At 41.3% G+C, this 273,231-nt stretch overlaps 8 protein-coding genes across 21 annotated transcripts; 6 read left to right on the top strand and 2 right to left on the bottom strand.

Moving 5' to 3' along the window:
• The first annotated feature begins 52,438 nt into the window (after positions 1–52,438).
• Positions 52,439–59,554, top strand: LOC149288196 (monocarboxylate transporter 14-like). The gene is made up of 4 exons (XM_089491961.1): positions 52,439–52,679; positions 53,208–53,351; positions 55,937–56,911; positions 59,406–59,554. The coding sequence occupies exons 1-4, from the start codon at positions 52,439–52,441 to the stop codon at positions 59,552–59,554; spliced, it is 1,509 nt and encodes a 502-aa protein (XP_089348087.1).
• A 4,796-nt stretch (positions 59,555–64,350) lies between these two features.
• On the bottom strand, positions 64,351–86,652 carry LOC149288197 (F-box only protein 36-like). Its single transcript, XM_089491962.1, has 4 exons — positions 86,557–86,652; positions 85,027–85,135; positions 74,339–74,511; positions 64,351–64,536 (listed from the first exon to the last, which is right to left on the bottom strand). The coding sequence occupies exons 1-4, from the start codon at positions 86,650–86,652 to the stop codon at positions 64,351–64,353; spliced, it is 564 nt and encodes a 187-aa protein (XP_089348088.1).
• A 7,638-nt stretch (positions 86,653–94,290) lies between these two features.
• LOC149288198 (E3 ubiquitin-protein ligase TRIP12) lies at positions 94,291–128,427 on the top strand. Of its 9 annotated transcripts, XM_089492096.1 has the most exons (41): positions 94,291–94,388; positions 96,324–96,449; positions 97,652–98,299; positions 98,387–98,445; positions 101,801–101,906; positions 102,136–102,269; positions 102,771–102,854; positions 105,247–105,342; positions 105,486–105,634; positions 105,883–105,918; positions 106,223–106,318; positions 106,662–106,754; positions 106,902–107,063; positions 107,625–107,693; positions 108,097–108,262; positions 109,007–109,124; positions 109,261–109,417; positions 110,701–110,854; positions 111,823–112,051; positions 112,445–112,563; positions 114,321–114,525; positions 114,745–114,845; positions 115,764–115,938; positions 116,048–116,381; positions 116,771–116,922; positions 118,924–119,081; positions 119,186–119,259; positions 119,790–119,989; positions 120,153–120,280; positions 121,060–121,211; positions 121,800–121,942; positions 122,796–122,952; positions 123,490–123,588; positions 123,669–123,783; positions 124,164–124,318; positions 124,964–125,128; positions 125,247–125,411; positions 125,890–126,003; positions 126,429–126,523; positions 127,177–127,280; positions 128,231–128,427. In XM_089492096.1, exons 1-41 carry the CDS (start codon positions 94,291–94,293, stop codon positions 128,425–128,427), a joined length of 6,087 nt encoding a protein of 2,028 aa, XP_089348222.1. The 9 variants fall into 9 exon arrangements, with proteins under 9 accessions (XP_089348222.1, XP_089348219.1, XP_089348220.1 ...); XM_089492093.1 differs by having other exon boundaries at positions 97,652–98,445; positions 116,771–116,924; positions 118,911–119,081; XM_089492094.1 differs by having other exon boundaries at positions 97,652–98,445.
• A 10,154-nt stretch (positions 128,428–138,581) lies between these two features.
• On the top strand, positions 138,582–200,375 carry LOC149288199 (delta and Notch-like epidermal growth factor-related receptor). Its single transcript, XM_089492081.1, has 13 exons — positions 138,582–138,713; positions 174,130–174,411; positions 174,503–174,597; positions 175,063–175,229; positions 175,633–175,778; positions 177,625–177,778; positions 178,085–178,198; positions 181,669–181,893; positions 193,074–193,196; positions 197,435–197,548; positions 197,650–197,781; positions 198,367–198,613; positions 200,264–200,375. The coding sequence occupies exons 1-13, from the start codon at positions 138,582–138,584 to the stop codon at positions 200,373–200,375; spliced, it is 2,043 nt and encodes a 680-aa protein (XP_089348207.1).
• A 4,735-nt stretch (positions 200,376–205,110) lies between these two features.
• LOC149288200 (PTB-containing, cubilin and LRP1-interacting protein-like) lies at positions 205,111–220,384 on the top strand. The gene is made up of 3 exons (XM_089492075.1): positions 205,111–205,140; positions 214,075–214,221; positions 219,908–220,384. The coding sequence occupies exons 1-3, from the start codon at positions 205,111–205,113 to the stop codon at positions 220,382–220,384; spliced, it is 654 nt and encodes a 217-aa protein (XP_089348201.1).
• Positions 220,385–237,022: 16,638 nt separating this feature from the next.
• Positions 237,023–242,904, top strand: LOC149288201 (mitochondrial fission factor-like). Of its 6 annotated transcripts, none has more exons than XM_089492046.1 (7): positions 237,032–237,227; positions 237,365–237,537; positions 238,174–238,262; positions 240,345–240,578; positions 240,848–240,907; positions 242,572–242,656; positions 242,773–242,904. In XM_089492046.1, the coding sequence occupies exons 1-7, from the start codon at positions 237,047–237,049 to the stop codon at positions 242,902–242,904; spliced, it is 954 nt and encodes a 317-aa protein (XP_089348172.1). In that variant the 5' UTR covers positions 237,032–237,046. The 6 variants fall into 6 exon arrangements, with proteins under 6 accessions (XP_089348174.1, XP_089348172.1, XP_089348173.1 ...); XM_089492047.1 differs by having other exon boundaries at positions 240,420–240,578; XM_089492044.1 differs by having other exon boundaries at positions 237,047–237,227; positions 240,537–240,578.
• Positions 242,905–248,031: 5,127 nt separating this feature from the next.
• On the top strand, positions 248,032–252,520 carry LOC149288202 (large ribosomal subunit protein mL44-like). Its single transcript, XM_089491963.1, has 4 exons — positions 248,032–248,180; positions 250,238–250,706; positions 251,350–251,528; positions 252,349–252,520. The coding sequence occupies exons 1-4, from the start codon at positions 248,032–248,034 to the stop codon at positions 252,518–252,520; spliced, it is 969 nt and encodes a 322-aa protein (XP_089348089.1).
• A 1,834-nt stretch (positions 252,521–254,354) lies between these two features.
• TM4SF20 (transmembrane 4 L six family member 20) lies at positions 254,355–259,865 on the bottom strand. The gene is made up of 4 exons (XM_089491965.1): positions 259,683–259,865; positions 256,107–256,172; positions 255,292–255,443; positions 254,355–254,637 (listed from the first exon to the last, which is right to left on the bottom strand). Exons 1-4 carry the CDS (start codon positions 259,863–259,865, stop codon positions 254,355–254,357), a joined length of 684 nt encoding a protein of 227 aa, XP_089348091.1.
• Between the last annotated feature and the right edge of the window lie 13,366 nt (positions 259,866–273,231).

Here is a 273,231-nt window from a genome sequence, read left to right on the forward strand (position 1 = left end):
TTGTCTGATCACAGCTCCGTTTTGCTCGAGGGCGACCTGGGCATAGAGTTCCCTTTCTGGCCTGGGTTCCTGGAGGTTGTGGCCAAGGCAAGAGATTGTGAAGGAACTGTGTGTGCCTTATGCAAGTAATGTGTAGGAAAACTACATTTTGTAGTAAGAGTGAACACCTCACCAAGCGGAAGAAACAGGGAATAGATAAAGACTTGGCACTCTGGCACATATCCAGAAGGCCATGCTGTTCCTTTTCACTACCTTTCACCATTGCTACAGACTTCATCAAGAAGACCCTAGGGGTCGGGTTCGGCAAAGATGGTGGAGCCCTAAAAAGCTGAGAGGGCAGACTAAATAAAGTCAAACAGAAGATTGGACTATGAACACTTAGATATGTTACCATCAATGGAAAAAGTCAGGTTCTGAACGATAAGATAATTCCTGTGCTAAAAAACATGGCCCAGGTTTCGCCTTCATCTGGGTTATGAACAAGAACATTTCCAAGCAAAGGAATACTCAATATACCAACTTTGCTGAGAGCCTTCCTTGTGTGGAACAGTGTGTGTATGACTCAAAGATACTGCAGATGGATCTGCAGGGAACTTAATGACTTGCTTTTATCTGCTCCCCCTCCGGAGGAGCCTGACAAGGAACAGCTCCATGCCTTACAGCACTCTGATTTTAACTGGGTGAGAGTAAAACCAAAGGTCCTCTAGGGTGATCCATAAGCTCTTCAGAGCTGAAGACATAGAACAGATTTCAGAGACTGTTTGGACCAATTTTGAGGTTGAATCCTCAAATGAAACAACTCCGGAAATGACAGGGCAATGTTCATCCAAGTAAAATCAAAAGAAGCTTAATTTGTGTCCTTAGATGTAAACAAGTAAAAAACATAGAGCAAGATCAAACAGGACCAGGACCAACATATGATGAGGTTTAGGATGAGGGGCTACGTGGAACATGATATACAACACGCCTATAATGTAGCTTTCAGTTCCTAAACATAAAGTTTCCGGTGAGGACAGTATCAAGGTATAGTCCTGAATTTTACGGTCGGTCTTAAGGAGACATTTGCATGTATTACCGTATTTGCTCGATTATAAGACGACCCTGATTATAAGACGACCCCCCAAATCTGAATATTAATTTAGGAAAAAAAGAAAAAGCCTGAATATAAGACGACCCTATAGGAAAAAAGTTTTACCAGTAAATGTTAATTCATCTAAACTATTTTTTTTTTAATAAAAGCTATGATTGAGAAAAATATTTTGGTTTTATTTCCTTCTATTTTCCAACCTGCCCCCCCAGTTATGCACATCTGCCCCAGAAATGCCTTATACCCCCTATATGCCACTGTGCCCCATGATATGCATTTTAACCCTCTAAATGCCACTGTGCCCCATGATATGCCTTTTAACCCTATATGCCACTGTGCCCCATGATATTCCTTTTGATCCCCTATGTGCCACTCTGCCTCCAGAAATGCCTTATACCCCTATATGCCACTCTGGCATTTAGAGGTTTAAAAGGCATATTATGGGGAAGAGTGGCATATAGGGAGGTTTAAGGCATTCAGGAGGCAGAGATGCATATAGAGGGTTAAAAAGGCATTTCTGGAGGCAGAGTGGCATTAAGGGGGTTAAAAGGCATTTCACAGAGCACTCTGCCTCCAGAAATGCCTTATGCCCCCCATTTAACACTGCCCCGCCCCCCCCCCCAAACTTACCGGTGCTTCTGACTTCCCTGTCATGTAGCCGGGGCAGCGTGTAGATCCCACGCACTTACGCTGCAGCCGGAAGGAGGCGTGGCTAGCAGCGGGGGTTGTCTGCGTCCATCGCGCAGACCTTTCCCGACTGTCAGAGATCAGAGTTCGGGGAGTGCAGGGAACTCTGATCTCTGACAGCCGGGGAAGGTCTGTGCGATGGACGCAGACAACCCCCACTGATAGCCACGCCTCCTTCCTGCTGCAGCGGAAGTTGTCTACGCGAATCGCGTAGACATCTACACGCTGCCCCAGCTACACACCCGGGTGGGGGGGAGACAGGAGGATCCAGGTCCCCTGCAGCTGCGGGGGATCTGGATCTTAGTCGTCTCATAGTCAGACCTATTTGAGGTCTGATTATATGACGACCCCGATTATAAGACGAGGGGTATTTTTCAGAGCATTTTCTCTGAAAAAAACCTTGTCTTATAATCGAGCAAATACGGTACAAGCGGAGAAACTCCTATGCTCAATTGTTCAAAAGGGTATTAAAGTTATACGGTTAGGTTAGGATGCTAGAACATCTATTGAGTATAGAACATAAAGACATTTTGTCCCCAGTTGCTAGACATTTTTTAGCCTGTAATAATGGGAATACAAAGTATTTTTCATCTATGGACATAGAAAAAATTAATAATCACCCGAGGGGTGGTGATATATTTAGGTATTGCTCAATCAATATGAGATCTATTGGATCTTTAATCTGGGCACACAGTCCCCTAGCGGCCTTAGTATGCTGTATGATGTTTCTTGTTATACTGGGGTCTAGATTAATATATGAATTTAGTGTATGAGTACAGGCCATATTTATATATATATTTATTTATATTTTTTCTAACTTGCATATTTATTGAAATGTTATATTTAGTGGATCATGTACTGATGTATTAGTATAATTATGCATATTTTTTTACTATATATATATATATTATGTTTAACCCCCTTATATAATATTAAATGTTGGGAAATGATCTGTCCAGTACAATTGTCAATGTTCTGATTACCTTCTGAGTTGGATTTAGCTCATTTATTTGATTATGTATGGTGGTTGGATTTGACAGGATGAATTGTTATACCACATTATCTATATGACAATCAGTGCCGTCGGCAGGGGGGGACCAGAGGGGGCCATGGCCCCCCTACATCATGCTGTGCCCCCCCCAATTGAAACGGCGTCTTTTTTTTTTTTTTTTTAATAGACGCGGAGGAGAGAGAGAGGTGCCGAACGGTCGCTGAGGAATACGTTTTCAGAAACCATTCGGCGCCTCTCACTCTTCTCCGCGAGGCCTCTGCCTTGGTCGCAGTGCCGGCATTTCAAGTTGAGCGCCGGTATATGATGTCATATCCGGCGCTCAACAGTGAAGCCGCGCACACTGCGGCAGAACCAGGGAGACAGGGACTTCGCGATCGCACCGCTGGACTTCTACAAGCCCAAGGTAAGTGAACTTCAAAGGGGGAGAGGGTAGAAAGTTAGGAGGGGGTTAGAGAGTGAGAAGAGGTAGATTGGGAGGGAGAGGGGATAGATAGGATAGATTGGGAGGGAGAGGGGAGAGATAGGATTGATTGGGAGGGAGAGGGGAGAGATAGGATTGATTGGGAGGGAGAGGGGGTAGATAGGATAGATTGGGAGGGAGAGGTGGTAGGGAGGGAGGGAGAGGGGTTTAATATGGTAGGGACGGAGAGGGGTTAGATAGGATAGATTCCGAGGGAGAGGGGGTAGATAGGATAGATAGGGAGGGAGAGGGGGTAGATAAGGAGGGAGAGGCATTAGGGAGGGAGAGGGGTTAGATAGGGTAGATAGCGAGGGAGAGGGGGTAGATAGGAGGGTGGCAAGAATATTGAAATAAAGAGTCAGAATGAGAGAGAGAATGAATGGATTAATGTGTGGATGCATTAATGAATGCGTAAATAATTTGTGTGAAAGAATAAATGATTGTGTGAATTAGTGAGTGACTGTAAAGGTGTTTGTGAATCATAGGCGTATTATTGATTTGTCAAAAAAGCAAAGATTGTATAAGCAGGGTGTTTAGGCAATGGGGACAAAGATGGCACAGATAGTGTGTTTATGGGACAAACACGGCATACGTTCAGCTGTTTGGGGACAATGTTGACTCATGCTGGGCTGTTTGGCGACAAAGATGGCATGTCCTATGTACGTGTAATTTGGGTGCTGGTCAGGTTCTATGTGGTCAATGTGGACGCCAGGGTTGGCTTTGGGGTGTGTGACCAGTGATCTATGCCTGTAATTTAGGGGGGTTTATCTATACCTTTTAATGCAGAGTCTATATGTAATTTCCAATTGATATATACCTGCAAAGCTGGGTTTTGTGTTATTCTGTTGATCTGTATCGGCTATATTTCCATTCATTATTTATGTTTACCTGCAAATATAGGATTTGTATGTCTTATTCAGTTGATCAATACCTGGAGTGCTGTTTCCATGTGTTGTTTATTTGATCTATACCTTCAGTCCTGAGTGTACATGTGATTTCCAGTTGATATATACCTGCAATGCTGGGTTTGTGTGTTCTGTTGGTTTATACCTGCAATGCTATGTTTCCATACATTATTTATGTACCCCTGCAAATACAAGTTTTTTTTTAATCTCATTCAGGTGCATGTGCTGTTTCCATGTGTTGTTTATTTGATCTATACCTGAACTACAGGGTGTAAATAAAAGAGCGGTATGGTTTAGTGAATGAGGGGACAAAGGGACTCTGGGGATGATTACAGGGGAGAGGACCTCTCAATGTCACAGTGCAGTCAGAAGTACTGACTCTCACGGTCTTCCTCTGATCTGCAGTCAGTGTGGCAAATATATATTTTTTGGTGTGGTAGCGGAGGGAGTGATTGCATGCAAGGAAGCGTTGAGCGGGGCCCAAGGAAATGCTTGGGTAGGGTCCAATTTTTTCACCATAAAATATATTGGCAGCAGGTTCTAATATTTATTTATATATTGACAGCAGTGTTTAATATTTATATATATTGGCAGCAGCGTCTAATACTAATATATATTGGCAGCAGGGTGTAATATTTCTATATATCGGCAGCAGGGTCTAATATTTATATATATTGTCAGCAGGGGCTAATTTTAAAGAATGAAAAATAACTGCCATATTTCAATCACGGTCTTTACTATTATGTAGTTAAAAATTCACGTCTAACGTGTGTATGTATGTGTGTATATATATATATATATATATATAGTGTATATGTGCCGTTTTATAATTGGCCCCCCTACTTTTGTCCCTGGCCCCCCATGTGCCCCCCCTAAATATGAAAGCTGGAGACGCCACTGCAGGCAGGATGTCCACGGAAATCACGCTCTGTTTGCTGTCTGTGGCCACCAGCAACCTTGGCTACAGAGCAACAACCCACTCCATGCCCACTCACAAATCAAACTCCTCTGAGTAAATATGCTCCTCTTAGAAAACTCTCAATTCTCGTGTACCTTGTACCAGATGGGCACAGGGGCCCTCCGTAAGGAGAGGCATGTGTCCTGCTACCTACATGATGAACTAATTCTCCTAACATACACTACATTTTACAAAAACCCCTCCCAAGGCTGTTGCCACAGCGCCATGTAAAACAACCTCACTCCACGAAAAGGAGATGAGAACCGCAGAAGTGTTAAAAGTGAACAAAAGGATTCCTAATTTATTATTTTTGAATGAATGGTAGCAGAATGGTCACAGAAACCAAATAGTACTTGCAGAGTGACCCACATACCGCTACAATTTATAACTTGTATTTGAAGTAAAGAAAACAAATACATTTTCCCTAAGACACAAAAGGGGGCAGATGACGTAGAAGGAATTTAATGTTCCCATCTTCTACAGCCAATCTATAGTAAACATATCTTGAGGTCGAGGTCTTACAAATACCCTTATCCTGCTGTCATAAATTTTGAGATGATTTGTTTCAATGATGTTTTACATCCTGTTTTGAGAGATATTAATTGGTTCTGGCTGTGATTGTTGGGTAGGTAGAGGCGGAAAGGGGCCTTCAGGACAGGAATCTAATTGTTAGGCTTGTCTTGACACTTTCACTACTGTACCATCCCCTCGAAAAATACACCACCACTATCATACACCACCACTATATGCTAATAATACACAATTGGCTTTAATTCTTATTTAATTTTGAGGACCATCAGCCTCCCAAAAAAACAAAATATGTTCTTTTGTACGTGTACTTTAAAATGGCGAGCAGGCACTCATACATAAATCAAGGATTTAGTGGTATTCTTGCTTTTGGGGCCCCCTGGTGGCCCAAGATGGAATGGTAGTTTGTTTCTAAAATAAGTAGTTTGTTACATAAACAAGTTACTGCAAACCTCCAAATGTATCTTTCGTGTTTGAGACTAGTATCACCCCTTCAAAGAGTCCTCACTATGGTTTCCACCATTAAAAAAATACCAGCCATATTATTGCTTCCATGGGGATGTAATTGGATATGAACCTGCAGGATTATTATTGGAAATTGTCCTTGGACACACACAATTTATACCCGATTGATAACCCATAAAAATGTATCTGAAATGTAATTAGAGATTTGTTGTATCATTACAGAAATCAGCATTGGACACAGAACGCACCTTTAAAACAGACGGTGGTGTGAGTAAAGAGCTGACCCTTCTGTCCCTGGCAATGTGTTGTCTGCATGAAGTGAGCAATTGTAGGGGATGTAGTGCATCTGGACCCCATGAGACAAAGGTACTAGCTGCAGCTGCACCCCATGACCCTACAGTTGTACTATTATTTCTAGTTGGATTAGTAGTTCTTTGTGACTTACATGCTTACTGTCAAAGATCTAGGGAAAGAATCAGAACATTTGATCACATAGAAATTCCCAATAATATTACGACTGTAGTACCAGAGGAGTAAAAACAATGAATTTCAACAGAATGTCCAGGTTATGTTCACATAAACGTTAAAAAAAATTAAAGCTCTAAAGAAAATAGAAGCTCCGGAGTAGATATGAAAAGAGGAACAAAAAACATTGTTCTTTTGATGCAAATTTGTCCTAGATTTAGATTTGTTGCATTATACAATTTACAGAAGACCCTTTTGTAGCTAAAGGCAGAGGCTTGAACCAGTGGCGTAACTGCAGGGGTCGCAGCTGCAATAGGGGCCCGTGCTGTGACTTGCATGGTTGAATGCACTACCTGCACGCAACTTCTGAATACATCAGTGGCATATGAGAACTCAATTGCCCATTTAGGTGGTCCTCCCAAGCAATAGTCATTTCAGCATTATGTTACCTAAAGACCTTTCTCAATTATTTTCTCTAAACTACCATCCGATCCTCCAAACGATCAAACACAATTTTCGTGTATGGGAAAAACCTGCAAATGTGCCTCAAATCACTTTCAATAGCATATTTTCAGGATATTCTTTACAAACTCCTTTATAGAAGCTATAATACCCCCAAATTAGCTAATATAGTAGGCTTTAAAGCAAGTGACTTCTGTTTCAAATGCACGTACCTCAGATACAGATCTACTTCACAACTTGTGCATTTGCACAATGATTCAATCCTTTTGGCTGGAGCGTAAGCTTTACTGTAAGCAAAAATATTGGATTATGAAATAGATATCACTACCCCTGACTTTATTGTGGGGGGCCTGGCAACTCCCCAGAAACACTTCTAAGCATAAGATAAGATTAATAGATTTCATCATTCTAACTGGCTAGTACCTGAGCATCCTTCTTTGACTATGTGTAAAACTAAACTGCACCACTTTTCGATGACTGAATGGACCTCAGCGCTGATGAATGAAGAACATGACAGGGGCATTTTTGTTTTATAACATGGGAACGCTTGACATACTAACAAGACAGCTTCTCCTGTCTATAAAGACACTATAAAGATAATACGGTACTTTGACAATTGTCCAAACTAGAGCCTTTTCTAAAATCCCTGCTAAGCAAGATCCTTCTGCCTAAAGGAGGGAAGGGGACCGAGACAACTTATATGTACGGCCTCCTACTGTCAATTGCTACACTGTATTCTAAAAATAAAAAAAGTGTTTAAAAAATAATTATTAACCAGTTTCTCCAAAATTTCCACAATACAGGAGTCCATCTATTCAAACATATCCTGAAAATACTGTATATCCACATTTACCTATTTTATTTCCTTAACATTCCTTAAACATTTAATGTGAACAGCTTAATGTACCCAAACATCAATCAATTGACTTGAAACTTTGCACAAACTAAGTTTTTAACTTCCCAAACCTATCCTAGAAGTTTCATGGCTTCCACTAAAGCTTCCCCACCACAACTATATCTGCCAGCTTCTCACGAGGGGGTCTAATATGTCAAGGCTGCATAAACGTAGCTGTAAACGTAGCGGGGTTCCTGTGATCTGCTGGCGCTATTCATTTTTTATTTGCAAGATGGCAACTTTTGGACTTTGCATTTTATCTTACCAGTACTAGTACTAGTAGAATTCTGTATGGTTTTAAGTTTACCTTTTTCCTGGGTTCTGTTATTATGTTATGTTTGATGATACTCAGTCCTTCCTGGGACTGCAGAGAAAATGTCTCTGTTTCTCCTGACCAGATCTTCAGCAGCAAAACCAAAATACAATGTAAACAGAATAAATCCTTGCTCCTCTGAGGACTAACTAAACACAGGTTTTTTTTTCCCTTTCTAGGTTAGGGTGGCTTTCCCACCTCCCAACAAAACACTCCAACCAAACAAAATAATAACAGCAAGGTTTTTGCTCAGCAGCTTTCTTGGCTGGAATAAGAAGGAGAGTGAATTGCACCAAGCTTGTCTTTTTAAACCCTCCTAATTAGACCAGGTGAGCTGTAGTTAGTCACCTGTAAATCCTGGTCTGGATTTTATAAGGCTGTTGGAGCACCAGCCCACCCAGCTCTTCTGGATACTCCACCCCAGGGACCCATCACACAATTTATAAGTCTCACACTTATATTTATTTATTTATTGTGCTTATCTTTCCCTGGGGCAAACAAAATTAGCCAAAATAGGCCGTATATACTGCCCATCCACTACTGTACCAGCCTTTCTGTCACAGTGGGTTTACATATGTGTGCCAGAGTGTATGTTGGAAGGGGGCAAAGAAGGCACAGACAAGTTGTTTGGGTGCAATGATGGCACAGACCAGTTGGGGGGTTCTGGTACGGAAATTGCTGTGGTTTCTAGTTACGCCCCTGTTGGATATTGTAGTATGGTATTTTCACAAATGATGTCTAGAGCAGTGCTCCTCAACCCTCTCCTCAATGCACAACTAACAGTCTAGGATTTAGGCAAGATGTGCTGTGTAGCGTGGTCAGTTTTTTGTTTTCTTTGGATTTTTACTTTTTTTTACTTTTTTTGCGTGTTGCAGGCGAAGACATGCAATTTGTGAATCTGACATTCAAAAAATTATTTATTTATATGCTTCTTATGAATGTGTTACATGAAATTATTTATTATGTAAGTAAATAGACATTGAGTCTCAATAGACTAGCCATTGAGCACTTTTTAATAAATAGCATGCTCGTTAAAGAGTAGCAAAACCTCATTTGTCTTATCAGATTCCTCCTTGGATCAACAAGCACTAAATAAATATTAATTCCATACATATAGGAATTAAACACATTTCCAGGCTCTAATGTATTTGCCAGCACCACCTCTTCAGGCAGTGAATTCCATACTTTTATTGTCCTTAATGTAAAAAATCCCCTCCGCTGATGTAGACTAAATCTCCTTTCCTCAAATCTTAGCAGGTGACCTCTTGTCCTTTGTAATGTTTTATTAATGAACAGGTCTTGAGAGAGTCCTTTGTATGGGCCCTGTACATATTTATATAACATTATCATATCCCCTCTAAGACGCCGTTTTTCTAATGTGTACAAATTTAACTTTTCTAGCCTTTCTTGATAACTAAAACTTTCCATTCCCCTTATTCGTTTTGTAGCCCTCCTCTAAACTTTCTCTAGTTCCATTACAGTTTTTAGGAAAAGGCGCCCAGAATTGAACTGCATATTCTAGATGGGGTCTTACCATGGACCTGTAAAGAGGCAGAATAATATCTTCCTCTCGTGAGTCAATACTCCTTTTAATACATGCCAATATCTTATTTACCTTTGCAGCCGCTAGCTGGCACTGTGCACTACTGCTAAGTCTATTGTCTACAATTACCCCCACACATTTTTCATTAGTAAATTTCTCCAAAGAAACACCATTTAAATGATACTTTGCATTTTTATTATTATGCCCAAAATGCATAATTTTACATTTGTCTACATTGAATCTCATTTGCTATCAGCCCAGTTACCCAATTTATCCAAATCCTCTTGCAGTGAAGACACATCTAGTTCAGCCTTTAATACCCTACTTAATTTTCTGTCATCGGCAAACACTGAAACCTGGCTCCCTATGCCCACTGGGAGACATTAGGTCATCAGTTTATGTACGTTATACCATCTTCTTATCCTTGGGGCTTCTCTTTTTAATCACTTCTTTAGGGAATTTTATTTGACTTTCTTTTAACTCTTCCAGTAGAACATTGTTTTCCTTCCGCCCATCACTTTTATAGCTCCCTAGACCCCAAGCATACTTTGGGGTATATTCATTAGAGGGGAAGTTGTCAGGAGATTTGTGGTTTCACTTCACTATTTATTATGAAGCATTTGGCATGGTTCCACACAGATTGTTCCTGTACAAATTGGCAGTGATAGGATTAGGGGATAATTTAGGGGATAATGTTGAACTTGTGTTAAAATGTGGGTAAAGCATATGATTAAATGAAAATTTTCCCAGACAAGAGTGGTAAGTACCTCATGGTTCTGTCATAAGGCCACTTCTATTTGTTAGCCAGATCAAACTGTTTGTAGATGACACAGAATTAGTTAAGGTAATGCAGTCTTAACTGTATGTGATCTCACTGCAAAGGTGTTTGGTTCAATGGGTTGTGTTAGGGAAATCAATTATTGAGAAGGTTCACTTAGCACCAGTGTTCATCAGTAGCTTCAAGAACAAGAAAGATATTGTTATATATAAAAAAGGAGTATTGATAGGTAAAGTATGTAAAACCTCACCTTAACTATGTAGTCAATACCTGGTACCTGTTCTTAAAAAGATTATGTAAATTGAAAAAGAGCCAGGCTTCCAAATTAGTTATGATGAAAGGCTAGAAAAGGTTGAATTTGTTTACCCTAAAAAAGGATTCTAATGTCATAATATATATATATATATAATATATAATAATTTAATCTGATAATATTATGCAAATACACACAGGGCCAGGTAAGGACATGGGATTTAAAAGTGCCGTAGCACTTTAAGGTCAGTGGCTGGTAAATGACATGCGTGTGGCAGACTGAATACATGTGGCAGCGTGCTATATTTTGCAGTGAGCAGCCATCCACCACTCCCAACTCCTTTTCCTATTTACTGATACTACAGAAGCATTTATTATCTAATGGAAACGTTAAAGCCCCTGGTTCTCCAATGTAACCCATGTGCATGGACAGCAGCATTCTGAAGCAATCCCTTTAGCTTCAAGCAGCCAATCAGTTTGACGAAAACAGGACTATAGAGGGTGTGTTGTTCTGCAGCTTCTCCTAAAGGTAAATGCTATATTTCTTTTATTTATATTTTTTAGCAGGATGAAGAATGCAAGTGGATGGCCCAGGTGCGCGGAAGACCTATTCATAAATACTCAAAAGCCCAGTTAAAGGGCCATTATATATTTTCCCCAACCTCTTATTGTAATTATGTGAGTGTCTGGTGTTTGGAGGGATATTTAAATCCTCATTTAGTGAATATACAGTAGCATTCCTAATTCCAGATCCCTACTACCGTGGACCTGGGTATCCATTTTCCTAGCCCTGCCTGCCGCTCCTGGATTTGCTCACCTGTCCTTTATTTTAACACCTCTCATACCATTGGGTTCCTATGTCCCAACTGTTTTTATTATTCATTTATTGTTATGTATTTGCGTAGGAGTTAATATTTTCACATTGAACTTGGTTGCCCTTGCATGCTCTCAACTGGAACTCTCAAATTGTTGGACTGATCACTCAGCTTCTTAGCGAATAGGCCCTTCTATCTTCATATGCGAATATAAACTCTTTTTGCTTTTGTATCTGGCTAAATAAAAGCTTCCCTGAAGTATGTGCCAATAGTACCCCCAATGACTTAAAAAAAATCTTAGCAAAATGCATTTTAAAAGCATTGATATCTTTCATCAAAATTTCATCAATAGTCATTGCTAATTTCATCACAAATGCTGCTTATGTTCTTGAATTTTCAATCAACACTAATGAAATAATAATTTAATACAAAATAAATATAGTTCATTCATACACATGTTGATTTAATACAATATGAAAAATGAATACACTTTATTTGTGTCACGCATATGAATGTTTTGTGGTTCCCAGTAATATTTACCAAAGTTATTACAGCCATGGCCACTAGTTAGATCAAGATACCAGTTGCATAAACCTGTTTTGGTAGGAATATTAAAACTGCATACTTTTACCTTTTGTCAAAGAGAAAGCCCCAATGCATATAATATGTGTTTAAATGTGTGCTTTTTGACACACTTTAATCTGTTTCTCATAGCCCTAGAAATGCCCTAATGGTTGGCACAATCTTGCAGTTAAGCCGCCAGCTCTGAGTACAGTCAGCTTCAGGTTTTTGTTGATATTTGGACTATACCAGAGAAACAGTGGAAGCCTTCCTGGAAAGTTTAGAGCTTCTGTAATGGTAGTTTGTTGTTAGTGGCTCATTGACATGCATTGCCACTTCTGGTTGGACACAAAGGAAAAGAATGCCAGTGATTTTACTTCTCATATTTTCTATATGGTGAGTTGTGTTGAATTATGCCCTTAAAAGGCCAATGAGGTATAGGGAAAAGATTAATCTATGACAGCTAAAGTATGACAGATCCTGTTGCATACAGTTTAATAGAATAGTGTTATATAAGAAAAAATATTATTAGACTCAACAACCTTAACACTTGACATCAATTTTTATTTACGTTACAGCAGCCGTTCCTCTGAACTCTAGTCCATACTCAACCTAGTGAGTTATAATTATTGTCCTAGGGATTTGGTGACCTATGTTTGACTTGTACAGCATTGTAACCTTTGATTTATTTTGTTTCTAAGTTCAGAACATCTTAAACCATACACAACAGGGCTCAAGCACTGAGCAAAGGAAAAAATAATGAAACTTGTCAAGTCCACAACAATGTAATTTCTGATTCCTCCAATTCCGATGTTTACTATTGTTGGGAGAATGTGCAATGCAATCTGCACCCCATGTATCAGAATGGTTCTCTTGGCATGATGGTTTGAGCTGCTAAAATGTCCAGATCTTTTTCCTTCCCTAAATAATAAAATGTAGGAAATTAAGATGATACTGACTATAATGATAATGAAAACTATGCCAGATATTCTGGATGCTAGGCTAGATAGACCACTAGGGCAAGTTGGATCCCGATGCATAATAAACTCAGGAGGTGCTGTTATACCTTGAGACAACAGTGTAACAAAAGGTTCCAGCAATGCGATGATCCACATGCATATAATAATTTTGATTTTCACCAAATGTACAAATGCCAGGTATTTCAGTGGCCAGCAAACAGCAAGGCACGTGTTTAGTGCCATCAAGACGAGAGTCAGCATGAGTCCTCTGCCGATTACTATCTGTATTGCAAAAATGATCCAGCAAACAAGGACTGGAGCATAAAGTCTCAAGGTCCTTATTCCATTAAATATGGTTCCAAAGCCAAAGAATAATGTCATACATACAAGGTGGTGACACAGTAAGAAGAAGCGCACTTCTTTCTTCAAAGCTAATTCTCTCAGGACAGTCTGCAGGATCAGGATAGTGAATGCAGTGCAGATCATAAAGTCTAACAAATAGACACATGTTTTGATAGTATTTGAAAGTTGGCTTGAGTTGGAAGCATTGTTGGAAGCATTCATAGTCCGTTTATGTAATCTGGTAACAGAAACAAAAATAAGTTAACGTGTAATAGATTGTACACCATATGGTGTAGAAACAGCTTTATATTTGTTCAGTTAGTTCTCATTGTATATCATCACATTCACAATTATCCATCCCAGGTTCTTCCAGTGCCATCTTTGTTTCCCTGTGCCTAAATATGCCTCTTCTACTCCTCCCTTGACCTCAGCTACCTTTCCTGTTTGACTGGTAGGGTTCTTTGAAGAAGCTGAATGGTCAGTTGAGTTGTTAGGACATGCCAGTGTACGCAGTTTTACATTTTGCGAGTTTCAAGTGAGGTCATGGTATATTAATCAGAAATCACATATTCTTTCCTGAAACTCACAAACAATGCCCCCCCCCGGGATATAATAATTAAAAAAATAAATAAAAGTTAAAAAAAAAGACATAGTGGCTTTCGGGACTGCCTAATAACTATAAATTATTAAATTGACACGGCTCGCAAGCCAAAATTCCTGCTCGTCCATCCACACACCTCTTTAATGTGCCATGAGGGTGGAGAGTGAAAATCACTGTCCACACTTTTGGCAATCAAAGGGTGAAAACCTGTGAATGGGGTCCATAGATTTCGGTGGCATCCAGAGACTTGACTAAAGCTCATTTAAGAGGATGCAGTGCAGCTTCCAAACATTGGAGACCACTGTTCCACAGAAATATATATATATACATATATATATATATATACACACACTCCTGTGTAACCAGAGGCCATATTTCAATCTGTTGTCGTTGTCAAAGATGGATTAATGTATTTCTTTTGTACCAAGCTATTTCTATTTTTTGCAGAAAAATCACTCGATGGCCTCTGAAAAGATTAGTGATAATTTGTTTTCCCACAAGTTTTAACTCTTTGATTTTAACTGTCCACCAATATGGCACCACATCACCCCCTACTCAACAGATTGATAGGAAGTTCCCGTTGACAATCCTGGTTAATATGAACAGGAGTTAGGACTTGAATATTCAAGTGCTAATTAGCACACACAAACCTTATATACACCATACACAATAAATCCACTTTGTACTCTCCCCATAAAACACATAACACATCTCATAAACACACATTGTAAGCTTGAGGGTCTTCCTATCCTAAGTATTTGCCTGCCCATATCTCTAAAACGCTAAAATCTCTTATTTGCTGATCTCCCTGGGTTAGGGCTTTCCTTAATAAATTGCATTTTCTCCCCAGTTAGCATTCCTGTGGCACATTGAAATTATCCTCATTCATTTCTAGGACAAGAACATTTTTATTCATATATTTTTTGTACGTTATTATTTTGTGGTTGGTGCTTTCTAAAATGATAGCAATAGCAATAACATTACGTGATTATCCTAGCCCTGACCCAGGACAGCCCAACACATTCTGTTGCCATCATGAATGCAGGCTGTGATGTTGGCTTCATTCAGACTCATTATAAGATGTGCGATGGATTATGGAATGAGTGTTTAATCAGTGATTACTGACAAACAGCTACATTAACAGGAAGAGTATCCAAGCACCCAGAGGTAACAGACATTTAAGTCTTGACACTTATCTGATTAAATGCAGCAAAATATGACTCAGCAGGGAGAACAAGTGTGAATTAATCATAAATGTAAATTTATGTAAGTCAGAGATCATGCAAAAGGGAAGAAAACTGTTTTGTTGCATAATTTTATTTCGTATTTTTGTGTGAAACAAAAGGAAAGAGACTGATTTCAGTCATTTTTATCAATAGAGCATTTGTATTACCGGTAATTCCCCATTATCTGGAGTGTTGACTCTTCTGTGCATCTGCTATGTGTAACAGAAAACCACAATCAAAGAACCAAAAGCTCCATTAGTTAAGCAAATTTTAGCATTTTATTAACAAATGTGTCCAATTTAATATCCATCATAACACAGTGTCAATGATTCATCTACACATACCATTTCCACTCAATGTAGATCCCATGATATATACTAGTTTTTTTAGGTTCAAGTGTTAAATAGTTGATAACACAAAAACTAAAGCTTTTGCTTAGTATATGTGATATTTTTGTCCAGTTTACTGGAGTCAGTGCTGTGCTGTCACGTTAATATAGCGTTTGCCAAACAGCCAAATAAAATTTATAACCTGCCTTTTCCCTAATGTAATAAACCCTGTACCCCCATTATACTAGAAGTTTCCAGCCATTTGGAGTCATATATATTGCTGTTTTGCACACCACTAGTTTGAGTGTAAGTGGTTTTAATTTAACCATATACATTATGTATATTTTTGGATACTGCACAGTTTGTTTTTTATAGTGCAAATTAAAAGAAAATTTATTTATATTTCACCTCTACTCACACTGCTTTATATATTTCTAGCAATATCACACTATTGTGTTTCTAGATTTTTTGTTTCCCGCATGTTCTGCGCTCCCATTCGGTCGACATTGAATCCAACCCTGGTCACCCTATTCCCACCTACTCCCATCCACACACTTTTTTATAAGAACCCCAATAACCACAATACTACCAATCTCACAATTGAACCTCAGAACCTCCCTCTCTTCTGGTCTCTGGACTGCACATTCCAGTGCCCCTATACAGCACAATTAATCAAGAATGCATATTAAGTACAGAGGGTCTTACTAGACCTCCTGGCACTATTCTGCAAGCTCGTTTTGGAGATGGCTGGTAGTGAGTATAGCATGTGTGTGCCCTGGCAAGCAGGAGATATGTTTAGGATCCTGCAAGCAAAGGCGCTGGATGCAGGGAAAAGGGGATTTTACTAAATCTTCCCATGCATGTGCAAGGAGAAAAAGTGTTATTTTAAAGGAGGCACTCAGCTATCACATTAAACATTAATTAAGATGCATATGATATCTGTAGTCTATTTAATAATTAAATCTTAATCGAACAAGAGAAGACTCAGTTCCTAGCCATTAATATTGTTTTGCTTTAAAAAATAAATGTCAAGTTAGATTGCCTTTTGATACGATTCATGTTTTTGTTTTTGATTAACAGAACAATCTTTTTTGTACCCTGCATTAAACTGCTTTTTGAGGTTTGAAAAAGTCCTGTGAGTGCTCCCTTCCTTTTCTTATGGACTTTGTATCTTTTGTAGGGCTGAAACAACTAATCGATAAAATCGATAATCGATAATGAAAATCATTGACAACGATTTTCATTATCGATTAGTCAAATTGATTTTTATCGATTATAAAAAGAGGTTTTTTTCAGAGCAAACGCTCTGAAAAACTCCTCTCCTTATATAATCTGACCTCAAACAGAGATCGGATTATAACACTAACGCTGCAGGGGACCTGGATTCCCCTCACTGTCAGCCGGTGGGTGTCCGTGCGATGCGCACAGACAACTTCCGCCTCTCCCCTCCACTTCCGCTCCTACGATGCAGTGGCAGCATCACATGATGTAGAAGCCCCAGCGGATGTGAAGGTGAGTAACGGAGGCTGTCTGTGCACATCGTGCAGACCCCCATTGGCTGACAGAGAATCGAGGTCTCCTGCAGAGGATCATCCTCTCTGTCAGCTGGTGGAGGGTCTGCGCGATGCGCACAGACAGCCTCCGTTACTGCCCTTCACTTACGCTGAGGCTTCTATGAAGCTGCAGTGAAAGTGCCTGTCAGCAACGGAGGTTCACAAAACACCAGGGAGTCGGGAGAGAGGCAGAGTGGTGTATGGGAGGGGGAGGAGTCAGAGGGGTGTATGGGAGCCACCCTCACATACACCACTCTGGCTCCTCCCCCTCCCATACACCACTCTGCCTCTCTACCCAGCTCCTTGGTGTCTTGTGAACCTCCGTTGCTGACAGGAGGCAGAGTGGTGTATGGGAGGGGGGAGGAGCCAGAGTGGTGTATGGGAGGGGGGAGGAGGCAGAGTGGTGTATGGGAGGGCGGGAGGAGGCAGAGTGGTGTATGGGAGAGTTATAGTGGTGTATGGGGGTATAATGAATTTCAGGGTAGCAGAGTGGTGTATGGGGGTGTAATGAATTTCAGGAAGGCAGAATGGCATATCTGGGGGAGTTAGAGTGGTGTATGGGGGGTATAATGAATTTCAGAGTGGCATATCTGGGGAGGCAGAGTGGTGAATCAGGGAGTATAATGAATTTCAGGGTGGTGCAGGGCATTTATGGGGGGCGGAGTGGCATATCAGTGTGCACAGTGGCATATAGGGAGGTATAAGGCATATCGATATTAGGCATATCAGGGGGGCATAAGACATATCTGGGGGTAAAAGGTATATCAGGGGGCTCAGTTGCATATCACTGGCATGTAAGGAGTATAAGGCATATCGGGGGCACAGTGGTATATCAGGGGGCACAGTGGAATCTCTGACATATAGGAGGTAAAAGGCATATATGGGGGTAGAGTGGCAAGCTGGGGGTCAGATGTGCATAACTGGGGGCAGTTTGGTAAATAAAAGAAAATATAAACAATGCTTTTTTTCTCATAGTTTTTATTAAATATGAATTAATATTTACTAATAACTTTGTATTAAAACCTAGTTTGAGAAACACTGTGTTTGGGTTCTTGTAGCTTTTATTATTATGTCAGTAAAATAAGAAGGTGAATAGACAGAGAGAGGCCATTGCGATAAAGAGATGAAAGTGTAAATTGTAAGTTTTTTATTACATTATTTTAAATTAAAAACATTTGCATTTTTTTTTATCCGATTAATTGAAAAAATAATCGGCCAACTAATCGATTATTAAAATAATTGTTAGTTGCAGCCCTAATCTTTTGATAGCGTGTATAGCACCCGAGCTAATGAGGAAATGTGAATGAGTATATGAATGAGTGAATGAATGTTTGTGAATGAGTAAATGAATGTGTGTGTGATAGCATGGATGTGTAAGTGGGTGAAAGCATGGCACAGGGAGGCTGTTTGAGGTTAGGATGCCACATCGGCCATGTTTTCCCGGACACATATAACTTTCACATATTGCTGACCAGCCCAGATAAAATGCTGCCCTGCAGTATCGGGGATGTATCTCCATATTTTACTAAAAAGGATTAGTGACACTAAATTGTGGCTTCAGGCATCCCGTGTATGATGACTTTGACTTTTTTTTTTAGTGTACTGATGTACTCCCAATCCCTTCACATTACATCAATATTTGTGGTAGAAAATCAGGAAAAGATGGGCATGGATGGTGGGCTGATTCGCTGGTGTAATGGGCCACTTGACTAGACTTGTCCCCCAGGCTGCCAGCCCTCCCCTGGCTCCCCCCCTTTTGAGGAAGTGCTCCAGGAGTCCTGGTCAATGGAGCTGATAGAGAAGAACAAGAGGCTAAAGAAGAAGCAGAGCTGTGGAAAAGGAGACAAGGACACAAATGATGGCGGAGAAGACATTACCATTACTTACATGCATCAGGGGGTGGAGAAACAATCACATTTCCTGAAGGCTTGGGACCACTTAGACAGCACAGAAGAGGTAATCCTAGCCATCCTGAATATTTAATCCCCGATTATAGAAAAAAAGTGCGGCCTATAATCAGGACAATACGGTACATGCGATGTGAATGTCAAACAGGTGAATGAACGTGTTTATTTAAAAGACTGAGCTTACTTTGGAAACAATTCCAGATAATGTTATTGGCAAACACATAAATTAAACTACCTGATATGTGCAACACCCGGTTTCTAGAAGCGTGTCATCTCCAATCAATTCTGTATAGGAAAAATAAACAGATGTTGCTGGTAGGAATGGAGAAAACAGCACACAGTTATATATCTGCACATAGTATAATTGTAATTCACAGCCCTTATGTTACTATTTTTAACTGGTAACATCTGGGTCATCCTTATTATTTTCCTTACGTTTTCAGGGTTACTTGGATTGGATTACTTTCCAAGCTAAGACCCAAACTTCTCTGTGTCCTACCTTAATGTCACTCTTCTACTCTACCAGTGTGTGGATGATGCTGCCTACCCATTTTGAAACATTTAATAACTGCCACATTTTCTAGACTCTTCTGTCTGATTTAGCTTTAATGTTTTGTTGAGCTTAACATTTTCATGTAAACAAACATTTGATTGGTCAGAGGGCCTTGAATTTCCCTGACCTGCTTTATGAAGACTTTCAGTCCAAAAGCCCACAGGTTACTGATGTTGTTGCAAGCACGAGTTGTGGAAGGGACTGCAGTCTTTTGATGCTGCAAAATCACTGACATATCCCTAAAATTATATCTGTGACCACTACAATTCCTACCTTAACGAACCCTGGCATCCTAGCCAATTTTGTATTTCCATCCCCCATAATAAACACCCCATCCATCATGCTGCTGCTCCGTTCTTCATACCCCGCAAACGTCTTACACAAAACATATTACTGTCAGCCGAATACATACTGCTCTAAACCAAATGAGACACATTCAAATGACAGTATCCATCTGTGACAGGGCCAGGCTAGCTGGCTCGTGTGTCATATGAAGTTTAGCCGGGTCACGGAGCACTTTTGTGTCCGGTTCTGTATACTGTGATCCGTTAATATATTATATTGTGTTTATTGTGTAACCGGCCCAGAGACTGATGTGGATTCAGCCCCAGCCTTCAAAGAGACGATCCTATAATCTGGCTGGGGCTCTTAATCAGCCAGCACAGCCCTGTCTGCCCAGACGGCACCCGCACTACAGGGGGGATAACACAGGTGGGGGAACCCATTGTATTCTGTAATCCCCTCACCTGATACATCCCCTGTATACTGATGGGATTTGTGATGGGATGTGGCTGATGGGAGTGGGGGTTGGGTTCGGTGCACATTGCATTGAGATTGTATATAAGTTCTGTGTGTTTGTAATAAAGAGAGTTCTTCTTGGTTTACTACGAATGGTGGTCTGGATGATCCGGGGATAGCTGAGTGCGATCCGTATGAGGGACTGACTGGTGATTCCTCAGCCCTCAAACAGGGGTACCCAGCCTTGGGTACGGTGACCCTGTAACATTGGTTGGCAGCGGTGGGAAGAATCCCACGACTTGGGTGAAATCCAAACCACCAACTGGGATTGCAGACGAGAGACACCGAGAGAGCTCCTGGAGGTTTGTAGCAAAGGAAAGGCTACTCTGATTGCGGACTGCAGAGAGATGGACCGGCACCAGGATGCCCCAGAGGAGAGCCTCGGACTGAGTGCTCTACAAAAGAACATTCTATGGCACTTATCCCTGTACCCAGGAGGGGCTACATCGGAGCAAGTGACGGCGGTGATTAAAATGTGTCACCAGGAACTGAGCCAGAGTGGGTCTGTATCTCCCAGACTAGGGGAACAGAACACCAAAATATCATACCAGGATATCCAACCCTTCCGAGAACCAGAGGGTGAGACAGACCGGGTTACAGCCGAGGTGTGTGAGCTGGAACACCAGCAATGGCAGTTAGAGTCTGCGCCCGCAGACTGGAGGGATGATTTCTCCCATCCCCACTTCGAATCATACTGGGCACAGTACTGGACAATGTGGGATCTACGAGTTCCACTCCTGGGGGAGAACCCGTTGCCGGAGTGGGAAGAAGAATTGAGAGGTCTCATATATGCAGAGCTCGACCTCCAGAGCCGCTACCAGGGATTCTCCCAGCAGTTAGCAGGTGAAGACCACAGCGACCCTCTAATGCTGTATTGCCCCGTCGACCCAGGACTGATATATGATGCCTTCCAATTTGACTCGTCCTTCGGAAGCCCCTGCCAGTACCGCAGGGATACAATCTGGGACAACCGTGCAGAAGTCCTGGTTTATGCTATTCCCCCCGAGCTGGAGGCTGTTATGGATTGCCTGGTCCAAGAGGAATGGCAGCTCGAGAGGGACTATAAAGAATTGCTGCGGAGAGTGGAGCTTCAGGAGTTACAAGGAGACTGGGAGCATGGTACTACAACTTGCAGGAGTGGGACCGAGGTCCTCTTCACCTACTCCGCGGCCCCTGCCCTGGCGAGAAGAACCGAGGTCCTCGCCAGCAAGAAGAAGCGGAGGAGGAAGCCAAAAGCTCCGACCCAAGTCCTCACCAACAACCCTGGCTGCTCTACCCCGGCAGAAGAGATGACTGTCCCCACCTCCCGAGTAAGTGGCACAATCCCCCTCACCAAACCCCTAGCTATGCCCGTAGAAGCCAGTGCCCCAGACTGTCCCCCTGATTGCCCGAGTGTCCTGGAAGAAGCCCGGGTCACTGCCCCAGAGGTTCCCTATGAAGTCCCCGGTGACCCGGTAGAGGCACCGTTCCCCGACCTAGCGAGGGCGCCAGAGGGGCTGCCGAGTTCCCTGGGTCCTTTCAGTAGCCTGGCGCAGGCCCTGGTTCCTATCTCTGTGTTCTCCGAAGTGATCCCTGGTTCCCCAAGTGTCCTCCTAGAAGCCCAGGTCACTGTCCCAGAGTGTTCCTCTGACTCTCTCCGTGCCCAGGCAGAGGCACCTGTCCCAGAGAGGAAGATCGAGGGTCTGCTTAACCCTCCCGGTGGTCCAGTATTGGCATCTGTCCCTACCCCGGAGTATTCCCCTGGGTCCCCTGAGTACCCCGCAGAGCTGCTTAGCTCACCCAATAACCCTGTAAGGGCACCTGTTCCTGTCCCAGAGTGTCCCCTAGGTCACTCCAGTGTCCCGGTAGAGGCCTCGCTTACTACCTCTACGTGTTTCCCTGGTTCCCCGAGTGCCCCCGGCCCGATCAGCAGGGTTTTCCTTCCATGCAACCACCCTGGCCTGGCAGCTGCCCCAGAGTCAGTTCCCAAGACTAGGGAGCAAGAGTCTCCACGTGCCCCTGTTACCCCGGTGAGGGGGATAGCCATGTGCCCCCGGCTGAGCTGGGACCGTCCTCCAATTCACAGAGGACTACTGACTATCCTTTTGGGCAACCAGGGCCCTGGCCCACCTTCAATGGATGATTCTGACAAAGGGCGCCATGAACTAAGGCCTGCACCTTTGAACTTTGTCCACTCGGACAGCCTGCAGCAGACCCGTGTGGATCTGCCTGGTCTGCCGGACCGTTGGTCAAGGGGGAGATCTGTGACAGGGCCAGGCTAGCTGGCTCGTGTGTCATATGAAGTTTAGCCGGGTCACGGAGCACTTTTGTGTCCGGTTCTGTATACTGTGATCCGTTAATATATTATATTGTGTTTATTGTGTAACCGGCCCAGAGACTGATGTGGATTCAGCCCCAGCCTTCAAAGAGACGATCCTATAATCTGGCTGGGGCTCTTAATCAGCCAGCACAGCCCTGTCTGCCCAGACGGCACCCGCACTACAGGGGGGGATAACACAGGTGGGGGAACCCATTGTATTCTGTAATCCCCTCACCTGATACATCCCCTGTATACTGATGGGATTTGTGATGGGATGTGGCTGATGGGAGTGGGGGTTGGGTTCGGTGCACATTGCATTGAGATTGTATATAAATTCTGTGTGTTTGTAATAAAGAGAGTTCTTCTTGGTTTACTACGAATGGTGGTCTGGATGATCCGGGGATAGCTGAGTGCGATCCGTATGAGGGACTGACTGGTGATTCCTCAGCCCTCAAACAGGGGTACCCAGCCTTGGGTACGGTGACCCTGTAACACCATCCCATCAGGCCCAGGGAACAGGGATGCTTGGGTCTGATGGATGTAGAAAGCGGTGAAATTGCAAAGCCAGAACTCTAAAATGTAAAAAAAGGCTTTGCAACTCAGAATCTCTCTTTTTTTCAATTTAGCTATTTAACATTGTTTTCTAAAGCACCTAAGACTATAGTGCGACACAAGCCTATCTCATCCTGATGGAGAAATATATAGGATTACCTGGAACTACAAAAAGCAAGTGCCATTTGTGTGAAGTCACTCTGCTTACTACTCTCCATGGTCCTGGAGCAAACACTCAAACATAGTACCTCTAGTACTTTCATATATGTCACATATTTCTGAGTTACACCATTTGATCAGAACATTTTAGAGAAATGAGGTTGAGGTTTGCATGTCTCCAAGTGTTCATCTTCCTCATGCTGCTTTCCTATTATTCGCAATACAATGTTCATTTTTCCTCTTTCCCATTAGCTTTGAAATGCAGTTTTCACAAATGTATTATATATAAACGTACGTGTACAAGTATCAACAGAGATTACGTTATTGTAACTAACAATTATTGTTCTAAACTTATATTACCCTACTAAATACATGCTGCTGGCATAGATACTCTAAATTTTGTAGATGCTGATATTCAATACATTGAAATAAACTTGATTGAATAAATCCAATAAATCAATTTTTTCATATTTTTGAATTCCTTTTTTCTAGGTCTGTTTTATACGGAAAACACAAGTTTCCTTACCTTGTCTGATATGCTATGGTAACAGATCTGACCATTCCAGTTCTTTATCTTCATGATACAGTGGCGCAGCTCCAGAGAACATGTTATTAATGAATACATATTAGTGTTTGATTAGCACTTAATGTCCCACGCTGTATAATGTATTGCTTTATGGGGAAGAGAGGGGAAGGTCTTTATTTACTCATGGCCAATAGCAGACATAGAATATTGTGAGATAAGGGCTATCGGTGCTGTGGCAATGTTTCAATGGACTAGGAAAAGCAAGCTGCACTCTGTTTACTCCCTATGTCAATGTACTATGTGCTTTCACAATAGGTAGGTTTTATTACAAATGCTTTTCAACACAAGACTAAAGCATCTTCTGCTGGTTTTAAGCTAGTCCCCTTTTTCACCGAAAAAGTAGATTTTGAGATGCATTTGTCTAAACTTGCCATTTAATGCTACAATGCATTGATGCCCAGCACAGAAGTTCAGACCACAGGAGATATACTAATTGCTGAGGAAAGGGACAGGTTACTAAGTAAGGAATTTAGAGGGTTCATTGACAATTTGTGAAACTTAAATAATAGATCAGGAATAATCAATTTATCGGTACCCCACAATATATAAATGATAATTGGTAAGACCTGTTGTTAAATGAAGATTGATAATAAACTGAATAACCTAAGTAGTTTTTATAGAGTCAAAACAGAAAATTCTAAACGTTCTGAGACTAAAAAAAAACTCCTCTAAGCTATGTATACAAATGCTTGACATTTAGAGAATAAGCTCCCTTAACTATCATTAATGAATTCATGATTGGGATATAATTACACCTTTCTACAGTTTGTTTAGAAAGGAAAGAAAGGGGAACAAGGAGGAGGCGTTGGCTTTTTTGTGAAGGATGGCATAAAAATAATTGAAAGCAGCCTCACACTGGCCATCGCTAAAACCTAGCAAATGCCCGGTAGGCTGATTGCCCAATGGCACCACCCAAATACCTTTATTGCCCACTCATGTGGCAAATCCCATCCTTTAGTGTATCCACCCTCTAGAAGGATTCACAATGACACAAAATGCAGAAGTCAGAGAACATTGCATGTAGCCACATGTGTCTAGTATGTAACATGTGGGTAACACCGTGTTATTTACAGTAGGGCTGAAACAACTAATCGATAAAATCTATAATAATCGATAATGAAAATAGTTGTCAAAATCGTTTATCCTTATATAATCCGACCTCAAACAGAGATCGGATTATAACACTAGAATCCAGATTCCCCGCAACGCTGCAGGGGACCTGGATTCCCCTCACTGTCAGCCGGTCTCTCACTTCCGTCTCTCTCCCCCCTCCCATACACAGCCTCCGTTACTGACAGGCACTTTCACTGCAGCTTTATAGAAGCCTCAGCGTAAGTGAAGGTGAGTAACGGAGGCTGTCTGTGCACATCGTGCAGACCCCCACCGGCTGACAGAGAATCGAGGTCTCCTGCAGAGGATCATCCTCTCTGTCAGCTGGTGGGGGTCTGCATCACACAGACAGCCTCCGTTACTGCCCTTCACTTACACTGCAGCTTCATAGAAGCCTCAGCGTAAGTGCCTGTCAGCAACGGAGGTTCACAAAATACCAGGGAGTCGGGAGAGTGGCAGAGTGGTGTATGGGAGGGGGGGGGAGTCAGAGGGGTGTATGGGAGCCACCCTCCCATACACCACTCTGGCTCCTCCCCCTCCCATACGCCACTCTGCCTCTCTTCCCGGCTCCCTTGTGTCTTGTGAACCTCCGTTGCTGACAGGAGGCAGAGTGGAGTATGGGAGGGGGGAGGAGGCAGAGTGGAGTATGGGAGGGGGGGAGGAGGCAGAGTGGTGTATGGAAGGGGGGGAGGAGGCAAAGTGGTGTATGGGAGGGGGCAGAGTGGTGTATGGGAGGGGGGAGGAGGCAGAGTGGTGTATGGGTGAGTCATAGTGGTGTATGGGGGGTATAATGAATTTCAGGGAGGCAGAATGGCATATCTTGGGGAGTTAGAGTGGTGTATAGGGGAGGTAGAGTTGTGTATGGGGGGTATAATGAATTTCAGAGTGGCATATCTGGGGAGGCAGAGTGTGAATCAGGGAGAATTTCAGGGTGGTGCAGGGCATTTATGGGGAGCGGAGTGGCATATTAGGGTGCACAGTGGCATATAGGGAGGTATAAGGCATAAATGGGGGCGAGTGGCATATTGGAAGTTATAAGGCATATCAGGGGGGCATAAGACATATATCTGGGGGTAAAAGGTATATCAGGGGGCTCAGTTAGATGTCACTGGCATATAAGGAGTATAAGGCATATCGGGGGCACAGTGGAATCTCTGGCATATAAGAGGTATAAGGCATATATGGGGCAGAGTGGCAAGCTGGGGGTCAGATGTGCATAACTGGGGGCAGTTAGGTAAATAAAAGAAAATATAAACATGGCTTTTTTTCAGTTTTTATTAAATATGAAAAATAGTTAACATGAATTAATAATTACTAATAACTTTGTACACTATGTTTGGGTTCTTGTAGCTTTTATTATGTCAGTAAAATAAGAAGGTGAATAGCGAGAAGCCATTGCAATAAAGAGATGAAAGTGTAAATTGTACGTTTTTTATTACATTATTTTAAATTGAAAAAAATTGCATTTTTTATCCGATTAATCAATTAATTGAAAAAATAATCGGCCAACTAATTGATTATTAAAATAATCGTTAGTTGCAGCCCTAAATATGATCAAAGGAGGCTGTGACAATTTGTCTTTATTGTTTAACCTTTCTATCTTTTCTTCAAATAATATACAAAAATACTTATCCAAAAAGGTAAAAATTGTTAAATATATGTGTGGCACAATTATTGGCACTCCTATGAATTCATATGAGAAAAATATATTTGAAGTATAGTCCCATTAATATTTTCCTGGGGGTACTAGGAACAGGAAATTGTTCAATCATGACTGATTTACAGGAGTATAAATATTAGGTAACACATAAGTCAAATTACCTTAGTCATTCATCACAATGGGTAGGACAAGGACTGGAGCTGTGATATGCAGCAAAAGTTTGTGGAGCTTCAGAGAATGGGAAATGGCTTATAAGAAAATAGCAAAAACATTGAAAATGCTAATTTCCATCATTAGGGCAATAATTAGGAAGTTCCAGTTAACCGCATAAGCTGGAGACCAGATACAAGGTAGGGCAACAAGAATATAGCAACAAAGTCTTGCAAAGTCTGGGCACCAGATATCAGGATGATCAAGTCCAATCCAAGGTCAGGGAGCAAGAGGTCAGAATAAAAACTAAATAACAAGCTGGGGTCAAACACAGAAATCTTATAACGTATCGCTAAGGCACTATAAGTATATGCACAACCATCAGAGGGCAATCTCCAAGTGAGCTCTGAGGGTATGGGAGTGTGGGGAGTTAATTAGCACCAATTACAGGTTTTAGCAACAAAAAGGTGTGATGTCACTCTGCCTCCATCCGCTCACGGTAGCTACCTTGGGTGTGGCGCAGCAAGTTCCAAGACCTTAACCTACTGCTTTTAAACACTGGGAATATAGAAAGGCACCACTAGAGGGCACACAGAGCAAGAAGAAGGTCTCCCTCTATCACCCAGGGGGTTGCATAGTGTTGGATGGGGGTCTCCCCTCCTCTGGGGCCCGATGTAACGGCTGCTGCATGCTGGATGGTGGTCTCCCTCTCCTGCTAAGTGGGGGCTGCGGCTATTGGGCTTTGAAAGAGGGTTTCACCCTCCGTAACGTGGTGGCTGTGACTGGTGGGAGTTGGATGGCGGTCTCCATCCTCTCTATGGAATTGGGTATGTAACATAATCAATCTTCAAGAGGAGATGTGTCTATATTGTCTCAACACATGGTAAAGAGGATGGTTCGAGTGGACAAAAAATCTCCAAGGATAAAGAAAAAAGCCTCTACTCACCCAAAAACAAACTCAGCCGTCTTCAGTTTGCCAGACACTACTGGATCTTCAAATGGGATCGGGTTCTATGGTCAAATGAAACCAAAATGGAGGTTTTTGGCAATAAACACCAGAGGTGAGTAGCCACACGGAGAGGTAGCCATATGGAAAAGTACCTTATGCCCACAGGTAAATATAGTGGTGGCTTTTTAATTTTTTTCTGCCAGGGAACCTGAACATTTTGGCATCATGGACTCAAATATCAACAGATATTAAATGAACACTTGAAATGGGCCATTGTTGGATCTTCCAACAGGACGATGATCCAAAACATACATCAAAATCAACAGAAAAATGGTTTACTGACCATAAAATCAAGGTCATACCATGGCCATTCCAGTCCCCTGACTTCAACCTCGTAGAAACGCTGTGGGGTGAACTGGAGATGAGAGTCCACCAGCGCCAACCTTTAAATTTGAAGGATCTGGAGACATTCTGCATGGTGGAATGGTTTCAGAGCCCTAGCATGTATTTGCCAACCATCAGGCATTATAGGAGAAGGTGCAGAGCTGTTTTCTTGACAAAGGAAGATAGTACAAAGTATTGACTAAAAGTGTGCCAATAACTGTGCCCCACATATATTTCACATGTTTTTAATATGCCTGTGTTGTGTTTGCAATTGTTTGATATCCATGAGAACAGAGTATTTTGTATAATTTTTAAGACAATATCCAAAGGCTAAACAACAAAGACACATTTCACAGCCTTTGCTTGCATTTACCAAGGGTGCCAATATTAGTGGAGGGGCACTGTAAATCATAGACATGTTTGCCAAAACATCAGCTGAACTCAGCTTTTTTTTGTAAGCCATATAGGCCAATCCACTGTTCTTCTGTAAGTTTCTGTTTGAGAGGAAATATTATATGCTTTCAAAGAGCCTTTATACTAAATATATTTAGAAGTAAATATATTTACTTTTAGATTTTTTGGATCGAGGTTTCTGTATTTATATATTTATGATTAGAATTATTTTTATTTTAAAAATTTTCAATTCCTGCCATTATTATTTAATATATGTTTAAATATATTTATGTGATGTGTGAAAACCACAAATTAACCTGTTTAAAAGTTATCTTTTTTTAATACTACAAATAGTGAACAAATAGATATGAGAGGCTGTAATCACAAAGGAGGGGCTTAACTAGGAAGAGGTGTGGCCATGTTAGGGTGTGGCTAGGGGAGGGGTATCATCACAGAGGGCCCATGACTTTTTGTTGCTAAGGGCCATGTACGGTCTCAGTTTGCCCCTGGCAGCACTGTTAAACTGGGAATAAAAATTAGTCTTGGAAATAACTGAACATTAGCCCCATGTTATAGGGCCAACTTCAATTCAATTGAACATCCTTGGTAACTTGAAAAGGAGTCCTGGAATAATGAATTGGAAAATTCTGTACAAAGTTGTAGAATCAATGTTAAACAGTGTTAAAGCCATCATTGAGGCAAATCGTGGTCATACCAAATCTTAAGAATTTTTTATTTTCGTGTACTAAGAAACTTATTTTTTACTTTTATTAGGGAAAATTATGTATTTTGGTTTGAGAAATACTGTATATTTTGTGAAACAAATTACAGAAATCCTGAAATAAAACCAGATCATGGTCTTACTACAAAAATACCAGGAAACACCCAGGTATGGCTAACATAGTAGAGAGAAGGCAGAGATCACAAAACACTTTCAAAGTAGCTTTTTCATCCTTCTGTCCATGGTTGTAGTGTCTGTAAAGCTTTTCCCCTGGAGAGAGCAATTTATTTATTTTTTTTGGATCTACTCCCAATATGTATTTAAAGTTAAATTTAACAGATTAACATTGTATTGTATTTTACGAATTCATTTATTAAAAATGTATTTATTTCTAGGGTAGTCTCATAAAAAAAAAATTTATATATATATACACCATATGGACAAAAGTATTGGGACACCTGATTATTACACCAACAGGGACTTTTATGACATTGCATTCTAAATACATAGACATTCGTATGTAGTTGGTCCCCTCTTTGCAGCTATTACAGCTTCCTCTCTTCTGGGGAGGCTTTCCATAAGACTTTGTAAGATTTTGGAGTATTTCTGTGGGAATCTTTGCCCATTCATCCAGTTAAGGATTTGTGTGGTAGGATATTAATGTACAGTCTCCTTTAACTATTGAGTATGCCCAGCTGTATGGTGGCACAAGAAGTGAACTGCTTCTAGCTTGTGTGTTCTTTGAGAACAAGGTGGCAAAATTACTAAGTTATCAAAGTAAGGCCCATCTCATGCAGGAATTAAAACTAATTTTAGCTCGCTTTATGAGGAACAGGTCCTTGTGTGTGATGGTTCTATGTGAGCTCTCGCCCTTTAATGCTTCTCCAGGCCAGGCACCTGACACTGGTGGACCCAGGTAAAAGCAGAGTTTTGATTTTGTAACAAGGTCCTGACTCTCCCAAGGTGTGCACCTTTGAGGAGTAGATGAAAAAAGATCAGTATCTTCAGAAAGACAGATTTGAATGTTTCCCACTAGTTGTGTGGTAAATCACCCCCTTTTTAAAAAAACAAAAACAAAAAAAACCCCCTTCCCTGAGTATTCAAGTAAATATCCAGGAGAGGAAATTAATTGACAGGGTAAACTGCAAGTTTACAATTATCTATATGGCTGACCATGGACCTTTAGGACTTTCAAATAATATATATAGTCTTTTGAGGACTTATAAGTAAATAAGCGTCTACTGGCTCATCTTCCCCCTATAATATTAGCTTTCTATAAAAGGAAAGAAAGTACTACTTCTGCTTCAAAGGCTACGCCACATATCCACCACCAGCTCAGTGCGGACTGTTTTAAATAATAGATTTTATCTTTTTATGGTTCAAATTAAGCAGTGTTTACAGAATTAAAAAACTCACCCAGATTACATAAAACATGAGGCAGCTGGTCTCAGTGTGGCAGTATCCTTCATTCCATAAAATGTTGGCGATTCTAGATTTAATTCATTGAGATTTGCTGTTATGTAGTAAATTCAGAGTTCCACAATTTCCTCTTTGTCCTGTTACCACATTTCTGCTTCCGTGAAATGGTCTTAAAGCAAGCACAACAGCAAATAAAAAAACAATGCTTTCTGCATTTTTAAAACAGTGATACTGTACATATTTGGGCTAAAGTTTTATGAAATAGAAACAAGACAAGAATTCCAAAACACATAAATATAGCTCAACACACACATGATGCTGAGCTGATAAAAAAATCTGATGCGTTTCCTCCTATATAGGACTTTTTTTTACAAGTCGATTTTCTATATATTTAAACAATTACAGTTCAAGACTGGATCATCTATACCAATGGACAATTTAGAGAGAAGCTCCTATTACTCCTGCAACTACTCATTTGTATGCACTAAATACCTCATAGCCCTAGAAAGGAAATATTAATTTATTAAACATAATATATATATATATATATATTGCGACAACCCCTGTAGCACGAGGGCCATAAACGTCACAGTTAGGGGTCTTAAGCACAGTCCTCTAGGGCAATCAGAGTCAGGAACAATAGTTTGAAGCAAAACAGTGCTTTAGTTTTAATCGCTCAAACCCCAAAACCAAATCGTAAAAAGAAAACCTAGCTCCCAATTGGAGCCCTCTCTAACTGAACTATGCTGGTCCAGACTGACCAGCCTAATCACCCACTAACTTGACCTCCCAACCAGACCCAGCTACGCCAGGCTCTGGAAAACCTCCCCCTGACAGCACACAAAATGTCCAGGCAGGTATTGCCTCACTTGGCTCAGGGGTGGTCCTCTTGTTCAGGGCCTCTCCTTGCCCTGGGAGCTCAGGGAAACTTCCTCTTCCCCCAACAGTCTCTCTGAGTATCAGCTCCAAGGGTTTTTAATGCCCAGCACCTGTGCCTGACGCCGGCCCCATAGGAATCCCGGACCGGATCCTGCGGACTTCTTGCTCCTGGAAAACCCGGCATGGAATTTCCACAAAATGGGGAAACGGAGCATTGGCCCACCCTGCTCTCCAATTGCTCCACCCCAGGGACCCATATTTATGATCTGGATAGCACCTGTACCCAAATGCCACACTAAGCATCTCCCTGGGGTTTACATTGTCACAATATATATAATATAGTATATACTGTATATTGTACTGTGGACACAAACAACACATATATTGACCACCAGAGAGCAGTGTTGATTTTCTTAAGTCTTTGAAATGTCCTCATTATTGTGTTTATTACTGGTTTTCTGCCTTATACCTTTGATGGAAACTTACTATAATTTATATCATCTTTTATTATTATTTTTTTCTATTTAGCTTTCAGTGGCCAAGCTTTAAAATCTCCCACTGAATGGCCAGATTGTTTAAATCATGCTAGTCTTTAGATTATTAACTGATCTATACAAATGAATCCCAGTCCAGACTTTCCTTTCTGATGTAATAGACTCCCTGATAATAAGATAATTAAGGATTCCTTCCGTTTTTGATAAGCAATGTTTTAGAAAGTACTAGTAAGCGCTGTACTATGTTTTGGTTTAGATAAAACATTAGAGAAACTCTGGGACATACCTTGGGACTACTTTATCCTGGTAGAACCTATTGAAAGGTTCTTCCCTAGTTTCCCCCTGATGGTTGATGGATGCTGCAATGACCTTGTTGTTGCTTCATATTCAGACCCATTTTCCCTGTACCAGGGAAGAGAAGTGCTTCCCAGTTCTAGTATTTTTCATTTCACAGGAAAAGATCAACATCTGCTACCAGGGGTTTCAGGTGGGCTCCCAATTTCATGAACCTTTGTGATGAAGATAATCCATTCTTCATGGAAAATCTTGTGGTTAGGTAATCTCTTAACCAGCACTTTAGGTAATCCCTAGTTTTCTCTGACATACTGTATAAATCTATGAGGCCTCCTAAAAAAGATCATTCTTTGTGATGGATACAGGCTTCTTTTTTGTATGTTTATAAATCTAGCCAAAGTGCTTCTAGACATTTAGGGCATAGTCTCTGTCTGTCTTTGTTGAGTACTTGTCTGAGCTGACAATCAGCATATTGTCGCCATAATGGCTCCTTAGTTTTTGCAATGATCATAACCAGAGTTTTTGTCAAGGCTCATGGCCTCATATTAAGGATGGAAAGCATGCTCGAGGATTAGGTGTCTCGTATGACCCCTTTGTCGAAGTATTCCTCTAGATCTCTTATCAAACTTGTCATTGCTCTAGAAGAGACTATAAAGGCTGCAGCTAGCTAATATGCAGAACACAGAGGTATGTTGAATTAGCCATAGGAGGTGTAGTCTGATGAACTAATCACACAACAGCAGCATCAATATTTGGGGAACTGTTCTGAAACTTTGAATCCACATTTTCTTTTTTTGGTACTCATGGTTTATTGATCATCAACCAAGTGATAAAATTACTTGAATGGCAATATTGGGTGCATGCCGATACAAGTTTATAGCAAGTTTACAGCTTCACATTAAGGTATGGGACCCAGTGTGGGAAAGTCAGCAAATCTTCGAGGTCAACCTATGCCACCTCACCCAGTGCTCAGTGTAGTAGTTGTGGCATGTTGGCTGCTCTGTAGCAGTCGATTCCACATTTTCAAATAGATATAGCTGCAATACTGGATATTGGGTCTCTTCTCACATTTTCCTAAGGTGTCTTATATACCATTGTATAAAGGGAAGATCATCTTTCTTTTCCTCAAATCATCAAAATATAAGTCCAAAGCCTTAAATTTTGTAATTTACTCTAGAATGCTCATTGTAGATCTCATAAGAGAAGTGTTCAATAATCATTGTTAATAGTCAATATCCAAAGTCTGGAAATCCTCCACAGCAGCTGATTCTTGGATTCTTTTACTCTCCATAGTCGTCTTGACTGTGACTAATAGGCATACCTGGGAACCTGTGGGCTCCAGCTACCAGAAGCCTAACCTTGCGAGACACGGACAGGACTGCCTGCTGACATTGGGGGGTTCCTGCTGATGTCAGTGGGCGTTCCCGCTCATGTTGCAGGAAACACCCTCATTTAAAGGGGAAATGGGTGGGGAGAGGGGCATGTCAAGACCCCACTCCAGTGACTAGGAGGATTTTGCTATTGACTCGGAAAACCAGAAAAGTGGCGCTTCTCCCAGAGTTCTCCGGCCAAACCCAGAGAGTTTCTAGGTATGCTAATAGGGTTCAAACCCAGGGAGGCCAACTTTCTAAAGGTTCTTCAGGTATAAGAGAGGCTGAAATAAAATCTAGCCAGAAAGCTGACTAAAAAATTGCTCTTACTCCACATCTTGGAGCCTCCTTTTCACTGTTGAAAGGTCAGAAAACAAGACTGAAGTTCATAGGGGAAGTGGTTCTTTACTTGGCCTAGTTGATTTATTTAGTGTTCTTACTGCTCAAAGAAGAGAAGCTTACCCAAGAGTATGTAACGTTCACCCTTCGCTGTATGGACTTGTTTAATCTTGGTCCTGCTCCTTTTACGTTTCCGGCCACTAGTGGCCGCCCTTGCCACTCAGAACCACTCAGACTGATTATCAGGTCCAGCTGCAGTTGATTACCTGATCAAGACAGCCTTTATAAACCTACCCAGCCCTGCAGTCTGGGCCTTGACATTAACGTTAGAGGACTACCTGTTTTGGTTCCTGATCTGCTCCTGTTTTGGTTCCTGATCTGCTCCTGTTTTGGTTCCTGATCTGCTCCTGTTTTGGTTCCTGATCTGTTCCTGCTTTCTTTCCTGATTTTTTCCTGAGTTGTGGCCAGCGCCCCACTAAGCGGACTCCCAAGTCGAGTGCCCTGCAAGTGGGCAACCTGCCGTGTTCCTGAGTTGCGGCCAGCGCCCCACTAAGTGGACTCCCAAGTCGAGTGCCCTGCAAGTGGGCAACCTGCCGTGTGCCCTGCAAGTGGGCAACCTGCCATGTGCCCTGCAAGTGGGCAACCTGCTGTGTGCCCTGCAAGTGGGCAACCTGCCGTGTGCCCTGCAAGTGGGCAACCTGCCGTGTGCCCTGCAAGTGGGCTTCTATTTGTGTGCCCTGCAAGAGGGCTTCTATCCGTGTCGTGTACCCTGGAAGAGGGCTTCTAGTCGTGTGCCCTGCAAGAGGGCTTCTAGCCGTGCCGTGTGCCCTGCAAGAGGGCTTCTAGTCGTGTGCCCTGCAAGTGGGCAACCTGCCGTGTTCCTGAGTTGCGGCCAGCGCCCCACTAAGTGGACTCCCAAGTCAAGTGCCCTGCAAGTGGGCAACCTGCCGTGTGCCCTGCAAGTGGGCAACCTGCCGTGTGCCCTGCAAGTGGGCAACCTGCCGTGTGCCCTGCAAGTGGGCAACCTGCCGTGTGCCCTGCAAGTGGGCAACCTGCCGTGTGCCCTGCAAGTGGGCAACCTCCCGTGTTCCTGAGTTGCGGCCAGCGCCCCACTAAGTGGACTCCCAAGTCAAGTGCCCTGCAAGTGGGCAACCTGCCGTGTGCCCTGCAAGTGGGCAACCTGCCGTGTGCCCTGCAAGTGGGCAACCTGCCGTGTTCCTGAGTTGCGGCCAGCGCCCCACTAAGTGGATTCCCAAGTCGAGTGCCCTGCAAGTGGGCAATCTGCCGTGTGCCCTGCAAGAGGGCTTCTAGTCGTGTGCCCTGCAAGAGGGCTTCTAGTCGTGCCGTGTGCCCTGGAAGAGGGCTTCTAGTCTTGCCGTGTGCCCTGGAAGAGGGCTTCTAGCCGTGTGACCTGCAATAGGGCTTCCTGCTGTGTGTGCCCCATACAGAGGGCTTTCAGCCAAGAGACTTTCCTTGTTTGTATGTTGTACCATCATCTACAATACAACTCTTAATCCGCATCTTCTGTCTGGTTTATTTCCGGTGCCTGTCTGTACCAACCCCAAGCCATCATGCATCGTGGGGTACAGACAGAGCCCCTCGTATCCCCTGCACCTGGGCTCCTAGCAGACCTGCTCCCCCGGTTCGTGACAGAATGTCAAGGCCAATACAAGTGGGCAACCTGCCGTGTGCCCTGCAAGTGGGCAACCTGCCGTGTGCCCTGCAAAGAGGGCTTCTAGCCGTGTCGTGTGCCCTGGAAGAGGGCTTCCAGTCGTGTGCCCTGCAAGAGGGCTTCTAGTCGTGTGCCCTGCAAGAGGGCTTCTAGTCGTGTGCCCTGCAAGAGGGCTTCTAGCCGTGTGCCCTGCAAGAGGGCTTCTAGCCGTGTGCCCTGCAAGAGGGCTTCTAGCCGTGCCGTGTGCCCTGCAATAGGGCATCCTGCCGTGTGTGCCCCATCCCGAGGGCATCCTGCCGTGTGTGCCCCATCCCGAGGGCATCCTGCCGTGTGTGCCCCATCTTCTGTCTGTGGTTTATTTCCGGCGCCTGTCTGTACCAACCCCAAGCCATCATGCATCGTGGGGTACAGACAGAGCCCCTCGTATCCCCTGCACCTGGGCTCCTAGCAGACCTGCTCCCCCGGTTCGTGACAGAATGTCAAGGCCAATACAAGTGGGCAACCTGCCGTGTGCCCTGCAAGTGGGCAACCTGCCGTGTGCCCTGCAAGTGGGCTTCTAGCCGTGTCGTGTGCCCTGCAAGAGGGCTTCTAGCCGTGTCGTGTGCCCTGGAAGAGGGCTTCTAGTCGTGTGCCCTGCAAGGGGACATGCTCCCCTGGTTCGTGACAGAGTAATGGATCCTATCCTTTAGTGGGCAGTTGGATACATGCAGCTGCAAACTATGCTCTTACACTTAACCAGTGTGCAGCCATCTGAATCTAGCTGTTGACTGCACACCAAAGACATGAGGTCTACAGAGGCAGTATCTAACTTGATAAAGACCTCATTGTGAGGTTGAAACGTTGTTGGTGTTGTCCTTCAATAAATCTGCCTGAGCTGCAACCCTTGAGTGCCTGGAGCCTTTATTTATTTTGATCTACAGAGGCAATATATGCATTTGAGAGGTGTGTAATGGGGCACAAGCCATGCTTTATTCACAAATGGAATTTCCCAAACTGTGCCAAGGCATAAGGGGTCTGAACAGGGTTAAATGGAGCCATACACATCTCCTGATATAAGTGAGTGAGTGAATAATTTCATGACAGAGAATGAATACCAAAGCAGGGGCACATTTATTGGCATCTGCAGCAGGAGCTACCAGAGCACAGGATTGCACAAAAACCACACACTCTGTAGGTTAAGAAGAGTTACCATACCACTACTATTGTGCAGATACCATCTAGCAAAGCCACTGAAAGGAAGCTTAGTGGTGGTCCAAGTTAAACACTCAGTGTCCATACTGCTGTGGTAGAAAGGGACTTTGATGCAGCAAGCTGTATTGTCCATGTCCGTAAAATGTGTTTTTCCAGCTTTCTTCAAGATGAATGAACACTTAATTCCAAACATTTATATTGTTATTATTACTTATTGACTTGCATAACACTGTCATATTCTGTAGAGCTATAAAGTGAATAAACAGATCATAGCAAGTAGTGTATAGCATAACAATTTGGACAGAAACAACAGGCAAGGAAGGCCCTGCTCAAACAAGCTTACAATGTAGAAGAAGGGATGGTTAAAGATGATGATGAGTGAACTCCCCTGTTACTGGCAGCATTCATCCTGTGGAGCAAAATTCAGCCACATGTCCCAGGAATATACATACCTGGGAACTTCTGAGCTTCGCTACCCGGAGCCTTGCGGGACACGACCAGGACTGCCCACTGACGTTGGAGGCGTTCCCGCTGATGTCAATGGGCTGTCAGGATTCTATCCTGACTGCAGGATCTTTTATGTGAAACCTTACTTTTGTTCTGTTTTACCTGGTAAGGCTCATGACGAGGCCGTTCCCGCTGACATCTTGGGAAGCACCCCAATTTAAAGAGATGGGCGGGGAGCAGGGTGTGTCAAGACCCCGCTCCCGTAACCCGGAGGGTTCAGGTGTTGACCCGGGGAACTGGTGCTTCAAACCCGGAGAGTTCCCAGGTATGGTAATAAAGCAGCCCATAACATATCTCTCAGACAGTTAACATGTATTAGTCAGGACTACTTCCCAAACTACAGTAGCGACCCCTTACTGGGTTGAGGTGGGCTGACTGCAAATGTGTGCAAAGGAGGGCCTGATTGAGAACTATGTGACTATTGGATGTAAATTACCCACTTATACTGTTTAAAATACTGGCATATTTCCCATTAAACTGCATGTTTTAGCCTTAAACATTCAGTCTCAGCTAATGTTTCTTGAGGGGAAGGTGTTTAGCGGCCTACATTCTGACATTGGCCAATACCAAGTGAGAGGTTCAGTGGTCAGAGTAGTGGAGGAATGCCAACTTTACCGGAAATACCCAAACATGGTACCGAAATCTGTTACAGTGAGGTGTGATGAAATAAGGTATGATGAATGTATTTGTTAGTGTGAGTGCCCATATTGGTTACCAGGAGGTTGGGCAAGGAGCTGGGGGCCACTCATATTTACCTGCCCCCTCAACTCAGATGGTGCCATTCCTCCCCATTACAGGCAGGGCTAACTTTTAAGTTCATATCTCATAACATAGGTGGGACATCTGAAATACAGCCATTGATACAATCTGTCTTTTATTTTTTACAATTCCCAACCAAGCTTGGTCGTTGCATAACTAAAGTATGTGCCTATCATTAAAATGATGTGGCCAAAAATCTATTTGCCCGTCTTTCTCATCCCCCTTCCACTCTCTTCTCTCCCTCTTCTCTCTGTTTAGCCTTTTTTCTTTCACTCCTGTCCCCCTTCCTCCTCTCTACCCTCTCTCTTCCTCTCCTATATGCCTTTTTCTTTCTTCTCTGTTTCCCCTCTCTCCATTTGTCTATAACTCTATACTCTTTCTTCTCTCCCTCCCTCCTTTGAACACCATGTCACCTTCCCCTCCTTCAACTCTCTCTCCATCCCTTTTTCCCATATTTTCAATTCCTCTTTCCCTCCTTTGTTTATTTTTACCCTACCTCCTTTTGCTTGGTCACCCACGTCCTCTTCCATGAGATAATTTCCATTGTTGCAGACCACCTCAGACTACCATACTGGGAGCAGGTATTTCAACCTACTTGATTATGAGGATTGCCGTTGGCTCCTCACCAGAGGAGCAAGATGTGTGGAAAACCGAGGGTTTGATTTGTAGACGGTGAGTGTCTGTGTCTGCCATTTAGTCCATTAGAAGGTCTCTGTAGCCTACAGGATCCCTCTGTTCTTAAAAAGGTTCAAGGCCCAGGTGTAACCATGGGACATGCTGAGGCAGAAAGGGACAAATCACTGTAGCATGTGCACTCTGATTGGACCTTACATTAAGCCCCACTCAGCATGACAGACAATTCCCCTGTGATTTAATTTGTGTGTGTGATACACAGGAAGGCAGGAGGTGCCATTTGAAACTACCGGGTTTTAACACAGTTTTACAGATGACTGCCTAGTTCCAGCTGCCTACATTGACAAAAATGTGTTACAACAGATGGTAGATGTAAAGGCAGGTTATTATATTGAGGCCAATTAGCTAAAAAAACATATTGGGTGGCAAAACTCTGTCATTGTATGCAAGGCCCCCAAATTTACATTTTACACAGCTCTAGTAAAGACAACTTGAGACTTAAGGAGATGAGTATGTATTGTGTAAAAATGATTACTTATCTGTTTTATTTCATAATATATTTGTATTTAACACAGAGGGTTTTTAAGCATCAGAGCCAAAAAAAATGCCACAGTTTAAGAAAAGTAGATCATTTGGCTCAGTTATTTTATGAACCAAGTCTCTTTCAGGCTAAAGGGTCAGCTTACAAAAATATGTTTAAATCAACAGAGACATTGTTTAACTTCAAAAAGCGCCAATAATATTTTTGTTAGTATGAACATCTCCTAAGTTCTTATATCACATTTATTATAAACAATAACATTAGAGAAGACTTCTCACAATACGGTTCTTAAAGTATACTAGAAGATCCAATTCAAAGGCAACATAGCAACATGGGAAAATACACGGACCCTTAGTAAAAATTTCCCTTAGAGGCTTTTTACCTCATAATCTTAGGATATCATTAATTCAGTGACTACTCGCATGTTCTCATGTACCTAATGAGTTAGATCAGCATCAAAATATCGGCCAACTCCATTCTGTCTGATTCCAAAAACACACCTAGTTTCAGTAAGACTGAAAAGCAATGTGACTCAAATGTGACCCCCAAAACCTGTGAATGTCCAGATAAATTAATATGTTTGGATCTAGTCTACAATAAACCAAGTGGAATCCATACAATGAGCCTTTCTGATACATTATGTCAGTGCACAATTACAATTTACTGGGCAGAAGTAATGACATTAAAGTTGGCCATATTTATTAAAGTAAGAAGAACAAACCTTCATTTTGGATAGAAGCCTTCTCAAGCCTTTGAGATCTCCAGATCACTGACCTCTCCACATGACCTTACTATGGTCAAATTATTCCTGCCTAAGCAGTCCCCTACCTTATGTCTCATTCCCTTTCAAACTCTTAATAGACTGTAAATTTGCAAAACCAGGGCCCTCTTCCGCCTATGTACTAGTATGTCTTGTGTGTTCGTGTTATTGGTAACTTTGTGTATAGAAAATCCAGAATTAGGCATTGATGAATGGGCTACATGACTGAGCATGGGAAAGGCATTATACTATACATAGAGCAGGAATTATATTTTTAAAAGTTGTAGTTACATATTGCTCATTCATATAAAGCCCTGGTTTAAGACTGAATAAGAATCCTTGTTTTCATAAAGTGTAGTTGCATATTCAATAACAGCCATGGCAATAATCACTGATAACAATTATTGAATATAGAGTATAGAAAAGGTATTAACATACAGAATACAGGTTGTGGTTCTTTAGATTTTGGCCAAAAGTCTTGAGTGGCTAGATAGGGAGGACCTTATTTTAAAACTGTCATCTTTCCGCAGGCAAGATTTTCCCATCATACACTGACGTATTTCCATGTTATATATTTGCAGAACCTTCGTAGTTCTTATTTCACTTTAATGGCATGTTATTGTTTTATAAAGGGATGTTACTGATAACAACTGAACTAGATCAGGAAATCAGACAATAAATCTTTTTTTTGGCTGCAGAGGACAAGTGAACATGTCTGGTTCCATAAACATATCTTGTTAATCTCTTGTGTGTGTGTTTTTTTGTTTTGTTTTTTTTTAGAAATTATCCTTGCTTGTTCTGGGCTGTAGAATGGTTTTTACAGAGTGTAGATATTATAAACCAATTGCAGGATCAGCAGTTTGAATCTCCCTCTAGTAAGAGTTAGCCATAGTGAATTATCGCTTATTAGTTACAGCAATCACTATACCAATCCAACAATTTAATATGAGATATTTTTTAACCTGTTGGTATACTACACCATGGCACAATTTAACTCATTGTGAACAGTTGATAAGTTATTGACAAAAAACTTTACTCTGTGCATAACATGGTATGATCCATACCTCATGCTAACACCATTATAGGTGAACATTCTTTGGTAGTGAGTATTTAGCATCATTCTGGGACTGAAATATGAGATGAAATAAATATTGTTAGATTTTATCTGTCTATAATACATAATTTAATACATGCATTTTTATGCAACCAAGCTTCCCCAACGAGAGACATGTTGGTGCTGCTAGATGAATTACCTAGCCAACTGAAACAGAAATGAGAATTCATAAAATTGGCCAGTTTTCCGAACTCCCACAGTGTAAACTCATTTGAATTACAATCAAGCTTTCTGAGATTTATGTAAACTGTGATCCTCGGAAATTGTAGTCTGTTTGTAACAATTTCCTGCATGCCCACCCTCAGGGAAAATAACTCCAGTAAATATTGCAGCACCAGCAAATCCTTTGTTCTAGAGTTGTTTATTCACACCAATGACATGCAAGAAGAGTCTTCAGGACATTATAGAAAGATAAGTTTGCAAGTTCCTTTAAATAGATGATCATGATCACTCAAATAATATGCAATTTTTCTAAGTTGTGGCCTAGCCATCCTGCTAGTAGTGGAAAAGGGGACTAAAGTCAAATGTGGGTGAAGTGAACACCATGCTCATGTCTCAAAATCATTTCAGATACATTTTTAATTTTAGGCTCATTATTTTCAGGCAACAAAATTTCCTGCTCTTTTGGTTTGGGCAAAATTTGTGGGGAGCATGCCTTTTTTTATTATTCAGAACCAACATGTGTTGACCAAAAAACCCTCTGCACTCTCCTTCTGCCTTGTATCTGACGCCACTTAGTCACTTACCTACTTCATCTGTTTTCTGGTCTCCTCTGATCTCAAAAGGAGGGGGGGTCAGTACGCGAGACAGTGTCATGCTTCAGTGAAAAAACAGAGGAGAAAGGGGACAGGCATGTAGTGTACAAAGTGCCTGCAATAGAAACTGCTCTGAGTTATTATATAATCCTTGCTTGGCTATACAGGCACTGACATGGTTAATTGTTATTTGCATATAGGGGTATAGGGCATTTGTGGAGGCAGAGTGGCATATAGGGGGTTAAAAGGCATATCAGGGAGGCAGAGTGGCATATAGGGGGGTATTTTTTAGGGCAGAGTGGCAAGCCTGAGGCAGATGTGCATAACTGGGGGGGGGGCAGGTTGGCAAATAAAAGGAAATAAAAACAAAAAACAAAAATTTGTCAATCATAGCTTTTATTAAATATGAAAAAATAGTTCACATGAATTAATAAAGAAATAAAAGTTTCTTACAAGAATATCGCGAAGAATAATGTGATCGCTGTTTTGTTCTACTGAATAAAATGGATTTTCATCTAAAAATGTTTGCAGTAGCAAATGTTTTGATTCCATTATGTCTAATGTATTTGATTTATTAGCGCCTTTTAACACTTTTTGCTTTCTGGCATTTTAATACAAATAATGTGATAAAAAGAATGTTTTATAGTTATATATGGCAAATAGTGTAACTCGGGTGTGTTTAAGGGTGCGTGTGGGTACAAGAGCTCGACCGCGAGATAAACTATATGGGGCTGGTCTCCAAATGTTTCCAGGGCTGCTTTTCATTCGGCCCTGCCAGGGCCCAGTCCGGCCCTGACAGTCCCAGAAAGAATGAGCTTCGAATAAGCAGCGTCTATACGCTCAGGAACCGGGTCTGTGCTCTCGGATCCTCTCCTGATCTTTCCAAAACTCTCTGGGTCTGGCTGCTGGCGTCCCTTCCTTCCCTGCTTTTGGGGACTGCAGTCAATCAAAGTTTAGTCAGAGGAAGAGAGGCACAGACAGAAACTGTAAAGGGACTACATATTTAAATAATAGTTTTAGTTTTACTTAAATCAGATAATCTTAAAATGTCAAAAACATGTATGGCAACAGCCATTAAAAATAATGCTATTGTTTTTTTCTGGAAGAAAAAATGCCAAAGCTATTTCTTCCTTAGGGATAATATTGCTGTTCTGGACAAGATCGCAACCTGACCTGTCCACAGAACTTTGAACATTTTGTGAATAAATGCAGCCCAATACTGCAACACTTCAAAGGGTTAAAAAAGAGTTGTGCTTCTTTTATAGGGGAAAATCATATGGGGAGGGGTACATTATATGGGGGGCATTATTTTGGCGAGTTAGGTTGATAAGTAAACCGTTGATAAGACGGTCTTGAGAAAGGACCAGAGGTGGTCCGAAACATTGGCCGTGCTGATTCAAATAAAGTAGTGTTTAACGCACTTTACTACAAAGACCTGTGAGTGGCCATTTTTCTTTGGTTACATATATATATATCATATATATATCACACAGATATACATAGAAGTCCGTTATGTATATGTATAGAAGCTGCAGGCTGGCTCTCCATGCTGCCACAAGAGTGTGCTTGTGAGGTGTTTGCAGAGCTCTTCTCTTCATATTTTTTTCCTTTGCAAACCAGAATTAGCCGGAATGAGTCTCTTAGAGTAGAGGTTTCAATCCACAGCCTTGTGCAGACAGAGGAGCCGGGGATGAGGCAGGACAAGCATGACCTGAGGCTGCTTCCTCGGCTCTCCATCCTCCTGCCAGCCATGAACAACGGGAGCGGGGAGGATGGGTAAAGCCGCTGCTTCATGGCCAGGGCACAGGACGGGGTCGGCTGCTTTGCGGACATCGGGCTGGGACCAGGTGTGTCCTTATACCTCCCATGCTTGCCTGAACTTTGCCTGAATGTGAAGAACCCTATATGTGTGAGTGGGGAAAGATGTGATTTGTTGGTACCATTTATGATGTTGTGTGCTCTTTGTGCACTATATTAATACACAAATATATATATATATATATATATATATATATATATATATGTAAAGATCTTTCAATAGATAGATAGATAGATAGATAGTGTCAGACAGCTTTACTTTGCTTGCCCAGGTGGATTCACTTACTCCTGAATATTATGCGTATAAAGTAATATAAGATGAGCCCCTATGAGAATGTAAACCCAAATATTCATCAGGCGGCTGAGCTGATTGGGTAGTCCCTGCATTCTGAATAAGTCACCCTGCTTTAGACCCTCCCACTATACAGCAGCTGGGTTGGGGTTACTATAGGTTAAGAGAATCCTATAGACAGAGGGGTAACTATATCGGCTTCTTTCATGTACAGGAAAACAAAAGCCTCTTAATAAAATGGAGCACAGGGCACCTCTTCTGGCAGCAAAACGATTAATCTGTGTGTTTGTTTAACCTGCTGCCCACAGCAGAAGGATTCCCTGCGTTTCTATGTCTGCCTGGCACAGGGTAATCAGGAGGATGATGCTTCACATCTGCCCCTGTTAGGAAAGGGGGGCAGTAGGACGTTCCTGGCAATTTCTTTTAAACAAAGCCTTGGCACACGGCTGGGCAGAAATCTATATCATCCTTCCACGGGTGATTGGGAATCGTCTTTTCACCACTTGGATCGACTTATATGCTGCCTTTGGCCGGGAGTCTTTTATACACAATAAAAGAATCAAGGGCAGACTGCGTATTTTATGGAAGAAATACATTTATAAGACAACAGTGTTCTGTCAAAATCCAGGGGCTTTATAGCAATAAAGGGCCGTGGGGTTATCTTGTGTGTATCGGGGGTAGAATGTGAAACAAGATCATACATGTATTCTGCATACTTGAGTGTAGATGCTGATGTGTAACAGGAAATTTGATTCATGGAAACTTAGTGCCACTTGAAAGCACGTATGTACAGCCCAAACATATATGTGGCTCAGTTTTATTTATAACAACAAATTTGTTTCATAGGAAATATACATTTGCTTGATAATTAGACTCAAGTGATATGCCTTCATGAGTATGTTTCTCCCCTTCATCTTTTAGGGGCTCCTTACATCAACAGGCCCCTGGAGTGGCCCGTTGGGGTGCCATCCCTGATTGTCATATAGAATAATGATTCAAGCAACATTTTATTGGACAAATAATTAAAAAAGGATGCTTTGAGAAGGTCTTTCCCTGCATCTCCACTACTCAATAGGACAGTTAAAAGGTCACTGATCTCCCCACTTGGCTCATTAGCACTACGGAGGGCTGTGCCGAGTTGTTATTGTCCTCTATACAGATGTTTGTTTCCTTGTCACACTTCCTTTAAAATTAGCCCGTCAGTATATGACATCAAATCACGATGCCTGGTAGTGAGGACGGGGTAGGGGCGACAGGAGGAGCTGGGTTAGGTTAATACATCACTGCTAACAAGCACACGCAGCGCTGTGGGGGGTCGTAAATAGGGTTTCATCATGGTCCTGAGCCATATGGGCACACCTGGGCGCTGCTTCTCTGGCTCTCCAGATCAACACCCGAAGCCCCCGGGATTGGGGTCCTGACACATTACCTGCCCATTTGCCCATTTTAATGGGGGGTGTTCTGTGACATCAGCAGGCACGCCCACTGGTTTCAACGGGAAGTGGTCTATTCACTAAACAGAGAGTTGGCAGGAGAGTCTGCAAGTTTGTTTTTAATCCCTCACTTCACTATTCATTATAAAGGGCCAATGCTGCAGATTTCTAGAGCAAGAAAGGGCCAGTTCGGCCCTGTATAATGTATAATTCAATGAGTATGGACACTTTGGAGAAAAGTTACTGATTTAACTTTCCATTATACATCCAAGCTTTGTTTTCAGTAGAAGTTTGCTGGGGTCGGCTCTTCATAATGTATAACGGACTGAGGGAGTTAAAACCACAAACTCTTTTGCAAATTTTCTTGTCAACCCTCCCTTTAGTGACCCAAATATAAAGTTCACCCGATTCTTTTCCCTGAAGAAAATGTTCCATGTTACGATGTATATGTGCGGGAGTTCATCTGGGTTCTGATGCTCTGAGAATATTTGAAAAAGCCGCAGTCCCCTTCTTTACATCATAGCAATATGAAACGGGTGCTAATACACGATCATTAAAAGTTCCCGTATATCACATGTACACATATCTTTACCTGTGTAATATATGGGTGCAGTGTGTGCATGTGTGACACTGAGCGCGCATGTACAGACACACTGTCCCAGGCCTTTCTCCTAGCAGCAGCAAGATTATGGATAGAACCCTAATAGTAGCTGTCACGGAGCTGGCTAGTCCGACTGACTACCTCCGCTGTCTTATGCTCCCTTAGCCTGGGACACCACACTTTCCCCGGTTCCCCAGTCACTAGCCGAGACTCAGTGTAGGGTAAAACCAAAGGAAGACTGATTTATTTTGGACACACAGAGTTGGATATAGCCAGCAAAACACACATTAACATAAAAACAAGATATTGGGACACAAACCACCCCCTTAATCTGCCTCCCAGAGACAACAGCGGCAGTAACGAGATTAACAATACAATAGGGGGGAGATTGATTTATACAACATTAAACGGACAGAATGGTGGTCACTCCCTGGTGGCAGATCCTGGCTGTCTGCTGGAGATAATCCCCTCAGCCAGTGATGAGAGGATACTGCTAGGGGTAGCCACAGAAGCCTCTACAAACCCAGGGCCCATAGTCAATAGGGAGGAGGCTGGCAGTCAGGCTTCTCCAGTGGTCCCAGTGATGGAGGCTTCCGTCACAGTAGCCATCTATGCCAGTGGGTGAAAAGGCAACTGTGCCTCCGGCTTGGGGGGGCAACAGGTCCTGCAAAATGTTTTAAATCTCTCTGTCTCTTTAAAAAAATCTCAAGAACTGGATGCGGTTATAAAATACGTTAGATGTCTTCTCACTTTTACAGCTTCAAATTATATTGTAAAAATAAATAAACTATTTCAGGGGACAGTAACTGAACATTGCACCATGTGTAGACTGTATGTTAAGTGGGTATATGGCAATGGGGGCATAGACCACGGGTAGCCATCTCTCTGGATCTCGCTGGACAGCAACTCCCACAATCATCAACTAATATCCATATGGTCAAAGGTCAGCTGAGAATGATAGGAGTTGCAGTACAGTGGCAGAAACAGTTTACTGCCAAGCTCTGCGATGGACAGTGTTTATATGAAACTGTGTAAAGAGCCGTGGAAATGATTATTCTGGGGTTCCTGAGTATTGTAGTATGGTGTGAGAATATCTCTGTAGTATGTAGTCAGTGCACCGTTTAGTGTTATAGCCCCTAACTCCAGTGCAGTGATTCCCAGAGGGTTTGCCATGTTGTGGTGGCCATCGTGGCGGCACACATGTATCCACACAAAGTCTGCAATAGTATATTCACTTTTCATTTTGGTATCCTACATAGTCCAGGAATAAGACTACCTTGGCTGGTGGCCATACCTAGGAAAAGCTGGTCACACATTTGGGTTTGTTAAATATAGTTAAACAGAAGCAGTGGTAGCAGGATTAATACTTTTCTTAGCATTCTACAGTTCCTTTCTTTTATCATTCTTGTAGAATGAGCTCTTAGCCCTTTTGATTACTAGAAGGATAAGAAATACAAAACCTTCTGGCACGAAGATGGATAAACCCATAAGCAGCATAAGTAATGTATTGGGACAGCACAATATAATTGAAAGAGTAACAGACTATGACTTTACCAATCTGTTAAATACTGCATATGTAGCACTTTCTGATTATCATTATTCATATTATTATTATTTACAATTTACTCAGTGTTTCTGATGGAATATTGTCTTTATGTTGGATAATGTCATTGTGTCTGTTTCACAAGGATTCTTGGAAGGTCTGCACTAGACAGTGTTATAGTTGTATAGGTCTTGGGTCTTATGGAATAGTTTCCTTATGTATGTTAAGATATAGGAAAGGTTATAGGGTGGTGGTATAATTATGAGGACATAAAGACATAGGGGGGATTTTTTGGGGCAGTTTATATACACTATAAAAAGAAGTAAAATATACTGGTTTTGGATTTTGGAGATAATTTTACTTTTTTTGTTTCAATGAAAAATTTTAAAATGTAATGCATGGTAAATGGAAATAATATTTATTTAGTCTCAAATATTTAATATTTATTATTCATACAGAATATTATATTATCTTCCAGTGCAATATCCTTCACAAAATGTATAATCAGGGAGCTAACAGGCTAGAAATGTCTTATTATTAAAAAAAGGCTTCTCAGCTTAAATGCACAAAGTACCTTTCACCTACTTTTAACATTTGAAACATTACAGCTTGTCCCAAACTCCAATATACTTTAAATGCCAACCTTAAGGACTCCGTAGAGTGGACTTTGCATTGTGCTGACATGCTGTTTTCTAGCAGCTCCCCGCACCCCGGCTCTACTCCCTGAGCCTAATTACACAACGTCTGAACTCCAACATGATCCCAAATATGAACCGATGTGAACACCCATTCCAAGCCTGGGAGGAAACCAAAATTCTCCTTTAAATACTGGTCACTTTGTGATCGTAGGAAAGAAGCAGTAGCAGATAAGTTGTATAGGATTGTCACTGGGAAAATAGTGCAATGAATGTGTGAATGTGAGTATGGACTATCTATCTATCTATCTATCTATCTATCTATCTATCTATCTATTTATCTATCTATCTATCCATCTATCGTCTATCACCTGGAGGAGACTGCTTTTTCACATGACCCTTAGGGGGATTGTTGCTATTTAAGATTGTAACTTTGTCCAAAGATAAAGTCAATAGAAGTCACAATATCATTAAGCTGTAGCGCAAGCGTGTCTACCCATTTTCCCACTTCCCATGCTGCATGTCTTCATACACATATGACTCTCTCACTCTGCTCATTAATAAACTCTCTTTTACATTTAATGATTCTTAGCATAGAAAACCACCTTTGCAGAACTGAACATTGGTATAATGGGACTGTTTCAGAATCCACTGTGGGTTGCACCCGGATGCTGATGGTGGCTACAGGTGAGTGCCATAGAAAGTGATTAAAAGAATTAGGATAGTAATAGAAAAATGGTGGCTACAGTGTCAGATAAGCATATAATATTTTTTTTTCTTAATATTTTTATATTCTAAAGCTATAGGGTTAGAGGTTAGATGTAATGTAAGGAAGGTTTACTTTACTTAGATGGTGGGACATAAGTGGAACAGCCTCCCAACAGAAGTTAATATCGTTAATTTAAACATGTATGGGATAAGCATCATTTTTTTTTAAATTTAAGACAAGTCCAAAGACTTTACATTAGGCACTAGATGGGCTGAATGGTTCTTTTCTACAGGCAAATTATTTTTCTGACACTGTTGAAGAATTAGAATGTATGAATGTATGTGACAATGTAACACAATTTCACTGTTTACAATGTTTAAAATAATTTATTTTATTGTGTCTGGAATAGATACAATATTCAAGGCTCTATTTTATGGACAGTTACCCTTCTGATATAAAGTAACATCATTCTGTCATTATGACTCTGATGAATATTCGAAAACAAGTTTGCTTCCTAAGGAATCCTTGGAAGTTAATAATACAACCAAGTATTTTTTTCTTCGAATGTTCAATTAATATTAAAAGAAATCAAAGTTAATTTTTAATAAGTGAGCATCGGTATAGTGTCATACCCATAGAATTATTGATGTTAACTTTGTACCCTGAGATGTTCCAATTCAACGTTAGTTCCTTAAAGAGACATGGTAAGGATTTTCACAACTGGTTTTGTGATGAAGTCCATCGCTGATAACAATCATTTACAAAGCCTGCTAGGTCTGGGTAGTTGACTTTGGGTACAGGTGATTGTAGCTTAGTGGCTAACATGTTGGAAGATATTGAGAAATCATTTGCCTTTTTTAGTTGTAATCATTCTGTTCCTGCTAGTTTCTATTTAGTTAAGAGGACCCTTGAGAATTTCTTAAGACACAACTGGCATGGTCTAAGCAGCCAAGAGGTCCTGAAAAGTACAGATGCCAAGATCCAAAAGGTAGCAGTTTGGGAGTGTCCTCGGGGTAAAAAGATTATGTCTATAGATTCCATAGTTTTATGTTTCTCACCATCTAGTAAATTTTTGTCTTTAGGGAGTTCAGGGGAAGGCTGGCACCAAGTGGCCCTCTGCCCCCTTGAACCCTCTGCTGTAATATAAGCAACATATGCACTAGCACACACATTTACACTCTCACATACACACACATGCACTCAAGCACACACTTACACAGGCTCACTTATGCTAACACACAATAACACTCAGTCACAAATCACACCATCATCACAGCCTTTTCTTCCCTGAAGCCGTTTCTTCTAGCTACTAACCCACTGTGAGTGGCCACACTTATGGGGGGGGGGGTCAAGTAACAAAGCATTACATGTCCAATTGCCAGCCCTACCGGTGCTCTTAATGAGTTTAGTGGTACATAAAAACCCTTTCATTTCAAAGCCAAGGCTAGCCATAGCTAGCTGACATATGGGATTTATTAAGGTCTGTTCAAAGCAAGAATTGTATAGGAAAAATAGTATAGGCATACATGGTTCTAAAAACTATGGCTTATTGCTAAATAAAAGGCTTATAAACATGTCTACTTTGCATTGGTGGTGACACCATCTTTAGATAATGCTATTATTTTGGAATGACCATATTTGAATTTGAAACAGTCCGTTTCTGTTTTTTCATGTTATATGGTAGTGCTGTCAAGTTGGGCTCTTTGGGATTGTGTTGTGTGTTCCTTTTTGATCACATGCTCTGGATTTTGCCTCTCATTTGTTTTTAAAATGTTGATAATTTATTAATTTTCAAGTTTATCAATTTCAAATGTATTGTCCTGAGTTACATCAGGCATTAAAGAGATACTAAAACTGATCAGACAACGTTTGTTTTCTTATCATTGTACTGCTCTCCAGTAGAATGGTCTTTCTTTTTTTATAGGATGCAACATTCAAAACAGAAGACTGTTCATCATATAATAAGGTAAAATATTAAACTCTGAAATCAAAACAGATGTTTACTTTTAATTCTGGTAACTACAACCAGTTTAGACTTAGATGTAAGTATTGTATTAGAATATTTCTGTAATATGTGGTCTGTGCATAGCTCAGTGTTTTAGTCCCATGCAGTGATTTCCAGTAGGATTGTCATGTTCTGGTGGCCATTATTGATATTTCAAGTCCCCATCTGGACCATGCATCATATATAATGTTCTCATAATGTTTAATGTACAGATCAAAAAAAATGTCACTGACACAGCCTCTATAACCGATAATGGGTTGATTCATTAAACAATGAGCTGTAACTGAGTTATTACCACTTTAAACAGCCTTATCATGCTGCTTAAGCTATACAGAGCCAAACCTAGTAAGTGTTTTCTGACAGGCCAGGGTAATCCTTCTAATAATGTAATGAAATGTAATAATACACATATTAGCAATGTATACAATATGTATAGAGGCAGAAAAGAGAGAAAAAAGATCCATCAGTTGTATGGCCTGCAGAGGGGGTTGCCTCACTGCCAATTTAGCTATGCCCCTTACACATATTGTTTCTTTATACCTACACTTTTAGATTTATGTTCGGGGTCCGGTGAGTTAAGAACAACAGCATTGTTCTAAAGCAAAGTTTAGGTGATTTCTTGTCTCATTGTTAAAAACTATTTACAACATATTGGGTATATTTACAAATGTTATAGAGATGTATACAAATCTTTAATGACTACTAAATGGTGGCTTTTTATCAATGGCTGTGAAATGATGTGATGTGATATGGTATCAAGCAAGATGAACCTGAACTCAAATTAAAAGAGAAAACACCAAATGCATTGCCTTGAGGTTTCCTGGCAAACTCAATTCAAATCTTACATCCATTTATTGTTGGCTTTATTTCTACATAATGGAATCTGGTTTAATTTGTAAGTTGGCTGGTGCTGGTAGATGCATATTGTTAACAAACTAAAACTAAAATGACCCAGAAATCAGCTGCTCCAAGGTATTGCAAAGGAATACATTTATGTAATAATTTCCGCCAATCCAGCTTACTTTGTAAAGCTCCTTGGAGTTTAACAGACAAATGTTGCTCACTGGTAGTGATCTCATACCATTGAATTACATCAGAAGCACTGTCAAGCTACTAGGCTTGTTTGGTGGTTTTTTCACATCATATAAATTATGAACCTCAGTTACTTGTTTTATGTGCGTGGCACATTGATAAAAATCCTTCAGTGTCTCTTGTCATGTTCCCAATATAGCACAAGATGTGCAACAGCAAAGCAGTTATGGCAAAGGAGCCAGATGTGAGTTTGAAGAACAAGGAGGAGATACCAAGAAGGAATCCCAAAATTGATAGTGGCTGGGCATGGATGGTGGTTCTGTCTTCCTTCCTAGTCCATCTACTGGTTATGGGCTCACAGATGGCTTTAGGAATTCTCAACATGGAATGGTTAGAAGAATTCAACCAAAGCAGAGGCCTAACAGCCTGGGTCAGTTCCCTCAATATGGGCATCACTCTGATTGTAGGTATGAAACTGGTTTTATTGACATAGCAGAATGTTACTTTTAACACGATGTCCTCCTCCTTTCCCTTACTAAAAGAATGAGGAAAAAGACCTATGAACATACTAACATGTAGGAAAGTCTTAGAACACATTGAGATGTGTACCATTGTACCATTGGGACCATTCAGCTATAGGAAGCAAACATTTAGACTTAAGGAAGAATGCTTAATGGTTAAGGTGTGACTAAAAGTAATGTAGAAGACACCTTTGTATAATAAAGCAAAAACATGTTTTAGTATGTGCCATAGAAGCATAAAATTTGACAGCAGATGAGAACCATTCGATAAGAACCATTTGGCCCATCTAGTCTGCCCATATTTACTGTAAAGACTCACATTTTAGTCAGTCCATGGTCTCGTCCCATGCATGTTTAAATCACCTCACTGTTTTAGCTTCTACCACTTGTAGTTATTTTCCACCCTCAGTATATGCCGGCAGCATTATGTATATCTTATATGGTCCCTTAATAATCTTGGTGTTCTCTGTTAAGGTCCGTTTATAGGATTGTTCATTAATACATGTGGATGCCGTAAGACTGCAATGATTGGAGGGTTTCTGACGTCCCTCGGCTGGGTGCTGAGCGCTTATGCTACTAACGTGCATTTTCTGTTCTTTACGTTTGGAGTTACAGCTGGTAAGGATGGGATAGTTCCAGTAACGCTGGCAGGTCAGAGGTTGCTGGGTTTATCATTTGAGAACAGGCAGGATAAAGCAAAAAAATACAAAAGCAATAAATAACTGATAAATCCATTCTTCATTCTACTGCCATAGGAGCAGAATAATGTAAAACAATATCTGACTGACCAAGGCTTTGGTAGTTAGAGGCCAAGTTTGAGAATATGTTTCTGCCTTCAACCCTTTTTGTAGAAGACTCATTTGGTTGTTGGTCCTTTATAATGCATAGTTTTAACTCACCTTAACTCATGAATTACTGGGGAAAAGTTTAGTTTTTTTTGCTAAATTTTTTATGTGACACTGATATTTTGCTGATCATAAGTTTATATGGTTCCCTCTGTAGTATCTGGGTCCAAATTAAAACAAAAAAAATGTTCTGATGGAAAGACCAAACAAATGTCTTGATTTCATGGCAGTCCCAAAACACTCTTATTTAAATGCAGACCACACCAGCTCCTTTTACATTAACCAGCACTTTTTATAGGGAATTTATCTCCTTGATGTACTCATGCCTCCTTCCAATGTTGTAATAAGATGGTACAAAATTATGGCCAAAAGGAAATGCTTCCTTTATGTAGGTGAAATGTCTACACCCACAATTAGGAAATTTGAGTACAGCAGAAGTAAGGTGTAAAAGGTTACAGAACATTGGTCATATATATATTTTCTTTTTTATTTATCCACTAAACTGTGAGAAAACACAGTTGGCCCCAGGGATTTTACTGTGTTTATGCACGGCCCACTCATCTTTTTCTTCTGTAAGTCCAGCTTGTTATGTGATGCTCAACCTATGCTGTATGTGAATATATCTTGCAACTTAGATCTAAATTTAGTATGTATGTTATACATGGGTACATATTATACCCACGGTTTTAGTATTATAAGGAGATTTCAGTATTACACCACAGGTTTTACCTGGTAGTTAAATATGTGATATTATATCACTAGTTTTTACTATGATAAAAGCATGACAAATAGACTTGTGCACACAGACCAAAAAAATTCGGGCAAATTCAGAGTTCATTTTGAACTCGCAAGCAAGTTGTCGCTCTACCTTTCCCACTCTCTCTCACACACTCTTAGTCTTTAAGTCAGTGTCTCCCTATGTCCTCCGCCAACTGCTTTCGTGTCCCTGTCTCCTTTTCTGCAGGCCCACTTCTTGTTTTGCCTTTTCTTGTTCTTCGCTTCTTCTGTCTTCTGTATTCTGTCTTCCTTACTATATTTTGGTCCCTTCTCCCCGCTGCATTGTCCAGACACACTCTCTCCCCTAACTAGCACCCCGTGACTCTAGCCTTTTGCATATGAACTCCAAGAGGCCAGAAGAAAGCACATGGGTCCGCGAAGAAAGAGAGGTGCAGAAAAGCTTCTCTTTCTCCCCTGATAAGTCTACATTATTCTGGCCTCTTGGAGTACTTCCGCAAAAAGGCAGAGCTATGGCGCAGGGCTTTTTCCCCCATTCCTACAATTGAGGGAGAGAGTGTGCATGGAGTCTTCACCCTTTGTGGAAGAACTCCAGGAGAGCTGGTTAATAGAGCAGATACAGTGTAGAAGCAGACCAGTAAAGAATATAGAAGACAGAAGAACAAGAAGGCAAGAAAATAAGCAGAACTCTGGAAAAGGAAATGGGAACATGAAAACTGCTGGCAAAAAAGATAGTGAGACATTGAGTGAGAGTAGACAGAGTGAAAAAAAAAAAACAAAATGCGAACCTAAATTAAGAGCGTTTGCTTCGTTTTTCATTTGTTTAATTGGGTGTCCCTCTTCATGTGTGTACATTGGTACTAATAAATGAAAGCGGCACATTTCATTAAAATTTAAATTCATACGAATCTGAATGCACAAGTCTAATCACCATTTGGAGCCTTGAACCCTTTTTGTAGAAGACTTATTTAGGTGTTGGCCCTTCATAATGCATAGTTTCCACTCACCTTACTCAGTGGGGAAAAAAAGTTTTTTTGCAAAAACACTTATGTGACACTGACAGGCTGATATTAGGTTTATATTGTTCCCTCGGTGGTATTTGGCTCCAAACTAAAACAAAAAAAAGTGTTCTGATGGAAAGACTAATGTTGCAAGAACGAGTCAGCTTTAGCAAAATTTAGAGAGCGATGCATTAGGAAAACTTGTGTCATTTGAAGCTATAAGAAAATAAAAAAGAATAACTCTAACATATTACTGCAATTATGTAACGTGTACCAAGAGGACCTGCAGGCTACAAGCCCGAGGTCTCTGCCGATCCTTCTAAAAGAATAAGAGAACCCGCTTTTACAGGGGGTTTGGCTTGGCTTGCTGGATTTTCTTAAGCTTGACTTTTGCTCACCTACCAAATACACTTTTCTTTAATGTTACTCAACAATGCTATACATTAATATATTAAACAGTGAAAAAATGTATTTGTTCTTCGATGTACCTGCCCCATAATTACATTGTAAATCATTAAATCATCAATATTTTCTCGGATATCCTATACGGGTTGTCATTATGGTACAGTTCTTATTGTAAACATGGAATCGTAAAACAAGTCATGTTTTTTATTTTCCCCAGGCATTGGCAGCGGGATGGTTTATCTACCTGCAGTGGTCATGGTGGGACAGTATTTTCAGAAACACCGGGCTCTGGCACAAGGTCTGAGTACCACTGGGACCGGCTTTGGGACGTTCCTAATGACGGTCCTGCTGAAGTACCTATGTGCAGAGCTTGGCTGGAGAAGTGCAATGATTATTCAAGGTGCAATCACTCTCAACCTATGCGTGTGTGGTGCTCTCATGAGACCCCTGGACCATGAGGAGAAGTATAGTAGAGACTGTAAGGAGAAGACAAGTGGCCACAGAGATATCAAGGCACCCTCACTGCTAGAAAATGACCCTGTCAAGGCAAATGGTGTATTGCATGAGGAGGAGAGTGGTGAAAAAGTTGATACCTTGTGGAACAAAGAGGACATCAGAGATGACATTTTCATTAAAGATGTGGGCAGACTGAGAATGCTGAAGACCCTGACCCGAATCACCATCACCGTGAGATCTGGCTTCTGGGCATGGCACTCTAGCTATTTTGGAACCGCCTCTCTTTTCACCAACAAAGTTTTTGTAGCCTTTGTCTTGTGGGCATTGCTGGCCTACTGCAGTTTTGTAATCCCCTTTATTCACCTGCCAGAGATTGTGGGGTTGTATGGCCTGACAGAGTACAACAACAATTTCCCCCTTACCTCCATTATAGCTATTGTTCATATTTTCGGCAAGGTTTTCTTGGGTTTCCTTGGTGACCTGCCATGCATCAGTGCTTGGAATGTCTTCATTGCCTCAAATTTTACCTTGGGCATCTGCATCCTCATCCTGCCACTTATGCATGCGTATGCCAGTCTTGCAATAGTTTGTGCGCTTATAGGGTTCTCTAGTGGATACTTCTCTCTTATGCCTGTTGTCACCGAAGATTTAGTTGGAATCAAGCAATTGGCCAATGCCTATGGGATCATCATTTGTGCCAATGGGGTATCAGCTCTTCTGGGACCTCCTTTTGCAGGTAACAAATTCTGTTAGCATGTCAAACTTTTTTGGGGGATTTGATGAAACAATCTTCCATAAATATAAATAAAGAAATGTTGTGAGCCCTTTCCATGCAGCTTGTGATATACGGTACCCCAATTCATGCTGGGATATGTGCCAAGCTATTATTCCAGGTATGCGTAAGGTGCCGTAAAGTGAGTTATAAATTTCAACACGTAAAAAATATCGGCAGTGTTTTCTGTCTTACTGATTTTTGCATACCATTTTTTTAATCTAATTTTCTTTCTTGTTTTCACTTTTTCCGTGACCATATAATGTTCTGATTTCAGGTGTGACCAGTTATATGAAAAGGGTGGGAGTAGGCAGATTCCATTCCTCCTATCAGGAGATAAAACGCTACCCCTCAGACCCAGTAATCAACTCTAATAACTGGAGCCAGGGTCGTAGCTTCCGTGTAGCAAGAGGGGTATCTGTCCCAGGCGCTGCAGGACAAGGGACATTTTTGAGTTACCCTGCCCTCTGCCCACCTCTGCTTCCAGAAATGGACATGATCTCAGTGTGTGGTGGGACCTCTAATCCTGCCCCTGGTCCAAAGAGCCCTAGTTTTTGGGTTACCAGGTCATGGGATGGACAGTAATAAGGCAACCAACTGTATTAGCAGCCTGTTCACATGTCTGCTCAATTTCATTTCAGAGCCCAACCATTTTATAGCCAGACATGTCTAATTTTCAACAAGACATTTATTATTTTAATCATCAATGTGTGTTTAATTGCTCTTGAGTAATAATTTGCAAACCATGAAAAAATCACATTTGCTCGGTTTTAATATTAACTTACAATGTATTTCCTTTGGGAATAAAAGTAGGTCTGTACTGTACTTTATCATGCATCTCGGATAGGTGAGGTACCTGTAAGTTTCTAGTGGACACGTTCATTGCTTTTAAAGTTGTGGAGGGTTGAAGCTTGGCCGATGTTTGCTGGTAGGTAATTCCATGGATGTGGTCAGCTCCAGGGGGGCAGCAGCCCCTCGTCCGCATAACAGAGAGCCGGATCACACATGTAACACCACTAACCTTCCCAGCAGGCACATTAACACTGTAGAAGGCTGTGCTGGTTTGGCCAAGGGCAACTCAGAAGGTAAATAGGAAACTGGGTATGCCCATGATCAAGTCTCCTTAGAAGTGTGCACAGCAGCAATTTAGTAGACCATAGACCTCACTGATACGGCACTGACGCACAAAGCTTAGAAGGAAACAAATGGTGGGTAGAGAGCAAGTAAATGATTGTTTTTAATCTGTTTATGTTTGTTGAAAAAAGAATGTGGTTTTTATTTACATGTCTGAAGCAGCCTCCACACCTTAGAGGTTCTGTTCCACTGATTTCACAGAATGTAACATTTTCATAACAAAATGCAACATTTAGAAACATCATTCCTAGTATTGTTGAATGGGGGGCTTTACTTTCATTTGTCATGTGACTGTGACCTATTGATTTGAGTAACTGATAAAAGCATTTCTAAGAAATAGAATGTGTTTTACACACACAGTTTAGTTTATAAACACATTTACTGCTGTTTATATGCACCGTGACGCACTCTTACCAAACATTCATAGCTTCAAGAGAAGAGGGACATTAAGGTCAAAATGAGGGATTGTCCTCATCAATAAGGGCACTTCAGGGGCACTCATCAGTTTTATTTGGGGATGTTACTCCCGAGTGTCTAGTAGTTGGTGTGAATATAACATTGTGTCCTCTTATAGTAACCAAAAACTTGAGCAGTCCATTCAAGACCAGAGAAAATAATGATCTGTGCTCTTACACACTTCTAGGTGACACTGGAGTTTTTTCTTACCACAGGGAGACCCTAAATAGACTCATGCATTTGACCTCCTGCTGATTCAGTCATCCATACCTCTCAAGTGTCCCATTTTTCACAAAAATCCTAATTTCCAGGCGTTGGCCTACTATTCCACTTTTGCTGGCAGTGAGGATATTGGGCTGGTTGAGGAGTTCCTCTGATGCCCCTTGACTGGCACAGTGTGTTGTAAAATTAATGGAGGGCTGTGCTGCCCACATTTTGATTCTTTAAACCTAAGCACTACAAGGTGGCTCTTTGGGTAAGGTGGGCAGGTAGTCGTACCTCAGACTCTCAGGTAGTCCTACCTCAGTATGTCTGCATACTACTGCCTATAGCCACACACATCCCAACACAGATGTTCTCATATGGCGATTATAGCCCTCTGCTGCCCATGGGTAATGCTAAGCTGAATACAGGCGCTGCAGAAATATAAAGGGACATCAGTAACTTCATAGATACTTTGCCTGTCCATGGTCATAGATTACAGATCAGCTAAAAAAAAAGAAAGCTCCCAGTACATATTGCACCATGTGTTTCACCCATACTTCTACACTTATAGAAAAAGTCCTCAACCTTAATGAAAAACATGGGTGCCTGTTAGATATTTGTTTTAAAAGCTTACATGGGCCTCATATTTGTCTCTCTCTTCTAGGTTGGATTTATGACCTCACTCAGAAATACGACTACTCGTTCTATGTGTGTGGCTTGCTGTATATGTTAGGAATTGTCTGCCTGCTCCTGGAACCCTGCCTGCGCTCAAATAAAAATTTGGAGACACCAACAGCAAACCCCAAAGCCTAAACATGGATTTCATCACATTATTACTGCCAGAGGATCCATACTTTGTTGTCTTGACATCGTCCATTCAGATGCTGGCTGTGTGCGTGTGTGTGTCTGTGTGTACGTGCTTACTTGGGTTGGTATAGGAGGCGTACAACGTTTTTTTCAAAGGTTCAAGACAACTCCCCAATGTTTGAAGTTGTTTCATTTGACTTAAGTGTTAGCTTTCTGCTCAGCAGAACAGCCTGCTGTGGCTGAAAAAAGGGGGACCCTGGCTATTTCTCATCTGCACAAGAGATTGCCGGGACAAATCCCTACATACATTTAATTAAAGAACAAGATTTAATGAAGCTTGTGGAGTTATTTCTGTTAAACACATATTGCTGTTTAAAAATTTGGCTGATTTTAAGTCTGAAAGCAAAGCCATTTGCCAGACGAAGCTCTTACTCAGGAAATCAGCAGATGGTACAAGGTTTTAGGTTGGTATGGGTTTGTGTAATATGTATAGTTTTATCTGTGTATTTGTTAACTTCCAAGGATTTGAATTATCCTGTAAAATACTGTGATACAAAAAATGTCCCATGTATTAGGTGACTGTAAAACTGCTGTGTGATATGTATTTAAACTTTAGAGAATTAAGAAACCAAATGTCTTCTTCTTGCCAGGAATTCTTACAACAAGTAGCTGGTAAGGCTGTATTGCGAAAAATATTATAAAAATTTAAACAGCAGGGAGCCAGAGGTGAGAAAACCAAATGATATTGCAGAACAAACATTTCCAAACAGTAAGATATTTCTGCCCACATTTTTGTTATATCCAACACTGATGAACAGGGAATAGAAAGTAATTAAGGTAGCAATTCATAAATAGTACTCCTTGAAGATACAATCCAACCTTACTCAGCACACACCTTGGATAAATGAACGAAACACTACAAAACTGACCTGATACTTTAGTAAGATGGAATGGCTACTTTGGCTTAAGATTCTTAATACGGGATCAATTGAGTGCAGTATATAAAGGCTCCTCCTTGGTTATCATTAGACTTTCACTTTCGGTTGACCATCAAGCCAACGTATATATGTCTATCTTATGAGAGCACCAGGATTTAGTACAAAAAGAGTCATACAATGGGATTTAGCTTGGGGTTTACCCACTAAACATGTAGTAGACTAGTTCTACACAGGATGAAAAATCCCCATGTGGGGTTTGTCTTCATGAAGATGAGTTTATATTCATTATAGTTAAACCAGATTTTTCTCTGTTAGTTTTTGTTGGTTTTTATTTTTATTTGTGTGTCTAGTTATTTTCAGCACCTATGAAATCAATGCTGTGGTAGTAAGTAGTGTAGAATGATTGCTTCTACTCTACACATGATGGAAGCATTTTTCTATTAGCATAGTCTCTAGCAGCATAGTTTTAGGTTCAATATATTGCTGTATCTTTGTGTTACGTATTGGAGGCTACTAACTTCGACCACGGTTCTCTAAAACAGCTGTAATGATGGTGTTATTGTTCTACTTTATAATGAGGACTAAAAAATGTAATTTTTATCCAGTTGCTGTTTCACATACTTTAAATTAAACATGGTCATATAGCAGTCCTGAATCTAAAGTAATTAAGGATTTCCTCCTTACATCAGGAAATGGTCGTTATCTGCCGTCAAATTCAATGATTGCATAATAGGTTACTGTGGCCAGTTTTCTGTGGACAACCACATACTATCACCCCCCCCCCCAATTTTTTTTAACCTTGTAAGAAATTATGACCCTCTTACAGGGTTATTCTTTTAGGGAATGTGTGACGAATAAAGCACAAATACAAGCGCATAGAAAAATTTATATTGATATTGAACTAGGCTACTGTTACAGGTTATAAAACATATAACATACAGAAAACATTTGATAATAATACAAAACAAAAGGGATACTTAAGCACATTCTTGGGAAACCTCTCTCAGCTCACAGGCTTCTCCCGAACGCCATCTTGCGCAGCTTCGTTCTGAGTCTCCTGACCCAGGACACTTCTGTTTGCTGCGCTCTCCTTTCTCAGACTCTCTTTTCTCCCTCTTCTTTCTCTCTTACTCTTCTTTCTCCGACTCTTCTTTCTCTCAGACTCTCCTTTTCTCAGACTGCTCTTTCTCCTGCAGCCCCTAACTAGTCATCCCAGAATTCCTTGTACCTCCCAGAAAGTGGTTCACCCAACCCCTCTTTTCAGACATTTCCTGTATGACCCAATTATGGAGGAGACAGGTAGTCTATGCAAACATGCACACAGTTATGTTAATATACATCGGCTTCAGTTGTCTGACCCCCTGTGGGGTATCCCACCTCTGTTGGAGCCTTTGTTCCAAACCCTTTGTAATGCATTACTATGCAAGTTACCTTACATTGTAAAACCAGATATCTCACCTTATAGAAACCCAAATCGTCCCCAAAACATTATGCAATAAATGTAATGTCCCATTTTAAAGGCACCCTTAATTTCTTACAACCTGATCCAATAAAAGCAAAGTACAGTCAGTCTTCCATTTTGAAGCAGCTGGGTAACTTTCCATGCTCCTGAAACGCTGTGAATTTGGCAGTCGCTGATCTCTTTGAGCGGTTGCTTGTGAGGTCTTAAGCTCTTTTGTTGCCTTTCATGCAAATCTGTTTTAATTGTGAAGGTAATGAAACCGTTCAGTTTTAAAGGGACAGTCAGCCTGTCAGTCGCAGTAGAAAATGGAGGGCTGGGTTTATTATCCCTTTATACTTGACCGGCGGCACAGAGCCCTGACCTCAACCCCATCGAACAACTTTGGCATGGGTTGGAACGGAGATCATGAGCCAGGCCTTCTCATCCAACATCAGTGCCTGACCTCACAAATGCTCTACATGATGAATGAGCAAAAATTCCCATAGAAACACCCCAAAATCTTGTGGAAACCCTTCCCAGAAGAGTGGAAGCATTTTTCCATAGATAAAATGATGCGTACTATTATTTGAGTTATGAATAGCTTTTCCCCTGCAAAAGAGGGTGAATAAGGAGTGTGGATACCCAAAATCTTAAATCTACCTGCAATGCAGGAAGCAAAACTTAATACTGCAATATAAATACACATTTTAAACTGGGAGATCCTCCAAATCGAAATGCTATTTCATTTATTTTTGGTTGTTGTTTTAGGTATTCTGCTGCATTACTGTATGTATCTTTAATTATAATATAGCCTAATAAAGTTCCTCTATTTATGGTACATTTGTCTTTTTGCATTTTTATGTATATTGTGAGGTCCTGACCACCCTGCACATAACATGTGTGTCTCGTTAATGGTATCTAGAGAAGGCTATACATTGCAGAGGAGTCTCAGTTGGTTTGCATTGTAGTCTCACTGGTCCAGCTCCATGGTAAACAATACAGGATTATATAGAGCTTGGCGAGATTGGGGTACTTTGAAGTAGTGGAGGGCAAAGAATAAATGATCATAAACATAATAATAATCCCTAATATGCTATTAGTGAAAACTAATAAAAGTAATTTTCCGAGAGACCACTGTTTCAAATTGTTATATACAGGGGAGGGCTGGCACTTTTTTGACAAAGGGGGGGGCTTGGTCAGTATGTCCAAGTAGTAGCTAACCCCTGCCCCAAGCAAACTTTATCTTCAGAGAGGGACGCATCTCCATCTGCCCCACACTATCGGACATATTGCTGTAGTCCTACTTGTGTTATGTGACCCCACTAAGTGCCCAGGCCGAACCCCCCATCCCGGCAGAGCAGAGGAGTCCTCCTTAGATGAGATTGGTCTACCCCCCATTCCCTCGGGGCAATCTACCCGTCTTTTCTGAAACATTAGAAAACAGCTTGTGGACAACTTACTGTGGGAATTTATGTATGTATATATTTCAATAATAAACAAGATATTTTTTAACACTTTATTTTATATTTTATTGTACAGCAAATATTGTAACACATTTAAACTTCAGGTGCTGTAGAAACAGCAGACAATTAACAAGTACAAGAATATGCTGCCTGTAAACGTGTACATTATGTAATGTGTAATTATGGTAATTATGACATCATAATATTCTTCAGTTTACAAAACACTCAAGATCTAAAGCAGTCGTAACTTTTGGCACAGGCCAAACCTTTTAAAGGCACCCATGACATCTTTAGGCATACATATATAAATTAGTACCGTAACATGAAGCATAATCTATGTAGCTACTGCAGTACTTTAAAGCTCATATAAAAATAATTATCCATATGTAAATCATTATGTAAAAAAAGTTTCACTCTATTAAGTTGGCTTTTCAGTGTTTGAAGGAGTTATTGGAACATGTCTATTGATATACTAGAAGTATGACATACATGATGCTAGTCAATAGAACATAAATCCTGCCTATTTGCTGCATTATTATTTTTAACCAAATCATAAATCTCCATTCAAGACACATGTAATACATACACTCTCGCTGGTTATGGGAAACGGGAAATAAAACTGAATCTTTATTGCCAAACATCTTAAATTGGCATATGGCATGTTATTAAAATATATATGCATCTTTCATGTTCTATTGATTAACAATAGCCTCATTTTCTAAGTACAAGTATGGACTCCACCTACTAGGAATGGTATTAAATTAGATGGTTAGGTTATCCTATGTTAAGCAGCAAGCAAAAACGGTCTGGCACATTCAGCGTCTGTGTGTTTCTGAATTTGGTAAGACAGCGCTATAAGTAGTAGTAAATGCAGGTTTGCTGCATTGTGGTATTCCCCATTAGAAGCAGGCTATTAGATTTCTCTATAGGTTCCTCCAGCAGCAGCTGACCTTTTTAACCCTAGCAAACATCCCGGCTCTCTTCTTGCCTCCGCTTCCATCGCCTGAGCTGTAATTGCAGTTGCAGCTTGTTGGTGAAGAACAGCTGTTTCCACCCTATATCCTGAGCTAGAGCTCTCATGTCCACAGTAACCCGGTCACAGGATCGCTCCACAATGTGCTCCCACAGCTTGTCCGAGTTACAGATCTGTTAAGGAGATAAAACAGAAATGGTAAAATACTTAAAAAGCAAATACCAGGATTGCTTGCAGCTACTTGCCTAGAGTAACAAACTCTTCAGTTCCGCTCTAGACATTTGAGTTCTCTCCATACTTTTTCAATTTCATCAGATGGCTGCCCAAAGTTTCTCTCTGCGGGTTTCCTAGCTAGAACATTCACTTTCTGTGAGTTTTAAAAGGAAGAGCGAATAGTTTCTCAAAGCAATCCATATATTTTTGGGAGCAATACCTAGCATGATGCAGCACTATGGATGGTTGAATAAATGTTCTACACTGCACAGGGTCTGTCCGTTATTCTGTTTATTCACTACACAGTGATCCACAAGTGTGTTTCTCTCATCTCCTTGACTCTGTATGCATCAAGAACATTTTCCATCTTGTATACCCAATATAATAAACCCCCGGGACCTCTTGTAAGACCACAACGGTCTCTGGAATTAGCGAGAGGATTCTGGGAAATCGCTAAGCTCAGCATCCATTTCCTTTCACTATTTTAAATTGTTTTCCATGGGACAAAAGAAAAACTAGACATAGATTCAACAGTCCAATTCTGTGAGGTATGAGATCATCACATAATTTGTCTTGCTTAATGTAGTTAAACTTGCAGGATTCTTTCTTCATAATGAATAATTAATACAGCGAGAACTATTTTGTCATCTCATCATAACATACCTACGACCCACTGCTTAGTGATCCTTTCGCCTTCGTGTACTTCCAAAACTGGTATAAACCAGTTATCTACATACCTGGGAAGTTCCAAGGGTCCTCTACCCAGAGCCCTCCCTTTCCTGGGGTAATAGCTTAGTGCAGAGACAGACTAGACAGTCAGACAGACAGACAGACAGAGTTCCCACGTATCCCAGCCTATAAAGATATGCATTTTAAAAAGAATGTCTACATAATAACGATAATCCATTATTGTTGGTAATTTAAGGAGGAACTCTCACAGCTTTCGGCATAAATCGGAAACGACTTATATCTTGTGCCTTATCTAATCAATTTCCACCCGAAGACTGCCTGAGCCAATCATCAGCAATCAGAAACGTAACTATCGGGAATACATACCGTATTTGCTCGATTATAAGACGAGGTTTTTTTCAGAGCAAATGCTCTGAAAAATACCCCTCGTCTTCTAATCGGGGTCGTCTTCTAATTAGGGCTGCAACAACTAATCGATAAAATCGATAATAATCGATAATGAAATTCGTTGCCGACGAATTTCATTATCGATTAGTTGAATCGATTATTATCGATTATAAAATGAGGGTTTTTTCAGAGCAAACGCTCTGAAAAATACCCCTCATTATATAATCCGTTTAGTCTGACTCACAGCAGCAGCTCCTACTTACCAGCCCCTCCCTGTAATCACTGTGACAACTTGCCCCGCCCCCTTCCTTCTCCCAGAAGGCCAGAACCACATGGCTGTGACACTCATCTAACTGTAAGTATAAAATTAATATTTGGGCTGCTGAAAGTTAGGGTAAGTGGGAGTTAATTTAGGGGCAGTTATGGTTAATGGGGTGTTTAGGGTTAATTTAGGGGAAGTTATGGTTAATGGGGTGTTTAGGGGCAGCTATGGTTAATGGGGTGTTTAGGGTTAATTTAGGAGCAGCTGTGGTTAATGGGGTGTTTGGGGTTAATTTGAGGCAGTTGTGGTTAATGGTATGTTTAAGGTTAATTTAGGGGCTGTTGTGGTTGACAGGGTCTTTAGGGTTAATTTAGGGGATGCTGTGGTTAATGGGGTGTTTAGGGTTAATTTAGGGGCAGTTATGGTTAATGGGGTGTTTAGGGTTAATTTAGGGGCAGTTATGGTTAATGGGGTGTTTAGGGTTAATTTAGGGTAGTTGTTTTGATGGGGTATTTAGAGTTAATTTAGGGGTAGTTATGGTTAATGGGGTGTTTAGGGTTAATTTAATGATGAGGACTGAGGGTTAATTTGATTAATTTAATAAAGTTAACTTAAGGTGCAGTTAGAGATAAAGGGGGGCCAAACTAAGGGGAATCTAAATCCTGGGGCAGTGAAGATTAACCCAGTACTTATTTAAAAAAGTATGATGTCAGTGTGATGTGAACGGGTCTGTGACTCTATGAGGGCACCATGAGATATCTGGGGGGTATAAGGCATATCAGGGGAGGACGGAGAGACATATCCGGGGGTATAAGGCATATACGGTATATAAGACATATGTGGGGAGGGCAGTGTGGCATGTCTGGGGAGGACGGAGTGGTGTATCAGGGTGTATAAGGCATATCTGGGGCCACAGTGGCATATCTGGGGGTAGACTGGAGTGGCATATGTGGGGAGGGCAGCGTGGCATGTCTGGGAGGTAGTGTGGCATGTCTGGGGAGGATGGAGTGGTGTATCAGGGGGTATAAGGCGTATCAGGCACAGTGGCATATGTGGGGGTGGAGTGGCATATGTGGGAGGCAGCGTGCAGTGGCATATGTGGGATGCAGCGTGGAATGGCATATGTGGGAGGCAGTGTGGAGTGGCATATGTGGGAGGCAGCGTGGAATGGTATATGTGGGAGGCAGCGTGGAATGGTATATGTGGGAGGCAGCGTAGCATATGTGGGAGGCAGAGTGGAGTGGTATATGTGGGAGGCAGCGTGGAGTGGCACATGTGGGAGGCAGCATGGCATATGTGGGAGGCAGCATGGCATATGTGGGAGGCAGCGTGGAGTGGCATATGTGGGAGGCAGCGTGGCGTGGCATATGTGGGAGGCAGCGTGGAGTGGTATATGTGGGAGGCAGCGTGGAGTGGTATATGTGGGGGGCAGCGTGGAGTGGAATATGTGGGAGGCAGCGTGGAGTGGCATATGTGGGAGGCAGCGTGGAGTGGCATATGTGGGAGGCAGCGTGGAGTGGCATATGTGGGAGGCAGCGTGGAGTGGCATATGTGGGAGGCAGCGTGGCGTGGCATATGTGGGAGGCAGCGTGGCAAGCCTGGGCTCAAACGTGCATAAATTGGGGGGGGCTGGTTGGGAAATAAAGACAAGAAATGTATTTTATCAAAGTTTTTTTTTATTCTGATGTTTGTATTTAACAATTTGTTTATTAAATTATTTTAAATAAATGAAAAATGTACATTCATTTTTTTATCCGATTAATCGATTAATCGAAAAAATAATCGGCCAACTAATCGATTATGAAAATAATCGTTAGTTGCAGCCCTACTTCTAATCAGACCTCAAATAGAGGTCTGATTAGGAGACTAAGATCCAGATCCCCCGCACCGCTGCAGGGGACCTGGATCCCCTTGTCTCCCCCCCCCACCCCACACACTTACCGGTGCTTCCTGCTGTATTGCCGGGGCAGCGGGTTGACGTCTACGCGATTCGCGTAGACAACGTCCGCTGCAGCCGGAAGGAGGCGTGGCTAGCAGCGGGGGTTGTCTGCGTCCGTCGCGTAGACCTTCCCCGACTGTCAGAGATCAGAGTTCCCCGCACCGGTGCGGGGAACTCTGATCTCTGACAGCCGGGGAAAGTATACGCGACGGACGCATACAAACCCCCGCTGCCAACTCCACCTCCTTCCGGCTGCAGCGGAAGGCGACGTCAACCCGCTGCCCCGGCTGGAAGCACCGGTAAGAGAGGGGAGGGAGGGGGGAGAGAGTGTGTGTGTGTGTATTAGTTAAATGGGGGTATAGGGTGTGTGTGTGTGTGTGTGTTAAATGGGGGCATAGGGCATTTCTGGAGTGGCGTTAAGGGGGCATTTAATAGAGCACTCTGCCTCCTGAAATGCCTTATACCTCCCTATATGCCACCCTGCCCCATAATATGCCTTTTAACCCCCTAAATGCCAGAGTGGCATATAGGGGTATAAGGCATTTCTGGAGGCAGAGTGCTCTATACAATGCCTTTTAACTCCCTTAATGCCACTCTGCCTCCTGGAATGCCTTATACCTCCCTATATGCCACTCTGCCCCACAATATGCATTTTAACCCCCTAAATGCCAGAATGGGATATAGGGGTATAAGGCATTTCTGGAGGCAGAGTGGCATATAGGGGGTCAAAAGGCATACCATGGGGCACAGTGGCATATAGAGAGTTAAAAGGCATATCATGAGCCACAGTGCCATATTGGTGTGGCAAGCCTGGGGGCAGATGTGCGTAACTGGGGGACAGGTTGGAAAATACAAGGAAATAAAAACAAAAAAAAATATTTTTCTCAATCATAGCTTTTATTTAAAAAAAATAGTTTACATGAATTAACATTTACTGGTAAAACTTTTTTCCTTTGGGGTCGTCTTATATTCAGGCTTTTTCTTTTTTTCCTAAGTTAATATTCAGATTTTGGGGGGTCGTCTTATAATCAGGGTCGTCTTATAATCGAGCAAATACGGTACATTAATAACTAGGAGAAAAACATGCAGATCACATAAAGAGGAAGATACCTTAGCCCACAGCATACACATAGGGTGGGTTCTTAATATATATAAATTGCTTATTTTAATCAGAAATACTATTACATATGTTTACTTAGTGTAAGGTATAACTGTAAAGTGTTAGACTTGAAAAAGAACTACTTATTTTCTTATAAAATTCAAATCTATAATACAAAAGTAAGAATTTGGTTTCAGAACACAAACATAAAGCAGAACGTTTCCGTGTGAAATAAGATATTAGGCCCCTGTTGGATTGAGGGATTTCCCGGCTCACATGACTCAAAGCCACAGATTACAAAGAGGGTGATGGAAGAGGGCTCAAAGTGCAAGAATTTCACATGAAATGCCCTCTATGCCCACATTCGATCTGGGATTTAATCTTGGGATTTTATGTATTTCCATTCACACTAAAATGAGGAAAACTAGGCTTTTCAGGTTACAATTTTTGTTCTTACAGGAATTGAACACATAGATTTTAATATTTTCAAACATACTGTACACAATACAATCTAAAAGCAATCTGATGTTACAGATCCACCAGCCATGTGCCTTTCTAACTTTAACTAGCCAACAAACAGAGTAATCTGAAAATCATTTACCGCATACTGATGAATTTAGCTCCCCCTGCTGGCTGCGTGAAGCTGTACAACTTAATGATGTGGAAAGGGAGATTTTTTGTAGCATTAATGTTCCCACTGGCAAAATGCATAAAACAATTTTGATGTAGGGATGGCTGTTATGGAATGGCACCCCTCTGTGAATATTAATGCACACTACCTGTATGAGGGATAGGCACCCCTCTGTGAATGACGCTTAACTCATAACACACTATCAGTGTTATGAAAGCTAGCCACATTTAGCTTAGGATCATGAGCTAATCAAGATGTCACTTCGAATTCACTCCCTTATCTAAATCATTTAGAGCCTCTTTTTGCTTGCGCTCCGCTTACTTCTACCTATGTGCAACACAGATGCCAAGCTTGCTATAACAATCACGACTGCCAGGCTTATATTCTTGCAGTAATGGGAAATGCCGATTTATTGGAAGGGTGTAATTGGGCACAATGTATATGTGAAACAGGCAACGCAATAAAGCTATTATGATGCCCTGCAAGTGACATCCCACCCCTCCAAGGTCCAAGCCCTTGGGAGCTAATAACGGTTGGTCAGTGACAGCTTCCAAAGATGTGTAATTCCTCCTCCACCACTTGCAACCATGGTTCCCAAATGGCTTGGAACATATGGTTTTTGTTTCGGACACAGAAGTAGGATTTTTTTTCCAAATATTATTGAGCAGATTCCATACTTCTTGTTTATTTGATGATTAGGGGTTTTTCCAATCTCTGGTGATGAACGCCTTTATTATGGTAATTATTGTCCTAAAATGAACAGGGCAACTGGATGGGAATACGTTTAGTAAAGCTACTTTAGGACATTCCAAGGTATTTAATGGAGTACATTGGTCAATCAAATGGAAAGTATCAGACCAGAGAGAATGCATTTTAGGGCAATACCACCATACATGGGCCATCGTTCCAATGCCATTACATTCTCTCCAGCTGTACTTGGTCATCTCAGGAAAGATTTTGCCCAGTTTGTGGTGGACTAGTATACAATCTGACTTTTTTAGTTATTTCTAAATTCATGGAGGAGTGGCAGGTTCCAGCCTTTAAATCAATGTAGTTCTGACTACCAGGCTGCCATATATCGTCATTTTTTAGTACCAGGTTCAGAGTCGTCACCTGACAATGGAGTATTATAGCAAACCAATGGGCTTTTAGGATAGTTAGGGGAGATCTTACATAGTTGAATAAGGGGAGTAAGATGTAACCCAATGTTGGGTTTCATTCGTTTAAGCAAAGGGCTCAGAAGGTGATATTTGCACAAATAGGTAAAATAGTCACAATGAAAGATTAGTTGAAAGATGTTTTTGTATCTGCACCCCAATGATTACTGGTAAGGTCAGGTATCTGAAGAGACAGGGCAAAGAGGGCTAGGGGCTATTGGGGCTGATATAAGTGGCGAGCGTTTGTCTGGCATTATATATCTATCTATATGACACCGGATTGTGCTAATACAGCAGCTTTATGACATAGATGGAAATTCAGGACTCAAAGCCCCCACCCCCGTTTGTTTGGTGTTTTGCATATGGGTATGGAGAGTCTAAGCTTTTCGTTACTGGAGACAAATTTAGTTATGCATTTTTAATCTAAGAGGTGTTTTGGAATCTGAGCCAGAATCCTGATTGAACCTTTTCTGGGTTTGACCCAGAGATTGCCGGGTGAGCGCTGCTCCTCCGGTTCAAGACCCGAATCCTCCCATTTTTTCCTTTAAATGGGGGTGTTTCCCACTGCCATAAGCGGGAATGCCCCCGACATCAGCGAGACCGCCCACCGACGTCAGTGTGCAGTCCTGGCCACGTCCCACAAGGGAGGACTCCTGGTAGCTGGAGCCGAGAAGTTCCCAGGTATGATTGGCCAAAATGGAGAAGAGAATGATGCAGATTCTGTAGTGTGTATGTTTATTTTAATACATGTTGTTATAGACTCCAATATGTTTTACCATATGCAAATTAGAGCAGCCATTCTTTACTGTAGCTGGAAAACGAGGCCTGTCTGATTCTCTCCTCCTCCAGCCGCCTCCACCGAAACCAGAAACTCTCCCGGTGAAGCAGCTCAATGTACCTGGCTGCTGCTATTCCCACTGATTTCAATGGCAGCTCAGCTAGCAATGACCAGAAAAGGATCTCCACTGAGCATGTGCAAGAAGATACATACCAAGATACATGTCCCGAGAGACCAAAGCACTAACTAAAGGATGCTGCCTAATTTCTATGCGGTAAAATGTCCTTGCGAAATGGACACCAATTTGCATTTAACATGAAAACGGCATCAGAGTGCTCCTTTAACCCCTTTGGGACCGTTTGTTATTTTTTTTTTACTATGTTTGCACTAAATGACTAGACCAGTTTTTGTGCTTTTGCTAAACTTTATTAAAACTCTGATTGCCCACTAACTCATTTATTGCACCCCCACACATTATATATTCTTTTTATTAGCACAAAGTAGGGAAAAAATGGGAAAAAAGCCTCCAAAAGTGTATTTAGGTATTTGTCCTGTTTTTGGAAACACCTCATATGCCTGGTATTTTCATTTATTTTTGGCAGTTACAGGGTTAAACATGAATGACGCGCATCGCTGTTTCTAAACTAGGTTTTTTTAAAGATGTGGTATGCTGGGACTTGCGCCTTGATAGCGGCCAGAAAAACTGCTGAACAAAAGTACCGTATTGGCTCGATTATAGGCCGCACCCTAAAAGTTAGGTGCTTTTTGAAAGAATTTTTTTTTAATAGATATGCTGCCACTCTGCCCCCCTCCCGAGGCACATTTTGGGGGCAGAGTTAAAACGCATCGTGGAGACGTTCACCGGCTGCGGCGATGCAAGCATAAACAACCTCCTCTGCCGGCACGTCTGCACGATGTGCTTTAACAATCTCCCTTGCCGGGACCCCCCGCGTTGCACTTAGACAATCTCCCGTGCCGGCATTCTCGCCATGGGAAGTGCTGGCAGGGGAGGCTGTCTGAGCGTATCAGAGAGTAGGATGCAGGTCCCCTGCAGCGCTGCGGGGGATCTGTATCTTAACCCTGCTGCCTGTCCGGCGCCTGGAACTGCATGTACGAATTGCGCATTCCTGCGCTAAACCCCGAATATAGGCCGCACCCCCACTTTAAAGACTTAAAGTGTGGGGGGCGGCCTATATTCGGGCAAATACGGTATATATTTTTTGAAAGGTGACATCCCAAAGTATCTTACTAGGGGCATTTTCACACTTTTGATTTAACCGTTTTAACGCCAGTCTGTCCTAAACATTGCAGTAAATATTTTTTCATTTTAAACAACCCCATTCTATCCAAAACACAGTATTTTAGTAAAAGTTTTCCCTGGGTACGTAAAATTACTAAAACAACTTGTGATTTGTGTTCAGAAACACCCCCGAGTACAGGAATATCCCATATACATGGGTAGGGCATGACTCTTTGGCACTGCAGGTTCAAAATTGGAACATGTGCATTACAGTTTTCAAACATGGAATTTTGATAGATCAGTTTGTTGGGTCCCGGTCTCATTTGAGACACGTAGATGTCCTATATTTCATTTTAACCCCCTAAAACTATGTATTACCAAAAACTAGACAGCTCAGGGAATCTAGTTAGGAGCATATTGGCCTGGCCCATGCAGCTTCCAAAGTCAGTCTGAAAAAAAAAAAAACATTTTTCACATCCACTTTGCGGTTTCACCAAGTTTATTTTTCTGAGTGGATATGTAAAAGAAAAGGTCTTGATTTGTGTTCAGTAACACCCCCCCCCCCAGAGTACAGCGATACCCGACTTGCATGGTTAAGTGAGGATTCTCACACATTGGAGTCAAAACCGGAACATGCGCATTTCAGTTTTCAAACTTTTTTGAAATTTGTAAGTGACAAGTTTAGGCCGCTGACATTGATCAGGGAGACTGATCAATACTCAGTGACTTAAAATGTCACCGACAAGTGATCAGTTAATAATTATGTATTTCTTTATTTAATATTCTATTTAATAATTTGTGGTTTTTTTCATTATTACCTTAGATGACCCTTCTCTCTTTCTAGGGCAGGGTCATCCAGTGGCTGCCTTAATGATTAGATCACTCCTATTGGCCAGGAGTGATCTGATCATGATCAGCCCACTTTCAATTGGTTCTTCAGCAGTTTTAACTGCTGCAGATCCTTAACTGCAAATGGAAGTACCCTTGACTTTCAGGTTAGCGCTGTTATTTATTTTTTAACATTTCTTTTTTTAAACTCTTTCATTGCTGATGCTTCATAGACGCACAGCATTGACTGATAATTAACCCCCACAAGCTTGTGGTGACAAATATTACCCCTGCAATGTCACGATCGTGTTGAGCCTGCAGAATCGCTCCCGTGTGAGTGATCAAAGGCTCGGGTGGCGACGTGGGGGCCTTTTTTTTGCATGACGTACCGGGTACGTCACAGAACTGATGAGCCCATTTTGGCATGGCATACCTGGTACATTACCGGATGCGATGGGGTTAACAGCCATTGTAAAAGGAACCCCACCACACAAAACGGGGTGTGAAAGAAGAGTGCCACACTGTGACTTCATTTGGGACTTTTTGTGCTACTTTTTAAAGCAGACTCCCCCAATGTCCAGTAATGTACACTTCTCTAATACTAATGTGTATCTTCATTTACCTGCATGCAAATCAGGCAAAATGTGGAATCTACGCAAAGCAGCATAATAATAATCAGCATCTTTCTCAGCAATATTCCCAGCATGTGAATTTTTATAACGCTAATAAGAGAAATACATGTTTAATTTACCTTCTGGAATGAGTGTGAAACCTGTGCGAGTTGAGCAATGTCTTCTAGGTCCAGGAAAGTCAGGATGTACAGAAGCAACGAGTCAGGGAGGCGATCGAGGAAATCATAGTATCCCTGGCACAGCTTGAGCACGTAATTCAGTGTATTCTGTCCAAAGACTATGCCTATCTGAGCTGGAGGGAGAAAGCACATAAGCTTTATTTTCAGTTTCATACAGTTATAGGGTTAACAAATTTTTATTAAGGAACGTCTGCCGCATCCAGGCTACTAGCTAGGTTGCTCACTATCCTGCTTTCAGAAACATCATGTTCTCCCATAGAGGGGAGAACATGCAGAACACAGGGGGTTTATACTTTTCCCCAGGGGTGATGCTGGACGTAAAATAATACAATCCCTGCACTTATACACAAAACTATTAACAAGTATTTACTATGCTGTAAACACAGACACACACACTTTAAGCTTGGAGTAGATCCAAAATGTGTTGTAATATGTTTCTTTATCAGGGGATTGATGACAGAAGCAGGAGTTTGCAGGTCAGCTGTCACTTCAACTCCCTCAATTCATGATTATAAAGATTCGTCAAAATCCTCCTGTAAAAAGCGTTGATTTGGCTCAGTGTATTGTATAGCTCAATAAAGGAGTCGACTTTGAAGAAATCTGATTTCATTATAAAAAGGGTTGGCAAAGCTCTTCCCGGAACATAATTTCACTGGGGTTGGTCCATTATACTAAATCGTTACTTTGAACAGTCTCTTTAGTGAATAAACTCAATTAATTTGAACCACTGCTGAATTAATTTCTAAAACACAAATATCCATCCACGTAAAACCATGGATAGATAAACCTTTACCTCTTCTCACGCCCGTATTCAGGATTTCACCCGTGCTGTACCTCTTCTCTGAAAATCCCGTTTTATCCCTCGTTAGTGGCTTTTAAAAGTTCTTTGAAAACCCACCTTTTCCAGAAGCATACAACCCTTACTCCTAACACCCTCCGTCATCACCCTAATCAAGCCATCTGAACGACCAACAATCTCTACAGATCGTCCTGATTCGATCAACCCCATCCAAGCAGTACCTTGCTACTGTTTGACTTCCCCCTCAACCACTGTCTAGATTGTAAGCTCGCAAGAGCAGGGCCCCTTCTTTTCTTGTACCAGATTTAAAAGTATTCCACTGAGTTTAACAGCTCTACGGAATGTGCTGTCGGTGTATAAATACTGTATTTGCTCGATTATAAGACGAGGTTTTTTTCAGATGCTCTGAAAAATACCCCTCGTCTTATAATTGGGGTCGTCTTATAATCAGACCTCAAATAGGTCTGACTATGAGACGACTAAGATCCAGATCCCCCGCAGCTGCAGGGGATCTGGATCCTCCTGTCCCCCCCCCCCACTTACCGGTGCTTCTGAGTCCCCGGTGTGTAGCTGGGACAGCGTGGTAGATGTCTATGCGATTCGCGTAGACAGCTTCCGCTGCAGCCGGAAGGAGGTGTGGCTAGCAGCGGGGGTTGTCTGCGTCCGTCGCGCGGACCTTCCCCAGCTGTCAGAGATCAGAGTTCCCCGCACCGGTGCAGGGAACTCTGATCTCTGACAGTCGGGGAAGGTCTGCGCGATGGACGCAGACAACCCCCGCTACTAGCCACGCCTCCTTCCGGCTGCAGTGTAAGTGCGTGGGATCTACACGCTTCCCCGGCTACATGACAGGGAACTCAGAAGCACTGGTAAGTTTGGGGGGGGGGAGTGTTAAATGGGGGGCATTTCTGGAGGCAGAGTGCTCTGTGAAATGTCTTTTAACCCCCTTAATGCCACTCTGCCTCCAGAAATGCCTTTTTAACCCTCTATACACCACTCTGCCTCCTGAATGCCTTAAACCTCCCTATATGCCACTCTTCCCCATAAAATGCCTTTTAACCCTCTAAATGCCAGAGTGGCATATAGGGGTATAAGGCATTTCTGGAGGCAGAGTGGCACATAGGTGGTCAAAAGGCATATCATGGGGCACAGTGGCATATAGGGTTAAAAGGCATATCATGGGGTACAGTGGCATTTAAAGGGTTAAAAGGCATATCATGGGGCACAGTGGCATATAGGGGGTATAAGGCATTTCTGGGGCAGATGTGCATAACTGGGGGGGCAGGTTGGAAAATAGAATGAAATAAAACCAAAATATTTTTCTCAATCATAGCTTTTATTAAAAAAACATAGTTTAGATGAATTAACATGTACTGGTAAAACTTTTTTCCTATAGGGTCGTCTTATTTTCAGGCTTTTTCTTTTTTTCCTAAATTAATATTCAGATTTGGGGGGTCGTCTTATAATCAAGGTCGTCTTATAATCGAGCAAATACGGTAAATGTAACAGCCAGGTATAGGCGTGGATACTAGTGAAGAATAAGGAAACAAAATGGCCACTGATGGTTCAGTCTCCATAGAAACCAATATGACTCCATGGATACCAATAGAAGATTCCTGCTATGACCCAACATCCAGCTTTTTACATGTGACAGTGGATCAACTGGGCAGACTGGTTCCCTCAGCAGGTTATAACCGGTGGGTTTCTACAAAACGTGGTCTTCAAATGTGAATTCAGCTCTTGCTAAAATCAACGAGGAGCAGGAGATGCTCTGCGGACTTCCATTGATTATGGGTTACGGCTACTTATCCCTGACTTTTGAAGCAGTGAATTTCAAGTCTTAGATTCTCTTCTCCCACCGATGGATCCTCTCTTACATGAAGGGAACAACTGTATGCCAATGTTTTCCCATACAGGGATATGTCCTGAAAGGTTTGCTTATGCCAACGATCACCCATGGATGGACATCTTCTGCTTCTCTGTACTTGACAAACCTTAAATATGTGGCTGATCAAACACCACTTCATGTTCCTAGAGCCTGGTTTCACATAGTTCTAGATGGATTCTCAAGTGGAAACCCTTTTTTCCAAAACCACTGTGCTTTAGTTAAGGTATAACTAGAAAATACTGACACTTTTTAACACTGGCACACATATTTATACACAAACACTCTCACAAACTTTTACACATACATAATCATGCTACATACATACACATTCGTGGTAACTCATGTACACACTGGCACACATATTTACACACAATCTAACAAACTTACATACATAATCATGCTACGTACACACTCATGGTAACACATACACCGCTTGGAAGAAGCATGTTCAACACCTATGACTTCTAAAGGTCTTTTCAGAAAGACATCTGTAACAATAGGACGGTAACACATTCTTTTCTATGTGTGTAAGATGTTCAAACTCTAATGGGATTGTTTGAATGGCTACTCCGACCATGATAAAACATGACATTTATATAAAGAGGTCCAGCAGATTCTGTAGCGTTATTACCAAAGTTGGATAGTGAACATGAATTGACAATACACAACCCAAGTATAAGGTTAACATATAAGTTAAGATATAATGCAATACACATGCATACGAATGGCTGTATTTTTAACCATTTCAGCTTGGGTTTGTGCTTTTGGTCTCCAGAACTGCAACCTATGAGGTAACTATATATGTTGTATAAATAACTCAATAGTGAAAATGTCTCTTTTCATTATTTGTAGATACATACAAACATTGTATATAATATATATATATAATATATATTATATATACACACATTTAATCCAAACTAGCTATTTTCCGGGTTCTCATTGCTACCCTTGTCAGCACTTTCGTTTTACTGCATGTTTTATTGTGATACCAAAGCCCTCCACCAGATGGCAGATGCACCGTCTCTGTCACCAAAGGCAATTTTCTCCTAACAATGAGATATAAAGAAGTCTCCCAGAGGTCTTACAGATGTTGCCTGCTTACAATGACAGGTACTTTTTTGAGATTTTACCCATGGCATACATTTAAAAAAAAAAATTTTGTTAACCTGTTTAACTATTTTTTCTATTTACCATTTTTTAAAAAAAATATTTTTCTTCCTCTTAATCACTTGGATCCTCTCTGTGGCTGATCACAGCATGATCACCAAGCACGGCTCTGTTATATACAACACATGCTTTATTCTTTTCCCGTCACAAAATATAAAACCGACTTCCATCAATAAAGCATAAATAAACCTTATACCATATGGCAGTTTTTAGGAAATCAAAAAATACATATGCACTTATATTTCCAGTCGCTTCAGGAGAACACCGCGTATCCCAGCTTGCAATTCACATACACCCCTTCCTGACTGGTAGCTTTGCAACATGTTTTCTGACTGATGCGGAAAAAAAAGGAAACTGGGTAAAATTGAGCTCAAATAAAGCTATTTCACAATGCGTAGGCTGAACTATTTTATGGCTAATTCCTGTTATTTATTGAAAGCTGTTAGCACACCATATAGGCAGTTTTTATTTAATGACCCGTTTGTAGATAGAGTTGATTTAAGTATCAGTGCACTAGGTGTTATTTTCCGTGGAGCACTATGTGACGACTGCTTCCTAGCTTCAACATGAGATTTGGATTCTACGGATCAAATTGGTTTAGTCCGAAACACAAAATGAGTCAATGTTGGACCTGGAGCTTCCCAGTAGCCAACAAAAACAGGCTATGGTAAAACGTTTAAAAAGTAGTTTAAAAGTAGACTGGAAACACTTTACACTGGGGTCAGCTCCCACATTTTGTCCAACAAGGACTTAGTCAAAGGCCAATGATAACCGTTCACAAAACAGAATTTTAACAGTCGATAAACAAGGTTCTACAAGCAGAATAATTCTTGGATGGTACAATAGTCATCTTCTATACAGTGCAAAAAGATTCACCCAACCACCTCATTTTCTATAAATAACTGAACAATAATTAAATAAACTCAATTAAGTGAGTTGTGTGTGTCCATCCTCGCTTAAAAAATTAACTACCCCGCATGCCGTCACCAAGGCTTCCCCCAGGGGCCTACAGTCAAATAGGACCTGTTCGCTTTACCAACTAGCGTACCGAAAATCTTTGAGGAGTACTTTGGGAGTGTAGTTGATTAATATAAGGGAGCCATGTCCTAAAGAACCTTTTAGTCTTAGGCTCCTTATTTAAGGTAGCTTCCAGCCAGTCCATTTTGAATGAGGGGGCGTAGGGTGTATCTGTATCTGGTGCAGAATGGTCTTTCGGGGAGAGTCGTAAAGCACCCAAGCTGTCTTCCTAATGTTGTAATGTCTCTCTAGATCCTAGTAATGTTGGCGCAAACTCAAAAACAGTGTCCGCCTCCCTAAGCCCTATATGATGCCGCCTCAACGGGGATGCATATGCATAATGGATTATTTTCAGATGCATGTCAGTACAGGTGGCTGTCAGAAAGTATTTTATTAAACCTAGACGTAACCGCAACAGCTGCTTGGTAGTCCAAGGTAGGTATATGGTTTGTCCAGGTAAGCAAGCCCGTAGTCTTTGGCCCAGTGGGAATAAAGCAGTCTATAAAGACCCCTGGTACTTCTAATGAGACCGTCCAATGAGCTGTACTGCATTTTAACCTAAAAGCGACTCTCAGGCAATTTAAAGCCTTCTTTGGCCACCATTATTGAGGCACCCATGTGGCTGGTGGGGCTGCTCAACACTAAAGTTTGGTCAGAACTTGCAACCTAAAAAAGCATAAAAAGGCATACACATTCAGATTGCTGCAAGAATAATAATGACCAATAAGTACACAAAACAAAGCATTTTGGGTTAAAATGCAAAGCAGCGTGACTGATTCAGCTCGTTGGTAAGCAATATAGTCCTGAAATTGCTCGCCAAACTCGGGGTACTTTGACGTAGTGGTGGGCTAAGAATTATATGGCCATATAGTGTGACGGAATTCAGAAACCAATATCTAATGCCTTAGGTAGGTGTTTTTTCGAATGGTATTCACTGGGTGTGCTCTAAATTCTTGCTTATTGGTCATTATTATTTTTGGTTTTAGCAGCAAAGCATCTGAGTGTTTCCGCAGTGCTCATGTTTTGCTATAATTTCCTTCTCTCTTTTTTAGTGTACCCACATTTTTGGACAAATTTTCTTTGACCTTGATGATTCTTCTGGTCATAGTGACATTACTGGGATCTTTTTTAGTTTTCAATGTTATGATTTTTTTTTACACATATTTATATATTTTTTAAATTTTATTTCACTGACCACATAGTAATTAGTAAGCTGGGCTCCACTGACCTGCGTGACTGGCTGCAGTACCTGAGTACCCTTTTTTTTGAATGGGCACCACGATCTTGTTAGAGGCAGCATGTCTGGAAGTGCAGCACCTTGGTAAGCAATAGAAGCATAAGATAGGACTCTCCAGACTTGGAGCACTCTGATGTAATGGTTGGGCTAAGCATAACCTTTATGCCTTAGATAGGTGTTTTTTGAATGGTTTTCACTGGGTATGTTCTAATTCTTGCTTTGTTTGTGTCATTATTATGGAATATGTGTACAGCCTTTATGCTCTTTAGGGTGCGCTCCCCTTTCTGTATTTTGTTTTAGAATGAGGCCACTGGCTGGAAATGAAAAGCAGCCTACAAACCAGTCTAGCCCTGTACGGTAAAAATACCCCTGTGTACGGGTTCTTTATCCAATTTGGAAACTCTGTCTTTCTTTAATAATCTTGATTACTGTCTCTGAAACCTTTTCAGTTCCAAGATGTCTCTTCTATGAACTATATACTGTATATATCATACACACACACACACACAGACACATACCGGTTTACGGGTAATAAAAATGCTTGACTTTGAAACATTACACATTAGACTCTGTTATTATACACACTTTAGCACAAATTACCCATGGCTTGTAAAAACTGTACTGCTTGTGTCTAATTTCCTAGTTCCGAACTGCTACAGCATTTTGCCCAACTCTGTGGGATTGTTTGGTTGAACCGGTAAAAACCCAAAACAGATGTTTGTAATATCATTTAAAATGTATACATCGTAGAGCTGTCCGCAGAAGGTGAGCAGATAACACACAAACATTACCCTAATCGGTATGACTGGATCGGACGATGAGAAGCAGGAGAGATTAATCTGGGCATCACTCATTAAAAAATTCAACAGTAGAGCTTACAAGGACAATAGCGACGGCACATTTCAGCTTCTAACCGCACAAAGCATGGCTTCCCAAAGCTCTCATCAGAACGCGCAAACAATGTCATTGAACTATACATTCCTACCTGAGGGTTTCCCAGCCAATGGGATATTTAAATATCATGAACATAAAATATGCCTCGTTATCTATCATGGAATTCCCCTTTTTCAAGGACAAACAGGGCTTCTATATTTATTTTTATTAGCACTAAGTGTGTAGAACGTATGTCATGGTGGAAAAATTGCCACTGCTGGAAAAAATGTGTTCAGCTGTATACGTCAAGTACAGCAATACATATACATATTTTCCAATCTTTTCAATGGCCAAACAACGCCTTACAAACAACACTCTTTACACCAGTGGGAAGGAGTAGAACACGTTTGCACTTTTTGTTCTAGAAATAGTTTGATCCCAGTAATGAACGCCTATTACCTGCATTATTATCACGGTTCCTAATGTTATCCTGATAAATATTATTCAGCTCGGAGATCCTATCTTTGGCCACCACAAGCAACGCCGGGGAATTACATGCAATGTTTCCTCCTTTGCTAGAATCCACTGCAGGAGTCCATGGCAGGTGAGAACCCATTCGCAGACTACATTCAGCACCACAGATTATGGCCCTCACAGATCCTCTATGGAAGTAATGATGTGGACTATGACATTTGATACATCTTTTTACACATGGTAAGCATTTGTTGGAAAAGCATTTTCCGGTTTCTGTCTATCCGGATGACACGTCACATTGATGTTCTTACTACTAACATCCAACATTTTATAAATGACCTGCTCTGCTAATATATACAAAGCTGCTTTTTAGAGGGGCTCTAAATCACTGCGCTCTATGTCAAGCCACCTGAACCTATCAAGAGCTGAAATTCACACATGCTGGCTGGACAGTAGTGACCAGGTGATTGGGACACAGTGATACACCTATTTGAGGTCGTTCACCTTTCTACAACCCCCCCGGGGTCAGCATATATCTCCGCTTCTAGGCCAGCAGTGAATCTTGCAGAGGCCTACTCACCTCAGCCTACGATCTAACAAGCGGGGACTTACCAGCCATAACCTCATTGGCACTGCCAGCTAGGGAGATACCGGCCTACTCCATGCTAGCCCTGCCGTGGAAGGTGAGGTATATTGAAACAAGCCCTAGGGCTGAGATCCGCCATGCCCACACAACTAGCCATACAGTGACTGTCACAGAGCTGGCTAGTCCGACCGACTACCTCCGCTGTCCTGTGCTCCCTTAACCTGGGACAACACACTTTCCCCGGTTCCCCAGTCACTAGCCGAGACTCAGTGTAGGGTAAAATCAAACGAAGACTGATTTATACAACATAATAATGCACCATGGGGTGGAGGGGTCTGATATTAAATTAAAACAATGGCAGTCACTCCCTGGTGGCAGATCCTGGCTGTCTGCTGGAGATAATCCCCTCAGCCAGTGATGGGATGATACTACCGGGGGTAGCCACAGAAGTCTTTACAAACCCAGGGCCCATAGTCAATAGGGAGGAGGCTGGCAGTCAGGCCTCTCCAGTGGCCCCAGTGATGGAGGGTTCCATCACAGTGACTATCACTGGCCTATTGGAACTAACCACACAATGGAATAGCCAGAAAGGGTGAAAGAGTGACATCCATAAAACATATTCCCTTTGTGCTACCACAACCTGTTGGTTGGCAACCTACAAAAGAGTATATAGACGCCCAGGCACTCTGCAGTAAAGACCGACGCCACCCGTCTATTGCTTAATTTATGCTTTGGGTAACCATACCATCTACATATGACCATTTTCAAAAAAACATTTTTTGTAACACCATTGGAGACTGTGGCTGCTAGGGGTTAATGTGGATTGTGGTCTGCCCATATGTGTCACCAATGATAATTCAAGACATCAATGCAATATTTCTGTTGCTGGTCTCCAAGCTGGAAAAACGAGCAAACTCCATTGATAGCACATTGGCCAAATTATAAACACAAGTCACGTTATCAAGTTAGCGTATAGGAACCCTGGAGGATAGAATATCTTACACTGAAGACGACAATTTTGTTCTTAAGTGCATGGATCCCCAACAGGAAAGCACCATTGCCATGCTGCAAGACTGCATAGAGGACCTGGAGAACAAGAGCACACGCAACAATCTGTGCATCATGGGGCTTCCTGAGTTTGTCCAGAATACATTAAGAAGATAGTCCCAGACTGGCTTCCGACAGTCCTTGAACATCTCTCCTCCAGAGAACAAGGTGACTGTGGAAAGAGTACAACCAGAAAGCCCAGAATCGACTGATTATTATAGGCATGCCGCTCAGTTATTAGATGCTGCTAGGCAGACAAGTTAAGATGGGTCAAACATTACATGGGCTGTGTCCTCTACTCTAGTAGGTAATATTTACTGATAACTGCAAATATATGACCATGTGTAACAATCAAAGCATTGCAAAAAGCAAAGGGCAATGGTATGTTCCGTGAAACATGACTGTTTATTGTTCAACGTGTTTGGACGTTTAACATACTTTCTAAGTACATGCCATCCTTTCCTGTACTTTCTTGAGATATCTATTGTTTGGTATCATTGTACTCCCTCTTTGAATAAAATAATAATAATAAAAAAAGAGTTAAGGATAAAAACTAATAGAAAACAGGATTTCATATGTTACCAGACTTTTTATTACTGTATCAAAATAGGTCTTGGTGTGCACAGTCCACAAAAAAACCTTTCCCTCGCAGGTACTAGGATACGGCCTGTTCATGGCCTATTGTGTATTCGTTGTCTGCTAAGTGACAGAGCTCTGGATCCCATGTTTCCATAACAACCGCTGTTGCCTTCCCCACATATCTTCTATATATCTAAGGCAAGTTCTGTTTAAATGATCTGGGCCTTTTGAATTCATATTTGATGCCTTTTAAATTGACATTATGACTCCATGTAGTATGTTGTTGAGGGTCTTACATGAAACATGAAACTTATTCATATAAATATAAAGAGGATGTATATGTTTGTACACATGATGCCTACTGCTGATTTTTGAATTATTATTATATATATATATATATATATATATATATATACCTTCCAAAAAAGACATTTTATTGGGGTCTATTCACTAAGGAAGATATTTGGATGAGTGTAGAACTTTGAATCTTACATCACCAGCCGATATCCCGTTACTTTGCACCAGGGGTGCAGGCCTCATTAGGATCCAACCAGTTGTCATTTGCAATATTAGACAGTTTTTTATATACATAGCGTGGAAGAAAGAATAGAGGGGGAGATGTGATAGCAACATTGAGTTACTTAAAGGGTTTGAATTAAGTACAGGAGGGAAGTTTATTTCAAAGGAGAAGAAATGCTAGAACAAGAGGCCATAATCTCAAACTAGAGGGCCAGGGGTTTAGATTTACATTACATCTTGAATCTAAGACAAGACCAAGGACAGAACAATGTCTAACTCTACATCAGGAAAGCAGGGCAGACCAGATGGGCCGAATGGTTATCTGACGTCAAATTCAATGTATCTAAGTCATGGATTGTAAAATAGTTCTAACCCACTTTCTTCCTGTAGCGTGGATCTTGTCTGCAGACATCCCAGTCCGGGGTGTGTTCCTTCTACTCACCTTGCAATGTTGTATCATCTACAAAGTCAACGTGCGACTCTTTAAGTTCTCCGGGTTTAGTGTTACGGAATTCACTTCTCAGAGATATTTTCCACCACCTCAAGATAACCTGCAGACAAAGGAAAAGGTGGTGAGACAGAACATACTTCTCCCAAATGGAGCAACAAAAGCTATACAGACTAAGAACGTAAGTCCCAGAAACCAGGTGATGAAAACTCCCGGCTACGGTGTACATCTCAGACATAGACGTATTCACTAAGGGATAATTTGGCCCTCCCTATTGTGAAAGATTGCTGAGGTTGGGGTTTGCTGTGGAAATCAAAGCTACTGATGTGGAACCCTCCGTTGCCTGCAACTGCAGTGTGGGTTTTACTCACCAATAAGTTATTTGTGGTCACTCAAAAAGAAAATGGCATCTTCTTGGCTTAAAGTGGGCTTGTCATGTGTGTGCACTACTGCCTTCCATGCTAAGTACATACCATGAGAGGTGCCGGGTGGGCTGATGGAGCAGAGGCATGTCCACAATCCATGCATGTCATATTGCGCAGAAGATTGTGAATTGTATAGCCCAATTGGTAGGTTATATATCGGAGAACTTCTGGCTCCTTTTTTTATTTCAATGTTTTATTGGATTTGTTGTAAGACCAACAGAGGAACAGAATCCACCAAAGCAGGAAAAAAAAGAGTGTATATTTTGTATCTTAATGACAAATAAATGCAGTTATGGGCTTCATGCGGAGACCACAGAATAGAGAGCAGAGAAGAAATTAATGTTTATATCGCAATCATATTCCACAGTGCGGTACAACAGGTAAACAGGACGTAACAAGCAGTGAATCGCATAGCTATTTGGACTTAGAATACCAAAAGGTAAGGATCAAACAAGCTTTGGAACCAGAAGGAGGCGAGGGCATAAGATGCACTTTTAAATAAATTCTACGGAGGTTCATCCCAGAAGGTTTTCCCAACACATGGTTAATGTAATCGCATTCGCTGTATTATAGCTCTCTTGGCTCTATTCACTAAAAGAGGAGTTGACAGGAGAGATGTAGTTTTAATGCCTTGACTACATGATACTTTATGAAGGTACAACTCAAGTGGACTTCTGTTCCAGGAGGTCGGCTGGCCCTGTAGAGTGTATGGTTAAACCTCCTTACCCACAGATGTAGGACAGGGCCAGCTCACCCCTTCTTGCTGGAGCAATTGTCAGCATTTGGCCATCATAATGAATAGTGAAGTGAGGGAGTTGAAACAACAACTTTCCATTTAGTGTCCTCAATGTTTAGCAGATGAACCCAATACCACTATTATTTATTGTTTTATATATAGATTCCGCAGTGCTCTACAAAGGGTAGGCAGGACATAACAATTAGTATAAAACATAACAAGATGACTTACAGAAGCAATGGTTGAGGAGGGCCCTGCTCAATTAAGCTTACAATCTAGACTCATCAGTCCCTTTATCTTCCAATGTATTGCACCTTTTCTTATTTGCAACCTCGCAAATGTAAATAATTTTTCCTCCCTCACCTCGTTTCGCGTCAGAAGAAGCTGATAAAAGTCTTTGTTGGGGGCAGGTGCTTGTGCGGTGGTCTCCAACAGGACCTCTGGTAAGAGAGTCGCCATCTTAAGACGCTGTTTGTGGTAACCATGGAACCGAGGGCGGATAACCCATTCTCCACAGAGATCGCTCCGCGAAGAGGCGGAGAATCGACCTAAGGATCCCTGCGCTCCACATACATTCCGAACAATAAGCAGCAGACCCTGCGCTAAGAGCGTCTACATAGCGACACCCGTGTAAAAACATCCCACCGCCGGGCAACCGGACAGGAACTGTCAGAGCTCAGCCTGTGGAGGGTTGCTGTGTTGGAACGTAACTGTCTGAAGCACCTTTGTAAAAGAATCCACCGAAATTAACGATTTCCTGCGGTTTACGGCAGGTGACCCTGCATTTTTCGAGCAGTCGCAAAAGCGTTTGTCGTCAATCACGGAGCGAGAGAAGGGGCGGTTTTTTTCCTTCACAAAGTAGTTGAAGGGTTACAACAGTCCCACTCGTGGGATCTGGGACCCTTTTGTTAAGTAGTTCACGGATGGATACGTAGCTTGACAGGACTCTAAGGCCCATGAAGTAGTTCCGCCGCTTTGGCGGAGAATTTCTCACTTGTAAAATAGGGCGCGGAGGGATCTGGGCCGCGCGGCCTCAGCTGATCGGCGAGAAGGTGCCGGAGAGAAGCGGAGACACTGGGGGGAGCGTGGCGGAGACAGAGGTATTGGGGCTTCGGGCTGTTATTTATCTCCTGGGCAGCCCTTGGGGCAATAACCACGACTCTGAGGGTATTGTTAAGAACATGGTGTATTTATATAGGTTTTAATGGCTGTAAGTGTGTGGGATTGCGCTCCGGGCTAAAATGGGGCATAATACACAGCCAACTCATTCTAGGTATGCCAATGGGTCTGGGCCTATTATAAACTTAATGAGTCGTCAGTGGGCAAGTGGAGCCCTAGATCCTATACAGCCGGGGCCCTTATATAAGGCTGCTCTACGGTATGGCCGTGAAACGTACACAGTATTATGTAGCGTATCTAATATGATATGTTAAGATTGTTTGGGGGAGAAATGCGGTCCTAATCTAACTCCACGCAGACTCCTGTGTACGGCTGTCGGTTGAGATACGTGTTAGTTTTGATGGCATGCGCGGGATTTAGATTTACTGAGGGATTACATGTTATGGGGTGGGTTTTGTCCTGTGGCCCGGTGTATACTGAAGGGATTCGTCGCCCAATCTAGTGCTGCAGAGAAGTATCAGATGCCTTCCTTCCAGGCCTTAATGTAACTGTATTGTCTGTGGTGTCGTTTAGAGGGTAGCCGGGCCATCAGTGGGTATTCAGTATATAATGTTGGGGCCTATAGCTCGTATATGCAGCTTTGTTACCCGGGCCCCTGAATCTTTCTCGTTTATGACCCCTGCGTATATAGGGGTAACTTTATAGAGGGTCCCTTTATTTCATCCCCCCCCCCATTAGTGACCCTGTGTCTCCAATGCAGGGTAATTTTGTACCCATTGACCTGTTATGGAAAAAAAAAAAAAAAAAGTCAGCCTCCTCTCTGCCATTTGGTCAGCCATTTTCAGTTGCCCCCTTAACCTTTTGTTACCCGGATTGCTGTCTGTTTTTTGAGCGGTGAAGTAAGCCTATAAATAGCTAATAAATATAGCCTTAAGATGGCTTTAGAGCAGGGCCTTCTTTGTGTTGTCACATCCAGCTTCCTGTTATTGTTCTTGCTGTGGGATTTGGCCTAGTGACGTTATATGGTTGTTGGAGGTGTTTTACCTCATGTGTTCCTCCCCATGATAAAGCCCTTGTAGTGTAATATCGCAGGATGTGTGGGGTGGTTGGAGCGTACCTATACCGTGGCGTTGCGCTTTTAGGTGTGACGCCGGTTACGGTGGGCTGTGAGTGGCATTGCGGTGGCTGGAGGTGAGCGTGTGATGACGTCTGGGGGTTAGCATGGTTCTGACATATGTGAGGCATGTATCCGGGAGAGGAGACGCGTCCGGGGTCACCGGGCGCTTTCACTGTTAGGCTCTGATGATGGAGTTTATGGGGCAGGGAACGCTGTGGCTTTATTATCCGTGGGGCTTTTGGGGGTATTGCCCTCGCGTGTTGCGAGGCGGTACTCTAGCTCGTGTTTAGGACTATGGCTTCACATACTGCGTGTCACTCGGGCTTTAGCTCGCCGATGTAGTAAAGGATCTGGCCCCTGGCATGTTTTCCCCGGTTAGGGCTGTCCTTGCCAGGCAGGAGGAGGAGGGAGGCCTGCAGTGTCGCACTTACACCGGGGCCTGGAGTTCCGCGCCTGTCCGATGAAAGCAGCCGGCTGTGGAGACGGATGGGGGCAGATGGACATACGACCTTCTCTCAGCTAGAGTGCAGACTGGAGAGGGTGTTATTGACACGGGGTGTCTGGTATATCACACGCACACTCGGTTACACACAACGGGAAAGCAGCTCCCATATAGAGACGACGGGGGGGGGGGCAGACCGGGCAGTCACGTGACACCGAGCTTGGCAGAGACACGGAGTGCCGGCATGGAGCATCTGCTCTCACCCCGGGCACCGTCTGCGCTTTAATTCATAGGCTAGCTGCCCCTCAGCACTTTTGTGTTGTCAATCTGTGAGGTGCATGGAGGGGGTTATTCACAGCCCCACCCCCACCCCGTGCAGGAAATGCGTTCCCCCGAATGCTGCTCCCCGCCAATCACACACCGAGGGCAGCTCTGGTGCTGCAGCTTGCCCCTCAGCTAAGTGCTTTATTTTTGTTTGTGAAGAACGCACCCGGAGGACTTTCCTCCGGATTCTTCTCCAGCGGGGCTGTCAGGACAGTAACATGTTAATAGGAAGTGTGATGGCACCGCGATACGCTCGCCCTGAACGGTTAGATTGGATGTTGACTGGCCGAGAGCAGCCTGGGTTGATGTAGAATTAGTGGGTTGGAACCTCATTCAAACCTCATAGAGTAATGGTGAATAGCGTGTTGTGCTGTGATCGTTGGGAAAGCTCCGGTGCTTGGCCGTGTGTCGTCACATAGACACGTAGATCCTTCCATGTCGTCGTGCTTCTGTTTGCTGAATGACTCTCAATGACTCTTTACAGACGGGTAAATCCCGGGGACTCCCAGGAATATTCTTCTGTATGAAGACACAGGGCTGGCTTCCATCTTTCTGTAATCATTTTAGCACTCGTTTGTTTTTTTTTCTTCAGCTTTAACATTTAGGTTACCCACACGCAGGAAACCTAGAAACATACATTCGGCCCGTTTCTCCTGATGTAAAGACTCAGACCTTAATCGGTCCTCAGTCTTGTCTTAGATTCAGGATAGTGCTATGTCTGTCCCACGCATGTTTAAATTCCCTTACTGTGTTAGTCTCTACCACTTCTGCTGGGAGGCTGTTCTGCAGCATCCATATACTTTAATAAAAGGTGTCGGGATATGTCGTCACATCCCGGCACTCTATTTCTTAAAGGCCTTCAGCACCTTTTAGTTGTGCCAGAGATGGCGGACCTAAGAGAGTCCTGCGGGTAAATACTTCTCTGCCGGCAGGGATAGAGCATCGCTTCCTGACACTCAGACGCAATGGAAATGGTGGATATGGTTAAAAAAACCCTACATTTTCTCTCACTTGCAGTAACATTGCTTTGGAATTGTTCCATAGGATGTATAAACAAACGTAAAAAATAATGTCCAGAAGTACAGTAATATCCCTCGTGTCTGAGGTTTTTTTTTGGTGAGATTAAGGGGGGGGGTTAAAGGAGTAATCTACTAATTTTCTCTCGTAGTAACGTGATCACGAACCTGGAGCCCTGATTACTATCTCCAAGGACGCTCATCGTTGTGCATGAATTGTTAGGCTGGTGCTTCACTCTTCTCAATCCGCGGCGGGCTTATTTTCTAACGCTGCCTTTTTTTTTTTTTTTTTTTTTTAAAGGGTTTCTAGCGACCTTCACAGGGTCCGTGAGGAGTCTATTAATCTCAGACATTATCTCTAAGCTACTACGTGATATTGCTTTGTGTGACCCGGTTACATTGTTTCTGTTGGTGAGGAATTCTTTAAAGGCGAGAGGTGGCTGCCGACAGACCGAGCCGGGCTCCAGAGCATTGGCAGAGACTGAAGTGGAAGCGGGTGACACGGGGGGGGGGGCATCTCGCGCCACCCGGCATCTCGCGCCACCCGGCATCTCACTTGAGGTCTTCAGGTGGTCTGACGAGATCCCCTCTGCGCGTGAACGGGTGGAGCCAGAAGTCAGGATGGCCCGCGATGGCGTTTCTAGAGATCGGGTTCCTTGGGAATTGGTCTGTTTGAAATATGGGGTTGGGGAGGATGAACAGAAATGTAGCTCTGCCGGCCAGGAAGATCCCTCATGTCTTTTAATTGTAAAAGTGGATACTTATGTAAGACTTTTTTGTCTCGCGTTCGCTTGTCTCTTTAACCCAACAAACGCATGAAGTGTTTGTGGCTCGCTGTTCTATTTATAACTGAGATCTGCATTGAATATTTTATGCTCCATGCGTGACCTCAGTGCACATCTAGATTGATGTATTGGATGTTTTAATTTGCTGGGTCGGGTTACTTTGTGTTAACCACTTTGCTTCCATAGCGGCCTGAATCCCCCGTTTTGCGCGATTGATTGGTCGGTGTCGCTTGTTTGTCAGGAAAGACAGTGGAAGTTCAATTGAAAAAAAATATAAATATAAATAAATAAGCAAGAAGTTTTGGAACAAGTGGTCAAAATGTAAAAATGGCACACGGCGAGTAAGGGGTTAACTGTTACCGGGAATTATTCCATTAATGTAGAAAAACTAACGTGCGTTGTGTGTAAATACATGTAGTAATATGCATCGTTGGTGTACCAACTCATAGCCAGATTTAGCCGCAGTAATAGGAGGTGTTGCCACGGAATACACAAGCTTTAGTTGGTATAGTGCCCAGTATTTGGCACCAGTGCCAGGAAAGTTGCCCCATTGAAACAAATTGGAACACTTTCAGAGGGGGGAGCGGCGTATGGAGGGGTTCTAGGGGATATTCTGGGGCCAGTTCAGCTCTTTGCATACATTTTGTCTTATATTTGAGTCTTGTAGTTAGACCTCTATTTGAGGTCCGATTATAAGACAAAGATCCAGATCCCCCACAGCTCTGCAGGCGGCTAAGAGTGCCACATAAGGCATATCTGGGGGCAGAGAGGCAAATAAAAACGAAAAATGCATTTTTCTCAATCATAGTTTTTATTAAATATAAAAAATAGTTAACATGAATTAATATTTACTAGTAAAACTTTTTTCCCATAGGGTAGTCTTATATTCAGGCTTTTTCTTTTTTTCCTCAATTAATATTCAAATTTTGGGGAGTAGTCTTCTAATCAAGCAAATACGGTAATTATTGTATACGGTGCTACGCTTTAAGTCAAGGACTGGTGTTAATCCTTGAGGGCAAAAAAACATTTCTTAAATATTTTCTGTCTCTTAATTTCTAAATGTTTTATTGCTCATTTATTTCCCCAATAATGTTGTTTCTAACACAATATTTCCCCACAGTTTTCCCTCTGTGTATCAGACATTAGGAATAGAAAAGTAAAATGTGCCCCAGAATCTCAAACACTGCCGATATTTTCTCAATGGTGGCGCACTAATGAATAGTCCTAACGTGATAAATTATCTTTTTTAACTCATCTCAGAAAAACTGCTAAATGGTGGTCATTGATGTTTCCGAGGGGCTTCATATAACCCAGAACAGAAGATTCTCGGCTAAAACTGCAAACTCCCGGAATGCCTTCAGCCGCTGTCAGCGCTATGTATAGACCTAAAGCCACAGCCTCATTCCCACCGGGTGAAATGCGGCTTTGTGTAATTACACGTTTCTTGCATTGAAAAGCTTTTATGCATTTTTACTTTGCCCATTTATTTTTTAATAGAAAAAAGTTTTTTATAGATATATATATGTGTGTGTGCTGTAGAATATACTATATAAAACAATGTAACTATGTATATATGTGTGTATGTATATGTGTGTGTATGTATATATGTGTGTGTGTGTTTTCTTGTAATGTGTGCTGGAGAAGCGGCCGCTGTGTAACCCGCCGCAGATCGTTTGCTCAGACCCGTTCTTTGCGCTGTTGCTCGCGCAGCGTGTGCCGGCTGGTAGGAGAAGCGACATCGCTTTGTGGCAGGGAGCTCCGTGTGACGTGGGTCAGGTTGTGAAAGTAAAACGGTGTGGTTCTCCTCGCTCGGCCCCTTTCCTCTGAGCAAAAACTTCCTGGTAATAGACTCATCGCCGGGCTCTGCACAGAAGGGCTGCTCCCTTTCCTCGTTCCCATCATAATACTCGTGAGGTTACCGGCTGCTCGCTGATCATCGCTGTCTGTAATGGGCTGTTTCACGGCGTATCTGTGGGGTTCCTGGCTGGCGGTCGCTTTATTAACATGAATAACAGCAGCTGGGAAGGGACTCTGTGCATAGGGGACCATTGTGCACAGGGGTCCATTGCTTCCCAGTTATCTGTGTGCCCGCAGGGTATGCTGTGTGTTATTTGTACTGATAATCCAGCTCATAAATTCTGTGATTACCCCCTAAAGTCCCAGCTTTCATGGGAGTTGCAGTCTTAACGCCATAATTTGAGGGCCGACCTTGTTTCCTCTGTGTGAGGTACTGCGGTGCGATAATGCCCGGCTCGAGGCAGTAAGGGCCAGAAGTCTTACTCGTTTTAATTACTGTGGGGCCAAGCAAAATGCTGCGTGGCGGCAAAACCTTGCGTTTTATCTGGTAGGGTCTGCGTGTGAACAGTGTTCAAGGTGACTGAATGGCGGACTAGTTCAAGAGATCGGTTACAGACCTGCTGCCTCCCAATACCTGGCTGTCCTTGGCATAGGAACCTGGTGATCACGTGGAATAATTTGTAAATGTTCCATGCCAGAATTGTCTGGTTATCCATTCTTTTCCATTATATACTATTGGCCAAGTTGGTGCATCCTAATACTAATGATTAACCCAGCCCTATTTGTTTTTTTGACTGCTCTGTTTTCACGTTTCTTGGTGTGAGATCTTATCTGCTGATATTTTAGCGTTCTCTCCATTTATTGAAACGACTGCATAGAATAAACAACAAAAAAAAAAATTCTTCAAACCTGGACAGTTTGGTTTAATCTGGCATTTTCCAAACGTATCTTTCGTTACCCACGTGCTAGTCGTTGGTATACTGGATAATGTGTTGAGACGCCTCGGTTATTGGATGTTTGAGCTTTTTTTTTTTTTCCGTTGCTACATTGTATGGCGTTAACGGTGTATGGAGCGGAGCTTTGGACATCACTAAAAGCAGCTACGAGTAGACGTATAAAGGAAATAAACGCGATCGCTCGGTACATTGGGTTCTGGTGAAGCAGAAATCTTGGGATTCTACCATACTTGGCCAAGTGTACATGTTCCCCGATCCCCTGGTTTCAAGCTATATTAATCCGTTAGACTGTGGACTAGCATAAATATCATCATCTGGATTTCTCATGTGGGGGGGTTCATGAAAGCTGTGCAAACATTTAATATCCAAAACTGTGAAATAGGCTACAGTAGCATGGTGATATTAGTTTAGGAACAAGCCACCTAATACTTAGGAGAGACCAATGTGTGGTTTGAGAGACACTCCTCATTCTTCCTTATTTATGTTTTGCAGTGAATGGTAGTATCTAGAAAGGGTATGTCCCTTCAGGAGAGAGGTGCCAATGTCCAGCCGGCTTAATAACAATCCAGGGGGGTCACTGCGACGTTCACAGAGGAACACTGCTGGGACCCAGCCGCAAGAGGACACCGCAGGAGGAAGGTGAGGAGTTCATTCATTCACTGTGGGGCATACCATAAAGTCTCACGCATCATGTGCATGATTCATTTAAAAATAATGCTGCTGGGAAATGCTACGTACGTCATGTTTTGTATTTGAGTCCCTTCACATAGAAGAATAAAATATTGTACGGTAAAAGTGAAGAATGGCGTATTTGGATTTATTGCCCTTCAGACTCTTGTGGATTAACCAATGTCCAAAGTAGTTGGATTTTTGCTTCATGGGTATCTTCTGCATTTCCTTTGATAGATTTAAATGCTGTCTGCCGTAGGATACATATTCCTGTGTCTTGTAAGTCCCAAAAATTGGGGAAAAGGGATGTTAATAATGTATAGTATGTTCTCTGATATCCCAGTGAATTTAATGTCGGTGCAAAGTTGTTATGAGATTTATAAATACAGGCCGGTAGGTTCACTTCATTTTGAAAACAGTATTTTATTCACAAAAGATAAATTGCACAAATATATAAAATGTTTTTATATGTGGACAAAACCATTGGGACAAACCTTAATTATTCAGTTTTAATCCATTGTCGCAAGTGTATAACATCAAGCCCCCCAAAATATGAAAAAAAATGGGTCCTTCTGAAGAGCTTGGTGAATTAATGCGTGGGACTGTACTGTGATGTGACGCCAACTTTGCAATAAATCAGTTCGTGAAATTTCATCCTTGATAGATATTCCACGGTATTATAGGAAAGGGTTTAGGAACAGCAGCAACTCGGAACGCGTGAAGTCACAGCGCGGGGTCACTGAGTGCTGAGGCGCATGGTGTAGAAGTCGCCAACGCTCTGCTGATTCCATAGCTGAATCATTGAAAACTTCCCCTGACATCAATATCAGCACAAAACTGTGCGGCGGGAGCTTCGTGGAATGGGGTTTCTATGGCCGGACAGCCGCACGCAAGCCTCACATCACCGGTACAAAGCCAAGTGTCGGCTCAAGTGATGTAAAGCACACCACTGGACCCTGGAGCAGGGGAAGCGTGTTCTGTGGAGGGACAGATCATGTTTACCTTGCCGTGTGACGCACGAGTCTGGGTTTGGCGAACGTCAGTAGGATGTTACCTGCCTGACTGTTGCGCCAACTGTAAAGTTTGGTGGAGGAGGAATAATGGTTTGGGGCTGTTTTTCAGGGGTTGGCCTCCTTCCATTGAAGGAAATCTTAATGCTTCAGCATCGAACACTTTTGAGATGAGCTGGAACATAGACTGTGAGCCAGGCCTTCTCGCCCAACATCAGTGCCCAACCTCACTAATGCTCTACTGGATGAATGGGCAAAATTCCCACAGAAACTCTCCAAAATCTTGTGGAAAGCCTTCCCAGAAGAGTGGAAGCCGCTATATCTGCAAAGAGGGGACCAACTACATATTAATGTCAATGTATTTAGAATGTGATGTCGTAAAAGTCCCTGTTGGTGAAATGGTCAGGTGTCCCAATACTTTTGTCCATATATTATATAGTATATATTTTTTGTGCAGTATATACCCGAAACATAATTGTGTGTATAAACTGACACACCCTACGTATGTATTATGTTTGAATTGTTGCTGGTAATTGTTCAAGTTTTAGTTGATACTTGTATGCGTTTATAAGCACACTTGGCTTGTGTGAATACTTTCACTCTAAACCCGGTTTGTCTGGGAGAGGCATACATTTCAAGAATTTAGCCTTTAATTACAGTACATTCTGTATTTCTCCCCATTTTCTTTGGGTTCTTTCCTCATAACACTTACAATATGTTGTTTGTTGCTGAACACGTTGAGGTGGTTTACTATAATCGTGTTTCCCAAGTGGTTGTCCTTGGATAGTTGTGAGAATCGCTAAGTATTTATGTTTGACTGCTTGTATTTTGCAAAGAGGCGTCTGTGTTTTCTAGAATGTCCTGATGCAGTTCTTTCTTGGTTTTTCAGCAACAGGTCTCAGTTAGATCAGGCAGAACATAAGACCCCTAACCTTCCCGAGAGCAGAAAATCTCTTTCTAAGACCCCCAAAGTGCAATCTAGCACAGCTTCTGGTCAGCCCAGGGCATACAGCTCTAAAAGGTAACTTTTACTAACCACTCTTTGCATTCTCCCCTACCCATCAGCTGCCTTAATGCATTGCCGGTCCCAAGCCATCGCCCGGTTACCGGAGAAGTTTAGTAGAACGCGATTGCATGTTTGTTTTTAGACACACAAAGCTTCATACAGACTATGCATGCAATTTGTAACATATATTTATATGGAATTGTTATGGAAATGAAAGAACTGCTGGTTCTTCTGCGGTTTATTACTAACCCACTTTCCTAACCTTTTCACACTTGTAACCTGCAGAAAAAACACAAAAAACCATTAACTTGGGAACCGAAAGGATATTGCGGCCGGATTGTAGCTTAAGCTACAAATAAAACCTTAGCGGCATGTTTTTGCCTTTTGTTGTGTATACATGCAGTAATTAAAGGCTTCCATGCCGATCTCCCTCACACCGTTGAAATGGTTTAAGGCCCCGTACACGTGATTTAAACCAAAAAAATGTGAGTTATGTATCTTGAATAGTCAGAGGTTCCATAAGCAAATATAACTATAACTCAGCTTAAAATTACTTAGCAAAAGTGATTTAAAGTCTCCTTTAAGACCATTTCTTTCCTCGCTCTCAAAAATGTTTTATAAATTGCTAAATGCAGTAAGAATATTGAACCTTTCAAACCAGTTTTCTATAGGTAATTGCTTTAAGAACATACATGCCATCAGGTCCCCAGCTTCCACATGGGGGCACGTGTCATAAAGGATTATGACATTGACCGAGACACGAGGGGGGGGGGGGGTACCGTCCTGGGGTATCGTGCAGAGAACGGGGCAGTCACAGTAAATACGGCTTCCTGATTTCATCCAGTGGTGCTTGTCAGGAGATTCTCAGGGCCTTTAACATTATATTTTGCATCTCTGTAGAAGCACCCAAGGGAGGAGGTAAAATTATGTGTTCAGCAAGCAATGGTTGACCCTTTCTCTGCAGGGGAACGGTGTTGGTTTAACGGTCATCAGGATCAGTCATTAGCCGCCTACCTGCCAAAAACTGCTCGAGCGCAATAACTAAGCAGCAAAATGACAGCAATAGAGCTTTACGTGGAGTTCTAGCACCCTTCTAAACGGTTCCATCAGAACCTATACGCACTTCTGTTCTACTCCTTAAAAAGGACCATGATCAGCTTTAAGAATGTATTTTGCTTGAGCAACAGCTTACACAATTTTCTTTTTTTTCTTTTCAGGGGCTGTAGCTCATCTTCTGTTTTAATACCACAGCCAGAAGATTCTGAAGGGATCAGCATCTCAGAGAGTCAGAGACTTAAAAAAGACAATTCACGTGGTGTGAAACGCAGCGCCAGCCCTGATTATAGCCGTGCTAACTCCCCTAGCTCTGTTAAGAAACCCAAAGCACTTCAGCACGCCGAGTCCTCTGCAGGGACGAGGCGACCAAATAACAAACCTAAGAAGAGACCAGTTGGCCAGGAGCAGCCAACACCACTCGCACCATTGCCATCTACAAGCAAAGCCCAAGGCAGGAAGGGTGGAGTCCCCGGCACTTCCCCGCTCCACAAAAGGAAAAAGACAGATAACTCATCTGGTGTGAAAATCACTGAGGCCGTTATATCGACTGGTGCAGAAGACAGGCCTCCTAAACCTAGCAAGCTGGCTTCAAAATCGGCCACCTCAGCCAAAGCTGGGTGTAGCACCATTACCGATTCATCTTCTTCTGCCTCCACTTCTTCTTCCTCTTCCTCCACTGTCGCCTCTGTCTCTTCTGCTTTACCTGCAGGTGCCCGAGTGAAACAAGGAAAGGACCAGAGTAAAGCCAGACGCTCCCGTTCTGCTTCCAGCCCAAGTCCACGTAGAAGCAGCCGGGAGAAGGAACAGGCAAAAGCCAGCAGCTCTTCTAAATTTGACTGGGCGGCTCGATTCAGCCCTAAAGTTAGCCTCCCAAAAACCAAACTTTCCCTACCTGGGTCTTCCAAGGCTGAAACGTCGAAACCTGGGCCCTCAGGATTACAGGCTAAACTAGCAAGTAAGTTGCGTCATGCAAAGCTTTCTAGCTGCCCATGGGTTTTCAGTAAGACTAAATGAGTAAACTTCTGGTGTAGCAGAGATGCAAATTTAATTCTAACTGACCGTACTCGCTCCCTTCGTGAAGAGTCCTTGTCTCCCAAGTATAATGCTCATGCTCTGTCAAGAAGAAACAAAGTAAACAAAATGCAAGTGATGGTTCAGTCCCTTTTTGCTCAATTTCTGTAGACTACAAGTGAATTTTATTGCGTGTAAATTTTTTTATATATATAAATAGGAATAGATTCTATCGCTGTTTCTACTTAAAGACGGTGTGTTTAAATACGCTAATTGTACAGCGCTACGGAATTTGATGGCGCTATATAAAACAATAAATAATACACTCTGTAGTGGCTGTTGGCTCAACTACTTCCATACAATGGGTGTTTGGCTTAGCATCTGCCGCTCAGAACACTTTACTTTGAACTCATGTTGAAGCCCTTTAAACGTTCTTCTAATTGGTCCCTTCAAAATTGTTACCTTGCATTAATTTAAATTGTTTTATTTCTAGTGTGCCAGCCAGATTCCTTCATTTTATTACAGTATGGGGAAATTTAAAATGAATATGTTAAAATTGGCAAATATTGGCCATTACAGGTTTAGTTTTTTCCTAGTGGCGCAAAATAAAAAATCAAATAACATCAAACTTAGAAATGAGAAGAAGAATACAAGAGCCAGCTATTATCGGTTTCGTAATAATCTGATATCGGACATTGATGTACCTCATTTAAGCCGAATTCTGTAGGGCAGTAAACCTGCATTATGTTTTTGTTCACTGACAGTATAATTTGTTTTTGGAGAAATTGGTTTACACATGACTGACTAGTGGAGTTCGGTGGCTTTTGTTTGCAAGCTGTGCCTAGCCATTACGTCTCCTGTCTTCGTGTCACTAGCTTATAAGAATAATGGGAAGCTGAGATCTCTAATGCCATGGAAATATACACTATATGGACAAAGGTATTGGGACGCGCCTCTTAATGGTGCTTCAAGCAGATCCATTGCCACAAGTGTATAAAATGAAGCACCTAGGCAGGCTGCATTTACAAACATTTGTGAAAAAAATGGGGATTCGGGCATGGGACTGTGATGGGATGCCACCTGTGCTATAAATCCGTTTGTGAAATCTCATCCTTGTAAGTGGTATTTTTGGAAAGGGGAAGCATTAAGGAACAGCAACAACTCAGCCACGAAGAGAGAGACCACGTAAAGCTGATTCCATAGCTGAAAGAGTTCGGCAAAATCTGTGCGGCAGGAGCTTCATGGAATGGGTGTCTATGGCCGTGCAGCGGCATGCAAGCCTCACGTCACCAAGCACAATGCCAAGCGTCGGATCGAGTGATGTAAAGTGTTTTGTGGAAGACATGGTTGGATGAGCTTGGTGTGGAACTTGACTGGCCTGCGTAGAGACCTAACCTCAACCCCATTTGGGATGGAATGGAAATTGCAAGCCAGAGCTTCTCGCTGTGGAAAACCTTCCCAGAAGAGTGGAAGCTGTTCTAGCTGCGAAGGGGGGACCAACTATACGTATTTGTATTTAGAATGCAATGTCGTGAAAGTACCTGCTTGTGTAACGGTCGTGTCCCAATGCTTTTGTCCATATACTTTATATGTGCATGTATAATTATCTCAAATGGCAGGTGAGTCTTTGTCCTTTTGACTTCCATTTAATTATTTTTTCCAGTTATTAACTTGTGTACCCAGAGATTTCTGTAACGAAGTGAAACTTATGATATATATACTCAGTATACTGAAAATTCTCAAACTGGAACAATGTCTTAAGTGGAGTTCTTCCAGGGGTCCGTCATTGTCCTGTTTTTTGGTTCATTTATTACTCGTCTTCCATATTGCACCGAGAGCTACGTCTCCTCAGTGTTTGGTGACATCCTTCTCTGTAGGCAAGGCAAGTGGCAAACCAAGTTTAATACAGACCAATGTAAAGTTGTTTTTTTTTATGGGGAAAATAACATTGCGTTGTATACTTTAAATGTTATCTCCCTGAAAAAAAACTAAGGAGAAGGATTTAGGAATAATTGTTGACGATAGATGACGCACCAGTGCACAATGCCAGTCAGCAGCAGCAAAGGCCATCAGGATATTGGCATACATAAAACGGGGTATTGAGTCACGGGAGGAGGCTATCATCCTGCCTCTTTATAAGTCAATGGTAAGTCCTTCCCTTGAATATGTGGTGCGATTCTGGGCACCGGTCCACAAAAAAAGTTAGAAAAACATCATCTTAGAGGGGATATTATACCTTTGTATAGATATATGCAGGGCCAATATAAAGAGACGGTGACCTGTTCTTGGCAAAATCAGAAAAATAGCTTAATTTAAATATAAAAAGTCCTCGTTTAAATATTATGAATTATCACAACCAAAAATCCCATAATGTATTGTTTACATTTGTTTTTGAGGTATAGCAAAAACCATTTGTCAATTTAGCTGCCGGATGTAGTAGTCCCACATTAAGGTACAGGCGTGTAAATAACATGTACGTTTATTATGATGGTGAGCAGAATAGGCAACATCATTGCTGAAATACACCAAAGCAGGTAGCGTGGGATAATGAACCCTTACGGTCAATGGCGATATATAACCTCAAATAGCTTGATTCACGGTTTAAAGTAAGAAAGAAAGAGAGAACAAAACCGAAACCCTGAGACTGAGACAAAAAGAATAAATTACAATGAAGTCTGATGTGCTTACATATACCGTTCACCTATATATCTACCACTTCTCGAAGCCTTCCTCAACCTGTAGACCTCTACCTAGTGCGCGTTTCTAACACCGTTCCAAAAATTGATTTGCTTTTAAAATCGCGATCCCTGTCGTTTCCGTGCTGATTGTTTGCGAGCCGCATAAGAGAAAATAGAAGGTGTCCGGGCGATTGCATTTGTTTGATCGGTGTCGTATCCGGTAGCCGCTGCGATATACTTCTGTGATGAGGAAGTGTTCCGTATACGGGGTTTTGCTTTTCATGTTAAGAAGCTTTCTGTGTTGCAATAATATTCTCTAGTACTTGGAATTTCCAAGATGTTTATCTAGTCATTACTAAGAAAAACAGTTCAACTTCAAAAACAATATACACTGGTTTGTTTTCTTCTTCACTCTTGGAATTTTTTTTTTTTTTTGTGTGCATCTGACGGGGTTTTTCTGATGAATACATACATGGTACATAACATTGCTTTTTATTCCGAATAACGTATCCACGGAACACAGTTTGCTTCTTTTTCTAGTTTACATCCAAAATAACGAAGCCGTTTCTTCTTTATAGAAATGGTTTTAACACTAATTCTCAGTTTTCCATTTTGTTCCAGATTTAAGGAAATCCACGAAAAAGCGCAGCGAGTCTCCACCTGCTGAGCTCCCCAGCCTGCGGCGGAGCACACGCCAAAAGACCACGGGCTCCTGCGCTAGTACCAGGTACGGCCGCGGTATTGTTGGGTGCTGAAGAATTTATTATGTCTTGTCTGTATAGTCATACTGTGCGAAAACATTCCAATCCCAATATTTAGTTTTATTTATATATATTTTTTTTATTTATTTATTTTAGATTTTTATTTAACTGCATGTTATTTAATACAGCTTTCCATGGTGGCCATGCACTAAAGCGCTGTTTTTTTAATTGTTTTTTTCCCCCCCCCGTTCATAGTCGGCGAGGCTCTGGCCTGGGCAAGCGAGCAGCAGCTGAAGCTCGCCGACAAGAGAAAATGGCCGATCCCGATAACCAAGAGGGTGCAAATTCTTCTGCTGCTCGCACGGATGAGACTGCTCAGGGAGCAGCAGGTAAATTCTGAATACTGTCAGGCGCTTTCATGATCCGTCGATCTCCTTGTAGGTGAATCAAAGGCTGCTTTTGTGTTGGTGTTGAAGCTGGACTACAGCATACACAGCAGTGGCACGCAGCTTTTAGCAATGAAGATATATGGTTACACTTTTTTTTTTTTCCCACTGGAAAATGCAAAAAAAAAATCTTTTTATATTAAGTGTTTAAACCCCTTTAAGTTATGAAGGATGACATGTAGCTAAAAGTAACCCTTCCTCAAAGCTTAAAAAAAATGTTAAGTAACGAAAACTTGGTGACCCATTATGGGCTCGATCCTTGTCTTGTGTCAGTTTGCTCTGCTGTTTATGAGCCGTGAACACATTACATTATGGACTGACTGGCCTAGGAATAACCCCTGCGATTGTTAAAATGCATACTTTTATAGGGTGTCTAATGTAATTATAATACTAAGAGCCATTTCGCATGCAGAACTGATCTAAAACGCTCCCTTTGCCTTTCAGCTTCTAGCTCCGTGGCAGGAGCTGTGGGGATGACCACGTCGGGAGAAAGCGAGAGCGATGACTCTGAAATGGGACGTCTTCAAGGTAACAGTACGTGTGCTGTATAAATGTTTTTTGTTTAATTCATTAAATATGTATCTTCTTCACTGACACTATTTAACTGGGGGAAAAGTTCTTGGCGTAAAAACATTAACACCAAAAACCAGCAGGGCTAGCAAAACATACATGTGTATTCTGCCTATAGGAAAAGCCTTAAACTGTAAAAAAGCGAAACCCTAAGCATTATTATTGCTTATAGTTATGGCAACAATCGGATACCCCTAGTGTTAGAAATAGCTTACTTCCGTCACTGGAGTTTTTTTTTTTTTAGGTTTCTGTTCAATATGAGACATTTTTCCCATGTTCAAAACATTTTCTCAGTTCAATTTTTTTTGTCCTTTTTAAATACAGATTAATCTGAACACTTTTTTTGGCAGAGGGTAGACCTGTTAAAAGGGTCCTAAATTAGATGCTACAAGGATAAACTGATCTTTCTTGCTACTTTTGTTATGAAGCCAATATAGCTTTACAAGGTAGAGATATGTGTGTGTGTATATATATATATATATATATATATATATATATATCTCTCTCATGAGTTGTTCTTTTTTTTTTTTACCGCAAAGCAAAAAACTGTTTTGTGTTATAAAACGGATTCTATAAAGCCACGCTTCAGCTTGTGTGTTGAATTGAACATTCTCTGACACTTTTTAGTTGCCTTCCCAGTGGCAATAAATGAATATTCTTTTTCTCAGTTTATATAAAGGTTTTTTTGTGGATTGCAGAACAGATGGTATTTTACTGTAGCAAACCCTGTTCTGCTTGAGTCATCTTCGCGTTAGTTCTGCATGCTGTTTCTGGGAAATAGATTTCACCTTGCTCAATACACTTTAATTGCTCCATAAACTGATCTGTAAGTTGGCCTTTAAATCCCTATCAGTCTTTGGTCGGGTCCTATAGCGATGAAAGTTTTATGTCTATCCCATGCCTGTTTAAATTCCTTCACTGTATTGGCCTCCACCACTTCTGTTAAGAGACTGTTCCATTAATCTACTACCCTCTGAGTAAAGTAGAACTTCCTTACGTTACATCCAAGCCTCTGACTCTAGTTTTAGACCGTGACCACTTGTTTGAACATTGCTCATTCTTTCAAATAAGCTTTCCTCCTGTACCTTGTTAAATCCCTTTAAGTTTTTAAATGTTTCTATTGCATTCCCCTTCTCTTTCCTCCAAGCCATACATATCAAGATCCTTCAACCTTTCCTGATCATTTCTGGTTGCAAACCGCTTACCTTTTTATTGTTGCCCTCCTCTAAACTCTCTCCAATGTGTCAATATCATTCTGGGGATGGGTACTCAAAACGGTATGTGAGACCTGACCAGAGATCTGTAACGTGACAGAACCACCTCCCTCTTCCGCTATACAACCCAGCACCCTGCGTGCTATTTGAGATGATTTATTGCATAGTCCATCTCTTCTGTTGTCATGGACGGTACTATCAATGCTATATTCTGCCTTGGGATTTTTTACTTCCCAAGTGCATTAATCTACATTTATCAACATTAAACTGCAACGGCACCACTCTCTCAACCATTCTTCTGACTTAAATCATCCGCCATTTGAGTTGTTCCACCCAAATACCTTACCATTAAGACCTTCTGTAATAATAATAATAAAAATATAAAAGTACAGACCCCTGAGGTACCCCACTGGTAAATCCTTCCTCTGAATATACCCTATTACTTGCCTATAGTTGATCGACTTTTCCTGACTACATTTTTTGTGCAGTGGTACTACAGTTGCCAACTTCTGAAACTACTCCTGTCCTTAGCGACGGGTTATGTAGGTCTGCCAGTGGGTTCGCCAGGACACGTCGAGGCTCTTGGTAATTTTGGGTGTATCCTGTCAGGTTTCCTAGACTCGGCTGATTTTGCTTTGGAGAGTTCAAGTAGAACTTCTTCCTCCTGTAAACACGGCTTTCTCTCCTTTTCCTTCATCTTCCTCTGTAACAGAACAGAAGTATTTGGGTAGTCGGCTAGATTTTTATCCTCATTTATAAAATTCCCTTCATTTATCTAATGATCGATTTAATTCCTTGTTTCATGTTTCTGCTTAGCCTTGTGTGTGTTCTGTGTTCCTCATTCTGAGTGTGTTTATATTTCTTAAAAGCTTCTCATTCAAACTAGTTGATAAACTGTAAAGGAAAAATAAAAAAATTGAGCGTTCTGTTTTTTTTGTGTATTTGTACACTGTGGTTGGTTACGTGTGCAACAATGCAAAACTAAATAGGAAGCAAATGTGAGGTTCTTGTATTTACGTGTTAAAGCATCAAGCTGGTTCCAGTAGCTCCAGTCTAATGACTGGAAACCAGTGTATTGCGAGTTCATGGTGGTGAAAGGTAGATTGTGTTACTGAAATGTAAACTCTTCCCTCTAGCGTTACTGGAGGCACGTGGTCTTCCTCCTCACCTCTTCGGCCCACTCGGACCTCGTATGTCTCAGCTGTTCCACAGGACCATCGGTAGTGGCGCAAGTAAGTTTTTCAGCTATTTGACATTAATGATTTTGTTTTTCGCTATCGATTATTCATTACCATATAGTAACTCCAGGATCGCTCATTTCATTTTGTCAAAACATGCAAGTGTGCTTTAAATGTATTCATTCTCACTCCTTCAGGCTCCAAGGCACAGCAGCTGCTTCAGGGTCTCCAGGCCACCGACGAGAGTCAGCAGCTCCAGTCGGTCATTGAGATGTGCCAGCTGCTGGTCATGGGAAATGAGGAGACTTTGGGAGGGTTCCCCGTGAAAAGCGTAGTGCCTGCACTGGTGAGCCACGCTTTCTTTACGAATGGTTCTCCGATTACAAAACATTGGTGTTCCTTGTGATGACACTTGGAAGTTTAAGAGTCTACATGAATGCTTTTATTTCAAAGCTATCATTAGTGTGTAATATATGTATGTATGTATAATCTATATCTATATGTGTGACCCCCTCACACTGCTAAAGTGCTACATAATGTATAGATAAAAAGCAACAATAATGTAAATTAACAAACTGCACAATCTCTTTACAGATAACACTGTTGCAGATGGAGCACAATTTTGACATTGTAAGTGCCAATTCTCGTGAACTTCTCGTTTGTTTAGTATGATTACACCAGGGACTCCTAATGACATAAAGCGATTTGCACAATTAGGTTTTCATGGTGGCTTTTACAGATTGAATTTATTTCACTAACAAAACGAAATGGCTGTTGAATGTTAGGATGCGAGATTTGCCTAAACTCTGTATCTGAGTAAAACTTTCCCCTCGCTGGATCTGTTGCTTTGCCTTGAACCTGATATATTTGATTGGTATTGCTCGAGTGGATGTTGAGAAGGTCTTTCTGATCCAGTGTTTGCTGTTCTGTACAGATGAACCATGCATGTCGAGCCTTAACGTACATGATGGAAGCACTTCCTCGCTCCTCTGCTGTGGTTGTAGATGCCATTCCTGTCTTTCTAGAGAAGGTAAGTAGTAGTTCTGGGCCAGCATCTAACAATTTTCATAATCGAGTAGTTGGCCAATTTATTTTTTGTTTAAGAAGTTGATGTGAACTTGGGATCGGACCGAAGGGCGGGAGGGAGTTTAATTTGCAGACCGGAGGGTGGGAGTGGGTTAATGGAGGGGGTGGGATGAACGAAGGGTGGGAGGAAGTATGAAGAGTTTATTTTATTTGCATACTGGAGGGTGGGATGCGTTAATGAGGGGAACAGGGTGTTAATGATGGGAACTGTTTCTTTGATATTTTTTTTAATTTTTTTTGCATGGTTGGATGTGGAGGCAAAGTTTGACATGTTTGTTTTCCTCCAGCTGCAGGTCATTCAATGCATTGACGTGGCTGAACAGGCTCTCACTGCTCTGGAAATGCTGTCTCGTCGGCACAGCAAAGCCATTCTGCAGGCTGTAAGTCTTGGTGTTTTATGTCATATACAATGGGCCTGATGATCTTAACTCCAGGGAATTGCTCTAATACTCAAACCGGATAATGGCAGGACAATGTGTATTCTATTTGGGTAGCCCGTATAACATGCGATTCACATGCTTTCACAGGGAGGACTTGCTGATTGCTTATTGTACTTGGAGTTCTTTAGCATTAATGCACAGAGGAACGCTTTAGCCATAGCAGCCAATTGCTGCCAGAGCATCAGTCCAGACGAATTCCACTTTGTTGCTGATTCTCTGCCGTTGCTGACCCAGAGATTAACCCATCAGGTGAGATATTGCCTCGGCTCCATATCAAGTGGGTGCTGCATTTGTGGTGCCAGTTATTTAATTATCGTATTTGCTCAATTATAAGAGGACCTTCCCCTAAAATTTCAATATTAATTTAGAAAAAAAGCCTGAATAGTAGACTACCCTATTAAAAAAAAATAAATAAAGTTTTATTAGTAAATATTCACATGTAAGCTATTTTTTCAGATGTAATAAAAACTTTGCCAATCTGCCTCCTGGTACCCTTTTATATGACAACCCCCCCCCCCATAACTCCCTGGTATCGAGTGGGGGCAGCTGGTGGACGTCTGCGTGCAACCGGTGCTGCTTCATAGAAGCCCCGGCAGCTGTGGAGGCTGTCTATGCACATTGCGCAGAGAGGAAGATCCAGGTCTCCTGCAGAGCTGCGAGGGATCTGGATCTTATTCTTGTAGTCAGACCTCTATTTGAGGTCTGATTATAAGATGATCTTGAATATAAGACAAGGGTGTTTGCTCTGGGGAAAAAAAGGGGTGCTTAATCCTATTTACACCATATTCTCTTTTTATTTCCCCTTTTTAGGATAAGAAATCTGTGGAAAGCACTTGCCTCTGTTTTGCACGACTGGTTGATAATTTTCAGCACGAAGAGGTAAGCATAATGTAGAGACTTATGTTTTAACAAGACTTATGGACAGTCTTGTTAATCTGAGCAATTATGATACAAGTATCAATTCACTGATAACTTGGAAGCTTGTCAGTACTGAAGGGGTGTTTTTTTTTTTTAGACTTTAATCTAAAAGGCATGCAATAGAATAGATACATTTCTCTCCCCTGCCTGCTTCTACGACCTTGTGTTATGTTGAACGCCTGTTATAATTTGCATATTGTGCGTTGAGCAGCAGCCAATTGCATGCCTGCTAGCTGAAAATTCAGCAAATGTGATTGGCTGCTCCTCGAGTTGCAAGTACGTGAGCTAACTTCCTTTGTCTAGTTAGCAGCTTGTTTCGATTTGCCGCTTTCCATCGTGTCTGTAATCTCTCTCCTGTGTACAGAATCTCCTGCAGCAGGTCGCTTCCCGGGACCTGCTCACAAACATCCAGCAGCTTCTGGTAGTGACGCCGCCGATCCTGAGCTCGGGCATGTTCATCATGGTGGTCCGCATGTTCTCTTTGATGTGTTCCAACTGCCCCACACTGGCTGTGCAGCTCATGAAGCAGAGTAGGTTTTGTACTGAGACTTGATAACTGAAGAATGCGTGCTCCATTGTGTTTCCAATGACAGGCACCCAAATGTAGTGTAAAAAAACAGGCGCTAGACTGTCCTGTTTCTAAATTATCTCACCAATGAAGTCAAAGGGACTTAGTCCTTTAGGGAGCCTTGACTATGCTGCTGTGGGGAGAACCCGCTCTCGGAAGTCAATATTACCGTTGGATACTTGCTTCACATTCAGGATCTCGTCACGTGTGGACGCTGTCGGCGGCACATTTACCGCAAACTGGTTCTTCCTGCAGAGCCAAGGCACCTTACAGCGGCAAAGCTGGGTTTTCCCCCTTTTAAATTTTATTGAATGGAATTGGGAAATACATGTAAAATGTTAATATAATGGAGGTTTAGTTAAAGTTCTCATTGGTATTAAAAAAACAAACAAAAAAAAAAACCATTAGTGCGTCTTTAAGCCAGGCATAAGAGAGTTGAATATATTTTCTGCATATTGAAAAAAGGTTGCCGTCTTAAACTCCTTCAAATTAGCCAGACATATACAACTCATAATCTCTTTATACTGACATGATGACCAATATTCTGAACCAAACGGCGTCTCCTACGTCGGTTTTCTTTGTATTCTGGGTAAATAGAGCAATTATCAGAATCTGACCTCATGCGCGATTGGTAAACTTTTCTCTGAATAAGTGTTTTTACTTTAGTTTGAGACATGTTAAAACTGTACTATGTTCTTGTTGTCAGATATTGCAGAGACCTTGCACTTCCTTTTGTGTGGAGCCTCAAACGGTAGCTGCCTGGAGCAAATTGACCTGGTCCCGAGAAGTCCCCAGGAGCTGTATGAACTCACCTCGCTTATCTGGTAAGAGCCAAAGACGACTGAATGCTCACGGCGCCATGGCCTAGAATGTAATGGTCACTGGATCCGTGCGTAGGGTAGGTATGTAGTCCCGTTTTTATGCTTTCTTGGGGGAACCTCATTGTTTGTGTCTTTTCAGCGAGCTGATGCCGTGCTTACCGAAGGAAGGGATTTTTGCCGTCGATACGATGCTTAAGAAAGGAAATGCCCAGAATACAGACGGAGCGATCTGGCAGTGGAGGGATGACCGCGGCCTCTGGCACCCGTACAGCCGGATAGACAGCCGCATTATCGAGGTACAGTCGTGGTCTTCTTTGTCCTCTTGTGCCTGTCGGTTTTTTTTTGTTTTTTTTTACTTGTGTGTATGTACGTGATTATACAGATATGGTCTGTTACCTGCATCTGTATAATGTGATGTTTATCCATGACGTGCTTTTCTCTGTGGATAATGGAGTGTGTTGAATGAACAGCTATGCCTGCAGCTGACATGTTTTCCGTGTTTTCACTGTGTGAGCATGACATTTTATTTCTTTTGACCTGCATAATACATAGTATTGTAGTCAAGTCCTGCACTTTTGTAGTTTGTCTATTTACTCTGTCGGAAGATGCATGATGTGAAAAGATTGGCGGTGTAAACTTAGTTACTTTTAAGCGTGATCAGTTAGGGTTAACGGTGTTTAAGGTCCAACCTTCCATCACCAAGTACTTCTCCCGTGTAACACGTCAGACCCCTTCCTCTGTGTTCCGCTACCTGTCGGCTGTCTAGAATTGTTTGGACCCAGCATACGTGGTCCACTTGGTAGACACCTTATGTACAAAATGTACTTTCTATGAGCAATGTATAGATATTTAGCTTTTCTTATGACATTTTAGTCAATGTGTTGTCCTCTGTGGGTGCTGATTACCAGATCCTAGCTACCGTCTAATCCTGTCCACCAGCTTCAACCCTGCGGCTGTCACTTTTGCTATTATTCCTTCCCTTCACACACTAGACTCTAAAGTAAGCGGTGAATATTAGTGTTTCCTAATGAAATAACATGTCCTGTAGGGATTTTGCATCCTTGCACATGACTGAACACAATAAAATGGTTCCTAGGCAGCATAGGTAATGTTTTTAAAATACTTGATTCACCACCAACCAGGATTACTGACTATTTTTGTGACTTCTAATTAATATCAAAAACACATGAAATCCTCTTGTTTTTTAAACTTGCATAGTACTGCTTTTTCATTACTTTAGGGCAAATCAGACTGGTATATAGTTTACCACCAACGCCAGGTGAAAGTCGAGCACACGAGTATATTTCAGGTTTTTAACGTAAATTTAAAGCTTTTCCTGAGTGCCGCGAATCCACATGGGCCGTGAGGTTAGAGTCCGCAGATCGTATCTATGAACCTGGGTTGGAACTTGCTCATTCTGAGTGACGGAGCCCCCATTCTGACGTTTAGCCTCTCCGTCCCAAAATGTAGTTTTAGTTCTGGTAACCCAGAGAGGACAAGACACCGTCTGATACTGCGTGACAAAGTCTTTGTGTTTCTATTCAAGGATTATCTCTCTGTTTTATATCTGTGTTCTCAGGCAGCCCATCAGGTTGGTGAGGATGAAATAAGTTTGTCTACACTGGGGCGTGTTTATACTATTGATTTTAATTCTATGCAGCAAATCAACGAGGACACCGGAACTGCACGTGCTATTCAGCGAAAACCTAACCCTTTAGCCAATGCTAACACTAGTAAGTATTCAGGCCGCCTATAAAACCTACTTTATTTTACAAGCCATTGGGGAAAAGACATTGCCAGCTTGCATGATTGCATGTAATAGTTATAATACATCCAGTTCCCAGTAATAGTAACGCGTACAAACCAGCTTTATAAGCACAAGCTTCAGTGTTTTAAAGGAACTTGAAGCAGTTTCTCGTCTGACATATGATGATGTAGTAAAATGCACCTTAATATATTACACACGGTATACACAAACGCGTTGGGTAACAGACCTAAAATCTATATGTGTAAGACGGCTCCTGACTGTGGAGTGTTTCATAAACGAGCACAATGATACAAAAATATTTGAAATTCTGTCTTCAATTACATTTGCCACTCTTGTCATTGTTTCTTGCCCACTTCATGCTTTCTGAACCATCATTATATCAGTTCCAATTAGTTTTGTGCCCCCTCAAAAAAAAAAAAAGTGTACCCTAAAGTCTTACATCTCACCGGTTGATAGTATATTTGTTTGTTAAACCTGACGTTTTGGTCCCACAGTTTTAGGAAGCGCTTTAGTAAAAGCTAATATACGCACCAAAATGTCTTCCTATAGATCAGTGACGCCTCTTTAAAGGGAAACCCCCCGCTGTATTTTCTAATTTTTTACACTAATATCTTTTGCAAAAGTTTAATTTTCGGCAGAAGGTTTTCATACATTACAAGGTTTGTAACGGCTGTATAGCTCGGTTATCAGTCTAATCTACTGGGCACATGCAATGACTCTTTATCACGATGCCTTGAAGAATTGCTTAGTCCTAATTATGTATGGACCCTCCGGCTAAGATGAGCAGCACTTTCTAAGTGTCGCGCTACACAATTACTGTATATAATGCTCTATTTAAAAGGAGTATTTGTTGACTCTTCCCCCTATTTGAGTTTAGTTTTGGGGGTTTCATTCTGTGCTCAACTTCAGGATTTCTTTTTCCGTTTCTTTTAGGTGGACATTCTGAATTAAAAAGGGATGATGCTAGAGCGCAGCTGATGAAAGAGGACCCCGAGCTGGCCAAGTCTTTTATTAAGACGTTATTCGGAGTGCTTTACGAGGTGTACAGCTCCTCCGCCGGGCCCGCCGTCAGACACAAGTGCCTTAGAGCAATCCTTAGGATCATTTATTTTGCTGATGCTGAACTCTTGAAAGATGTGTTAAAGAACCATGCAGTGTCAAGGTATTGGCTAAGAATCTGTATATATTGCTTTAAATACATACAGAGCCTTTTTAAAATTGTATGTAACCTGCTATTAAATTACGTTATATACATTTGCGGTTAAATCGGAATTTTTTTTCCTATATGTATCAGCGGCTTCTCTCTAAAGAGAAACTCCCAGCATATATTCTGTGTTTTCTTTCATAAGTTTTTTTTTTTTTTAAGCTTTAAAAAAATCACATTTTTGACAGAAATCTTACATTACATTTTTGTGTAGTGTTTGGTTCCCCCCCCCCCCCCCCCCCCCGTTATCCCGAACTACTAGACATGGATGTTTGTTTGGTGCAAGTTTTCTCTTAGTGGACTTAGTGAGAGAGAAAATGAAACAAAGTGTTAACTCCTTATGTTTTGTAGCCACATTGCTTCCATGCTGTCAAGTCAGGATCTCAAAATTGTGGTGGGAGCTCTTCAGATGGCTGAGATCCTGATGCAGAAGCTACCGGACATATTTAGTGTGTACTTCAGGAGAGAAGGTAATATATATTTTCGGTGTGTATAAAAATTGTCTTATCACATCTGTCATGCAAACTGTGCAAGTCCTTGTTAGATACCCTAAGCAATTGGCTTGCCTTGCTCTGCCGTATCCTGCTTTGGCATCGAGTTGAGTGGTTTAAAAGTAAATCGCTATCTGCGTGTAGCGCACGCATTTTGTATATTTTAAGTATTTTCTCTTTCGGATTTGACAAGCTGGGAATGATCCTTGAGACTGGCTGAAAATGTTACAGCGCTAGTTTAATGTTAAATATAAAATAATGCAACTGGGATATTTAAAATCCAAAAGAATAACTTACTATTTGGGGATACTGTACTTTTAGCAACAACAGAAGAAAGTTACTTGGGAGTAATTGTGAGACGGAAAAGCTCTGTATCGCTAGAGCCATTAGTAGCAACAAAAGTGGAGTGAATGTCACCTAGAGTATTGTGTACGGCTCAGGAGACCTCATCTTCAGGAGAAGGTTGGCGGAAAAGTGGTGCACCCTAGTGAGATAATTTAATCCATTTGCACCCCTTACGATGCTGGTGCACCCCTTACGATGCTGGTGCACCCTTAAAAGCTGTGCCAAGATGCCCTTAGAATGTACGGGTAAGTCCTGACATCCCCCAGAAGTTCACTGGAGGACAGGAGAGACTCGGGGTCCATCTCACCACTTACAAAAAATGCAAAGAGAGGGGAAAAGTGAAATAAAAATAAAATGTACTGTTTGAGAGATCCCAAAAGGATTTTTTTCCCCCTACCACTACAAGTAAAAAAACCAAAACACACATTATATATATATAATCTATATATCTCAAAAATCAGCAGTAGGCATCATGTGTACAAACATATACATCCTCTATATTTATATGAATACGTTTCATGTTTCATGTAAGACCCTCAACAACATACTACATGGAGTCATAATGTCAATTTAAAAGGCATCAAATATGAATTCAAAAGGCCCAGATCATTTAAACAGAACTTGCCTTAGATATATAGAAGATATGTGGGGAAGGCAACAGCGGTTGTTATGGAAACATGGGATCCAGAGCTCTGTCACTTAGCAGACAACGAATACACAATAGGCCATGAACAGGCCGTATCCTAGTACCTGCGAGGGAAAGGTTTTTTTGTGGACTGTGCACACCAAGACCTATTTTGATACAGTAATAAAAAGTCTGGTAACATACGAAATCCTGTTTTCTATTAGTTTTTATTCTTAACTCTTTTTTTATTATTATTATTTTATTCAAAGAGGGAGTACAATGATACCAAACAATAGATATCTCAAGAAAGTACAGGAATGGATGGCATGTACTTAGAAAGTATGTTAAACGTCCAAACACGTTGAACAATAAACAGTCATGTTTCACGGAACATACCATTGCCCTTTGCTTTTTACTTACCATGTAGTTATATGATTTTAAAAGTCCCTACTCCCCCGAACAAAATGATGAATTATTTGTGTGGGTTCATCGAATATTGAAAAGGGAATCCTTATCTAACAAACACGGTAAAAATTGCAAAAAAAAAAGTCTAGTCCTTGGGTTATGGAACAGCCCCAGTCCCTAAGGGGTTTAAACGTGTAGGGGATAGGCAAAAGGCTATCTTGACTTTAACGTCCAAGGTCCAGATAAGGTTTGATGCTTTTTACAGCCGGGTAAAATGGACAGGTTAGTTATTCCAAATGGTTTTTACATGCTGTCATTGTTTGTGTTTTTCATTGAATAACTTTGATTCTTATCCTCCTAGGTGTTATGCATCAAGTTAAGAATCTGGCTGTGTCGGAAACCTTGCTAACAAGTCCACCAAAGGTTTGCACAAATGGCTCTGGATCATTGAGCAGCACCACGGCCATCAGCGCTGGGACTGGTAGTGTAGCCGGCAATGCTGCGGCCGACCTGGGCTCTCCCAGTTTACAGCATCGCGATGACTCCCTGGACCTCAGCCCACAAGGGTGAGATTAATTCTTTAACAGAATTACACGCGTGTTCCATTAGCCACTCGCTGGAGTGAAAAGATTTCTGGGTATCTGCACAGTTTCAAAATGCTTTATACTTGGTATAAGACTGTGATCATAAACCACTACATCTTTTGAATCAGATTTTTTAATGCTCATCGTTAATAAATGGAATAAATGTTAACAAATGTGTTAATTTTTCATTATTTGCTACAGACGGCTGAGTGATGTCCTGAAAAGAAAGAGGCTGCCAAAGCGTGGGCCGAGGAGGCCTAAGTGTTCCCCGCCTCGTGACGACGACAAGGTAGACAATCAGGGTAAGTGTGTCTTTACTCTTCTGAATCCTTGTCCTAGATCTTCAGTTAACTGCAAATGTCAATTTCGCAAGTACGTTTGATGTTTCTTATGAAAGGGCTTATTTGTATGGAGCAGTCCTTGTTGGAAAAGTTGTTTCTCCGCTGCTGCTAACCAATGCAATGCTCTCCGTCTGAGGGTGAATGATGCCGGCACGACAATCAAGCTTATCAAAATGCAGAATGTCAAATAATAACTATATATCTGGTTTAAAGAGAATTCAGCAAAGTCCCAGTTATCTGTCTAGTTTTAGTATTTATAAGCAAAGTTAAAACAGGTGAAGCAGTTCAGGAAATTAAGATACAGGCGTATTTGCAAAAAATGTGTAGAGATTGGAAGCATCAAAGTGAATGTAAACACCGCTGTGGCATTTTGTATTGGAACCCTTATATTAAACCCTTCTGTTGTGCTGTAAGAATTCTCATCTTAACACCGAGATCAGTTTAACATGTGCGAGAACGATGATTAAAGGGGAATTATCACCCTCACACCTTTAAGACTTAAAAAAATAAAAACCAGTAATTAACACTTCCTACAACCTTGTTTTGTCCATTGATTGGTTTTGGGTTGTGTAAGTGTGTCGATGATGCCAACCCTGCCACATGCAGCTGCCACCTCTCTTCTATCCTAACCTTATCTCCCTCGTCCAAGCAGCAACTTTCCAAAACAAGAGAGATGATGTGATGTAATTCCTGTGATGTCATCACAATGTATAAAACTAAACTGCGGTGATTGAGAACAGTGCCAGATCTGCGTGTCGGAGGCTCTTATTTACTCGCTCATTGTCTTGCGAATGTTGTAGGGTAAATGGGCAAGGCTCTTTGACTTTAAAAAAAAATAAAATAATAATTTCTGTTACTTTTTTTTTTTTATTATTATAGCGAAAAGCCCCACAACTACACAGTCCCCCAAATCATCATTCCTGTCCAGCTTAAACCCAAAGACCTGGGGCAGGCTAAGCACACAGTCTAACAGCAACAACATTGAACCTGCGCGTACAGCAGGGGTCAGTGGATTAGCAAGAACGGCTTCCAAGGATACGATCTCCAATAACAGGTAGGAACCCCAATCATTTAACCCTTTGCCTGTCCCTTAATACGTCTCTAAACACCAGCTATGTGCTGTGTATCTTGTAATTGAACTTTATTTCTTGTTCCTGCTCTAGAGAGCGGATCCGCGGATGGATAAAGGAGCAGGCCCACAAGTTTGTGGAGCGATATTTCAGCTCCGAGAATATGGATGGCAGTAATCCGGCCCTCAATGTGCTACAGAGACTCTGCAATGCCACAGAACAGCTCAGTCTCCAAGTGGATGGTGGAGTGGAGTGCCTTGTAGAAATCCGGAGCATAGTGTCGGAGTCCGACGTCTCTTCATTTGAAATCCAGCACAGTGGGTTTGTGAAGCAGCTGCTTTTGTACCTCACTTCAAAAAATGAAAAGGACATTGTAAGCCGTGATGTTCGTCTCAAGAGATTCCTGCATGTTTTCTATTGTACGCCTGTAAGTACCCCGGGTTCTGTGCTTAGAATATTATAACAAAGGCTATTGCGAGACACGGGCATGAACATGATTACGCGCGTTTTAAAGCGGTGCTATTTAAGCACTTCTGACTTTGTAGGCGTTTCCACACTGTGCCTTGCACCTTGTGATCAAGATAAATACTGCTGGGCTTAGATTTAATTGTCACGTTAGCAGAGGATAAAATATATAAAGTACAGTAACAGGGGAACTGTTGTATAAATGTGTTCTTTTACACATTTCATGCCCACAGCTTAGAAACAAATTTTCATTATCCGAGACTGTTGCGTTACATCTATCTCGTGGCTAGCAGAAGACCTATATTACATGTGATGATTTGCACTGGCGCTAAGACATATATTTCTTTTCAGCTCCCCGGAGAGGAGGCAATTGGGAGAGTCGAGCCGATAGAAAACGGTCACTTGCTGTCGCTCATTCACAAGATGAATAACTGTCTAAGTCAGATGGAGCAGTTCCCTGTCAAGGTGCACGACTTCCCAAGCGGAAATGGCACAGGGAGCCGGTAAGTGGAAATTTGGGGTGAGAAATGATTTCATCAGCATTAAAACTCGGACTCGTGTTTGTGAATTGTATGTCCGGTTTCACAAAAAGCCATGTATGTGGTACGAGGGTATAAAACCATGGTCTGTTTACAGGGAACACACAAGTCATTAAATGTGGAAGCTGAAGATCTCTACCATTTGTGATAAAAAACATCAAAAAAAACTTTATACTAAACATCACCAGTTCAGAACTAATGTTCAACTTAAAAACAGTATAAACTGCAGCAAAATCTGGGAAATGTATTCAGATTCTTTATTGCAGGAGAAACCTGCCAGTGTTAAAATCACAACTCTCCTGCAAAATCTACATTTTGGTGAATAAACCCTTCTGAAGCTTCATTTTCCTTTTGACTGCCTCAGTTTGACCTCCCGTAACAACTGGTAGATTGTGGTTAGTTCACTCACGTTGTGTATTCATTCTCTCGCTCAAATATTGGTAAAATATAAGTATTCTAAAATCTATTTTCCCACATGGCTATTTTTGTGAGAAATGTCTCTTGCTCTTTTTTTTTTTTAATGTATCATAAGAGGCCTCTAGCGGTAGAAGGTCACAGATAAATGCTTGTTTTGTGGCTTCTGAGCTTTGAGACTCATACTCCAGAGACACTCATTAAAGGGTAACTTCCACTAAGTGTTTGTATCAGCCGTGCACTAGACACACGCTGACTCCTTTATAATACTGTTGTTTAGTAAACTGTAGGATGGCTCACCCAGTAAAACACTGACTGAAGTCTAGAACAAAGAATTAAGTTTAACTTTGTTAGCGTTGCCATAAAGAATCAGCTCAGTGTGATGTTTATGCAGGGAAAGTCTCATCACATCACTGACAACTATGGCAGCCTCCAGGTCTGAGGATAAAAACCAGTTCATTGGAACAAAAGGAGATAAGACTAGTTTGTTCTTTTCTGCAAACCTACATTACTATATTTACCGATCAGCCATAACATTATGACCACCTGCCTAATATTGTTTGTCCAGCACATCCCACAGATGCTTTATTGGATTGAGATTTGGGCAGTTTGGAGCCCAAGTCAACGCCTTGAACTTTTTGTTGTGTTCCTCAAACCATTCCTGAACCATTTTTGCTTTGTGGCAGGGAGCATTATCCTGCGGAAAGAGGCCAATGCCATCATGGATTACCATTTCCATGAAAGGGTGTACACGGTCTGCGGCTATACTTATTTAGGGGGTACGTCTTAAAGTAATCATCCTGTGAATGACGGGACCCAAGGTTTACCAGCAGAACATTGCTCAAAGCGTCACACTTGCCTGTGCCGGTTTGCCTTCTTCCCATAGTGCATCCCGGTGCAACATACACACTCTGCCATCTACGTGACATAAAAGAACTTGATTCATCAGACTCCATGTGCCCATTGTAGGCGCTTTCGGCAGTGGACAGGGGAGAGCATGGCTGACTGGTCTGCAGCTACACAGCCCCATACACCACAAACTGCGATGCACTGTGTGTTCAGACACCTTTCGATCAGAACCAACAACTGTTTCAGGAATTTGAGCTACAGTAGCTTATCTGTTGGATTTGACCACACGACCAGCCTCCCCCCCCCCCCCTCCCAAGTGCATCCATGAGTCTTGGCCAACTTTGACCCTGTTGCCGGTTCACCGCTTTTCCTTCCATGGACCTCTTTTGATAGATACTGACCACTGCAGACCAGGAACACCCCACAACAGCTGCAGTTTTGGAGATGCTCTGGCTTTGTCTATCCATCACAATTTGGCCCTTGTCAAAGTCGCTCAGATCCTTACGCTTCCCGTTTTTCATGCTTCTAACACCTCAACCGTGAGGATTAAAAAAAAATCCGGTCTAACATAATGTTATGGCTCATTGGTGTATATACAGCAGTGTATTTTATGCTCCAGGAGGAAAATAGTTTTTTTCCGTGAGGTTTTCCTTGTAAATTTAAATGTAGCAATGCAAATTCTTACTGTGTCCTTCTCTCCAGAGGATCCCAAGCGCTAAAGTTCTTCAATACTCATCAGCTGAAGTGCCAGCTACAGAGACACCCAGACTGTACCAATGTCAAGCAATGGAAGGGGGGTCCGGTTAAAATAGACCCACTGGCCCTTGTACAAGCAATCGAGAGATATTTAGTTGTCAGAGGTAAGGTTTTAAAGTCCCTTTACTTGAGTTGCCTTTTACTTAAATGCCTTAATTCGTCAACTACTCGAGCATATCAGAAATAAGACTATAATTGCCTTTTCCAGGGTATGGCAGAGTGAGAGAGGATGATGAGGACAGTGACGATGATGGCTCTGATGAAGAAATTGATGAGTCTTTGGTAAGATCAACGATTAGTGCTTAGCATATTCAAATGTGATAATCACCTGTAACTATGAAAGTGAACGCAGTATATCAGTGCTGTTTTTAAGAGGTTCACAATGATTTTGAATGGTGACACTACAGCCCTGTGCAAAACTTTGGGACAGCGCAGATTTACTTGACTTATGGGGGGGTGCCAGTTTAGTATCCAGGGGGGGGGGGGATTGGACAAAATGCTTGCTGTGGCTCCAGTAAAGCAGAGAAGCATTCCCCGATTAACACTGAGCGCATGAATTGATTTTTGGGGGGAGGGGGGGGTGTATGATACAGTAAAATACATTGTATCTTATGGGAAGTTTGGAAAACGGGATACAGTATGGGTTTTACTGAATTTAGGGAGGAGGAGTGTCGTCCAGCATGGCTTTATGTGAACGTTGTACTATGTAGGTCACGCTCCGTGACAGCCAATCTTTAGCTTTGTGAAGTTAATTGAAATTAAATGTCTTCTGGCGACCATCTGTCATCGAATGTCCTTTTCCTTTCCTAAAGGCTGCTCAATTCTTAAATTCTGGAAACGTCCGGCATAGACTACAGTTTTACATCGGAGATCACCTGCTTCCTTACAACATGACTGTGTACCAGGCTGTGCGTCAGTACAGCATACAGACGGAGGAAGAGCGCGAGTCCACGGACGACGAGAGTAATCCCCTGGGTAGAGCTGGCATCTGGACCAAGACCCACACAATATGGTTCGTTTGATGCAGTTTTGCCACGCAGGGTTCTCCAAAAGCATGTGATACTCATGCCATATATAATTGGATGTTTATGTAGAACGTGTGTACATGCCTGAAGCTCATCCACTCTGTGGCATAGGGATAAGTAGCATGCCAGTCATTGTTCTTGTTTTGTTAGGTATAAGCCTGTTAGAGAGGAGGAAGAGAGCACAAAGGACGCTGTGGGGGGAAAGCGAGGTCGTGCCCAGACCGCGCCAACCAAAACATCACCAAGGAATTCAAAGAAACATGACGAGTTGTGGCACGGTAGGAACCCACTCAGGGTGGCCTTGAAAATGTATATTTGGCGGATACATATTATAGTGTAAATTACCACAGCCAATGTTATTGCATCGTTACTAAACCGATTCAAATCTGCAAACCTTGACGTGTATAGGAGTGCATTAATAGCCGTTTACTACACATTGAAAGAAATCTTGCTCTTGTTTTAAGTTGATATTTAAACACATTTAACGTTATTTTAAGCGGCACTCCGGCAGTCATATGCTCTTTAATGCGTATGATAAAAAGTGTGTTCCGTTTTGCGAATGCGTAGAGGGGGATTCTGCGCAGCCCTTTTCATACCCTCCAGCTAAATGTCCTGCCGGAGAAGTGTCGGCCAAACGCATCTCGCTGCACATTATATAACTGCACATTAAGACTGTGCCTTTAAGGTGTGTAAAACGTGTGCAGCGCATGCGTTATCAATCTGTGCAATGCTTTGGGATGTATTTGGCTTGCGTGTCCCGGCATATCCACTCCAAACCCTGCGAAGGGTGAAAATATGGCAGCTCTTCCTAGTATAATATGATATACTTGTATTATTCATACTGACATTACATGCCGTGTTTTATTTGAATATCCACATTCAACACCTTGTTCCCTTGTAGTGCTGCGTCATATATTTTATCTTCAGATAAGTTCATGTCGTGATCCTCTGTGTTTTGCAGCTTCGTAGACTGAAGCTTTTAACGCCGAGCCTGGTAAACACAGCTTTTAATCCTATTTCTCTTCCTTTTAATCCTATTTCTCTTCCTTTTATGCAGATGGGATGTGCCCAAAAGTTACAAATCCTTTAGAGGCATACCTCCTCTCATCACCTCCTGAAAACATCACTTTTGAAGATCCCTCTTTAGATGTGGTGATCCTCCTGCGGGTGCTCCATGCCATCAGTAGATATTGGTATTATCTGTACGATGTAAGTTCTTTTCATGCTTCAGGAAAGGTGTCTTGGGGTTGGGTGTCTCTATCCATCACAGCAGCCATGTTCTAAAGTCTCTCTCTCCGAGTAGTTTATGCGGTAACATCCATGGATTATGGCGATAACTTGCATAGGTCCTGGGGATAAGAATTGTGTATACACAACAGAATGGATTGTTTCATATAGCACCATCATATTCTGTGGTGCTGTACAATGGGTAGGATATGCTCGCTAATGTCCCATATAAAAGACCAAGCTCAAACTTACCGTGTTCATGAAATTGGAGCATCTGTAAGTTTCATTTACTTTACGGGTGAATTACCCTAGTTGATAAAAGTTTAACTCTCAACTGCTGCCCTACACTCATGACACTGTGAATAATTTTATTAAGCTACTCTAGTGTTTCTTTTATTTAGAAGAAGAAGAAAAGACAGCTCTAGTGTTAGCATTTCAAAGGGTCCAACAAGCCGTACAAAGTAGATTAATGTGTGTTCTTGTTGGTCTGGGCTGTAATGGATGCAGAAATCCGAGTCTGGCTTTTTGACGTGATCCGGTGTACATGTTACCCGTCCTTCTATATTTCAGAACGCAGCCTGCAAAGAAATAGTACAAACTGGTGAGTTTATCAACAGCAAGCTGACTGCAAAGGCCAACCGGCAGCTGCAGGACCCTCTGGTCATCATGACGGGAAACATTCCTACGTGGCTGACGGAGCTTGGTAAAAGCTGGTAAGTTTGGTGTGACGAGCGGAAGTGACTATAGGTGTGTGGGTTGTCCTGAGTGGGAGCCGAGGCTGGAAACGCCTAGTGATTTTACACACGCTTTTAACCCAGCGTCACAGTAATGCAGTGTAAATTTCTGCCGTCCAAAGAAAACCTATAGGCAGCTAGAAAGTGACTAGTTTTGCCTTAACCCCTTAAGGACAATGGGGGTTGTCCTTAAACCCATTAAAAACAATGCATTGTGAGCCCGTACATGTATGGGCTTTGTCATTAAGAGGTTAAAGTGGGTATTTAGGACTCCTGTGACATTATCATATACCTTTAGCTGTAGCTTTAATACTAATGATTCATAATTGCTCAAACCACACAAATTGTAATCTATTTCTTGTGAGGTTTGAGTTTTGCACGCCCTGCATTAGATCTATGCATTTTCTTGTATAGGTGTTTAGGTTGCGTCAGACTTCCAGGTCATGTTGCTAATGTTCCCCCCTCTCAATGCGTGTTGTTGTGTGTGATTTTTATCTAACTGCGTTTTTCTTCTCGTTCTGCTGCTTATCTCATAAGCACAATTTAGAATTGATCCTCCTGGTGCAGTATAATCTGTGCTTTCTACTTTCTCTATGTGGCTTGTGGGCTTCTTTTCTTGAAAGTTAAGGAGAAATTGACTTTTTAATATCAAGAAACCTTATGTCAAAAGTTTGTATAGTATTTTTAAATACAAAATACAAAGTGACCTAAATTGACCCATTGCCTTCATTGCACCCTGATCTGGTCACGTTGATTTTATGGCGTCTGTTGGGGTATGCAAATAACCGTGCTGTATATTTATTTTGTTTTTTTTGTTGCTTTCTTCTATTAGTCCATTTTTCTTCCCGTTTGATACGCGGCAAATGCTATTCTACGTGACTGCATTTGATAGGGATCGGGCTATGCAAAGACTGTTGGACACGAACCCCGAGATCAACCAGTCAGACTCTCAGGACAGTAGAGTGGCTCCAAGACTGGACAGGAAAAAGGTAAAAAAAAAAAAAAAAAGAAATGACACCATATCACAGTTAAGATATTTGACAAAACATGTCATTAACCCTTGTTATGGAGCCTGAACCTCTTCTTTGTTTAAAAGTTTGCAAGTATTTAAAACCCAGCAAGTCCAGATGTAGAAAGTCATCTGCATCTCAAATACTGTTTTATTGCTTGCTTAAAAAAATAACGTAAGAAATTATGAGTTTAAGTAGGATTTAAACATTTACTCACATCTTGCAGTCTTCTGTGGCTGCAGGTTCATGGTCTGAAATATATACACAAGCTGCACAACTATACATAATCTATTATATATATAAATTATTTTTTTTTTGTAAAGCCAATATCAAGTTTACAATAGCACACGAGTCCCAACAATATAGTATAAGCCTAAAAAGCATGTACTAAAATGTCAAAAAACAATATATTAATCAGCCACTTATGGGGTAGAAACAGGGGTATACACAGTATCGGGGGGATAGCAGGTAGCTTGACCATTAATTGAAACGCACGGCCCTTTTCTTGTTTTCCAGCGCACTGTGAACAGAGAGGAGCTTTTGAAGCAGGCAGAATCCGTGATGCAAGATCTGGGGAGTTCTCGGGCCATGTTGGAGATCCAGTATGAGAATGAAGTGAGTCGTTCTTGCGTTTCTCCGTGGAATTACTACCTCTGTATAAAGTGCCGTATAATTACCTTTCACTCTTATCTCAGGTTGGAACAGGGCTCGGGCCCACTTTGGAGTTTTATGCACTTGTATCTCAGGAATTACAAAGAGCCGACCTTGGCTTGTGGCGAGGTGAAGAAGTAACACTTCCCAATCCAAAAGGTACACGTCATTTCTGGGACAGTAGGAATTGTCCACGTTATCCTCTTAATAAAATGTTCAAATATATTGGCTGATTACTGTATATTGGCTATTTCCCCCAGATAAGCAGTGATTTACATTATTCTGTGTGGAATGTTGTACATAGAAGGTAGCTATGGATAAAAAACAGGGTTTTGTGCATTCAGCACATGGGTTAGTTGTGTAAATGTAGCATTAATTTTACTTCTTTTATATTCCATCTTTTATTACTGCTATTAATAAACTATACAGTACACAGAGCTGCTCTCAACAGGCTTTTTACTTCTTGCCTACATAGCCAGGTTTTGCAAATGAATCCATTTGTATTGTGGTCATTTCTATGGGTTTTTTCCCCCTTACAGGAAATCAAGAAGGGACCAAGTACATTCACAGTCTGCAAGGTCTGTTCGCTCTTCCTTTTGGTAGGACGGCAAAGCCAGCACATATTGCTAAAGTCAAGATGAAGTTCCGATTCCTTGGCAAATTGATGGCCAAAGCAATCATGGACTTTAGACTGGTGAGACCACAACTTGATGTGCATTCATTCCACCATGTTGCTTTTCTATGTATTTGTTTCCAGAAACAAAGATACCCAGTTAGCCGGTTAACCTGTAAATGACCAGTGTCGCACTTTCTACATTTTACTGTTCAGTATGCTAAATATGTATATATGATGTTTACTAGTTTAAAAAAAAAAAGGAACTTTGTCAATACCATGACATACTTCCACCCCTTTCATGTGTGTGCGTGTGTGTGGGGGGGGGTGCATGGACAGTGTCTGGTCTTTCACTGAATCTTGGATTCTGTTGAAGCAGAACTCAGACTTCTGCTTCAGCACGTTGTAGCAACATTGGGAGCTGAGATTGAGCTCTGTGCTGTAAGAGCAAAGATCTTGATGGATTCTACTGAATCCCTACTGATCTTCCCAACTGGCCCAAAAAAAAAAACCACCATTATCCTGCAAAAGCACAATCTTGTTGGTAAATTGGGGCTGATTCACTGATTCTGGGATGCTTGGGAATTATGCCAGTGGAGATACCATTCTCTCCCCATTGCCTCCAAATGTGTGCGTCTGTGGTATGTTTTTAACTAGAGGATTTGTCCCGCTAGCTGGGGCCAGGGTTTTCGGTCCCGGTTGTTCATTGTATGGTTATTACCGCAGGTGGACATTCCTCTTGGGCTCCCGTTCTACAAGTGGATGTTACGGCAGGAAGCCTCCCTGGCTTCTCATGACCTGGTAAACATTGATCCCGTTGTTGCCAAGTCTGTATATCACCTGGAAGATATAGTGAGACAGAAAAAGATGCTGGAGCACGATAAAGCACTGGTAAGCATATGAAGGGACGGTTTATATGGGCGTTGGATCTCTGCGCATTCTGTCCTCGGAAGGGTTTATCGGACACGGATCACGTGATGTTTTTAATAACCATATTAACTTTTCACAGACCAAAGAAAGTCTGCAGTTTGCACTTGAGAGTCTGAATATGAATGGCTGCTCGATTGAAGACCTAGGATTAGACTTCACGCTGCCTGGATTCCCTAACATTGAGCTGAAGAAAGGAGGGAAGGATGTTCCTGTGACCATTCACAATCTGGAGGAGTATGTGCGGGTAAGAAACGGGCATCTACCTGATAATGTTGCGCATTTGGGGTAGACTGTTGCTGCTGGATCAGATACGTGGCAGGCAGGTTATTAGAATGGTTGGTAGTGCGTGGACGGCGCTCATGAAGATGGAGCTTTTCATTATAAATACAACCTGTCTGGCAAAAGGACCTTTTGTTATGGGCATTTAAGTCGCTTCTCAAATGAATACTGGAACTATTTGAAAGGTAGAGAAGGTAGAAGGTTTGAGCATTGGTTTGTATCCTTCTCAGCACAAGAATGATACAAACACATTGTAGATTTCTACAATGTGAATTGGTATCAATATTTTAAAACTTTGCTGTATGGAAACTGGCTTTCTAATGAGCACTGTGTGTGGAGTTGATGGATAAAACTGTGCAGTCCACAAAACCTGCTGCCGAGTTGAAATGCTTTGGTTAATTTTCATGATGTACTAATTCCCAATGAATGCATCTGTCTTGCAGCTTGTAATATACTGGGCGCTGATTGAAGGGGTTTCCAGACAGTTTGACTCTTTCAGAGATGGCTTTGAATCCGTCTTCCCACTTAATCACCTTCAGTATTTCTATCCAGAAGAGGTTTGTTCCATTATTTTAGTTACATACATCTACATCTTTACATACGCAATATAAAAATACGCCATGTAACAGTGACGGGAGAGGTGTAGACCCCGCAGCGTGTGCTGTATGCATTATATTGAACTATTAACATAGCCAAGAGTTTATATGCGAAAGGAGAGGCAACATACTGTGCACACTGTTACATTATTATATACAGTTTATTCCTTGGATTACTCCTTCATTTGCAGACTGGTCCGAGTGTTCATAGCTATCTGCTGAATGGAGGCCATCGGTACAATGCCTCCGGATAAGATACACGTTGTTTCACACATTTATCTTTCCCTGCCCATCCCAAAGTTATTTGCAAACGCGTTCATTTGTACAGATAGTCCTATGTGTTTGTGGAGGTCCCATCCAGCTAAAGATATGTTTTTGTAATGCAGTTGGATCAGCTCTTGTGTGGCAGTAAAGCTGATCCTTGGGATGTAAAGACTCTGATGGAGTGCTGCAGACCAGACCATGGATACACGCATGACAGGTTTGTATGGTTATAACAAATAATGGACAGGAATATGAAGGAAATCGGTCCCATCTGCCCTTCAGTCCATAGTTCGTAGAGCTTTTAAAAAGGTGTTGTGCTCGATTATAAGACACCCCCAACATTTGAATAATTAATAATTCTATTTGCCTATGTAAATAGAGTATGTGTTTGCCTTAGACCCGGCCTATGTGTAACACTTTTATACCTGTTTGGTAGAAGCTGCATGTATGTACTGTAGTTTTAATCAAATGCTTTAATGCAGGCAGTTTAAATGTGAGATTTGTGTTTCAAGCTAAACCTAAAATGGCTATTCCATACTATATTTTATAGTTTGTTTTGTAAACCTGTAAAACTGCATTTCTTAGCAAGTAACAATCGTTATACATACGTGACTTTCCTTGCTCAAACACACTGAGGCCGTTCTTTACGGCAATATTTGTGAAGTTGGTTCCTCCTTAGGCTTAGTCATTGTCGCAATATTTTTAAAAACATGTTTGTGAAAGTAGTAATTAACAGTGTGTGTGTGTGTGTGTGTGTGTGTGTGTGTGTATATATGTATAATGTGTGTGTGTGTGTGTGTGTGTGTGTATAAATATAATATATATATAAAGTTTATTTAGATGGTAACCTGTGCTCTTCTCCCTTTGCAGCCGCGCCGTGAAGTTTCTCTTTGAGATCCTCAGCAGTTTTGACAGTGAGCAGCAAAGGCTGTTCTTGCAGTTTGTCACCGGCAGCCCCAGACTTCCAGTAGGAGGTGAGATCTTTACTCCTCTACTCATCATGAAACTTTTACCGAAACGCAGTTTGATTCATCACAAAAAATATTTAGTAGGAATTTCAGGTTAGGTCAGGTTGTGGAGGATTTATTTGTTCCCTTCTTGAACAGTTGTAATTAGTGCTTGGTGAGCGTGGGCTTAACTCGTTGAGTCATTAGAACCATCGCAGGTAAGTGAAAGCCCAGTGAACGGCCCTCTCCAGCTCGTAGCATCCGTTTTATCAGGGTTTTGCTCTAGAGATTTGGGTACCATTCCTGTCTGTCAGTGACTGCCAAGCGCACTCTCCTCCCAGATGTATTCTGCACCATGAGTTTATTATAACACTCGGTAATACCACGAGGATATTGCTGGGTTGCCATGACAAGGGACATTAGCAGCTGAGATCCTGCTGCCATGTCTTAAAACCGCTACTGTGTTCTGCTGCTAAATATATCACTTGCTGTACACTGATGTAGAACATTTATAGCGGTTCGTATGCCTTTAGCATATTGACATCATATGGGTAACATATTAAACATCATAGCAACCGCTGGACTTTTGGTGCATTCAGTTTGCTGCTGTGGTTTTAACGATGGTTTTAAAACATTATACCTGAACTGCTTTATGTATTTTCCCTACTATGGAAGGACATTATCAACTTTTCATACGATAACCGCATCGGTTCTCTTTCAATCAAAAGAAAATAACCATTTTTTGTAATATTATCTCGTTTCAAAGCAGGAAACATTGTCGCTCTTACAAGAATACTTTAGCCCACAATGTAATTAAATATATTGTATGGTGTTGGTTAGACAATCTTATTGCTCGACTGGGCCAAGGGAGGCCTCAATTGTATTCATGTAATCAAATGGTCTTACCAAATTATACCCCTTTCATTTGACGTTTTTACGTTTACTTATGTTTTTTAAACATTTCCACCAAAACGTAGGTTTCCGAAGCCTGAACCCTCCGCTGACGATAGTCCGCAAGACTTTTGAATCCACCGAAAACCCGGACGAATTCCTCCCCTCCGTTATGACCTGCGTCAACTACCTAAAACTGCCAGACTATTCTAGCATTGACATTATGCGTGAGAAACTGTTAATAGCCGCACGCGAAGGACAGCAGTCATTCCACCTATCCTGATCCTGAGGAGTTTACCACAAAGCCCACCTGAACGATTAACAAATCATGATTTCTTTTCTTAATGTATCACCAGAGTCGAGGCAGCGTGTTACGCCTTATTGTAGAGAAACCCAATGCAGATTTCAAACACAAAAAGACAAACACAGATCCAATAAAACAGCCCTTGGACATCTCACAGCGATCAGGCTTGGAAGATTTGTGGCGCAAGTTGGTTTAGACATTATTTTTTTTTTCTTCTTTTTGCTTAAATTATCCTTTATTTGAAGAGTGGAATTTTAAAATGCTTTGCAGTGTGAATACAAATGAGGAGTATGTAAAACAAAAAAAAAATTAAAACGGGGGAAAAAGGAACGTGTTGGAGCTTTAATTGACATGCAATTAAAAACAAAAAAAAAATTCACTATGTATCCATTTAGTTAATATATGCAGGTCACCTACCTCTGCCACCTGTCCCCTATCCAGGTACAGTTTTGGTTCAGAAATGGAGACTCGCAAAAAAAAAAAAACTTTGGGGGGGAAAAAGTTACAAAGTTACGCATATTTCTCCTGTGCATCACTGTTTCTAACCCTGATTTCTAACATGCGTGTGCAGTCTGATAACGCGCCCCTCATACTTAGTTTGTTTTAGGAGTCGGAGGGCAGATCACAGGCCGCTGTTTCCAACTGAACAGCCAATCGTGGCGTTGGAATCGGCAAAACTGTAGAGGCCCTGTTGGTTGATTGTTTATAATGGCCTTTTTACACATCCTTAAAACTGTTTACACAGTATATAAAGCGCTGAGTGATGTTTGTTTCTTCTTCTCTTTGATTTAATATTGTAAAAGAAAAAAAAAACGGCTGGACTGTATTTATCCCAATACAGCCACAGCATTTCAAGTTATTGTACATTTTAAATCCTATTCAGATACAGTTTAATTCTCTGTTTAAAGTAATTTCTTTCCTCTTCAGTTTTTTTATATATATAATTTTTCTGGTTGTAGTTTGGGGGGAGTAAAGAGTTGGAGATGTTTTGACACATGAAAGCAGCTGTTCTACATGTTCTGTTCTATGTGCTGATTTCTCAGATCTGCAATAATCTACTTCATCAGGTTCATGTTTTTACCTGAATATAAATAAAACCGAAAAAGTTTGCTTCATGTGCGTTTCGTTTTTTTTCCCCAGGATAGTTGATGGATGATTTTGTAAAATTGTTGGAAATATTGCACATCATTATTGGCTGTTGAGATGAAATCGATTTTATCAGACATGGCATAATTCAGAAATGGATAGGAAAAAACCATCAATAGCGCGTAACCAACGTGTTGTCTGGGCAGAGGATGGACAGACATGGGATGCAGAGTAGGGGTATACGTTCTAAATGTTTCAGTAGTTTCGGTTAAATGCTCTGTAGATCATTGCATTTAATATTCAATATTACAAACTATATTCCAAACTGCTGTGTCATAACAGTGCTAAAATTCATTCTACCCTCCTGTTAATAAGTAAAATCGTGTGTATAAACTTAACCCATTCACGACCATGGGCATAGGGGACACATCACAAAAAAATTGAGCATTGTTACATTTAATGATTTCAATGTCCGAACATACGTCACAGACAGCTCTAGGGTGTCCTTGACGCAGGAAGGACTTGTGGGTTGTGTAGAATGATCAGTTAGTGCGGGTATGCTGCAGCCCTTATGACGGAGGGATTCCCATAGGATTCCCCTGATGTGCATCAGTGAGATCACAGAGCTTCCCCTGTGTTAAGAGATCCTTGGGGTCATAAAGGACCCCAAAAGGATCTATTCATTATGCATTGCACGGGGCTCTCAAAGCCTTTGAAATAATCATTGCAGCCAGCATGAGTGAAACATTGAATAGTGAGGGATAAAAGTGAATATTGAGGGATAAAGGATGGGAATACATGAAGGTTTTGGTAAAGCTGGCAAATCCCTTCCCCAATAACTTGCTTTTGCTATCATTTGAAACTACATTCCAGCCTCCCTTAAAGAAATGGCAAATACAGGGACCAGGGGCAAGCCTGGCTAAATGGCCCAGTATTAGATCCGACAAAATATATCACATGGCTGTTTTTGAGTTACAAGAACAATCAATGTTTTCTGAAAGTGATACTTTGGGCATTTATCTAAGCTGCATCCATATAAATCTACCTTCTGTGCCTATTAAAAAGGGATAATGCATTAAAAGCTGTCAAATGGCAAACAATTGTGAATGCCAGCTGCATATTGGAATAGATATTATTATATGGTCTTCTAATAACATGCTAGATACTGTATATCATTTTGCCTTACTGATTGTCTGTTTTAACACATCCCAAGATCTGATCCCAAGTAGAACTCCATGCAAATCCCTGATCGTTTTGGAGTATATGCCCTTATGAGGTCCACTAACTGGGTTAAATACATGGGTGTTATATATAACACCCTATGTCTTCAGATCATTAATTACATGCCCTGTGCGTATTCCACTCATATGAAATTCAGCTAATTTCTTACTTTATGCGGTTTGTATTGGCTTAGAACAGATTATGGGTGAAGAGAAGACTCCTAATACAGAATGCATCATGCTTTGTATTAGTTATGAAATTCAGTCTAGGTTTATAAGTCTAGGTATACGAGTTATTTGGTAGAGAGATGCAAACAATTGTTTTATCGCAATTTAGGCTGTAAATCATGAGCTTACTAAGCATATTGACAAACTATTCATGGAGTAGTAACAAACAAAAATAGGGGACTTCCCCTTTGAAATCATTTAGGACAGTTAGTGTTGGAATGTGGACACCTGACATCACCTCTATATGAGCTTGCTGGACATTCCATTTGAAAAACCACATGGGGTTGACCCCCTTCCTTGGTGCATTTGTGAGGTCAGGCACTGATGTTGGAGAACAAGGCATGGATTGCAATCAGCGTTTCTAACTCATCCTGAAGGTGTTCACTGGGCTGAGGACAGGGCTCTGTTTGAACCACTTCAGTTTATCCACACTAAATTCATCAAACCATGTCTTCTTCGGCCTTGCTTTGTGCACTGGTGCACGGTCATGCTGGAATAGAAAAGGGCCTTCCCCAAACTGTTCCCGCAAACATGTCTAAAATGTACTTCTGTGTTGTAGCATCAACATTACCCTCCACTGGAACTAAAGGGCCTAACCAAAACCCTGAACGTTATCCCTCCTCCACCTTCCGGGAAGTAGCATTCTTCTGGCATCTGCCAATCCCAGATTTGTCCATTAGGCTTCTAGATAGTGAGGCATAATTTATCACTCCGGACAACATGTTCCCGCTGTTCCAGAGTCCAGTAGCGGTGTGCAGCTGCTTGGTCATGGGAACCCATTTCATGAAGCTCTCGATGTACAGTGCTTTTGCTGATGTTGCCTCTGCTTTGGAAAGCTGTAGTATGCTACAGTGGACAAGCATTTTTTTTTTAGGTGCCATCCTATGATAGTGCTATGTTTAAAGTTACTGAGCTCTTCGGTACGACCCATTCTACTGTGTTGGTCTATGGAGAGGGCTGCCTATGTGCTTGGTTGTATGCACCTGTTAGCAATGGGTATAGCCGAAACACCTAAACTCAATAATTAGGGGGGTGTCTACATCCTTTTGGTCATACAGTGTACCTGGCTTGAGGTAGTGGAAATGGACACTAGTCCACTCTCTGGAGATAGTGGCAAAATGGGTGATTGGAACCACTCTCACAGGTTGTAGGAGCGGGCAGGTTAGCTGAGGATGCAGGACACACTCCTAGGCAAAAGGAGCAGACTGAAGGCACAGGACACACAGCTAGAAGGATTTCTACAGGGTATCTGAGGGCACAGGGACACACAAACCAAGAAAGGGTCAGAGCTGAGTATAAACAGTCCAAAACACCACAAGCCACAGTCAAGCTAACCAAAAAACAGATGGCTTGTCCAAGAGGATTTAAGGCAGGTCAGATAGGGAGGTTTTCAGGAAAATGTGTGGAAAGACAGGGCCGAGGAAAACTAGGCAAGGGACAATAGAAACAAAACTGCTAACTAGTAAATACCACAAACGAGTGTCCTTAAAAAAGAGAGCTCAGTTTAAATAACCAGGGAAGTAGTACTGTGCGTGGAACAAGTATGCGGTTGGTACTCTGGCACCTGCAACGCAGGTAGGTAGTTTTCGTAACAGGGGATGGCCATCCTACCAGTGTATGATACTTTGGGAGGGATGATAAGGGAGGAAGGGAACCTGTGCATATGTATAGTTAAGAAAACTGCATTTGCCTCTTAAAGCCCAGAGCAAGCCCAGTCCTTGAAGCCATGGTCCCACAGGGTTTTTTCCTCTCCTGAGTATTGAAGGATGGTTCTTTATGAATCCAGAAGCAGACCTTGTTTTGGTTGTCTTTATACATTATCAACAAAAAAACTACCATACAATAGCCTGATCCATAGATTTAATGTATCATGATTTTACTGGCAAAATAATTTTATAATAAAATAAAGTTAACATGCACTTCTGAATTACCTGGCCTAATATTGTGTCATAAGCAAAACCTGTGACATGGCTCTCAATGCAGGTGGGAGATAATTTATAAATAAATTAAAAAGAAGACCCAGGACAGACCCCTGAGGCACTCCACTTAATACCTTCGTACAGTCTTAGAAATATCCATTCACAACAACCCTCTGCATTCTATCTTTTAGCCAATTTTTGACCCAAATTCAGACATTTGCCCCTAAGCCTATTTCTGTTAATTTGTAGAGTAAGCTTTTATGTGGGACCATATCAAATGCCTTAGCAAAGTCCCGTTAAATCACATTTACAGCCAACCCCGGGTCTATAGTTTTACTAACTTCTTCATAGAATGCTAATAGGTTGGTTTCACAAGACCAGTCTTTCACAAATCCGTGTTGGCTTCTAGTAATTGGATTATGGATAAAGATATGATCTTGAATGTATACCTTTAGCAACCCTTCAAATAATTTCCCCACTACCGATGTTAAGCTTACTGGCTGGTAATTGCCCGGTTGAGATTTTGATCCCTTTTAAAATATGGGCACAACATCTGCCTTGCACCAATCTAGTGGAACTATGCCTGAACTGAAAGAATCCCTAAAGATCAGTAATAATGGTTGGGCCAGAATTAGGCTTAGCTCCTTAGGTACCCTTGGGTGTATACCATCCGGCCCAGGGGCCTTGTCTACCTTAACAGTATTTAATTGCTTCAGCACTTTTTCATGTGTCACCCAACCCCATATTAGCTGTAATGGTTCCTTAAAATGAGCCAGCAGGGGCTCCGTCATTGGTTCTTCCTTGGTATAAACAAAAGAAAAAATGTATTTATCAAATCTATCCTGGGCTTTATTTAGCCAGCTGTACACAATACATGCACGGTCATCTAAACTGCACCGAGAGAAGCAGAAACTAATCCATGTTTAGGTCTTCCCATTTCTCTTGGATTTTTTTGCTTTATTTTCAGTATCTACTTTGTACTACGTTTCCAAATACCTCTTTTTAAACCTAGACCTTTGCTTGTTGTTGCCCCCTTTTTTGGTTGTAAATAACACAAACACACTCACAGGCACTGATGTTGGACAAGAAGGCTTGGCTCACAATCTCAGTTCCAGTTCATCCTTTATTATCTGAAACAGGAAACTTGGGTATTAATATCTTTTTTTATATAGCACCAACAATCTACGCAGCGCTTAATACGATACATATATTCAAGGCGTATGACAAGATGAGAATTGACAGACTAAGACAAACCGATTCCTTTAGCGGAGAGCCCTACTCACAAGCTTGGTGAGGAAAGAGAGAAAGCTGACACCTTAAATACATTTTCCCCAACATGGAGATCCAAAACATCTGAACTGTTGGTGTGCCTTGAAGATCGGACCACTGCAACAGCACGTAGCACGAGGATTTGAGATGGAGAGCGCTCCATAGTATACACAGCAGGGAAGGGTACCTAGATCATTTTGCAGACTTCCCTTCCATTACGTGGCAGTAGGGGGAATCCATATTCCACATTTTTTTTGTGTGCAGATGGCTGCAGCCCCTCTTACCGCTTTTAAGGGGCCTCTTCTTGCGCATCTGGCATCAGGTCACCCCCTTTATTTTTGAGCGCTGTGTCCAAGGCCAGGGAGCTTCTTACCAACCCGTGCCTAGCACTAGTAAAGCAGGCGTACAGAGGGCAAGGTCCCTTAATCACCACAGACCACGTTTCAGGCACCAGCGCGCTTCAATATCCAGCCAGTTTCTTTGTCACTGGCAAAGTATTTGAGCTTACTGCCCAGGGGGCTGAGGATGGGATACTGTGCTCGGGATTCTTCACATTGGTTTCATTCTCACTTAACATCTTTCTCTAGTTCTCATAGTTTCATTTCTGTTAAGTCAAGCCGGTAAAGCAGAAGGTCCTTGGCTTTTGCTGCGACTTTCCTCACACCCGGAGCTGGCTACAGATGGGTATAGCAGTGTATGTTAATTTAGGCTCTTTAGTAGCTGTTCCGGTTCGCAAAGTAAAATTTAGCTCCTCCTGGTGATAAAAGGGTTAAAACTCACTATCTGCACTAGACCGGAAATAGTGATAAAAATATCCACCCTTAATACCATCCACAATTAACTATACTGATATAACTAATATAATGCTGCCACCACCAAGACAATGTATAAATTGAATATATAATTAGCCTTGGTACCCCAAGCTAATTAGACTAAAAACCCACACATAGTATTTTAACACAAAAATTAGGTGATTTCAAATTACCAATAAAATGGTCTCATCAGGTAACGTGAGTCTTTACCAAAGGCAGAACTTAATAAAGGAATATTTATTATGAACAAAAAATAGGCACAGTGCATACAAAAAGCAGATGATAAACAGATTATTTACACCAAACAGATAAAATAAAAAGGAGAAATTACAGAAAACCTAACTACTCACTTGAATGGTAAAGTAACAGTTTTTCTGTCCGTAGGGCTCCGGCAAGGAAAGATGGAAATTTACGCAAAATTAGATCTTGGCCCCTAGTAAGCACAATGACCAATTTCCTCTCATTAACTTTATACCTTTTCCAGTTCATCTTGAGTTTCCAAGCCGGCTCAGAGGTAGTATAAGCGGAGGGAAGGTGTACCTATAGGAACCATAACTCGTTTTCATTTTATCGCCCCTCCTGTGCTCGACACAGCAATAATTCATGCATTTTTTAATTTCTTGTAAATTATGAAGTCCATAGATCTGTCACACTTGCTACTTATGACTGAATATCACAGACTTCACAATTTCTTCCAAACAGTTTAAGTTAGACTAGCCATATTTGTATTCTTTTCGTAGGGTGCGCTTTCCCCGTTCTAGATATGCACAAAATGAGGTATGATTATGAATCTATGGGTTATTATTGATGTATGGGTTGGATATAGGGCTGCAACAACTAATCGATAAAATCGATAATAATCGATAATGAAAATCGTTGCCAACGAATTTAATTATCGATTAGTTGAATCGATTTTTATCGATTATTAAATGAGGGTTTTTTCAGAGCAAACGCTCTGAAAAATACTCCTCATTATATAATCCGTTTCAGTGACTCACAGCAGCAGCTCCTACTTACCAGTCCCTCCCTGTAATCACTGTGACAACTGGCCCCGCCCCCTTCCTTCTCCCAGAAGGCCAGAACCACATGGCTGTGACACTCATCTAACTGTAAGTATAAAATTAATATTTGGGCTACTGAAAGTTAGGGGAGGTGTGAGTTAATTTAGGGGCAGTTATGGTTAATGGGGTGTTTAGGGTTAATTTAGGGGCAGTTATGGTTAATGGGGTGTTTAGGGTAAATTTAGGGACAGTTATGGTTAATAGGGTGTTTAGGGTTAATTTAGGGGCAGCTATGGTTAATGGTGTGTTTAGGGTTAATTTAGGAGCAGCTGTGGTTAATGGGATGTTTGGGGTTAATTTGAGGCAGTTTTGGTTAATGGTATGTTTAGGGTTAATTTAGGGGCTGTTGTGGTGGATGGGGTCTTTAGGGTTAATTTAGGGGATGTTGTGGTTGATGGGGTCTTTAGGGTTAATTTAGGGGCAGTTATGGTTAATGGGGTGTTTAGGGTTAATTTAATGATGAGGACTGAGGGTTAATTTTATTAATTTATTAAAGTTAACTTAAGGTGCAGTTAGAGATAAAGGGGGGCAAACTAAGGGGAATCTAAATCCTGGGGGCAGTGAAGATTAACCCAGTACTTATTTATAAAAGTATGGTCTGTGACTCTATGAGGGGACTATGAGATATCTGGAGTGACATATCTGGGGGTATAAGGCATATAGGGTATATAAGGCATATGTGGGGAGGGCAGTGTGGCATGTCTGGGGAGGACAGAGTGGTGTATCAGGGTGTATAAGGCAGATCTGGGGCCACAGTGGCATATCTGGGGGTAGAGTGGAGGGGCGTATCTGGGGGTAGAGTGGAGTGGCATATGTGGGGAGGGCAGTGTGGCATGTTTGGGGAGGATGGAGTGGTGTATCAGGGTATAAGGTGTATCAGGCACAGTGGCATATGTGGGAGGCAGAGTGGAGTGACATATGTGGGAGGCAGCGTGGAGTGGCATATGTGGGAGGCAGAGTGGAGTGGCATATGTGGGAGGCAGCGTGGAGTGGCATATGTGGGAGGCAGAGTGGAATGGTATATGTGGGGGGCATAGTGAAATTGGCCATACCATCTCTACCGGGTAGCAAGTCCATGTATGCACTACACAAGTTGGCATGACAGAAGGGGTGGAGGGTCAGCCTGTCAGTGCTCAGACCATACGCCGCACACTGCGTCAAATTGGTTTGCATGGCTGTCATCCCAGAAGGAAGCCTCTTCTAAAGATGATGCACAAGAAGGGCTGCAAAGACAAGCGGACTAAGGATATGGATTACTGGAATCATGTCCTGTGGTGCGATGAGACCAAGATAAACTTATTTGGTTCAGATGGTGTCAAGCGTGTGTGGCGGCAACCAGGTGAGGAGCACAAAGACAAGTGTGTCTTGCCTACAGTCAAGCATGGTGGTGGGAATGTCATGGTCTGGGCCTGCATGAGTGCTGCCGGCTCTAGGGCGCTACAGTCCATTGAGGGAACCATGAATGCCAACATGTACTGTGACATACTGAAGCAGAGCTTGATCCCCTCCCTTCGGAGACTGGGCCGCAGGGCAGTATTCCAACATAACGACCCCAAACACACCTTCAAGACGACCACTGCCTTGCTAAAGAAGCTGAGGGTAAAGGTGATGGGCTGGCCAAGCATCTCTCCAGACCTCAACCCTATTGAGCATCTGTGGGGCATTGGGGCATCCTCAAACGGAAGGTGGAGGGGCGCAAGGTCTCTAACATCCACCAGCTCCGTGATGTCGACATGGGAGGAGTGGAAGAGGAATCCAGTGGCAATCTTAGTTAGTTATCTTGTTAAATGCTTTGTTTACAGAGATGAGGAGCCATTTACTGCATTGCTTCTAATAAGCATTAGTGATTTATGTCAATCTCGGCTGGATTGAAGTAGAGGCGAGCATGATAATGCTTTAATAATAATACTGAGGGTCGTGTCTATAAACGCGTATTCTGGGTCAACTTCAAAATCACCATGGAAACCAAATTAATTTTCCAGCTAATTGCCCTAATCTAGAACTTTGCATCAGAACCCCTCTTTATAAACATGGCCTAAGAAAAGCCGAGTCAATCGTGCAGGATCCCGGACCCTCATGTAGAGCCGACCCTGTGGTGCAAGAGCCCCAATAATCCAGCAGTCGGGCCTCTGACCGTCAGGGGCAGAAAGACACCCAAAGCAGACGCTCGCCACCAGCCCCGTTACTCTTCACCCCGCTCACCTGTTATTATTTATCACCCCCTCCACCACCATCCCGCACAAACCCCGCAACTCTCCTTCCCGACACCTCTCTCTGCCCTTCACCTACCCCTCTAGCTACCAGTACGTCCTCCCCTCTCTCTCTCCTCCCACTTGTCAGTCACGGGGTTGTTATGGTAACGGGAGCTGGCGAGTTGCAGATCGGTGATCGCAGTATCCAGAGCCGGGAACGCCGGGACATCGCGAACCAAATCAGCGGCTGCAGCCCCAGGATCTGAGCTTTTGTGGTTATTTAGCGGTACCGGGCATTGCAGATCACTGAGCGGGGACTACCTACCATCTCCTGCAGGGCATCCTCATGCCTCCCCCGGGCTCTCCCGATTCTCTCTCCGGTTTCATCCTCCTTCTCTTTCTTCCTGCTCTCGTTATATCTGCGGATGGCAACGGGGAGCCCTGCGGTGCCGAGCCGTGCGACATCGGAGGGGCCCAGGTACTGCCCTGTACACCTGCCCTGTAATGCGTGCATACTATATAGCCCTGTGTAATGGATACATAATGTATATGTGCAACCAGGCACTGTCTGTCTCGTCTGTGTATCTGTCTATGTATCGATCTATCTATATATGTATATAGTATATGTGGGCACAATACCTCTTGTACCTCCGTATATACCTGTCTATAGGTGCGTCATCACCCATGTGCTTAAAGCAGCGGTTTATTTCGGGGTATCTCCCTGTATAGATCTATATGTGCGCCGTGCTGTGTGTTCTGTACACGTGTATGTCTGCACATCATGCGTATGTAATCGCTTGCATAGTAACCTGTATGTGAATTTTGTATCAGGATAACGATGGCGGATACAGGATTTCAAGGAGCGTGTAAGAAAGTTCCCCTGTCCAGTGTCAGTGGCCTGCAGCGTTACCTTGCAGTGGTCTGCAGTGATGTGCATTCTGCCATCATGTGTTCCACGTATGATACTGGGATACCGGGGAACTTAGTGATGTCATTAGTGGTTTTTAAACCTCTCGAGTCTGTTGTCTCCCCCCAGATGTGCGAGGAAGGTATATACGGTGTATATACATTATTAAAGCCCCTGATTTTAAACCATACTCCACCGTCCCTCCCGCTGCTGGAAGTCGTTCCATTACCGTATGCTTAGCATGGCCGATGTGACAGAGATCCTAATGAGGCTAGCCTCGAGCTAATCTTTATGCCATGTGGGACAATGCACCCTCCTCTCCACCACGGGCTCACAGCAGAACATAGAATAACGCCTAATCCTAGCTGCGTGTACCCCTAACACAGTATGATGTTACCCTACCGGAGCTGCAGATACCCTACAGGTCTGCCCCACGAACGCATGCCCCAGATACAGGTTACCCTCGCATTCCTGCGACGGGGAGTCTGGACCATTGACGGCCGTCTATAAATAGATGTAGATGTATTATCTGCTATAAGGAGACCCTTTGTTCATAAAATGCCAAGATGCTGCATAGCGATAGGTTTCCAGCGCAGGTCAGCGCAGGTTCTCCTGGGAGCTTACATTTAGGGAGTGGGTACTTAAATGTCACAATATGGCCACCATTTGTATTTTGTAAATCAATGGAACATTCAGTCTCAAAAAAGGTTGTGGTGTTGTCTTTATATCACTGTATTAGCAAATGCTGTAAACAAAGGTCTAGTTATCAACGCTAACAACACTAAATAACAGTGAACAGTCCACAAAATAATGATATAACAATAAACAGACACGTTTACTGTTGTTCCCTACTTGTAACAATATATCTCGTCCATCCCGTTGATGCTGTTTCCTACAGCCCTTCCTCGAGGAAGTCTTGGCTTGAGTAACATCACCCAAGCTGGTAACATTATAACTAGCATCAAACATTCATCAGGCTACGGGTGGCAAGGTGTATCTAGTTCTCGTTGCATATAGTTAAGCCTGACAAATCCTAGGAGCCATCTTGCCTTCACTAATTAAAATGTCACCGCTGGCACCTAACATTTCTAGGCTATTTTCTGCTGATCAGAAGGTGTATATTCCTGGCAACTAGGAAAATCAAGCTAGCTTCTTACATGTAATCTCTGGCTTCTAAAGTTTACATAGATTATCGCATACCTTAAGGTGGTGCTATCTGTTGGATTGGAGCAACGGACTTTAAATGTGCTTCTAAAGTCCTAATCAAGATGCTGTCCATTGTACAACACAACTGTGGAGGACTTTTCCAGATGGAGAGCTCTTCTATAACATGGGATGAAGCCATCTTTTGCAGACCAGTGCGGTCTTCTTCTGTCCCAATCAAGGAAATGTGATTGTGGAGTACAAAGGAATTTTAAAATTTGGTGCGCTAGGAAATGATTAAATATTTGTAAACCCACATTAATTCTGCATTGGAGGCCTATAGAAAAAACAAGCTTCATTGAGAGCCCTTGTTGTTAACGTCCCTCCGCAAAACATGGGATTTATACCTCTTAAAGGAACAGTCTAGCCCCCAAGTTGTATTTTTATTTAGTGCATGTTGGAGTCCATTTTGCTTGTATGCTAGCAAATCGTCAGTGCTCAGATATTATACATGATTGAGAAATTAGATAAATTTCAATGATGCCAAATTAGGGGCAAATCGCAGTCTTGGGCAATCAGGCCCCTTATGTCCCGCTGCCCGGTGGACCGTTTACAGCGTCCATAGACTGCATTAGAAGGCGCTGCGCTCCTTTAAAACACCGAGTGCTGGGTTATGACATCATATGCCTTTTAATGCGGTGCAGATGCCAACGAAGGTGGGGGCATCTGCTAGCGCTCCCCTAGGTACAAAAGGTAAATATGCTGCCAATGATAGCCCAGATGTCATTGTCTAGTATGGGAGATGTACTGAGCATCCGCAAGGAGCCCATTGCAGTATGTGCTCTGTTTTCAAGCGAGGAAGTAGGGAAGGAGTTAAATGTGAGAGAGAAGAATACTTGCACCTATTTGCACATAAAATGGACTCCAATATACATAAAACATTAAAATATGACTAGAGCTCTCCTTTAAAGCCATAGCACAGGTCAGAAATACAGTTGTAATACGTTTTCATTGCATATAAGAAAATCGCACAGAAGTCATTCTAGACGCACGTAATACTTCACAGAATCCAAAATTAATTTCGATTGTATAGTTCCGTTAACTCCGTGAGGATACTCTGTTGTTAATTGAGGCTAGTAAAACATGGCAGGATCTAAGTGAACCTAATCATCGAGATATGTATATATATATATATATTATATACGTATATAGGTGATGACAGCAGAAGCAGTTGGCCCATCTTGTCTGCTCTTACACATTGTTTTATGTACAGATAATTAAGACGCAGAGGAGTTTTTGTCATAGCTCTTGTTCCCTGCCCGTCTCCCTGACTTTTCTACTTGTTCCATCATGTCTTCTGTCTGCCTGCTTCTTATGCTACATTTTGCCTGCCTGCTCCTTACGCTACATTCTGCCCTCTCATGCCAGCTTCTTAATGCTCCATCTTGCCCCTTCTCCCTTTCCCTTTAACACCCTATTTCCCTCTTCCCTTCTCTTTATGCTCCCTCCTATCTCCTTGCTCTTCTTGTTCTCATGCCACATCCTACAGTTTACCACCGGCCCTTCCTTAAGTGATGACTCCACTACTTCCTCCCACCACTGGCGCGGCTGAGTTATATCTTATATTGATCTTCCCTAGACATCTGTCATCCGTTCCCCTCTGTCTTGTCCTTGAACAATAATAACGCCGTTTACATTTTGTATCTATGCCCTGATTCAATTGTGCACAGACGCCATTTGAAAGCCTCAAATACAGGACGAGGTACAGTTGGTATTTTGGAAACTGGAAGGTCGTGGTCCTCAGATCCGAGGTGTTTGTGACGGTTACTCTAGAGATATGAGAGATTGCTGCCTTACCACTGTGTAGTACACGTGTAAAGCCGTGATTATACCCTGTCTTCTCCACAAACCCCTGTGAGGCACAGTAACAAGCACTTGTTGGCTGCTTAGATGTTGTTGATTTGATTTCAGGTTTGATTTATCAAGAGCCAACAACAGCAGCTGAGTCAGAAACCTAAACAAAGCACCTGCTACTGCGCACGCCGAGAGAGCGCTTCCCAAACAAGAGACAGTCACTGGCCATTTCTGTCTTTGGCCCTTTTTGTGGCTCCATTTTCTGCTCCCCATTACATACACCAAGCTCCACTTCTCTTAACCCCTTATTGCCTAGTTTCCCTCTAATAACACTTTATTCTCCAATGTAACATTGTATCATAAAGCTTTTTTCGTTGCATCATGACCCTCAATTCCCTCCTCTTCGTCTCCCTATTCCTGTACTTTCTCTCGGTTTTTATTGTGTAGCCGGATTATTCAAGTGTACAGCTATTGTAAGGATCAGCTCCCATCATTCTCAGTCAGGCAAGTAATTGACGCAGAACAATGCAAGTTGTGGGTCTGCAGCACCGAGAAGACTGCTATTTATCATACCATCACGAATAGAATACTTATGTACTGTCAGTTAACCCTAAAGTCATTAACCATATTCTCGCTGCAGGCCTTGCATCTCTGAGGCTGCTGGCAGGGTGTACAATTTAGATCCACAAAGGTTAATTCCTTCTTTTCTTCTTTCTTTCGTTTTTTTTAAAAGAGTAATTGCATACGGCTTATTTTTAATTGCAATCTAATGGAAGTGCCAATTTAACTAAACACCAGTTTGCACATCTTGCTGGAATAAATGTTTTTGGGTTGTATCTGATTAGTTGTGACATTCCACGGTGTGAAGAGGTATAATTTTCCACCTGTTTTGTGAAAATCTCTCAGATGATACAAAGAAGATTATTTTTAGCACAAAGAGTGTTAAGACGCTCCATGAATGCTGCTCTGCATGCAATTTAAGGTTCTTGTTCTGTGAAAAATCTATAAATGGCTTCTGCCCATTTATTCATTTTAACAAAATGTGTTTGAAAAAAAAATATACCCAGTATTTCTAATATTTACTAAACATCCCTTTCTATAATGCAGTTTTTTTAAAAGAATAGTGCTTTCCGGCGTCTCGCTGGTGATTTCTGTATGAAACACACTGCAGTCTGCTCGGACGGCACTAGCCCATTAACCAAAGAGAAAACCCTGGGCAGCCGACCCCCTTTGAAGTCCATTTAAATCGCATTTGCATTTTGAATGCACTGAAAAACAAATCATCTTCAGAAACATATGAAAATGTTGTACATAATCTTAAAATGATCCGTTGAAATGATTTTGGATGTACAATTAGTGTCTCCTATTGAATAATTACTTGTACAGGGTTTTTTCTTCCAAAATAAGTGTAATTAAATGCCCCTTTGTACCAAAAAAGCAATAAGGATAACACATCTGTAGCTAAAATCTAATAAGAATGTGGAATTGTACATTGAAAGCATGGTGAATGGCGTGACCCTTTATATGGAGCTGATTTCCCCCAGAGAATGAAATGTTCGGATGAACGCAGGCAGTGGGTCCGTGCAGTGTTCGTTTCACTGTATTTCCACACTGTCAGCAATTCACCGCTGTTCCTTTCTGTATAAGCACAATGTATGTGGTTTTTTTTGTAAAAATAGCATCATTAGCATCTCATCTATAAATAAAAGCTCATTCCAAGCTTCTGGCAGCTGAGGTTTTTAGTTCTGTCAGGTGATCGAATGTTTGAAAATACATTTCTCAAGGATGTGAACGCCAAGGAATAGCTGCTTTCTGGATTCCTGCTTTGTTCCATTGTACTGCTTGTGAGTCAAGAAGCCGAAACCTCAATGCCCCCCCACTGAAACAGAATTATTATGACGTGCTGACATTAAAGAGACATATTTTTTAAGGGGTGAGGGAAGAAAACTGTCTTTGGTCGCGGTGGTGTTAAACGCCATTCAACTAATTTCTCAGGGTTTTTTTTCTTTACATGAGACCGCATCTTCTCTGGGCATTCTTCGCATTTGTTGAGATTATACGCTAATGTTTGAGGATTTAATCCGGCTATGACAGTCAGCATGCCATTGGCACATTAACCTGGGGCAGGGCTAATGTTAATGGCACATCACAAGCCAGGTGGTTGAGCCAGACCCCAGACCTGACTTACCAGACTTGCCAGCGAACACATGGAGGGCCTTTTGTATGTCCATGAGAATGAAGACAGAAAATGTGAAATGTGAAAAGAAGCTTTAGTAGACTTGTTCTTCAACCCATGGCAAGCCAACCCAAGCCAGGCGTTAGACCTTACCAGTTCATCTGGCTATAGGGTGGATATTTTTTATTTATCTTCATTTCACCGCATTAATTATTGGCTATAAGGTGTATATTTTTTTATTCCTTTTCATTTCCCTGCATTTATTATTTCTTAGTTTTTTCTTCCTTATTATACGGTATAACATATCGCTGTGATGCCTTGATGTGCACCTTCTAATAACTGGTCCCAGTCACTGGATTTCAATGGCCCCAGGAAATGCCTTTCTCTGCAGCTATTTAATAAAATGCTTGGTCCCAGTTAATGAAGCAGGAAAGTGTAATTCTTCCTAAAGATAAATCCAATAAGGGAATTTTACTTTCTTTCCTCTGTAGCCTCCAACACTGGAACCTATATTTGTAATTAGATCTAAAAGACTTTTAGTCAAGTCCATGCAAGGAATAGGTTCCATTTACATTACAGGTACAGTGCTGTGAAAAAAGTATTTGCCCCCTCTCAATTTCTTCTTTTTTGCAAATTTCTTATAGTTAAACCTTTCAGAACATCAAACTAATTTAATATTCAACAACAATATGTTAACAACACGAGTTAACAAAAATGCAGTTTTTAATTGCAAGACGGAAACCGTTGCTGAGTATGACCAAAATAAGAACACAATGGCTCGTCTCACATTTGCCAAAAACATCTCAATGACCCCAAGACGTTTGGGATAATATTCTGCAGACTACTGAGTCAAAAAGTGGAACCATTTGGAAGACATGGGTCCCGTGACATCTGGCGTGAAGCTAACAGCATTTCACAATAACATCATACCAACAGCGCTGGTGGTGTGATGGTCTGGGGCAGCATTAGGACCAGTGAGTCTTGCCTTATTTGATGGACCATGAATTCTGTCTCTCTACAAGAAAATCCAGAAGGAGAATGTTTGGCCATCAACTCAAGCGCAGTTGGGTTATGCAGCAGAGAAATGATCTGAAGCACACATGCAAGTCTACCTCTGAATGGCTCAAAAGAAACAGAATGGTTCTAAGTCCCGATTAAGTTGGACGATCTGAAACATTTAAATGTAACAAATAAGAAAACAGAAAAATCAGGAAGGGGTAAATACCTTTTTGCAGCGCTATAAATCTGTATAAATATATTCAAGCACTTTTTGTCTGTGTTTATGTGTTCATTTTAAGTGATTAATGTGGTCCTATAGTTGAAGCAGTGTCGTGATGGCCCTGGTATCGTATTAATATTACTTAGACCACTAGGGCTTGTTTAATTAGTATTTGGCTTCACAATGTATATTTCCATTTTTGTACATTCTTGTGCAATGGCCTACAACTAAGAGTTTTTTTGTATGTTTTTAGAAGTTGGTAATTATCTCAGTGACATATCTAGCCCGGTATCTGAGTGAAGGACGCAGTGCTCTTCGTAGAGTAAAAGTAAACAAAATCTACACATTGAGTGTGTGCCAGTGTGATTAGAGTAACAGAGGCAAAGAATGCTTGGGTGAAAACTACAACATGTTTTTGTCCTCAAGGAGAATAAATCATTGTAGAATAATTGGCTGGGCAATATGTTTGAAACAGATACTGATGCATACCTCCCGGCTGTCCAAATTTGCATAGGACAGTCTTGATTTTGCTGCTGTCCTGCTTTTTGGGATGGGGTAGAACTTACCAAGACTGCTGGATTTGGGATCTGTGGTCCAGATCTCATGGGCAGAATTGTGCACATGTGCAGCACTGCCAGTAATGCTCTACATCTCATGCTCAGTCCACAGCATACTAAATGGCTGGGGGCAGAGCCTGACAGGGTAACTTTGTCAAGGGGTAACTTTTCACCTATACATTGTGCCAGCCATCATTATACCTGACCATCACAGCTAGATGGGATTTTGGACATCCCATTCCAAACCCATGGGCATTAATATGGAGTTGGCTGCCCTTTGCGGCTGTTACAGCGTCATTCTTCTGTGAAGGCTTTCCACAAGATCTTGGAGTGTATCTAGGATATTGTGCCCATTCACCCAATAGAGTGTTTGTGAAGTTATGTTCTGATGTTAAAAAGAAGCCCTGGCTCCCAGTCGGTGTTCCAATTTATCCTAAAGGTGTTTAGGGGAGTTAAGGTGAGGCTTCTGTGCTCATCAAACCATGTCTATATGGACCTTGCACTGTGTGCTTATATGTGGTCTAGCGTTGCTACTCCTAGACTCTTCCACTTTACAATAAAAGCACTTGCAGATCTAGCAGGGCAGAAATTTCATAAACTGACTTGTGGTAATGGTTGGATCCTATGACAGTGCCATGTTTAAAGTCACTGAGCTTTTCACTACGTCCCCAATGTTTGTCTATGGGGGGGGCTGCCTATGTGCTTGATTTTATACACCTATTAGCAATGGTTGTGGCTGAAACGCCTAAATTCAATATTTAGGAGGGGCGTCCACATACTTTTGGTCATATATTGTATTTAGTGCTTTTTCCGTCAAAGATGTCCTACGCTGTCCTCAAAAGAATTGACTTCCGCAACAGAGGACAACACAGAACATCCTTTGTGCTTAGGATCACCACTCCTGTGTCTAAATAGACCTCACTGTGCGCATGCCCAGAAAGCATTCCCACTGATTTCGGTGGAAGTGCTTTACTGACAGTGATTGGCTGCTTTGAGCTTTTTATATGCCCCTATAAATATTATTTAACCCTTTTCAGCACAAAACCATGCTGTTAAAAACATCCCCCATAGTTTTGTACTCATTTATCTTGGATCCCTTATGGGACCTTGGATCTTATGGATCCCCGTTTTACCCAGAATTCCATTCTTATGATGTTTACATTTTAGGTTTCTTCAGTATCTCCCCCTTCCTTGATGTTGTTGATCTCTGGGTATACATTGCTGTAAGAACCATTACTGAAACGTGTGTCTCTTTTTAGCATATCTGTCACCTCACATTTTCTCAAGATATCTAGCAGTCATTTTCTTCTGTTAATTTGGAGAGACATTCAACCCTGTAGAGCATGTCCATCCAGAAGATGTGTTTCTTTCTACTAGTTTGTAAAACAGTTGGTGCTTGGCAGAAAAAAAATATAGCATCTCCAAACAGCAGTCCCCAAGTGAGCATCCTAATTGACTGCTGTATATCTCAGACACACATACTGTACAGCGTTCACAATAATTAGGCAGCTTGCTCATTTTCATACCAGTTTGTAATACAGCAGACAGCCTCCAGACCTCCATAAATTGAGTGGACGAGACAAAAGCCGCAAGCAGCAAAGTAATCAGCTTATGAAACATTTAAATCTCTCAAAAAATGTATTATGCTGCAAAGAGGGATTTTCCAAATACTGTGTTTTTAAACCTGACATATGAGGTCAAGATCTTCTAATGCTGTTATACTGACAGGAATATTAACAGTTTTCTCATGGCAGTGCATCTATCCATATGTTTTATAACAGATTAAAAGAAAGAATAGCCATTTAGCTATAAACTTGGTACATAATTTATTCCATAATATAAAAACAAAAAATTCTTCCTTGATTATGAGCGATTTACCTTTTTCCATGTAGTATGCTTCATTTTATATGTTAGTTTAGTATGGTTTCTCCATATCTATCTATCTATCTATCTATCTATCTATCTATCTATCTATCTATCTATCTATCTATCTATCTATCCACACTCACTGGCCACTTTATTAGGTACACCTGTTCAATTGCTTGTTAACACAAATACCTAATCAGCCAATCACATGGCAGCAATTTAATGCATTAAGGCATGTGGGCGTGGTCAAGACAACTTGCTGAAGGTCAAACCGAGAATCAGAATGGAGAAGAAAGGGGATTTAAGTGACTTTGAACGTTGCATGGTTGTTGGTGCCAGACGGGCTGGTCTGAGTATTTCAGAAACTGCTGATCTACTGGGATTTTCAGGCACAACCATCTCTGGGGTTTACAGAGAATAGTCAGAAAAAGAGAAAACATCCAGTGAGCAGCAGTTGTGTGACGAAAATGCCTTGTTGATGTCAGAGGTCAGAGGAGAATAGGCAGACTGGTTCAAGATGAGAGAAAGGCAACAGTAACTCAAATAACCACTCTTTAGAACCAAGGTATGCAGAATACCATCTCTGAATGCACAACACGTTGAACCTTGAAGCAGATGGGCTACAGCAGCGGAAGATCACACCGGGTGCCACTCCTGTCAGCTAAGAACAGGAAACTGAGGCTACAATTCGCACAGGCTCACCAACATTGGACAATGGAAGAATGATGTGCGTGTTTCATCAGTACTTACATTTAAAGAGTACACAGGCTCCCTGCTCTGCCACTCTTCCTGTATTGAAGTGTTTATTTAAAGGGAAAAGGCATTGTGTGTTACCTTTAAACTAGAAATAAAATGTCATCCATAAAGAAGTCTATAACTGCACCTGGGATCTCACCGGGTTTGACCTGGAGACTTAGAGTGAAGCATCACTTTTCAGGGTCTCAGGGTCATTGTCCTCTTTGGGCAATGGAGCAATGTTTGGCCAAATCAGCTTGGGCAGTTAATACCTAGGACCAGATGGTAGGCAGACACCCTGGTAAAAAAAAATTATGGAGAAAATATAGGTTTGAACCCATAGTTACATGAATCGATTCTGTCAAATAGTTTCACTTAATATTCCTGTTAGCTTAAGACATAAATGGAATGTTTGCCCTAAAGGTTTAATTACTTCTCCAATGGCTCTATTATCACATGTACTGTATGATAAGTAAACCTAGCTATTCATGATATAAACTAACTATATGCACTAATGCTTTCAAACAGAGGCTGTTTTCTATATACCGGTGTGAGTGTGTATGTATATATATATATATATATATATATATATATATATATATATTTATTTATTTATATATAATGCTGAAGGTTAGAGGGGAGGATACAGATCCCTTCATGTGAGATGGCTGAACAACATTCAGGCAACCTCCCTCCAAGGGTGTCACAGCCAGATGTCTGATATATTTTTATTGGTGCTAAGGCAGCATAGCCAGGAACAGGGTCCTCACACTTTGCTTTCACAAGCATAATAGTAATTACTTTGGAGTCATCTAAATCAAATAAGAGCTTCATGTGTATCTAAGTAGCATCTTTCTTTACCCAGTTGGACAAAAGTATCAGATATATCGGGGTTTAAAACATGTAGGCTGTTTTATCAGAGTTTTAAAACATGTAGGCTGTTTCTTGACAGCCTAGATTAAAATGTGTTCGGATCATTCTATTCCCTTTACAAGGGCATATAACATAATATATATATATAATAATAGTAATATACACTTGCCCTTACACACACCTGCGTATGCTCACACATATGCCTCCCCATAAACACGCACACACGTATTTGCATTTGCCTTTACACACAAACATCCTAGCAACTCTTACCATCTCTTTCTCTTTTTCCCCTCTGTCTCCTTCCTACCCTTTGATATAATCCCCGGTGGTCCTGCGGTGGAACCGCAAGGTCTGTTCCTACAGACTTCTGTTTCGGTGCTCTCTCACCGCGTGCGTGGCTTTAGTGTTGAGCTTCATTATATGACATCATATCCCAGTACACAGCACAAGGGAGTAATAAAGTGAAGGTCTGTAGGAAAAACCTTGCACTTGTTATCATTTTGGGTTGGTTTGACGGAAAGGAATGATTTCTCCAACTGGCCTTCTCTTTTAGTGGAGGACAGTTCCACCTCTGAAGGGTGCCGAGAAGGTGTCAGACACTACAAATGGGGGATTCCGTGTATGGTGTAGCAACCAGGAATCACATTTCCTACTTTGGATTTCACATTCCTACTTCACATTCCAAACAAAATGACAAGGAATCAGTCTTCACAGGTTATAGAATAAAATCTTAATTTCAGGTGTACATTTGCAGAAGCATCATCTCCCCCAGTCAAAGCATTTGGCTGCCCCAGACTAAGATATAACACATTATCTATGAAAAAACTTTTACGTGATTTTTCTTACCATGTACCCAAATTATACACAAGAAAATGTTTGATGGCCGGTGAAGCTACATAAAAACATAATTTTGGGTATCATTTCCATTTAAGGTTTACCAGCCAATGCTTCTTTATCTGAAGGTTATCCAGCAATTTCGGTAATTGCAATGATTTGACATGCTAGGATAAAATGACATTTATGACTAATGATACTGGAACACAAAACAAGATAGCGATCGTACTTTAGATAGATCATGGAAGATGAAGCATCTTGCGGTAGTATTGTTGAGGTGGAGGAGACATGTAGAGAAATACAATTCTTAAAAATTAATAAGCTCTCAAAAGGTTTGACTCTGATCATGACTGTCCTTTTTGCAGCGGATCAGTAATAGCTATTTTAAGACGCTGAAGCTTAGATTAAGGAGAATGTTCCAAATTAACTCCAATCTAAAATCAGATTCAAATCAATCACAATTTCCCTGCCTTTTATCACTTAAGAATATTTATTTCCCGTTAGACGCAGTTATTGGCCTACTGTGTACAACTGGTTTCATGATTTCAGATATTTCTTTAGTGATCTTTATGAACGTGGCAGGTTGGTTTGGAGCAACAGGTTCCATTGGTTTCTCAGCGCGAGTCCCTCTGGAGATAGTTTTTGATCTAAACAAATGATTTGTTGATTCTGGGATGCTTCCTTTCTTTTTATCTCATCTCATTAAGAAGTGAATAGATATTACGGTAGTAATGGAGTTTCTCTTCTGTATTCTTGTAATTTATATAGGATAGGTTTTAATTAAAGCTATCAAGCTACCCCTAGGCTTATGAAATACCAATGCACACCTTTAAGCAAAGGTCAACAGAAGATAGCCATCCTGTTGTTTTTCACAAATGCTTAATTTAAACATATCCTATTCTATCATCATTTTACAAAATAGTCTGAGAAGGTGCACATAGGAGACATAGACCTCCTGTTGGCCACCAGGGGTACTCCTTTTGGAGCCCCAATTTTAGCTTGTAAATTGGAAACTTCACGTGATAAGTTTTTTCTCATACGGTGAGTTTCCCAAAGTAAGTCCTCTACTCGATTTCTCCTTACATGAGTGCAGCTTGCTGGTTATTTAGCACAGAACAGATACCCGAAATCGGTATGTGTTCCATGAGATCTTGTAACGATCGACTGCTTTGAGCGCTAGAAAGTAGACATACATAAAACCTCAGTTTAGGGCATTGAAAGAACTCCATGTCCTTTAAAACATGAGTTTTTTTGGAACCATGTGGTTTGGTCCTTGGCTGAGTAAAAGTTTCACTCCTCCAATACTTACCGATAGGCTGATTGTTCTTGTGGAAGCCGGGTTGGCATGATTTCTAAAACTCCTGGCATTGAAAAGCCTTGGTGATTCCTGGATTTTCTCCACCTGAACTTTTTTTTTATTGGTATAGTGCCAGGGGCGAACCAAAAGATTTTGTAGCTATTCTGTGAAATGAAGGTGTGCAGAAACACAGTTTAAGATTCCCATATCATTCACAATCTGTCTGCATGTTACATGGAAAAGAGATCTCCTTAGACTGTTCAGCTCCTTGTGTGACATGGTATGATATACAGTGGGGCAAAAAAGTACTTAGTCATCCACCAGGCCTGTAATTTTCACCATAGGTACACTTCAACTATGAGAGACAGAATGGGGGGAAAGAATACAGGGAATCACATTGTAGGATTTCTAATGAATTCATTGGTAAATTCCTCGGTAAAATAAGTATTTTTTTAATGGCACCTGTTTGAACTTGTTATTAGTATAAAAGACACCTGTCCACAACCTCAAACAGTCACACTCCAATCCCCACTATGGCCAAGACCAAAGAGCTGTCGAAGGACACCAGAAACAAAATTGTAGACCTGCACCAGGCTGGGAAGACTGAATCTGCAATAGGCAAGCAGCTTGGTGTGAAGAAATCAACTGTGGGAGCAATTATTCGAAAATGGAAGACATACAGGACCACTGATAATCTCCCTCGATCTGGGGCTCCACGCAAGATCTCACCCCGTGGTGTCAAAATGATCACAAGAACGGTGAGCAAAAATCCCAGAACCACACAGGGGGACTTAGTGAATGACCTGCAGAGAGCTGGGACCAAAGTAACAAAGGTCATCAGTGACACACTACGCTGCCAGGGACTCAAATCATGCAGTGCCCGAAGTGTCCCCCTGCTTAAGCCAGTACATGTCCGGGCCCCTCTGAAGTTTGCTACAGAACATTTGGATGATCCAGAAGATGATTGGGCGAATGTCATATGGTCAGGTGAAACCAAGGTAGAACTTTTTGGTAGAAACTCAACTCGTCGTGTTTGGAGGAGAAAGAATGCTGAGTTGCATCCAAAGAACACCATACCTACTGTGAAGCATGGGGGTGGAAACATCATGCTTTTCTGCAAAGGGACCAGGACGACTGATCCGTGGAAAGAATGAATGGGGCCATGTATCGTGAGATTTTGAGTGAAAACCTCCTTCCATCAGCAAGGGCATTGAAGATGAAACGTGGCTGGGTCTTTCAGCATGACAATGATCCCAAACACACCACCTGGGCAACGAAGGAGTGGCTTCGTGAGAAGCATTTCAAGATCCTGGAGTGGCCTAGCCAGTCTCCAGATCTCAACCCCATAGAAAACCTTTGGAGGGAGTTGAAAGTCCGTGTTGCCCAGCGACAGCCCCAAAACATCACTGCTCTAGAGGAGATCTGCATAGAGGAATGGTCCAAAATACCAGCAACAGTGTGTGAAAACCTTGTGAAGACTTACAGAAAACATTTGACCTCTGTCATTGCCAATAAAGGGTATATAACAGGGGTGTCCAAGTTTTTTCTGCAGTGGGCCACTTCATCAGAATTGTATACGTGCGAGGGCCTATCACACTCCTATCATGCCAAGTCAGCCAGTACATGCTGAAACCCGGCTAGCTGCCCCCCTTGTGTTTTGATGCTACCAGCAGTATCTGCTGCCAGCAGATGCACTAGCACGTATTGGCTGACTTGGGATGACAGGAGTGTGATTGCTAACATCTAACAGCAATCTGCTAACAGCAATCACAGTCCCATCATGCCTAGGTTCCAGTATTTACTGGTTGCCTGGGTATAAAAAGAGTGTGTTTGCTGTTAGCAATCACACTCCTATCATGCCAAGTCAGCCAGTACATGCTGAAACCTGGCTAGCTGCCCCCCTTGTGTATTGATGCTGCCAGCAGTATAGGGTCTGCACTTACAGCCACCCTGTACCAGCATGTATTGGCTGACTTGGGATGATAGGAGTGTGATTGCTAACAGCTAACAGCAATCACACTCCCATCATGCCTAGGTTCCAGCATTCACTGGTTGCCTGGGTATAAAAAGAGTGTGTTTGCTGTTGGCAATCACACTCCTATCATGCCAAGTCATATTGTTGATTTTTTTTGTCCAATTGTGGTGTGTTACTTTTAATAAAAGTGTGGTTACACACTAAAATTGGACAAAAAATACCGGTACAATGCCCAGCCAACCAGTACATGCTGGAATCTGGGTATGCCTGAGATTGCTGTTAACAATCATAATATATAATTTTTTTGTACAATTTTGGTGTGTAACTTACTTTTATTAAAAGTGTGTGGGGGGGTCACTTTCAGTTTCGGCTAAGTGAACCCTGAATTTTCGTTTTTGGTCCCGAATTTTCATTTTAGTGCATCCCTAAAATAAATAGAACTATTTTATTTTTACTTTTCCAGAATCCTGAATTTGTAGGCCCAGAAATCCCAGAAATCAGTGACAGGAAAAGTAAAGGTTTTGTGTCATTTACTTTATTTTAATCTGCATATTTTATTAAAGGCCATATTTTCACACAGTGAAAAATGAGTGCGGCCCTCGCACGTATACAATTCTGATGAAGTGGCCCACTGCAGAAAAAACTTGGACACCCCTGATATATATGTTAACCATCTCACCTTTATAAAGTGCTGTGTAATATGTTACCACTTAATAAATAAAGGAAAATAAGAACTCCTCTCAGGTTTTGATCTTGAGTCTCAGGGTTTTTGCCCCAAGGGGCAGTTTCTTAGGGTCATGAAGTCTGGAGGTGACTCCTTTTTATTCTACACTATGCTAATGTCATATAAAACTTGCAATTATAAAGCAGGTGATTCAATAATGACAAGGTTTCCATGAGCACCTGAGTAAGAGCCATTTGGTTAAGGCGGTTGGAGATGTAGATTCTACATAGAATCTTGACAATGGGCTTAAAAGGTTAATATTTCAAAAGTCACTTCATTTAGAAAGCTGCCAGGTATGCATATCTGTCAAATATATGACTGACATTCTAGCAGCTTCCCAACTGCAGTAACCAAATTTTTGTGGACGTATCAGATTTTTAAGGATAACCCAACTTGGATGGACAAGTAGCTGACCACAATGTGACAATCTATCCCACACACTGAATATGTCCGTGACACTTAAGTACGCCCTTGTTGTATAATTTGACCAGTTTGGCTGGCTGGCTTGTGCCTTCTAACTATGGGCTACAGCACCAACTTTGCAAGATGCAGCAAAGCCAAAATCACAGTAAAACGCATTTCCCCCATCATGTCACCCTGTTCCATCTCTTTTATAATTTCCTCCCTGGATTAATTTCCCACGAATTCCCCAAACGGCACGGATCCTTTCAATCACATGGCAGCAACTCAATGCATTTAGGTGTGCAGATGTGGTCAAGACAACTTGCTGAAGTTCAAACCGCGCATCAGAATGGGGAAGAAAGGGGATTTAAGTAACTCTGAACATGGCATGGTTGTTGGCGCCAGACGGGATGGTTTGAGTATTTCAGAAACTGGTGATCTACTGGGATTTTCACTACTGGGATTTTCACTACTGGGATTAATGGTGAGGAATAATCATACAGATCCCAAGAAAATAAGATACCTTTCCCCGTACGTAGCTTTTAATGTGTATGTTTTGTTTATTTTACTATGTAAACCATTACAGAGGTTTACTTAGTGTCTTAGTGAAATGTTAGACTTTAGAGAGTGACAGATCCACTTTGAATGCTTAACGCTGTGTCAGCACTATATCCGTAGCAGAGCGGAGGATTTGTGACTGCCTTCAAAAGGTGTGAAGCGGCTGTACTTTTGTGACGCATACTGTGTTTTACACAGTTGTGTCACTTAACTTTGGGTAATGTAAAGTGACATCTCACAAATCAACAGTGTGCTGTGTAATGTCATAACAAACTGACAGATCATATCACGCTACCTATTATCGCTTCCGCAAAAGGACAAGACTATTAACCCTGTACATGACGGGGAGATGCTAACCAGGTGGCTTATAAAATCAAACTATACAAAAGACAGGAGGATGCCAAAAGCCTGCAGAAGAAATTGCCTTACAGAAAACCGTCAGCCTGTCTAAAGAAATTGTGTTTGAGGGTTATGCTGTAAGGGGATAGATATTTTTATTTCTATATACAAAACTCATTAGTTCGCTTCTCTAATGCGTGAACAAAAAATGGCTGCCACTTTAATGTTACAAAAGCCAATCCGTGCAGTCTGATGACCCCCGTTGTAAATGCACCTCTCAGATACGCAGCAAGGATGTCTATTTTATAATAAAAACATATACTGAATACAGATTCATATTAATGTAAACTATACTACAGTATGGCGGCGTATCATTATATAGGTGTTGCAGCAAGATCTTTGCAGGAATTCACAAATAGAAACGGAAACCACCCTTCCAACATATCCGTTCTTACAGATTATAGAGATCCTTTGCCCATCCAATACTAATTATACAGAGTGGGCAGTTCCTCATCTCACGGCGGTGTGTATATGGCTGCTGTGTATGCACGTTAACTCTTGCATTTTTGCAGAAGAATGATATGTAATTTTATCAATATATGCATCTACATGGATTGTTGCTGTAAACGTTGGGTAATGGATGCTACCTGAGGAAGAGAGGGGTAGCAGAACCTAAGAATAGCTGAATCTCATTACTTACAATGACACCATGTCTGCTAGATTGTTCTGTCTTATTTCTGCTGATACACGGAGCTACGGCGTATCTGCTAAATCGAGCTGCCTTTGTCTCCTCGCAGAAGAGAAACACAGACCATCGCTGACAAAGCAGTAACCACAGTAACTGGAGAACTGCATCCTCTCCAGGATATAATCCAAAGCACAGCTAGAATATACCGTCACGGTATATCCGAGAACATCACAAAAGTCGACCTGTCATCCATAAAAGATATATTTAAACCTCAGACCATTATTATTTGGTTCGGATCTAGGAGCCAGCACAACAAAAAAATGAAAGTTTAAACATTAACCGATATAAGGGAGAAACTTTAAAACAAACAAATATTATGCCTTTGCTGTGAAAATATAATATCCATCAGGACATCGGAATGAACAGCAATGTCATAAATTAATATTCTTAATTCCTTGCACTGCTAAAGATTGGATTACAGTCATCATACATTAATAATGAGATGTCAGATATTCTCCCCTGAGACAAACAGAATGTTTGGGGTCAGTATTTAAAGGGTTAAATATATTGGCACATTCTAAAAAGTACTTTTGGGGAATTAACCCCTCCGGTGCCAGGCATTTAAATGGTAAATGAGCAGGCACCACACACACAAAAAAAACAAATGGTGAGTATTTGCTGGGGGGGGGGGATGTCTGCACAAGGTGCAATATCATATTTAAAGCAAATCTATCTATGCCTCTGTTTTTTAATGATTAGAATCTACAGAACAATTTCATGATACACAGATATACTGTATAGTTCTGACTTTTAAAACTCTGACTTTCGAACATTTAAATGACAATTTAATGTCAACTTCCATATAGAACCACTAGGGGAATGATATTTTTTTAGGACTACAGTGGGGCAAAAAAGTATTTAGTCAGCCACCAATTGTGCAAGTTCTCCCACTTACAAAGATGAGAGAGGCCTGTAATGGACAACAAAGTCCATAAATCACATTGATTTTTAAATAATTTATTTGCAAGCTGCTTGCCTATTGCAGATTCAGTCTTCCCAGCCTGGTGCAGGTCTACAATTTTGTTTCTGGTGTCCTTCGACAGCTCTTTGGTGTTGGCCATAGTGGGGTTTGGAGTGTGACTGTTTGAGGTTGTGGACAGATGTCTTTTATACTGATAACAAGTTCAAACGGGTGCCATTAATACAGGTAACGAGTGGAGGACAGAGGAGACTCTTAAAGAAGATGTTACAGGTCTGTGAGAGCCAGATATCTTGCTTGTTTGTCGGTGACCAAATACTTATTTTACCAAGGAATTTACCAATGAATTCATTAGAAATCCTACAATGTGATTTCCTGTATTCTTTCCCCCCATTCTGTCTCTCATAGTTGAAGTGCACCTATGGTGAAAATTACAGGCCTCTCTCATCTTTTTAAGTGGGAGAACTTGCACAATTGGTGGCTGACTAAATACTTTTTTGCCCCACTGTATATACAGGAAGAACTTGACCCTTCCTGTATAATATATATAGTTAAATGAGTGAGATCTAAATGAAATTATACATTATACAGGGCAAGTTCATCTATTTTTGCTGGAAAAACTTGTCAGTGTTGGGCTTTCATAATTAAGTCCACTACTCCATAGTCAGCATCCAGCTGTGTGACTAAAACAGAGTCATTCTATTGCTTACCATAGGCAGTATGGTAAGGAGTCAGGGTGTTAGCAGAACACATTCATTATATTATGCAAAGTCTAGAACTGTTAAAAAAAGAAAACAGCACAATGCTTTAAAAACATTATATTAATCTGACACCATGAACTCATAATTAAAAAAAAAAGTGGAGTTCTATCCTTCTACATTGTGCGTTGTACCAATGATGTCAGTAATACGTCCTACTATTTATACCTATATGTATATTTTAAAAACTTTATCTGGAAGGATGCATTTAAATGTTCCCAATGTCACGTGGAATGAGGACACTGGAGTTTAAACAACACTGACTCATATGAAAAGCAGTTACTTAGCTTTAAACATTTCGGTGCTAAGGATGTTATTTACAAGTGCTGCAATCAATATATATATATATATATATTAGCCGACTTGTTCCCGGAACACAAATGAATGATGACCTTGAGAGATCATTGAAGCAGGACGGAGCATCAGCTGATGCAGCATTCCACAGAAAAAGGAGGACATGGAATTGCGTACTACACCAGAGCCTGAGTCAGGAGCTCATATGATGGTGATATCAGAGTGTGCGCTTCCCTGCTGAAAGAGTTAAGATGACATGAAGCCAATGTATTTATCAGGACTGTATAATTAATTCTATAGGTACCTATACATGGACACACTGGGTGCTAATGGTGCTCTTGGTGACCTGTGCTTTTATTTTTTTATGCAAGGTCTTTCGTAAAATCCCATGTATTTGACTGGGTCCAGTTAAGAATGTACTGGTCCTGCTGCAAAATGCATTATAACTGAATTGTTTGCCGCTGTAATACATAGTATTAAAGCAGGTATTATTAAGTGGGATTTGACTGCCTTTACTATGAACGTGCAGGTGAACTGTACCGTGGGACTTTAATGAAAACATTTCCATGTTTGTCTTTACAAATGACAAACCTACTGAAGGGCAGCCACACTGATTTATTTAGAATTGACTTTCAATTAAGCAAAGTTGTTCCTTTCTGTATAACCTCAGGCTGCCTGCCATAAGCAAAGAGTTCCAGCTTCCTAAAATATCATGTCTTTATTTATATAAATTGGCCCTCTTGAGGGTGTAAGGGGCTTTCCATAGTTTGTAGCCAACCTCTGGCATATTAATCACAACTGAACTCACTCAAGAGCTTCCTCTTATGGGATTTATATGCTTGACTGTCTGATCTTATTAGAGAACCATTCTATATACAATAATGCTGACCTTATTCAAGAAAATATAGCTACATCAAACTTTTTCAAAAAAGTATATGTATGTATATTACTGACAATTGAGTACCTGGTTTTCCTGTCTCCTTTATTATCTTCAAAATTCCAATTAGGTGAGATAGCAAGAATGTTGAGCCCACAGATCCATGTAGACACGCATCAATGTTCAGCTCATCAGCCTCCTTGATTATTATTATTATTATTATTTATTGTTTTATATAGCACCATCAAATTCCGTAGTGCTGTACAATGGGTGGACAGGACATAACAAGTAGTGTGGAACATAACAATTTACTTACAGAGACAACAGGTGAGGAAGGCCCTGCTCAAACGAGCTTACAATCTAGGGGCATTTAGGGTGTATTACACAATAGGTAAAAGTGCCGTTGTTGGGGATAGACCACCCACACTAGTAAAAGTATTGCAGGAGAGGGACTAGGAAAGTTGAGCTAAAGAAATATGGGACGGCGTTAATATGCTATGTTGTAAGCGTCCTTAAAGGAATGGGTCTTGAGGGATTTTCTGAAGGAATAAAGGCATGGAGAAAGACGGATAAACCGGGGGAGGGCATTCAAAGAGGATAGGGGCAGCCCTTGAGAAATCTTGTAAGCGGGCATGAGAGCTAGAAATCAGAGGAGAGGATAGAAGGAAATCATTGGATGAGCGGAGAGACCGGTTAGGAGTGTATTTAGAGATGAGTGAGGAGATGTAGGATTTTGAAATGAATCCTGAAGTGCACAGGCAGCCAGTGAAGAGATGGGAGGGACGTTAGTAAAGCGATGTGAGAGGAAGATAAGTCTGGCAGTAGCATTCATGGTGGATTGTAGAGAGGCTTGACTGTTAAGAGGGACATCAGCTAAGACAGAGTTACAATAATCAAGGCGGGAGATGGAATGGAATAATAAGGGAATGGATGAGAGCCTTAGTTGCATCCTTTATTAGGAAGGGGCAGATGCGGGCAATATTCTTAAGATGCAGAAGGCAGCTTTTAGAGACAGCTTGAATGTGGGAGGTGAACGAGGTCAAGGGTGACACCAAGACAGCGAGCATGAGGAGACGGGGAGATGATAGCACCATTAACATTGAGGGAAACTGATGGGGGAATCTTAGCATTGGAGGGAGGGAAGATGAGAAGTTCGGTTTTGGAGAGATTGAGTTTCAGGAAACGTGCAGACATCAAGGTAGAGACAGAGGCGAGACAGTTAGCTACACGATCTAAGGAGAGAGATCAGGAGAGTATAGATAGATCTGGGTGTCATCAGCATACAGGTGGTATTGAAAGCCAAAGAATGCGATTAGTTTTCCAGGTAAGTAAGTGTAGTGAGAGAACAGAAGGTGTCCTAGAACTGAGCCTTGGGGTACCCCCCAGTGAAAGGGGGAAGGGGACGTGTTACTGGAGACAGAGACGCTGAAGGTACGATCAGAGAGGTAGGAAGTGAACCAGGAGAGAGAAGTGTCACGGAGACCAAGAGCATGAAGAGTTTGAAGAAGAAGAGGGTGGTCCCTAGTGTCAAAAGCAGCAGAAAGGTCCAGTTGGCAGTAAGTAGGTCATTTGTAACTTTAGTAAGGGCGGTAGGGCGAAAACCAGATTGAAGAGGGTCAAGAAGGGAGTTGGAGTCAAGGAACTTAGTTAATTGGGTATAAATGATTCTTTCAAGAAGCTTAGAGGTGAGAGGAAGTAGAGAGATTGGACAGTAATTGGATAGATCAGTTGGGTTAAGGGAGGGCTTTTTCAAGATTGGAGTAATGGAAGCATGCTTGAGGAGGATGGGACAGATCCAGTAGTGAGGGAGAAGTTGAAGATGTGAGCTAGAGTAGGGACAAGAGTAGATGAAAGAGACTGGGTTAAATTGGAAGGGATCGGGTCAAGGGGGCATGGTGATTGGACCGGAGGAAAGAAGAAGAGAACGTACCTCCTCTTCAGTGACAGCAGATAATTGATGTAATGTAGTGATTATTTGCATAACATTAATTTAATGTTAACTGTTTATAATTATTATTGACCTTGGTGGATATTTGGCTCTGAAGTTGAAAAGAATGCATACTTGTCTACTCCTGCTGTTGCTGCAACAGATTGCATTGAATTAATCCTGGTCACGGCTGTAGAGGTAAATTTCTGAGATCTAACTTTCTCCTTCTCAGATGGGATAATCAGTGGTGTTTATTCACTAAAGGGAGAGTTGGCAGAAGAGTTTGAAGAGTTAAGGTTCTAATTGTCACTTCTGTTCATCATGAAGGACCAACACTAGCATGTTTCTCCAGTAAGAAGGGTTTAGCTGGACCTGTATAACGCATAATTCAATGCAACAGAAGCGTTTATAAAGTATAGTGAAGGATGTAAAACAAAACACTCCGGTCAACTCTCCCTTTAGTGAATAAAATCCAGTGTTTGATATGTAAGGTATAACCAACGTGCATGAGAATGTAGATGCAAGTGTATGCTAACCTTGGCTGACATGTTGGCTTCACTACTTCATTAGGCAGCTGTTTAACTATAGACCCTATTCATATACAGAGGGGTCCATGCAAATGTAAAACCGGTGTATCTTCTGCAACGCAAACCTCCAAGGAAACCGCTCATCGCCTTGTATTATGTAAGAGCAAAACTTTTTCTATCTATGGTAGTTTCTATGGGCTTTTGAATCTTGCCTTGGGGCTGCGTGCATATCTTTAGTCCAATTATCCTTAAAAAGAACCATGAAAGGTTCAATAGAACTGGAAATTACTGTTTTAATGGAAAAATAATACCTGCAAGATTTCATATGTAGGATTGTGTTTGCCTAGTTTCTTATTTTAGGTGAATTCCTATTATATGACTCAAGGGACAGATAGATTTGTGCTGCCCTGTTCACAGTGCTTATGTAGAATTTAAATGGCAGACAGTCTAAGGAGCCAGGAAGAGATGTATGTACATATAAAATAGCATAAAATGTTGGGCTCCGGACATATAGTTTTAGATGACTTGGTTATCTGGCCCCAGGGATTTCAGCCACCCTGTCAGTCAATAGTGTAATTAGCGTGAAGCTGAAAGGGAGCGAGAAGCAATTCCTAGTTGCAGTCTCCACAATTAAAATACAAATTGGCTTTCTCTCGTCAGGTTCTTGTAGCGTGTCTTGTAAAATACTGTGAATATATACTTCAAGGCAGAATGAATAGAGTGTTCAAAATATATATTCAAAATGACCCTGCAGTTTTTCTTTTCCATCAACAAAAGCAGCTCAGTCAGTGACTCAATTCACTAAGTGGCCCACAAGATCATAATTTTTATCTCATTGCATTCACTATTGACTTCAAGAAGATCAATTTGGCTCTTCTCACTGGAGGTCAGCGAGGACTCCTGCTGCCCAGAACAGGTTCTACTGATATCCATTTCAGCTTCTCAGTAGAAATAGGAGCCTCAACTTGCAGCAGCGTGTAGGAACCATGAGATGACTCTGCCCCTCGCAGTGATAAACTTGGGGCTAGTGAATGAGGGGAGACTGATTCTGCTGCAACTTAAGTTTCTCTGAATCTCCATTGCTGCTTTAGTAAAATAAACGTCTATTGATGAATTCCCCAGATCCATTAGTAAAAATACCCTTGATGTTTTCTGCATGCTTTTTTATTTTAAAAGGAAGTAAATCAGAACAGGAAAACCACAAACATATACTAATCCCCTTCGCCAGCATCTAATTAACTCAAGTAAATGAGGACATGTTCTGTCCAAGATACTCACTATTACTCACTATTTAGTGCCATCCAGTGATTATCTAAAATCCCCTTGAGTCCTAATATTCCAGCAATCGGGATCTGTACATCAGATTGTAAAGTGGCTCAGGTTTTGTGGAATTATATTTATGGATATATATGGATCTTATAACTGAGTGTTTGGAAGATGCATCGCACCCTTTAGTGAAGATAATGGACGTCTATTACTTCCAGGTTGCATTTAGAACTTGAAAACATCTCTGAGTTCATGAATCCCAGAGTTGCTGTTGTTTTTCAACTTGCATCCACTCGACGTGCTACAGTTAAATTGATGCAAGTAGAGTTATGTTTCGTTGAGTATAAAAGTGAGTTGACTTAATAAACTTGCATTCTCTCAATCCTTAGTTTAATTTGACGCAACATGTTTGTCATTGGGACCTGTGGACGTGGATATTATGGATAATTTTGCATTCTTTAGTTGATACTAGATTTAATGGACATATATCAATGGTGGAGGTCCACTGTCCATCTTCCTGGCACCCAAAATTGCCTTGGATGGACCGGCATTGTCTACTTAAGGTAATTAGAGGTCAGAGGGGTAGACAGGCATTTTTGTTTTCCAGATCATATCATGACACTTTTTTTAGCTCTTTAATCATCAACTTAACCTCCACCATCAGTGCAGTATTTAGGGAGAAAAAGTTGACACTTTTATTTCATGTTTCAAACAAGCAAACCTTGTGTTCATTGTGTGTATGAATTCCCCTTGTGAAGGTCACACTTCTCTGTGTGTTCTGCTGTGTACTTCTCTTGCATTGTAATTCATACACAGATGCGGGGACCAGACAGGCATTCAATCTCTCCATCTCTCCAGTGATCTTTATCTGCCATCACATTATTTCCTCCCTCGGCTGACGCCAGCTTTCCAAACGGCAATTAAGTTTGTGTTTGCTGGTGATTCTGCCACCACATTGTGGAAATGAAATTGCGTACCTATACCTGGAGCAGACCTTTTTGTCTTAACAACTTGTTTAGAAAGTTTAGACATATAGGTCATACTTAAGCAGCTAAATTGAAAATCTGTATCTTTAGAATATGTAATAAATTGAATATTAATTTTATGTTCTATTAGTAAACAGATACCTAAATGTACATCTATAGATATATTCAACGTGTAGTGATCCCTGGCTCCATTTTTGTGGTCTGTGTAATTGCAGATTTTTAATATGTATTTGGTGAATTGTGACGCACTTTACTGGCAGTTTTAACACATGAAAAGCAATAAACTAACAACAACAACAAAATGGCCACTAACAGCAATGTCACAAACCGTGAGCCGCTTATTGCGGCTGGCACTATACATTTTTGGAGATGTAATTATGCTGTATAGAGGTATAATTTCCTCTTTAAATATGTTGATCCATTCCATGTAATTAAGAGCTTTCTTACTCCCCGCACACCCTACAATCTCAGATCCAGCACCAGCCTCTTACTAGCTGCCCCTCGCTTCAAGAAGGAAGCAGGTCGAGGTTCATCCGGAAAAAAAAATACTTTCTACATAAGTAAGTAGAATAAATAAAGAGCTCTCTAGAAGCTTGGTTCTTTTAAATATTAAAGGAAGCTAAGGAGCCTATTCTAATTGAAGTAATTCAGATGCACTTATTTTTAAGTGGCACGGCGCTAAGTGTTCTCTATGGGTCATGTTGGGGGGTCTAAGAAAGAAGTCTGAGAAACCTGAGAAGATTTTTTTTGTATTTTATATGTTTTACCTGGCATCTAGGAAAAAACATTCTATTAAGAAAAAAGACGTGTTTCCTTTCTTGTCTGCTATCCAAATAAAAAAGAAGACATATCCGCTATCTATTTAAAAGTCTTGAATCTAAATGATATGGAATCATCTTATGCGATAGGAAATCGTGGTGCCAGCAATGCAGAAAGCAGTATATTTTTTTGTAACTAATACCCATTTGCTCATTGTCATCTTCTTAATACTGCGGTAAATAACTGACCAGCCAATATAGTAGTGTAGGTATTGGAGTTTCTAAAGCTTAGGCAAAGAAACAAAGAGCGAGACGAACATAAGAAATATACTGTAGCTGCTCAAGAAAGAGAAGGACGGAATTATTATTCTTCCCTTTACTAAACATGCAACTTAAATGATCAACAACAAAAGTCAAGATATTTTCTGCTTTGTAACAAACGATAGAGTTAAAATTTTTTCCTTTGAGCATGATCTATTGAATGCAGGCTGATCTGTACCTTTTATTGTAGTATAATTGGTGGCTCCACGGCCAGGCCTTACGCATGCACATCTATAAGGAGATACTGATCAGCCTGCTGGCTCTGAGACGCCTATCAGATGTTAGGTTACAGAAAGGACGAGGCGATAAACGCTGATGGATGTCGCCACTCAGCTGACAAGAGATTGCCAGAAAACAAACACGGGTTTTACATTTGCCTTTCGGAAATGAAATAATTATGCCAAAATTAAAGGATTGTCTGTTTTTCATTATGATGCGTTAATTGTTGTTTTTAACTGATTAACGATGAAGTGTCTTGTTTCCATTTTGCTCTGCTTATCCAGTGGCCGATAATGGAAATGAGAGGCAAATGGAATTAGTAGGGTGCTGCCTTGGGTACGTAGTGTAATGACCTGTTTATGCCAGAAAATAGCTAGAAAATATAATTCTAATGTATAATATTTCAACAGTCAGTAAGGAATGTGCAGTTTAAGGGACCTTAAATTTGCACCTTCGATCAAGATCAGGCTGAGCAATTTCAGTAGCAACATCAAGTTTCAAGTACCAAAGATGAAATCCAAAAGTACAATCCAAGGCTGGAGCAGCCTGGTATCAAAAGAAAATAGCAAAATGGTGCGCTAACCCACAACCCTCCACCAACGGTTTATTATCCAAAATCGCTGGATATGTGGAGAGGATATTAAACCATTGGTGGTGATAACGAACTTGCACTGCTACTGATTTCTATGTAAGATATTTTAATATTTTTTATGGTACAATAAATATGTTTTAGTGACACTACCCCTCCTTCTGATTCTTCTGCTGGGCTGTGGAACATTGTCTTTGGAGTGTACAATTACCCTCTGGATCTCCCTGGGGCTGGATATAATGAGCTCAAGAGCATGTGAGTGAGCCATCTACATATATTTGGGATCCCTGTTTATCACACAGAATGTACGTAACTACTACCAGATTTATATTATATAAGACGATCAATATCCCCTGTGTTAATCTAATTGCAAGTGCGTAAGGTGTGGGTTAGCACGTCATTTCACTTTTTGGGTTTTATGTTTGTTGGTTCTAGTAGTGAGACACTAATATATTTTGAGCTTTTTTTCCAGTTACTAGAGGCCCTGTTTACTATCTTTCTTGTACTGAGGATACTGCCTCATGGCAATTTTTGACTGGGGTATAAAGCCTTTATGGGGAAGGCTAGTAGCATGATGACACTAAGTGGGTGCATCATGTACATATGCCACCAATGTAACATCTTACACATAGCTGTTCCACAGATGTTTATTCCCAACATTACTAGATTTTTATATCTTATTATGTACTAATATGGATTAAATAAGTTTATTCCTTTTTAATCACACAGAACACCTCACTCAGTCACACTCACTGGCCATCGCTGTGTTAATGTGGATCTGTAAAGCTGTGCTGTTTCACATGCATGACCATGAAATGGCAGGTGGTCCTGGCTCTAAGTGATCAGACTGCTGTGATGTACATGATACATAGCGGAGGGCTTCGAAAGAATAACATGACTGTTTGTAGGCAACTGTAGTATTTCAATAAACTTTTGAACACAGTTTTTAAGAGCATTAATAGACTAAAAACAAAATGACGGATAACGTCCTTTCACTTTTCTCCACATGATGCAGAACTTATCTGGGAATATTTTAAGAGGCCTCTTATGTGGAACAGCTCAACCCAAAAAACACAGGCAGTCATGGGGGATGTGTGACATGACAAGGCGACTTAATGACTAGAATGGATATGGTAAGCTGTAATTTCAGCTGAATCTTTAGAGTGGGATCATACTTAGACCGTCATTTAGTTGGACCAGCCAACTATAGTTTTAGCATTGCTAAATAAAAATATTACTCATCTATGGATTTTGAAAAGTCTGGTCTCATAAGGTATTGAAGTAGATCAAAGAACTTAACATCTCCACCATCTGTTAAATTAATACCCCACTGCCACACACACATAGGGTAAGCTAAAAGTGGGGAACTTATGTCCAAATAGCAAGAAACTATTAAAACACAATGGTTCTGATGTGCTGAGGAAGGGAACTGAGTGCTTTGAATGTTTCCACTGGGTTTCTGCAGTAGTCTCCACTGGTCTGCACGGCAATACCAAGTTACAAATTTTTTTTTACATACCCTTCTGACTCGTAAAGACATTAAAAAAATAATTGGAAAAATTAAGTATTTCGCTTGATAATTCTGATTTTGGAGCTGTTTACAAACAGCATGTGAAGTAAAAGGAATAGAAGAGGCTATTATGCAGAACCAAAAATCATATTATGGCCGCAAGAATCATATTCCAGAATAGCCCTGGATTGCAGCGTGTGGTTGTACCCACATGTGTGATCAACAACCAGTGCCATATTCTGGCCAAGGGCTAGGGTGGCAATTCCAGGGGGTGGCAGCCCTTCTGTCTCATAACCAGGAGCAGATCGCCCTATTGGATGATCAGGTGAGCCACTTCTCCATGGGCCTGTTGAGGAGATCAGAGATTTCCCATGAAACTGGCCCATGTACCCATGGAGCATTGTGCCTAGCCAGCACTGGTTCCATAATCCATATAGTGAAGCTACTCCACGGAAAGGTCCGTCTTTTAGAAAGATTTCTTTGCTTGGTGTTTATGTTACTTTTTAGTGTCCTGATGCTGTTGCCTCTAATAAATGTTTATGTAAAGCAACGTTTAGATATGATATTGTTTTCCTCCGAAAATAAATCCCCTCCTCTTCTACATATGACTCCCCTAATCCTTTGAATATCATATGTTAGGCGGGGTGTGAATGGCTGCACAGGAGTATTTTTAGCATACATCTCTGCTTAGAGACCTGGTATTTTTGCCATGGCCATGCTTATATGGATGTTACCACTAGATAAAAAATTTCTGTATGTAACAATCCTTATGCACTCAGAACATTTATGTTCACGAGGTTTTATAAACTGATCCTCTGCAGACATTAATATTGCGTGAATCTAAGAAACATCTCAGAAAACATTTTAATCTTTCGGACCGTTCTGTCTTATATCTAAAGATGTTCTTGCTGTTAAAAAAAGTCTTGGAAAAACATTGTTAGTTTTGTATGCTGTTGTTATATGTAGATATATATACCGTATTGGCTCGAATATAGGCCGCACTTTTTTACGGCCTATATTCGGGGTCTAGTGCCCAACGCCCGGGACATGCAGTTCCAGGCGCCGGGCAGGCAGCGGGGTTAGGATGCAGATCCCCCGCAGCGGTGCAGGGGACCTGCATCCTACTCTCTGATACGCTCAGACAGCCTCCCCTGCCAGCACTTCCCACGGGGGGGGTGCCGGCACGGGAGGTTGTCTAGGCGCATCGTGCGGACGGTCACCGGCTGCGGAGGTTGTTTACCCGCATCGCCGCAGCCGGTGACTGTCCGCACGATGCGTTTTACCTCTGCCCCCAAGACATAAGTCGGGGGGGCAGAGTGGCAGCATATCTCGGGGGGGAGGACAGTGGCAGCATATCTCGGGGGGGGGGGGGGAGACAGAGTGGCAGCATGTTTTTTTGGTGCTTTTTTTAAAGAAAAAAAAAATTTCTTTAAAAAAGCACCAAACTTTTAGGGTGCGGCCTATATATGGGGGCGGCCTATATCCGAGCCAATACGGTATATATGTAATGTGTAATACAATACTGGGATGTCTCGGCAAGCTCATCAGAGCAGACAAAAGATAATGTAGCATGTTACATAAATATGTATTAATAGATACACAGTATTCAAAAAACAAACTTGGTTTTAAATGGACAGTTTACTCTGCCTAAGAGTACTTTAATACACATTATTCAAAAAGAAACCCCAAAATACCTGAAGGATGCAGCCTATCTCCTCCTCTGTGGTCCAACAGTTTAGCAGCCAATCACTGGCAAGAAACATCTTATGTCCATGTGCATAGGGGTCCCAAGAGGTCCCCTGCATGCAACTTTGATAAGCCAGAGCTGGAGCTAACGGGCAAATGTATATGAGGCATTCTGCAGAACTCCCCTATGCATTTGCAAGTGGGTCACCACAATAAGGGACCATGGACCTATCGTATGCAGTAAGGGGCCTATGATGGCTGGAGTGTTCCTTTAAGTGTGTGGGGATCCCATGTTCCATTATTTTTGATGTGTGATGTGTAATAGGTATTGGGAAAATGATAGATACAAAGTTGCTGATAAGATGGTGGATGTCCAGCTGAAGTGGTAGAAGTTAATACAGTGAGGGAAATTGCATTGGAAAAGCTATGATGACGAGATCAGGACCAAATAACATTTGAGGTTTTTAATGTTGGATAAAATGGAATGATGTTTACCAGCCTTCCGATTCTGTTTCTTGCAGCCCTTCCTCACACAAACGAATTTGTTGTTATTTTGTTTCAAGTCAGCCATTTCCTACCTATTACATCCCTCTTCTCTAATGCGTTTATAGATTCTGCGTGTGGAGACAGTTTTAAGATGCTGTTAATACCATATCCATTGAAATAGAAGAATTACAACACATGTCACTTAATAGAGCAACAAATCATTGTGGTGGATAATGTGGAAGCAAATCTATAGATCAACAATTTTAATTTAAAAAATGTACAGTTACAAAAAAACTACAAACATGGGCCCGATCGGCCATGTTGGGGTGGTCCTGGCCCTTTAAGGCAAGGGGCCACCTGATGATGTCAGTACGCCCGGCGGCTGGATATGTGTGGCCGGCTGCATGCCAGGTTTTCATGCTCATGTAATGTGGGCATATCCATCTGTTAGCTGTATGCTGCTTCATCGGATCTGTCACTGGAGTATTTTTCGGGGGGGGGGGGGTAATCTGCTCAGTCCAAGCCTGGACACCATGCTAGCAATAAACCAAGTGATGTCCCAGAGTGCAATACGCTTTTATATCCTGCAAATGATAAATAGAACAAAATGCATCGTTGTGTATGAGAGAAGAAAGAAAAGAAGATGGACGTCCCCTGGACTTTTTTAATCTCATTAATATATTGTGGCTCAACAAAAGCTGATGACGTGAATGCCAAATGGTCTTCTCCTTCAGATACAATCCAGATCCTAGGATTTTGCTATCATTGTAGTATTCCTGTTTGATGGAAGGGAGGAACAGCTATTAAAATAATAATAAACATTTGTTATTTTTTACGATTTAAAATATTTCATTGGCTTTCATCCGAACTCCCTTTCATCTTGTGCCCACTGGGAAGCTATTCTTATTGCATAAGCGGTTGAATCTCAGGATTGTGTTCATCCTAAAAAATGTATTGCCGGACTGACGTAAGCAGCAAACTAAAACAATTGTTAATTTAGCTGTAGAAATAGCCTCAAAAACAATTAGCGAAAGCAGTGCACTGACAGATATATGACGAGCAATTAAACTCTACTCATTGAACTCAGGAATTTAACACAGCGTGTTGTAGATTAAGACATAAAAGTAGGAAGTAATGATATATTGTTAAATTTTATTTTAATCCACTAGAGATAAGGAAAAATAATTAAAAGAACCGAGAATGATAAGAAGGGAAAAATAAGTTGCTTGTAGTCAGGAACGGTAGAATACATCTGGTACAGAGATGGAAAAAAAGGATTAGACACGTACAAATACAAATTCTGTTCTGTGACGGTCTTTTTAAAATTGTTCCACTTCGACAGAAGCTCTAGTAAGTTAAGCAAATAAAACGTAGCAGTTTCTATCCTTTTAGAAACTTTTAAGAAGCTTTTTCGAGGTTCTATGGTTCTATGCCTGCTTTTGTGAGATCAGCTGGTAAAACAGCCTGATCCCTGCTACTGTACAGAAATCAGGGATTGTGAGGTCATATGCCCCCCCCCAAAAAAACCCCAAAACATTTGTTCCAATGCAATAAACCCTATTTTTTTCATTTTATATATATTTTTCCTGGCTGTAAAGAAGTTGGCACTGCAGAATTAAGCCCCTTCCTATGTGTGCATGCCCCACGCTGTATTGTGCACTGGGGCCTTGATGGGCTTTATCCGCAATCTACATGTATTACAACCATATTTATTTGATATATAAACTAAAGGAGTGCTGTTTTTTTCTTGAGTTTGACTTACTTTTTTCTATTTGGTTTAATTTGGGATAATGAGGGAAAAAGTGTTTTGTTTGTATTTTTAGAAATAGAAGTCGTGAAATTTTGCATGGTTTACCATAAATGAATAGCTTAACTTTAAAACATATATATATATATATATATATATATATATATATATATATATATATATATGTATATATATATATATATATATATATAGGTTTCCCTAGTTTAGAAAATGAGATGCATTGGGAAGCCCTGAGTTTTTGGTCCATGAAATACCACCCCAGCAGGGGGAGCTGATGGCAAACTTTGCTAGAGAGGAGTTCAACAATACCTTGTACAAATGTACGGCAGTCATCAGACGAGAATACAGTTACTGTAAAGAAAGTTACTGCATTTTAGATAATGGAATGGTCACGTTAAGTAGCCTTTTGATTTATGCATAGAGCAAGCAGAGCCGGCCTTAGGTGTTCTGGAGCCCTGTGCGGACTACTCCTCTGGCGCCCCCCCATCCCAAAAAAAGAAAGGAATAAAAACTTGTAACAAAACCCCAATCACTATATACTACGCCAAACATTGATGTGGTCTAGGCCCACCACTTAATTGTCTGGCTTAGTAGTAGGGATGCACCGAAACGAATTCTGGACTGAAACCGAAAGTGCAGCATTTACCTGGCCAAAACCGAATATGACCCCCCCAACACCATAAAAAAATCTAACACTTTTATTTAAAGTAAGTAACACACCAAAATAGAAAACAATTAAATAATATTATATATATATATATATATATATATATATATATATATATAATATATATAATATTATTTAATCGGTAACTATTTTTGGACTATATATATATATATATATATATTATATATATATATAGTCCAAAAATAGTTACCGGCACTCCAGGGACTTTCCAAATAACCACACAAACAACTTCGGTTTTCAAGTCTATATATATCATATATATATATGATTAACAGCAATCACATTCCTATCATGCCCAGGTATACCCAGATTCCAGGATTTACTCGCAGACTTGGCATGATAGGAGTGTGATTGCCCTATCTACCCCTTCTCACTCTCTTCTGCCGTATCTACCCCTTCTCACTCCCTTCTCCCTATCTACCCCCTTTCCCCTGTCTCACTCCCTTCTCCCTATATACGCCCTCCTAACTATCTACCCTTTCCCTCTTTGAAGTTCACTTACCTTTCAGGAGTCCTGCGGTGGGGGTGCAAGGCCTCTGCCTCCCAGCTCTGCCACTGTATGGAACAGTATAGAGTGATGGGAGTTATGATGTACTTTTAGAGCATAATTAGATCATGAAAAAGACATTGGAAATGGTACAGCATAACACCCATCACTCTCACACACTTACCAATCCACACATATACTAATCCAAACGCATACCAATCCACACGCATACCAATCCACACGCATACCAATCCACACGCACACCAATCCACACGCATACCAATCCACACGTATACCAATCCACACGTATACACTAATCCACACATATATACCAATCCACACTTACCAATCCACACACATACCAATCCAGACGTATACCAATCCACACATATATACACTAATCCACACATATACCAATCCACTCTCACTGAATGCTTTCCTACCTTTCCTCTTTTCTCCTTACAGCTCCTTTTCCTCCTCTTCGTTCTTCTTCAGTTCTTCTGTCTTCTTCCGGGTCAGAGGGCACGGACAGCGGTGGGCGCGGCTTCAGTGTTGTGCGCCGGGATCTGACAACAAACCCCGGCGCACAGCAGCTGTTGCCGCGCGGATCACAAGGGAGCGGTATCGGAGGTCTTTAACAGACCTCCGGCTCCCTTGAGTGATGTTAAGCCGGGTTCAAGGGAGATCCTTGGTCGCACAGGTCGCACACCCCAAAGGCCGGCCCTGAGAGCAAGCATACATATTTTGAGGCGTGAGGGTTCATCTGCAGCAGTTGCTCATTCATTTTAACAAGTGTCCTATACCCCTGGCAGGCTTTCCATTGCACAAGGATAGTACATTTTGCTTTTGGCGTTTAGCCACCAATGTCATGTAATACCAGCAACATCTGCTTACTGCCAGAGAACAATTCATGTGCGTGGACACCTTTTTGAAAGGTAGTTCATCAGCCTTTTTTTTTTTTTTAACAAATTCAGAAAAGCAGTTTGGTTCTTTCAGCCATCTGATCATCCAACATTTGTCTAGAACTGTTATGCGACAAGCCCAAAATTCTGCTATAATTGAGGCTTCCGTTCTTCTGTGATTCCAGGACAGACTATATAGGTTGAAGCAATGTCTTCCAGACACAAATGTAAACTCTTCTGGGATTATGCAGAGGAGCGGAAAATAATGACAATTTATATTGTCCCATTAAAAGAGATGGTATATTGGTGCCAGCGGTACTCCAGCATACAAAGCATAATCCCAAAGTTTACTAGTTTAAAGTATTTCTATGAGGAACATTATTGTTTTACCTATATGTTAATATTGGCATCTAATAAGTGGGTTTATGGTCCTGACATCCATTAATGTGTTATAGGCATCTAATAAGTGGGTTTATGGTTTCTCATCCATTAACATCTCTTTTATAGAAGTATTTTTTTTTATCTCTAGCATTATATACTCAAGAAAGAAAAGTGTTATATGGATACACAGGACCAGTTACAGTACATGGGTTGAATATTCACTTGGAAAGTTTAAATTGATCCTGTGACACCTAATCTCCTGTTATCTCCTAGTACACTCGGGATCCTGTGTAAGAGATATTTTCTCCATTAGTAACCCGTGACATTCTGTTTTTCAGTTCGTTATAGACCCTTGCAGGGCAAGTCCTTGTAACCATGGAAATTGCGTAGTACATGTGGACAGTTACCTGTGCATCTGCCATGATGGGTACACTGGAATCAACTGCGAGTCTGCACTACCCAGCTACACGGGGGTCCCGACTACAGCACAGCCAGAGTTTGACCCATCCACTACAGAGCCCAGGATCGAAGCACCTCACTCCCCAGCTGCATTGGCATTGCCTAAGTGGAAGCCGAGGGCCGGTCAGAAGGTGGTAACCTTAAAGTGGGACGAAGTACAGGTCAGCAAAAACAAAAGTGTGGGGCATTTAAAGAACTAAATATTCCATTATTCTGTAACTATAGATTCAGTTTTTGTTTTCATAATTCCAGATTATCCCTGATGTTGCTTGTGGAAATGCCAGCTCCAACACTTGCTCTGGTGGACGCCTCGTGTCCTTTGAAGTTCCTGAGAACACATCCTTGAAGTAAGAGTTTGGTTATCAACAAAATATGTTTAATTTGTGATGTGAGAATGTAATTTGTCTAATATACTTCATATAAAGCTATCATCTTTCTTATCTGCCAGAAGTACATATAAAACAAGGTATCCTTATACAGGAGGTATTAAGACTATTCCCTTTCAGGGTTTGGGCAACACTTGGCCCAAGGCACAGTACCTACGTATTTATGCCTAAACTGTAATTCTAATTGTGACTATTTGCAATATCCCTCACTTGGCCAAGAAGCCTGCCCCACCAACTTTTGGATCTCCCCAAATAAGTCTTCAAATGTTTTGCCACTCTACATCTTACTTTATGGTTATGTTGAAGAGAGTCATCTCATCCTAAAGTCATGTTCATTCGCCTATTCAAACTCTTTATCTCCCATAGAGGGACTCCAACCGTCTAAGTACATTTGGTGATTTTTGTTGCATGTTCTTGGATCCTTAGGATTTCTCAGGATGTCACCGCTTCTCTCATATTGCTCTGGAATGTAACATCTGGCAGTTTCAACCAGTGCTCCCTTATAGATGGCAGAAGTGTTACCCTGCTCCAAGCTCCAGAAGGTCTTGTGCTCCCAGAGGAAATGTTGGCTCTTGGGAACAACTACTTCATTGGTCAGTGAAAACATTAAATCCATATAGAGAAAGAAAATATAAAACAAATTATGAAAAAAAAAAAAATACAAAAAAAATCTGTTTTCTGTTTCTAAACTGTGTTACACATCTTGGCTAAGATCTCTTCTTTATGAATATTGTCTGCTTCGCTGCATTATCCCATTATAGCCCTTGAGGTGCCTACATTTTGCGGAAAAGCCTGGGCAAAATAACAAACCCAAGGTTATTAAAAATAAAAAGCAATTATTCATTGAGTTTTTCTTTAGCTGTTGTAAAGGGATCAGAAGGGTAAGCCAAGCAAGTGTAACAATCTAGAAAAAGTGTATATAACTTCATTTTTTAGCTAGGAAAAAATCTGGATGTTAGTGAATTCTGGATTCTAAACGTCCTGCTCTTGTCTCAGGCTTTGTGAATGATTCTGTGAGTAAATGCATCGTGGCATTACGTCTTGTCGTGGTGGTAAAGCTATCTCACTGTGCACCCAAAGACAATGGGATTGACGCTCCAGAGTGTTCTGGAAAAGGAGCTTGTGTTACCAAAAAGACAGAGGTAAGGGCCGTACCCTCTTTATTGTGCTGTATAATGTGTATAATGTGTGTCTACAAATGCTATTTGTTTTTTGTAAATAGCAGTTTTGGTGCAAATTATTGGATTGGTCTCCATAATAACTAGTCAAATGTTCCAGCACAATTCCATTTGTTGCCCTGGTGATAAGACCACTTTTGAAGCTTTATTAATACCCTCCGTGTTTTTCTTTCCTCAAACAGTAGAATTAACAATCTTGCGATTTTTAGCACAGTGAAATGTGTGTAAAATGTGCTCTTCGTCTGTGATTTGCATTGTTAATCTAATTAATATCCCTCTTTCTTGTGTTCTGCTGCAGCACAAACCATTCTTTTTTACATTTTTTTGTTGGAAAGGTGATTTCAATACCCTGAGAGACCACGTTTGCTAATTAAAAGCAATAAGAATTTAGAATAAAAAAACAGAAGAGAGGAAAGAGAGCAGAGAGGAGGGGATGTGAATGTGTGGGATAAAAGGAGAAAAAAACAAACATTTATTGAATAAATTCCAGATGCTGACGGAGGCCCCAACCAAAAAACCCCAAATTCCAAAGGATTGGCTAGAGCTTCTCAGCCCATGGCTTCCTCCCTGGCACTGCCCGTGTTTTGTTGCACACCAACACATGTACATATGAACATGTATTCCATGTATGCTGTAAGCAGTTAACATTTTTGTCCGTTCCTGAGTCATCTGCTCCAAAATCCCTTTCGTTTGCAGAAACGTTCGGGCAGCGGTGAGCACACGGAGTTAAAGCTCCTCGTTCATGTGCCGCCATAAAGAAGCGACTGTAGTTTAATCCCCAAAGCTGTTTATAAATGACACAGATTTAACATGATAGCACTAGTAGGGGATTAATCCTGGCGAGGTGATACCAGTGTCTGCTGGCTGTGTATCGCTGCGCCTTATCATCAGTTATTTGTATTCCGTGTGCTCAGTAATAAACATTTCCAAAAATAATGCAGAAATTCAGCCTCTCCCAAATGTATAGACTATAATTGGCCATTCATTGCAGGCAGGACATTCCTGTCTGCGTTATATTAGGTTACGAGTATATATAACCACATTGAGCAGTTCTCTGGAATCACTCAGTACTATATTAATAAAACATAATAATAACGGCGATACAAACACCAATGTGTGCATATAACATCACCACATTGTATTGTGTTGGCACAAGTGGCTGTTCCAATGCGCTGCCTGGAGAAACCCTATGGAAACCAAGCGAGTAACACACTATACATTACATCGTGGATCCATAACAGCTTGCTTGAAATTCTAATTCATGTCCATTGTTAAATCTTATTTTTAGTATTTGGATTTGTAAAGGCTCATCGTATAGCCTTTCATATGACTGCGTGTGAATGATTGATAGTGAATGGAGCCCAGATCTGAACTCCAAGGGTTTACAACAGAAATCGGCCCAAAGTGCTTCGAGACAGCCAGACCTCCCATCAGCTTCATCTTCATTATTCAGAAGCAAAAATTATGGATTTAATAAAAACACAGTTTCTGTTTTTGATTTTTGTAGTGTTTGTGTACTTAAGTATTAACCCCTTAATGACAAAGCCCGTACATGTACGGGCTCAAAATGCATTGTTTTCAATGGGTTTAGGGACCGGCCATTGTCCTTAAGGGGTTAATAAACAGAAATGCATACAGATAAATAATATTGGATTATCCTATGAAGAGTGAAGTACTTTTTCCCTGGCATCTAAAACATTTTCTTACTATGCTCAGTAGACTTATGAAATTCTGACCATTTTGAAGATGATTATGTCTTTCTTATTCATTTTACATAATATCTCATTTTCATTTTCTTTTTTCCTTCCAGGATACATATTCTTGCCAGTGTGAAGCTGGTTACACAGGCACATATTGTGAGGAGTACGATGCATGCCATGATCATCCCTGCCACAATAATGCCACTTGCACTGATGTCTTACAAAAGCACAATGGGAATAATGCAACCTGTACCTGTCTGCCGGGTATGTGCCTAAAAAAGCAAACCTTATGAGCAAGAAGACAACCGACAGATATATCAGCAAGAAATAAGAGCAGAGGCTTCACAAGAATGTATGTTGTGCTGTATGTGAGAGCCGCCATCTTGCTGCTACCTGCATACCTCCCAAGTACCCCTATTTTGGAGGCACTCTGTCTTTTGAACCCAGATCTCTCCCATCCCTCTTCCTCCCCTAAGGTTTATAGATGCTCAGAATGTTTTAATAAAAGAAAAACTAGGAAAGAGTATGGGGGCTTGCAAGCAGATCATGGTTTTGTTTTTTTTTGTTTAGGATATACCGGGGACCTGTGCGACTCTCTTGTGGATCACTGCTCCCCACAACCATGCAGGAATGGAGCTACCTGTGTGACCAGTCTCAGTGGATTCAGCTGCCAGTGTCCAGAAGGTAGGCCTGTCACAGACCCATAAGCTTTATGGCTCAAAATGCTGAGAGTACTTTTTTCTGTGGATAAACATAAACAATATATAACACACAACACACGACTGGGTATCGCCACCCTATGACCTTTTATCGCTGAATTTATTTAGTTTGGGGGAGAACACGTCCCTTTCAGAGGCAATGTGAGGTCAAATATTTATGTGCTGTGTCATTAAACTTCCCCATTATCAAGCCTCTTTCCATCTGTAGCTGGTATTCTATTTGTTTTTTTTAGAGTTACCAAGAAGGAATATCTTGGCTTTTCCACTGTCTATAGAAATTTTAGCCACTATTAGGATATGTGAGGTTAAATACTCTTTTACTCTGTCCATTTTTGGCCATAGTGGGCAGGAATTAATGATTTCCGTAATAAAAGGGGTAAGCAAGATTCAAAAGTTTTTATCCAAAGGATGTATTTAGAGGTCAGCCTGCTCAGGGACATGTCTGCTGATCATGCATTCTGTGCTGATCATGGTGAGCCTATGGAATCATTATAGTTATGATATGTTTATAGAGCATACAAAAGAGAAGTAAAAACTAAACATATAGTTAAAGTTCACAATATACAAAATGGACAATAGCATTAACATATTTTAAGACATACTGGTGAAGACAGAGAAAATGACCTTCGTTTGAATGCTTACAATCTATTAGGAGGTTGAGGGATGATGAGAAGTAGAGGGACTGCTTGGGTGAGGGTTATTTGGTTGTAGTGGAGGCCATGTGGAGGGTCAGTGATGTGGAGGTCCTAAAGGTTTGTTGAACAGACGTTTTCTTTCAGAGTTCAGGTTGTGGGGATTAGGATGAGTTAATCCTTCATTGAATAGGTAGGTTTTTAGTGACATTTTAAAGGTAGAAATGGTAGAATAGAATTTTACAGAACGATATAGGGCATTCCAGAGAATAGATAGATATAGTGCAGGTAGAATGCTGGAGGCACCAGTGGGAAGAAGTGATAATAGTCAAAGAGGCAAGTCGTGAACAGGGCACAGAGGACAGTTAGGTGAGTATTTAAGAGCTGAGATAAGGGTAACACAATGTTGTAAAAGGTTTGTAGCTAAAGAATTTTAATTTAGTTTAAAGGAACTGGCCCAGTGGGACAGCAAATGAAGGGCAATATAATAAGAAAATGAGTCTGGCAAAGGCGTTCAAAATGGATTGAAGCAGCGAAAGGTAGAAGAGGAGATGGACAGTTAGGGGGTTTAGTTAATAAGGGAGGATACATCATTATTTTAGTGTAAGGAAAGGAGCGAGGCAGCAGGATTTGTTTAGATGGAAGGGTGAAGGAGAGAGTGGAGAGGTTGCAAGCAGGTGCAACCTCATCTAAGACGGCGTCTAACGTAAGGTTGTACTGTGCTGTTAGGAGGAGAGGTAGAATTGTGTTAGATGTTACATGTGTCTATAGGTTTGTGGAGGAGGTTGAATGTTAGAAGGTAGTGATCAGAAATATGTGCCATCACAGTGTGTGGGATGTACAGCTTCTTCATGCTGCATGATTTAGCACCATAATTCATGTCAGGTTCATGCATATATGGTGTGACTCCATTTTTATACGGCCATATACTACCAGAAGCCTATAATTTTAAGTGGCACTAATCATACAGTTCCAGGATCGCTGTTGGGAATTTGTGAACAGAATGTTTCTTTAATCCATTTAATATACAGTATATGAAGACAAAATGCGGCACAATGTGCTCCATGATAGCTGTTGAGGATGACTAATCGTGAACTCCCCTACGTTCCATATTGCTTGACGTGTAACTGTGTTGATGATAACATGTAGCTGGCCAGTCTATTGTACTCGGTTACTGCTGTATGCATAAGCTCTCAATCACCTATGCTTCAAAGCCTCCTGATAAATAATGAGTCTAGTTAGGACATAGACGCAAGCACATGTATAGACATATCTCATGATTTCAGTGTATACGAACACTGACAACTGCATTTACTGTATGTATGAACCAAAATAAGCTTCTACGGCTTTACCCTAAAATTAAGGGTTAACGATGGTGGTGGCACTTGATGAAGGACCCAGAAGGTAGAGATAGCTGACTTGGTGAGATTCCCACAATGGCTCATTAAGTTAACATGTAAATGTAAAATATTTCCATACCTGAAAAGGCAGGATTGTTCCATCTGGGCTAACGCCTCCTCCCAGTGTGTGCCCTAATGGTGTATTCCTGTCGCTATTCCTTCTATCACCCATTTCGCCTCGTCTTATATTTTATTCCATATTGTTTAATAACAAAACAGAATCACAACACTGTTGCCTTTGATAAGCACCTTTATTTCTGGAACACTGTTAAATATCTCCAGGATTATATTGACGTTTGCCTATCATGGCTCTTTTAAAAAAACAGTTTCAAAATCCAATAAAATAATTTTTACATTTTTTTGCCTACATGAGTGATAAGGAATGTGGCCCGCTATAAAAAACACAGGGGTTCATGCATAAAACGGGTGCTAAATCTTAAAATTTGGTTCAGTGCAAATTGCACAATTTTTCCAATTTGGCACACTTTATACATAACTCTCTAGCTGTGTGTTGTAGTTATTTATCTGATATGTACAATAACCCTGATTCTGAGTTTTGCTTCATTGGCACTAGCAGTGAACGGTCATTTACTTATGGCTACTGTGAGGGAAGGAGTCAATATAATTCAGTGACTGGTTATTAGCCATAGGTCTAGTAGCTGGCCAGTTAGCAGCGTTGGACTAGGATAACCACATGAGGTCATAGAACTGCAGTCATAAACCAAGAAAGCACTGTAACTAATGGGTTACTTGAAAATGTCTGATGTACAGCTCAGCGTGATATGTATTATATATTATGCTAAATGTGTTCTTTGTGTAACATTAAGAAAATCTAGTGTTCTAGAAACAAATGTACTGTTCTTTCAATCAAATGTTTGTTTGTGTTTTTCACTATCCCATAAGTTTGCAAGTTTAGAAGAGAGCTTCCGTTTCAAGTCATCAATGTCATTATGCATTATGAAGGGCCCCAGTGAGCTTCTTCTATGAGAAGCCCTGTGCTAGCCCACTATAATGTGCAGATATATCCATGGGATCTCTTGAAAGTTCACTGCTGTCATTGAACTACTATACGGCACCAGCTCAGCTCCTCTTGCAAGAGAAATGTCTGCATCAGGACCCTATGTAATGCACAATGAAGTAAGTGAGTTGGAACCAAGTTTCTCCAACAAACTCACCATCCGACTCCAGCTTTATTGAATAAACCTAAAGAAACCAGATGAGCAAACCTGGGCACTTCCCAGAACTACCCAAAAGTAGTAACTCATGCTTTCAAAATGCATTATACTCCAGCACTCCACAGTTGTAGTCAAAACATCTGTTTTATTTTGTTATTCGTTATCTTGCAATCCTTTCAATGTTTGTAAGGAGGTTACTTTTGCCTGTAACTCCCATCTTGTTGACAGGATTCCTGGGTTCCTTCTGCGAAGAGAAGATAGATCCCTGCTCTACATCTCCTTGCCTGAATAATGGAAGCTGCACCTCCAACGGACTCTCATACTCCTGCCGATGTAGTCCAGGTTATACAGGACCAACCTGCGCTCAGCTGGTGGACTTTTGTGCTCTTAGCCCCTGTGCACATGGGATCTGCAGAAGTGTTGGAACCAGCTATAAGTGTCTGTGCACCCCAGGTAAACACTGTAGATATTGGCTTCTGTTCTTCGTCCCACCTGACAGAATGGTATCATAGATTACATACCTGCTACATGCTTTCTCTCAAGTGGTTCTTCACCAAATGCACTAGGGTAAGGTGCATTCAACACTTCTGCACCTTTTGTTATTTTAAGATGCTGTGCACAGCATGATAGAAGTTACCTTAGCACAGGTAAGGGAACAACATTGTTTCATAGTTGCAAACTGTCCCATTTGTCCAAGACTGTCATGGGATTTGGGAGCTTGTCCTGATACTTTCAGTATCCTGGGAAATCAGCGGTCCAGGTGTCGGATGCAGGGCCTGTTGGGGAGATCCCAAAATTATGGGAGTGCAAAGCCTGTCCCTCCAGACCTCTGCTTCAGTGCTCCATAACACTGTGTGCCAGAAATTTATGATGAGCGACAGGATATGATGTCATATCCCCACACTCAGCACTGAACCCGCATGCACTGAGGAGAGGTTTGAAGAAACAGACCTAGTGCTCCCACCACAGGACTTAAAGAAGAAAAAAGCAGACGGAGGAGGGGTAGGAGATGGAAAGGAAATGGGTAGGTGATAGTGAGAGAGAAAAGGGAGTGATAAAGAGAAATTAGAGAAAAAGAGGAGAATAGATAAACAAAAAGGTGATAGACAATGAGACAGAGAAAAGATAATGACAAATAAGAGAAATGGAGGAAACAGCAGAGATAATGAGAAAGGGAAGGAATAATGAGAAATAAGAGACCTTGTGAGTAAGGGAGAGCATGTGTAAGCATGAGTTGAGAGCGTTCAAGAGCATGAGTGAGAGTGTGGGTAATTTTACATGTTATTGTGATGGGCATCTGCCCCCTGTGCCAAATACTCTAGGTACACCCCTGCCAGTATTGTGTCTCGTTGGGTTTTAAGGCTTAACATTCAGTCTCTGTGAGATTTTACTTTGTGAGCTGCGGGTTTGGCGTGTTAACATATGTTAGCCAGACTATGCCAACAGAAATGCTCTGATCCGACCTTTTGATGCCAAAGGATCTGAAAAGATAGACAGGGTTTATAATGTGTCTCTGAGTTTCCCTTTAGTAGAGTTCTGGTGGCTGCAGACACGCCACGTTATCCCTTAAGGGCAGGATCCTGACAGAAATACTAAACATTTCCGGGGAGAGAAATAAGTGACCTAAATACAGAGAGAGTGGCAATCTGAGTGGAAATAAATGTATTCAGCCATTCCTAATGTCTTTTGTTTTACTCAGAATAATACGAAATGAAAGGGGGCTCTGTGCTTAGGCTGGCTTACATTGTGCATGGGGTGAGGGGCATTAGACTGAGGGTGAGCTCAGGTAATGATTGGGAACGAGTATAGGTGTTGCTCCAAATTATTCTGCTTCTTGTCTTTTTTTAATCATTTCAGTGCCAGAGTTTCAAGCCACATGGTCCAGTTCATAGAGTTACCCAACGGCTTAAAAAGAGTTGAGGGAGTTGAACGTGAGTTGAAGGAAAGGAACATTTAGCATTATAATGTTGGAATAACATTACATTTCACATAATAATATGATTCCTCGGTTCCAGAGTAGAGACTATAAGATAAAGCTAAATGGCAAAAGTCTGAATTCCCCCATGCATAAAATTGTTTCTCTGCTTGTTTTAAACACATTGATGTTGCATTATTAAACATTGAAAAATGTTTTTTTTTAAATATATTAATCATGGAGTCTTTGGAACATCAGTATAATGAAGCATTATTATGTTTTCTCAATAACTTTATTTTTATCCTATCTTAAGGAGTTTGTGACTCCGAATTCTCTCTCTGTACAATTAAAGGGTATGACACAAACATTTAAAGACTTTTCTGGGACTGATATGACGTGCTGTATATCCACAAGATTGTGTTCGTCAAAAATACAATAAATAATACTATACATCTTTCTGCTTCAACTACAACAGCTTTCATTAAAAACTGGTGACTTCTGTATCCTTTATCTCAATGCTTTGCCATTTTTATTACCATCATCATTTATTTATATAGCAAAAATAATTGTATATGGCTCAGCAGTTTACACAGTATGGTGTATGACAAACTCGAAATGACATACAGAGACTGATCAAGCATAATACTTAAACCTTTCTTTGCTTGTGGTGAATTAATTTCTGTGGGGGGAATTCTCATACCACCAGCACTATAAATCTTTCAGCGTGGCACGATTTGTGATCAGCGGCTGATGTGCAGAAAACAAAACACCCTCCAACCATCATACACATTTTAATTTATGTGATAGCTGAATGCATGCAGATACATATAGGAACTCACGAGAATCCCCTCTATGAATTTTCTGTTTCCCCACCCCACAGATAATTACATTGCAAGTTGATGTGTCCCAGGGGGTCTATAAGTCCATAGTGCATGGATTTCAATGGGGGGCTTTCCTGCCAAAGATTGGTGCCAAACATTGATGGCTTACGGGGCGGCAGGGAAATAATGCAGATTAAAGTATTTTAATATACATTCTTTGTTGGTGGGGCTACATGGGACCTTAGGCTTCCCCTTTAATTGCTACTAAACTCAGTATTCTCTGTTTTTGTACACTGCATGTAGTACCCACAAAAATGTATTTGATTGTCTTCTGTGTTACTTTTTTGTTGATCATTCTTAATTGTTCTTCTTGTAATTGTTATTTATAAATGAATATATGTAGTGCCTATTATTATAGGGCCATAATTAACACCACATTTTTAACTATTTAATAGTGGTTGATCATTTCTCCATGATAATGAATTATCTTTGCTCTTTGGATGGGTGGTTCTTGTTATTAAAGTAATAATATCCTGTCTTGTGTTTCCTTAACCTGAATCACATGCCTATATTTATTCTTCGCATGGCTTGTGATTTATGAAAGAGACAAGGATTTCTGTATTCTGCCCAAACTGATAATTAAAGAAAAAAGAACTCCAAATTATTTTTTTACCTCTGAGAATTAGAACAAGAGGAATGTTGTCGTCCCGCTTGCCAAAGGACCATGTAATGCATGACAGATAACAGCATGTTAGGGAATGGAACACATCCCAAACATTGTGTTCCTTGGAGTAGAAGAGTTGAAAAGGTTTCCCAAGGTGATATCATTTGGCTGGTATGTTTGATTAAAGCCATGAAGTGCTGTATTACAGTACATTTTGGAAGGAAAATATTTTACCTACAAATGTCTATGGAGAGAATGACAACGTGTCTGGAACTGTAAACCGTATTGTTTACATTTTAGGATTGTTCAGAAAAAAATATAGATGGAAATATGTAAGTAGCTAGTAAGTCATGAGGTTGTATGAGAAACTGAACGGTGCATTGGGTACCAAACACGTTGGTGATGGAGGCCGATGGGCATTGTGAACTGTACCAAAGGAATCTTTTTTCTACACTTTTTTTATGTGTTGTTCCAAAGTTAATGTTGCTTGCTGGTTTATTCCTCATAGGCCTGCATGTCTGTGTTGATTTCTTTATGCGTTTCAAAGGGCTATGTGATAACAAGGGGCATGGCTACCTTGTTGTAGATACTTTGGAAATGGTTAACTGGGGGATATAAAACTCGTCCCTTCTTATTTCAGATTTGGCTTGGGCTGGATATTCAGCACTGGTTTATGTGCTCAGTTATGGTTTCTGTTCTTTCCTCATATGAGGTGCTTTGATGTGTGAAGGTTGAGCTAAAATGCTTTGGCCTAAGTCTTGTTTGGGTAGATTTGTTGATAGCCTTTTGTTTACTTAATCCAGTTGTGGGTTTGGTACTGAGCGCGTTTTTCATTCTCTTGCTCGGAATGGATGATTAAACACGGTTGAATGTTTACTTTGCATCTGCCTGTTCACATTGCATTCAGCAGAGAATTAATCTCTCTTTGTTGAACTTAATATTAGCCTTTGGGAACTCAGTATTCCCTGAATAACCCTCCCAGAGACCAAAAACTGCCATTTTAACTAATTGCGAAATGATGCATGTTGGCTGTGCCAATGTAGGATTACATTTTACCAGGGTGGTTTCTCTGCACCATTATACCTGACTTTTAGTGCCTGCATTGCCTATGCATGCATTAGCAAATGCTTATTGATGCAGTCCATCCTGTAGCCAATTATTTATATATATATTACTTATATGATGATTGACATCCTTTTTAATATAAACAGCCCACTTTCAATCGTGTAGTCTTATAAAAGTGAACATGCATTGCTATGAGGAGACACAAAGCCAGGGCAAGAAAGAGGAAGAACCATTGGAAACCAGAGACACCAAAAGGGAGCAAGAAATAAATAACCAACAGCTATCCACATGTCTACTCAAACAAGAAAATGATTGTAACAACAACATTTTTCTTTGTCCTGGATTCATAACCAGAAATTGATAAAAAAAAAAAAAAAGAACGTACGCTAAAGATACCTACGTTCTAAAACCTGTAGATAACACAGCCACAATGAATCTCCCATTAGACGCATTTAGCATGTGCATAGAGCTCTATGTTTTAGGAGGAGAAAGAATTATTAATCGAGCCAAGTGTGAATTACTTTTAGTCAGGGGCGTACCTAGAGAATTTGGCACCTGGGGCGGATCCTGTATGTGGCCCCCCCCCACAAACACTTTAAAACTGCATAGCTTCTGTGAGGCAGACATTGACGGTGGTACAGCATAACACCTACCACTATATACTGAGGCAGACATTGACGGTGGTACAGCATTACACCTATCACTATATACTGAGGCGGACATTGATGGGGGTACAGCATAACACCTATCACTATATACTGAGGCCGACATTGACGGGGGTACAGCATAACACCTAACACTATATACTGAGGCAGACATTGACGGTGGTACAGCGTAATCCCTATACATTGAGCCAGACACTGATAATAGTACAGCATAACTCCTATCACTATATACTAACCCAAACATTGATGTGGTGTAGGCCTACCACTTCATTGTCTGGCTTAAGGATCCACCGAAACGAAAATTCGGGACTGCAACCGAAAATCCAACATTTACCTGTCCGAAACCAAATATGACCCCCCACCATAAAAAAAATCTAACACTTTTATTTAAAGTAACACAGCAAAATAGGACAAAAAAAATTCAATAACAATATTAATATATTATATATATATATATATATATATATGATTGTTAACAGTAATCACACTCCTATCATGGCCAGGCATACCCAGATTCCAGCATGTACTAGCTGACTTGGCATGATAGGAGTGTGATTGCTGTTAGCAATAATATATATATATTGTTATTATTATTGTTCACATGTGAACTCAGCACTGGAGGCATAGAATCAGACATACAAATCCCGTATTTGCAGGTATACAATAATAATGTATGGAAACATAGTAAGAGATAAAACTACAGGTATAGATGATAAATTGCACAACCCAAAGTCAGCTCTGGCGTCCACACCTCCCACATAGAACCTGACCAACACCCAGATTACACACAAGGATTTACCATCTTTGTCCCCAAACAGCCCAGCATGAGTCAACTTTGTCCCAAAACAGCCCGGCCTGTGTCATCTTGGTCCCCAAGGCTCAAACAAATCAATTATACATCTATCATACACACAAACACTTTAACAGTTACTCACTAATTCACACTTTCATTCACATAATTAATTTACACAATCATTTATTCTCTCATTCACACAAATTTACACATTCATTAATGCATTCTCACAAACTCATGAATTATCTCCCTCAGACAATTCATCCACACATTCATGCATTCTCTCACTCATTCTCACTATCTACCTTTCCCCCTTTTCTACCCCTTCTCACTATCTACCCCCTTCTCACTATCTATCCCCCCTCCCTCCTCACTATCTGCCCCCCTCACTCCTCACTATCTACCCCCCTCACTATCTCCCCTCTCCCCCTTTGTAATTAAAGGTTTTGGACTTACCATCCAAAAGTCCTGCGGTGGGAGCACGACGCCTCCATCTTCCTGCTCTGCCGCTGCTTCCTGCTCTGCTGCTGCTTCACTGCTGAGCGCCGAAATATGACGTCATATTTCGGCGCTCAGCATGACATGCCGGCACCGCGACGGTTGCTAGGCGCCCCTCTCCTCCGTGTAAATAAAAAAAAGTGACGAGGCTGCCGGGGATCTGTGACATGTGGTCACCCTAGCCCGTGGCACCCCCCTGACGAGCGGCACCCGGGGCGGACCCCCCCCCCGCTAGGTACGCTACTGCTTTTAGTACTGCATGGTTTTTTTTACTACAATTTGGGTTGACTTAATGGTGGAATACTCTAGATGAGTACACAAGCACTGTACTGGCTACTTTTTATGGGGAAAAATATATGCGGCACTGCATTTTACAGTAAGAGCACCACCACCCCACACATGTGACTTTGGTCAATGTGCACCATCCCCTCCTAGACACAGTGTCCCTCTCTGGCCAGCTATGTCCATGTCTGAGAATCACACCACACAGCTAGATGAGAAGTTTGGTGAACAGATGTCCAGTGGTCTCCTCCGTAGGGCGTTCCAGTTCAATAAAATTTTTTCCAATGTAGAACTTGAAGAGAAAGAAAGGGCGGCATGTTGCTTCAGGACATTGGGGTCTGGTTTCCACTCTGGCTTGTCCTCATGCGCATTTGGACACTCCCCACTTCACTACTTTCTCATCTTATGGGGTTTTAATACATATATATAGTTTAAATTGTAAACATTTAGTCTATGAACCATACTTCAATCTACAATGTAACCACGTTCTCTTAATATTCTGCTTGTAACATAGTATTGCTACTCAGGGCATGTCTGGGGCTTTGAAAGAAAACATTGACTGTGCAACCAAGAGGGTGTTTGTTCTACTCTTTACAAAATGTATAATTTTTCCCCAGAATTAATATATTTTATACATTTAAAAAAAGTACATGTATGGAGCCAGCAGGATTGGAATCATTAGTGGGTGGCTAAGAACGGTTAAGGTCTTGAGTCTATGAGATCAGGAATATGGGACAACACAAGTAGGGAGGAAAGCGTACAATGTATCTATGGGGTGCATAATGTTTGTGAATGCTGTATCTAGGGGTTATCTATGGTCTGCTGAGTTTTTGGTAATTGCTGTTAAAGACAGTATTTTACATTGTGATTATCCTAGCAACACCCCGGCCATCTATCCTTCACATTAAGTGTCTGCGCTTTTATTTACTGCACCAGTGTATCCAGCTATGGCTCAATGCAACTTTCCATCAGGGTATCACCAGTATACCTGGTGAGGGTTTTAGTCACAAAAGCTTTGAAAATATAGAAGATCTATCATTCTATCTATATTTACATTGACGGTATCTATCCCAAGAGAAGCTAAAGTCTGACTGTGAGCGTTGGGGCCCACTCCATCACATCACCGTCCAGAAGACGTTGTATACCCAAGCATTGTTTGTAGGCTACACTAATTCTTCTTGGGTTTAAGAAAAATAAATAAAATAGTGCAACAGATAGACTTATGAATAGGTGCTGTGAACCAAGAACATCATGCCCATCATCACATTTTGGATAATTGTAATAAACCTTCTATGGTGATATTTTCCCCTCTGTTGGGTTTGTAATTGAACAGCATGAATTCTGAAAGATCTTAAACCCCGGTTCTTGGTTTTGATCCGAACAGCAGGAGTCGGGAGCATTAAGATTTCTGTCTGATATTTTCTTCAAACAAAATCAGCCCATACTCTTTTGGTCTCCTCTGCATGAGATCTGACTTCACTGACCTTTTGTTCTCCCTCTGCTGATATTCAGGAAAGTGACTAGAACTTTTTATTATTATTCCCAAGAGAATAATCTTTTACGGGGAAGGAGGAAATGCTTAAGTTAAAAAGTTTGCAGAATAGACACTAATTATGGCAGTGGTCTAAGAGAGCAAGATGTTGATCCACTAGTGTAGAAGGTGCAACAAAGGAAAACTTTTTTCTGACTCTGATTATGGTGTCCTCAGTTGAAAGTCATAGTCATACCTGATACTGAAAAAGAGTCACATAAGCTGTTGGGACATCAGTGGCCCCTTCTTAATCCTAGCTGGATGTAGTTTTAAGAAGAGCTGTTAAATGATATTCTGTATTTATTAGACCAAAGCAAATCACCACCCTAGCTTCTTTACTGTAGCTTTAAGGACCAATGCATTTTTATTGAAAATTATCATTGAAGCTGAAGCTATGCAGAATCTGAAGCTGCGGTTACAGGGCGTAATAATATAATCAGTCAGCAGAGGCGTTATATGTAATAATTATAGATGCAGATGGAGGAGGCGGTTGGTTGACCGCGAATAAATGACCATAATTGTATCTGATTGTCTTTTTTTTTTAATTCATTAATCGATTAGTGGTGCTAAGCCTTGTTCCACAGTCCAAAGCCTGGGTTTATCGGTTGGAATGAATGAATAGGGGGTCACTATGAGATTTTCTTGTTCCGCTATTTTTAACCCTTGTTTTTCTCAAGAGTTGTTTTCATGATGGACTCTTTATTGCGCTCATGCTGGGCCAGGGGTTTTGTGTTTGTTTCAGAAGTGGCTCATGAGAGGAATGTTAAGCAGGGCAGGATTATTATTGCAGCTTCCATGCACTTCCAGGGGAATCCTGACATTTAGGGTAATCCATTGCTGAACTGGAGTAAGCCACTTGCTGATCTGCTGGTAACTGTGGTAGAAAAGAGTTAATGGTTTAATTAGGCGGCTAATGCAAATTCTAATAATAATTGGAGCAGTGAATATAATCGCAGCTCTGTGCTTTGTGATCACAAAGGCTCATGACTCTGGCATTTAATGTATTCAAGGCTCATAAAAAAGGAACAGACCTCACGCCACCTAGTGGACATATGATATTATGACACATCTTTCCTGTTGCTTGCGATATGCTGTATCTTTGTATTCTTGGCATTTTTGTTATGGAAATATATTATTATTATTTATTATTATTATCCTTTATTTATATAGCGCCAACAGTTTACGCAGCGCTTAATACAATACATAAATTCAAGGGATATGACAAGACAAGAATTGACAGACTAAGACAAACCGATACATTTGGTGGAGAGAGCCCTGCTCGCAAGCTTACAATCTAGAGGGAAATGGGGTGACAAACATAAGGCATAGAGAAAGGGTGAGAGGTATTGTGGGGGTTGTATCGATGACAAGGAAGTTCTAGCAGCTAAGATGGTATGCTTCTCTGAAGAAGTGGGTTTTTAGATGTTTCTTGAATGTTGGGAGGGAGGGAGAATGCTGAAGGTTCCTTGGGAGAAGATTCCAGAGATATGGGGCAGCTCGAGTGAAATCTTGTAGACGGGAAAAGGAAGAGGTGATGAGTGAGGAGGAGAGCCTTAGCCCATGGGAGGAACGTAGGGATCGAGTAGGAGAGTATTTGCTAATGAGGTCAGAAATGTACGGAGGAGCAGTATTATGGATGGCCTTATATGTCAGTACCAGGATCTTAAATTTAATTCTAAAGGTAATTGGGAGCCAGTGGAGGGTTTCACAGAGGGGGGAAGCAGAAGAGGAGCGACGTGCAAGGAAGATGAGCCTAGCAGCCGCATTAAGGATAGACTGTAGAGGAGAGAGTCGAGACAGTGGAGTGCCAACCAGAAGAGTGTTGCAGTAGTCAAGACGGGAAATGATAAGGGAATGAACCAGGGTTTTTGTGGATTCTTGGGTGAGGAATGGGCGGATACGAGAGATGTTTTTTAGGTGCAAGCGGCAGGATCTGGCGAGGGACTGAATGTGAGGGATGAAGGAGAGGTTTGAGTCAAGGATGACCCCAAGGCATCGGGCCTGGTTAGTAGGAGAGATAGTCGTGTTGTTAATGGTGATAGAGAATTCAGGTAGTGGAGTGGAGATGGAGGGAGGGAAGATAATGAGTTCAGTTTTAGAAAGATTAAGTTTCAGGTAGTGTTGTGACATCCATGAAGAAATAACAGACAAGCAATTGGTAATACGGGACAGGAGAGATGGAGAGAGATCAGGAGAAGACAGGTAGATTTGGGTATCATCTGCATATAGGTGATACTGGAGGCCAAATGAGTTGATTAGTTTGCCAAGAGATGAAGTATAAAGAGAGAACAGCAGAGGGCCAAGGACTGAACCTTGGGGGACACCAACCGAAAGTGGAAGGGGCGATGATGTCTTGCCAGAGAAGTTGACAGAGAAGGAACGGTTAGACAGATATGAGGAGATCCAGGAGAGAGCTGTATCTCGAATGCCTATAGAAGCAAGTGAGTCTAGAAGAAGGTGGTGATCAACAGTATCACAAGCAGCAGAGAGACCCAGTAGAATTAGAATAGAGTAGTGACCTTTTGCTTTGGCAGAGAACAAGTCATTGGAGACTTTTGTTAGAGCTGTTTCAGTAGAGTGAATATATATATTCCAAAATAAAATGACTGATTGCTCCTTGAACTCTAGGAGATAGAAACAACATAAATCAAGATGACATGAAAATTGATTGTTAACTGTGGTTGATATAATACTTTTATAGTAAATCTCTAAATGAGTCTTTTGATTCTAATTAGAATGTAAAATAATTTAATGGGTATGTCATTATATATCTTTGTACTCAAGCTGTTTATAATGAAAGTACCAGAACACTGGGCTATTTCATGTATGTGTTGGAAAGGGGCTTACCTCAATAATTGTGAAAAACTGTCCTAATTCAGTGTTACTACATGATTTAACTCCTAAATAAATGCAGTCAAACCCTGAAAGGATCAGTAGCAATTAAAACATAAATGTTATTAGCTTATCACAATGGTTTACTATGAGATGGTAGAAATCTAATGTTCCAGGAGCTTCTAATTCTACGCAGTGCCCCCTTTTGCCTCCAAACCAGTGTCATCTTAGCCCCCAAACAGTCTGCTTGTGTCATCTTTGACCCCAAACTGCTTGTCAGTGCTACCAAACTGTCTCTGCCATCTTTGCCCCCAAACAACCTGTCTGTGCCTCCTTTGCCACCAAACATCTTATCGGTGCCCCTAGACAGCCTGTCTGTGGCACTTTGTATGCCTATGTCTTTGCCACCAACCAGCTTATCATGCCCAAAATAACAGTGTGTTTAAGCTTTCTCTTTATCAAGGGTTGAAAGGGTATACCTGAGACCATTATATTTGTTAAGGCTTTTTGTGGCTTTGGTGGTCTGTTGTGTAGACCCTAATGGTGAATGCAACTTTTATCTTACAGGTTACCATGGGCTGTACTGTGAGGAGGAATACAATGAGTGCATGTCGGCTCCCTGTCAGAACGGGGCTTCCTGTACGGATCTGGTGAATGGGTACCGGTGCATGTGCCCACCAGAATATGAAGGTAAGCAGGATCTATTCAGTCATACTCTTAGGCGGTGATTATGATTTTTTTTCAAGCTATACATACACTGAGTCTAGCTTAACGTAGATTTAGAGATAAGATGATGGTTATACACAAAGTTGGAGTTCGGTGTTTTCATGCTATACACATGTGCCCTTAAGTATTTTTGTTCTCTGTTCCCTAAACCAGGGCTGAGATATGTTTTTGTCATGAAATATCAATAAAGTTATTACATCATCAAACTAAGCAACCAATATACAAAGCTTAACTACACTTACATACCAAGCAACAGCATTCAACGCAAATTCAGAGAACATATACACTTTTAAAAACTGCGTATATTTGTGAACGTAGGATTTTGGGGTAAATAAGAAGATTACTGGCTGTGCTGTTATTTGTTATGTACAGAGCCTGTTTTTACTCTCCGGTACTAGATTAAAGAGCAGTCTCCTATTAGAAATCAGTTATCTAGTTAACTGGAACTAACCTGCGTCATTGACACAGTCCTACACTATGCAGGGCAAACAGTCTTCTTAAAAAAATATATTTGTTGAATCTGAGGAGGCTAAAAATCTCCGCAGACATATTCTTAATTGCTCTAATCATCATATGACAACATGCATGTGTGACACATGCAAACCTACACTGATTGCCAACACATTACGTTTAATGACATAGCTTCCTCTCCAGTAAGGTGTTTAATTAATTATGAGTTCTTATGGTTCCAGTATTGGATTGATGGATCTGTGGATACATGTTCTGACATTCTCATCCTCTTGAAGGATTATGTGAAATATTTTTATCACACTTAGTTTTATATTCATAGAGAGTACATATTTTTGTTTTCATACACCATACAATATGATAAGAATGTTACATGATGATGGACACGTCTTCCATTAGCAGAACATTATTGTGGTTATATGAGTAGCCCCCCTCCTGGGGAGGCGTTGTGCTTTTTAAATGGGTAGGATGAGAGGGTCTGCTTTCTTTGTGCGGGTGACAAACAGCCAGATGAAGGAGGCGGCTGCTGCCATATATCTGTTTGATGTTTATTTGTAGCTGCTTCCTTATGCAGATGAATGCAAATTTTAGAAGAACACAAAGAAACCAACTGGGAATCATATGATTTATTTGGGTTATAAAGCAGGACAGCATAGACTGAACATACTTCAGTATGTCTCAAAACCATACTAAAAAGTAGTTTAAACGTTTAAACTAGTGACCGTGGAACCTGATGTTTCGGACAGAATTCAGCTTCAAATTAAATCAGGGCAAATGTTTTTGAATGACAAGAAAAATGTAAAAAAAATAAAATGCCGCAATGGGGCAAGATTAATATTTTCTTCTTCAAGTAAAAGTACATTATTGCAAACGTATTCATGCACGACGAGGATGAAGAGGTTCTCCCATAACTCCACACCAGATATAACAACTGTGTGTATGTGCTTATTTTGCTGGTTGCATATGTTAACCAGAAAATAAAATAAGGCTGTTTAGGAACGGCTCGCTTTTCGCTTTGCATGCTTATGCCGGCCAAAGGAGAGTAGCCATCAGTGGTAGTCCAATACCAGTTTGAGCGGTCTTCTTCAGCTTTATGGGGGCTCCAGCAGTTGATTAATTTATGTTGTGGCTTTGCTTGGTCTTGGTAAGTACTTTAATATGCATTTTTTGTCCTTTTTTAAAATCTTACCTTCTGAAGATGCTGCAGCTTCAGAGCTGCAGTGTAATGCCCCCTCAGCCAACCACAGGCAGAGAGGAGGTCCTATTTGAATCAGTGGATCTCCAAATATCTGTGCAGAGGGGTCTCATTAGAGCCTCAGAAATCTTGCACAAGCCAATACTGGAAGTATCTGCATGCGCGAATTGATGAGCAGGATAGGGGTTTGAGTGTAACTCCTGCAAGGCAAGGAGCTGGGGATAGGAAAAACCATCAAATTCAGAGAGGGTGCCGATTTAGGTGCAATAATAGGTGAGATACAATGTTACAGAGCTAACATGCGCATTCAAATGATTAAACTTATATTCAGGTGCCACATAACTACAGTAAAGGAGAAGCAGAGGTTTTGCAAAATATATTCGTGTGTATGTGTGTGTCTTCTGTAGTCACGCACACAGAGAAATGGGCCCCCTGGAGCATTGGGGAAGGGGGATATGACTGCTGGCCTATGCAGGAATGCTTTATGTCCCTCTTTTCCATTGGTCATGTTTATAACTTTATATCAAGCAGGTATATAAGCAAAGGCGGCACTTTCTTACTTCCTTTTTAACCAGGATCAGGCAGGGAGAAGATCTATAAATTTTACACCCTCCTGCCTGGAACGGATTGCTAAGAAGATTCATATTGGTATCCGCAACAGCAGAAAATGGGAGAGACCAAGCCATTGGTGGCCAATACATCTGGTTTGAAGCTCTTGGTGAATATTATGAGTGTTACCTGGCTGACGTGCTAATTTAGTCATCAGATGGTTTATTCCTCAATTTCTCTGGAGATTAATAAAGATTATTATTCTGTGTAGTCACGGCTGAGGTTTGTGGTCACCTTGTCAGCGCCTAAGACTCATATTGGGATCCGCAGCTGCTGAAGTTGAGAGAGACCAAGCCTGTGTGAGCTGAGGAGCCATACTGGTTTGAAGCTCTTGCTGTGTTCGTTGGATGAACGGCCTGATGTACTAAATCAGCCATCAGCTGGAAGGTGGTTAATGTCCTCTAGTTGGCCTGGCGGTGAATATTTGTTCAATAAAGCTGTGGCTAAGCCTTCCCCGCGTATGGTGTGTAATTGGGGAAGGGTAAAGTTATTCTAATTATATGCTAATGGTGTTTGTACGGATGCTATAGACCTTACCAGTCATGGCTCCTATAACATTCTTCTTTCATTGTTATCTCTGACATCTCACCCAACATTTTGTAACAAGAGGAGGTGATAATACAGTCAGAGGTTTTTACAGCTTATTTTATTTTTATTGATTAAGTGTTAAGACTGAGCGTGTATTGGCAATAAAAAGCTACTAAGTAGGACTTTAAAAAGAATACTATCTTGGCAACAGTGAATAATCCTATTTAAATTGTATTAAAACGTTTTACATTAATAAGGATGTCAGATTTCATAACATTTTACCTTTAATGTTAATGTTGTCTACAAACAGAGTGTGCTTCGATCCCTTTTATCAGCCATTAGGAAAATATTTATATTGGAAATGTAATTTAATATTTTGGCATTTTGTGTGTAACAATAAATATTTTCCAAACTAATGTGTGCGCCATTGGGTCTGCTTCCTGGCCTTTTGGCTGGAGAAGGGAGGAAAGAGGTTGTACCTCACGGAAAAAGAAAACCTAGGAACTCTATGGTCCTTCCCAAAGAGTTTAGCACCAGACCCGACCCTCGCATCTTCATCGGAAGCACTATATTTTGTGCACCATAAATATAATGAACTTACCCGACCTCTTCTACTTCTCTGCAGTCTTTGCCGCTGTGACGCCATATCTGTGACGCCATATCTGTGACGCCATATCTGTGACGCCATATCTGTGACGCCATATCTTTGACGCCATATCTGTGACGCCATATCTGTTTGTTTTAAATGTGTATTAGGAACCAACGGCATGGGAGGGAGCAGCTGTCTTAACTTCTGTTCCCAGGAGTTTGGAAGATCATTTCTTCCCCTTTTTTAGGTTATTATAGCGCTTTGGTCTAAAATGATTAGCTCTGGCAGCCTTAGTAGAGCTGGGGAGAGGACATTGTAACAGAACACAACTTTCTAGCATTAACACATTTTGCCACATCTTACCTCCTCTCCTCCGAGGGTAAATAGTCCCTGACTTCATATAAATACCTCCAAAACAGTAATACCGTAAAACGAAAAAAGCACAAATTATTGGTAGTGTTACTAAATGAATATAGTTATGCGAAAAGCTAGGAAGATGACCGTTCCCATTAATTTGAATCTAAACTTCCGGAACATAGTATACAATGAACCATTTCATATGCCTGCCAGCTGTCCTAATTCATCCGTCATAACATAGAAACATATAATTTGACAGCAGATAAGAACGGTTTGGCCCCCTGATGTAAAGACTCAGACCTTAATCAGTCCTTGGTCTCACCTCAAATTCTGGATAGCCATATGCCTATCCCATGCATGTTTCAAACTTCTTAATGTATTAACTTCTACCACTTCCTCTGGGAAGCTGTTCCACTAAGATTGAATTAAGACACTGAATCCTTTTGCCTTTTACAGGAAGGCACTGTGAGCTGTACAAGGACCCATGTGTGAATGTAACCTGTCAAAACGGTGGGACATGTGACAGCGAAGGAATGAATGCCACTTGTATTTGCACTTCAGGGTTCATGGGTGAGTCTGTATGGAAACAAATGGTTTCCAGTCTTTCTCATTTGTGAAAGGTTTGAATACACATATTTCTACTCTTTGGCAACACTTGTGTTTTCTTGCAGGTGATGAATGTGACATTGATATAAATGAGTGTGACAGTAACCCTTGCCATCATTCTGGCACCTGTGTGGATCAACCCAACGGCTACACCTGTCATTGTCCACATGGCTGGGTAGGAGCCAACTGCGAGATCCGTAAGTGTGACGAGCAACCAACCTCTGTGAGCTAGAATTATAATGAGCATTTCTAGGGAGAATTTTATAATTGGAACATGTAACAACCATTCATTTAGGTGACTCAGATAGACAGAGAGGAATGCTTTAACGGATGCTTAACATAAGGGTTATCCGGTTAACTGACATCATTGACGGGGTGCAGAGCAGTGCGTTCTACTGAATATTGCATCCACTTTCAGGACCACAAAATGTGCTAGAATTTTCTATCCCAGTACATTAAATAGATGACATTAGTAATTTAGGTTATGTCTTGACTCGCTGGCAGATAAAATCATCAGGTTCTATACTAGAACATGAGAAGAGGGAGAGAAAGGGTAGGCCATTGTTCCTTTGCATAAACCTTCCTGGGTAAGGGTGATGGGAAGAGGATGGAGTTTGAGGAGAAAGTAATGGGGTATGGGGGAGGTGAGAATGATGGGAGTTAGTTTTTAGTGGTGGATGTCACATGTGTAGACCTGTGTATCTTAGATACCTCTGTTCATTGTGCATTTGAGTCTAATGTGCTTTCCCTTTTCATTCTCTCTCTCTCTCTCTTGAGCACAGACCTGCAGTGGAAAGCAGGGCACATGGCTGAGAGTCTGACCAATATGCCTCGACATTCACTCTACATTATCATCGGAGCACTCTGTGTAGCTTTTGTGCTCATGTTGATCATTCTCATCGTGGGAATCTGCCGAATCAGCCGCATTGAGTACCAGGGATCCTCACGGCCAGCTTATGAAGAGTTTTACAACTGCAGAAGTATTGATAGCGAGTTCAGCAGTGCAATCGCTTCAATCCGACATGCAAGGTCAGTATGAGTCGTGGGATCTCAGCAGGGCCAAGTTCCGGTACAAATACTGAAGACGTACCTTTCCTCTGCGCGCCGTAAACAATTAGAAGAATGTTATGGGAAGGGGTTAAATGGAAGAGTAGAGTTGTATTGAATTATAGAATGGGACTTGTTGGGATATAGTTACTTTTTATATTGGGCATATAAACAGGGCCGGCCGAAGACTTAACGCCACCTGGGGCGAAGTTTAAAATGCCGCCCCCCGCCGACGCCGGGGGGGCGGCATTATCTACCCCCCCGGTACTTACCCTTAAACAGTCCTGCGGCGAGTCTCCCTGTGCTGCCACGGTGCCGGCTTGTAATGCTGAGCGCCGGAAATTCGCGTCACTTCCGGCGCTCTGCATTACAAGCCGGCACCGAGACCGAACAGCAAAAGTGCAAAGTGCCGCCCCTTCTGAAGTGCCGCCTGGGGCAATTGCCCCAGTCGGCCCCATTGTAGGGCCGGCCCTGCATATAAAGGGTTATTACACAAGGTTTGTAAGCAAACATTATGGGGAAGGGGTTATAAAGTCATCATTATTGCCCAACTACAGTAACATTAGCAGTACTTTCATAGAAAAACTGTATATTAATGTTTCTGCTTTTTCCCCATGAAATGGGAAGTTTAAAAATGCTTATTTTTGCAGGTTCCCTAAAATATATCTTTTCTGTTATTTTGGTAATTGAAAGATACTTGGGTAAAAAAGTGAAAAAATAACTATTAGATCATCTCATTCTGGGCTGTCACTTACTGTATCGGTGTAAAGGCATCTCTGATACCTTATACAGGCTGAATTCACTAATGTCCTGCAGATCTGTCCCCAAAAGGATCATCTGATCATCATGATTCTGACCCGTATTTATGTGTCTGTGAAGGTAATAAATCCTGCAAGCATTCTCTTTGGTCTGAGACGTGGTGATTCTCACGTGCAGTCTGCGAATTCTCATGCAGAATTTTCATGTAGAATCTAAGACTCTGAGCCGTGAATTTAGAGTGAAAGCTCGGTGAATTTACAGCTGCGTGTGTCAGAAGTCAGCGGGGCAGGTTATCGCAGCTGGAGAAGAGATCGGCTGTGATGTCATTAAATACAGTAACACATGCAGAGTTCATTACTATGCCTCCAAACTATAATCTTCCAGAAATCACAGATTTAAGGGGCTTCGCAATACATGGATACATTGTGTTCCCACATATCTGCACTGATACTACTAAAAGAGCGAATATCCAGGCAACTCATCTGTGCCTCCCATCACCAAATGTTTGTTTTCCTCACCGCCATTTTTGTGCCATGAATTCTTTTTTTTGCTCAATTATGCAAAACAATTTCATATAACTGAATAATGGATCGTGATCACTACCGCGGCTTATTATTATTAATCAGACGTTTTGTGTTCTAGTTGGTTAGGAATGGGGAAAAACCAACGATGCAAGAATTTAATTCTATTTATATTAGGAATTAAGTATAGGATTACAATGTTCTTTACCTGAGCTACTCTGTCTACTTTGTTAAAGGGATGGGTCTCGCTACTAAAAAGTGTTAGATAGTCCATTAAATTGCCTGTAGTCATCCCATTATCTTTAGTCATTCGTTTTCATTTGATTTTGTCTTTTTTCCCCTCTTGTTTTAGGTTCGGAAAGAAATCGCGACCTGCTATGTATGATGCCACCCCAGTGGCTTATGAGGATTACAGCCCTGATGACAAGCCTCTTGTTACGCTGATCAAAACTAAGGATTTGTAGTTTGCCCCTTCCCCATGATTGTTTAGAGCTCAAAAAAAGAGGGGACGTCTTCTAGCAAAAGAATAAATTACTAACTAATTCTTTTTAAGAAAAACAAACAAAAAAACGGAATCAGAGGCGTATTTCCACATGGTGGAATTCATCCATTCCACATATTATTTGAGGCTCGCTTTCACCCAGCTGTGAAATAACACTTTTCCTGGTAGTGGTCACTGTAGGTAGTTAAGGAATTAACCCATTGGGTGAAATAAAAAGATTTATTAGCCATGTCACCATGTGCTATTAAGAGAACTGTACCCAATCTGTGTCTGTAGACTGTAGGAAGCTCGTATAACACATCGTTTATCCGTTAAAAAAAAAGCATATTAGATGCCTACAATGTTTGTGCTGTGAAGCAAGAAAATTCATGATTCTAACCAAAATTTTAATTAGTTTTTTTTGTTTTTTCATTGGTGCATGGTTTGCTAACAATATTCCTGTACTGTTTTCTAGAAAGTGCTCTTGAATCGATGTTCCCGTACATACTTTTGTTGTGTTGGTAAAGCTGGCTCTTGTATAAATGATAGGAAGCAGATTAGTACTAGGCCGGGCTATCATTTTTCTCAAAAATAGCAAGGTTTTTTCTATATTGTGAGTAAGCAACGCTTCTTTTTAGACATTGCTGATTCCCGAAGAATGTATCTGCCCATTAGCTTGTGTGTTTGCATTGTGCTGTACACCTATTTATGTGATAGCTAATTTTGTTCCTTTATTCTAGACTTTTTAAGCATTGTTCTACTTGGAACCTCCAAATATTCTAAATAAATGTTATCAAACTGGCTTGTGGTTGACACTTTCTTTGCTTGCGGGGTCTGGGTGGAAGAGCAGGACTGGGATCTCAGATCTTCAGCCCATATAGACCATGGAGGACTGTGCAGTACCCAGCATCATACTGTAAGAGACTGAGCACTGTAACAATGGTATACCCCAGTAAAGACTGGGGCAGCAGAGATGAGCACCCACTGGCGACAGGCCTAGGGAAGTGCCCAAAGAAGATGGGTACATGCCCAGCTCTTACTATTATAATCTGACCCTGGATGACTTACTCGGGTCTCTGTGCTTACAATCTGTTTTGTACTGAAGTGGCACTAGGTGGCTTCATAAGAACTGGCATTTCTTGGGTTTAATCGGATGCACTGAATCTTTAGTTTCTCTAACTGTCCATGTAACACGTTAAATCTCTCATAATCGTTTTGTGTTCACTCCAATGTGTCGTAAGTGTAACACAATACAATAGTCTGAATTGGGCACTGTATGCTGAGGCAGGAGTAGATGAGGTGTTGCGTTGGTGCCCATGTAACACAACATCACACCACTACCCATGTAACACGGCCTCACCCCACTGCCCATGTAACACAGCCTCACCCCACCGCTGCCCATGTAACACAGCGTTACGCCATTGCCCATGTAACACGGCATCACGCTATTGCCCATGTAATACGGCATCACGCTATTGCCCATGTAATACGGCATCACGCTATTCCCCATGTAATATGGCATCATGCTATTGCCCATGTAATACGGCATCATGCTATTGCCCATGTAACACAGGGGAAGTGAAATGTGGCAAAACGCACATTGTAATATTCTGGTGCTGGACAATTTAAAGTTGGTAAGTATATTTACAGAAGTCATTAATGTCAACTTTAAATGTCAGGAAGAGGCAGCATTCGGTGACATGAACCGATACGTCTCAGATCCATGAAGTAGATATTGATTTCTCATCACCATTTAAATAATATTAAAGCCAAAATAATGAATGAGGTCACCGAGAGAGGACGTATAAAGAGAGAGCAAAGAGACCGTAAACTTTGGGGAAGGTCAGCAAAGAAGGCAAGTGAATGTAGAGCAATCAGAGGACAGGAGGAAGAGATGGATGAATAGAGGGGTAGATGGATGGATAGTGGGGTAGATACATGAATAGAGATAGATAGATAAAGGGTAGATGCATGAATAGATGGGCGGATAGATGGATGGATAGAGGGGTAGGGTGAGGACCATGAGAGAGCTGCATTGTGTGTATAACAGTGGCTGAGAGTCTGAGCGGGGTTAGTAGAGTAAAATGTCCTTCGGATTTGGCATCCCGATGATCGGTCTGAGGAATGACTGGAATGTCTGCCGGGTAGTGAAAGGCCTGAGGATAGAAACCTGGGAGCAACCAATGCATCGGGGACGCTAAGAGGCGAAGAGCAGTGAGGATAAGGGACTGCTATATGCAAAATGGGGGGAAACGTGTTTTTTCCTTTAAGAACAGCTCGGATAAGAAAGCGTGTGACGGATAGGGAGAAAGTTCCTCCTTAGTTACTGTGCCAAATGAACCAAAGATCCAGGCGGACGGAGGAAGATATGATGCGACTCAATCACGTGCTTCAGGGGCCCGGCACCGCACCCAGGAGCCACTACCAGCCGCCCCTCCGCACCGCGGTCACTATTGAAACAAATAAACTGTTGCAGCTCTTGCTCAAGTCTTGATGTTTCTGTAATAGAGCCTAATGCTAGCTATAGACTGCTGTAAGTATACACTAGTGATGTCCGGATCATGAACGAATCGTTCATTTGATCCGGTTCTTTTTAGTGATCCGGATGAGTCGGTTCACTAGACTGAACGATTCGTTTGTAACGGTTCAGTCTGTGAATCATGCAGCTGTAACCTGATCCTAGAGCTGTGAGTCATCTGCAGAGCACTCAGACACAGACTCTGGGGTCAGGTTACAGCTCATTAATTCACACAGGAACGATGACTCTTAGAGTCAGAGAGTCGTTCGAAGAGTCGAATGATCCGAAGAGTCGAATGATCCGAAGAGTCGAATGATCCGAAGAGTCGAATGATCCGAAGAGTCGAATGATTCGAATCTTACAGGGATCCGGATCTTACAAGGATCCGAATCTTACAGAGATTCGAATCATTCAGAGAATATCACTGATACCATACTTTTATAAATAAATACATTAATAATGTTCACACTGCCCCCAGGATTTAGATTCCCCTGAGTTTGCCCCCCCTTTACCTATAACTGCACCTACAGTTAACTTTATTAAATTAATTAAATTAACCCTCAGTCATCAGCATAAAATTAACCCTTATACCCCATCAACCATAACTGCCCCTGAAATTAACCGTAAAGATCCCATTAACCATAACGGCCCCTGAAATTAACCCTAAAGACCCCATTAACCATAACGGCCCCAGAAATTAACCCTAAATACTCCATTAACCATAACTGCCCCTAAATTAATTGCATGTACTCCAGATAAATTACCTAATAAATTGGTATGGTTGATGGGGTCTTTAGTGTTAATTTGGGGGCAGTTATGCTTAATGGGGTGTTTAGGGATAATTTAGGGGCAGTTATGCTTAATGGGGTCTTTAGTGTTAATTTAGGGGCAGTTATGCTTAATGAGGTGTTTAGGGTTAATTTGGGGGCAGTTATGCTTAATGGGTCTTTAGTGTTAATTTAGGGGCAGTTATGCTTAATGAGGTGTTTAGGGTTAATTTGGGGGTAGTTATGCTTAATGGGGTCTTTAGTGTTAATTTAGGGGCAGTTATGCTTAATGAGGTGTTTAGGGTTAATTTGGGGGCAGTTATGCTTAATGGGGTCTTTAGTGTTAATTTAGGGGCATTTATGCTTAATGAGGTGTTTAGGGTTAATTTGGGGGCAGTTATGGTTAATGGGGTGTTAAGGGTTAATTTTAGGGGCAGTCATGGTTGATGGGGTGTTAAGGGTTAATTTTAGGGGCAGACATGGTTGATGGGGTGTTTAGGGTTAATTTAATGGTGAGGGTTAATTTAATTAATTTAATAAAGTTAACTTAAGGTGCAGTTGCAGGTAAAGGGGAATGTAAATCCTGGGGGCAGTGATTATTAATGTATTATTTATAACAGTATGGTGACATTCTCTGAATGATTAGAATGCCAATGAAGGCAGAGAGTCGTTCAATGATCCGGATCTTACAATGATCCGGATCTTACAGTGATCCGGATCTTACAGTGATCCGGATCTTACAGTGATCCGGATCACTGTAAGATTCGGATCCCTGTAAGATCCGAATCTTTGAACGACTCTCTGCCTTCATTGACATCACTGGAGGCAGGGGGGAGGATTCATAATGAAAGGGGCGGGGCCAATCGTTAGTGTGCCTGCACGGAGTTACTGGAAAACAGTAACTCCGTGCAGACACACTGAGTGATCCGAAGATCCGGATCATGAATCGGATCATTTCAGTGAACGAATCGAAATGATCCGATTCACTTTAATGATCCGAACTTCCCATCACTAGTGTACACAGCGCGTGACAAACGCGCGCTCACCAGCCTCTGCGAAAACTACAGCATTGTTCACTCCAGGCAATGCGATCAAACGCGCCTGGGCTGGGCGGAGTCGTTATGCTAAAATATCAGAATCCGCCCCCCTCATGCATCTTGTGGGATCGCCTTTAGTGGGCGTGGTTCAAAACTAATGCAGTGGCTTATGTTAGGTTTAGCTTCCGCAGTCTCTGGTTGGGGCGAGGACTACAGAGGGGCAGGGAAATAGAGTGTAGGCGTGTCATGGGCGGGGTTTTTGCCACCGCTGGGAGGAGAGAGCGTCTGGTTTAAGGGGTGGGCTAGAGGGGGCTGGAAGATATTCGCGAAGCGCTGGCTTTGGGGTGACTCGGCCCGGAGAAGCTTTGGGATACCCCGCGGGGCGCACGGAGGGAGATGTGGCAGCCGGCCAGCGAGAGGCTGCAGGTGAGGCGGGGAGCACAGGGGGCTGATGGCAATCACTGCCTGACAAGAGGTGGTAGGAGAGCGGAGTGACACGGGGCGGAGGCAGCGCTCAGGGGACCAGAGAGAGGGATTCCAACAGTGCTGAGGGAACAGCGTTCACTGGATGGACGGTGCTACCCATAGACTGCCAGGGAGTGCAGTGAGTGCGGGCTCTGGGCTGCCAGGGAGTGCGGGCTCTGGGCTGCCGGTGAGCCCGGTGAGTGTGGGCTGCCGGTGAGCCCGGTGAGTGTGGGCTGCCGGTGAGCCCGGTGAGTGTGGGCTCTGGGCTGCCGGTGAGTGTGGGCTCTGGGCTGCCGGTGAGCCCGGTGAGTGTGGGCTCTGGGCTGCCGGTGAGTGTGGGCTCTGGGCTGCCTGTGAGCCCGGTAAGTGTGGGCTCTGGGCTGCCTGTGAGCCCGGTGAGTGTGGGCTCTGGGCTGCCTGTGAGCCCGGTGAGTGTGGGCTCTGGGCTGCCTGTGAGCCTGGTGAGTGTGGGCTCTGGGCTGCCTGTGAGCCTGGTGAGTGTGGGCTCTGGGCTGCCTGTGAGCCCGGTGAGTGTGGGCTCTGGGCTGCCTGTGAGCCCGGTGAGTGTGGGCTGCCTGTGAGCCCGGTGAGTGTGGGCTGCCTGTGAGCCCGGTGAGTGTGGGCTCTGGGCTGCCGGTGAGCCCGGTGAGTGTGGGCTCTGGGCTCCCGGTGAGTGTGGGCTCTTGGCTTCCAGTGAGCCCGGTGAGTGCTGGCTGTGGGCTGCAAGTGACAGCAGGATGGTCAGTGAGTGTGGCCTGAGGGTTGGTGCAGGAGGCCGGTGAGTGGATGCCCAAGTCTGTATGGTGTTGTACAGGAGCACTTGGAGTGCTTCGTACAAATTAGCAGTGGGAGAGAGGCTTACTGTTGAGGGCCAGCTCCAGTGGCAGAGAGGGCTTTGTGAGTGACTGATGTGGAGTGCAGCCTGGCGCTGTGGCAGGTAGTGCATGCTCCAGAAGCCGTGCAGTCGGTGCTCCGGGCCGCTTGCATGCTGTAGCTGTGTGGCTCGCTGTGATTTACAGATTCCTTCTCTGTGCTTTGAGTTCACGTTACTATAGAGCGGTGCTTGCCGTATGTTCTTGTCCGGCGCGGTCACCTCCAGCACTGCCCCCCGTATTTCGCTTGTTATATGGGAAGTATTACAGGCCTCGGGGACTCGGTTATATAATGGGTAAACGTATAGACTACAGTCTTATTGGGAACGCAGACATATAACGGGATAAAAGAACGAACCAGCTGAATATTAATAAAATGCATGATTCACCACAAGATGCATAGACCGTCCCGACATCACGGCATGGAGATATAAATTCTATAATGTCTTTGACCGGAGCGCTCCGTGTAACATTTCAAAAGATTTGTCCAGTTATGCTGCAAACTCCCCAAAAGATGAAACCGGATCCTAACAAAGGCCTGTCTGGGTGGGCCTGATGGTTCTACGTTATTAATGGAAACCCTTACAGACGCCTGGAAAGAAGCAGAAAGTTGATCTTGTTGTATATTCAAGTCTGACGTTGTTTGGATAAAATTCCGTGTGTTTTAAGCAATCCAAAGAATGCAGGAACGGTTAGGAACTGTGCAAGTGTGTGTGGTCAGACGCCATGTAAAGCCGTTATTAATGCTATGGCACCTTTTGACTAGGAAGGCGTCTGGAGAACTGACCGGCCATTGTATCCTTAACAAAACACTCATCCATTCACCCAGTAAAAGCAGCTTGGCTGGAGAAAGTTCAGTTCCAGATGTTGCTGAGTCTTTGGGAACGATGGATGTGGTGCTGAGGGTTTGAGATTCACTTGGAAGGAGAAGAGAAGGTGCAGCTCGGCAGAGGACTGCTTGTTGCTGACGTTCTTTAAGCTAGAAGCAGGACGTTTAAGAAGTTTATCAGCTTGCAACCAAATGATTACTTTTCCTTTTGGCCAAAACATTTAATCTTTACATCAGGACTTGCAACTTTTTAACTTCTTCCGAACCAATCAAAGGATCCTCTTAAACCCTTTAAGCACCAGGAACATACCATCAAGTGCTCATAACGTGGAATTAACATACTACTTATTTAGCTTAATCAGGGACCAGCCGAGGTGCTCCTAGAAGATAGAGGAGGACATTCCACGCCAGCACAGAGGAAGCAAATTGTTCAGACTGAAAGGGTAATGATTTAGTAAGAGGTTTCTGCTGCCCCGTAAAGGACTGCTTATCAGAGAGACATTAATATGCTTGACCAATTCACAACTGGTTGAGCCAGAGCAGGGACCAGTAGTCTGGAAAGCCTGGGCTATATAGTCGTGCCTGTGTGTACATTTTTCTATCCTCGACTGTTGACCTTCTTTGCACTGAATGCCACATTATGTTATGGCCGATATTGCAACACTCTACTTCGTTCTGCTGAAGGATGTCATGAATGATATGTATTGAGAAGGTCTCGGGAGGGCTGGAGGCTTCATGCCCTGTTTAACTGGAGCCTCTGACTCCTTCTCTTCTGCTGGAAAATCTTCTCCAGATGGCGGCCGGCCGGACGTCCTGCCAGATGAATTTACACAATCCAGCCGACGGATTTAAAGATTCTTGGGACTTGCCAAAAAAAGCCTTCATCGTAAAGCACTGGGGAGCTGAAATAAAACATCTTACGAAGCAAAGCCCAAGTAATAGTGCAAGTGGTTTTAACTGTAACGTTGAGACTCGTATCCTGGACCACATGTGCTACCGTACAGCTTGAGAACGGATTTCAGGAAAACTGCACAAAATCTGTACATCCACACATTTATTTGCACAATATCACCAACAAGCTTTCTCTAAATGCAGCCTCGCACCCCTCTGGGGCTCTATTGCGAAACGGGAAGCACGGAGAGGGTGGTGGGATTCAGCAGTGGGTCAGCTTGACATATATATATATATATATATATATATATATATATATATATATATTATTGCTCAATCAAAAGTACACCCAGATCGCACAGTGTGCAGAAATCCGTGCACTCGTCTGCTATTTGTTTTAACCCTGTGTGCGCTGTTCTGGAGCTCTGTGCTCTTGATGGCTGGCTGAACTGGCCTTTGGTTAAGCAGTACATTTACTCCTCGCCCACCAATGCAGTATTTTACTGGATTAACCTGCTTCTGAAATTGCCAGAGAAAAGTGATAGGTTTACATTTGCCGCACTCGCCCTCTCCTGCCAGTATACTTGCCTCCAATATAAGCGAACATTTTACCATAATGTTTTAGGGTCACTGGTTAGCAAGGTGTAACATATGTGCACATATGCTCAACATATTTGGAATAGTTTAACATTGTTAATGCAGGAATAAAGCATGGTTGTCATTGTGCTAGGGTCACATTGAGCTGTGTAAGGATAAGGGATGATTACATTTTAACCAGTGTTTGGAAATTAATTTTAATTAAAATGTTTATTTTAATCATTACACAATGTAGGATTTGCTAAATTGACCGGTCCTCTTTAAGTTTCTTCCACAGCTGGGGGACTCCGCTGAGCTGCTCTATTCTATAAACTGTTGTAAATAGACTTAAATTCATTGCACAACTACGTGACCACATAATTCCGACGTTCTCCAGATGTGACCTGTTTTCCCATCCATTCAGTCTCCATGAACCCTCCTCCTTTTAAATTTGGCAGATCTATTAGTTTATTTAACTGGAATGTTTAAAAAGCGAGTCGGACAACAAGCTTCCCTTTTAAATGATTCACAGAACACGGCTGAAACTTTTTGTTCTGTAGCGTAGTAGAATTTCATTGTTATTTCTTAACCACATTCTGACCCAGTCTTTAGTTCAGGATGACTTCTCACCACAAACATTCTATCTCTAAAAAGAGTTCTTTTATTGGTTTTCTTCTGACCCAACTGGTGCAGATGGTGTGACAGAGGGCAGGGCTGGCAAGAGCAGAGAGAAGGCATTTGCCCCATAGGTTCCTCTGTTTTATAGGATTTGGACTGCCTGCTTTATTATTTCCGCGTTGGACAGAGGAACTCTAGACTAGTAGCAAGGCTTCATTTCCACAAAGATTGGATCGTTTTTTGTTATCTGCTATGCATGTACTATGTACAGTATCAGGGTTGCAAGCGATTACACTGCGAAACTAACTCTGCTTACTGGCCACTAGCTGCACAATGTACCATCGTCAGCTCCTGCCGGTACCAGCTTATTAGACCAGATCATTTTAGCTAATTCCATGAGAGTGTATCCCATCCGTATTTATTTAAAGACCTTTGTCAATATGTAACCTGAAAAACTAATATTAGAACCTACACATCTTTGAACATTAATGTAAATAATGAACATTATTGTGTAGGACTCTTCAGAGCTAAGCCACCCCCTTAAATGGACTGTGTAACGGGCTAGTATGTTGGGGCATACCACAAATCTGAGCCTAACCACTTGTGAAAATCGTTGTTGAGCACATGGACTGATACCTGGCGCTATCTGATGGGTAGATCTGTGAATAATCCCTGTCTGGATATTTTTTGGGGGGGTGGTTTTGTTTTGGGGAAATGAGGCTCTCCTTATAACCCTGCCATCTAATGGCAAATATCACTTTGGTTCATATTAGCAACTTTGTGCCAGCAGATTTCCTTCTTAATTACACTAAAAGTAACAATACTTGGATACCTACTTCTAAGTGACCAGTTTGACCCACCACAGATGGAAGGTCAAACGCTTGTCAAAACAAGGTTGTGAATTCCAGTTTGTTTTCATGGGATACATTCTTGCCTGTTCCATGTACATAATGCATTCCTTTACATTTAGGATTTAGGTGCGATGAGAGGCCTCTGTTGTTGACTTAGAAAGTAGCCTTGGTGCATAAAAACACATTACTCAATAGACCATGAAAACAAACTACTTTTTTTGTAAAACTAGATCAAGTACCAATGAGATGCAAAGGGAGGCCGGCTCAATATCAAATATTTACCTGGAGCTAATAAAAAAACAAAACCATCAATCTAGAGTTCAGTGGGACCTTTGAGCTTCTAAGAGAAGATGAAAAAGTAAAGAGATTCATGGAATGAGGGTAGGAGAGGAGATGTAACCGATATTACTTCTGCACCACTCTGAGACTAGGATGTCCACCACCCAGGCATTCTTGCATCTGAGGGTAACACTTTTTTATCTTCTTTACGGCTTTATTGGCTCCATTTGTATGCCCATTAACAATATCAAAAGGGACTGTTTGAATAATGTAAGGTTTTCACCCACAAAATGAACTTCTAGTCAAAGTTGATCCCACAGGCACAAGCTGTTCATTTGTATTCTGTACAGATACCTGGCTGCCTTCCCAGGAGGAACAACGTTATTTTTTGACTCTTTATATACGTTCTGATCTTCATTGTCTATATGCGAATTCTAGACTTTTCACAATGTCTTCTTAAAATCTGTAGTAGCTAAGCTTTGCTAGCAGTTGTCACAATGACAGATGATCCTGAAGTCAATCTTTCCAAATCCTACATTTTACAGTCTAGATTCTTAATAAGCCTACGCAATGGTGCTCATCGTATTGTGTATATATATTAGAAGCCTATGTCTGCATATCCAGTTTACACTTAAACCTTCAATAGTTTAATGTGTATATCCAGACATCAATATAAGAGACAAATAACATATTGTTTACTGACAGTAAAAATGAGAAATAAGGTCAACCGAGAAGCCCCCATGTGAGATCCACCTGATGTTTCTCTAAAATAAAATGCCTTTTATTGAGGCAAGATCCTGCTTTTTTTTGTGTGGGTTTGGTTTGCCCCCCACCCCTCCAATTCCTGGTGTTTCATTTGTTGTTTGTGATGAGCAATATGGTTTAATTGTTATTTTGGTCTTATTTCTAAAATGTTGTAAGCTCCGTTAGTAATCTTTGGCTTCATATGAGACTTGGCCATAAAGTAAGGCATTTCCTGTTTTTCCACAAGCTGCTTGAAACGCTCATGATTGTTTATTTATATTAACTACACAGTTCCCTACTGCATGGGGGAATGACAAAGGCCATTTGGCTGTCCATAAGTGGAAGACGATCAAGAAGAAGGCGAAGAAACACCTTTGTTTTCGGTTGAAGTGTAGTGAAAGAGTTCAGGTAAAGGAAGAAGTGACTCCAGACATTTATATGACTACCAGGAGTAAGGACTTCATGGAGGCAGAGGCTGGAAGTAAGCCATTGTTTACCGGAACTTGTCCTTGATGCCTTTTCTCACTTATGGGTCTGGTGACCTCTTGCGTTTCCACCTATGGAGAGTTATCAAATGAGACAGGTTTCTGTTTACTTTGAAATCTGGTTGTATATAAAGACCTCTGGCGTGTGGGGTTGCCTTTTACTTATGTGTTGACAATGATGTATTTGGTGTTTGTGGAAGTCAAGCTCTGTAATAAGAACGCGGTAACATAAATGTACATATGTGCTGATTGAGATAAAACACAGGGACTTCTGGCTTTAGATCTATCGTGTGGCTGTGAAGTAAATTTACACTATTCCTCTATTTTTATTAATGCTTTTGGTAGTTGGCATGACCTACCCAGATTAATAAACTTTGGCAACTATTTTTATTACCTTTTTAGGTATAGTAACCATACGCTTATGGACTAGGCATATGGGGTGGCAGGTTCAGGGGATGGCAGTACTTGGGTCAATCGGTCTTCTAGTTGCACCACTGCTCAATGGGGCAAAGTTCAGAGATCTCCCTTAGAAACGTCCCGTTTCCAACATCACGTCTGTTTCTAGCCCGTGGAACATTTGCGGTATCTTTTTCCCCATCCATATGTGTTTTTGGAGTCCCGTGGTATATTGTCATTTCCTGGCACTTAGCGCAGAGTAGACGCCATTGACGAAGAAACCCTCATTAAATATACCGCTGGATAACCTTGGGAAAACATTTCTCCATTTCCTTTTAAATTTGGGGTTACAGACTATGTGTGTCTTGCTTTGCAGTCAGTGCATTTTTAAGGAGTGGCGTCATCTGCTTTTACTGCCACACATAAAGCTGACATCCTTGGCCTCATCAGAGCACCGGTTTATTAAGAATATTCCATATTTTCCTGTATAATGAGCTCTGCATTAGGCATTCGAGAAGATTCATGGGGGCTTGTATAACACGAGTTGTTTTTTCTCCCCCTGTAACTGTTTTTATTGGCCCAATATACAAAAAAAACTATCCATAATGAGCTTTCCATTTCTAATAAAATTTGAATCCCCTTAACCGTAATTAGACCAACTTTATAATGTGATAATCGCCTTGGGGTGTAGGAAAGATTGTTAAATTAGACATCTCTTATTTATTAGGTGATATTTTACCTGTTGGAAGGCACAAGATTAGTGTTTACTATGGTTTTTGTAATGTTATTATAGTTCTGCCTGCCAAAGAAACTACATTTCATTTTAATATAGTCTTCTGCTTTGTTTAAAAAAAACAAAAAACAATGGATACATATATTTTTATAGGTTGTCTTAATACAAATTTATGTATTTAATGAGAAACTTTAAAATCTGTAGCGCATGGGGTATTACGTGGTGGGTAAATTATTAACTGTCTATGGGATGCTAGCCTTAACAAGAAGGGATGCCATGATCTCATTAGGAATATATGAGGACTTTTCCAATATTTAAAGGCAAGGGATATTGAAAAAGCTTGTACGAACATCAAAAAAAATGAAAAGGGATTTGTAAAATGTGCCCTGAACATGATGATTTTCTCAGGTCTCTTTGAATTGCTACCAGATGACATTAACCTACAGAATGTGTGCGTTGATTAGGCAGGTTCCAATGTGCTCTTACATTCTGTTGGATTAATATATATATATATCCTGCCAAGTTCTTAGAACCCAGACACTCAGCGTGGAAGCTGAAGTTTCCAAATGTCTGGAGGACATGTGCTTGATAGACCCCATCTCTATTTCTTCTCAACGTGTGTCTCCTAAGATCAGGGCTTCTTAATTTGTAGAATTCAGTTAAAAGAAGACTGCGTTATACATTAGCACCCACGTATTAAAGTAATAGAGCGCTTGACAGCGTATAAGAACAATTTGGCCCATCTAGTCTGCCTGTTTTTTCATAATCAGTCTCTAGTCTCGTGAAAGCAAAACTTCCTTACGTTTCATGTAAGCCTACAACACCCTGGTTTTAGATTATGACCTCTTGTTCTAACATTTCTCCTCCTTTTAAAATAAACATCCCTCCTGTATTTAGTAAAATGCCTTTTTATGTATTTAAATGTTTCTATCACATCTCCCCTCTCTTCTGTCCTCCAAGCTTGAGATCTTAGGCTTTCCTGGTTAGCTTCTCCCTTTATCTGCAGCCCTTGAGGTAGACACAGATGTGTCGGTTTGTAACCATATCACGCGGGGAAGGAACTGCTTTAAATCTCTTGGCAAAATGATTTTATTTGCAGGGCTCTGTGGGGGTAGGGGTATCTTTTGTATTCACTGAAAAGTTTATTTGCCCTTTAACCTACAGCTGTTTCTTTTCAAATATTCCTGTCACTCTTATATAGGACCTGTGTTAGCTGTGGATAGCAAAGATCTACCAAAAAATGTTAAATGTTTTATTGGACAATCCAAAATGTAACACTTTAACCCCAAATCAGTGCATGTTTATACAAATCATGTATCTTAAATTCACGGGCTTTTTTTCTCCTTTGGTTGCTATTTATGAGCTCATCTAAAATACGTTTTTAAGTAATTCAACATTATCTCGGCTATATTGCCCCCATTGTTCTAGGTTCTCTTGTGCTAGCCTCTCTATGTCGAATTCTTACACTGCTATGTATAACCTCTTTGTACAACGTGGTGCTACACAATTAAAATGTCGTCTTAGAAAACAGTATGTATATGCCTTCTATTGAAAATCATAATTTATTGGTTCAGATAGTTTCATTCTAATATATATATTTATTTTTTTTCCCCCTTCTTAGCACTTCCAGACAATGATTAAATCCAAGCTGAACGTGTTAACCCTCCGCAAAGAGCCTCACACAACTGTGATCTTCCATGAGCCAGAGGCCATTGAGCTTTGTACCACAACTCCACTTGTGAAGACCCAGCTGCATGCTGGATGCAAGGTACTGAACCATGGTGATCGTCGCAAATGAAACGCTGTTCAAAATGCCTGGTCTGGCTTCTGACTGAAGTATTACACCATCTCTGCTGCCTGGTTGCTTTAGCCAGAAAGGGGCAACGTTTACTAAGTCTGCAAAGATACATCCCCGATGATATTTCTATATTCTTAAAAATGGCAAATGTCATGATGCAAAGGCAGAAATCATTTACAGAGGGTATTTATACAGTACATTTACTCTGACACCTATTCTCCATGTCAGCTGATCGCTTGCGTGTGTATGTGAACTGCGTGGCTGAGAGTGGTGTATGCGCGTTACAATTTTTTTTCAATGGTTGCATATTGCTGTCACATTGTGAATGGCTCCATCAATGTATTTTATTTTACATCATAAAAGTTTAATATTGGGAACAACTATATTTCTGTGTAACTCACTCTATGTATTCTATAGTTCTGAGAAAAACTGAACTAATATGCAAATCAGCCATGCTAATATACATATAATAGAATAGAATATAATTGTGGTGGTCTGGCAAAGTAGTTCTTAAGGACCAGGAAAAGTATTTTGGTGGACGTTTCAAACTTTAATGTAACTCTAGATTTTTAGTATGTGTGTCATCTGTTTGAGAATATTGGGTGCATTAGTTTGACTACCGTCAGTCAGTACAATGAAACACACAATCTACCTTCAGTGTGGTTAAGAGCAAATATTGGTTGTGTGAGGGTATGGCAGTAGGGTGAGAGTAGCCAGAGTTTAATGTTGCCTTACTTTTGGCTGGAGGTGGTCAGTGAAAGTGTGTGTCAGTGGGTTGAGAGTGGTCAGCGTGTTTAAGTTTGTATAAGATTGTCTATGGGGGGTCGTCGGGCTATTTGTTCAAAATGGTTCCTCTGTCGTTTGTAAACTCAAGGAGGGAATTCTCCCCTGTAAAAAGATACTGACTTTCAGGTATGATATACACTTTATTACCCCTGTATTAGGGGGGCTTTATAAGATCTACTGATGCAGTCCACCCTCTTGAAGGTTTGACACATTGCGTCTTACTTAAATTAAACACAGCTACCGCAGATTGGAAAAAATACCCAAAATATATTCATTAACTTGTCCTGATTGGCAAACCACCCTATATGCCCTGGATTTTTAACTATTTTGGCATTTATAAGGAAAATATTACAAGATGCGCATCGCTTTTTTTTCCAGACCGCAGTTTTATCAAATAATGGCCACAGATTTTGAAACCGTTCCATAAAACTGTATGTTGCTGAAAATAAGACAACCGCAGGATTGCGCAAACTCGTGGATATTACCGGAGAGGCAGAACATTTCTGTAGTGAGTTTGGTTTCTTTGGGCTAACTGCAAACCAGTAGATTTGTACAGACAGTGAGCCATGGCTACCTCGGGCCTTATCTAAACCTATAAGAGGAAAGTTGTAATCGTAGACGTATTTGTAGCCCCACCACGCACACAAACATTCGCAGACTAGAGGATGGATCCTATTGGCATTAATACATTTATCTCTGCTTCTTGAATTCCAGTATCCAAATAGACTACAACATGTAATATGAGTTGGTAAAAAAAAAAAATGGGAGAATTACCTCCTCGGGTTTACAAACAGAGGGACCACTGACCACCCACAGCCATACTGATGCAAACTCGGTTCTAAAGTTTATCTGACGTATAAGAAGATCTACAGATACTGTTTGGAAGATGTTAATCAGCGATTCAGGGATTTAACTCGCCAGATAGCAGATAATTCCACGTATAAAGTACAGGTAGGGGCAGATAGCATAGAACATAGAATCTAACAGCGGAGTAGAACCATTTGGCCATCTTGTCTGCCCATTTTTCCTGTTATAGTCTTAGATTCCGGATATCTTTTTGTTTATCGTATGCGTGTTTAAATTCTATCACTGTATTAGCCTCTACAAACCTCTGCTGGAGCCTGTTCCATTTAATATCACATCTAATGACCGTCTGTAGCCAGACCAGACAAAATAAAGAAGTAGGGCTGCACTTTGAATATGGAATAAACAGACCACACTGGCCAATTATTTCTCATCTACTCTGGAGTTTTGTGTAGGAGTTTGAAAACTTGGTTATGAACCAGTCTGTGAGTCACGGCAACATTTTTTTTCTTTTTTTTTTCTGGCTTTGCCTTGGTGTGAGAGGGCCGTTTATCACAGAGAATAGGAAAACCGAAGCCATGTCCAGCCTCTGCTTACTACAGTTCCACCACGTCAATGTCCACTTCATCAGAGGAACATGTTTGTAATTAATCCTAAAAGCAAAGGTGTTAATGAAGCTGCAGTGCTAACGGCCGGCTGTGAGTTTGTGTCTGGACTGGGGAATGCAGAATCGAGTCGAATATTTTGGCTCCCTGCGAGTACCCGCCAGATGTTTTCATTTTTCTTGTGTAAAGCGTTTGTGGTATCTTCTAGAAAGCCAGAATATTGCCACATTTTAACAGCTTGTCAGAGCATGTCTGGCTTCCTCCTGTCTGTCTTTAGTAAGGTAAACCTAGCAGAGTTAAAAGGACGCTGAAGTCACCATGTGCGCGTTAATGTTCTTCTAAATTATAGTTTTCTCCCCTTTGCAAATGCATGAGGGATTCGTCACAAACACTCCTGCCCTGCCGCGTGTATATGCCCCTTTGCCTGCCCTCCAGCTCCTGGGCTAATAGGAGATGTATTGCGCATGCGCTCCTGCCCTATAGCCCTACGCTTCAGCTCTAGTGCTGGATCATCCAAGAGTTCCAGGGATGTAAGTAGACCCCGTGTCCACATGTGTAGAAAGGGCAACCAAAAGTGGAGCGAAAAATTGGACTAGGATGTGGTAGGGGAGCCAGTTTGGGTGCTCTGCAGATCTGGAGCTACAGCTTCTCCTAAATGTGTACATTTTTCTTCCTATGGATAACAACTGCATAATAAAGTACGTACAAGATACTTTTATTATGCATTCTTTGTTTGCGCCAAGTCTTATGTTTATTTAAGTACAGAGGACCTCAGGAGAAAAGGCATCTGACGGTCTAGCATTTACTACATTACTATGTATTTTACCCCCAAAGTGCCAAGCAACAGCTATGAAAGTAAACAAAATATCATGCATGAAATAATTGCTGATGAAAATAATCCATGCCACTCTGGCCAAGCATTAGTTAAAGCTCACCTCGAACATGCAGAACAATGTTTGGCTCTAATTCACAAAAATAGAAATTATACAGTTGGAAAGGGTACAGAGAAGGGATGCAGAATTAATGTTGATCATAAAGTCAAAGGTTTATTTACTCTGGAAAGTAGGCGTTTAATTGGAGATTCCATTAATATATAGGGAGATGAACTGAAATACCAAAAAGAACAGCAGTTACTCTTAAGATTATTTACAGCACCCTGGAATGCAGAAACAGCACCCTGTCCAGGGCCCGGGCCCATAGTCTGTATCGAGGAGGCTGGCGTTCGGGCATCCGTGAGATTTATGCCTCCAGTAGCCAGGGTCTGGTCTTTGGTTTTGTATTGGTATGCCTCTGGTAGCCAGGGTCTGGTCCTTGGCTTTGTATTGGTATGCCTCTGGTAGCCAGGGTCTGGTCCTTGGCTTTGTATTGGTATGCCTCTGGTAGCCAGGGTCTGGTCCTTGGCTTTGTATTGGTATGCCTCTGGTAGCCAGGGTCTGGTTTTTGGCTTTGTAGTGGTATGCCTCTGGTAGCCAGGGTCTGGTTCTTGGCTTTGTAGTGGTATGCCTCTGGTAGCCAGGGTCTGGTTCTTGGCTTTGTAGTGGTATGCCTCTGGTAGCCAGGGTCTGGTTCTTGGCTTTGTAGGGTATGCCTTGTGTCTACTCAGTGCTACACTGTAATAAGCCCTTCATGTAAAATGTTAAACAGCATATAGTTTCTAACCCCTTGGAGCACCAGTTGTGTATGTGGCACATAGTTGTCAAAGTGGGCTTTAGATGTTTACTACATACAGCTTTCTTATATCTCCCTGGCAGAAGTCTTGCACGTTTATGTTAGAGACATAAGACTTCTGTTATAGACGGACCCCCCGGATTTATTCTTCACTCCTGAAGCTTAGTCTAGAGAAGAGAGAATGCTGCTGATAGGTTAGTGAGCCTAATATGGCTGCCTGTTACCCTGGCAACTATTGTAAGTTTATAAAAACCGCAGTACATGCATGCTGTCAAGTGATGTACTGTGTGATCAGCTGGCCAGCATGCATTGGGGAACAAAGTCTGATCACTGCTAAAAAGGGATCAGTAATTAAGATGTCAAAGATGCCCCACCTGCCAGTTTAAAAACAAAACAACCCACCCCCTGTATAAAAAGACGTACACACTAACGTGCTTATGTATTTTCTACATTATTGTAAATGTTATATTTTTACATTTTTATTTTTTACAAAAAAAGTGAAGGAAGACGTGTTTGTGGACTACAGTTCCCATCGACTTTGACTACAATGAGTGCCTTGGGAGAGGCTGTTTCATCACTACAGTTTATTGATCTGTTCTTTCTTTGTGTATATAGATGTGTGGGTATTTTTTATTGAATAATGCCCAATCTAAAATGCTTGAGGTTTTCATAGTGATGGAAGCCAAAAAATGGCTCGGGGAACTCAATTTTCTCAGAGGAAAAGTCCTAGGTCCAGTATGTGATGGTTTTTTAGCAGACATGTGTCCACGTACAGCGATTCACAGTGCTTTGAAGGGAGACTGCTCCAAAATTAAAAAGCTGCGTCTGATGGGACTGTTTATTGAGGATCCTTGTGTTCTTGCAGTTGGTAGAATGTCTGAGACAACTTAGTTTACTTTGGCCAAAAGCACAAATATGTCACTGGGAGCTGGTGGAAGGTAGCAATCCAAGATTGAGACACAGCACATTGTGGCCATCGTGAAGCCAGCTGGTGGGATACAAACTAAATTGTTATAAGGCTAAGTCTTACCGGAATCCGCCTGCTATACCCTGGATGAGCACAGATTTTCCTCCCATACTGGGAACTAAAGAGCCATTCTGATGCAAAGTGGTAAAAGTAAAGCAATCAGCAGGAACATATGTTTGGTTGCTATGGTGACTGCATCACTTTTGCTACTTTGAACTGGATTCATCCTTTTAAAAATAAGCACCAATGCAATTTTCCAATAGAGATTTCGGTATGAAGCTTAAAAAAATGTTACATAACCCTAGCAACCAGAGGAATATCCCACAGATTGGACCATTTTGTTGGTTGCTATGGTGATAAATTACTCTTTACCAGAATAAATATGCACCACTGCATTTTCTTAGAATTCGTGTGACATTTTTAACATGGCCTTTGCTTTTATGCAAATTAAATATTCACTAAAGTGGGTGTTTGCAAGAGAGAGTTTGGATGTAACTTACCTGCTTCGTTATACATTCTGAAATGCTCAGGGAGCTTCTCCAGAAAGGAGTGCAGGGCTGGCCCTGCATAGTGAATAGTTAATAGGGAGATCTTGCTAGGAATAGTTTAAGGCTATAGTGCATTTAGATGCAGGTTTGTCAGTCGGAAGAAAGTAATTACATCAAAAAACAGACTCTTAATATTTTGCCTTTTCTCTTAAGAAAATTACCAACAGGGTTTTTTTTTTTATGCAAACTGTCTGTATAATGTTTATTCATTTTCTTGTTATGCTTGATATTACTATTCCCATTTAAGTTCTTGAGTTTTTGTCATGTTTGTCTCTTAGGTGACCTATCTGGGTAAAGTGTCTACCAAAGGACTTCAGTTTTCATCTGGATGCACAGAACAGCCAGTGATCGAGTTATGGAAGAATCATACATTGGCCCACGAAGAGGTGTTCCCCTCAAATGCCATTCTCGAAATCCGCCCCTTCCAAGTACGACTCCACCACCAAGATGTCAAGGGTGAAGCAACCGTCCACATGGACACATTCCAGGTGGCCAGGATAGCCTACTGCACCGCCGATCACAACGTAAGCCCTAACATTTTTGCCTGGATATACAGGGAAATTAATGACGACCTGAGTTTCCAGCTGGAGTGTCATGCGGTTGAATGCGAGAGCAAGATCGAAGCCAAGAAACTGGCTCATGCCATGATGGTCGCTTTTAAGAAGACCTTTCACAGCATGAAGAGTGATGGTCGAATCCACAAGGACAGTTCCTCCGAGGATATGTCCCAAGGATTTGAGTCTGATGATGGTTGAACTCTCACTCCCTATTCCCGAGTAAGGCGTCGGCAGTCTGGAGCAGCAGCAGCTGGTGAAGGGTCCATAACAGGGAAGGGACTTAAGAACATCAGCTGGTCCGCTTTTCACAGAGAAATGCAACATCTATAGAGATGCATCCTCAAAGTGTCTGTTACAATGCTGCTTTCCCAAAAAATGTGACAACGCTTCCCCCCTTTTTTCCCTTACCGTCTCCTACTGGAGCCTTGGTGGTTTCAAAGATTTGCACGATCTTGATACGATTCCAGTTGCCTTGGAAATCTTTTGAACCTCTGCGAAAACAAAGCGTGGATTGGGTTTAGTCCATCCAAACTATGAACGCCTTATTTTATTTTTTAACTGAAAATCATTCAAGTTCCATTTAAACATTTCAGAAGCTTATTTTATTTACACAATATAGATATATAAATATATACATAGCATACATAGCATATATTTTACCCATGCAACCACTTATATGCCTGGCCAAGCCTTTTAAAGTAATTATATTTTGCTGGCACTTAAGAATTTTGGTGGCTTGAGACCATTTGTTCTGATCCACATCGGGCTTCATCTATAAACTTTTAAAGTCACTTTTTTAACAATCCAATAAAGCAAGGAGTTGTGATCCAGCACTTTAGTGATAGCCACTCAGCCATGTGTTTGGTTGACGTAAAGGAGATGAAATAGGTAAAATTCTATTATCCAAATCTTCCCTAGACGTCTAGGATACTTTTTTTTTTTTTTTTCTTTCTTTGTATTTTTTATTCCATTCAGACCAACCTACAATTTAACGCTTACTCTTGGCGTTGAGCTTAAAACTGCCTTGAGTTCAGAATATAATGTATAATTTTGCCATATCTGAAACATTTTACCCTCGTCTTCTCTGTAAAATCTCTCATATCCGAGAAAAAAAAAACAACCCTTAAGTAGCTATTTTGTGGTTTGGTCACAGTCTGGAAGAAAGGTGTATTAATAAAATGACACATAAATCAGTCATTGGATTACCCAACAAGAAACTGATGCTGCATCAGGTCACATAAGCTTCTGTACAGACATTTTTTTTTAATTCGTATTCATCAATGTGTGTGTTTTTATTAAATAGTTTAAAGCAAATGTTTTATGAGCCAACTGTGAATGTGTTAAAACCCTTTTGCTGAATTTAACTGTGCAAATATCAACAGGAAAACCCCCAAATACCCTAAAAAGAAACAAAAAGAGAAAAATGCTATTTTGTTTGTAAATGTGTTGCTTTTCATATAATAAATATTATTTACAAAAGGTAAAATACAGACCTATTTACCAGACCTGTGTGCAATGTATTTATTTGGGGGAATCTGTTACTTTAAATACATTGCACTTCATCTATAAATAGCAGTTATCATGCAAAGCACTGGGGCTATCCCCATGAGAAGACGTCGTTCCATATCATGCTGTTGCGGACTGGGTTCTAAGCCCCAGTCTGGCTAATTTCCTTCCCAGTTTACCCACTCCCTGGTCATCACAAGGCAGCTTAAGCTACTTTAAAGTCTGCGGCTCAAGATTTACGAGCTTCACGCATAACTACAAAATTCCACCACACTGAAGATGCCAAAGATGCATGTGATGTGACCTGATATTGAAGAGGTCAGGAATAGGCAACGAAATATTAAGCTTCCAATATTTGCTAATTGTGTGAAGTATGCAGGTCAGGTTGCTGCTGTAAAAAAAAGAAAAGGAGTAGATTGTGATAAATATGAAAGAAAGAGCAGGTTTAGTAGGCAATGTTCATGACCACTCGGAGAACAAAGTAAGTTGTAAGCGGGATTTAGGATCTGTCAGATCTGGAATGTTAAACCCTCCATAAATGTGGAGGCAATGCAGAAATGTCATGGAAGTGCAGCAGGGGGTCGGTAGATGCCATGTTGACGGCATATTGGTTTTACTTAAAAGGAGGGAAATAAGAATCAGGTGTGTAGATGGCATACAATTAAGTATTTGCTACACATACATAAGGGGCAGTCTGTATTTTTATTGCTTACTCGTCACAATGGATGAGGAACTGGAGAAAGCCAGATGTTCAAGGGTCCTTAACAGCACTGTGACATTACAGTAGCCGGAATTCTCATTTTCAAGTATTCTTCTTATTTGAAGAACAAACCTGTTCTTGGTGTGAATCTTCTTAGCAGGAAATCTTGTAAGTAGTGCTTAAAACAACCCAATAAACAAGTAGAGCTTATGTCTCTACTAAAGCTTCTGTCCAGTGCACCCTGTGAGCATCACATTACATGCATACTTGAGCCACACATTACGTCCTGTCCTGTAAGGACTCACAACCAGGAGCCGATTAACAATGGGGCAAAGGGGGATAGTTGTCAACATTAGTTTCAACACCTTGGCTTCAATAGCCATTATGAACATCCAGCACCAGAGAGTGTCTTTCTTCCAAGTCTCTTCAATTATACATTACACAGGGCCAGGTCAGCCCTTCTTGCTGGAGAAGCCTGTCAGTGTTGGACCTCCATAATGAATAGTAAAGTCAGAAGTTAAAACCAAACTCTCTTGCTAGTGCTGCCTTTTGTGAAAAAAAAATTGTGTGTATTTATGTGTTAATGAATGTGGTTGTGCATTTGAAACATATATGTTGGTTTGGGTTTCTACAGTACCTCTCAAAAGTGTTCACCCCTTGGCATTTTTCCTATTTTGTAGCATTACAACCTGGAATTTGTTGGCAGTCTGTATCATTTGATTTACACAATAAGTAAAAGGTAAAAGTGCCATTGTTAAGAATGGACGAGCCACGCTAGTATAAGCATTGCAGGAGAGGGACTAGGTAAGGTGAGTAATAGGAATACGGGAGGGCTTAATGTTAAATGTTTCCCCTTAAACCCCTTGAGTGCTTTAGTAGTAGGCTTAAGGTCATTGCCCTGCTGGAAGGTGAACCTCGGTCCCAGTATCAAATCTCTGGAAGACTGAAACAGGTTTCCCTCAAGAATTTCCCCGCACCATCCATCATTCCTTCAATCCTCACCAGTTTCCCAGTTCCTGCCGAAGAAAAACATCCCCACAGCATGATGCTGCCGCTATGCTTCATGGTGTTCTCAGGGCGATGATAGGTGTTGGGGTTGCGCCAGACATAGTGTGTTCCTTGATGGCCAAAAAGCTCAATTGTAGTCTCCTCTGACCAGAGTACCTTCTTCTATATGTTTGTGAAGTCTCTCACATGTATTTATCTATTGTTTTCTTTAAGCAATGGCTTTTTTCTGTCCACTCTTCTGTAAAGCTCAGCTCTGTGGCGTGTACAGCTTAAAGTAGTCATATGGACAGATACTCCAGTGTCTGCTGTAGAGCTTTGCAGCTCCTTCACAATAATTATCTTTCTGATTAATGCTCTCCTTGCCTAGTGGGTGAGTTTTGGTGGGGTGCTCTCTTGGTAGGTTTGTTGTGGTGGCAAATTCTTTCAATTTCTTAATAATGGATTTAATTGTGCTCAGTGTAATATTCAAAGTTTTGGATATTTCTTTATAACCCTCCCCGATATGTGACATTTAGATTGCACACAGGTGGACTTTATTTAACTTATTATGTGACTCCTGAAGGTAATTGGTTCCACCTTATTTAGGGGCTTCATAGCAAAGGGGATGAATACATATGTACGCAACACTTTTTTTGTTTTTGTTTTCTAATTATAATAAAAATCCAAATAAAAATCCATCATAAATTCAGGTTGTAATGCAACAAAATAGCAAAAATGCCAAGGGGGTGAAAACGTTTGCAAGGCACCGTATATGCATGCATTACGCCTTTCTGTGCCTATGTATATTATTATTTTAATTATCTTTTTTATTTATTAAACACCAACATACAAAACATATGTGGCTAACACATACATAACAAATATACGTTAGCGCAGTTGAGAGCCCTGTCCATGAGCGGCCGTTTAGCCTTATGGTACTTTAACACAAGGATTCTGGCAAGGTGGGCTTTTGAGGGCCCGGTTGTCTCAAGATGGTGACTAGCGGAGGGCTTGTATTTCAGGAAAGCTACAAAAGCAGAAAGAGAGACTAAAAAAGCAAAAGGAGATGCTTAAAGTAAAAAGGGTGAGGAGTTATGGGTGTAGAAGGTCAGAGGGGGAGGAGTTATGGTTGTAGGAGGACATAGGGGGAGGAGTTATGGTTGTTGGAGGGCAGAGGGGGAGGAGTTATGGTTGTAGGAGGCCATTAGGGGAAGGAGTTTTGGTTGTAGGAGGCCAGGGGGTGGAGTTATGGTTGTTGGAGGGCAGAGGGGGAGGAGTTATGGTTGTAGGAGGCCAGATGGGTAGGAATTATGGTTGTTGGAGGACAGATGGGGAGGAGTTATGGTTGTGGGAGGTCAGAGGGGGAGGAGTTATGGTTGTTGGAGGGCAGAGGGGGGGGAGTTATGGCTGTAGTAGGACAGAGGGGGGATTAGGAGGAAATGAATTAAAAGGTAAATTACAACATTTGGCCAGGAAGAAATAATTTCCCCACGATACGTATTTGGTGCAGATACAGAAAAACTGCATAAAGTTTGAATTTATAAGGTTGATTGCAGATCTGTCGAAGTAATCCAAATGAAGTTTAATGCTGTTTTGGAATTTTGCAAGTAGCCCTTTGGTGGTTAGTAAAGGGCTTCTGGTTTTACAGAAAAGCTGCAAAAGCAGAAAGTTTAGCAACAAAAAGAATAAAATCAGTATTTCTATTTCCGCCACATATGCAAAGATTTCTTTTTATACGGTCTTATATTATACTGTTATTTGTGAACATTCAGTTTGCTTTTTTAGTTTAATGCAGCTTTGTAGTTAACAAAAACACTGGTACCTCTAGCTCTGTCTACGCGAGACTTTCATCATGGATGGATGTCTTGTGTTCTCTATGAACTCGAGGTTTTATTCATGAACAGTAAGCTCTCCTGATTTGTGGGAATCTGATTGTAACTTTCTTTAGCCTTTCAAATACCACCACATTTACACAGCAGTTTAAAGGCTCTTTAGATAAACTGTTTTAACAACTTAACCCCAGAGTAAAAAAAGAGACAGAGGAGACACTAAAACCTCATTCACTTTGAATATTGAGTGCTGGGCAAGAAAGCTATCTGCTCCACCAGGTGAGAGAGCTGTGTTCTCTGGGGTTTGAGTATGTTGCTTGTCACAGACAAAATCCTCTTGCTTCGGACACTGGTGGGCATTAAAGCAGCTTCAGGGTCACCAAGGAGAATCGTGGGCAGAACACAGCTTTCAGGTCCCAAAAACATATAGGGTCAGTAGAAGTTCTTCAAGGTACACTTTGGCCATTTCAGAGGCGCCAGACTCACTTTTGTGAGCTTGGGTGGTACCGTCCAAAGTATCAAGGGCCTCTGCCTAAATGGCTACTGCTCCGGTGGATCTAGTTCTCCTGCTCTGCATGGGTGCAAGAGATTGGGAATTAAACATGTGGGTGCTGAAGCTGCCACTGCTGTTAGGAATTTCCAACTTCTGCATCTCTCCTTTGCTTAGCATGCCCCTTTTGTGCTGCATCTTACGCACCCTATGGATAAGGATGTCCTTCCAAGTTTCCCTTAACTCTTGCATGTACTGCTCTGTCAGTTACCACCACTCCCATTTCTACTTCTGTACCTTCCTGTGGTCCAATCTACTGCACCAGCATCTTCATACAAGCTACCACAATGTGAGCTGATGTATGCTACTCATCCATAACCTGGAGCATGGGGTAGGAAGGATCTAAAACCCTGCTGCCCTTCTGCCCCAGTTCCTTTTAGGCAATGTGCCTCTCCGTACACCGGCTACAGTCGTCCTGTCGTCGTCCTGGGCAGCCACCAGTGTGCCGTCAGTGAAAGAAAGGCATGCTGTACACTAGTGGTGCTCCATATGTTGGAGGTGAAGCGGATGGTTTGTCCAGCTGCCTTGGACAGCTCGTCCTTCAACAACGAGACACAATACTGGTAAAGGAAGGGCACCTTCAGTCCTGCTGGAAGAGGAGAAATAGGGCAGGTATTAGTGGTGCCAAAATGGGTTGCGATGGTGACTAAAGTGACAAACGGGTAAACCTAATTTCTATGATTTGTTTATGTTTGCTGCTTTGGATACCCTCCTTGTTATTGGAGAATCATACAAACACACACAAAATTGATATAAATATAAAGTAATGTAAACTGTTACTTTAGTTGGAAAAAAGGTTGAGAAACTCTGTGCTAAATTGTCTCCAAAATAATCAGAATGAGACAGATTAGATACCATTTTTACCAATGATAAATTGAAATGTCCTCACAAGCACAGGTTATGCAAAGATTGGCATGAATTAAGTCTAAATGGGCAAACGCTGTAATTGCCGCTTTAAGTATTGCATGTGATGTTATAACTAAACGCAGATGCTTGTAAATGAGTTATAGATTTTATGTTCTCTGAAACATCAGAAGATATACAAAAGGCACAACAATAGATATATAACACAAATCCAACAGGATCCCTCCTTAACGCTAATGACAAGAGTTTTAACCAGACAAGACTTTAATTAAACTGATTTATCCAGTTCCAGAAATGATGATGCCCAGCAGCTATGTAGAAGGAAGTTTAATCCTATTTTACCAGACGTTACCGTGATTTTATTTGCTGGCATAAATACTTATACAAGAAAGTGTTTGAGAGGATTCCTGCGGTACTCAAGCTCCATGACAGACCACCCACAGCAGGGCAAGTGACAATCGAGGGCCCCTATCCAGCACGCATGATCCGTTCTCGCCTGTGCCAGCACTTGGACTAAGCAGATTAGCCCTCAATTTTACTAAAAGCGAGCACACTGCTTAAAACATTGCGTGCCGTGATGTGAGCCGATGCAGATGTGAGCAAATGACTTTCAGACGCTACGCACATTTCTGAAACACTGAGGGAGAGGAATACTTAGAATATAATCCTACTAGGATTCATTTAATGTGCACATATTTTAACTCAAAGTAATTGAATTTAACATATATATATATATATATATATATTGTAGAAATATTTATACACACATATATATATATATATATATATATATATATTAGGTTTTCACGATATCTATTTGCTTGTGCAAAGATTATTATTATTATTATCTTTTATTTATACAGCACCAACAATTTACGCAGCGCTTCATACAATACATATATTCAAGGGGTATGACAAGAAGAGTATTCAGACCCATGCTTGGAAAGCGCTCCCATTGATCTCAAGGGCCGTGTTTACCTGCCACTGATTGGCTGCTTCCGGTTTACCACGAAGGAGCAGGGCTGCTGCCGCTGCAGTGACAGGGAAGTGCTTGAATTTTTATTTTTCAGTTTGGAAGAATGCATATTAAAGTATTCACAAAGTACAAATCAACAGTAGACACTTTATTCCTTTTTGTTCTGTTTATGAAGACTAAGGGCGGGGGTGGAAAATAACGTTAATAGTTCATATATGATTTGTTATTTCCTGTTTATAAAGTGACTTATGTGCTGCAGAGCTCTATTTTCTGCGGAAATACATTACATTTTCAGAACTTCTCTGTAAGAATGGCTTCAATGTCATCATTTATTTTGCTGACAAATGACTTTGTAAAGGAAACCTCTATGACTAGTGCCAATGTGAACATGCTGTCGGATTTTGTTGAGGAACCAAAATGTTGCATGATGTCAGCAGGAGGAAAGAGACTCGCATGGATATCAAATGCAAAGCAGGTCTTCTGGCAGAGGCAGTCAGTTGTTCATTTAATATCTGTGTCTATAATGCCAAAAGGTCCTCTGGCAGAAAAACAACCCCAAAACATTAAAGAGCCAACACCATATTTAACTGTGGGCATGAGGTACTTTTCCATATGGCTGCCTCTCTGTGTGTGTGCTTACTCATAAGCTTATTGCAAAACGCATTAGGCTGCTAAAAAAAAACATCTGCAGAGCGGCGCAAGGAGACCATGTTGGTGGTGCTAGTTTGGTCAGACGAGATCTCAACTGGCCCATGATCCCCATTGCAGGCAAAAGCAGGAAGGTGGGGTAGACATGCGGCACAGTACCGAAAAATCATTACTGTACTGCAGACCCAGGAATACTTGTGAGGAACGTTACCGGAGTAGGCCCTTGATACTGTAAAGTGAAGTCAGGTAGAAGAACTTGAAACTCTCTTGCCATACGGCTTGAGTGAATCAGCCCATAGTTTCTGCTTTCCTATTAATGCATGTTTATCGAAGCTTCACAGCTAGTTGTCACGTGGTTAGCGAGAATAAACGCCCGAAAAAAAGGAAGGCAAAAAATGAGAACTGCTAGCTAAAAAAAAAATCTTAACCAAAGTCCTCACCAAGTATCTTTAAATGTCATTACACTGTTTCTTGGGAGTTAACAGTCACTGTGATATCAGGATCAACATATGTGCTGCTTTGATACATTTATTTCATTGAATATTTACACTGTTTCTGCACATATTTTGTAGGGAGCAGAGGGAACATTATAGGGAAGTGTAATTTTTTTGTTAGTTTTAATCTCCACAGCGTTCTCTGGGATTTCCTGTTAGCAGGAATTCCATAAGGGATTTGTCTGCTTCTGTTTTTTGTTTTTTTTTTACAAAGCCCCTTTAGAAGGGAGAAGTAGAAAAACAATTCTTATTACCCTAACATCTGGACTTCATCTGAAAGAAGGAAAAAATGAGAAAGGCAAGTAAAAAAAGGGTAATTAGGAATACCTAAAAAAAATGTTTAAACCTTTTGATGACAGAGCGACTTGAATCACATTGATATGTTTAAGATATGATAGAATAGTATGAGGCAATAATATAATTCAGATGAAAGTGGTTTAAAAACACAAAAAATTATCATGGCTACCCATGGGGTTGGGAGCTGCTTTAGGCCTGATCCAGGCAGCAACCCTGCCATCCCCAACCTTGGTGACGGCCATTCTCTCTGCCAACTACTAGGATAAGGCATCATATGTCAACATCCCACCTCTTAAGGAAGTGTGGTTGGCGTGTCCAGCATGAAGGCTATGCTGGCTGAGCACAAACCTCCATACAGTAACTGGGCTGGTTACGTGAGAGATCAGAGATCTTCCCAAACAGTTCATTGAGTGCATTAGGGAGCCTGATCGCCCAATAGGGCCGGCTATACAGCAGTGGGGCTGATGTCCCAGACATGCCTCCCTATGTCGTAATATATCACTGTTCACAGGGCCATAACACTTTTTGTACCATGGAGGTGCTTTTTTTGTATATTCACAGGGCTAAAGGGGATTTCAATGCTGACGGGCTTGGCATATGTATCAGTGCAGTGTGTGGTCGTTATGTTGAGGAAGAGCTGACAGATGAAAACATTGTTAGCAGTCAGCTGGATATATAACTATTTCCAAGCTCTGTTTTTATTTCCTGGAGTGAATTAAAAAAGGCCAATTATGGCCAGAACACCATCACCCCTCCCCCTCCATCTTGGTGACCACAGTGGCTATATAAAGCAGCAGTAGACACGGAAGAGTAGTTGTGCATGGGGTATATGACTTTTTTTTAGTGAGCAAGTCAGCCCTGCACATTCATAGTACCACTTCAGTGGGGTTAATTCATCGGGTAAAAAGGTGGCCCTGGTGCTGTTCTAATTAGTAATGGCAGGTTTAAGATTAAGCTCAGAAAGCCCTTGAGTGTCAAGCCCAATGACGTCAATGATGAATTGCTGTTTGAAGCTGGATTTCATAGATAACATACAGGTGATTTTACCTGGCTGGCTGTAGGCTCTAGAAGCTAAGATGTAAATATTGAGTAACAGTTCATGGGCCTGGCTGGTTCTGTAGAATCGTTTTATGTATTTATTTCATTTACACAAATAATGAAAGGGTATTGCTCTAAAACCTCTAAATCTGAAATAGTATAAATTCTTCTAGCAGCTGCAGACGAGATGTGTCGGTGAAAAAAATGCATAAATCTAGTTGAAAGGAAGTGGTCTTCACTATGCAAGAATGTCAAACAGCCACATGTGGAGAAAGCTGGTTGTTGTTAAAAAATGTTTAAGAGGATTACTCTGCCTCCATTTCTCACTTGAACCTGTCCTATAGAACCGTGTGTAAAGTTTGTATTATTCAGTGTAACATTTTTGTAGTATTGCCTATCTCATTTATTTAATGCCTCGCATAATTAAATGTTACTTCTTACTATAACTACTGGTGTAACTATAAGGATTAAAGGTGGGCAAAAAACTCTGGAGTAGCATAAGCCGAGATAGACCCTGAGCTTGCTGAGATACAAGACAGTGGACTCATCCACTGGATACCACAAGGACATGTAATGGGGACCAAAGTACCAGAAATGGATGCCTTTCAGCAAGGTTGACTCTAGGTTCACACTCATCCCGTTTGAAATACAAGGCTTTAGGCTCAGGCCCATTCAAGCTAGTCCTGCTATAACAGGGATCATCTGAGTGCATCTGTGACTAACCCAATTCGCATACGTCCAAATGGCTCTGTGATTCCAGCTGTTGGTGTGAAGGGGATTTATGTTAGTGGAGGCAGCAGATTTTGTATTTGTAGCTTTTATTTTATTATTATATTATTATTATATATTGTTGGGGGTGAGTGCAGGGAGTAAGAAGATCGATTCTCCTGCTCCATCACACTGCACCATCACTGATCGTCTGACTTCCATTGCTGAGTATCTATTGGGGCACAGGTGCCTGGGACAGGTAGGGAATGAAAGGGCTTCCCAGATGTTTGTGTTCCTTATTTTGCTCAAAGCTGTAGTGCCTATGTTTTTCAACTAGAACATTTGGATTGTTTAATTAGATACATTTAGTACATAGAACAATTGCAAAAAATACAATTAAAAAGATACCTAAAACACCCCACACACCATTCTACAAAGAGTGGGTTAGTCGTCACAAGATTGGCGTACAAGAACTGCCTAATTAAAGAAAACACGTTATGGCTTTCTTTGCTCTACATTCGAATGAAGGTGCATTATCGCAGGCACTGGAGCTGGAACGTTTAGCACAGCTTGCCCTCACTTAAGCTTCTGGCTAATGTTTACGTAACAAGCAGTTGTACGGGGTGATAAGAGGTGTGTGACCTGCTACCGTATAGAATAAAAATACCACTGGAGCTTTGCATTCTTCTTCTTTGGGAAGCTAATAAGGCATTGCTTAATCAAATCTTAATAATCCTACTGGAATTGGCCAAGTATATTACGCTCCTCCAACACAATATTGACACAAACACCACGGTACAATCACAAGGAACCAGAGGGGAGTCAAGAGCAAAACAAGTTTAAAGCTCCTCTTACCCTAGTTTGCCCTCTCTTAACATTAACACACAAATAACAAACAAGGTCACCTTACTCATATTCAAATGGAGACAGAGTAGCACTTTCATTTTAAAATGAAAGGCAGCTAGCATCGCAGGCAGCTAGGGAGCGGGGTTTTACCAAGAATTGACCCAGGACACTGGGACCTGAAGCGCCACCATGAATGGAACGTGTGGTTTGTACTGAAAAGGTTATTAATTCAACTTAATTATGGAGAATGCTTTGAATGAGGCCGACTTCCAAAGAAAGCTGGAAATGTGCATAAAGCTGGCATCATTATTAAATAAATAGTGATTGGAAAGAGGTATGACTGTATGGGCCATTTGGTTTGTTTCTGCTATCACTAGATTAGCTACCCTTTAATTGAGGCATTTAAAAAATATATTATATTTATTCAATTCAATTAGGAATTACAGAGAGACACTTGGGAGATACGCTATATTCTTTGATTACGTAGACTGGCAGCGGATAAGAACCCTTTGGCCTGTCTAGTCTGCCCGTTTTTACTGGTGTAGACAGTCCTTAATCAGTCCTTGGACTTGGAATTCTTCTTACAGACTGTCCCTTTAACTACGACCTTCTGGTCTCCTATCACGCAACCACTGCCTTATTCTTTATCCAACAATTTTAACATTAAAACCCAAACACGATTACATAATCTTTTGAGAAATACTAAATCTCTCACACGCTTTCTCCCATGAACGGTTGAGCAGCCAAAATCTAGAGTTATGAGGTGGTTTTCATATACAGCATCTGGATCCACACTTTTCTGTGGTCAACTTGTCATATGGTAATGCAAAATGAATTGCATGGATGATCCTACAGCGCCCCCATATGGGCAAAGCATGATATCTACACATCAATTCTAGAAAGCTGATCAGATATTTATTTATAAATTAAATTATTTATTTGTTGCAAGCAAATGTTGTAGAAGTATATGCTGCACTTAATGGAATTAAAAGTGAACGTATCCATAAGAAAGTAAGTGTTTTATATATATATATATATATATATACTGTACCTCACCATCTGTCTTATTCCCCTTTACCTTACTAATAGGTTGTAAACTCACAGGAGCAGGACCCTCTTCTCTGTCTTTACCAGTATGTCTTCAAGTGTGTTAATGTTATGGCCCATTATACATATTTTAATGTTGCTGTGGGACTGTATGGGAGTGAATGATATTAAGGTGCAGCACTGCGGGGTCTTCACACACCCTGCTTCCCGCCCATTTCTCCTTTAAATGGGGGATCGCCCTCCGACGTCAGTGGGCGGTCCTGGCTACGTCCCGCAAGGGAAGGCTCCAGGTAGCTGGAGCCCAGAAGTTCCCAGGTACAAACATTATAAACAAACTTATGGACTACGGTCACAGCTGCTGAGTAACGCTTGCATTTAGCAGCAACCAGGGGCCGAAGCTGCACCGGGGCACCGCGCCAAGGGCCAGAGGCAGAATAAGACATTTACTATCCTTCCAACCCATCCCAACCTGATAGCTGGCTGAGGATATTGCTGGGGCATTACCTGATGTCTCAAGGTACTCAATTACCTCCCCTCCCTCGTTGTGTGCTAATGATTATAGTCCCCTAATACACGCTGTGACAAGCCAGACAACAAAGTCAATGCCCACGTAAATAATTAATACCATCACTTTCTCTGTACCCAACCATTGGCAGATCCAACCACACAGTCAGTGGCCAGTTAGGGCTCAAACTGAAACAGAACCGGTTGTTTCGATGACAACCCAGGGGAGAGGGAGGACTGCATTACCTACATCAAAGGGGGCCTCCGCTTTAACCTGTAGAGCTACATCTACAGATGTTCATGGTAACGTTTCCCCTGGCGTGAATTATGATGAGGTCCTGCTTACCCCACCTTTTATCAGCATGGTCTATCATGGCTGGCAAGTCCCTCACTGACATCCCTCTCTTCCTGAGCCAATGGATGTTGATGTGTTCATGTGGGATTCCTAGCTGCTTCCCATATTGTGTGAACATGTGCTTTTGAATAGGTTAACATGGGTGTCCAGGTATGGTTTCTGGGTATGTTTGTGAGTGCGTGTATTTTAGCATGTGTATGGGTATGTTTGTGAGTGCGTGTGGGAGTATTTTAGAGCGTGTATATTAGTGTGTGTGTGTCTGGGTATGTTTGTGAGTGTGTGTGGGAGTATTTTAGAGTGCGTATATTAGTGCGTGTGGGAGTATTTTAGCGTGTGTATATTAGTGTGCATCTGGGTATGTTTGTGAGTGTGTGTGGGAGTATTTTAGCGTGTGTATATTAGTGTGTGTCTGGGTATTTGTGGGTGTGTGTGGGTGTCTTTTAGCGTGTGTATATTAGTGTGCATCTGGGTATGTTTGTGAGTGCGTGTGGGAGTATTTTAGAGTGTGTATAACAGTATATTAGTGTGCGTCTGGGTATGTTTGTGGGTGCGTGGGAGTATTTTAGAGTGTGTATATTAGTGTGCGTCCGGGTATGTTTGTGGGTGCGTGTGGGAGTATTTTAGAGTGTGTATATTAGTGCGTGTGGGAGTATTTTAGCGTGTGTATATTAGTGTGCATCTGGGTATGTTTGTGAGTGTGTGTGGGAGTATTTTAGCGTGTGTATATTAGCGTGTGTCTGGGTATGTTTGTGGGTGTGTGTGGGTGTCTTTTAGCGTGTGTATATTAGTGTGCATCTGGGTATGTTTGTGAGTGCGTGTGGGAGTATTTTAGAGTGTGTATAACAGTATATTAGTGTGCGTCTGGGTATGTTTGTGGGTGCGTGGGAGTATTTTAGAGTGTGTATATTAGTGTGCGTCCGGGTATGTTTGTGGGTGCGTGTGGGAGTATTTTAGAGTGTGTATATTAGTGTGTGTGTCTGGGTATGTTAGTGTCTGAAAAACACTTGGTTAGACTCAGTAGATGAAGCTCTAAGATTCTGCATTAGAGCCACCCCGATCCTGTGTCAGCGAGGAGACGCACTCCTTTCCCTAATCTTCCTGGTGCCTGGTTTGCTCCAAGCATCGCTCCTGGTGCTTCCAGCGAGTCCAGTCTGCTGGGCAGTTGTGTCGCGTGAGCATGATGACGGCTGACTGGAACTAATCAAAGCTAAAGCGTTACATGGCGGCATGTTGTTATTTGCATTTGTCAGTCAGTAGGTAGCATCTCTACTATGGTTAGTGAGTTGGTTAAAACCCCTGTCCTTGAATTGGTCAGGGGCCAAACTAGCCTGCCATGTTTTGGAGGTTAGGTAGTCTGGGAAATTGGCCACATTAAGGCAGGAATGTTTGGGGAAAATGTAGTTCCAATATAAGAGTACAGAACCCCGTGAACTGTTATAAATATAAAATATATAATAAAATCTAACTTCTTCTTCACTACCGTGTTTCCCCGATAGTAAGACACCCCCGATTGTAAGACATATCGGGAGTTTCAGAGAGGTCAGCTAATATAAGCCGTACCCCGAAAGTAAGACATATGTCTTACTTTCGGGGAAACACGGGGGGATTTGCCTCCAGTGCCCTCCCCCTCCGACTGAAGAGACAGCGCCGTTTTGATCAGTCTGCCGACAGGTGTCACTGGCTCTGTGTCCTCCCGGAAAAAGGTCAGTGCTGGTCATACAGAGAGAGACCAAGGAGGGGGAGGGGGGTGTGAAGAGATTCTCTGCAGCTCTTATTGTAACCGCAAGATGCAGCTGAGGAGGACTACAAGTCCCAACATACCGGGCTGTGTGGGCTTACAGTTCTCCTCTGCTGGAGCAGCAATAATGTTTTCCGTGGTCCATCCATGTTAATTTTATGGTTAAAACAAAAAATTCGACAATTTTTTCCCAATATAAGACATACCCCGAAAGTAAGACATAGTGGGGCTTTTAGGGATAAAAAGAAAGTAAGACACTGTCTTACTTTCGGGGAAACACGGTATCACTCAGACATAGAGAGAGAGAGAGTGTGTTTTGTTTATTTTTTTCTCCAAACTTGTTGCCAATACCAGCCATGGCGTTCCAGCTCTTAAGCCCAGCAGCAGACAACAATATGGGCGCAGTGACGTAACTTGCCCTCGCTCGCTCTCCTTGCGGAATTACTTCCTGTCACGTTACTGTCAATTGACACTTCTCTGTCCACTTCCGGGTTACGGCAGCTGGGCCGGCTTATGTTGTGGAGGCAGCGGATTTCGAAGGGGACGGGCTGTGAGTAATGGATGCGTTCATCTTACGCCGGTTACTGCTACTTGCGCTTCATAGACCGCGAGCGCTGCGGGTCTGTGTGTCGGGATACGTACACGTGTCATGACTGAGCATTCACATACATGTTGCGCCATGTTCCTACAGCTGTCCTATGCATGTATTACGTAGCAGAGCCTTTCTAGGCGGGCTGCATTTATTCACTATAGGGCATCAGGCGTTACCGTGATGGTGGATACTGTATATCGGGCCTCTGCATTTGGGGGGCGGGGGTGTAGCTGGGTGGGATGCAGCTCCTCTCCATTGCATGTTCACGGTATAGGGTTGAATGCCTCTTCGCGGGACCTTGCTTTCTCCTTCACATCCCACACACCATCTTGCCCTGGCATCCCTTCTAAAAGAGCCATTTTTACGCCCATCCCAGAAGCCCCAGTTACTGTAAGAGCTATGAATGAAACGGGGTGTTAGGGCATTCGTGCGCATGCACATAAACAGCACAAGCCAAACGCCAGCTGGGAAAGGAAATCCTACGCGGAACGTTTAGAGATAAATGCGTATGTTTAGTGGCAAGAGTTCATATTATAGTTCTTTTCTTCCGTTATCAACGGATCAAAAAGCAGAGTCTTTTGGAAGTAACCATTTTTTTTAGGTCTGTCCATAGCCTATTTGACGTTGTGTTTGTGGGCTTGATGCAGATCCGTACCGTGTGAGTGGCCGTGTTGGTAACATGCCAGTCTAAGTGATCTGTGACTAGATGCGAGGAGTGTGTTTTGATCTCAGTCGCGGGTTCTGCGATGATGGGAAGTGAAGGGGGTTTTTATCAGCCGCTGGTTTGTTTATATGGGCCTGTAAATGAAAGGTATCCTTAACTGAATCACCTTTACATCCTCTCTACAAAGCCTGTTTTGGGGGCACATATCCCGTTTGTGATCGTTTTTTGCCCTATCTCTGCATAGGGGTACTATCCACAAAATAGGGGTCTTGTTTTTTATATTACGGTGTATTTTTTTTAATTTTGTTTCCTAATTCACAGTTTGGTGAAGTAGTATAGCAGCAACACACCCGTGTTACCCTAAAACAATTACATTCATCAAGCCCTATTGTGTTATCTGTCTCCCATTATAGTAACCTTCCTTTGCGCAAGCTAGGTTAGGAAATGCTCTACAGTGACCTGTCCTTTCTCTGTTTGTAGCATGCATGGTGCAGGGTACCCTTCTCCCACCGCAGAAATGGCAGAGATGAACCGCATGCAGTACGAGATTGAATACACAGAAGGGATCAGCCAGAGGATGAGGGTCCCAGAAAAGCTCAAAGTGGCTCCAAGCAGCATGGGACAGGAGCCCACATCTCAGCAAGGCATATCTGCCCCCGGTGTCATTATGCATGTCCCTGAGAGGATTGTGGTGGCAGGTGGGAGAATTATTTAATATTTAAAAGGAATATACATAGTCAACTCTATCCATGCAATCTTACTGGATATTGTAGAGATGAAATGATCCAATGATCCATTACCATTCAATTACCCTGTAATTTTCTCTTTGGTGTAGGTCAGAGCGAGGAAGCATCCTTCTCCAGGCCTTCAGACTTGGACCTTATCCAGACCACCCCTTTTGAGCTCCTGGCATTAAAGACACCTCCACGGGTCCTGACTTTAAGTGAAAGGCCACTAGATTTTCTTGATTTAGAGAGACTTACACCGGCCACTCCTCAGAATGAAGAGGTAAGATTCGCTTTACTTCTGCTCACAGTACGTGTTAAGGCAGTACTACCGCAAGAAGGCCCAGGTTGTATTATCTAGGGCCATCTTAGCCCTTCATGCAAGACAAGCTGTCCGGTTGTGGCCCTGTAAATGCACACTGAAATCAGGGAGCGGAAACGTTAAATTTCCTTCAAACTCCTTGGTTGCCGGTAGGATTTTTTGAAAGCATTTTCTTATAACAAAATAATAAAGATGAATTGGGTACATTGTTCAGGATGTGCTTAATGACATGTCTACATTTTGTTCTTTTGTTCAACTTTGTTTTTGGATGTATCAGTATTTCTAGGCACGCAGTTCAATGCTAATGTATTTTATAAACAGTTGCTGAGTAATGTCATCAAACATTGCAGGCACGAGGAAACCTTATTGGACGCTAATTTTCTTGATATTATTTGCAGTATGAACAGAAATTCGTTTGGTTCTGTGATATGCCTCCTCATTTAATGCTGTAATAATGACTGCCACTATTGGGATGTGTAGGGCAAAGGACATGATGTGTATTTTGTCTCTCCCATCGTAGCCATTGGTTGTATTAGTAAATCAGCACATTTGAGCAGAGTATTACAAATGTAATGACTTATGACCTAAATCTCTTAGCTGCGCAGCATTGGGCGTCTGAAGAGGGAGAGATCGGCAAGCGAGAACATGGCTCGGCAGAACGGGCAGCTGGTCAGACATGATTCCATGTAAGTATCCGTGCGGCCTCTTCTGGTTGATTTCGCTGTTATCACTGCAGATTTACAGATTTCTTCATCCTTAATTCAGTCTCTCTCAATTTCCTTACTGAGAAGTTTGTAGGTATTTAGAATATTGAGCAGAAGAGACAGAGGTTAACAGAGTGAGAGAATTTAAATATACATGAGTTAGACATAGGGCTATCCCGGATATAAGACAAGAGCAATGTAAGGTTTACAGCAGGAGAAGAGAGTCGGCGTAGGTTCTTATCTGTTATGGTTTCTAATGTATTTAACGGCACATTACTGTGAAAACGTTTCACTGTTCTATTATCTTAGATATAGTCTTAATTATCATAACACAGTCTTTAGATGTCTTATTTTATAAGAACACAGCATTTGCTTGTGTTTAAATCTTTTTATACTTTGCTAAGAAAATACTTTTTTTTTTTTAAGTAACTTATTTCTGTAAAGAAATAAAATCACTGGAATATAATTTTGCAAATATCAGTCCCATGATTACTCATTCACTGTTTTTAATAGTAGATCCGATAAAGCTGGTGCCTGCTTGGCCCGGCTCATCCAGAACCAAAATTTGGCAAACGTTTCGCAATGTTCAGTTGATATTCTGTGGCAGCCACTTTGGGAGATGGAGTGAAAGGGTTGTGGAACTGGGGATGGGGTAAACTTAAAATATGCTCCGTTGGCCTTAGCACATGGAATATTAAATGTCTTCATTAGCAAAACACTTCCAAACTCTTTAAAAAGTACCCCTTCCCAAAGTACGTCTATGTGAATGGGAGCCTTGCACTGACGTCTCTCTGTAGGAAACATATGTTATTATAAATCAGCTATGTTTGACTATTTTATGTCAGGGGCAGACCCCATCACATTAATGTTGTGAAATAATGAACCCTTAAGGTTTCTCAGGCAGATGGGGGTCATCAAATGATACTTAGTGAGTGACCCAAAAATAGCAAGGAAACCCTTTGGAGGTAAACTGATGTTCAGTAAGCTGGAAAGGCAACGGGCTTTATAGGTAATAATTGAAGTGGTAAAAAACTAGTTTTGTAATGTAACCTGATGTATTGGTAGGATTGTATGTGATGTTGCGGAGCTACATGGCAGTGAATGGGCTAAGGTCCAGCTGTAAACCTTCACCGTATACATATATATGGCAGCATTTACATTCCATATAACTTCTTATAGTAACTTCTTTTTTTTTTTTCTAAAGTGGTACATAATTATGAATATAGAAGCTACACGGCTATCACATTAATTGATTGCTTAAAATTCACTTATTTTTTCCTTCTTGAAAAACGTTCTCTCTAGAATTCTTAGCTATATTCAGCCATAAAAAAAGCTGTATAACTCCCTAAAACTGTAATTACCTTTCCTTATAAATTCAAGTATTACTCATTGAAATCTTCCTTATGAACCGTCCCATGTTCTATTAAGAGTTTGCAGTTTGAGTATATTTGTGTCTCGTTCCATCAGCCTTTGTTATTATAGACACTTAAATGTAAGCGAGATTGAGAGAGGAGTGTCAGGTGTGTAAAGGTAGGTTACCTCTTGTGTTTTAGCAGCCACATGAAGAGGGTTTTTTTGTTACTGGGACAAATAACATCATTTAGATCCCTCTTTACACTTCATCTTACACTACATATAAACAAATATATGAGTTGTTTAGATATTGTGGCATGAGAACTCAAACCAGCGTAGTAGAAGTCTGATACTAATGCCAGGCTCCTAAGAGCTGTCTTAATGTATTCATTCCATATGAGTTCATTAAATACTGTAGGCAGCAAATAATAAAACTGGATGCCCATAAAGGTAACAGAAACGGTCTGCAGGGTTTGGCTGGTTTCTGTCCTGAAGCATGGCGCACCTGGACCTTACTCCCAAATGTCTTACTAGTGAGTGCTTATCCCTGTGTGAAGTCCTCTGAATTTTGCTCTCCTACCTTTCTGCTAATTCTCTATTTTTAATTTTCTTACCCAACTTTGTTCCCTTTCTTACTCCTGCTTCATTCTCTCATTCACTATTATTTTTTATTACCTCCCAGTCCTTGTTATGATCGCCCCTCTTCCCGAGCATCTCTGTGTCTGCATGTTTTTCACTTACACGGTCTGATCTCTTTGTTTCTCTCTGCTGCTCTCCTCCGGTCAGCCCGACTCCACCTGCCCCCACCAGCCGTCCGGTCCCCGCTCCTGTGCCCCCAGCAGATGGAGCAGACCTTTTCTCTGCCCGTGGCATTCTGTCGCTCATCCAAACCTCTACCCGCAGGGCTTATCAGCAGGTCCTCGATGTGCTGGATGACAACCACAGGTGAATGTCTTCACTGTTCCTCCCTTGCCGCCTTAGCCCTTTCACTGCCATACCTTTGCTCCAGTATGATTGATTCTGGAATCCAATGAATCCAAGCTTTTCCAGTGTATAGAGTGTCACATAGTATGTGTCTGCCCTTTTATTCCGCCTCATGTAACATAGTACATGAGTGAGTTCACATGTTGTATAATTCTTTGTTGTTGTGTCTCCTGTGTGCGTTCCTTACTTTTTCTGTCCTTGTCTCTCCCACCTGTACACACCTGTGCCAGGCCGATCTTGCGTGGAGGGTCTGCGGCCTCTGCTCCTACTGCCCATCACGATATTGCCAGGTAACTGCCTACTTTCATCCCTAATCTGCTTTGCTGTCCTCCCGCTGCCTCCTATACCTATATTATTATTGTCTTTATTTCTCTGCAAAAAATGTTTACGTAAGAAAAAGTGGTTTCATTGTTGCAGACCTTTACTGGGGTGAGTTTTTTTAAAATTTTATTTTCCGAAGGAGATATGGAGTGATGGGTTTCAGGGGGAACTTTAACCCACAAGCAGCATAGTCATAATTACCAGCCATGTTGATAAATGCAATTATTACACACTGACTGTGGGGTTTTATTACGTGAGCAAAGAAGATGATCTCACCGGAAAACTGAGAAAATATATTAAATAAAGTAGCGTTCCGGTGACACTATGTGTGACAAATATCAGTTGTGGTGAATCCAACTGCTCGGGGGGGGATACATTTCTAAAGTGGTTAGCCTCGGTACCTTTACTTGTGCTCCGGGCAGCGGAATGGGTCTGGAAGCTTGAAGGAGGGAGGTACAGATACGTTTATCAGAATTAGAGAACCGTCAAATACAATATATTTTGTTTCTCAAGGGTGCACAGTTGCATAGAATATGGCATTCATATAAACAAATATATCTATCTAATATCCAAATAAATAAGCAACCTATGAATGCATATTGTTTTGGATTTATATACATTATGGGCATATGGCACCAGGGTTTATGAATTGAGTGAGCGTGTAAGTTATTGGAATATATATATATATATATATATAATATATATATATATATATATATAGTAATGCACGACAAAATCCCAATGTCCAATGTGCTGTAGAGTCTGAACAGAATTTGTTTGCTCTTTCACCCCAGCTTGCAGCAGAGTATGCACATGCATTATAGGGTTAAAACAATAATCCTACTACTTATTGACTATGCGTGGGATGTTGTGCAAGATGTGTGGACACCGGGTCACGAAGCATTACAAATACTTCATCGTTTCCCCCTCAAAGATTTCAGCTTGTTTTGCAATTGAATTATTCACGTTATAGGTCACATTAAAGGTGGAAAAAGTTCTGATATGATTTATCTTTGTCTCATTCTTTAAAATCACAAGAACCTGGCATTTTAACAGGGGTGTGTAGACTTTTTATATCCACTATATATATATATATGTGTGTGTGTGTAAATATGTAAGTGTATATAATATGTATGTGTGCGCATATATATTTGTGTGTATATATGTTTGCATGTGTGGGTTAGGGCAGAATAAAAGTTGAAGTGGCTGAAAACGTAAAAGGCAGACAAGATAGAAGAAAAAGGGAAAAGAGGATAGAAAAGGTGAGGAAAGCATGACAGAAGTGAGGTGGAAAGAAAAGATAGGGCAAAATAAATTGAGGGAGGAAAGAATAGAACACGAGGCAAAAAAACACGATAGAGAAAGAGCTTGCTAAAAGCAGCAAATCCATAGATGGGGCCTTTCCTGTAAATTTGTTCCTGGCCTTCAGCAGGAGATTTCGTTTCCAAGTCATAGAATAGTGACTTGTTTGGGGGCTGTAACATGGAAGGAAACGGATGTTAATGCAAAAAGTGACATATGAGGTTCATAAAAAAAAAAATCTGCAGCGATCATGAATGCTTTCTGTAAATGTATATACACCTGTCTCCATTGGATATGTATTTTGAACCTATGTGTATTCTGTCTTCTGCAGGTATGCTGTATCCGCATTAGATTCCACTCTAGAAGGCACCCCAGATGACCTGAATTCAGTGGATGCTACTTCTCTAAGGCGACAGGTAGCTTGTGGGCCTCGCACTATGGTCAAAGAAACCGTTTTCTAACAACTATGTTCTCTGGGGGGGGTTATTTAATGTGTAAACCAATTAATCATCTTCTGTGTCCACCGTTCCAGATAATAAAATTGAACAGACGCCTCCTCCTTCTGGAGGAGGAGAACAAAGACCGGGCCAAGCGTGAGATGATCATGTATTCCATTACCGTGGCCTTCTGGCTTCTCAACAGTTGGTTCTGGTTCAGACGTTAAGAACTTCCAGCCTCCTCCACTACTCAAGATAGACTTGGACCCAGCAAAGCTTATGATGCCATCACCTTGTGTGGATGGTGGTGGGATTCTAGGCTTACAGCACAGAATATCAGCCAGCTCCAAAACAAAAGGGGGGACACACACTTAAGCCGATTCAAAAGACACCATTCCTTTTCTTTTAGGCTTCTAGCTTTACAGGCCTGCTTAAAATACATTGCAGACACTCCTGGCTGTGGGAAGCATCAATGTTTCTTTATGCTTAGGCAAGTGAAACGGCCCATTGAAGACTAACCAAGCCCAGCATTAAAGCACCTGACATATAGAAATCCCCAAATAGTTTCTTATATGTATTTTCATTGGTCTGCCAGATAGGAGAGAGTGGTTGTGTGACGTAACAGCAAGGCAGCGTAATGAAGGATGAGCAGAAGAATGGTAATGAAAATTTTTAGTAATAAAACCTTATTTGAGCATCTAGGTATTTATTGGAATGTGTTGAAAGAAGACATATTGGAATGCCTTGCTTGTGTAAAATTAGAAGACCTCAGTAATAGCCACTTTAATGCGTCTCCAAAATAAGCCCTGCGTTTGTGTACTGAATGAAGCTGCTGTAGCACCTCTCCCCACCATCCATCTTGCATGTGTTCGAATGTCTCCCCATGTAAACAGGCTTTCTGTCTCAACTATACAGCTGGGATATGCGTAGCACTGCTCGTCGGTAGAATGTATTTGTGCAAATTGATGTACAGATTCTTGAAATGATGTGTTAAAGAGAAAATAAAAAAAAATAAGTATTTGATTTGTGCTGATTTTCAAGTATAAAAATGGTAAACGCCATTTCCTTGTGTAAGCAAAGTGGGTTTGTTTGGGGTCTCTTATGTAAAATATTTATTGAATTTCTGATCTTAGACAATATACACTCTTTTGTGTTCATTTTTGTTGTATTATGATGTATACCAATTGCAAACATGAAACATCAACATACACAGGTCTTATGTTCGGTGTGGGTTGCTCTTAAGTTTACAAAGGTTTATTTTCTGTATAGAAATAGTTTTATATATTATTTGGATTCTCATTTCAAACATTTTAATGTTTTGGTTGTGAACAAGAAATGAACAAAAATTGTACATTTACCCATATATCATAAAAATAAAATCAAGGAACTGTTTGTAAAAAGCTTTTGAAGATGCACTCTTTTTTTTTTATTATTTATTTTGGAAACATAATTTAACAAATAAGGAGAAGGCTTTCATTTAAAATCCAATCTCAATAGCAGGCGTTTGTAGATGGTTTTGTGCCATTGGTAAATTCCTATGATGTCAAGTGTGCGCTTTGAGAATAGTTCCTCATTTTCTCTCCTCCATAAATTATACTGCATGCTAATTTCTGGTCTTGGTAATAGAGAATAAAATAAAATGATTTGCCCCTTCCTCGTTTTTATATTTTTGCGTATATGTCACACATGTTTCAGATAAACTAATTTAATATAAGATATAGAAAACCTGAGTGGAGAAAAGGTGGAGCCTATAGAGAAGGGGGATGGGACAAGAGGAAAGGGTGGAGTTTACGGCTGAAGTGTGGCCTGGGCATGAAGGGATGGGGCAATTTAACCCCTTAACGACCAATGTGCCAAGCACGTCACAGAGAAGCGGTCAGTTAACCAATGGCTTGTCTGGCACGTCATGGAATTAAATACGCTTAGAAAGCAATCTAAGGTCACTTAGTTCGCTTAAACTGTGTTGCTGTAATGCATAGTTGTCGAGGCATTCAGCAACACCATCATTTGCTCCAAGGATCCCTTCCTATGGCTTCAATATCTGCCATATACAATACTGCAGGGGATGCCTGATTTAACCCCTTCGTGACAAAGGCTGATTTTACTTTTTGTACCCTTCGTGACAATGGCCGTTTTAACATTTCTGCGCTGCTCGTGTTTAGCTGTAATTTTCTTCTTTCCCGTTTACTGAACCCACACACATTAGATATTGTTTTTTTCAGGACAAGAAGGGCTTTCTTTAGATGACATTGTTTTGATTGTATCATATTATTTACTATTAAAAAAAGTATAAAATATGGTGAAAAATTTAGAAAAAAATGACTTTCTAACTTTTAGTTGAAAAATCTTTTACTCATCTATAAAAGGTAATAAAAAAACCTGCTAAATAGATTCTACTATTTGTCCTGAGTTTAGAAATACCCAATGTTTTTATGTTTTTTTGCTTTTTTCTGCACGTTATGGAGCAATAAGTACAGGTAGCATTTTGCTATTTCAAAGCCATTTTTTCCCAACCTGGTAATTCTTCCCCTTATTCTACCATCAGCCTTTGTCAAACTTTATGGTAGTAATTTTTTTGCATTTGTTTTTTCACACACATTTTACTTCAGGTATGAATAAACAGGTTCTGGTATATGTCACTATCATAAAACACCCCAATATGTGTTTAGCAACATCTCCTGAGTACCTCGATACCTCACATGAATGATTTTGCCTGGCTGTTTGGGGGCAAAAGGGCCACATTTGGGGCATGCACATTTTTCAATGTTGAACTTTGGCATTTGGGGATCCACTGCCCATGCCCTATTTGGTACATCTTTGAGCCGGGCCATTTCAGTGTGCCCAATAAAGCTATATATTTTTGAAAACTAGACACCCCAGGGTATTTCAAATGCTAGTATTTTAACTCTTTCCATGCACCATATCTACCACCAGTTTTTGTCAAACTTTGTGATAGTCATTTTTTTGCATTTGTTTTGTCACACACATTTTACTTCAGGTATGAATTAAAAAGTTTTCGTATATGTCACTATCACAAAACACCCCAATATGTGTTCAGCAACATCTCCTGAGCGCAGTGATACCCCACATGAATGATTTTGCCTGGCTGTTCGGGGGCAAAAGGGCCACATTTGGGGCATGCGCATTTTTCAATGTTGAACTTTGGCATTTGGGGATCCACTGCCCATGCCCTATTTGGTACATCTTTGAGCCGGGCCATTTCAGTGTGCCCAACAAAACCATATATTTTTGAAAACTAGACACCCCAGGGTATTTTAAATGCTGGTATTTTAACTCTTTGCATGCACACATTTTACCACCAGCATTTTTTCAAAGTTTGCAGTAGTATTTTTGTGTGTGTATTTTTCCCACACACACCTACTTTATGTATGAATTTACAGCTCCTGGTATATGCCGCTGTCACACGACACCCCAATATGTGTTCAGCAACATCTCCTGAGTACAGTCATTTTTGGGGGGAACTAAAAGGCCACATTTTGTACGTGTGCATTTTTCTAATTGGAAATTAGATGTGTGGCCATCCTTCCCCCCGTGTTAATTGGGACCTTGTTGAACCCGGCCAATTCAATTTACCCCATCAAATCATAAATTTTTTAAAAGTAGACACCCCATGGGCATTTAATATGCCAGTATTTTAACTCTTTCCATGCGAGAATTGTTTTAAGCTAATATGTTAATTTTAGGACTTGCTCACAAAAATATATTTTTTATATATATATTTTTTTTTTTGCCTTTTTTTATTTTTTTAACATTTTTTTTCAACTTGAAGGTTCCCCTGATAGTGACATCAGTGGGAAATTATTTTTACATTTTACTGTTTTTTTACTATTTTTTTTCTAATTATTATTAATTTTATTTTAAATTTATTTTTTCTAATCACACTGTGATTAGAAAGCTGAGCTCCATTGACTTGCATGGTTGAATGCAGTACCTATATTCAACCTGCAAGTGGAGCCAGAGTTCTCTAGAGGGTCTGGAGACCGTCTAGCGAACTTTTTATATTGTTTTTCTTTATTGAATTTTCCCGGACCGCAGATCACCGGCAGCTGCGGCCGTGACCGCTCTCCGGAGCGGTCACAGTCCATCCCCAGGTAAGTGTTTGGTGTCGCTGGATGCCTCCTGATCGAGGCAACCCAGCGACACCATTTAAGTTTAGGAGGCGATCGTTGATCGCCTCCTAAACGCTTTTAAAACGGGCGTCCGCCGCCATACAAAGTATGGCGGATGTTGACGCCCCGGGGAGGGGCCAGAGATGGCCCCTTTGTGCCGATAATGGCGTTGCTGAATGCCTCGAGGTCGAGGCATTACAGCAACGCCGTTTAGGTGCAGAAAGCGAAAATAGATCGCTTTCTGCACCCGTTTAATGACGTGCCGGTCCTGGCACGTCATTTGTCGTTATCGACTTGAATTTCCGTGACGTGCCCGGACCGGCAATTGTCATCAAGGGGTTAAAAGAGCTTAGAAGGCCATCAGCAAAGGCTGGTGGTAGAATTAGTGCATGGAAAGCGTTAACACCATTATTTGAAATACCCTGGGGTTTTTAAAAAAATGTATGGTTTGATGGGGTAACTTGAATCGTCCAGCTTCGATGATGTCCCAAATAGGACATGGGGGCAGCATGACCAGTTTTGAAAAAGAAATGCTTTTAAAATAGCAAAACCCTACTTGTACTTATTGACCTTTGATGTCCTACCCCCCTCCATGCATCAGCATTTATTACCTTTGTTTTGGGGTGTGTGGCTAGGCTTTACAAGATATTTTCTGTAACTGAGTAAGGCATTCCGAAGAATGCTGTGTTTATTTGCACACATATTCGGTTTCTATCCATCTTGTATGTATTGTGTATGAATGTATTTTATATATATACAGTATGTATATGATATGTATGTTGTATTGTATTACAGCATTGGTATACACCCATACCCACAAAATATTTGGATATACTCAGGGATGGAAATAGGCCCGGGGGGCTGTCCCTCCTGAAATGGGACAGTTGGCAGGTATGTTATTATATTTAGGGACTCGTCCCCTCATGTTTTGAGTATTCCCCTGATAACATTAATCCGGTTACTATGTGACAGAATATCGTCTGAAGGTGACAGACACACAATGTCAGCCGCCGTTATTTCGAGCTGGAAAATGCCTCAGTACCCGGGCGCTGCGCGCTTGACGGCAAATCCTCTGTACAACTGAAACGAATCGGTGCGGAAGCTGCTTGGCAGTGAGGCGGATGTGCTGTCACTTGGTTGGTATTGAGGCGGAACTGTTGTGTAGCTGCGCTGTTGCTGGAGGAGAGGTATCGGTGACGGACCGTGCTCTCCAGCCACCTTGCAATGTCCTCCTTGCTGTTCACATTTCGGTCTCTGGCTGTAACTGGGCTGCGATGTACCCCGGTGAGGGGTAAGAAGCGTTGGCTTAGGCCGTACCTAATGGCCCTGGAAAGGCAGCGGAAGTTGGAGGACCCCCCGAAGCCGGTGCCCAGGTAAACTTACCCGCATGCCTCCTACTGCCATCACTAGTGATCTGACACACGTGGGTTAATTAAACATCCCGATCAGCAGCTTTTCCGAATCAGAAAGAGTGATTGGCGGTCGGGTTAAAGTCAACATGGAATTTGTTGCAGATCCCGCTGACTTTGGTTATATTGGCCGTTGAGGTTATAGTAAATGGCAGAAGATAGGGACCCGTGATTACATTCTCGGTCAGAGATCGGCGGGTTATGTTTATGATTTAATAGAGGGAAGCTGGTTAAAAATTCTTTACATCCTGTCTCTTTACCGGCTGGGTTTAAACATGGCAGAAGGATGTACATCACTGGCCCGTTAAGTCTTTCCAATGACATTTACGTTGTGTGGATGTACCTGTGCATAATTCTATTCATATATATTGATAGAACCTTTAAATGTATAGCGCGATACCCTGCTGACTAATATTCACCCAAAATGAACGCATCACATGCTGCTGGGTGTCTTTGCCTCTGACCCTATGTGTTATGTTATGTGTACAGCTGGCTGAATGTGATTAAAGGGACAGTTTGGCGTCCGATGAAGAATGTATATTATTGTATTTTGTAAGAATTCTATAACCTTTTAGAAAGAAAATAAAATCACTTACCGTAAGGAGAAGCTGGTATGCGCTACCACATCCAATCACTGGCAAAAAGCCCTGGAATTGTTGCGCAAGCCAGTGGTGGGCTTTATTCACTAAAGGGGGTGTTGACCGTAAAGCTTGTTAAGAGAGTTGTGTTCTAGCAGCTTGACTTTGCTATACATTTCTAAGGTCCATACCAATGAGCTTCAGCCCTGTACAACACACACTTAAATCGGTTTTCTGATCACTTTCTCCAAAGTCTCATTAAAGTATACATTATACAGGCCCTGTTCAGTCCTTCTTGCTGGAGATGCTTGCTAGTGTTGGCCCTTCTTAATGAATATTGAAGTAATAGCTTAAAAGCACATCTCTTCCCTCAGTAAATAGACCTTGTTGACATGTGACGGCGACGAGCACAATTGCTACTGAGTTCATCTTGATGTTAACATCTGTTGAGTTCAACTCGGTTTCATCCTAACCCAACTCGCCAGGAGATTCTCAGTCTGATGTAACTCGGCTCAGCAGCAAGTGAACATTTTGTGAGCAGACACATTGCCGTTGGGCATTGTTGAATGGTGTTGACTTGATTCCGTAACAGGACTGACATCTCAAACCTTAGTGAATAGACCTGCTTTTCCCCTACATACCATAATACTAAACTGAAAGAACACTTTATGTTGGTGAAGAGATGCTAAACATTTAGAAGCAAACAGTTTAAACCTAGACGCAGGAGCTGATTGTGTCGTAACTTTACCGTGAGATAAACGCCTCTATACATAACCCGCACTGGATAAATATCACATCGTATAAATTATATATATACGGTGTATGTATGTATGTGTGCATGTGTGTGTATATATATATATATATATATATATATGTGTAACCAAATATTAAAGAGGCACCAAAGGGCTTTATTCGCTAAAGGGAGAGTTGTAAGGAGAGTTTGCAGAAAGTTGCGCTATCAATTCTCGCACTTCACCGTTCATTATGAAGGGCTGACACTGACGTCTTCCTTCGCCAAGAAGGCTTGTGCTCGCTCTGTATAATGCATGAACTGATGTGTAGGGAGACTTTCGATTTGAATTATACATCATCGAGGCGCAACCAAGCTCTTTCTACCGCAGAAGCTCACTGAGGTTAGACCTTCATAATGTGTAGTGAAGCCCAGAAGTGGAAACAACTTTCCTGTCACGTCTGACGTTAGTGAATACACGCCAAAGAGAGGCTGTTTAGGCTTTAAGTCATGGCTTGTGAGGCATATTGAGGGCATCCTTAGCAGTAACACAAGTTAAACACACATTCCCTTTTCCTTTTTTCTTTATTGGAATAAGAGAAAGTAATAAAAACAGAGGGGGGCTTAATGGCGACAAGCAGCTGTCATATTGCTGGATGGGCTACTAATGCTCAGCTTGCATTATTTTAACCCTTATAACCTTGTCATCTTAGGTCACAGCAGCCAAACTTTGACTATCATGCTGAGATTCTTGCTTTCTCCCAGCGACTGAATGAGACCTTCTCCTTGGATCTGTTGAAGACCGCATTTGTAAACGGCTCATACGTGGTGCAAGAACAGAACAGGCGTCAAGAGCTGGGTCTGGACAAAGAAACGGCTGCTTTAAGTCTGAAGGATAACAACGAGCTCTTTGAATGTGGTTCTGACTTTATTGGATTGTACCTTCGAAATACCTTGGAGCAAGCCTTCCCCAACCTGCCTGCTGCTGGTGTTAAAGCCTTAGTTGACTATCTTACTGGCCAAGAAATCATTAGCCATATAGCCCGGAATATGGCAGTCGAAGATCTGACTCTGAGTTCTGAATGCCCTTTGTCTCCTGCCACCCTTCAAAGAACCTTCTTTGCACTCATTGGCGCTCTTCTCCAGAGCAGTGGCCCTGAGAGGACAGGGCTATTTATAAGGGTAGGTTTGTTGAGTGTTATTTATACAGTTGTAGATTTTGAGATTTCATGTCCGCCGAGGTTTGTTGCTAGACACTTGTTTTGCCCGTTATGTGTTCGGCTAGATTGCTCATTCAGGTAGTGTTATGGTAGCCTCTTCCAACAGCAAGTTACACAGAGCCCTAGTCTAGATGTTGAATTGGGCAGCTTGTTATCATAGCCTCAACTTTGGACATGGAAAGTCACGTATGGCTGAAATTTAGCTAAATTGTCAGTTTGATAGTTAATCTTTTGGATTACTGGAACATATTATTGTTTTTATATAGCGCTATCAGATTCTGCACTGCTGTACAATGAGTAGACAGGACATAACAATTAGTATATAACATAGCAAGATGACATACAGAACCAGGTGAGAAGGGCCCTGCTCAAATGAGCTTACAATCTAGATGTTACATGTGCCTAGATTTATTCACTCACTGTGTGTTGTAGCAAGAGGAGAACCCAGGGTGTTCTTCCTGTAAACAAAGTACCGAGATCTATTTAATGCCTAGCTAAAGTGGAGACTTGGAGTCTCTTTTCCATACCAACATTTCTTCAATGTTAGTGTTGTGCCTTCAAGAGATTCTGTTTCTCCTTTTTATATATGGGTTATTTGCTTTTAGGACTTTGTAATGCCACAGCTGACTGGGAAGGACCTGTTTGATGTCTGGTCTGTTACAGACCCCATGAGCTTGCTGGTGGAGGAATTATCTAAGAGGAACATTGACCTCCCAGAGCCCAGACTCACCAGGCAGTCAGGAGCCAGCACTGTTCTGCCCGTGTACTTTGTGGGTTTGTACTGGTAAGTGTCATTGTGAAACTGTCCCAATTACTTTTAACAAAAATAAACTATAAAAACAGGCAAGAAAAAAAATATGGTGGTGTAATTTTACTGCATCGCTCACGTAATGAAAGAAGTGGATTATCCCCTTAGCCTTGCAATCATGGAGCATTGAGGATGGACTAGAACTTAAAGCAAAGCTTTACATGAAACCCGACCTAACACGTGGTTCATTGGTGTTCATAACCAACTTTATTGGGAATCTGGGACACCAACCGGACAGAGTTAAAATTTCTGGCGGGCAAACAAGCATCCGCTGCATTAGAGCTAAGAGACGGCATGAGCCCCTACTCCCTTCTGTCTTTGAGGACGTATAGGGAGGTATGGGAGAGATACACAAGGAGGCCAAGCTTTTGAGGCAGGCATGAGGTTAGCTTCAGACTTTGCTCTTGTTGCTCTATGTCTATCTCACCAATCTCAATCCAACCTCAACTTCGATGTTTTTTTTGATATTCAACTTATTTATTATGCGTTTAATGTCTGAAAACATTCATATTTCTCCCTCATTTTCAGGGGACTTTCTGACAGGAACATCAAGATGCTTTAGTATTTACATTCATAAATTTCATCCTGGCCTTGTCTCTTCCAGGAATTTCCACGTGATTCCATTTTTGGTCATTAATTTAAATCCTTTCTGTTTTTTATTCAGTTACTTGTGATAAAGATATTGGGGTTTTTTTAATAGACTAAAAAGCAACGTTCCCCTCCTTCCAGGAATGGATACTATGACTTATCTTCCCATTAGTTATTTGCTACATAATCTAATTCTTTTCCTACACAGTAATAAGAAACTGATTGCGGAAGGCCCTGGGGACTCAGTCCTGGCAGCCGAGGAGGAAGCTGCCCGCGTGGCTCTGCGGAAGATGTTTGGATTTGCAGAGAACAGACGGCCTTGGGATTACAGTGCGCCCAAGAAGCATCTGATTGAGGGGAAGGCCATGAGCAGTGGTTAAGTTGCCCTGTTGTTAGACTCTGTCTAATGAACTGATAATCATATTCCTGATGGCATCTTTGCTTACGGAATTACCACTTATTTGAAGGTGATCACAAGGTGATATGAGAAGTGGTGTATTGATAGTCTGGTTTGGGATGCAATATACCAACTGGGGGCTTGGTCTGCATGTCACCTGAGGTTTGAAAAGTCTTTTTTTCACCCATAAGTGTATGTACCATGATAGCCTTTTCTCCCACTGTAGGAAGAATAAAAAACTTTAACTTTTCATTTCCTTTCAGAATACTCCTTTTACAATACTCAATGTATTCATCTGCACTATTCGTATTTACGTTTCTTTCACGCTTGAACAACCCCTGTCTCAACACACGCAATGTTTTTAATATAAGTATTACCGATAAGTGTAATTTCTCGCTTGACCCCGCTAATCAACATGTAGACATTTCTCTCCATATTTGGTTGTTTTTCTACTTGACAAAGAGGTTTTTGAATTCTGTTCTTTCACGAACTTGGTGGATTCTGTCATACGCTGTAGAAATAAGTACCATACAAACAAGTTTCTAATGTGATCCGACAAACGGCTATCAAATGTATAGATCTTTACATGAACACAAATGAGTATGACTCTTTCTGACTACTGACCACTGGCAGGGCATCTCTGTGCTTTGTATATAATGCGGGTTCAGTGTAGGAAGACCTGTAGTGAATGCACAGACATACTGTAAGTGTGTGTTTTTCTTTTCCTAAAGATCTGTACTTGCTAATTGTTTTCTGTCCTTTTTTACATAACAAAATACAGTATATATAAAGAGAAAAGGATGACAAATCCCCCACTTCCTTAATGCTAATGATCTAGAATGTAGACACAGACGCTGCTAATTCAAGGATGGACCAGCTCTCCTTAAAGCCCTCAGGCTGTTCATTCCGCTACAATTCTCTTTTCTTCCCCTCATCTTGTGTCCCTTGAATTACTATTAATCAGGTATAGCCAATGTTTGGTTTTTGATCTACAACTCCTTATTATCGTCGCAATACCAATTCCACAATAGCGGCTGATGATTGGCTAAACAGTGACACGGATAGCACAGCATCACGTTTTTTTGGGTTTTTTTTTTTTTATAAGTAATAAAAACATTTTCTTCCAATTAAAAATTCCTAATATTTTGTGAAATAACAAAATGTGGATTTTTTTTTTTAATATAGTAACAACTTTGCCTTTTACAACTTATATTAAGACATAAAAAAGCAAACCATTACAAATCATTGGTATTACGCAAACTATAAATAGCTAATAGAAATATAAACCATTAAAGGTGAAACATTTATTCACAAATCCCCCAAAAAAGTCTACAATTACTGCAAATAATGGATGGGTTCCACTTTCACTGTGTAGTTTACACATACGTTTGTTGAAGTTCACATTGTATATGATTAAAACAAATCCATGCTTTTTCACCAGCATGTCAACAACGTGTGTAACTGAAATTGTTGTCAGACATTCAGAAAGTGTATAAGATATAAATTCATTCTATCTTTAAATGAAAGCTGAGTCCGGATTCGTCTCTTAATGACTACAATTCTAATTGCCATGCTAGTAATAAGTAACAATGAAATAACGGTAGGCACCCCAACGGAATAGAGCAATACAATAAAAGATTATTTCGCTTACTACAGACAGGGCTGATAGATCATGTATGTGAAATAACTCAACGCTAACAAATTCAGTGGTATATTCATATTCAGAAATTATTGATTTGATTTCAGTTGAGTCTTTATATTAATATGGATAGAAGTCCATTCTGTTGTCCAACAATCTCATACTAGGCATCTATATTTCAGTCATCATAGTCATTGTGATTCTTTTTGGAGGTTCCGCAGATGAATCCAAATAATCCAGCTGCTGTTTGACTGATGCCCACAACGCCCTCCAGCAGGCCGATGATGGCTAAAGCCACAAACACAGTGATGTGGATAATCTTCTGTGTGTCTTCATTCAGCTTTAGGTCGTAGAATCTCTCCTGGACCATTCCAAGGGTTGTGGCATTGCCAGGGTCATGTGTTTGGAGGCAGGTGGTGTTAAGGAACCAGGCCAAATCAAACTTGAGATCGCCAAAAGAACTAATAGGAGAGAAAATTTGCAACATAAAGGAAAGAAGACATGGCTTATTCCTGCTGAGGTAGAACACATACTGTTGGGCTCGTTGGGGTTTACATATGAATTTGCCAAAATACATTAAATACGGTCCTTTGGCAGAAATCAAAACTTTTAATACTTTTTAATAAAGCAATAATATCAACAGAAGTACATACAACTAATTAAAAATCCAGAGTTGAAACCAATGTCTGTTGTACCTGTACAGGCAGGTATATATCAACAAATATGACCATGAGATATTACTAAAAAAACGAAAATCGTCATCCAAAAAGGAAAAGTTCCAAAGCAAAAGCCGCAGCGTTAGGTAGACTCACTGAATGTTGCACCTAAACTGCGCAAGATATTTGATGGGTAATACGTACAATAAAAAGTCTGCCAGGACACAGAGCATGCAACAGTGCCCAGCATATGTTTCTTTCACATTTGTCAACCCTAAAATAAAACACACAAGCATATTCTGCAAAGCACTGGGAGGCTGGGGACACGACCATTAAAATAAAATTGCCAACATATCTGAATTTGCTGCTACAGAAAGGTTTACTATTTGCATACAGCGTGGCATTACTACTGAGTAGGTTTGTTCACATTGCACATTGCCTTTTCTGCCGTAAAGATACCTGATATTGGCCAACGTGTAGTCGCACTTGCTTATATCGTTGCTTCCGGTTTCACAGATGAGAGGTCCTTGGCCGATGGCAAAGATGGAGAGGATGCTGCAGTAAGCGGCTCCAATGATGCCCACTAGACTCAGCAAGGAGGATGCGAGCATCTGTAAAGCGGGAAGGCAGGTTAAAACAATAACAACGCTGCTGCTAGAAGAGCTGCATTACCCGTTAGACCGCAGAGAGTCAGCAGTTCTCTGGTTTTGTGGGGGTTGAAGTTTTGACCAGGTGGGAAAATCCGAAAAGAAAAGCGCTGCTCATATGCAAAAATTGTATAAGCCATCTCTATCCAAAGCCGCACATGTTGAGACTGGTTTGTCTGCCGTATTGGTGTTTCTTCTTGGCAGCGTCTCTTATTACTTAACATCCTTCTATACCCGAGTGTACGATTTCTCTAGAGAGATAGGTAATAACACGCCACATCCCTGAGAAATATTCCGCTTTTTAGTCAATCAAAGATTCAGTTGTCAGCAACCAAATGGTCCTAATGGCGCTCCTTATGAAAACCAAGTTTCGCCAGAAGGTAAATATATCCTGAATTAAATTACCTGTAATCATGCCTTGGTTTCAATTATGATGTTCCAAAGAACCACAAAGAAGTGGTATATCAGTATATATATCAGAAAATGTAAATGTTCTTATTCTCTTATAGACTGCACCAAAACCTGCTAGTGTACGTTATGTAATATCCAAATCTTTTTTCCATTGTTAGGGTGTTCTCATCCTTATTTTATTATATGATGAGATGTGTGTGGATACTCGTTACATACCCCACATCTGGAGTTACAGCTGCCTTTCTTCCGTGCAGCCAGTGACATGGCAACAGCGGGCAGGACCTGTGGAAAAGCAGATGGGATTACTGGTTTCTCTATATATTTAAAGAAATTCCATCAGTTTTTATAGTATAAGATCAATAATAATAATAAAAAAAAAATGTGATGTTTTCTTTTTTATAACAGTTCCAGTGTCTATATAATATAATGTTTTGGGGCAGCTGCATATAATGTGTTCTAGATCTTGGTCCAAATCAACTCATGTGATCTATTAGACAAACACCCTGACTCCTTATGATACTGCCTGTGATAAAATAAAATGGTTCGGTCTTAATCACCCAGTCGGACACTCTGACTAATGAAGGTCTGTGAGGGAACGGACTTCATTAGCATTGCCATAAGGAATCAGCTCTGTGTGGTGTCTGAGCAGGGAAAGTCACCAAAAAATCACATGACTGACAACAATTGTAGCCATCAGGTCTGGAGATAAAGGAAGTTTATTGGAACAAAATGAGCTAAAACCAAATTTTTGTCAGCATTAATCTACATTAAAGTATACAGCGCTGTATTTTATGCTCAAGGAGACAAATATTTTTTTTTACATGATGTTAATATTGCTTTATGTCACTGCTAACTATAAAGTTTAGCTCTGTGGGATTTTTTGCCCATTCATCCAGTAGAGTAACTCCCTAGTAACCGGTCTCCCCCTCTCCCGCCTTTCACCCCTTCAATCCATCCTCAACACTGCAGCTAGATTAATTTTTCTCTGCCGCCTTTCCTTATCCGCTGCCCCACTATGCCAATAACTTCATTGGCTCCCCATACCCTCCAGAATCAAATTTAAACTTCTGGCCCTGGCCTGTAGCGCCCTCAATAACTCTGCACCCCCTTACATCTCTATCCTCCTATCCAATACACTCCTACCCACCCCCTTCACTCCTCTCATGACCTGCAGCTATCTTCTACGGTTGTTACCTCTCCCCACTCCCATATTCAGGATTTCACCAGCGCTGCTCCCCTCCTGTGGAATTCCCTTCCCCGTTCCCTCAGACTTTCTGCCTCGTATGCAACGTTCAAAACCTCTCTGAAACCCCACCTGTTCAGGTAAGCATTCAACATTCCTTCCCAGTACTCCCAACCATCATCATAATCAAGCCATCTGAACAATCAACAGCTTCAACACATCATCGGAACCAAATCAACTCATCCCCATCCAAGCCGTCCTCTCCTATTGTCTCACTTCCCCCTCAACCACCGACTAGATTGTAAGCTCACAAGAGCAGGGCCCTCTTCTCCTTTGCACCAGTTTGGTGTTGTATGTGTTACTGTATGTGTTTTTAAATTGTTCTTCTGACAGTAACAGCGCTGCGAAATCGGCACTTTATAAATGAATGTAATGTAATGAGGTCAGGCACTGATCTTGGATGAGAAGGCTTGGCTCGCAATCTCCATTCCAGTTCATTCCAAAGGTGTTTGACCGGCCGGTGAAGTTCTAACACACCAAAGTCATCCATGTCATTATGGACCTTGCTTTGTGCTCTGGGACACAGTCATGCTGGAATAGAAAAGGGGCTTCCCCAAACATTTCCCACAAAGTCCAGTGGCAGCGTGCTTTACGCCGCTCAATGCGACGCTTGGCATTGTGCTTGGTGCGTGCAGCTGCCTGGACATAGAAACCCAATTCCATTGTGCTGATATTAATATCAGTGGAAGTTTGGAGGTCTTCAGCTATGAAATCAGCAGAGCCTTGGTAACGTTTACGCACCATGTGCCTCGGCACTCGGCAACCTCACTCTGTGACTTTATCTCGTCTTCCACTTCGTGGCTGAATTGCTTCCACTTAATTTCACCAACTAGTAAGTGGGTCCCAATACTTTTCTTCATATAGTGTATATAAATAAATATATGTGTACATTATATATATAAAATGTGTGTGTACACACACACACACACACACACACATATATATATATATACACACACACACACACACACACACAGTATGTATTATATATTATCTTGGATCACTTTATTGGGGTCAAACATAAAGGCTTTAGTATCACTCTATCAGCATGGTTGGTAATGTTGTACTGATTAAAATCAGAAAACAATGTACTTGATGGGTCTACATTAGGTAATAAAGCATGGGTCCTAAGACATTATAATGAAGGGAAGTAGTTTAAACTGCAATTTAAGAAGTGCGACATGCAGAGATGTGAGATATCACAGCACAAAGCAATGTTTCAACAGGTAGAACACACGTTTGTTCCATGCGTGAAAAGAAAGACATTTCTTGAACATTCTTATGTCCTGGAAATATTTATTACAGGTTATTTTTCTGGGGGAGAGTGTGATAAGGAAAATCCCTGGCAAGACAAATTGTTTCATATCAAACCAGCTCAGTTTAACTATTTGCTATAAGCCGCTTCTGGGAGTGAGTGTGAGTACTCCATTAGGTGCAGTTGTTGGGTTAGTCTGTGTGTTCCAAATGTGTTTTTGGTCACTACAATGTTCATAAATGTAATGTGGTGGGGGCTACATTGTAGAAATGACTTGGGCCCCCTAACCACTACCTCTTGATTTCCGTCATTAACCTTCATGGTAGCCATGTGTTTGGTATAGTTAATGTGGGGGAGCAGGAGGATACGTACCCCCGATGGCACAGACCTTTCTCCGCCTGAGCTCTAAAAGTCTGTATGTGCAAATTAAGCAGTACACCGGTCATGAATCGTTACAGTGACATATACAGCCCCCCACCTGGATATTACATATGTATCTGCTGTGCCATCTATACCTACACCACTGATATGAGGCATTTAACTGGGGTTGCCATATGAGATGAATGCTGTGATGGATGCCACTTAGTGTCCATCACTGCCCAGAAAATCTATACAAAAATCCATAGGCATGAAAGCTGGCATTTTCCATCTTCCTAATTAATCCAAAATATAGCAATAATGCACTATATGCAGGAGGGCCCCCGTGTTTTACAAAGGCTCCCAAAAGCTTCTTGGTGCATAAGTGAGCTGTTTGAAATTGGCACTAATACCTTTAATGACATGTGACTTCTCTAATTACCTTTTCACCCGGCAATGTGTGTGACTGGCTTGTGTGTGGGTAAAAAGTGCACCCTGTGTTTTTTTCTCAACTAAAAAAATCACATATAACGGAGCACCAGTTTCATACATGCTCCAAAACATGTTCCGACTCACTAGCAATAAGACCTAAAACATATACACTAAGAAGGGGCTGATGCAGCTTGCAGAGGAAAGCCAGCATTTTATGTTAAACCACTGCCAATATCACGTTTAGGGCCATAATGATAATATGGAAAGTACATAACTATTTCATCTATATGTCAAGTTGGATGCGTCTGAGCATCCATTGAAGAGCCATTCACAAAGCCGAGAGGTGATGCACGAAAGTGGATCTAACCTTACATCATAATAAAAAATACAGATAATGGAGAATCTTCGTACTACAATATGCAGAACACAGCTCGTAAGTTAATGTGGAAGGTAGATGCCTTCATGCATAATTAACAATACACCCAAAATACCAACAGATACTTACCAACAAACCTCCTCCAACCAGTCCTGGAAGCCACCACTCATAACATGAGATGGGACTATACAGAAGTCTTCCATCCTCCACATAGTCTGCAATTAGTGGAGTCAAGTTGAATGCTATGGCCAACAAGGCCAGTATCAATAAAAAAAATCCATTGCAGGATGTCCAGGTTTCAATGCAAGTCATTCTGCTGAAGTCCGAGTCTGCCGAGTCTGCTGAAGACCAATACTAATGCCTGCTCTCAGCTCATGTTAAACAGTAAAGTTAAAGTTTAGCAGAGAAGAGGAAGTCTTAGGAGCCTTAATTGAGATCATACAAGTCCAGAGTTCAATTGCTCCAGGAAACCATCTAATATCCAGGTGATGCTCAAAGAGTACACTGCATGACCCGTATTAAGCAATAGTAATTCTATACAGCTTTCCAGGTACCATATTATCTCTACTGAGACGTAAACCATTTAGTAGTCAAATTGAGTACATTATAATCCAAATAACTGCATTTCCGGACATACGGTGTGTTCTTAACTGTCCTTTGACCAGAGTTACCACATTTCCTATCTGCCTTTCAGGGACACTTACTTTCACAAGTGCATCAAAGTTTTGCTTGGGACTGGCAAAAACGTATCTACTTATTTACGCAATCACCGGCTACATAAAAAGGTCATACTTCTATACATTTGAGCTATCTCTTTTTTAATTGTTTCTCAATGAGCATGTATGAATTACTAACCTTATATAATAAACTGCAAAGAAATTACACATTTCTTAATGTATAAATAAAAGATATATTGGTGTAAATATATTCTTGAAAATAGAATGCTAACAATACAGTAAATTATAAATATTTACTTTCTCATTGCCAACCTTGTTTCAAAAAACAGCTTCTCTTTGCCAACTTTGTCTCCTAACAGCTTATCATTACCAACTTTGTCCAAAATAAACCAGCTTCCCCGTGCCAACAGTTTTCCAGTGCCAACTTTATCCCCCAAAAAGCTTCCCAGTGCCAACCTTGTCCCAAAAAACAGCTTCCCAGTACTAACTTTGTCCAAAATAACAGCATCCCAGTAGCAATCCTGTCCCCTATCAGCTTCCCAGTGGCAACATTCTCCACCCCCCCCCCCTCCTGCAACAACTTTAAAAGAGGGTGATGGATACTATGGTCCCACTACAGCCATGCCCAAAAGCCTGCATTTTTCCTACCCTACACAAAAGGCTTTAATGTAGCCAATTCAATTCCTTATGTCCTACACCTAATGGTTTTGGGAACAGGTGGCCAATATTATTTGCTCTGATCACTGGATTTGTCATCTATAAAACAATTTTTTTTACTTTTTCCTCCTAATTCTCCATTTTATAGTTATATACACTAAATAACCCAATCTACTGTGATTATAGATAAACATAAGCAAGATTATGTATCTTTAGCTTTGTATCTTTATCTATCTTTACAACACACAGTATATGAATATGATGGCAAAATATATTTTAACTTTTTTATTGCATAAATAATCCTCCTGTTAACTTGTGTCCAATCTACTGCCAAGTAACTTATTGTTGTTCATTTAGCGAGCCTTTGTAAGGGTATGTGGAGAGAAGATTAGGACAGAAAATGATTAGATTAGATTGGAGACCACATTGAATCAAACAGATTAGATTGCATGTGCTATTTTTAAAATGTATTATATTGAAATTGGGTTTATTATACAGGAGCCTTTTTCCTTTTAGAAGCTCAGAGAAGCACTCGGGCAGCAATAGATGTACTCGGTGTTATTACTGCTGTTTGAACACAAAGGAATTTTTCAACAAAGGACTTTGGATATCTGGAATGAAAAACAAACAAACTTGTTTCCTTATTGTTATATGTTCATTAGATTTTTATGGCAGACTCAGTAACTGCCGAGTACTATAAAAGTTATATATTATAGTAATAATCTGACAGTGACATTAATACTAGATCATTAGTTAGAACAGTGTGACGTTTGCCGAATCATCACATTTACAGAACATAGATACAACTGGGGTTATGTATAAGGCTAGGTTTCCACTTGGTTTTTTGTCCTGCGTTTTTTTTCTTGATGAAAAACACCAAGAAAACTGCCACTGCATTTTCCTGCGTTTTGGCGTTTTTTTCTGGAGTTTTTTCTGGCGTTTTAGCCTTTCTGTGGAAATTGCTTTTTTTGACCTTAGGCAGTTTTTCCAGCCTTTACAAGTTAGACGTTTCACCCAGCTAAGGCTAGGTTTCCACTTGTTTTTTTTTTGCTAAAAACGCCCATAAAAACGCCAATAGCGCCACCTGGCGTTTTTTTTGTGAAAAAACGCTGCAGCCAGATGTTAGATGTTCTTCAATAGGAAATCGCACAATGCCATCTCCACTTGGCGTTTTTCTGTTTGGCGTTTTTTCAGTCCTCTTTGGCGTTTTTCTGCTTTTTTGGGCTCTGTGGCAGTTTTTCAAAATCGCAGCATGTTCACACTCTGGCGTTTTTTGCAAGGAAATCTTGGCGTTTTTCTCCAATAGAAGTCTATGGGAGAGAAAAAACGCCATGAAAAAGCCATGTGGGTTTATTGCCTTGGCGTTTTTTATGGCGTTTTTTCCACAGTTACAATGCAGAGGATGGACCCAGTATCTGTGTGTCCTACGAGAAATAGGCTGGAAACAAACAGTTTCACACAAAACAAAGTTCATATTGAATTCTACACCATTTGGAACAAACATGCCATTACAAACAAAGATACGCGACGCATCAACTGGATCCTGCGTGCCAAAAGCAACAGCAAACAATTTGCACCATCATTTGCCAATCTTCCTAGAGGAGCAGACATTCGGAATAAAGCATGCCTTACAAACCACAGAAAAGAGACAAAAGGGTCCGCCGGGGCGTTTAAGTAGAACTCTACCAAGTAAATGACATCAGGGGGCAGATACTTGCCATTTATCCTAATCCCTTTTAGCTGGGTGAAACTTCTAACTTGTAAAGGCTGAAAAAACTGCCTAAGGTCAAAAAAAGCAATTTCCACAGAAAGGCTAAAACGCCAGAAAAAAACTCCAGAAAAAAACGCCAAAACGCAGAAAAATGCAGTGGCAGTTTTCTTGGCGTTTTTCATCAAGAAATAAAAAGCAGGACAAAAACCCAAGTGGAAACCTAGCCTAATGGTAGATTTAAGGATGATTTGCAATATGTGGCACATAACTTGACTCTAAAGTGATAAATATTATTCAAAAGTATTCAACTGAATGGGTATGACTATGCAGTGGGAAAGTGTCCTAGGATTTTACATCCATCCATGGACAGATTACACTTTTGGCTGATTGAAGACAGGTCCAAATGGCCATCCAGCAAATGTCTAATAGGCCAGTGACCCAATGGTGCTTCCTAAATACCTTCATTGCTGCTTATGCTGTGGGTCGTGTCCTTTAGTGTGCAGCTCCTCATTGTGCAGTGTGTATCCAACGTTATTGCCATACCAGGGAAGTCTCCGGGAACGGGGTCTTGACACGGCCAACTCCCCCCCATTTTCCCTTTAAATGTGGGTGTTTCCCACGATGTCAGCATGAATGCCCACTGACATCAACGAGAAAGCCCACTGAGGGCAACAGGAATGCCCATTGACTTCAGCAGGAATACCCCTGATGTCAGCGGGACCTCCCACCGCTGCAGTGGGCAGTCCTGGCCGTGTCCCAGAAGGGAAGGCTAAGAGTAGCCGGAGCCCACAAGTTCCCAGGTATGGTTATTTCTACAAAACTGCATATTTCTGCCACAGGTGATACGTGAATACAGGCAGCATTATGTTACCAGGCGTTCAATAACAGGACTCGGATGATCCATACGTGAATTCTGATTCTCCCACTTTCCTGAAAATACTCATACTTAGCTTTTAAAATGTTTATAAACACAAACATACTTTTTTGTGAGACTGAGTTTACTACAGGAAGCTTATGAAAAATGTATATTTATGTAGGTAACATATTGATTATAATACTGTATTAAGGGTGAATTAATATTAAATGACTTATTCTTGCCCTGCCTGTGAGCTTCTTGTGGTGCCAAAAGTTAGAAACACAAAATAGTCTAAAATGCTTTTTGTACGCTGTAGCATTAACATTACCCTTCACTATATGAAAAGGGCCTAACCCAAACAGTGAGAAACACCCAAAGACCATTATCCAGACTAGCAGTGGCGTCTCCAACAATAATATTTAGTAGACTTGGGCACCAGGGGGCTCTTCGTGTTCGTCTTCGGAGAAAAAAAACCTTTGTATTCCGCGAATATTCGCCCGTTCCCGTCTTCTTTTCGGGCGAATATTCGTGGACATTCTTCGTGCTCGTTTCATCTTCGTTTTCTCCCGGCTGCGTAGCAGGGGTTAATACGGGGTTAAGAATACATCGGAGCAGCAGCAGCAGCAGCAGATGCGTTCGTGCCGTGAAGGTACGTGTGTGCGACACTATTGGTCGCCGGAAGGGGGCTGGTCTGGCATCAACAAATGAATTGCAGAACTGCAGAATGCACCTCATTCGTTGATGGCAGACGAGCCCCCTGCCGAAACGACCAATAGAGTTGCACACATGTACAGAGGTGTACTGTACACAATACACATTGCCCGAAACTGAGGGCCAAGTTCCTCCGAGCAGTTGTCTTGTCTGAGACCTAGACAAATGTTCCAAGGAACTTGGCTTCCTTTTTCTCATACACAGTCACACATCCATAGATGTTTAATAAAAGAATAGGGATTATTTTACATTTTTAAATTGATTTTGGACCACTTGTAATACATGCCTAACATTTGCTACCTATTTATAATGGCATACTTTGCAACAACCCAACTTTTACTGGACAGGACTGGAAAAAAGCAGGACTGTCCACGAAAATGTTGGGTGTGTTGGCAGGTTTGCGAATGAAAAAATGTTGGACAAGAACTAAAAAATAGCTTAGGGTTAATGTACGGTTATTTTTAAGATTATTAGCAGTGCACTGTTTTGGTTAAAGATGTATTATGTCTAAATAATAATTTAATTTTAATTTTAATGGGTTTATTTAATTTTATTTTAAAGTTATATTTATTATTATTTACTTTATTATATTTATTTAATGTTGTAGTGCTACCCTACCCAGCTATACCTATGTGAACTAGCATACCTAGTTTAGCTAAATTTGATGGGACAGGAAAAAAGCAGGACTGTCCCTGAAAAAGTTGGGTCTGTTGGCAGGTATGTGGACGGAAAAATGTTATAGGGTGAAGTGTGAGTTATAGCGTTAATGCTAGTGAGTGTAGAAGTGAAGGCCAGGGCAAATAACAGGAGGAAAGTTCCTTGTGATTTGTGAATAGTACATGTGTGTGTTATGTGTTATGTCACTGTGTTATATGTGTTATGTGTGTTATGTGTTATGTCACTGTGTTATTTGTGTTATTGTGTGTGTTGTTTGGTAGGTTGTGTATCAGACGGTAAAAAATTTAATGGAAATGGAAAAGGCGAATGAGTGGGCAATTGGCGACCCGCTCACCTGTTCCACCCCAGAGCAAAGCATCCAAAGACTGTCAGTCCTAGGCGTTTGGGAGCGGACTTACAGAACTCAGACACAAGGCCCTAGCGTAAATTGGCTACACCGGCGGAGGTAGCAGACGTTGCCACACCGCAAACAGACGCAGCCAGGGGGAGAAACTACCTTAAACATTTTGGACATTTGAGGCATGACACTAGCCAGGAAACGAACTGGCAGAAAAGAGACGCTGGCACCACCAGCAGGAGCAGCAGCATTGGGAAAGGCGAATGAGTGGGCAATTGACGACCCGCTCACCTGGTTCACCCCAGGGCAAAGCATGAAAGTCTGTCAGTCCATGGCGTTTAAAAAAAAAACAAAAAAACAAGGGGGATAAAAAAAGTTAAAGACTCTGAATTTACACGGGCCTAAGAGCCTATCCTACTACTATGCTAAACCTAAAGCTATATTTCTTAGTATTCTAGTCTAACTCTAGGCAGACGCTCTCAAGCCCACTAAGATAAAGTGAGGTTAAGTTATATATAATATTATATTATTAATAGATTAGAATTATTTATATTATGGATTATAGATAGAATATAGATTATGAATTAGAAAGAATTACTTATATATATTATAGATTATCAATTAGAATTTATTATATAATGTTATATAATAAATATTAGAAGAATTACTTATATTATGGATTATAGATAGAAGAATATAGATTATGAATTAGAAAGAATTACTTATATATTATAGATTATGAATTAAAATGTATATTATATAATATAATATATTATAGATTAAGAAGAATAAAGATTAGAATTATTTTAGTACTACAGCTAGTAGCTTGAAGCTTTGCTTAGTACAGTTGTTGTTGTCACACAGTCAATTTTTCTTGAAAAGAAATTGGAAATAAAATAAAATGTCACAGCAAAACAGTTAGCTTCACTGGTTGCTGAAACACACAGCACTTATGCGGCTGCACTCACTAGCCCAACAAGTTCACTTCACTGATGGACTGAGGTGAGCAAAACAAATGAAATAAAATAAAATATTATTAATTAAGAAAAATTTACTTGGTCTCTTGCTGTTGCTAAAACAAAGCACAAACTAAAGAGCTGCAGCACCAGTACTAATAAGATTAGCTGAACTATACGCTAGTAGTAATTAATTAATATTATTACTTTTATTTATAGCTAATTTAATTAACTATTAAGATAAGAATTATAGAATTATTGATATTACTGAATGATTTTAGATTAGACACTAGTAGATGTCTTGAATGTCTACAGTACACTCTACACTAGTATACTATTACTAACTATAGTATATATAACTGACAAATATATATATAATTTTATAATGTATTCAATTATTAATTATTAATATTACTGATTTTAGATTAGACACTAGTAGATGTCTTGAATTTCTACAGTACACTCTACACTAGTATACTATTCTATTACTATACTAACTATAGTATATATAACTGACAAATATATATATAATTTTATATGTATTCAATTATTAATAATATATTCTATTAAATTATTTATAAATTCTATTATTTAATTTATTTAAGCAGGACAGGCAGTAGGCAGTGCCGGCCCAGGGAAAGGGCACCCCAGTGCCAGTGAGGCACTGGGTGCACTGTCAACTCAACAGCACTACACAGTTGATGACAGACAAATTAAATAAAAAAAATATTAAATTAATCAAATTATTATTATTAAATATATTAATTAAGTAGAACTGAAGTGAGGAAGAGTACACTGTGAGAAATGGCAGGCTGAGGCTTACCAGTCTCACACAGAACAGAACAATCTCTCTCTGTAACGCTCGGATGCAGCACAGCAGTGTCGCCAAAGCAGTCACAGCGAAAAATGAATGGATCTCTCAGGCAAGCTCTGGTCTTATAAAGGCGCCTTCAGAATTCAAAAAACAGCAGCACAGGCATTGGACGAGACCCTTAGCGTTACGTCACAAGAGTGAGCTGATTGGACAGACGACATCAGCTCACTCCTGTTTGAAATTTTGGCGGCTGCGCGGCAAAAACGAAGACGATCACGAAGAATCTTCGTCTTTTCCTACGTTTTGCCAGCACTGTATTCTCTTCGGCGTGTCTTCGGCACGAACAAAAAAACGGCCTCTTCGTGCTCGTTTACATGTTCACCCGAAGACGAATGCGCAAGTCTAATATTTAGAGGGCCCAGGGACAGAAGTAGGGTGGGCAATATATACACATAGGTTGCACCCACAGTGGCCTCTTCTCAGAGTCATAGGTCTCTGTTCATTCAGGGCTCCTCTCAGTCTGGCTCACACACACCATTTATTCATTCTCTTTATTCTTCAGGCCCAAAACAGTAACACTCCTGCCTATACACATCCTGGCTTACACTTGTCGTTGCTTCCACACATTTACTTGCCCTTAGCAGGGCCGGCCCGACAATGGAGCCAAGTGGGGCAACCGCTCCAGGCGGCACTTTTGAAGGGGCGGCACTTTGCTGCCCCAAGCCCTTTTTTATTTTAAAAAAAGCGAAAGAGAGAAAGGGGCGCCGAGTGGTTTTCGTTTACCAAGCTGTCAGTACCCGCTCGGCGCCCCTCTCTCTCCTCTGCGGCGAGTCTCCCTGTTTGGTCTCGGTGCCGGCTTGTAATGCTGAGTGCCGGAAGATTTCCGGCGCTCAGCATTACAAGCCGGCACCGAGACCGAACAGGGAGACTCACCGCAGGACTGCTGAAAGGTAAGTACAAGGGGGGGGGGAGAGGAAGGGTAGATAATGGGGGGGGCGGCAGGGACGGAGGGAGAGGAAGGGTAGATAAGGGGGGGGGCGGCATTTTGCCTTGGGCCAGCACCAGCCCTTAGAGATACTTGCTTTAACATAAACACTTTCAAAATACAAACATACACTCTCTTTCTGCCCTTTCTCATAATATCTCCCCTCCTCTTGCTCTTTTTCTATCCTCCTATGTCTCTCCCTTTTCCTTTCCTACACCCCCCTTTCTTGTATTATCTATTCCATTTGTCTTTATCTCCCCTTTTCTCATTCTCTCCTTCCTTTTCATTATCCCACCAGTTTCTCATTATCTCACCCACTTTGCATCATCTCTCTCCTTTCTCTATCTCTTCTTCTTTGTCTCTCTCCCTTCATCTATTTATCTTTTTTATCTGTCTCCTTTGTCTCCATTTGCCCGCCTTCTCATTACACTTCCTTTCTTGTTATTTCTCCTTTTTCCAACCTCTCATCTTTCCCCTCTCCCCTCTTTTTCGTTATCTCTCTCTTCAGTTACCTTTCTTATATCCTGTTGTGCGAGCATGAGGTCTGTTCACACAGACCTCTGTCTCACTGCTCTGTCATGGTACGCGCTGCAGTACTAAGCGTATGATGACTTCATCTTCTGATTAGCATTAATAGCCGGTGCCCTTTCTGAAAGAGCAGGGCGACAGAGGTCTGTATAAACAGACCTTGCACACCTTTTATTTTGTGATGGTTAAAGGGAGGTATACAATCTTCCCAACTGGCCCTGCTCCTCCAATGGTGCCAACAGGCAGTTGCTAAGGATGTCTTAACAGCATTGTAGGCCCTTGGGCAAAGCAATACACTGGGGCCCTACCCACCCAAAGTCCAGTGGGCAAGCACAGGAAAGTGTCCCAGAAGCAGGGTCAGTCCTTCCATGAGTCCAGATAGGTCGATTGGACCCAGAGTGCATTGCAGGTATAGATCAAATCACCACACGGAAACAAATATCAAGTGAATACAATACATACAAATCCTGACCGCAAGTATATATCAACTGAGAACAGAAATGCCTATTTCTGTCATAAATATCCTAACAAGATCTACAATTATTGTGTGAGTGTATGGGGGTTTACTATTCATCACACCCACCCATCACAGTTTATATAAATTATGTCCCCAACCACCATATTCATACCTCTTACCATCATCATCATCATCATATTCCTCCCCACCATCATTTCCATCCCCTATCATTAGCACCCCATATTGCACCAAAATCATATGCGGCGTGGCACTAATTGTTAGAGCTCTATTAAATGTACACTCAAGCATCTGATGGAGCCCCCTTAACAGTGAATGTAAAGTATATGGAATGTACATTCATTTAACCTACAAAAAATACTTACCTAAGGCAGAAGCTGCAGCTCCTTCATGTTCTGAAAAACATCTCCTGATTGGCAAATAGATGTCGAAAGGGGCAAATGTATATGGGGATACTGCAGGCAACTATAAAGTGTGGAAGTCTGAAGCGTCCCCTTAACAAAATGTAAAAAAAAAAAAAGTGTGTAAATGTGTGTGTAGGTATGGCCTGGGTTGTGACATGAGCCATCAATTAGTGCGTTCAAAAGTACAGTAAGAGTGGATATTTACATTTATATGCATAACATTACAAAAAAAGTTAAACCGATTATGATGATGTACAATTTGCAAATTATTAGTGAATTAAACGTATAGGGACATCCTCCAGCCACAAACTACTATTTGCATTCAAACACAGATATATTGTTTCTTCAGTATCCTCAGCTCACCTGCTGTCTGTGCAGAGAAAGTTGGTGGGGGGGTGATATCTTGTAGGAGCAAAATTCATTACTTATTAATGAGGATGTTGGCAGCACGTACTTTTCTAACAAAATAGATGTTAATGGAGATTATTTTATTTATTAATCTTTGAAGTTGTCTGTTTATGTCTAAATAGTGCATGGCTTTTAGTAGAACAATGAGGTTGTGTTTAAGAGTGAGATCAGCATTTAAACAGAAGTTAGATTTATCCTGAAATGACCATCTTTATTGTTTTTATTTTAGTACCATTTTCCAGCATCTTCCAAGTAAAAGGCAAAGAAATGTTAAATTACATCGGCTGAATTAGAACACAGAACAGGAATGACACAAGGCAGATGTTGCTGTATATTACCGGCTTCGTCCATCTGCAGGATTGTTCTTTAGTAAACGTTGCTAAATATTAATTCCATTATACTCCAATGAGAGACAATTTACACAGCAGACTTTATTAGTAAGCAGGAAATATATTGATAGTTGATTACCTAGGCAGAGCGATGCTAAGGTTGAAAGACTGCAGGAGAAACGGAAAATATAACAAATGAAAATGGCCAAAGAAGAGAGAGGAAGGAAAATAGTACTACTTACTATTGTTTCTGTGTCCGTGGATGAAATAGTTTTAGAATCTATATCTCGTCCGGTGGTCCAGTCCACATGCATATATGTAGCTTCACGTTATATATTGAGGTCATTTTGTTCAACTATTCTTTTTTATTATGCTTATTGTTATTTATGGTGTTTATCTCTGTCTTGTCACAGTGTTTTTCTGATACATTATATTAATTGCGAAGTCATGTAACACCCGAAAAGGTCTCTTCTTGCCCTTGGCAGAACTGCTCATTGAAAAGGCATAGTGCCACCTCTGAAAATGGTACTGTAGTCCAGGAAGTCACATCGCATTACAAATTGTGAAACAATCTCAATCAGCTGGCCCCGGCACCCAAAGAAATGGATTTAAACAGCCTACATCATAAGGCAAATGCCCAGTGGGTTGCTAGGTCTGGATCTATTTTTCTGTTCCAGAAAGCATGGGATCACCTGAGCCAATCAGATCAGCCACTCGGCATTGGTGAGATACGAGTATTCTTCATGAAAAAGCTTAACCCCTTTGTGACAGTGGCTGATTTTATCTTTTGTACCCTTTGTGACAATGGCATGCACATTTTTCAATGTTGAACTTTGACATCTAGAGATCTTGTGCCAATGCCCTATTTGGTACATCTTTGAGCCTGGCCAATTCAATTTGCCCTTTAAAACCATATATTTTTGAAAAATAGACAGGGTATTTCTAATGCTGGTATTTTAACTCTTTCCATGCACACATTTTACCACCAGCCTTTGTCAAAGTAAAAGGGACTGGAAGGTTCCCCTGATGGTGACATCAGCGGATATTTAACTTTACAATTTTTTCAATTTATTTTACTAATCTCATTGTGATTAGAAAGCTGAGCTCCATTGACTTGCATGGTGGAATGCAGTACCAGAGTTCTCAGGAGGGTCTGGAGAGACCCACTTGGAAACTTATTTTTTAAAGGGCGCGCCGCCATCTTGTGAGTGGCAAAATCTTTTGCAGTGGCAGTTGTGACCGCTCTCTGGAGCGGTCACAGCGCGTCCTGGGGTGGGGTTCTGTGTAGCTGAATGCCTTACTATTGAGGCACTTCAGCAACACCATGGAAGCTTAGATGGTGATAGTCTAAAATGGGCGTCCGTCGTTGATTTTGATGCCCAGGGGATGCCAATCTCTGATGCCGTTTGGGTGAAGAAAGCGACAGTAGATCGCTTTCTACACCTGTTTAAAGTCATGGCGGTCCTGGCACGTCAATTGTCATTAACTGACTGTTTTTGAGTGATGTGCCTCGAACGTCGCCAAGGGGTTGAGCACAAGGTTGGAGGTAAGATACCAAGTGGGAGAAAAGTCAGGTTGTATTCAGGGCCAAAGATGAGTCAGATATGCAAAAAAAAAAAAACATGGGTTGGTAAATGAAACAAGAGAATTAGAACAGAGTTGAAACCGAGTTGAAGGACTGTGCACACTTTCCATTGCTAAAGAGCTTTGCCTATCTACTTACACTGTTCATAATTGGCAAACTGGGCTTAGGATGCCAATTACATACTACATGCATAATGGTACACCGATGGCTCCCTACCACTTATAATATAGGTGAGCGATAATACATTCCTGAGATTGTCAGAATGCTCATGTTTACACTTAAATTCACAGGGCTCTGTATGGCAAGTAGAGAATGTTTCTGTTTGTGAAAAAAAAGATAGAAAAGGTAAAGATCAGTACATGAAGCTGGTAGTCTAATGTGGCTACCTGCTACCATAGTAACCATTATGTAAAAATAAAAACTTTCAAGCATACAGAAAGGAAAAACACTCGCCTACACTGACACTGCAACTCCAGAGCTACAGTGATTCACTCCAGTTTTGCTGCTAGATGCAACCAATGGAAGTACTTTAAGTGTATTTGTGCATGAGGTTTCATTAAAGCTGGATCTAATGGGCAATGAGTATCCATGCAAGAGCACTACTGAGCTGGAGATGCATTTGAAGAAACATATCTCCCACAAGACAACTAGTTGGAGCCAGGAAAAGTATTTAGCAGAGACATATTCTGGCCTAGGCCAACTTGGGTGTGTCACTGTTCAATAGGTGGGCTACAAGGGAGATCTCTGATCTACCCAACTGGCCCATTTACACTATGGAGGCTGTGCTGAACTGATACTATCTATCTCCATATAATGCTGTGCACCATTAAGCCATGGAGCGCCAGGTTATGATATCATATCACCGCTCCTTGCAGTGAGGACCGAGGCTGTGGCCCCTCGCTTTCGCCAGTGTATTTGAACACAAAAAGACTGAGATATTGGTTGACACTCAGCTATCATATGCATTAAAGTGCCAATGATGGCTGGAGTGTAAAGATCATTATATGAAGCAGGTAGCCTAAAGCGGCTTTTGTGTTAATCAGTTCTTATCTAGACTACAGTCTATGGAGATTTGTGAGTCAATTAGGTACATGTTATTGACATCATATAACCACTAGGTGGTGCTTTATCGATGATGCTTTTATTGTGATGGTTATCCTCGAAGCAATCCATGTAGTTATTCCATGTAGTCACAAACAGTGACACTGCTGAATAAATGCATTAACATATAATTAGGCTATAGATATTGAATGGTGTTTCATAGAACATAAATAATAACATTTAAAAAGAAAACATTAAGTTTTTTAAAATCAAACAGAAAAAGAATGTGAATAACCCCCATTAGTATTTATAACTATTCTCATTATCACTACTACTAGCTAACCATATTTATAAATTACCAGCAAATTCCACTATTACTATAACAGAAACTTACATTGAAGTAAATAAACACAAAACACGTAGTACAGGTGGGAAGGGCAACACTCTTTCCAACTTATTTTCTGTTAGGAGGGCAAGGGTGATAAACAAGGTACATTTAAACATGTGCTGACTCAGACCACAATAT

The sequence above is a fragment of the Sceloporus occidentalis genome, unplaced genomic scaffold (assembly GCF_023333645.1).
Source record: "Sceloporus occidentalis isolate IW3139 unplaced genomic scaffold, rSceOcc1.0.p SCAF_53, whole genome shotgun sequence".
Lineage (NCBI taxonomy): Eukaryota > Metazoa > Chordata > Lepidosauria > Squamata > Phrynosomatidae > Sceloporus > Sceloporus occidentalis.

Excerpts from the sequence above, each read along its gene's own strand:
- LOC149288199 (XM_089492081.1), top strand. The coding sequence starts at position 138,582 with ATGCCTCCCCCGGGCTCTCCCGATTCTCTCTCCGGTTTCATCCTCCTT. Across the intron at positions 138,714-174,129 it reads GCGACATCGGAGGGGCCCAG|TTCGTTATAGACCCTTGCAG; the intron begins GTACTGCCCTGT and ends TCTGTTTTTCAG. Across the intron at positions 197,549-197,649 it reads TTGCACTTCAGGGTTCATGG|GTGATGAATGTGACATTGAT; the intron begins GTGAGTCTGTAT and ends GTTTTCTTGCAG.
- LOC149288200 (XM_089492075.1), top strand. The coding sequence starts at position 205,111 with ATGTGGCAGCCGGCCAGCGAGAGGCTGCAG. Across the intron at positions 205,141-214,074 it reads CGGCCAGCGAGAGGCTGCAG|CACTTCCAGACAATGATTAA; the intron begins GTGAGGCGGGGA and ends CCCCCTTCTTAG. Across the intron at positions 214,222-219,907 it reads AGCTGCATGCTGGATGCAAG|GTGACCTATCTGGGTAAAGT; the intron begins GTACTGAACCAT and ends TTTGTCTCTTAG.
- LOC149288196 (XM_089491961.1), top strand. The coding sequence starts at position 52,439 with ATGGCAAAGGAGCCAGATGTGAGTTTGAAGAACAAGGAGGAGATACCA. Across the intron at positions 52,680-53,207 it reads GGGCATCACTCTGATTGTAG|GTCCGTTTATAGGATTGTTC; the intron begins GTATGAAACTGG and ends TTCTCTGTTAAG. Across the intron at positions 53,352-55,936 it reads TACGTTTGGAGTTACAGCTG|GCATTGGCAGCGGGATGGTT; the intron begins GTAAGGATGGGA and ends TATTTTCCCCAG.
- LOC149288197 (XM_089491962.1), bottom strand. The coding sequence starts at position 86,652 with ATGGCGACTCTCTTACCAGAGGTCCTGTTGGAGACCACCGCACAAGCA. Across the intron at positions 85,136-86,556 it reads TTCTTCTGACGCGAAACGAG|GTTATCTTGAGGTGGTGGAA; the intron begins GTGAGGGAGGAA and ends CTTTGTCTGCAG. Across the intron at positions 64,537-74,338 it reads TTTCACACTCATTCCAGAAG|ATCTGTAACTCGGACAAGCT; the intron begins GTAAATTAAACA and ends TCTCCTTAACAG.
- LOC149288201 (XM_089492046.1), top strand. The coding sequence starts at position 237,047 with ATGGCAGAGATGAACCGCATGCAGTACGAGATTGAATACACAGAAGGG. Across the intron at positions 237,538-238,173 it reads CCACTCCTCAGAATGAAGAG|CTGCGCAGCATTGGGCGTCT; the intron begins GTAAGATTCGCT and ends TAAATCTCTTAG. Across the intron at positions 240,579-240,847 it reads GTGCTGGATGACAACCACAG|GCCGATCTTGCGTGGAGGGT; the intron begins GTGAATGTCTTC and ends CACCTGTGCCAG.
- LOC149288198 (XM_089492093.1), top strand. The coding sequence starts at position 94,291 with ATGTCCAGCCGGCTTAATAACAATCCAGGGGGGTCACTGCGACGTTCA. Across the intron at positions 105,919-106,222 it reads TGGAGCACAATTTTGACATT|ATGAACCATGCATGTCGAGC; the intron begins GTAAGTGCCAAT and ends TGTTCTGTACAG. Across the intron at positions 106,319-106,661 it reads TTCCTGTCTTTCTAGAGAAG|CTGCAGGTCATTCAATGCAT; the intron begins GTAAGTAGTAGT and ends GTTTTCCTCCAG.
- LOC149288202 (XM_089491963.1), top strand. The coding sequence starts at position 248,032 with ATGTCCTCCTTGCTGTTCACATTTCGGTCTCTGGCTGTAACTGGGCTG. Across the intron at positions 248,181-250,237 it reads CCCCCGAAGCCGGTGCCCAG|GTCACAGCAGCCAAACTTTG; the intron begins GTAAACTTACCC and ends TTGTCATCTTAG. Across the intron at positions 251,529-252,348 it reads TACTTTGTGGGTTTGTACTG|TAATAAGAAACTGATTGCGG; the intron begins GTAAGTGTCATT and ends TTTCCTACACAG.
- TM4SF20 (XM_089491965.1), bottom strand. The coding sequence starts at position 259,865 with ATGACTTGCATTGAAACCTGGACATCCTGCAATGGATTTTTTTTATTG. Across the intron at positions 255,444-256,106 it reads GCTGTAACTCCAGATGTGGG|ATGCTCGCATCCTCCTTGCT; the intron begins GTATGTAACGAG and ends CCCGCTTTACAG. Across the intron at positions 254,638-255,291 it reads TACACGTTGGCCAATATCAG|TTCTTTTGGCGATCTCAAGT; the intron begins GTATCTTTACGG and ends CTCTCCTATTAG.